General features: G+C 38.0%; 9 protein-coding genes across 12 annotated transcripts in view; 4 read left to right on the top strand and 5 right to left on the bottom strand.

Annotated features, from left to right (window-relative positions):
* The window catches only part of vipr1b (vasoactive intestinal peptide receptor 1b), a 117,535-nt gene extending 5,515 nt beyond the window's left edge, over nt 1-112,020 (top strand). The window contains 13 exon segments of the mRNA XM_036558727.1: nt 30,127-30,217; nt 32,623-32,736; nt 70,752-70,852; nt 75,973-76,070; nt 86,769-86,904; nt 95,673-95,826; nt 96,675-96,735; nt 97,439-97,511; nt 102,081-102,172; nt 104,188-104,317; nt 105,996-106,037; nt 110,700-110,736; nt 110,739-112,020. Of these exon segments, the coding sequence (XP_036414620.1) occupies nt 30,127-30,217; nt 32,623-32,736; nt 70,752-70,852; nt 75,973-76,070; nt 86,769-86,904; nt 95,673-95,826; nt 96,675-96,735; nt 97,439-97,511; nt 102,081-102,172; nt 104,188-104,317; nt 105,996-106,037; nt 110,700-110,736; nt 110,739-110,893 (1,284 nt within the window). The 3' untranslated portion in view covers nt 110,894-112,020.
* A 36,063-nt stretch (nt 112,021-148,083) lies between these two features.
* Nucleotides 148,084-162,319, bottom strand: sec22c (SEC22 homolog C, vesicle trafficking protein). The gene is made up of 7 exons (XM_036558323.1): nt 162,146-162,319; nt 161,122-161,333; nt 160,112-160,275; nt 159,043-159,222; nt 158,085-158,203; nt 157,934-157,999; nt 148,084-156,457 (listed from the first exon to the last, which is right to left on the bottom strand). Exons 2-7 carry the CDS (start codon nt 161,301-161,303, stop codon nt 156,257-156,259), a joined length of 912 nt encoding a protein of 303 aa, XP_036414216.1. The 5' UTR covers nt 161,304-161,333; nt 162,146-162,319; the 3' UTR covers nt 148,084-156,256.
* Nucleotides 162,320-162,553: 234 nt separating this feature from the next.
* On the top strand, nt 162,554-183,106 carry LOC118798964 (NK-tumor recognition protein-like). The gene is given in 14 exon segments (XM_036558606.1): nt 162,554-162,631; nt 167,495-167,581; nt 171,643-171,717; nt 174,080-174,187; nt 174,359-174,403; nt 175,854-175,941; nt 177,902-177,931; nt 178,041-178,186; nt 178,867-178,895; nt 178,897-179,084; nt 179,179-179,337; nt 179,486-179,573; nt 180,439-180,587; nt 180,864-183,106. Coding segments are annotated over 13 exon segments (3,351 nt in total). The 5' UTR covers nt 162,554-162,631; nt 167,495-167,523; the 3' UTR covers nt 183,052-183,106.
* A 33-nt stretch (nt 183,107-183,139) lies between these two features.
* On the top strand, nt 183,140-187,503 carry LOC118798965 (NK-tumor recognition protein-like). The gene is made up of 5 exons (XM_036558607.1): nt 183,140-183,651; nt 183,807-183,890; nt 186,231-186,287; nt 186,381-186,473; nt 186,633-187,503. Exons 1-5 carry the CDS (start codon nt 183,296-183,298, stop codon nt 186,694-186,696), a joined length of 654 nt encoding a protein of 217 aa, XP_036414500.1. The 5' UTR covers nt 183,140-183,295; the 3' UTR covers nt 186,697-187,503.
* Nucleotides 187,504-190,953: 3,450 nt separating this feature from the next.
* Nucleotides 190,954-238,572, top strand: zbtb47b (zinc finger and BTB domain containing 47b). 3 transcript variants are annotated; one of them, XM_036557997.1, is made up of 8 exons: nt 190,954-191,168; nt 200,567-200,669; nt 217,685-218,780; nt 219,400-219,653; nt 221,606-221,753; nt 224,240-224,355; nt 226,266-226,410; nt 228,850-238,572. In XM_036557997.1, exons 3-8 carry the CDS (start codon nt 217,766-217,768, stop codon nt 229,215-229,217), a joined length of 2,046 nt encoding a protein of 681 aa, XP_036413890.1. In that variant the 5' UTR covers nt 190,954-191,168; nt 200,567-200,669; nt 217,685-217,765; the 3' UTR covers nt 229,218-238,572. The 3 variants fall into 3 exon arrangements, with proteins under 3 accessions (XP_036413890.1, XP_036413889.1, XP_036413888.1); XM_036557996.1 differs by lacking the exon at nt 200,567-200,669 and having other exon boundaries at nt 190,955-191,168; nt 219,412-219,653; XM_036557995.1 differs by lacking the exon at nt 200,567-200,669 and having other exon boundaries at nt 190,955-191,168.
* Nucleotides 238,573-239,905: 1,333 nt separating this feature from the next.
* Nucleotides 239,906-247,097, bottom strand: klhl40b (kelch-like family member 40b). Its single transcript, XM_036557998.1, has 6 exons — nt 245,795-247,097; nt 245,043-245,203; nt 244,428-244,535; nt 244,144-244,329; nt 242,444-242,593; nt 239,906-240,524 (listed from the first exon to the last, which is right to left on the bottom strand). The coding sequence occupies exons 1-6, from the start codon at nt 246,932-246,934 to the stop codon at nt 240,413-240,415; spliced, it is 1,857 nt and encodes a 618-aa protein (XP_036413891.1). The 5' UTR covers nt 246,935-247,097; the 3' UTR covers nt 239,906-240,412.
* Nucleotides 247,098-249,235: 2,138 nt separating this feature from the next.
* hhatlb (hedgehog acyltransferase like, b) lies at nt 249,236-262,721 on the bottom strand. Its single transcript, XM_036558877.1, is given in 14 exon segments — nt 249,236-249,456; nt 250,820-250,961; nt 251,312-251,513; nt 251,696-251,731; nt 251,837-251,981; nt 253,051-253,084; nt 253,086-253,223; nt 255,929-256,138; nt 256,865-257,059; nt 258,069-258,182; nt 258,293-258,360; nt 260,123-260,229; nt 262,493-262,511; nt 262,601-262,721. Coding segments are annotated over 14 exon segments (1,632 nt in total). The 5' UTR covers nt 262,602-262,721.
* A 3,803-nt stretch (nt 262,722-266,524) lies between these two features.
* On the bottom strand, nt 266,525-280,660 carry gars1 (glycyl-tRNA synthetase 1). Its single transcript, XM_036558595.1, has 17 exons — nt 280,394-280,660; nt 279,602-279,703; nt 277,865-277,967; nt 277,068-277,209; nt 275,741-275,829; nt 274,214-274,290; nt 272,889-273,034; nt 272,627-272,776; nt 272,357-272,519; nt 271,233-271,397; nt 271,037-271,144; nt 270,741-270,886; nt 270,529-270,614; nt 269,769-269,878; nt 269,572-269,665; nt 268,981-269,171; nt 266,525-267,034 (listed from the first exon to the last, which is right to left on the bottom strand). Exons 1-17 carry the CDS (start codon nt 280,628-280,630, stop codon nt 266,909-266,911), a joined length of 2,235 nt encoding a protein of 744 aa, XP_036414488.1. The 5' UTR covers nt 280,631-280,660; the 3' UTR covers nt 266,525-266,908.
* Nucleotides 280,661-284,038: 3,378 nt separating this feature from the next.
* spag6 (sperm associated antigen 6) overlaps nt 284,039-288,358 on the bottom strand; it is an 8,493-nt gene continuing 4,173 nt past the window's right edge. Inside the window, exons 5-11 of one of the 2 annotated variants that reach the window (XM_036558529.1) lie at nt 288,092-288,297; nt 287,730-287,903; nt 287,273-287,425; nt 286,742-286,933; nt 285,360-285,476; nt 284,406-284,551; nt 284,075-284,259 (exon numbers count right to left, since the gene is read on the bottom strand). In XM_036558529.1, the coding sequence (XP_036414422.1) occupies nt 284,196-284,259; nt 284,406-284,551; nt 285,360-285,476; nt 286,742-286,933; nt 287,273-287,425; nt 287,730-287,903; nt 288,092-288,297 (1,052 nt within the window). In that variant the 3' untranslated portion in view covers nt 284,075-284,195. Of the gene's footprint in view, nt 284,260-284,405; nt 284,552-285,359; nt 285,477-286,741; nt 286,934-287,272; nt 287,426-287,729; nt 287,904-288,091; nt 288,298-288,358 lie in introns of both variants that reach the window. The other variant, XM_036558530.1, reaches the window with a different exon arrangement.

Here is a 288,358-nt window from a genome sequence, read left to right as displayed (position 1 = left end):
GTGTGTGTGTGTGTGTGTGTGTGTGTGTGTGAGGGTGGACAACACGGACAGGCTGCTGACTGGCTACAGCTGCTAAAGGAGAACTCTACGCTGGCCACTTGTGATATTTTAAACATCTAATATTTTTACATAAATTGTTATGCCTGTATTGATTTAAAAAAAAACAATAGTGTGGTGGATCCACCAGACCACTGAGTAACAAAAACATCAACACCACACAAGGGTTAAATTTGCTCTGATTCACGTTGTCAGCTAGTTTAGAAGGCTAGCCATTGGTAAACTCTTATCACCATTGATTAGACTAAAGCAAGCTTAATTTAGATGCAGCATGGCAGCAAAATGGATCATGTTTCGAGTATTTTGCAAATTTTTCTAATGGCAGTCTTGCTCTTAGTAGAAAAAAAACACATCCCTACGGTTGTCCCTACTTGATAACTGTGTGTGATCGTGGTGCTGCCAGGTAAAAGCCACATTTATAACAAAGGAGCGCTTTGAGAGCATCAGTGGTACAGAAATGCCGTAGTTACCACTTCAGATCTGCACTTCATTTAGCTCTGCACTCGAAAAATAAAAATAAATATGCATTGATACAGCTTCCTCATGACCCACTTGTCACCGTTTAGCGAGTTACCAGTGGAACATGACCCACAGTTTATAAAATAAACACTGCTTTAGGACATTACATGTGTGACATGGCTGATGAACGGGCTGTTTCTATGTAGTCAGTAATATCAGATTTGATTATGTGATGTTATCGACCATCAAACTGTTTAATAATCATTGCTTTGTCATCTGTCATTTCAAAAGAAATGCAGAGTTCTTGTAGAATCAGTCTCCAAAATAGCACAATGCTATAAATTTTGCACATTTCTTCTCTGAACAAAGTAAAATTTTAAAGAGCAGTGTAGAAGATCTGTTGTTGTGCCCAAAAGTCTTTTTGCAAGAAGGATTTAGAACATATGGTAAATGTTTTGTGTTTGAAACAGCATTGTGCAAAAGGAATAATCCTTGTTTTTGTTGATGGAAATGTGTAAAATATGAAAAAAATAATTATTGATAGGCTCATAACTGCACTTTTTCACTTCCGTATTAATCAAAGCTATAATAGACTGAAGAATGGATTATGGAAATAGTTGTTAATGGCAGCACTAGGCCTAACACATGCATGGACATGCATGCACAGCATTCACATACGGCATGCAAGTTCTTGGCTGGTTTACAATATTTACATCATAAGATGATTAGAGAGATTGACAAAAATAAATAAATGCCGATTGCATGCTAGGAACAAATATCAGCTGATTCCAATCCTGGCTGATTCTAACTGTGCACCTGTACAGTTGGTCATAGAACTTCTGTCCTATTCTGTTTATTCTGTTTAATCTCCTTTTACTATGTTTGTCTCAATGTGAGCTTCTGCCAAGGCAAATTCCTTACAACTTGGCCAATAAAAGCGGTTCTAGTTCTAATTCTGAGTAAAATGGGGCAGGCTGGGTGTCCTTGATGACACCTTGATTGGTTTTCAGCTAATGTCTGCTTCCTGACCCCTTGATTAGATTCCTAAGTGGGGAAGCGGGTTCCTCACCATGCTCAATGAGGCATGATGCCCCTGATGGCACATCTCAACTGGAGTGACAGATGGATCAGAAACATAATGATCCTCAATGGTAGGTCAGCGGTGCCTGAATGTCTTGTAAACAGCTACTTAGAATTTGTACCAAGCATTTGCACATTGCAGTATTTTGGTACAGTTCATTAGGTTATATCAGCATTAAGCAGATTTGCATGTTGTGCAGCATATAGCAAGTGTCCTCTTGAGTTGCTGAACATTAAATGGTTTGTGTTATATTAAAACTCATCTGAAATGGGCTGTCATAAGTAAATCATTAAAATCGATTAGAAGTTACCGTCTTGATGAATCAGCAGAAGATTAGCAGATGATTAGTTTTGGCAGTTTGCATGATGACTGCTCTTTCTTCCGATAAAAAAAAGAGCCTGACAGCCACACCTATTCACAGACATAAGCAGTTTAACACCCCAGTCACATTCACTGGCCACATTCTATATTTTTTTTCCCTGTATGTTAAATTCATCAAATATCTAGAAAATATGCATTCATATATGCAATATAGGATATGTTAGCTTGTTTTCATGTTTTCAAAACATGTAATTTGACCAGAGGTGCTGAAAATGCATGCATTTCTTGCCACATAGTGTTTTATATTTTTTACACTTTTTAAAAGGGGCACCGTGTGAAAAACATAACCATTGCTAAATCGCCACCTACAGTGACAGAGAGTTTTTCATTTTAACGACTAGGAAAACCCTCTCTGATGATGTATCTTGAAGGTAGGAAGAATATTTGAAAAAAACTACAAGCACTTTGGGGTAGGGCTAGATTCTATGACAATATTTATCGTGTCAATATGTCACAATATACTTTTCTGAGCATACTGTGAATATCATCAGTGCTTAAAGGTGCCATAGAATGCATTTATTCAGTATTTTAAATTGTTATGTGACTTTGGTCAGACTGAAAAATGCCCAGATCTGGTTTTACACGCCCATTTACAACCCTGTGATTTGGCCCTAGAATGAAACAAGCTGTTTTCCCTTTTTTGAGAGGCTCATGAATAACTTGATGAGTTCTGCTCTGATTTGCTGGTTTACAGCAAAGCACCGCAATGGCTCACACAGACGCAATATGTCGAATAGACTCAGACAGGAAAATGAAATTAACCTTAGTGTAAATCATCTAGGTCATCGTACTATTTAGTTAGCTATACTTGTTACTTGGAGCTTGCTAGTAGCTAACGTTACTTACTTGCTTTCGATCTCAGTAACAACGCAAAGTAAATTAAAGTTGTTAGCTCACTATAAATCTTTCAATTTAAGATGGTCTGGCTTCAGCAGTCAAAAAGTGGGTGAACTCACACATCATGGCTAGGTTCTTACAAGTTGTGGTTAGGGTTGGAAAGTTGGAACTGCCCCTCTCCTCAGTCTCTTCAGAGCAAACTATCAACTTTGAATCCTGTTGTAGGAGCTGAAGTTGGCTTCCTATTCACCTTCTTGTTTTGCAAATTTTCCGTTTGTGTCAAAGCTACATTCTTGCGCTGTACATTCTGGCGCTTGTAGAAGCTGTGTCATTTATGGTGGAACAGAACATTCGATTAAGAAGCTGGCGCATAGGAAGCCAACTTCAGCCTCATTTTGAAGATGAGCATCAACTATTCCCACTGACAGTACAGTTCCTTCGAAAAGGTATGAAAAGTGCAGACATTCCCCTTTACAGCCTAGAACAGTATATGTCTGCACATAGTCTGCCATTTTCATTGCTGTTGTCATTGTTTTGTTCTTCACAATGTCATTGTTTTGTTCTTTTACATACACGTGGGCTTGTGTATGTAAATTTTGGGGGGGCGGGGGGGATAAATATCAATGAGTCAGAACTGTTACGTAACAGTTTATTTCGGAATTGGCCCGTTTTACTGCCCTCTTTTGCAGATGCCGATTTCGAAGGAGGAGACAACAGTGTTTGAGGGTCACTGTATGTCAGTACCATGTACCAAACTCTTAATGTAAATACAGTTTTCTGTTCTATGGAAAAACATAAAGACACTGACCAACTGCATGTTTCAATAGAAAAAGAGCATAATTAGTCCTTTATTTGGATTTATTGCAGTTCAGTGTGTGAAATGTTTTGTGCAAATCTTCAGATGCATAGTTTTTGATAGTATTTTTAAAATGTGGCACTTTGGATTTTTTTTGTCTGTTCCAATTTATCAGACCTCAGAAAAACAAAGTATTGTAATATATTGTCTGTCGTGAAAAATTACTGAAGTATCATGATATATTTTTGCCATATTGCCTACCTCTACTTCAGGCAGACATGTATATTTAAATGTTTTTTTTGCATGCTGGGTCTTGTAGTGAGAGAACACAGTGATGGACAAAAACACAAAAAGTAAACAAAACAGTGAATTTTGTCAAACCGGTGATGGTGAGGGGTGCCATGCTGAGCTGCAGAACATTACATAATGTGACAATAACATATTAATGCTGGTGGTTTCAGGATAGAACACCCCTTTAAGTCTTTTTAAACGCTTTCTAATTGATCTTTTTTCCAATAATTTATATGGGGATCTTTGAAAGGATGTGAATGATCTGTTATCTTTCAGTGTCTATTACTAATATAATCAGTAGTGAGTGAAGTTAAACCGAGACTGTTCTCAAAGTCTAAACACTGAAGTCAAAATCTCAAACTGAAAGACACCTGTGTTTATTTTTTCCTGGTAGATCTTTCTTTGTTCTTCTGTTTACCACACATTTCACACTGTCTTTCCAATGGCTGCATTCAGGTGGCCTGTCCTTCACATATTACACCCCCATATTAAACAGTCTCAGAAAATTAAAAAACATTTTTCTACATGAAAGTAATTTTCTGCATTGACACACCGCTGTGAGTTTTGCCATTTCTGAAGATTCTGATTCATATTGTATCTGAATGTCGGCAGGGCCAGAAGCCTCGTTCTCTTTCTGTGATAGGTGAAGTCACTGACACTGAAATAAATTAACTGTAACACACTGTTTTGTTCTCAAAGGCGCTGTACAATTTACTGTTCCAGACACAGAAGTCTGATAAAGGTCTACTTTTCTGTCTTTGAATTGATTCTTGGGATAAAAAAATTATTGAGGGCAAAATCTGTATGTACAGACTGATAAAATATTTCTTAAAGGTTATTCAGCTTTACTGAGCACAATAAGAAGATTTGATTGATTGAAGAAGTGTTTTAAATGGACTCTTTTTACAGTACTTACCTGTAGTTTTTCAGTGCATGTTTCAAAGAGCATCATTCTGCAAAGCCCAACACCAGAGAGAGAGAGAGAGAGAGAGAGAGAGAAAGAGAGAGAAGTAATGTCTAAACTTGCCCATTAAAAGCTTATTAAAGACTTCGCAATGCTTTTGGGGAAATCAACTACTGAATGATTTTGTTTTCAAATATTCTACTGGCTTGAATAGATAAACACATCTATTATTCAGTTTATGAAGTGGTAAAAGCGTGTTGAGAATAAAATTGATTGAACAATAATGATGCCTACAAACCACAGTGACAGAACTCCAATAGAAAAAATTAATTTGAAAAAAGAAAGTTGAAAATGTTCACTGAATGAGGATTGAAGTAACAGTAACAGCAGTAACAGTATAGTTTTAGTTTGTTTACAATGTTTAATCTACAGCTTTCTGTTCTAGTCATTTCAAGAAGGCTTTAATTCAGCAAATAAAAATGAACTTTTTGGGCTCCACATTTGGTAAACAAGTGATGCATTTGAAGTTGACACTGACGGTGTAAATCTTAAAGGAGATTTATAATCCATAGTTTTTTTTCAACATTTCCGCACAAGTTAATGCTTAAGATGTAAACAAAGTCATTCAGAGCGATTTGATACTCCGATACTTACCGAGTCACAGTTGTTCACAGTGGTGGTGACAGGAACCAGATAAGGTGTTGAATGTCTTTATAAGCTCCCTTACAGAAAGTAGTTAATGAAATCGTTATGAATGTGCTGCCTGATCTCTGAGACTTTGTTTTATGATAGTTTTGGTCTAAAATGTGTAGTACCCAAAGGATTACCACTATTTTACCATCATCAACATTACATATGAAACTCAGAAGACACGTGTAGGTTCACTGGTCAGTTTGGATAGTAAATATCTTGTCTACATTTGTGTTGTAGGCTCTGTGTTCCTATCACCACCACTGTAAAGACATCTGAGTCGTAAGTTTCAATACAATGAACTATTTCACATCAAAACTTTATTTGCATCTCAATGATTTAATTGTGTAACACTTTTGACTAATCAGTGGAATTCGCCTAATAATAAGTTCTGGGTTTTTAGAAGACTTATATGAGACATTATATTTTCCACACCCATATAATAAAAGTGACCTTGCAGACTTTTTCAGATGAAAGACAAGTAACTACACATTTGGTGTGAAACCAAGCACTGTGCTGTTGAAGATTTAATTCATTAAGTGGTGCCCCATCTCATCACTGAACATCTATTAATCTTCATTCCACTAATATTAAAGATTCAGATCATTTAAAGTCTAGAGTTTAAATACCACTGATGGATATTTGGAGAATCCATTTCTCGGTTATCTAAATCAGTTGTGGATATTCAGTCTGTCATCAGCAGCTTATATAAATTAAATAAGATGTGAAAAAAATGTCCCATATTGAATTGTTTCACTAGCCATGTTTCCATCCAGCTGCCAAATTCTTGAATAATTGGCGAAAGAAGTAGTTAGGCTCACTTTCCATCAGCTCTGTGCAAATTGTCTTTGTCCTGTTCATAAAAACACTTCTGAAACAAATGGAGTGAGTTTACAGACAACTTTTTAATGTTAAGCAAATTCTCGTTGCTGTTTTGTTAATTTTATGTAAGAGTGCAAAGACAAAATGCGCTCATAAATACGATGGCTCAGGAAATCCATTAGGGAGCCTGTTAATTGGCTGCAGGCACATTTTATCTGTTTACTGTCTCATACCACTGTAATATTTTCCTTTGCTAAGATAAAGGTACGCTTTCATTTCTTTGTCAGTTGACTGCCACCTTCTGTCATGTTCTGTAGCTATAGCCGGGCCAAAACGCAAACATATCGGTCATTCGACTTTGTTTAATTATTTTATGCTTTATCAGCAAACATGTTTCCATCATAGTTTCTTTTTTATTGGCACCTCAAGCGAGTGTACGAAACTTCTATGCAAAGTTTGCAGATTTGCCGTTTCCATCAAGTCTTTTTTTATTCAGTAAAAATAAACACAAAAACTTAGAAACCAAGCAACAGATTGCTTAATTCCTAATAACCAAAAATAGTTTAACAGACATACTCACTCCATTTCCAGTGTCTCTTGATGATCAACTACCTCTTGATGTTAACTACCTTTAAGTGGTGGTTAAGTCACAAAAATAATATTCTGGATCAGTTTACAGATTTCATAACACATGTTGTAACTTTGTTACTCAGGCTATCTTTACATCTAGGTGTGTAAAGCTAAGAAATGGCTGGCAGTCATGCTTCATACCTGCAATCTTTGGGCCTTTTAGAGGCCAGTGGGTAAATAATTAAATTTAAATGATCATGGATAAGCCTGCTTATGCTTCCATTCACGGTCCCATAGTCCTGTAGCTAAAGGTCAGTTAATGCCGCACCATTTTAAAGAAGCAGTATTTGCATATTTACAACCTGTGTACACAAACAGTACAGTGAACAGTGCAGTACACTAAAATCAGTTGACTTTGTACCATGTTAGTGCTTGTTCTTGATCATATTAAGCATGATTTAGCTTTATTTATTATAAAATCTCAGACAAAATTCTTGTTTCTTAGGAATTTTGATCTAAGTGTAATTATTTTTGCCTGCCTCTAAAATGTCTTATGATTTTTGATTACATAACCAGTAACATCAAAAATAACATGTAACTTCAACTATGGAAGGAAAATGCATTATGATTTCCAATTCATGTTGAAATACAGACTATTCCTTGTTCATGTTAAACGTGCTTGCACATATAGACTCTTATCTGGCAAAATACTTACTTTCATGCATGATCCAAGCTTTTCAAAATGACAAGAAAATTCTTTATTTAAGCATAAATTCTTTATTTAAGCATAAATGTGAGTGTGTTATCATGGGGTATCCTGTTACCATGAATTAGCATAAACTGATTAACATAAGAAATAGACCATCCTTATGAATGTATATTGAAAAGCCATTTTTCTGTATTTGTCCATTATAAGATGTCAAATAGAATGAAAATGTATCTCATTCCACCAAGGTGCTCCTTCATAGCTCTGTGAACACAGAATAAATTTCTCAGGATTTCAGGCCATAGTTTCAGTCATAGTTCCAAATGTTCTCCTTCTTTCGTTGCGTCTCTTTAACATTACAACCACCACCTCCTCTCTAAAGGTTGGGCTTCTGCTCTGTCTGGTCTCCTCTGTTGACATATTTTGGTGTCTATTAAGGGCATTAGTGTGAAAGACATTTAAACAGCTGCGTGGTGCAATCGTGAACATCTGTGTTGAGAAGCCATCGTATACAAGGACTTTACAATAACATAGCTTGGCATGTTTTTGTTATGAAGTCACTGAGACTGCTCAGCTTTCAGGAGCTTCAGAACGTCCCCCCACCGAGCAAGCAGCAGCGCACTGTCAGACCACTCGGCGTGAAACTTCACAGACACCCGCGCAGGAAGTTGAAGTTTGTAGTGAGTTCAATCATTCATTCTAACAAACAGGACAGGTCCTTGAATAATTGTCATAAAAATAGTCTGTGTCCCAGACAGGAAACATCACTACTGAAACTAAAAAGCACCATGGAGAAATTTTAAATCCAGTTTGTCTTAAACTCAAAAAAAATGACATCTTTACAGTGCCTTGTTTTACAAGTATAACTATATAATAATTTAAGCTCCCTATGCCTGTGACCTTTAGTGTAAGGGTGGGCTGTATGACAATAGTATAACATCACAATATTTTGAAGATATTTCATTTCACAATATGCTTCATAGTCTTTAGTTTTTTTTTTGAGGTTTGTTAAGTTGTTTGTTAAAATAATTGTTCAAATGTTCAAAAGTCAGTAAAGTTGTTTTTTTTAATTTAATGATAACAAAAAGAAACAAGAAGAAAAATTGAACAACTTGCAAAAAATAATAATAAAAAAATGTAATGACATAATGTGCTGACTGTTTTTACCTTGCAGTTTATGTGGTTATACATAGGGCTGGGCGATAAAACGATATAACTTTTCCTCGATAGAGCGATAAGACAGGTTCGATAAATGGTTGATATAACACACTTATTCTCACACTTCCACGTTCTAGAGAAAGCCCTGTTGACGTTTTCTACTGCAAGTAAAGCGACACTACTCCGCTGTTGCCAGGAGAGGGCGCACTTCCGAATTTTTCGACTTGATTAGAGAGGGAGGGGGCCACGAGTAAAAAAAAGGGTCGCCAAATATACTTTAGCAATGGCTGAAACGCGGAGTTATACAGTCCCTGTTTGAGTGGAGCGACCAGCGATCTGTTCTCCTGTGACCGAGTGTGAGTGACAAGATCAGTGACGTAACTGTACTGTCCTACGGTGAACTCACCTCTTTCCGTGCATCCTAACAACTTTAGCGGTGTTAAATCACGCCTACAGCGCTGTGTTACAGCACCAAACCGTCATATTTTAGTATTAGTGCATTCTCGAGCAACGAAAGTGAAAGAAAGAAGTGGGTTCATGTTCGAAAGTAAACTGAGGAAGCTGTGAGGCATTGGAAAGCGGGAGAGCACTAACGTTATCTTTCCAGGCTAGCTGTTTTTAGCTGCTGGCTAACTTGAAGCAGCACTCCGGCACAACACGGTGAATTGATGATACGGTAGATCAAACAAGACACAAAATCACCGCTTTCAGTTAAACATAGCTAAAAGGAGGGCTCTGTGACTGGTGCGAGAGATTCACACTGCAGATAATGCTTTTACACAGCGAACGTCAGATATACTGCGGTTCACCCCTTAAACTACTATGATAGCATAGAGAAATCCAGTCGTCGCTAGCTGGTGTCTGAATACTGTGATCTGCTCTGACATGGATGTGGTAGGAGTGACAGCAGTGACCTACCAAACCGAGATGACGTTGTTGAGAAACTAAAGAGTTTAGCGCTGTTGTTGGCCACTTGTTTAGCATTTGTAACGGGGTAGCCGAGCGCTCGTCACCAGACAGCTAAAAATAATCTGTTTTCTTTCTTAAATCATGACTATTACAAAAATTGCAGCTGTGCTTTTCCAGCTGATAAAAACAGCTCAGAAACTTTCTCCCACTCTTCCATGACAGATTAGTGAAATGTTCCACTGTTTGCTGAGTGTTTGTCGTGATCGGACAATAAGTGATAGTTTAAAACCACGATTGACCACCCAGGAGCAAAATCAGCCTTCAAACGTGAAAAGAAATCATGATTTGACATTTATCGCGATATGTATCGATATCGAACGATATGAATTTTGTTTATCGTGATAACATTTTTGGCCATATCGCCCAGCTCTAGTTATACACTGTTTTTTTGTTTTTTGTTGTTTACAGACTCACAATAATTGACACAAGATGGAGTTGAGACTCGCTAAGCGTTGTTATTTCATTATTGTCTATAGACGTCTGCATGGTACTTCATAGGCTATTGAAGTTGTGTGTCATTCTGTAGTTGGAGTCATGCCCATATCAAAAACTCCAGGTTTAAGCTAGTTTTCTCTATCCTAAAATTGAACAGCATTTTCAAAAATTGCTACTGTCACACCCTGCAGTACGTGTCCTGCACATTTTCCCCCTAAATGTTACTGGATCCTCTGAATTGTGAGGTTGTTAAAATAACTTCTGTGCACTTAAATGACGTAGCGTGAAAGTAAGTCTAGTAAAATGTTACTATTACATAAGAGCACCAGCTACTCCTAATGTACTTTACTACTACCAAAGCAGCTTAACTACCGCATTTGACAACGTTTGCTGGTTTGTTTGGGGTATATTTGTGTACTTGCCTGTCTTATCATGTCAATATGCAAGAGTGTTTGCATGTAACAAAATCCCTATTTTGTCTCCTTAAAGGAGAATTATATGAGAAGTATTATGTTTTGCTCATGGGGTCTTCCTACAGTTTCAGAGTGTATTTCACTTTTACACCATGGTTGTAAAAACAGATTGCTCTGTGAGCCCCCCCCTCATGTACACGTGCATTTGTTGATGAGCTGAAGGATACAGAATCCGGCTCCCCTTAGCATGCACGTGTCACGCAGCCATATGGACGCTACAGTTTACACTTGCGATTTCAGTCTTTCTGTGTGTAAGCATCTGAAATCGCGAATGTGATATGTAGCATGCATGTGTAGGAGAGATGGATTCTGCCGGCAAGACAGAATTTGGCATAACACCTGAAAAGAACTTCGGAAGAGAAAGAACCATGTCAACGTACAAGGTAGAATAGTATTCCAGACTTTTATAAATAACATTGGCAGGGATTTTACCGTTAGCTGTGAGACGGTCTTGCATCCTTTTGCCCCTTTTAGCTCTTGTCAGTAAAAGCCACTCTGAGATTCACTCTTGTCTGGGCTCTTGCTCGGACACTCACTCTTTTTCTCTCCCTCGGATAACATCGTCTTCTTTGGTCTCTGCACCCTCTATCATGATATCCTTACTGGGAATACCGAAGAATACCTTCTTCTTATAGCTAGCTGAAGAGCCATAATTGTTGGTGTGTGATGTGGTGCCGTACAGCATTAAGCAGTTCTCGAGAGAGGCTTTGTGCCCGCTCCTCCAAAGTTTCATAGCACTGTAGCAGGCGTTCTGGGCCCAGAGTGGCAATAACAGAGATGCCATTCTCCCTATTATAAGTCAGTGTATGATCAAAATCATGTTGAAGCTATTATTTTAAGGTAAAACTGTTACATAATGGTGCTTTAATCTGTTGACGTAATGTGGTAAAATATCAATAGTCTATGAAGCACCATGCATCATAACTGAAAACTACTAGCCTGCATACTGTTTTTTAATCTCATGTTTAATTTGAAAAAACATCAAATTTTTATGCTGAGCACCCACAAAATAGTGCCATATGTCATCCACAACTGACCAGTCAAAATCAAAGATGCCTCATTCAGGGAAGAAAAGCTGATTTCCGAATACATGGAGTTGTACAAAACACAAAGATTACCACCATCTAAATTGTGTTTATTATTGTAAATGTCAAACTGCGTTTACCTACTTATCAGCAAGATGCGTTAAACCACCCCTAAGACGTGGATTCTGCTTCTATTGAGTCCATACAGTCCATAAATGGAAACTAAGTTGCAAAAACAGCTCGTTTGGAAATCTGTTTCTGTGATGTCACAAAAACAGCACATTTGCACCCATTTATTCAGTTTACAGCAGTTTAGCTCCACCCTTTCATACTGAAGTTATAAGACATGTTTCAGCCTGGACTGCCTTTTTGAATGAGGTAACCAATCAGAACAGAGCTTATTTACAAAGAGACAGCCTGTTTAATTCTAAGGGATAAATAGAGGTTGGCAAAAAAACATGTAAAATGAATTATGTTTTTGTAACATAAACCCACACAAAATGTGGAGTACCTCAAGAAAAAGCAATCAATACAAAAAAATAAAGGACATGGACTCTTTATGCATGAGAAGCTGTATGCCTGGTGTTTCAAAAGTTGCTGTGTGAAAGGCACCTAAATCTTTCTTTTTACGTGATCAGAAATACTAATGATGCCCATTATATGCTCAGAGAAGCATATTGTGATGTAATTTACATCGATAGAAGTAAGTCATCATATTTCCCACCCCTACTTTGACCCACGTGTCCAGAGCTGGTTAAATCAGGCCTGCTGCTCTGCTGTTTTGAAATTCCCTGTAAGTGTGTACCAGGTGCGTACTTCATTTCTGTACACCAAGATAAAGAAGAGACTGTTTATAGCCATTAATAAAATTTATCGCTGTTTGTCCTGCTTGATAGCGGCAGACAAATGTTAGTGAAAGCTGCATGCAGCAAGCCTGCTGATAATGCCAAGAATTTGCAAATGATACTCCAGTTTAAGAGATTAGGGACAGAGATAAATATAACTAATGTCTGTCATTTTTTTCCTGAAAGAATAACAGTAGCAGAGCTTTACCAATTTGCGCATACTTCGGTGTGAGTGATCTGACACAGAGATAAAGATAACTAACGACTAACATTTTTTCTTGAAGGAATAACAGTAGCAGAGCTTTTCTAATAAATTTCCCCATGTTGTGTCTGAAGTTCCAATATTTACAGAAAGTGCTTTGCTCTTCTGGCTTTTAGCATACTTGCACTTACTTGATGTAAGATTAGAATGTTGCCTTTTATTAAATTCATAAGAGAATAGATGATATTAGAGCACACAATGCAGCGCCCACAGTTCGCTCTACAGATAAATCAAATGTGTGATCGTTTCAGAGACTCAGTTGAGCAATGATGTGGAGCTTTGTGTTTTTTGAAGTGACGGGTTTGTGAGCAGATAGGAAATGAAAATGATTTTATCTGTAAAAAGTCCCACTGTTGCATATGCAACCTATTCGTCCTTTCATATTAACAACAGGCACATTTGATGGTGGTATACTTCTGTATTATGTTTGCGTTTAATGAAGATGAATGTTCCCATCTGACACACACCAACGTTTTGTGAGTAAAATTATAATTCCTCGTAAAGTAAAATTATAAACCCCCAGTACGAAACTACTGACAGTGTTCTTGGGCAAATAGTTTAAGAATTTTCCAAGAAAGTTTCTATTTTAAAACACCTTGTTATCTAATTTTCAGTAATATGCACAAAAAAGTACATTTTATTAATATTTCAGGAGTTATTACTGAGGATGTTACATATCAATTACTAGGACCACAAGGAAGGGGAAAGTGAAAGGAAAATAAGTGAACAAATAGAAGTGTTCAAAACTGAAGTTCAAAGAAGTGACTTAAAGATTCAGAGAAAATGAGACTCTTAACAACCGTGCAAGACCTGATAAACCACCAGACTGTCCCCATCAGATAAACAGTACAATGTGTTTGGGATTACTTGGATTGCGTGAAGCAGAAAATGCCACCAGCTTCTAAGACTGAACTTTGGAGGTGTGGAAAAAATTCCTGCAGATTTCTTAAAAAAAACTGAAAGCCAATTCAACCTACCATCAGCCTACCTTTATCAGCTCTCCCTGCCCTTTCCATGGGTGCCAGAATGTAACTAATTTAAGGTGGAATGGGAAAATTCAAACAAGAAGCTGGCGAATAAGAAGCCAACTTCAGCTTCATAGTTTTAATGGTGGTTATGTTTTTGTCTGTCGAGATTTAAGCTTTAAAACATCCTGCCTAGAGCTGTATGTACGGAGCTACCTGCCTGAGTAGATGCAGGATTTGCTTGTGTGCGTGGTGCTGTGGGATGCATTTTAGCTGTACTGCTTTAGCACAGCCAGCGTCACCTAAATGTTAACAGTGCTCTTCTGGCATACAATTAATGCGTCATCAAAAATTGGTTTGAGTATCGGCCAAATCATTGTTGCCCATGTTTATAGCTACCAGTGTGTCATACAGTGTCTGTAACTGCATAAGTAAGTCTGTTTGAGATTACTTAACAACTTCATGTGGGTTGAGACACGTTTGGTCATTTAGACATGCAGATGCTAGTTGCTAGCGGCTATAAGATTCCATTACATCTCAGCTACAGTAGCCTTAGGGGTCTGGTGTAAAACTGAATAAACAATTTTGGACATCAAACATGTCTTGTGACTGACTACATCAGAGATAAGGGCAGACTGTAACAATAGTTCCTTTTTTTTTCAAGCACTTATTGGAGAACAATTTCCATTGAGTTGCCCGACTGAGTCTTGCTGTTTGTTTCATGATGTGCAACCTTTTGATGTAAAAATATGTGTTAATCTGTTTTTATGGTTACAGGGTGATAAGACAGATCCCAAAATTTGCTTGCTTGATATTTAGCTTGAATTAAGCAACAGTGGCAGACTTTGGGGAGGGGGCTAAAACACACTTACCTTGTTCAACTTACTTTTAAATCAAAAAGTAAAGAAAAGATTTTAAATAAGGCAAATATATATATATATATATGTATATATATATATATATGTATATTTACTTATTTTATGAAAGGCTTTTGCATTGATGCCAGTTGAATCTCCATTGACATTCCAGCCTGCAACTAGAATTCAGTATGGTATTTGTCATGTTCTGTAGTATTCTGTGGTATAGCCTCATTAATTTGACACAGTTCACAATTTTATATCGTTTTTATGTTTCTATTTAACATTTTTTCTCACGACTATTCCTAGCGTGCGTTACACAAATACATCATACAGCCGTTGGGAATCCCTGTGGTGTCATCCAGTCTTGACTGCTAGCCTAGACACTGAGCAATAGGCTAATAAATATAATAAATATAACCAAGATAGCATTAGTTTAACTCTTACTTTGGTCTGTCAAAAAAATCATAAAGATTCTGTCATAAATCATAAAGATTATTCAGCAACTGGATGTCAAAGTTAACCTTTACCCTGTCATCCAGAGAAAAGAAGTCAAACTGAGGTAAAATATCTAGACAGCTACTTTTCTAAGCTTTTAGATTCTTGCTCTCCTCATCTAACGAGTAATTTCTGTTGTTTGAGTAATCCACTGCAATAAGACGTTTGGCTTTCTAGCAGTATTGTTAGCTGTCTGCCTTCCTTATGCATTCAACAGCTAATAAAAATAACCCCAAAACATTTCAACACATCCCACCCCCAAAAATCCACCTCAAAGCAGTTGTAGTTTTTTTTTTTAAAGTTCCCTGTATCTCAACATATGGCATTAGAAAGTGGCTTTCCTAGTGCTGTAGATGCCACTGTGGCACTCTAGGATGCAGGTAAGCGTCATTAAAACAGATATGAAATCTGATGGTTACATTTTTCTCATCGGCCAAGGTGTCCGTTTAAGCACAGATGCAATCAGATTCTTGTTATAGTGGCTACATCATACACTGAGCCACTGAAAGGGATCCACAGATTGCAGAGCAATTTAGTGAATGACTTCAGAGAGCAAAAATGGCAGCAGATGTAATGCACAGAGCATGGCTTTAGTTAGTACAGTATGTAGATGATCATTTTTGAGTGGGGCTGGGCAATATGAAAATATTTGTCATTATTGTGATAAATTATGTTTTAAGAGCATATTGTGAATGTTTTCTTCTCAAAAAACACTTCCCAGCACTTTGAAATGTGGTACTACTTTGTCAAAAAAAGGAAAAGTATTGTAATATTATAGTTTTGCTGTTTTGCCCACCTCTACTTTTAAGACATTCACAGTGTTTATTATCTTGGATAATAAAACCTCAGAAAACTATTTGAGCTTAGGGAGCCTTGGAAGATTTTTGTCTGATTTTGAGCTTTCCAAACTTTTTTCAAAGAATAAAACTGTCTCACTGTGTAATAAAAAGAAGAACCCTGAGGACGACTGAATGAAATTCAAAGAGGTATTTTAAGCTGTTCTGCACTTCAGCTTTTACAGCTTTCTTTCACTTCATTTCTTCCTCGATTGTCTTTGCTGATTGTTTTTGCTGTTGATAAAGTCAGCTAGAAAAGTATGAAGGCTAGATGCCAATAAGTAATACTGTCACTAAAAATAATAATTTTAGGAGAAATGTTACCTCTACAAATGTTTGAAAACATAGATGAGACTAAGTAGATACAGCATGCTCTAAATATATATGCACATTTTGGTGATTTTCCTGCTCGCACCTGATTCAACTCATCAGTTAATACGTTACAGTAGAGAAATCAGCAAACTATGTTGGACTCGAGCCCTTGGTTCCCCACCCCTGATGTAAAAAATTAAATTACGACAAAATGCGTTTTTCGGGTATGTTCAATACTTCTAGAACACTGAACAACTGCAGGGATGATGAAAAAAAACAAATGAGACCAGTGAATTTTGACGAGAGCTTGTAAACAGGAAGAGTTTTTCAGTTTTCCTCCTGTTCCTTCTTAAATAGTCTATTTTTTATTGCAAATGTTGAAAAAAACAGAAATGATAATACTCAGTGAACTACATTTCATGATACAAATGTGGTATGAAAATGAATTCAGGTGTTGCAGTTAGGACTGGGTAATGTCAGCTACTTCAGGTATCAATATGTGATACATGAAGAATACAATGCGTATCACAATACAAGAGTCATTTTACGGTACAATGAGAGAGCACATCAGCTGTACAACAGACAGTTTTGGTTTTTACTTTAAAATGAGTAATAATAAGTAATATCAATTGTATATAAATATGGTTTGGGAGAATGATAACATTTTCTCAATATTCAACTTCAAATTATTTACAAAATACAAGAATAAGGAATAAATAATTCCAGAGTTGGTTCTGAGGTAGTAGTGTGCAAAATGACCAAAAATCACCAAATATTGAAAAAAAAAAAAATCATGGTATAGGTCAAATTTCTAATGATTTGGGTATATATCACAATAAACTTTTTTTTTTCAAATAAAACTCTTTTAGAAGTTTATATAAGCTTAGTTTTATAGGTTATCAGTGGATTACTTTTCTGCGTTATCCCTTCATGAACCATTTTTAACAAAGTAAATCAAAAATTCCTCTATTTATACTTTTATTGTGTAAAATGTTGCACAAACTGTGCTAAATGTTGTTTCACCTCTGTATTTCAACAAGGCTGACATTGGCTTCTTATGCACCAGCTTTTTGTTTGAATTTTTCATTCCACCTTAAGTGGTGCTGCAGTTACTGTCAGGCACCTGTACAGTACACCTGTATGTAAGTGCTGTGCCATTTAAGGTGGAATGGGAACTTCGAATAGGAAACCAACTTCAGTCATTTGTCCCAGAGACTTGTGCCTCTGACCGTCAAACACTGCTGGAATTTGGAAAATATCAGTCATTCATGCTTCAGTACCAGCTGGTCCACAGCTTACTGCAGGCACAAGGGCCTGAGACTGTGAGTTATCACTGCATAGACCGACCGTAGAAAAGTGTATTCATAAATAGCAATACAGCCTTTACAAGCTTACCCACGATATATTGCTGAATCGATATTCTGATCACATCCTAGTCGTGATGTTATATTTTTGCCATCCCCACTCTTAATGCCAAACTGATCAGACCTTGCAGCTCTTGCAGGTGATAAATAGTGCAGCTCACCCATCTGGATGGCATATGCTGCGCTCGTGTAGCTCCCCTGTGGTGAAATAACAGGGCCTGGTGAAAAGAACACGCCAAGGGCTTATTTCAAGACTCCAGGTCCTCATGGCTCTCATGGGGGGGCGTCTCGTTTGATGTCTCTCGAGTCAATTGCAAGCGTGTCAAACTGACAGCGTGGAAGAGCAAGGCGCTTCGCGGCTAAATCAACCCTTGTGGACAGAGGAGTGGGCAGAGGGGACCGTCTGCCTGGCGGCTGGCTGTTTATCACTGTTTGCTGTTTGCTGTTTGCTGGAGGATGTGTGCTATCCACTCGTGCTGTGAGCGCTCGCTCTAATTGAGTGGAGGTGGGCAGGCCTGATATCCACTTTCAGAATGACCGTATCAGACATGCTCATCCCAGAGGTCGGCAGATGTTTCTGTGGACCAGATAAATCACCAATGAATCTGCTGTCAGTTACTGTTATCACTCCCGTCTGCATTAACGTATGAAGGTCGTGGGCTACTATCAGCTCCAGTAAACACAGTGTTAAATACAAAGGTTCTTTAATGATTTATGGTTTGGGTGTATGGTTCTAGAAACAATATTTTTAATTGGTATAGAACCTGTATGTTATGTGGAGGTTCTGTACACTTTAAAAAGGTAAAATATTCTTATATGAAACATATTTTATATGTTCATATATATTTTTTTAATGTTTTTGCATTGACACGATGAATTGCATCAATATATATACACAGTTGAATGCTTATGTTTGGGATCCTTTGGTCAAATTGCATATTTTTGTTAATTTTCTAAGTGAAAGTACAAAAGAAAATGAAAATAAGAAACACATCCTCAATAGAGAACACACTTTTGCACATTTTACTGTACAATTACTGTTTATTTGTTGAATTTAGCATGTTAAAAAAATAAAACATAAAATGTGGCCTGTGCAAAAGTAATTTATATTTTTTTCAGTGTGTTAAATTGTGCACTAAAATATAAATAGCATATTTATATTTGTTCAGAATTTAAATCTCTGGACAGCCCTGTGGACTCCAGTCTGGTGGACCTTGGATCTACATTTTGTGACATTCATTGAAGTGCTCAACGTAATTATATCGAGGCCACACGGCTACAAAGGAAGGGTTTCGTTTCAAAACGCATTATAGACCAGTGAACTTTTCACATACAAGGAATATCAATGCTATACTATGATTAGTACCACCTTTATTAGAGAAAGAAACATCCGTTTTATATTATACATCAACTGTTATTTATTTCCAAAACTTATGTCCAAAAATTAAATATAAATCCAACATACATATACAGCTTTTGGAGCTCCTCACATTTTGTATGTCATCATGGGTGTTTTGCTATGAATTACATGTCACTAGCTAAGTCTGCTGAAGCTCGCATTCCAAGTGGCCTCTCTGAACGTCTGCATTGTCTTCCTTACTGCCTAGATGAATGGCAGCATTAGACAGCCTGCGGACTTTCTCAGTAAAATATTTGATATAAAATCGAAGCACAAACCTGATCTTTACCTGAGAGTTTGAGACCCCACCCGATTAGACCCGACTGATACTGATAAATTAGAAACCTGATTCTGACCCCAGCCTTCTCATACGCAGTAACACAGAGGCATTATCACAGACACAGTTTTACTGTGCTTTGTTAAAAAGTGCTTGAGTTGAGTAACAGACAATGCCATGTTAAGATAAACTGGAATTTTACACATTTGTAATACACTAAGAGTGTTTATTATCAGTATATTTTTCTGCTTCAACTCTCATTATTATTGCAGCTTGCAGGGATGTTTAACACACTTAATGTGCAGAAGAAGCAAGAAAAAAGATCCGCTGTGACCTTTCATCAACCTAAGATGTCCCTCTCATTGTTCATGGTTTTGGTCAGGGGTCATGTTCACCCACACCTCAAACTCTGGAGCTATTCTGAACACGACTAAAGGAAGATAGCAAGAGAGCACACACGAGGAAGAGAGAGAGCATAGAAGAGAGAAAATGTATGAGGGTGTGCAAAATTCACTATTACTTATTAAAAAATAAACCCAAGCCCGACCTGAGCCCAGTGCATATAAAAATTGTCGCGTGTAATATAATTTAAGTCTGGAGAAGACCAGAGATCTAGATTGGGCAAATACTGTGATGAATCTTAATATATTTTGAATCATGCCAATTGTATCTTAATAGGAATAGTGCCGTGAACAATTTGGTTTATCCAGCCCTTCTTATTGCTCATCTTTTCCCTGTATGTTCAGCTGAGCTGTTAGCTAGGATTCAGAAATGTAAAAAATGAATGGGATTTAACTGAGCTGAACTGAAGTGCATACAACTTGCTCATAATAACATCATAGCTCATAGCTCATAATAATTTCACACTCATAACATGGCAATTAACATTCATTATGGAAAAGGCTGAAATTCGCAGTTCTCTGTGATTCAGGATGTCTGTCATAATGTCTCAGCAAAATGTGTGGCGTCCCTGTTATCAGAAACACATACAGTGCTGTGCAAAATTCTTACCTAAGCACAGTAAAAATATCAGGTATCAGTAGAATATTTCCAAATGAACATGAAAACAGTAAAAAATCTAAAAAAAATAGCAGTTGATACCTTGTGAGTTAGTTTGAACTACTAAGTTCAAGATTGGTACCAGATTGGTTCTCACACTTGATTTAATATAATGAAGCATTAATTAGATTATAACTATGACTACTGAGAAGAGTTTTGGAAAGGGTTAAACACATGTAAAATCACTTCTCATTGTACTAATGTTTTGTATTTATAGTAATGTTAGTTTTTGTATGAGCACATAAACACTTGCTGTCCAGATAAATATATTTTCAGTAGATTTTTACTCTGAGATACTGAGTAAAATGTATAACTGTTATTGGTACTGTACAACGATCATTGGTACAGTTTGAGGAAAATGTCTGGGGTTCATATGTAGGATATATAGAGATTTACTGTATTGTCACTTGACATATGTCTTTGCTCTATGGGCTACATGTTTTTTGGTATCTGCTGTACATTAGGTGCCTGTAAATGTAAATTGTCCATTTAAATACAGCCCATGGCTCCTAATGAAGTGTTTGCAATGGAGATCCACACCCAGTGTCATTCCTCGCTCCTTTCTACATGCACATTTATTAAGTTTTAATGTGAATCAGTGCTTAATTTGCAGGGCCTAAGTGTTTTGGGTAGAGGCTGTGGTTGTGGGTTGAGCAGAGTGGTTTGTACAATAATTAATTAATGCCTTTAAGACCAGAGGCAAGTCTAAAAAGAACTCTAGAATGAAAGATATGGTGTATTAAGTGTCCTCTTGAGCAGTGCAGCCTGTAAATGCAAGGCTGTATTGCTCAAAGAAGGAAAAAAAACAACCTTTTTTCACTGTTATAGTGGGCAGAAAAGCAGCGTCCACTGTGCTCTGTCATCCCAAAGTGGTTGTGTAAGCACTGTGTCTTTCTTCTACCTCGTCCATCGTAGAGGAACAAGGTTAAAATGGCCTTTTCAATAGTAAATCTCCTCATTTGGCATGCGCTAAGTTTCCAGTAACTAGTTTGCTCGGCCTTTAGGGCTGGAGGTCTGTCTCATAGTCTCCAGTGGCGCTAAGACCCGGATTACGTGCTGCTATCTTTGGAAATGAGCTGGACCGTACAAAAACACAGATCTGGCTTACTGTACACACTCTGCCTCCATTTACATAGCTGAACCCCTGCAAATTATCTGAGCATAAACACGAACGTGTGAAGCGGACTGCACTGACTTTGTCAGGTATGCGTCAGCGATCACCCCACTGTCTGAGCTGCTTTTACACGCAGCCAGGGTGGCTACACCTGACAAAGGCACCAATGCAGAAGGAGCACGGTGTGGAATGTGCTTCAGTCATTAGGTATAGTTATAAGTGGAAAGAATGTGACAGGTTTGTTAATCAGCAGCCAAATTATCACTGCCTTATTCACATTCAGGCAAATTACGATAAACAGGCCATCAGTAAAGATTCTCCACATATTTTCTTAATAGCCTGTCCAGGGCCGGTGCTCACAGCAGCATAGCATTGTGTTTAGGATGATGATTAGCGGCCTTGTCTGGTGTATGTTTAGCCACATGACAATAAAACAAGAAAGAATTCTGTGGAATAAAATAGGATTTGCATGTCAGGGTTCCTCATCTGTTTACCGTTACTGTCTCAGAGGATAATAAACCAGAGACGTCCTTGTATATTCAAATTGCAGTTTACATGTTCATATCTCATATAGATGCAACAATGTTTCAGTTCAGGCTCCTGTGGAGACCCTGTTGTTGAGTACTTATCTGTTATGATGTTATGTTATATGTTACGCTGTATTTAACATTTAGAAGCTTTGCTTTTAAGCCACAAAAAGTGCATCCTGAGCTACAACGCCTTTCAGAGTAAAGGCCTTTGAAAAGAACAGTTACAGTCAATATATATAAAATGTAAGAAGAAATAAGTAAAAAAATAATTCTAGCTGGTTTATTTGAATGTATCATAAATCCATGCCAGGCATCCACATCACCTCATCTCAGAATGCTACAAACTGCATGGCTTTCCATGCGACCATTGAAGCTAAAGAGCACAGAAGCCTGAGAAATATGTGTGAGCACTCAGGTAATGAGAAAAACGCTCAGTGCAGAATTTGTAATAAAAGATTGGTAAACCATGGAGGCTTGAACTTAAAGAATTGAACTCTGAAATACTTAAGCATAGCAATACCTATCCAAGCACTGTCATGCATCTGGCTCAGCTCAGTCATGTCACCGCTTCAGACAGGAATAGAAGCTCTTTTTTCTCCATTCTTTCTAATTAAACAGTTTTACAGCAGGTTTAAACTTAACAGCACACACAGCAGATCTTTTTTTTTTTGTCGAAATCACAATCACAAGTGTTTACTGCTGTATCAGAGAAGAGTCTCCTCCACACACTGTTAGTACAGGGCAGGAGCTGCACCAAAAAGATCATCACATTTTAATACGTTATTATTTTAAATTTAGTTTAGAATGCTCTAGAAAGTGGAATTGTGTGGAGTGTAAATCTGTGGTGTTTATGCTTCACTCACACGTAAATAGAAAAAAAAATTACGCTAACATTTTGATGGATCTCAGATTTGTGTCTAGCACAGCCAGTGTGAATAAAACCACTTCAAATATTATTTTTAGGGTGATTTTGCAGAATTATCAAGCATTTGTTGTTGTTAATTGTGAGTTGTTAACTTTATAGGAGAAGAAAAAAACTTTCTTAACTTTAAAATATGGTAATGTAGTCATTTTTGACCATTTCAATTGGTCTGTTTGTTATGTAAAGTTTACACAGTGCAAGGCAATGAGTAAAACAACAAAAACATTCACAAAATGATGGTACAAGATTTTGTTATGAAGTGTGAATGTATTTCTGATTTGACGCTTGTTTCAGGACATACATAAATGATATGAAACCCTTTTGCCCACTGAAGCAAGGTGGTTGTTCTAGAAAGAATGTAGTGCTGACTGCAGCCACTGCTTAAGGATATTATAGACTGACCCTCAGTACTGCACCCTCTTATGCAGTCTAACCATACATACTGCCCAAAAATGTCTTACTCAATCACCCAGAACATTTAATGGAGGTCACTACCAGATGCTACATCCTCACAGTATCTTGTGTGTAGGTCACTGTGGGAATGTTAACTCTTTTTTAGGTAAATTGGTACAGCTGCCAAAACTCCACTCATGTGAACAGTAAACCCAATTCCACCTTTTATTACACAGTCAAGCTCAGTGCTCACTTTTAAGAAGCATCTACAAATGTATCTCTTTAACTAAACATTTAATTAAAACTCTACGTCTCATGGTGTTTATCTTTTAATTTGATCTGTGCCATTTTCTTATGATTCTAAATTAATACTTAAAATTTCTTGTATAACTGTTTTTTTATCACCTGTCTGTAAAGCACTTTGAGCTGCCACCGGCATGAGAAGTGCTATATAAATAAAAATAATTATTATTAATTATTATTATTAATTTATACTTCACAATTTTAGAATCTTGCCCATTACAAAGTTGCGGTAGCTTACTATTGTTATTAGGCTGAGCTATATGACATTTTCTTTTAGTTTTTTAACGGCTTTGATTGATCCACAGCTTCAGTCAGTCACGCCAACATTTGTGTTTCAGGAAACGTTCTGTTTGCTGCAGTTTGGCTGTGTCTGTGCTGCAAACATGAAACCCTGCACCTCAAAAGCATTGCACAGTTAGTTGGCTCCATTTACGTGATTAGCAACGGCCTTAGTAAACTGAACGCTAATTTTAGAGTCATTGCAATCACATACTGCAGCTTCATCAAAGCTCATACTGTGCTGCACCTTCTCACTTTTGCACATCTGGCTCAGAGTTGTGGAAATTGAGCAGTATCTCTCTTTATTCATGGCCTTTTCTTGATTTCTTTTTTTCTTTTTTATTTATTGAACATTGACAATACAAATAAACATTGTTTCTTAAAATGTAACATATGTAGGGCTTCTAGCTAAACCTAATTTGCAAACCCTGTCCCTTGTTAGCCTTTTAGAAAGAAATAAAGCAAATAAAACAATACAATATACACATAGACAATACAATATACACATTGAACAAGTTAAAAACAAACTATCATTTGTGAATAAGTAGCCATAGGGATATGTGTTCATAATTGATCACTTATGATTAAGCCTGTGGATGTATGTACATATCAGAGATGTTCACAGATTTGCTTTTGTTTAAGCCAATGTTTCACTTCAATACAAAAAAATCGAGCTTCATTTTGTGTTTTGATTTCTAACTGCAGGACATTCCAAAGCTGTATGTCTTTACATGTGAACATGACTGACCACAAGTTCTTGTATGTACTGGCATCATACAGTTGCCACTTATTGCTCCTCTAGTTGCAGCTCCACTGTTACTTTGCTTTGTAATCAATTGACAAAGTATTTCTGGGACAAGGCTACTGATGCACTTAAAAGCAAGCTCTCATTGGAGCTTAGTCTGTGTTTATTGTTTGCACTTTGTTTCCACTTTCAGCCCCAGTCTGTGGACCGCAGGGCAAGGTCAGGATGATAGAATAAAGAGTGTGTGACATCTCCCGCTGGAGTGGAATATGAATGCTTGCATGCCTGATGCCCCATCCTGTGCTTTATTATACATGCAGTTTCATGCTGTGGCTGAATTCATGCTGAAATGTAGTGGTGTGTTGTATGTGTTTGTGGATTTGGGGCAGGTGGATAGCGAGGCTCTTTCGTAACATCTACTCAGCGGAAGCCTTCGTATTGTTTTCATGGTTTGGCTGTTCTTTTCCTGTTCTGTTTTGTTGTGTTAAAATACTATATATAACAGTTGAGCAGTTAATATAATGTGAATATGCATTATAATATGTTGATACATATATAATATGATATTGTCACTGTTGTCATGCTCAAGGTTTTAATATAAAAAAGTGGTATTGTGTCTTTGTCACTATCAGTTATATTTGTAATTAGGTGATTTATGGATTATTTAGACAATTAATAGATTAACCAGTTTTTTAAAAAGGGCCAAGCATAGATGCAGAGCCTTAAAAAAATCTGCAACACTTTCTTGGAAAAAGGATTAAAAATTAGGAAATTATTAGGAAGCCTTTAAAAAGACCACATAAAAAATATAACCAACTACTGCATGGACATAAATCCTATATTTGATAAAACTGTTGGATATCATGATAAAATATGATGTAAACAGAAATCTAGCTAACCTCGCCTTAAGCAGTGTTACAGTTGTAAAAAATAAAATAATGATACGTATCAGGACTGCAAGCACATTTTTATGCACTGTAAGGATGAAAAACAGTCAGAATGTCTTTTTCTATAAAGGCTGCAAAAATTAATAAAAATGTATGTTTTTAGTTTTCTATATAGGCCTTCAAAATGATAATATATATATATATTTTAATTACTTACGAAGTGGCTTAAAGTGATGCAGGTTTGTTGTGACAGTAGCCATTACTGCGGTTTACTACTACTGATTATAGATTGACTGAGATGTGTTGCTGGTGAGGATGAGGGGGGAGACGCATGTGGGTTCATCACATTAACTCAAGGCACAAGAGGATTTCTATCACCTTGTTGAAGAATTGAAACAGGATTTGCTGATTTAACAGACTTATTATAGCAGGAATACTGCATTTAATACTGTTACTATTACTATTTTGTAATATGGCCGAAGTGTATTTTTGCACTTCACACATCCCTTACCACCATGGTGCTGTATGACTTGCAGGCGGTGCGGAAGGCTACATTGTTTAATATAGGAGTGGTGCGGTTACCGCGTCTGGTGTGAAATGGTGTTCCAGCAAATCTAATTACCTCCTTCGCTGTTCATGTGAGGTAATTTAATTGGTTGTGTCATCACAGCCCTCAATAACCTTCTGTCCATCCAGAAACTGATCACAATAACGCAAAAAATATTTATCACACAGTCTTAATAAAACATAATGTGGCGAAAAATGTATATAAATGAGTTTGTTCCTCCTGTTTCATAGAGAGAGAGCAGTAGACCTTAAACTGCCGAATCCCTGCCAATTCATTGCGGAGGTGCATTTTAATCACTAATTTTTTAATCAATCATAACAGTTCTGGTTTTCCTGTGACAGTGACACTATGTTCCTTAAATGAATTGTGATTTCCATAGCTGTGTGCTGAATGACTGACCTGCTCCCCCTTCTATCTCTCTCTCGCTCTCTCTCTCTCTCTCACCCACACACTGACCTTCTCGAGTTCTTTCTTGGTCTCACACATCCTCATTGACCCACAGGCTCTCTGACAGCAGCTGTCAGTCTGTGTTTGTCATCAGTGGCTGACATTAGTGGACAGTCCCTGTTTTACTCTCCCTTGCTCATTTACAGGCATAGTATCATCGCTACATTTCAACAGGGATGCTGCATTTCACGCTGAGCTTTTAGGAATCTGTAGATATGGAATTCCTCAAAAAACCCTCATGCGAGCCCAATTTCACACTGATATTACAGAAGAAATTAAGTAATTTTTTGCAGGAGTGAAACTGTGTTTTACTACTTTAAGAGAATTAGATGAAAGATGAACACGCGTGGGAACTTCTGTGTACAAATGTTATTTTTTCCCTGTTTTTATGAACATCATGAACAATATTCAAGCCACTAAGCAAATAGCTTATTCGGTGCTTGGTAAAATCTCTACAGATTTGCATCATTGGTTACAATCGAATGTCATCACGTCCCAGTATTTCTGTTTGTAATGAATCTGTGGAGTTTTTTCTTTTATGATGCACACAGTATATTCAAAGCTGAACAACTGCTATTAGTTGTTTTTTCTCTTTTATTTGTTTTTTTTTTTTTACATCAACACATAATCAGTCAAACAGTTGCTGCAGAATTTCATCAGAGTGATGAAGGCTGTGGCTGTGTCATAATAATGTTGCTGTTGTAGGCCAAGAGTAGTGCATAGAGCCTAGGGCTGCAAAATACATCACTCATTAAGAATTTTCACAACATTGCCTTCAGAAGGCTGCGATATACAGATGTCCTTTACCCCCAAGAGCTTGTTTCATTAACATGTGTTTCATGTCTAGATCGTATCTGGGTTAGGGACGCAAATTTTGTTAAATACTTTTGACCAATAACAGACCATCATTAGTGAAGTGGCAAGCTTAAAATCAAGGACACAACCAATCAAAATATCGATTATAAAACAGATAGTCCCAGTTCTGAAATCTGATTGGCAGATCCATACTTGAAGTTGGTATAAAAGGCTTGAAATATGCAAATATGCACTGTTAAAAAGGACTGCAGTACTGATAGGTAGGCCAGACATCCACCTGTAATTGAAGTAAATGGCCCAAAACTGTATCCCCTATCTGAGAACCCAATTTTGTTTAAGCTGAGGTGCTGAAACTATAACATGCTCATGGTTTTCCCACCAAAAACATAAAAGTTGACAAAATTACATGAGTATACAATGATGGGCTAAGTTCTAAAGTTATATTTACCACTCATTACTAGCCCAAGTGCATCTTGAAAGCCATCACTGTTTCCCACACTCTTCTGTCTAATTTTAAACAGTCATATGTGATTTCTTTACATTGCTGTGCCTCACATTTTTCCTCTGAGAACATAGACGAAATTGTTGTCTGTCTTATCGCTTGTTGTCCTCTCGATCTCTCGAAAAGTGGTCCCGAACTCTGCTGTTTTTAGCTGATCACTTCTTTTTTTGTAGGCCCATCTAGTGGAACCAGTTGCCTATGGCACCCTCATGCATACAACTCAAAAACAATCATCATGAATAACAAACCTGCCTGTTCAAATAGGAACTGTAGTTTATTGAAAATGAAATAAAATTAAATTCATGATAGCATGGGTCAAACAATTGTTTATTTGTCATTTACTGGCTAATTGGTTAATTATTTACATACCTGATCTGGATATACTTTGGCCAGATTCATTGTACACTTTTAACTAAAATGCTTCCCCAGTGTGACCAGATGTATCCAAGTTTACCACATTAAAAAGCACATCAAAACATAGTTTCTGTTTTACTTCCAGTAAACTACTGTAGACATGGCTTCTCACCTGTTACTACCTGTGACCTATTAGACACTTTCATTGATCCAGAGGGTAAGAAGGCACTTGGTTTCAGCATAACTTAAGCATTATGAATCCTCCATCTTTAATATTATAGTTTATTCTCTCACCTGGTCAAGATATGTCTCTGACCACCCGTGAATGTGGATTGATTGGTCTGCTTGTAATCTGATCTGATCTATGAAGTCACACGTTGATGCAAGGTCTAAAAAACCTCTTAGAAGTTGAAGTGGTTGCTACACTAATCAAATGTAATTATTTATATAACTGCAATAATATTTCATCCCAATCAGATCATACTAATGTATCTTGTCAGCTCTCCAACTCGTTTCACAGAGCTACTTATGAGAATATAATAATTTATATAAAATTATATCATACTTATGTCATCACCTAAGGGTTAACAAAACCTAATATTTTACTGTGCCCTGAGAATTGTGTCCATAACTTATATATTCTGGATGAGCTTCTATGGTGACACACTTCATTTTAGTCAAAAATAATGCAATGCAATCTTCAGCCATATCACATTTGTTCAATAATGTATTTTTAATATGCTGCAAATCATGTTGCAGTCAAAGGAATGTAGCAATACCATTACAGTGTAGTATTTTGTCCATGTCGTGCGACCCTGTAATAGCCCGTACTCTTAAGACTGTTTCACACCAAACACAAGGGGCTAAAAAAACTAACCAACGGGTAGAATATCTTAAAGGACAAAATATACTCTTTGATTCTCTCTAAACAGGCAACCTGTTCTACTGAGGAGGCCACTCAAAAAGCACAAGGGTCATGGAGAGTTTCACCACTTCATTCAGGAGCTGAAACTACTATAGCCCTGTTTGGATTAGATTAGACTATCAGGGGGATGTCTGTAAAATATGCATCTCCTGAGTGATAAACATCCGGCTGCTTTATTCCTGTAGCTGCCATTTAATTAGCCTGTGGGATCTTACTCTTCTGATTTGTTTAACTTCTTTCTCCTCCTGGTAATGGTGTCTTAGTGTAGAGAGCATGGAGATTGCATTTTACTACTCAGATCAAGTACATGGCTGGGTTACTTTTACAAAGCTTCCATCATTTCTCAACTTGGGAAGTGTTTAATATGGATGTTTGCTAGGACACTTAATACAGGGAGTAACCTTTTTTTTCTGATGTGAGGCAACATCTGCCTGGGAAATCACAGAGTTGTGCATCCAGACAGGACTAAAACTATAAGAGGAGCACTGGGTTTAGTGAAAAACAGTAGGTAATTCGGCCTGTAATTTTCTCAAGGAATTAGGGAGAAAAATACTGACATGGCTGATCCGGACTGAAATAAAATCACTCGGTGTCCACAGTCACTTGGAACTACTTTTTTCAAAAAGTTCTAGTTGCTGGGAAAAAAACGATCTATGTTGGTTTGTACCAAGACAACACCAGAGACAACAGTGATTGGTCAAGTGAGATCAAGTTTAGAAAATTCAAGCACAAGGCAAATAAAATAATGCCTTATTTTTGCTTCACGAATTCAGTTATACTTGTGTTTGAATTGATTTATTGACCTCAGAATAAGCTGCACAAATAAGTCAGGCTCAGTGTGTAAAGACAAAGTTGTTTGAGAGTTTGTGTGCAGGTGCATTTCAAAGCTAAATGAAAGAAATCTGTGAATGCATTATACTAATGAGAGTAAATATCAATCAAAAGGCTTCAGTATGTAGTGTCATGTGGAATTGATGATAAAGACAAAAATTTTCCTGCTCTCTCCTCCACAGACTGGCTCGGTTCAGATGTGTGATGTGGTCAATGAAATCGAGCTGGAGAGGGAAAGATGTGAAAACAAAACAGCTGGAAATGTCACATCAGGTAACATTCCCCAAACTTTAAAACTTTACTTTGGGAAGGTCTAGGCTTTTTTCCATCAGGAAGAGTGAATATCGCTGAGATTTGATGTTAGATGTATTTACCGCACTATATTAGATGTATAGCTCTGTGGCTGTTTAGACGGCGGACTACCAATATCCATCTAGATGAGTGTGCGTCTTCAGTGTTATAATAGATTGCTTTCAAGGCCCTGACACAATACATGTAGGTTAATGAAAAAAAAACAACAACTTGTACGCTTTCCAAGCCTCCACAGAGCCAGCTGAGTCTTCAAGGGCTCTGAATGTTCATACAAATGGTCGTCTGGAAGCTCCTTTGAACTATGAAATAGGTTATCCTTTTCTGACTCATCCTTTGGGCCGACAAGGTACATGGACAAGCCAGTGTGAAAAACAATTCTTTGAAGTGAAAGAACATAGTGAAAGTCATGTTCATGTTGTGGAAAGATAACATGAGGAATAGGGGAATGCTTTGTCTGCAAGCATCCCACACGGTATGAAGCAAGCTCCAAATATTTCCTTCACCGTTCCAGTGAGATTTACAAACCTTGTCACAAAAAGACACTACAAAGCACACTTTCTTGCTAATGTTCGCTCAGCTGTGGTTGACAGTTAGCTTCAGGGCTTATTTTGAATTTCATCTGCCAAAGCCATTACATGTAAGCAATTTAAGCAATGTTCTTGCATAGGCAAATATATTGATGCTAACATGTCTTTGAGATGGCAACTTTGTAAGAGTAGGGCTGCATTTATTAAATATTATCGTTTTTGAATATTCTATTTAATAGTACCTTGAATATTTAAACGTTCTATGTAGGGCTGAATGATTAGTCATTTTTATACCTAAATCACAATTTAAAAGAGTGCAGTTTTCAAATTGCAAGACCTGAAGTTTTAATGATTTCTTACATTATTCAACACTGTCATCAAAATAACATTGTTTTAAGTTGAGAAATTTTACCTTATAATGCAGAGCTTGTGAATGGGTGTGCTGGTTTTTCTGGCAAAAAAAAGCCTGGAGTTTAGTTTATTGAAAATAATCGCTTTTCAGTTGCAATGTTAGTCAGACAGTTAAATATTTAAACTGAGCGTGAAACTTGTAACCCAATCCAGTAGCGTGTGAAGGCAAAGAAAGTAGTAAGCAACGTTGTCTGATAGACAAGCCTGTCGTTAACCCATGAAGGTAAAGTAAGTTAGCTAGGCAAGAAAGTCCACCCAAAACTCTAATTAAGCATATTGATGTGTTGTGTGTTTAACCCAATAATGCAGAACTTGTAATGCTGATCTTTCTGGTGAAAAAAGGCCAGGAGCTTAATTTATATAAGTAATCACATTTAAATCACACAGAAAAATTGCAATTAAATATTTTCCAAATCATTCACCTCCTAATTCTGTAAGAATAAGATAAGGTTAAGACATGGTTTACTGTTATCCTCATTGTTGCATTATTATGCATTGTTATTGATTCTTGTTATTAATACAAGTATTGTAATTACTTGCTGAAACAGGAAAGCAGTCTTTTTACCCTCATCTTACACATGAAAACAACTTTTTGGTGAACTCTTGTCAGAGAACTGGGAATGTTTTAAGACACTCAAAACTGCTTTATACTGCAGATTGTGCTAAACTTTAACTTTAGCCTTAATGTCTGATGCAGTCTGAATTGCAGCTCTGGACAGCTAGTTAGCTAGCACATTCTCAGTAATGCCGTAATTCAGCTGCAGCTGGAGTTAAGACCAATACTGTGACCTCAATTGTGAGTCTTACACGGTGTGCCAAGTCACAGTCTCCAAAGAATCCAGTGTGCAGCTCTGGCAACTGCACATTACTGGTGACAAGCTAGAATGTGAAAATGTGAATTCATAAAAGTGGTAAATGTGTCAAATATTTTAATAGCTTTTCTGTTTTCAAATATTATTGAATATTATCGTTTTTTTTGCAGCCATAAATCATTATCAACTTAAATTTACAATAATGTAACAATTTTATTCTGAGTCATTTTGGACCATTTCTTTTCATCAGTATAAAGGGGAGATTTTGTTTCCAAATTAATAAACAAAAAAGTTATGAGGGTTTAGAAGATTGTTTTTAGGAGCAGTGAGTCAATGGCCTTATCCCATATCAGCTAATATAAAGGACTTTGGACCTTAGTTACTGACCCCACAGTAACTAATTCATTTAGCTTTGCTTTATCATTCAAGGAAAAATTATTTGTTTTTGCACTTTTTACACTGATTAAAATGGTGTCTGCAGAAAATCTGTTGCTTTTCCTGATTAACTGATTAATTGGAATCATAATGGGATGACTAATTGATTATGGAAATAGTTGGTAGATGCAGCCCTACATATTATGCTGTCATTGTAATTGGGTGTCCACTTTGTCAACAGGCTGCAAAGGCATGTGGGACATCATTGCTTGCTGGCCTTCAGCAAAAGTCGGGGAAATGGTGGTGATTCCTTGTCCAAACTATTTCAGCTACTTCAGTGATCATCATAGTGAAGGTAAGCACAAAATAAATATGTGGAAAAAATGACTAGGTGTTTTTCAAAACACTGTTGAAAAATTCGTATCGATTCTTGATTTACCTCAGCCTGTGATTGGCTGTCACACTTGTCCAAGGCTAGGGGTGCGGGAAAAAATCGATTCTTAGATGCATCGCGATGCGGACGTGAATGATTTTGAATCGATTCACAAATGTCAAAAATCGATGTTCTAAATATTTAATTTCTAAATGTTGAAATGTTGACGGAACCCAAAAGGCGGAACTTGGAAGTGGGTAAGTGCAGCGCCCGGACAGTCTGTGGCGGCACTACTGGATGAGCGAGAAATCCGACCGGCTCCCTCTGCATTAAAGCCAGGTTAGGTCAGGAGTCACAACCCAAATGATAAGAAGAGCCATTTTGTCCTTTCAACAAAAACAAACCAACTTGGGAGCCACAAAAACTTATGTCTAGTATGTCTTAGTATGTCCTAGTGTAGGCTAAACAACATAAACAAAAACAGACTTACTTTGCTCTTCTTTAAGCTTTAGCTTTAGCTGCTTTCCTCCCCTTTCCCTCAGGAAACTTTTCCTCAGAAGTAGATCAGTTAAATGTTTCTCAACGTTCAACTGTTTTACGAGGCTGAAGTCGCTTCTTATTCTCCAGCTTCTCATTCGAATTTTCCCGTTCCACCTTAAATTCTGACTGAGGCGCCGAATGTAAATTTAAGGTGGAATGGGGGAAATTCGAAAGAGAAGCGACTTCACCTTTGCGACTTTTTAGTGTTTGACAGTCTCTCGTTGCAGATGTAACTTGCCAGGAAACCAACTGTGGTGCTTATAAATGCGAATAACGCATCGTTGCTAGGTGACCTGCAGTCTGCACGCTAATTCTCAGTCATTGCGAAACAGGGCTTTCGCGCAATGTTGCACACGTCCCGTCTCAAAGATATGTACACAGCGTAAATGAATCGTAATCGAATCGAACTGTGAGGTGCCTAAAGATTCCCACCCCTATCCAAGGCTCTTGCTTTAAATTATGTAACATGAATGTTTGAAAAGGGTGTTTTGTCGTTTGATTTCTGAGAGAGAAATTGGCCTGCTGGGAGAACAGTATAGTAGAACTCTCTGTAATGGTCCATTAGGATTTCAAGTCCAATTTGAATTGTTTCTGTAAGCTAGTTGTTGGCATGGTTTAATGAGGAACTGTGTGCTGTCTGATGTATATAACAGTGTATTGTAAATCTTTGATCTTTTATCAGTTTAGCACTGTGTATCGACTTTCTACAGTCTCGCGCGGCTAGGCTTGACCTCGTAATGAGAACGTCTAGAGACAATCTTGAGAAATTTGGGACAAATGTTGGTGGGGATGTAGGCCCATTAGGATAGGAACAAACTGAGTGTAAAATGCCTAAACGAATCCAACACCTTGTGAAGGAGCTCAGAGTAGGGGACGATGTCGTGTTCATCAACATTGTCTGATGGACAAATAAGCCTGTCGTTAGCCCATGGATGTAACATATGTTAGCATAAAAGTTGTGTGTGCAGGGAACACTTAGCTTTGCTAGCTAGTTTGTTTCGCTTGTGTTATTGATTGTGCTCTGGATGTTAAAAGAGCACGGAGTAGAAGAATTTGTGGATGGGTTATGGGGGGGCGTACCCGTTTTAGCGGCGGATTTAACAAGATGTCCTCAGATGTGATTCTTGTTGTGAGATCACATCTGGCCCTGTACATCTAACTTTTGCTAGCTTTATTTGTTTGGATAATAGAGCGAAATAGCAAAAAAGACAGTAGTCCTGCACTCACTATTTCAAATAAAGGTTCTGAATTAGTGATATATCATTTTCTTAGATACATCATTCTAAGAAAAAATGGTACCTTTTACTAAAAGGCAGCTTTTATAAGGTTTACATGACACTTACTTAAGCCTTTCATGATAACATAAACCTACACATACATGTATTACCTATTACAAGTAGAATCAGTTGTCATAAAGGCTGCTTTTATCATTTTTCTTGATTTTCTTTTTGTTGAAGGACAGATGCAAGTTGTACAGTGTACAATTAAAGCATCGTTTCTCCTTCCATTTTTCTTTTCTTCCAAGGGCAGCCCTCTCCACCACCCTCCCACCCCCCTTCCTTGGAAGTCCATAAAGAAAAGCTTACACACAAAAGAGGAAAAAGTGCGGGGGAAAAAAACAGCATAAGGGGTGCTAAAAACATTGACAGCCTTCATGATGTACAGTGTGTTTCAATATATGCTTAATTAAAAACAGTAAAATCTTAAATTTGAGTGTGTCAATCTAAACGTGAGCCTTATCACAGGCATCTTCCCATTTATCAAGGGGTTGCCATGTTTTCACGAAGATATTATCTCTTATTAGTAAACTCATAGCGAAGTCTCTCTATATGCAGCACATCCCCCAGATCCCTAAGCCACTCCTGGAATAGAGGGCTCGTCTCCGACTTCCACTGCTGTAAGATAAGGCGGTTAGCCAATAATGTACAGAGGGAAATGGCTTGGCCTTCATGTTTATTAATGGATGAATTTACTACTGCTGGTCCAAAAATAGCAAGTAATGGATCTGGTTAAGAGTTTCATTAAAGGCCTTTGATATATAGATGAATATATGCATCCAGGGCAGGACCAGAACTGATTGGTAAGCGTTCCGGTCTCTTGTTTGCACTTATCACATAAAGGAGAGATGTTGGGATATGACGTGAAGCTTGGACTTATTTTTTATTTACTTGGAATAATGGAGTCTGTGAACTTCTTTGTATTGTACTAAGGCATGTCTGGCATTTATAGAACTAAACTATATTCTGTCAAGAATAGCCTTACATACATCCTCAGAGATTTCAGTATCAAGGTCTTGTTTCGTCATTTTTCAGTTCGTCACTGGACACCACTACACGAACCTGTAAAGTATCATACAACAAAGAGTCTTATCCCTTAGAGCCTAGTACATGGTGAAGGATGCTGTCCAGTATATTATGTCTGGGCAAATGTTTATACTGTGGTATATAGGTATGATATAGGTATAAGTCCTATTATATAACAGTTAGTTCCAGCCACGCAAGCTGATTGGTTGAGAAGCGTTCTAACTGTGCTGTTATGTCGCCATAACATCACGCTTTTTTCACAAACACTGTATCACTCCGCTGATACGCCGTTGCTAAGCAACGACTTTGACAGCTGTGGGAGACGCTCAAGCCATTTGAAAGTTTTTACTTCTTACTTTGCGCACAAACAGAAAATGGACACTTTTTGGATTACATTTGACCTACAGCCAATTTGATCAGACTCTGAAGATGAGATTACACTAAATTCCGAAACTGTCGTTACTACTGAGCAAGCTTTTCAGTCGGCAGCTGTGACAGAAGAACACCTAAACAATCTGGAATTAGCCAGAAATGAACCGGATACCATTCGCCAAACAAAATGGGCTCTAAAATGCTTTACAGACTGGCTGGAACAAAACAACATTAATAATGACAAAACTGAGCTAAACTTGATATTGCAGCAGTTTTATGGCTCAGTCCCATTTGGTCTGGCTCTGAAGATGAGACTACACGTTTGCCGAATGGTGTTCGGTTAATTTCTTGCTAGTTCCAGGTTGTTTAGGTGTTTTTCCTGTCACAGCTGCCGACTGAAAAGTTTGCTCAGAGGTGATGACAGTTTCGGAATTTAGTGTAAGGAGCTGGAGAACGAACTGCTGGCTGTGCAGCGAGTTAGCGGAGTTCATTGTTCTGACGTAGCAACAAGCTGCTTGTTAAGGAACTATAATTTGGCGGAAGGAATCGCTAACATTAAAACACATTAAATGCCGCGTTCACGGCCCAGTTTATTTATTTCTTACTTTATTTATTTAACTGTTGTATAAAAGCAATAGAACATTCAAAGTTGTGTGTTATTGCGAATAACCACGTTATTTGATAAGATGTTATTTCACGATAACACACTCCCTCTCGTGTTCTATTGCTTAAATAAAATTCCTGACCTGAAGGTTTGCTTTTGTTATTTTAAAGGCATTTGACCTCAGAAAGTGATGACTGATGCTTGTTGGTTTTCATGGTTTTATGAATGACACCCTTCGGTAAGTTGTTTACAAAAATGGTGCTTGAAAACCATCCATTGAAAGGTTCTTAAGAGAACCAAAAGTGGTTCTTCTGTCCCATTGTAAAGAACCCTTTTTGGCACCTTTCATTTGAAAAGTGTGCTACACCAAAAAAAAATAAATAAATAAATAAAAAAATTAGTAAGTGTCATATGAGAACTTTGGCAAACATTTTGGTCTGTGTGACGTTCAGAAGAGCTTCGCTTTGAAGGGTTTGAACTGATGTTTTGTGTTTTTGCTCTCAGTCCTATTCACCTGCCAACAGGCTTTTTTGGACAGTCTGAAAGGACATTCAATTCTCCTGTGTTTTTTATCCTTTTAATAATAATGATTATAGGAGCAGGGAGATCTTGAAAGGAGGTATTCATTGCCGATTGAGAGATAGAAGCGAACAGACATGTTGATTTATGCCGTCAGGCATGTGTCCACAATGTTTAAGTCTTTATTTGGACATCTGTCACCCTCTGCATTATATTTCTGCTATGCAGTCATCCCGGAAGACGTTTGTCATCAGCTCGTGTATGAGATGTACAGAAGCCCAATAAGCCTAGGAAGCTCACGGTATAGCAACATGCAGCACACCCACTGCTTTGTGATTTCTTCCTCTTCATGCAAGTTGGTTTGGCAATGCACAAAGGATGATGTATGAAAGGAAAGTGGAAGCAATGGCTATTCACTGTAATGGGCCGAACCAGAGGGAGTTTTCATGCATTAGAAAACTCCCTGTGTGCACACGTGTGAAGAATTGAGAATGAATTGCGAATGAGGTTTTCAGGCTCTGAAAGGTTTGTTGGGAATCTTTCAGTTTGTTGGAGCTGAAAAAGCATAAGATGCAGGAGATGACATATCACCAAATGAGAACCTGCCGTGGAAACATTTTTAATGATTCAGAGAGAGTAAAAACATTCAGAATGCGAGTTCTGCTTTGGTAGTTTTGAAGGAAATGCCTTTGTATTTTCTATGGTCATGATCATTATGTTATTCAAGAAAGTAATCTAGCAAAAACAATAAAGATCATTCGAAACAATGTATGGAAATTTAATACTGTATCATTGTTACACCCCTTGTTCTCTCTTAGAGTCTCTCATTTACCATCTTTTTATAGAAACCACTACCACTGATCTAAAGTAGGCATCTGGATATATCCTGTCTATTTCCTGTCTATTTTTGTATTGTGTATAGAACAGCTGAACTACTAAATCTGTTAGAACTGTTGACGTGATCTTTTAAAGATCACTGTTTTTCACAAGGACATGCTACTTTATAATCTTAATAAAACTGGAATTTGGAATAAAACTGGAACCCGAACTACTTAGTAAATGAGAAGTCTGTAGAAACAAGACATTTTTTCATATAAAATATTGGAAATGGTATCAAATCTGAAAATAGGTGTACTGTTACACTCCTAGTAAAAGCAGGGCTTTTAATCACTACTGCGATATTGCTATTTGCATTACTAATATCCAGAAGGCTGCAGTATGCAAATGAGGCCTCTGACCAGTGTTTATGTACAGTGTGCTGTGAGTATCCTGACCAATCACAGCTCCATTGTGCGAGTGTTTTGATGAATAGAGGTACTCCTGTAATTCAACAAAAGTAAATCATTTTGGTCAAAATTATGTAGCCCAACTTTTAACTGTCATATTATTGATTCACCAATGGTTTTATAATATATCGCAAAAGAATATGAAGGACACAACTGAAGCACTATACACAGTAAATGCAATATTTAAAGGAAAGAGGTAAAACAACTTGGTTTTTAGTTTGTATAGCAGGTTTGATATACTTGCTATACTTTAAACAGGGTAGTCAAACCCAGGAAGGGCATTTACAAAACATGCTCAGACAAACTGAAATGGACACAGTTAATGAGTGCTGGGTGGGATTGGGGTACAAATAGAAACCAATCTATATTACAGGTTGTACATGAATGTGATCTGTAGTTTACCAAAACTTCAGATAAATTAGCCATTGCGCTAGCTAGCATACTTGCTGTCCAAACTGGTTGCTAGCCAGCCATTTCAAGTTGTTTTGTCTCTCTTCTTCAAACAGCCATTTACTGAATGTAGAGCTTCATTCTGTCCTTCAGACTGAAGGCTTTTCTTTATTTTCTTTACTTGTAATTTTTTACAGAGAGACTTAACACTTCAGGAACTTGTCATTTAATTGAAACATTCTTCAAACAATGTAAGTGGGTAAAACTGTGCTTTAAGTGATTTATTGTGGGTTATTGATTATTGATTGTTCTGTTTTATGTTTTTGTGGGAACAATTTGTTGTGTATTGCTGCCTATCTTGGCCAGGGCACTTCTGTACTAGAGATTTTTGATCTCAGCTGATTTTTTTTTCTGGTTAAATAAAAGGTAATAATGAAAGCCACAATTTTTGAAGCTAGTTTGAACCTAACGCTGCTGCAACCTGCAGGAGATACATTGCAGTAATGACTGCACATAACTGCAGCAAAGCTTTTAAGGTTGGTGAACTGAATTTAATCTGCTTTTGTTCATATTTCTTGCATGTTTTTTTGTTCATTATGTATTCACAATATGTAGCAGTATCATTTATACTGCTACATATTTGGTCCTAGTGTTTGGTCCATATTTTTCAGCCCTGGTAAAAAATTATGATACTGATTAAATTTGGAAAAATTTGGAAAAATTCAAGACTGACCATCTAATGTAGTGAATTATGCATGTGTGGAGCCTATTGGCACTTAGAGAGGAACCAGCGAAAGTGGCAGGCTGAGTACTATCTTCTCACAGAGTGTGTTTGAGTGGGAAGCTAAATTAGATGCATGACTGTACCATGACCAGCTGTATTCACGTACGTCCTGCTCCACTGCGAGTGAAATCTGAAGAGTGAAATTAGAACTAATGGTTAATGCTCGAGATGGCAGTGAGTGTGGAGGCGGTAACAGCCCATCACGTTTATTTATTTTATCTTTATACATTATGTTAATTCATGGAAACTGTTGAAGGTTGCCATCTGGTGGATCTGGTTGTTTCCAAAGCAGAGCATCATACGATTTTGTTTTTGGAATTAAGCCATTGAACCCTCTGTTTATTATTCAGTTATTAATCTTAAAACTTATTATTCAGTAACTACCTACTATGAAGGTCCTCTGTAAATTATGTACGAATACCACTGGTCAAATTAGTTGATTTTCTGAGTGAAAATAAGTTGTGTCTTCTACAGGGAACAAACTACAATATGGCATTTTTCACATTTTTGCAAATTTTAGTGCAACATTTAGGTTTTTTGCACAGTTTAACATATTGTTAAAAATAAAATATAAAATCTGCCATAACTTTTGCTCAGGCCACACTTTTTTCCCAATAGATTTTAAAGATTCAGCAAATAAACAGAAATTGTGCAGAAAAATTTGGAAGAGGATGTAATGGATATGTTAACTTATTGTCACTTGTGCGGCTCAGAAATGGACCCTGAAGGTGTAAGGCTGTCTTTACATGGTGAAACTTTATGCAATTGGTTGCATGTTACATATTTTCTGTACAACTTGACAGTTTTATGAAGCAAATCAAAACCAAAGCTACTCCCAACACATTCCTTTACTCAACCAGTTAGCTAAATTAGCAACCCAGAGATGAAAAAATACCAGCCTTGAGTCGGTTATTAGTGGGTCTTCTTTTCAGCCACCCAATAAACCATCTTCTGTTTTATTTTCTTGTCCATTGATCCAATGAAATCAACCATTTTAAAGTATGCCGTAGGTCGACGTCAGCACGTCTTGTTCGAAGTAGCATTTAAAAAACACGTGAACATGTGACCTTTTCTTTCTTAAACAATCTGGTCCAGTTCATAATTCACATGTGTTTGAATTCCCTCCTTAGTAGGAGGAGGCACATATATATTCGTTTTTATGTTCTATGGCAAGCTCACCTGTAGCTTGTGTTGTAGTCTCCTTGCTGGGCGTAAGGAACATTCTCAGTGCTTTAGAGCTGCTCCCTGCCAGCTCCAGCTTACAAACTGAACCTGCACTAATGCATCACTCTCTCTCTCTGCAGGAGGTTTGTACTTAATGGAAAAAGTCTCCTGACAGTCCCTTGTGCAAAATATTTAACCTCACTTATAAACTTATTCGTATGTTTAAGGAATAACAAATATCAGTTTCACACAATTTTTTTCTTTAACCCAAATGTAGCCAAGATGTGTTTGGTGTCTGAAATTTGCTTCTTGAGTTTTATTTTAATTCCTTTAATTCAGCTATTTGGTGCAGCAAAGAAGAGGATGAACTCCTTTTTCGGTTCCCCTTGGTTCCACTCTGTGTTTTTTCTTCATGCTTTTAGGGAGTTTTCCTCTTTTGAGTCTTGATTCCTCTCAGTGTTTTGACCTCAGGCCCTTAGGGAGTTTTGAATTATGGTTCCTCTCAGGGTTTCTTTTTTCCTGCTACTGTCACCCTCTTTGATGTTCAACAAGTGGCTGCCTCCGCACATCTGGAAAGCTGCCTTGGGACAGTGTCTGTGGTAAAAAGTGCTGTGTATAAACATAATATAATATTGAATTGATCCAAATCAAATACAGTGGGATCCAAAAGTCTGACACCACCAGAGAAAATGTTTCAGTTTTGCATTCTTATCTAATTTAATACGTTTTTCACTACAAATTAATAATACGTCTTACTAGCATACAGACAAGTATCTCCAAAATGACAGCTTTACAGGAGAAGGCACAAATACTGTTTTCTGAATGTAAGTTAGTGATAAGAGATTTCATTCCAGGCAATTTTGGGCCTTCTCTATTGGTCCGTTCATCATGAAATTTTCACACAATGTAAAGGGCAGCTGCTGTGCTGAAATTATATAGAAGAATAAAAAAAAATACTTTTTTTGGGGATAGTGACAATATGAAATGTCATTGTCTTTCAAATGACATTCAGAGCATTCTTATCAATGAAACTGAACACTTTAACTCTGGATGTCAGTGACTGGCAGTGAAAGAAAATGAGCTTCCTGCCAAAACAGATAAAAAATGTTTTTATTCCCAATACCAGGGTTGGCAGTGTAATGATATGCTGTCATTACTGTGAGAAATTTAATCATGACACCATGTCTGGGTATATTATGGCTGTATCATGAAAAAGGACAGATTTAGATTAATAGTTGAGAACCTATTAACTACAATAACCAATATATTTGTCTGTCTCATGTCTGTATGACTGCGTCACCATTTTCATGACCAGGAGAATATAAATATATTCTGTGTGCTGTACATTTTGATGTGAGAACAGCCATCGGAAAATAGAAATGAAAAGTTTCTGTATTCCTACAGTGTATTCACACTGTTTTTCTATGGTCAGGACCCCCACAGGACCACCACAGAGCAGGTGTTTACTTGGGTGGATCATTCTCAGCACCGCAGTAACACTGATGTGGTGGTGGCGTGTTAGTTTGTGTTGCGGTGGTACGAGTGGATCAGACACAGCAGTGCTGCTGGAGTTTTAAACACTGTGTCCACTCACTGTCCACTCTATTAGACACTACTATCTTATTGGTTCACCTTGTAGATGTAAAGTCAGAGATGATAGCTCATCTCCTGCTGCACAGTTTATGTTGGTCATCTTCTAGTCCTTCATCAGTGGTCACAGGATGCTGCCCAAAGGACACTGTTGGCTGGATATTTTTGGTTGGTGGGCTATTCTCAGTCCAGCAGTGACACTGAGGTGTTTAAAAACTCCAGCAGCACTGCTGTGTCTGATCCACTCAGACCAGCGCAACACACCACCATGGCAGTGTCACTGCAGTGCTGAAAATGATCTACCATGCAAGTAATATCTGCTCTGTGGTGGTCCTATGGGGGTCCTGATCATTGAAGAACAGGGTGAAAGGGGGCTAACAAAGTATGCAGGGAAACAGATGGACTACACTCTGTATTTGTAGAACTACAAAGTGCTCCTATGTGGTAAGTGGAGCTGATAAAATGGATAATAAGTGCTCAGTGAGGGTATATTGTATTGTGTACACATATTCAAGTATCATGATGCTGTATTTCCACGATATTGCCCAGCTTTACCATCCAAAATAAGTCTTCTCGTGGTGCTGTGGTGGGAGTGAGGGGTCTGCTGGGGCAGGTGTGATGACCCCCATGGGTTTACACTGCCTGGTGTGATTCGGAGACGTCTGTTTTGTATCTGCTGTCCTGGCCTGGCACTTTCTGTTGCGCCATGAACCTCTCATCACTCTTCCTTCCAAACAAGTGCACGACACATCCAGGCCCGCCGGGGTGTAAGGGTCTTATTCAGGAGTGACTCACAGACTGTGCTGCTCACTTCTGATTAGAATAAACTGTGCCTGGCCTGTGGCGGATAAAGTAATTTATCATTCCTTTCACTTCAATGGAATTTCGCTGGCATCTAAAGATACGTGGCAAACCATGAGTTCCAGCAGAACGAGGATGTGATTGCAATGCAGAGCTGCTGTTTATTTCACCATGTAGCAGCACTTAAGGAATGCTGCCTTTCAGTATGTGGTGTTTTTCCCAAATCAAAACAAAGCTATAAAATATTGGAGTGTTTAAGTGGAGAGCTGCTGATTTAAAATAGAGCGTGTTTGCTAGCGATGTATTACATCCTCAGTAAACGTTGTAGCGTAGGCAGTAATGTATTGTAAACTTTGCGAAGGCCGTACACAAAGGTGGAGAGCAAGGGGTTAGAGATGTTGAAACACAAGGATAGGCTACAATGCACTAACGTGTACATGAGGGAAGTTAGATGCACTGAGAAGGTTTACAATGTAGAGAAGTAGTACTTTATTTTTTATGTTATTACTTATTATAACTTATTTGTTACTACTTATTATTACTTTAGTTGTATAGTGTAGGCCTGTGCCTGGTGACTGTTAACCAAGTAACCATAGTAACAGCTGCCAGTGACAGCAAAAACTCGTTTACTGCCAGTTTAAATTCAGAGTGTTTATTTATTGATTTATTTCATGCAAACCATAAGACACTAGCAAGACACTCACATGTGAGCAGCAGAGTTTCTGCTAAGAATGTTCTGCAGACCCGATATTGTTATCACATAAACTTTACCTTGAATAAACTCTATGCTAAAGAAAACATACTTGTTGGCATGGCTGCTAACATTTTATATTCTTCTTCACAGCTGTTGTCAACTTACAGTCAAATGGATCTAAAGGTTCTTGGCAGCTTGCGCTATTTTACCGTAAAACTTCTCCAGCTCTCCTGAAGCCAGTTTTAAACCAGAGCGTCACGTCTCGAACTTGCATCCGTCAGTCCACATTTCTCTTTTGTCGCAATGGATAACTAGTGCATGTCTTATTGACTGCCAGATCAGCATAAACATGTATTAAAAAGGTTCATGTAAACAACATTTTAGCATAGCTATTAATAACTGTTTTACAGATTTTTTTTTATTACTTTGACTGGGACAATACAGATAAACATTGTTACATAAAATGTAGCACATGTATATAGGACCTCATCTGCAACCCCAACAAGCCAACTTATATACGAGCTAACTTGGCGTTACATTTGAACACCTAAAAATGACATTTTTTTCAGCACATTCCTACATTTCTGACAAGACATGCCTGTTTGATAGTAGAAAATTGTTGTGGAGGTGTAAATGATGAAGAACCGACTAGGTGCTTTGTTAAAGCTAGTGTCAGGTGCATGCTGGCAGTGAGCTGGTACTGAACTTGAAAAGCGTCAGACAATAACAGAATTGTGGAGCGGTTAAAGGGTAGCGGTTAAAGGGTAGTAGTTCATGGGCGGTCATTCATAATTACTGAGATGCTGAACAGCAGCTGGATGCATCACCACAGGATTTTCTTAGCTTACTTTTTGCTGGGACATTTCATTTTTACCAGTCAAATAGTGGTGTTTACTTGCTAACGGAGCACAGTTGACCTTGGAAACAACATGTTGGGTGATGTGATATCCTATCTAAATACTACATTTATTGTACCTAGCATAGATAAGCTGTTGAGCTGCACTGGTTGAATGCTCTCAGTACTACATTTAAGAACATCCTCAAACCAGACAAAATAGCTTCAGATCTCTGGAAAACCAAAGGAAGGTCATGTCTCAAGCTCTAGTTCATCAGGCGTAATGGCTTCAGAGAAAATCAGGCTAAGCTAAGCAGCATCAGATAGTAATGTCCGTGTGACATTGCAGTTTTGTTCTTTATTAATAGATTAATTACAGTTTTGTTGCCAAATTAAACATGACAATATACCACAACCACAACATTTACTGAACTGCTCTTTTATTGTGTTCTTTTATTTCACTCACATGCTAACACTGTTATTGCATCTGCATTAGAATTAGGAGCAACCTCAAAATTACTGGATGAAAAAGTGTCGCTATTGTTGTTATCTATGATTTATGTATTTGTTTATTTTAAACTATAATTTATTTAACCATGTTTTTAAAACAGTTATAATATCATTGAGTAGAATGTTGTTGTTGTTATTATTAGTATTATTAATAATATTGTTATGCGTGTAAAATAACCTTTGTGAAAATGGTAAAAAAAAAATGGTAAAGCAAAGGATCCCAGAAGTCTGTCACCTACCCTCCACACAACCTAGTTTAACCATTTACTGCGACTTATTTTTTACACAGTTATCTGAATAAAGTGGACCAGCACACGCCTAACATAGTGAGTCACACATTGAATTATATCCACATTTGATTTACATTCTGTATTAATGAGATAGCTTCTGTACTTTGTTTGGAGTTCTATAAATGTGGCAAATTGTACATATTTGTATGCCAAACAAAACTCTTAAAGAACTAAAATAAATAACAGTAACTTCTCATGAAATTTAAGTAATAAAACCTCCTCTGCTACTTACGAACACAAATGTGGTATGTATTGAAAGTTTAGAATCCACATGTTCAACAGAATTTCTCCACTTGTCTCAGTTTGCTGTGAGTGAGAAATAATTAATAAGAAATAATTAATAAGGTAAATTTACCAGTGTTTGCTAATTTACTGTAGACTGTCAGGACTTTCTTTGGTATGTGCTTATTCCAAAACCTGTGAGCTGACAAAGGAAAAAGCACTTGTTGCTGTGTATGCTGGGGCTGGACGTTTGGCACTGACCACAGCATGAATGGGGTCCCAGCTGTGCTGTTTGTGGCTCGAAATCACCAAGCATGCAATTGCCCTCTCTCACCGGGATGGAAAAGCCAGACAGTTCTTTTCTTTTCCGTCGCTATGCAACACCTCAGCGCTTGTGCTGCATGGTTGTGAAGTTTTTAGCAGTCTTTAGCATTACTTCAGTTTTAACTTCTTAGAAACTTGAAAAGTTGAAAATGATTTGAAAATGAGACGATGTACTGTATGCCATTAGGAGAAATTTAGTTTATTTACACTATAATTGAGGATAATTTATGGTAATATTACTAGTTCTGGTTCGAGTTGAGCATTGCTCTACCCCCAATGCTATCAGATAGGCAGCCAGCATTTGCTTGACGCACAGCTCTGCAGCCTAGTTGAGATTTTGAAAGTGTGCACGTCATCGTCATCACAGATACATTTATCTTTGTGAAACTAAAAATCAGCCTTTAATAGTTCTTGCTGTTTTTCTGATGACTTTTGGTTCGTAGACACCTCTACAAAATTGCTATGACAAAGTTCAATTAGGAAGCCAAGAAAGATGGGGCAGTGGTGGCATTTCACAAAGTGTTAGCGTGTGGCAGAGTGGTGTCACGTCTTATCTACAGCATATTCTAGTCAAAACACTGCACCACACTGTCTCTGGCAATGTTAGAACAAAAGCAATGAAAATCCTCTATTTGTTATTAGAAAGCTGTGGTTGTCTGGGTGTTTGCTGTGCTAATATGACTGGTTAGTGTTAACAGTGTATACTGCACTGTAAAAAATCAAGTCAGGTCAACTTGAAATTTTAGGTCAACCTTCTACTTCTTCTTTTTTTATTACTGCATCTCACTAAGGTCAGCAAAACCATGTAAGTCTAAAATTAAGCATTTAGCATTGCATATACAAACAAGCATTTTGACAAATAAGAACTCTTTTTGGACGATGTACTCTGGTCAGACATAACAAAAACAGAACTCTTTTCAATAATTTATGTCATGTTTGGAGAAAGAAGGGTTGCACATATGATTCTAAGAACACCATACCCACAGTGAAGTATGCAGGTGGGAGCATCATAATATGGGGCTGCTTCTTTGCAAATGGTACTGGGGCACTACTTCCATCAAAGGAAACGTGAATGGAACAATGTACTGGGAAATATTAGAGGAGAATTTAATCTTTATTTAATCAGCTAAGTAAAAGAAGAAGATGGTCATTTCATCAAGACAGCGACCCCAAACATACATCCAAATAACCCAAGATTGGATTCTAAAAAGGTGAAGATGCTTGCAAGGCCTAGCCAATCAGCTCATTAGAAACCAGTTGAAAATTTATGGAGGATTCGTAAACATGGGGAACTTAAGATGGTTTGCCAAGAGGAATGGGCCAAAATTTAACCACAGTGCTGCAAAAAGCTGATTACTTCTTTCCGTAGATGTTTTAAAGCTGTTATTGCTAACAGTGACTTTACAGTAGTAGTACTAGTTAATTTGTGGCGGCCAAACACTTTTTTTTCCTATCAGTTTTGTTTTTTTAAACATATCTTTTTTTATATGATTACTTGTCTGTTCAGATTTGTAAGTACAAATTCAAAAGACATTGGCCCTTACTCATCAACACCGCATACAATCAAACTTCATTGACAGTTTTGTTATTTATCAATTTCATCTGTGGCATATCTGTATGATCAAACTCACGTCAGGTATTAGTGCATGTAAATTTGAGGATAATAATTTAACAACTTGAAATGCTTGGTTTGAGGTTAACTAACCAAAATGATTATCAATATAATCAAGAATAAGAATTACACTAATAAATTATGGAAATCATGGAAATCCAGTAGAAAAGTGAAATTAATTATTTTGTTTTAATACTGACTGTCTAAAAAATAAACAATACAAACCACAGCTAGTGCTGAAACCTCTCATACAGTACAATAATATTGCATTTAAATGTTATTTACTGTTACAACCACATCATTATACTGTCTTTAAAAATCTAAGACGTTTTGTTTATTTCACATTTTATTCTTTTTGGTCATTGTAATTTTAACACTGTATAGTTTGTTCAGTGGTGTGGCAGTGCACTCACTGTTTGACTTCAAACTCCAGCTACAAGCACAGCCACTGGCTCACGGCTGAATGCCCTCATTTTGTTGGCTCCCTACCAACACATCTGCATGAATTAGGGCATGCTTAATGTACATGATATGTAAATGAGGTACTAGTGAGTTGGTGCTTGATTTTATGCACTGAAGCTGATTCACCATTTGCACTCAAATCTCTGCTTGTTTTCACGTCATACAAAAGTTTCATAAATCAGACGCTGAGTGGTTTATATGTCACTTTTTGTGAATAAGCGTGATTATTTATGTACATTTGAACTGGATATATGGAATGGATACTGGAAGTCTATTAAATAACAAACAAAAATGTCTGAATGCTTGTTTCCACTCACTGTAACTGGTGTTTTCACACTAGAGCTTTTTTCTGGACCCAGGACCATTTACTCTGCGTGTTTGGTACGTTTGGTCAAGTGTGAAAGTTGTTTTCGAGAATGGGTACGGTCCAGGATGTGGAGTTTGGCATTCAGAACAAGTGTGAAAACACCCTAAAGTTTAGTAGTTTTTAAAGACGAAATATTGGGTCAGTATTGGCGCCAGCCGATTCTCAATTTTTCAGTATGGATATCGGGAAAGGAAAAGTGATGTGGTGCAATCTCTAATCCTAGAGTTTTCAGCTCTCACAGTTCCTCTCTAGATGATTCTATTCAATACTAAACCATCCTCCATGACACTTGCTTTTGCTTTTAGCCATTTCCACAAAGGCATTTGAAGATCAGGTTGTGAGCTTGAGAATTCTGTGTAATTAGTACTTCTAGCCACAGGTTTCAGGAGAATTGGATAGAGAACGCCTCCTCAAACGCCTGCAGGGTCTTGGTGCCGTTTGATTGGGGAGATACCCTGCTGTGTTGGGAGTTAACTTCAAATAAACTGAGAGAAAAAAGAATGTAAAAAATGCCAGTAATGATGTGCTGGGGTTAAGCGCTGCGTTTATGTACACTCTCTAAGATACAGAGTTATAGATTTTGTCACAGTTTCCAAATGTTAGTAGAATAGGCTCTTTGTTGTAATGCTGGCAGAAGAGTGAAAGACAGGAGGTTCAAAGACTGATGCATTTTTTATTGAGGTTGAATTCCAATTACAGATGGAGTAGATCATGTAGAATTCTGTTTGAAAGGTGTTCTGCTGTCTGCCACTCTGTTCATCTATGCACTGGTGCACTAAGCACATTTGAAGCATTGGTGGTCTAGGCTGGAGGTTCGATTAGAAGAGGAGACACAGCCAATGTGCTGAATGATAGATGATAGATTGATGGAAGTGATAGATGTTCAGAACTGTGGCAATGTGTTTGTGAGCCCACCAGTGACATTTCTAGGTTAAAAGGACGTTGGCGGCTCTTGGGTGATTTGAAGCGTGGAGATGAAGAGGGCATGGGGATAACTCAGGCAAAAATTAGAGGTGTGAGCCTCCATCTGGGACAGTTCTGTCTTTAGCAGCTCGAAAGCAAGCGCTTGGTCAAAAAAAAGCCAAAATAATGTAGAGATCATGAAGTTATTATAAAGAGCCCAAATCATGAAAAACAGCATTTTCCTTAGTTTTTCAAAATAGTTTGATATGTGAACATTAAGGGGGGATAGTCATAAGTACCATAATGCCAGTAATGCCAGTTTACCACAGGATATCTGCAATGTTAATGACATGTCATTAGCATTGGCATTAGTTTGAGGATTTACCGCCAACAGACAACATTATCGCATAAAATCGAGTTAGGACAGTACATATTGGCATTTTAGCCATAAAGAAAACACAAGTAAATGTTTCTTTGAGTGCCTCCGTACTTCTGAAAGTCAAAGAATATGATAGCATATGGATTCAAAAAGGATTAATATAACCCAAACTTATTTCGACTGCTAGTTTTGTAGAAGGTAAAAGGCAAATTTTTTACAGATGTGGGAGTGTGCAGTCTGTAAAAATGACTGAAATGGTGCATTTGGATGGGTCTAAAACCACTGAGAAACGTTAGTAAAAGTAATCTTACCTCACGTCCACAAGTAAAAATGGTCACGTACAAATAGTGCTTTAGATGTATCGCAGTTTAAAAAACAGGAGGATACTTTGGCGCAGACCAGCTCGGAGAAAGATAAAACATAGGATCTCCCTAAAGCACGCTTGTTTGCATGGAAAGATGGATCACAAATTTCACGTATATTAAGTAAAATTGAAACTGTAGTGAACATACCCTACATAAGAACCATACTTTGTTTAGATAAGTTGTAATATTATGGACATGATTAAGGTTCATGGTTCCCTTCAGGCATCTATGACTGAATTCCAGAGCTCCTCCTGTATAACAACAGATTCAAAAAATGAATGAAATGTTTTTTATTAAATTAGCTAATGTAAAAAAAAGCATATAAGCTAAAAATAGAATAGAAAGTAAGTCTAAGCTAACAGTACTTGTTCATAAGAAAAACTAATTGTGAAGTGCCTAGAGTTTCTCAGCTCTGGTAAACGTTAAAATTTCAAAACATGCTAATCGCTTCCCAGGCCATATAATCTGTATATGGAAATGCAACTGAAGAAACAGCTTGTTTGGAATTCATTGTTTTTGTGATGTCATGTAAACTAACACATTTACATATATTTGTCTATTCATCCTACAAAAGTGTAGCCCCACATATTCATGCTGAAGTTATAGGGAGTGTTTCAGTGTGGACTGCTTTCTGAATGAGCCATAATACAGAGCAGCCAATCATTTACATATATCAGTCTTACAGTCTCACAGTAACCAAAACAGCCTGTTTAATTATAGTGGATAAAGAAAAGTTGGAAAACCGTCATGTAATAAAAAAGAGTTATGACTGTTTTTGGTACACAACACCACACAGATGTCTAATATACATGTCATATATATATATATATATATATATATGTCACTAGTTTATACTGCAGGAACAAATGTAGGATATAGGCCTGTGTCAGTGTATGTGAAAATATACACTACACTTGAGAGTGCTAGATGTGGAAATGCTAGCTTTGCAGGAAGAGTGATGGATTGGATGGTTTTGGCTGCACTTGAGGAACTCTGATCCGCCTGAAATCTCTGTTACTGGAAATCTGTGTTGGATCTGTGTTATTAAAGAATTGATGTAGCTGTTATCATTTCCCGGTGATACAGCAGTCTGTGGCTGGAAATCTATGATAACACAACTCACTGTGACTCAGCGGGTGGGAAGGACGGCTTAGTTAACTTTTCTCGTTGATTTAGAGCCAACCATGGGCATGTGTTTGGCCACATATACAATCATGCTACAGCACTGCATAAACAACAGTTCAAATAGACACAATGATTTGCTGCATGTATCTTAGAGGAAGCATGTGTTTGTCTTTATGCTTACAGATTTGAAGTTATTAGGGGTGTAAAAATGCATTATTGCATTGTGTTGAATCGATTTTGAAATGTAAGAACTGATTATAGTGATGCTCAGTGGAGTATCCACTCATTTTTGGCCCGAGTAAAATCCAGTTCCAGTCATTTGTTTCTTTTTTGCAGTTTGTCTAATTAGCTGTTATAGAGGCACCATAAACAGACCATTATTGCACAACTTGCAGCTGTGTGGAGTATTTTCAGAAGGCAACAAAGTGGTTTAAATGTCTGCAGTGTAAAAGTAGAAAATGAAAACTTATCTGCACTATAATATATGTAATTCATATAAACACTCACCAAGCACTTTATTGGGATTATTATTAGGGTTCAAGCATGCAATGGAATTGTCAAAGTTTTTCTTATTATTTTCTTCCCTGAAACGGAATGCACAGCCCAAACCGTAGGTCCTAGAGACATGAAACTTGGTCAATAGGTAGTAGTCCCTCCCGCTACTCAGGCGCAAGGAATCAGCCCAGTCGGCTGCAAGGGGGCGCTATAGCGCAGAAAAATCAGTTTTGCCTAATAACTCCTAAAGCAGATTTTTCCCAGACAAGCCATATTTTTTTCCTGGTTCTATGGGTCCAAACAAACAACTTTGCCATTGGGACCATTTAGCTCCGTCCACTTAGATTTTGAGCTAATTTGCATAATATGCGAAACTCACTTTTGCGAACTAGTCCTACAATTTTTGCCCAATCCTCATGTATTTGGTGCCAAAAAATTCAGAAGATCCTGAAGGTCAATAATTATCAAAAACATTTTAAGTTTTCCATACAACATGGCTGTCATATGCAAATGAACCCTTCTGGATAAATTCAAATTAATTCAGAATTAATTTAAAATTTTGTAACTCGACAATCCCTTAGCCAAAAAATTTCAAACTTGAGAGACATATTAGGCAGAAGATTCTGAGGTGGCCATTCGATTTTTATGCGCATATCTAATTAGGGGGCGGAGTTAATACTACTTGGCTCTTTCCCAGCATCCGTACATCCGATTAAGCTGAAACTTTGCATGCAGCATCTAATGGCCATACTATAAGTGGTCCTATAAGGACAATTTGGTACATCAAAATTTGTGGTCGCCATCAGCCAATCAGCATTTAGCAGGCTTTTTACAGGCTTAACATTGACCAATCATCATGAAACTTGAATGATGTCTACAAGTACCCACCTCCTAACAAATAATCAAGTTTCAAAAGATTTGACCACTGGGGGGCGCTATTCATAGAAATAAAGTTATTATTACATGTCATTACTATATTATTACAGGTTTGACTCAAAACCAATATGAATCCATTGTAGTACATTATGCCAAACAATTTTGCCAATGTATGTTTTTTAAAAAACTGCAGTTTTTTTTGTAATCGTCAACTGTTCAAAACCCATACTTTTCGAACTAGTCTCTGGATTTTGATCCAAACTTTTCGAAATTGGTCTAGCATCACTCTTTGGCATCTGTAGGTAAATAATTATCAAAAACATGTTGAGTTTTTTACTCACTGTGGTATGCAATAATCAATTAATTGCTGCGCCCATTGCATTGCTAGCTTGATTTGCTATAACTCAACAGCCATTGGTCAGATTATCTCCAAACGAGTGTTTATACAAATCGAGACTCTAATGGAGTATGCCATCATGTGGTCCAGATTGCCCTTTAGGGTGAGCTTTAGCACTCAAAAACACTTAAAAATCAATTAAAATGCTATTACAATGTTATTACAAGGTCGACACATAAACAAATGGTGCCATATGACACAACTTTCAGTACATGTTCTGTCACAAATTGTACTGTTTGTCTGGTATTTTGCCTTATTCATTCGAAGACTACATTATACGAAGGCTTCTTATACAAAGGTCAAAAGGTCAATCTGACCAAAACTTGGTAAACATCTTTGGATATGGCCCCTGAACAAGAATCATACCATATTGTGGCCTTTTCACTAATTCTCACTTTCACTGGGCTCATGCTCTACTTTAGTGCTATGTTTCAACTTTTCATCTTTTTCAACTTTACTCATATTTTTGCCTGTAACTTTTGATCAGAGTGAGACAGAGACAAAATTCTGTTTTTCTGCTGATTCCTTGGGACAAGTGCACCCCCAGTCACTTTTAGCTCCACCCCCTTAGTTTTTGAGCTAATTTGCATAATGTGAAAAACCTATTCTTGCGAACTAGTCTCTGGATTTTTGGCCAATTATCATCAAATTAGTATCGTAAGATTCAGAAGACACTGATCCTCAATAATTATCAAAAACATTGAATGCATTGAATAATTAGCTAATAATTCAAAATCAAATCAAAGGATTGATTAAATATGACAATGAATGTAATAGCGATCATACAGCAGGAAAGATGAAGATGTCAGGTGCAAATGTCAGTAACACACTAACATGGGCAAAAATTTATAAAATGCTAAAAACTGATTTTTATCTGAGACTTCTTGCATGTCTGAAGCAGAGTCAGACCCAGAGCTGTGTCTGCACAGTGTCTCACTGCTCTGAGATACAGACAGGTTCACACTTTAAGAATAAGTCAGGACACCCACAGTGGGACCACTATAAGGGACAGTGTAAAATCTGGCCACCTACTTGCTGTCTCTACATTTTTAGATGCCTTGTTGGCCGTTAGATTAAGTAGATCATTTTGACTGAGATCTTTTTTGTGTCCATAGTCTCTCAGTCTATGTTATTACAATACAAGATTAGCCGTTACAATGTGCAGTAATTGCTGATGAATTGCTGATCACTTGTAGCTCATTGAAACAAGAGAAGTTCCATGGAAAGTGTAGATTCTGAGCTTTCAATCTATACCACATTTGTGTTTGTAAGCAGAAGAGGAGATTTAAATTTGTTGTGCATACAGTCTTGTTTTATGCAAAGCAAAAACTTCTTTTACTGTTTTGCCATGTTTTGTTTTTTGGCATTGAAACAAATGGAAGAAATCTGAAAGTGCAAACTCAAGTGTAGACATAAGTGCAGAATATAAATGGAATGTAAGTATAATTCATTGCCTACCTATGAAATTAAATTACATAATTACATTTTAATAGTATAGTAAAATATGTCATAATTCTCAAACTCTCTCAAAGGGTTAACCCCTTAAAATCCCAGACTTATTACATCTTAAGGATAATTATTCAGCAAATATATAGACTAGAACACAAACTGGCTATTATTCTTAAGTTATTGAAGTATCTAATAATCGTTTAGACCTGCTGATGGTCCTGGCCATTTAAGGGGTTAAAAAAAAGATTGCTATCGATGCCCTGCAGTTTAATTTTTTTATTTTAAGATATCCTAATTTGACCTGTTTACAGGAAATACTTTCTAGCAGATCATGCACTACCTGCTACTCTGCTGTGTCTATTTCAGTTCACTCTGTGCTTCAAAGAACACTAATGAACAAGTCAGGAAGATTCAATCAAGATAATATTCTCACACACTTCCAGAATATGTTTCATCATCTACAATTTCTTTTATCATTACCTGAACATAAAAGTGCAGTCCATGTAATTGAACAGTGGCACACTTTTGGCTCTGTACTCCTGCATAGTTGCTTTGAAATAACGACTAGGAGGTTAAAGTGGAGCTTTAATTTGAACATATATGTTGGATGAAATCACAGTCCTTTTTCTACAAACCTCAGTTCCAAAAATGTTGGGGCAGTATTTGAAATGCTAATAAAAGCAGTTCTGTTTTCCCCTTCTTACATTGAAAACAGTAGAAAAGCCATGATATTATATTTTTTAACTTTTGAACCTGTATAGGTTTTTTTTAAGAAATGCTAATTCCAAATTTAATTTCAGAACACGTTCCAAAAAAGTTGGGACAGGAGCATGTTTACGACTATGTTACATCACCTTTCATTGTTGTATTTTGTGCTTCATAATGTGCCTCATGTTTTCAGCCGGAGACAGTTCTGGACTGCTGGCAGGCCATTCTAGCACCGTCAACCTCTATCATTCTGAAATAAGCATGGACATCCCTGAAAAAGACGATGTCTTGAAGACAGCATGTGTTGCTCTAAAATGTGTATGTCAAATGCTGTATCTTTCAGCATTTTAACAATGCAGAGGTTTTTTTCAGTGTTCATTGTTCTATATAGAACCATTTTCTTTACAAAAGAACCCTGGAAGAACCATTATTTTTAATGAAGTGTTGGTCATGTAATTGCTTGTGACAGCACCTCCAACTGGTTTATTTATAGCTTGCCAGGACTGTAGATCAGGTCACTATGGCCAGGAGTGTCAGGAGTCTCAGCTCACTGTAATCTATAGTAATAAATGTCATGTGGGAAAGTACACTACGTGGAGTTGGGCGATAATCAAATCTTTCAATTATATCCACATTTCGATTTTGATTTTTGATTTTTGTTTAATAATCTTTATTTAAAAAGAATGCAGCAAACAGTTTAATGGCAAATGGACAGGCTACAGTCACTAAGACATTCACAAGTACAACACTTATGTACTTTCTTATTTACTTATTGAAAACATACAGTCGTATGCAAAAGTTTGGGCGCTCCCGTCTAATAACGTTTTGTTGATTGGAAATAAGTGAACACATCCTCTACAGAGAAAACACTTCTGCACATTTTAATGCGCAACGATTATCTGCTGAATTTAACATATTGAGAAACATAAAACATAAAATGTGTCCTATGTACCTTTCATATTTTAAGTTTACATTTTCACAATACATTAAACTCTGCAAATAAATACAAATTGTGCACTAAAATTAGCAGACAAATCCTATATTGAAGTTTGTTCCCTGTGGAGGGTGTGTTAACTTACTTTCACTTAGAAAATCAACAAAACTGTCTATTTAGTTTGGTTATTTTTGCCTGGATGAATGCTGCAGCAGTAATTAATAATTATGTTTGTCCTTACAGTTATATTTATGGTTACTGAGATATTTTGCTTGAATAATAATTGAATTTTTTTTTTCTTCGCTTATCACCCAGCGCTCAATCTACAAACTGAAAAAATAGAAAATGTGGCTGTAACTATTTAGCATTTTATGCCAGCCTCCTCGGCCCTAAATTCGACCCTGGATCTCCATCCTTGTTCTTGTCCTGCCACCTAGTGCACTAAGTAATGTGTAAGTGTGATTAATGAGCCGCAGTGTGTCATTGATTTCTGTAATTCCACAGGGTGCACAGAACTGCACTGTTACATATGTATCAGTCAGGAAGAAAGTGAGCGTTTTCGAGGGAAGTGAAGATTGATAGTATTTAGTGGTTTTTTTTCTGTGGAACTGTGGATATTGGCTGTGCTATTCTTCCCTAAAGTTAGATTCATTTGCAGTTTCCAGCATAGTTTCCAGAACATTTAAGCATTGCGAAACAGAGTGAGGTTTGAAATTGATGGTGCTGAGTTTAGACAAGACATTTCTGCAGAATAGTTTCTGTGCTATAAAAAGCTTGTTTTGTCCGTGTTGTCAGTTTGTTTAGAATCATATTTTAGAAACATGGAAATGCTGAAATTGGTCTGTTGAACGTTTGGTTCTGGTTTAAAACACAACAAAGCTGACCATCACCATAAAATGCTTTTGAGCAGTTCAACTTACTTTCTATGTAATGCATAGTTTAACCCATAGAAGTTCTAAGAAGTAAAGAAATTACAGTTTGTGAGAAGCAGAAAATGCAAACAACTTCTGAGCTTTGGAGGTGTGGAAAAATATCCCTGCGGATTTCTTTGAAAAACTGAAAGCAAGACTCCTGAAAGAATGAAATCTGAAATAAAGGCAAAAGATTGGCATCATAAATACTGAAAAATCTGTTACTTCTAGATTAGTTGTTGAGGCTGTTGTGTAATTATAGGTAAATATCTGGTTTCTAATGCTGCAAATTGAATAACTTGTACTTAATGGCTGTTCTGACTAGAAATTTAATATAATTCAAGTTATGTAATTGCATTTTGAGAATACAGTAGAATGACAGTACTAACTCTTGACTCCTACCAGTTAACTTGAACAGCTTAAAGTATAGATGTATCTTTAAATTTCACTTTTTGGGTTCTAGTGGCTGAAATCCTATATCCTGCACTTTCAGATAAGTAATTACAGAACACAAGTGAATTGGCTCTTAATAGAATAAGATATAAGGCAAATCTGCATTACTTTGATAGTGGCTGTAAGAAACCTCCTTGCATACATATTCACAGGCCACAGTGTATCAGCACTGCAGCGATAGCCATGGCGTACAGAGAGCTTTTGATCTGTCTAAAAAAGTGTATTGACTTTAGTTATCGTTTGAGAAATGTGTTAGAAATTGAGTTTTGTAATGAAGCTGAATATAAATTGAGGTGGCTCCCTGACTTCTCCTTCATTCTGTTACCCGTTTGTGTTAATTTCCACTTTCAACTCATTATACATGCACTTGATTTGTTATAGTCAACTACGTGGGTCCTGCTTAAATGTTCAGGCTTGCTGGTGACTAGATTTCACAATTGTGAAGGTGTGTATGTGTGTGCGTGTGTGGGGGTGGGTGTGTTTGACATGGGAGTGTAAAATCTTGCTTGAATAAAGAAAATGCAGGTTTTTGAGGATTTCTGAAGACTGGTTGGCAACATGTTTTAGCTTCTTTGGGCAGCTCAGCAAAGCCACACTCTGCTTCATCTTCACCACTGATATGTAGGTACTGCATTAGTACATACTGTAGCATGCTCCAGCTTGTACATTGTATATATTGCATCTCATATCTCATCTCGCATATATTGTACCATATTCTGGTTAATTGTATATGTTGCAGCATTACATTGTATTTGTCAGTAGTTTATTGTATATTGCATTACCAACTGTGGTCTCTATGCTATGTTATTACTGCCATTTACCTCATTCCTAACTGCCAGTCACCTGTACTGTTTGGTGCCATTTTTTCATTTATTGTTGGGTCAGTAACAATATAATGCACCTCATTTGTTTAAATTTCATAAAAACATTGTGAAAAACTAATTTTTCAAGTTTTACTCTGAATGAACGCATTATTGCGAGTATATAGGAAGGTTAACCTTCAGTTTAAAATACATTGTTGACATTTTATACCATTTTCTGTGATGTGCAGATTTTGACATGTATAAGGTGCTGCATGGTTGAACCTTGTGTGGTGTTCGGGTCTGTGCGACCCATTTTCAATGTTTACCAAAAGAAAAAATTATGCAATTTATTATTATTTTAAACCCAGATTTCTTGGCCTTTGCTCATTTTCTGTGAAGAACATATAAAATAACACATTTTCAGTGACTTTACACTGTTGACCCCCACACATTTATATTACACGTGTGGTGTTGGGGTGAACCCACTGGAAATAAAAGTGTGAAGGTGCTGTGTCCCTTCACTCTGTTCTCCTCCTACGTGGCCTGCTATTAGTGCGCGCGTGTGTCTGTGTGTGTATGTGTTTGTATGTGTGTGTGTGTGTGTGTGTGTGTGTTTGTGTGTGTGTGTGTGTGTGTGGGTGGACAGCATGGACAGGCTGCTGACTGGCTACAGCTGCAGAATCGGCTAACAGTCAACATCAGTCGATGAATCTTAAAACGTTGTATTAAAAACAACAAACTTGATTAGTCACCACAAAGTGCAACATGTTAAGGAACAGAGTTTCTCAAAGGCAAACCCGAAAAAGAAAAGCACAAACTAACGCTAGCGAATGATAAGTCTTTCTCTGTGGTTGAGGACACTGGCTTTCTGCGACTGGTAGGGCATTAAAGCCTTGTTATACATTGCTGAGCAGGCGTTAGTTCTCATGTTTGTTTACTAGGTGCATGCAACAGCATTTCCAACTGTATTTATGAACCACTTGACACGTTTACAGTTTTAAAATGTACTTTAAATTGTAAAAAAAATATTCCCCATTCTCACAAAGTAGTCTGTGATCACACTATTGGGATTGATAAGTGAGTCTTACTCTGTACAGAAACCCTTATCAGGTTTAAGTGATAATGTCCCAGAGAGATGCTTCTGTTCTGTAAATGTAAAATCACTAAACTGCTGGTATTAGTGTTGAACCATGTTTTTTCTGTAAAATAATCTGCTATTGATCATTAATCAGCTTCAAAGCACTGATATTTAGTTCACCTGTGCATGACATCAATATTGACTGGATTCTGGTAATACATTCTCCATGTTCGCAATCTCAGAGTTATCACTGATCCCGCACTCTCTGTTGACATTCACATCAAATCTGTATTTAAGACAGCATTTTTCCATCTTTCTCAGCCTAGCAGATGTAGAAACACATTTGTGACATCACGGTTGGACTCCTGTAATGTTCTCCTATCTGGCCTCCCGGTCAGAGCCCTCAATAGGTTACAGTATGTACAGAATACCACTGTGTACAGAATAACACCTTCACCCATTCAGTGAAGGCTGACTATATCACCCCTGTCCTTCAGCATCTTTACTGGTTACCCGTTATAGTCTGTGTTCAGTAAAAGGTTCTTCTTAGCACATACACAGCTTGCAACTTACAAACAAGTAAGTGGAAAAATTTCTCCACTTACTTCAGTGGGCTATGAGTGTAATAATGAAACAAAATGCAAGAAGAAGAATTTAAAGATGTATACATCATGAGGGACTGAGCAGAGTTAAACCAGAGCTGATGACTTCAAGCATTGCCTAGAATGTATTACACAGTCTTGTAGAAGTAATGCAAGGAATAGAAAGGAACACATTGTGGACCAAATAACTGGAATCATATGCTCAACGAAATGTCTGGATTTGTGCTGAAGGCCTTGACTTTTCCTGTAATAATTTGAGCATATATTAACTGTTGCTGTGTGCAGAATTTTTTGTTTATGTTAAATGTGTTTTACTCTTGTAATCCACCACCATAACACCTAATACCTCCACAAGACGCATATCTATACTGACACACTGGATTAGCCTTTCGAGCATGATAAAAGGCTGATCACTGTTCAATGGTCAGGATTAACTGTTGTACTTATAGGGATCTCCATGGCTTATGATGGAGGCTGAGGTCCAGAACAAGGACGAATGAGAGCAGATATATTGTGCGTGGGTGTGTGCAGACACATAAATGCGAGGCTGTTAGGTAAATTTGCTTCTATTGACAGAGGCTGAAGGGTAAGACAAAGAGTAAATATGTTCAGAAGCAAATGGTACACAGGCTGGCAGGCAGTGTCTTTTGTAATGGCAACATGAAGCTTTGCCTAATTTTATCGTGCTGGAAAATGACTGTTGACAGTGTCGTGGTCTATGTTTCTGCTACTTTTAATCACTGTTTATTTAGACTTCAGAGACAGTGGTTTTTGTGAGGTGTTGGCTGGATTTGAGCCACATATATGGGTGCCAGTAAGAAGACTATTAATTAGTAAGTAATTCATTCCAGCCTAGGACAGTAGTACATAAAGTGCAGAGTAGTTACTGTAGAGCTTGATATCAGGGTCAGTGATTTATATGACTCAGAACTGGAAACAGCACCCTTAACAAAAAGGGTTCTAAATAGTACCAAAAAGCGTTCTTTGGCTTGTAACAATAGTGGAACCATTTTTGGTGTTATATAGAACCATTTTCAAAAAGGGTGAATATAAACTGCAAAAGGTAACCTACTGCATTTATTTCATTAAAATGTAAATGTGTAACAAGCTGGATACAGTAACAAAAAATGAACATTTGAAAATATATTACAATGTAAATTACCTCATTTTACAGTCATATGCCAAAGTTCACACATCCTCTATAGAGAACACACTTATGCACATTTAAATGCACAATTACTGTTTATTTGCTGAATGTAATATATTGAGGGGAAAAAAAACATAAAATGTAGCTTTATGTTTTCCAAATGTTAAAATCAGCAAATAAATAGAAACTGTACACTAAACAATTGCAGAAAAATGCCATATTTATGTTTGTTCCCTATACAGGATGTAACTTCATTTCACTTAGAAAGTCAAGAGGTATACAAACATACAGCAGTACATATGCATCCCATCAGAGTAAAGTAGACAGGGAGGAGGAGGGGCTTATGGCATGCATGCCCCCACTTTCAAATGACTGGGCTTTTTTTATGAATTCACTTTTCATTTCTGTGATATTTTGGGGTTTGTTACAGGGCTGGTGCAGCAGATACTGTTTTTGGTCTTGTCTCAGTCTTGGGGTACAGTGGAATTAAGCAGCCCTTTCTCTGCATGGTTAAATAAAATCTGTTCACTGTTGGTTGAGGATGTAATTGATCTTTGCATGATGGTTTAACTGGGTTAATTCATTTATTTTTTGTTGATGTTCATTGGTTCCAAAATTCCACCATCCTCTGAGGGCAGATGTTATGTTATTATCACTATGTTTTCATTAATAATAATAATATAACAACAATGGATGTGTGTTGTTTGGTTTATATTCAGTTGATTGGTTTTGACTCTGACTTGTACTTGGTCTTGAATACAACACTGTCACTACCAGTACAGATACAGCAGATACAGATGCTTCTTATGCGCATAAAATCGACTTTTTATATTTCAGTAAAAACTAATTCAAATTCAAGTGTGATCCAAATCCTAAACCTACCCCTAACCCTTATCTGAGCTAATCCTAGCCCTAACACTGGTCAGAATCAGAGTTTCACCAGATAACTGTTAATAATTTGAACATCCATAGTTTACCTATGGGGGGATTTCCAAATAAAGTAGGACCCTTTCTTTTTTAATTTTTCACCATTAAATACACATTTAGTTCCATTAAAGTGGTGTATTTAATTTACTGGTTAAAGGAAACACATGATTGTCAAAAGGGAACATCATCCACCGTGGCTCAGTGCTTGGTGTTGCCAATTTCATTCTGTTTTGTTGGTTCAGGTCCTGACCTGCTTTACTGTTGCTCACACCTCTCATTTTGAAGCTTTAGTCTTTTATTTTACACCAAAAGAATCCAAAAATCAGAGGAATAGAGCCTAAGGAACTGAAGTTCCTAGGCTGATAGATAATGTGTAAACTAGAGTTCCACTGCAGTTCTGTAGTTCTTGGAAGACCTGATATTTTTCTACTTAAGTTGTTTTAAGTTGCTCCTTGAGTCATTGTTTCGCTGAAGTAAGAACACTTTTACTGCAGTGTGGGTTAGGCTATGCTACCTACGTCTGGCAATGAAATATTCACACAAAGAAGACTCTCCTAGGCCTTGTAAGTTGTTTGGATGCGGTGTTAATCAAGATTGTTCAGAGGTCATTACATGAATTGAATGATAACGAGTTGTTGATTGCAGAAATTGCTGATTTGAACAGACCAGGGTTAATCCATGCGCTTAAAACTGTTGATTACCCAGCTGGGAAATCACAGTTTTGCCTGTGGTTTGAGAAGCTCTCATGATGCAGCTGGATGTCAGCAGGATTTCAGGCAGTTGACAGTTTTCAAATTGCTTTTGATAGCACCATCTAGTACTACACGGTTCCTGTCTGCAATATCCGTTAAGATTTTTAAACTTGAAAAACTCTTCTGACAAAAAAACATGAATCAATATTTTAGTGCTTTGATTTATACTTGTGCCTTAGTGTGGCACATTAAACGCTCTTGAGCTGCTCAACACCACAAAAGCTCCAATTCACTTGCTCCAATTCACTACTACACGCTGTAGGCTTCTTCTATTTAAGGTCACTGGCCTTGCTTATTGTTTATATGTTTTTAAAGCTATCCCTAAAATTAGCTTGTTTTTGTCACTATTGATCACAATGCTTTTTAGGAGTATATTTGCATGTGGTAAACAACCACATCAATATACATTTTCCAAATAAAAATTTGCATTGACACTTTTTCAGACAACAAATTCAGAATGTAAGTTCAGAAAGTTCAGTCGAAAAGCACATTCTTTGGCTTTGTTTACAGTGCAAACACTGATTTGTTTCTTATATCTAGTTTTTAGACTTTTAGTCTGTTCAAGTTGCAAGTGACCATATCTGATTTGTGTGGTCAGATTTTAGTCACATTTGCTTGCATATCTACATTGGTTACCATTGTAACAACCATTGTAACAATATACTGATTAGGTAAGGGCAAAACTTTGCAAAACTAACATCAATATCTAGCTAACAGGATGATCATGCTAAATTTCAGAACTACAATTACAGCAGGAACGGAATGCGACATTAGTGTAGGCTGATCTGGTCAACAGACTGCTAACAAGCTATAGGCTGGAGCAGTGATGCACCACCACACTTCGAATGACAGAAAAAACATGAGATCCAATTTGATCAGTCAAACTGAGCCATATAGCCATGATACAGGTTCTAAACCAGCTACAAATGTGGTTTGAATCCAACTGGAAAAAGTCAGATTTCATCCGGCTTTGGTTCTGTCACAGTTCAAATGAAAATGAGACCCTTAATCAACTCCCACTGTCTAGTCCAATGCATCTGCAATAGCCAGTCTTCAAGGGTTAGCCTTAGCTTAACATGGACACCAGAGCGCTTCTGTTTCATCTCATACCAAATGAGGAGCCGTCTGACTCGGTCAGCTGCTTCAAACGACACCCGCGAGGTTTTGGCAGCCTTGTGTGCACAGCAAGCCGTGGACCAGCTGGTACAGAAGCGTGAATGACTGTAATATTTTCCAAATTCAAGCAGTGTCTGACAGTCCGATGCACGAGAATGGGGGAAAGCACGTATGAGACAAATCATTTGAGAAGCTGGACATGGCTTTTTATAAGCGTTTCCTGTTCCACCTTAAATGGTGCAGCAGTGACAGCCAGGCACTTGTAAAGCTAACAGAATACAGTTGGTGCTCCATTTAAGGTGGAACGGAAAATCCCAGAATAATAAGCCACTTCTGACCTACAAAAAGAGGTTTACTTAAGCATCTAAACTGTGATATATTTTTGGCCATACTGCCCGCTACTGATTTGTGGTGTTGTTTTTTTTATATATTTACCTCAATGTAATTTCATATACATCCTTGAATACATTCATCCTTGAAGCCAGTTCCTTTTAAGTGCCTCTAGAGTTCAGAACAACTTTGTTATACCAGCATGAGCCAGTATATGCGACTTCTTGATTCTGTTGTTTGTACAAAATAATAATGTAAACAAAGATAGAGCTTCGGGCCATGCTTTCAGGTCACTGAGTATTGGTTATTTCATATTGAGCTCTGTCAGCTTTAAGTGGCAGGGGTAGCAGCATGTTATTTTTAAACCATAGACTGCACTGTGAAAAAAGCCGTCTTGTCAGCGATCAAGTTCAGTGAAAACAAACAGCACTATTCCTCTATACTCGCTGATGAGACCGCTGCCAGAATTTTAAAACAAATTGGATAATCTTGAAAAGACTTTGTCAGCTCTCTCACAAGAAATGACAAATTAGTTTATAAATGTTAATTAGGATCTAAATTATACTGAGGGAAATTTGTGCCTGTCAGCCTGTCACCTCTTATTCAGCTCCGGCTAGAAGCAATAAAGAACAGAGAACAGAGTGAAGTCTTAGCAGACGGTTATTGTTGTCTTGTTTATCAGGGTTGATAGTGGTACAACAACCGTGCTGCACTCATTTAGTCTTGTTTACTCTCCACGTGCTGTATCAGTGTCCTCCTAGGTGGGTGGAGAGCTGAATCCATAAACAACAGTGGCCAATTAATTTTCAACAAGGAGGTAGAATAACATTCCAAATCTGATAAATCCTCACTGTCCCTGTCTGAAGGACAACAAAAAGCTTTGTCAAATTTGAACTTTAATTCTTCTCCCAATTTACTCAGAGCCTGTTCATGCTTTGGTAGGTCCCTTGCCGACGCATTCGATACCCTCCTTACCATCCTGCTAGGATGATGAAGGCTACACTCTTAATAATAAAGTGTTCTTTGGAATGAAGCCACAGAAGAACCACTTTTGTTTCCATAAAGTATCCTTCAGTGGATGGTTCTTTAAACAGATCTGCACGGGAAGAAACCTTTTAAAGATTAAAGGTCAACATCCTACACTCTTCTTGTATTTTAGCTCATTTTCTCTGAGGTCCATATACAGTGTTAGTAAGCATTGAGTACACAATGATTTTATATGCATTAATTCATGTTTACCTGGATATTTTCCAAGTTCTCTTTATCTCTTACAACTACACAGGCTGTTTTTGTTACTGTGCCTTAAAGAGTGATGTATATAAATGACATCTGATTGGTTGACCTGCATAATTATAGACTCTCCTGATAAACACTAATTATAGACCATTGAATCCATTCTGTAGTCAACGTCATGCCCGTGTTAGGAACTCTGGGTCTAGGCTGGGTTTGCCTATAGAAGAAATGAACAATGTGGCACCCTGTGTTAAATAGAAGTGTTCCAAACATCACATTTTTGTTTTCTGTACATTTTCTCAGAGAGAAACTGGATCCTCTGAATTATGAGGTCATTTAGCAGTTAACATATAAATATTGCTGCAAACAAGTTAACACTCCTGCACACTGAAATGACATCACATGAAAGTAAGTCTGCTATTAAACTTCAACACGGTTATATAACAAGAGTAGTTACTAAAATTGCAGCCTAAAACTGCCAAAGCAACTTAACGACCATATTTAGCAAAGCTTGTTGATTTATATGGGGTATTTTGGTGAGATTTCCAGTCCTATAATGTCAGTTCAGCCACAGTGTTAGCTTGCATGTAGAAACGTTTGGATTTTGACTCATTAACAACCTCATAATTCAGAGGATCCAGCGACATTTGGAGATAAATGCACATATGGCAAAACGCATCATCTGTGGAACATTTTTGTTTACCACAGGGTGCAGCGATAAAAACGGCATTCATTTTTCCCAACATTGAAACATGCTCAATATGGTTAGGTATTCCAGGTCAAACTACAGAATAACACGACAGAGGTCTATAACTTAAAAATGAATGGGCAGGGCTTAACCACAAGAAGCTGAAAGGCAGATAAATGTAAATGCATTGGGTTTTATGACATCGCAAAGACAATGCCTCTAAAATTAGGTAAATGTTTTAGGAACAGAAAAGGGAACAGTCAGTTTTTCATGATAATTTTTCCTATATCCAAGTAGAGCTGGCCAGTATGACTGTATTTATCGTTATCTTGATAAATTACATCATAATATGCTTTTCTGATCATATCATGGACATTGTCAGTACTTAAAAATCACTTCCCAGCTGCATGTTTGATTACAAAGAGTCCTGTTTAATTGGATATAGTGCAGCACAGTGTGTGAAATGTTAATTGGATTCATCGTTTTTGATAGTATTTTTAAAACATGGCAGTACTTTGTCTGTTCTAACTTAACAGATGTCAGAAAAAATTAATACTGCGACACATTGTGTATCGTAAAAAACTTCCCGAAGTATTGTGATATTACATTCTTTCATATCGCCTAGCTTCATACCCAAGCCAGCAGCCATTCAGGAACCTTTTTTGAAGAGTATAGAGCCTATCAGACCTGCGTGGAGAGTCACTTTTCCTCACTTTCCCTCTAAAGGTCTTTATTTCAGTGAGGAACCGTGAGGCAAAACACAATTAGCTTTATTTGTTCCATGAGTGAGAAATTGACCTCTGTGTGTTATCAATACTGTTTTTGAAAGCAAGCCTAAATGCAGTTGAACAGCTTGATTGTGCTGGATATAAGGTATCATGCTGTAGATCTGATAAAGGCCATGTAGAAACTGTTTTGACCTGTATTTGAACAAAAACACTATAAAGACATTATACTTAATGTTTTACTTTATGAACTTAATTGTTTTTTGAAAATATATATGCTCATTCTGAAATTGATGCCTGCAACACATTCCAACAAAGTTGAGACAGGGACAGTTTAAGACCATCCATCCATCCATCCATCATCTAAACCGCTTATCCTTCTGGGTCACGGTGGGGTGCTGGAGCCTATCCCAGCTGTCATTGGGCGGAAGGCAGGATACACCCTGGACAGGTCGCCAGTCCATCGCAGGGCAGACAGACAGACAGACATACACATTCACACACTCACTCGCACCTAGGGGCAGTTTAGCACGTCCAATTGGCCTGACTGCATGTTTTTGGACTGTGGGAGGAAACCGGAGTACCCGGAGGAAACCCACGCAGACACGGGGAGAACATGCAAACTCCACTCAGAAACGACCCTGTTCACCCAGCCGGGAATCGAACCCAGGCCCTTCTTGCTGTGAGGCGACAGCGCTACCCACCAGACTGTTACTAGCGTGAAGTTCAAAAGCCAGCATCTGTCATGGTATGAGAGGATATTAGTGGGTCATGTGCACATATGTGAAAATACCATTAACGCTGAACACATTTTGGAGCAACATGTGCTTCCTTCAAGACACATCACAGCATCACAACACAAAGCCGCATTCTGCATGTGTTCCAACAGCAATGCTGTGTAATCAAAGAGTGCATATGCTATACTGACCTTTTTGGAATGTGTTGTAGGCATCATATTTGGAATGAGCATATATTTATGAAAAACAATGAAGTTCATATAGTAAAACATCAAAAATTCTGTTTTTTGTATTGTTTTAATTCGATACAGGTCAAAAAAAATGTACTGACTGCTTTCTGTTTTTATCAGCATTCCACATGCTGTGCCAACTGGAACTGGGGTTGTAATTTCTACTGACATTTTCCTGACTTACTTTAAACATTGCTAGACCAGTCTGGTAAACACCATGTGGTTCTGTCTGTAGGAACAGGATCTTACAAGACCCTTTTTTACAGAGCTTTTTGGCCTCCTCTTGAGCTAAATCGTTCGATCAATACACCAACAAAAGTGCCTAGATGTGGTATTACACTTTTTTTTTTCTGCATTGATCTCAGAAGAGGAGAAACCAGAACAGCTGAGTTCAGTGGTGGGACAGTGAAGGCTTTTTAATATGAATCATGCAGCAACATCCTAGATTTAACCTGAATTCAAGCTGCCCTTATAGCTGTTATGTGATTTCATATTATGGAGGAAGTACTGAGGAATTGTAAGGACAGAAGCAGCCTGGAGGATAAAAGAAAGCCAACCACGATTCTTGTACATTGGTGTCTTTTACATTGGAGTTCTTCTCAAGTGCAGAATGTTTTGCCACAGGCGGCCCTGGAAATGTCACAGTGCCTCCTTAACGTACTGTTGTCTAATGTCAAGCTTGGTAGAGCACACTGGCCAGAACAGCACTAAAGTGGATCTAGTGGTCTAGTTAAGACTTTCTTAAACAGGGCTGCACATTCTGTCATTTGTGATCGTTATTGCAGTACAGGCCTTTGCAAAACTGCTATCACTGAAAGCTGTACTGTTTTCTGAGCAGTCATTTTTGTGTGCTGTCCTGTTGAGGTGCTTGGATGAATCGAGGCTTTCAAATGATCCTGATCCTGAAGTAAATAAATAAATAAATAAATAAGACCAAAAGCAAGTCTTAATCATATAATGTCATCATATTTTTGAACAACAGTGTGTTTTTTAGGATACTGTAAGGCATATTACAGTCACAGTATATAAAAATACAATTGGTCTTTTTGTCTAGGGCTGTCATGATTAATCAGTTAAAATCATATTGCAATTAAAATTTACCTCCTTGAGGCCATAAATTGGCTATAATTAGTCAGCAATGCTGGATAATAATGCATATTTAAAATTCTCCTACTGATACTGGAGACAGACCATGATGGATGCCCATTTAAGTGCATTTTTGAAACATAATGCCTTTCTAGGGGAATTCCACCAGTTTTTCAAAAATTCAGTATAAATTGCTAATGGAGGAGTGATCTTAGCAGCTTGGATTTCATTACAGTGTAAGTGATAGGAACCAGAGGCTGTATTACAGAAACATTTTAACTTTGAAATCCTATCTGTTTAGTCACCATGATGACTTGAATTAGGATTAAACTTAGGACAATAACTGTTACAGAATAACAGCAGTTCCTAAACTCATTCTCTTATCTGAACTCCAGGTAAGAAAACAGATTTATAGAAGCATCCTAACTAGACGATTATTTTATAATTTATAACTTGCAGTTCATTGCTCTTTAGTCTTGTTTTGACATTTTTTTGACGCATATAACCAACAGAGCTATATGTTTATGTTTCAGCTGTGCATGTGTTGTCAGTTGCTTGATAACAGACATAACAGTTAATTAACAACCTATCCAATAATTTAGGATTTCCTAACTTGAGAAAAGATTTGAGAAGATATAATTCATAATTTAAAATAAGATTTACTTCTCTAATAAGTATTAGTGAAAAATCTTATCTTGAGCTTGTCTGATCTAAACTTAGGATGAAAGCTAAGAAGTTTCCGTAATACGGCCCCAGGAGTCATGACATCTGTATTGCTAAGCAACAACTGATTTAATGTTGATAATGCAAAAATTCTGGCAAATCAGTAAAAAATCAGTTTTCTTTGAGTACTGTCTTTCTTACAACACCTTCATTGTAAACAGTATTGAATATTTAGTAACAGTCTCTAAGGCATCAATCAGTCAGTGTTTTCATAACCATTTTCTGTAATAATTGTCTCTATATACTTTGGACTATGGGTAGCTCTCATAGCTATTGTGCATACATTTCTCTAGTATGTCTCTAGTAGTGCATTTGTCATCAAAACAGTCTCAGTTACTTTGTTCAACAAGCAAACTATGCTGAAATTTTGAAAAATTAGACTTTAATAAAATCTTTTTAAAAGCGTCCTAGCTTATTATTTTTAATCTTTTTATTGGTCTTTTTTACCAATTAACTAATTATTCAATTAATCAGCAATACAATTGGTGCATTACTCTATTACTAATATATTCCAATGTAACAGCCTTAGGTTTGCTTATTTTGTGCATCCTTAACCTTAACTGTTGTCCAGACTGTCGTATGACTCCAGGGACTGGCTTACACCACCTTACCTATGCAGACTGAATACAGAGTTATTAACCGACAAGGGCTAATTGGAGGCTGGGGGCTAAGGTAGGATCTTGCGCCCTGTCCATACATATCCGGATAATTTTTTTTTTTATAAGTACAGTTTTATTTTCCCCAAAAAATCTTCATCCACCTTCAAGCAGTGTTTTCAAAATAGTTTTTTCACACCAAAACACTGAAAACTTTTTCTAGCTAAATCTCCACCTCAGAGAGCATTTTATAACATTTTTCAAAAAACATTTCAAAAAATATTTTCAGTGACCCAAAATACCACTTTCATGAGGACAGGAGGCCAAAAAACTTATGTTTATGTTATGTTATCCGGATACTTGTGGACATTACTGTGCTCATCACTGCTCTCTTGCAGTCCTGGTCCCTCAGCTCAGAGCCTTTCAAAGAACTAACAGATACATCACAGTAACTTCCAGACAGAGCTGCAGACATGTGTTTGTGGGTTTGTATGTCTGTTTGTGAGTGTGTGTATGTGTGTGGGAACAGAGTCATTTATAACCTCCACTCTGTCACTCAGGGAACCTGTCCAAGACCTGCACAGCAGACGGCTGGACCGAAGTGCACCCCATAACAATTGCTGTGAATTGTGGATATAATCTCAACGGCACCGGTGATGATGTAAGTCTGAACATCTAAAGGACTTTTGTCTTTCTAGGTTTAAGAATACTTCATCTGTGTGAATACTGTACACTCATGTGTCAGACTTTTTTTTCCTTTACAAAATATTGAAGAGCTCCTTGAAATAAAATTAAGCTGTTGCACCTGAAGGTTGATATATTGTGCTGGGAGCCCACATGGCTTGAAAATAAGCTTTTTTTTTTCTTCACAGCACCTGACTGCATGTCACCTCAGCAGCTCAGGGTGTCATCTGGTGCTCTTGGGCTGCCTCTTGCTCTCCCAGCACTCACAGCAGTGTGACACATGTATAATACCTCCTTTATATTCAGCACTTGACATTAAAACATTCCCAGAATAAGGTTGATTGCCTAGGACTCAGTGATAAACTCTCTCAGTCTGCAGAGAGTCATTCTCCTGTGTAATGAAATAGTTACCAATGACCACTTCAGGCTGAATGCACTTATGTCTTGACAATATTGTTATTTCCTTGCAAAGTTTTTTTTTTTTTATAAATGCATTATACAGTGTATATCAGTAGGGACATTAACAGGCACATAGGCCTTGAGTAGTAAAGATGCAAAGCTGTTAAATTACAGCGGGGTCCAAAAGTTGGAGATAGGGTTGGGCAGTATAATGGTAATAAGAAATATTTTGGTATTAAACATGATGCCCAGGATTTAAAATGAAGATGCTATTTCAAAATTATGACACGGTAAATTTCACGTCTGAATGGCCAAATAAACACATTCCACCCATTTATAATTTAGGTGTCACTAATTGGTGGTGTGGGGGCTCACCGATAGGTGGCACTGATAGAAAGAGGGGAAAAATCAGAGCCAGGACAAACTTCAGAAAAACTAAGCATTGACAGCAGCTAGAGATGTTATAAAGGACAAGACAGGTCACTAGATGAAATATAAATGGGAAAACTTGTAATGCTAAACTCGGCATGTTTTTGCATAGAAAGTCCCACCCTTTAATAAGAGCCAGTCAGCCTGCTGGTTAAGCAACTAGCGGGAAAAGCCCCTCTGCAGTGCAGTAGCCAGAACAACCTGAAAAAAATTATTTGATTGCCAAACGTTACAAACTATTTATGAGGTTTTTCTATATTTAATCAGTGATTTCAAACATCATTTTGAAATGGTAATTTGAGTTTTATGGTTTGTCCACATTCAAATAGATAGGAGCTTGGTCTTGTATGACTTGAAATAACTGCCTGGCGGCATTGCCAAGATGGCCACCAAGTGAACAGACTTTCCTATAAGGACTTTGTCATGTTAGCTTAGCTAATGCTAGCCAACTAGGCTAACGCAGGCTTCCTCCGAGACCTGTGCCAGCCATCGCTTCTTTTCGATCTGCCGCTCACGCAACGTCATTGGACAGCTGAATGCGCTCGGAGGAAAGTGCCAACCGCCACATCTGTTACGTCAACTAACAGACGCCAGCGCTGACTAGCATCGCGTTAAGTGATGGGGGGAGAAGGAGGGGCCATCCTACCCACCCAGAGAGAGCGAGGCCAGTTGTGCTCTCTTGGACTCCCGGCTACGGAAGGCTGTAGCATCACCAGGGATCGAACTCGCGATCTCCTGATGATAGGGCCAACGCTTAGACGGTTGCGCCACTCAGGAGCCCTTTAATGTCACTTTTGACACATAATTTTTAGCCTCTTAAAATTGTTGCTGTAACTAAGATTCTGAGGTAAAGATTCGGTTTGATTCGATTTGATGTTTGCGTTACTTATTCTATGTCTTGACTACACAGAGCTCTAATTAAATTGGATTGGAAATTGGAAGTTCTAGCAAGCCATTTCATGAGAATTTTTCTGCGTCTTTGCAGATCTTAACAACCATAACTAGATGGAGGGACAGGTCTTGAACCTAAGACTGTTTCAACACAATAACAGTATTTAATATCTGAGACTTCCCCAGGAGTTTTTTTTTTTTTTTTAACTTTTTAAGTGATATAGAACCTTTGTGTTATGTGGATGCTATTTAAACTTTATAATGGTTCTTCGCACTCACAAGTCCAGTTTACAAAAATGGTTCTTTAAAGAGCCATCAGTGGAAAGGTAAGGACACTAAGTTGTCCTTTTTTGGCCTTGCTTCAAAGAACCCTTTTGGCACTTTTATTTTTACGTTTACCTGCGTTTAGCTGTAGTAAATCGAATATTCTTTTCAGAGGCCATACACCCCACCTTCTCACTCTCAGCTTTGAATTACTGGAAAGCAAGTGAATACTCGAGGTAGCCATGTCCACCGGGGCTTTGTGGGAGAGGGCTTCGACCAGAGGCTAAGCTACGCTAGCTCCTGACACCTCTCAAGGTTGCTGTTTAGGCGTTTTGACCTCAGTCCACGTCACAGACAGTGGGATTGGAAGAATCTGTCCAATGTTAGGCTGAAGACCATAGAAGTGGTGAATCATTCTTTGGTTCTGGACATGGGTGAAACAATGCTGAATTTATTCTTTAAAGCAGAAAAAACGGCCTTGAGTGAGAAATGTGTCTGTTTAGATGTAGATCTGCTCAAAGGCCTACGCAGGCATTGAGTGATGGATGAATACTATGGTGGCATGCAGGCTTTAGAAAAAAACGGAGATATTTTTGTATAACAGGTGAATGTGGTCTGACCCTGCCATTTCCAGTGGAAGTGACTGTATTGAGTTTATTAAAAATCACAGCAGAAAAATTCCAAGCTCATATGCAGCACTTTTCAAACATTCCTCTTTGTTAGTTTTATACAAGATGCATTTTCCTGTCTTCAGCAGAATGACGTCTTTCCCCTCAGTGGTGAATGTTCAGGGCCTTCAAGGCCTTCGCTGAAGGCCCACAATAATTGGAATGAAAGAGGGGATTAGTCACTTATTACGTGAACAGAACTGAAAGCATAGCTTTTTAATTAGTTGAACCTGCCTGTCTGTTGACTTACTTGTAAGCATTAAAAAATAGTGAGAGACTGCGTCTGTCCTGAGTCATGATATGAAACTCGTAATGACATTCATGCAGTTATTCCTTTTTTGGACCTATATTCTGCATTATGGGTGAGTTTACACCTATAAGCCGTATGCAGTGTAAATGTAGGCCATCCAGACACTTATTAATGGTAGTACTAGTCTGGCATATTATGTTGTGTAGTGGTCGGTCAGTGATGATGAATTTGATTGACACATCTTTCGTTTCTAATAAAGCTGATTTTGTTATTGTCACATCAGGTGGAGCCAGTCCTGACCTCTCTGGGGCCCTAAGCAAAATTCTGTAAAGGGGCCCTCCTTCCTGACCCGTGAGGCATATAAACCATCTGCAGCTGCCACACAGTCACATCTGACATCCCAGTGCTCCCACTACAGTCCTCCCTACTTTAAAACACTTTTGTTAATCTATTGGTGTAAGCAGAAGTAAACCTATACCCAACAGAATGAGGTAAATTATAGATAATACTATTATTAATTTAGTCAGCATCAGTCCAATTTCAAACTGGCTCCCCTAGATTTCCTTTTATACATTTTCAGATATAAAATACTTTAATACTTCATGGTTATGTACTGAGAGATATGGATGGGTCAGTATGTCCAGCTAATCAACATTTTAAATTCAGTATTTATTTAATAGTCAATGTCGATGTATTGCTTTCCATTTTGCATTAGTTTAGTGTTGTAACTAAACCCTGACTGAGAGACTAAATAATTATTGCCTTGTTTTAAAATGATGTGCGCCTATGAGGGGTGTGCCATCATGCCCATACGTTGTCTGGACTGGACTGGTCTCCGCAGAGGCTGCTGCTGGTGCAAAGCATGAGTTTCATTTCATGTACGCACATATAAACACGTTTACACATGATGCTGTTATCTTCTCTGCTGCAGTTTGTAAACACTGTTTCACTCTCACTTTTTTGTCATTTGCTTACATCAAACTTGGAGAGGAGAGAGCACAACTTTACCTGACTGCTGTTCCTGCAATTCACTTTCATGGTGTTTTTTTTTTTCTTTTTTTCATGACCAGATGGATAGTTCCAATTCATCCTCTCATCCTTGACACAAGGAGGAGGTGGGGCCCTTGTGCAATTTGTGGGGTGTTGGCCCCTATCATCAGGAGATCACGAGTTCGATCCCTGGTGATGTTACAGCCATCTGTGGCCGGGAGTCTCAAGAGAGCACAATTGGCCTCGCTCTCTGGGTGGGTAGGATAGCCCCCCCTTCTCCCCCCATCACTCAGCACAACGCTAGTCAGCGCAGCGTCTCTTAGCTGATGTAACAGATCTGGCGGTTGGCGCTTTCTTCCGAGCGCATTCGGCTGTCCAATGACATTGCGTGAGCAGCAGTTTGAAAAGATGTGGTGGCGCATCACAGGTCTCGGAGGAAGCCTGTGCTAGCCTTCACCCTCCTAGCGTTGATAGTATTGTGTGACTGGGGGAGTCCTAACTAGTGGGTGGAATTGGAGATGAGTAAATTGGGGAGAAAATTGGGTATCAAGGCAGATTTGAAATTATGTAACTAGATCATTACAGTATATTATGTATCATTTTATTCAGTACTTGTTCACAGAATTCTTTAAATATTGAATAAAATATGTAAAAATACCTTTTGGCTACAGTTTGTAATATTTAAGTCCACACTGTCATATACCAGTGTTTAAACACCCCCATTCAAATTACACGTCTTGTTGATTTTCTAAATGAAAATAAGTTGGCACATCCGCTACAGGGAACAAATATGACACCATGTTACATTTTGCAAATAAACATTAATGTAATGTAATTTTCACTTAGAAAATCAACAAATATGTGGGGTGCCTAGACTTCTGCAAATGACTATACAAAAGAACAAAATCTGCTAATATGGCAAAGGATTCCAAACATCCAGTCGTACTGTATTTCAGAAAAATATGTAAACTGACCTGTAAATATACATTTACACTGATGTCATACTGGTTAAACTGGTTTTCTTCTTTCTTTAAAAAGTATTAGTACAAGCTTCAGAGATCATTTTTATATGTTTGCGCTAAGCACTTGCAGCCTAACACATTAATTAGCATTTTTTATGTAGGAGAGAGACAGGTTTCAGGCTGGCTGGAAAAATTTAATCTGCATTCATTAAGCTAATGTGTATGTTTTTTAAATCTCTTGTAGGACAACTTCTTCCGGTCAGTTAAGATTGGCTACACTATCGGACACAGTGTTTCTCTCATCTCTCTCACCACTGCCATAGTGATTCTGTGCATCTTCAGGTAAGTGATAACATTGAAATGTTGAAATGACAGTCTGCATAAATATATATACTATTTGCTTTTATCTTTGATTTCATTTTCAAGTAATAGTAGCTGCATAATTAACAAATGACCAGTGCAATATAATCACAATTGGTGTATGTGCTTTTCTATGAAACCCTTTTACTACCAGTTACAAACAGGACAAAATGTTCTGAATACTTCTGATGCTGGTTTAAATTGTGATTCATTAGTTCAAAATAATGACTATTACGACTAAGCAAATCAACATAATTATTAAGCCTAAAAAGGAGCTATTACTGGTTGAGAAAGTACATGATTATTTCAGCATAAGTTGCTGTTTAATTGGGAAACATGTATAAATGAATTTCATCGCTGTCTAAAAAAATAAAAACAAGTATCTCCAAATTGGTAAGTTGGTAACAGGAGAAGGCAAAAACATTCTTTACTTTTAATGTAAGGTAATATAAGGAGATTTTATTCCAAGTAATTTTGGTGCATTTCTGTTGGTATCGCTTGTAAATATGTTGTATCATATTAAAACTTTTAAGTATTTTACTATTAACATTTTTACCTTTTAAATAAATTGGACATATGACTAGGACCCACTACTGAAGACAAAGCAAGTTGGTGCTCAGTGATGTTCATTTGACGTGATATCAAATAGGATTTAAACAAGAAACAGTGCCTTGGAAAAGTATTCAACCCCCTTCAAAATCATCCGATTCATCACAAACGACACGCAGATTGTTCCAGCCATCATTTGTACTGCAAAACTGTCAGCAGATCTTTAAAAAAAAATTTAAACTGAAAAATGCAGCTTAAAGCATAAATATTCTACCCCTTCATAGAAGTACTTGCTAGAACCACCTTTTGCTGCAAGAACAGCTGTAGGTCTGCTGGGTATTTCTACCAACTTTGCTCACTGAGAGAGATTTTCACCCATTCTTCCTGGCAGATTTGCTCCAGGTTGTTCAGGTTGCTTGGTTGACGATTGCGGACTGCAGTTTTCAAATAGCGCCACAGCTTCTTGATTGGATCGGGACTTGGACAGAATGGTGGCCATTGCAGAAGTTTCAGATTTAGTTTTTTATCAGACTGAAGCAGCTTGTCTTGCATTATCTCCCTGTATTTTGCACCACCCATCTGTCCTTCAATTTTAACAAGATGTCCAGTGCCCACTGAGGAAGAGTGCCCCCACAACAGGATGCTGCCACCTCCATACTTCACTGTTAGGGTGGTGTTTGTGAAGAATGGGCAGCGTTTTGCGCCACACATAGCATTTTGAATTTTGGCCAGAAAGCTCTATTTTTGTCTGATCCAACGACAAAACCTTATGCCACATTTTAGCTGGTCATTCTGACGTTTTCAGAGAAACCCCAGACATGATTTTTCTTCAGTAATGGATTCTTTTTATCCTCCCTGCCAGTAGTATGCAGGGCTCTTGACGTTGTAGACTGGTGCACCTTCACTCCAGTCTTAGCCAGTACAGTCTGTAGCTCCTTCAAAGTGATTGTTGGCCTCTCTGTGGCTTCCCTCACAAATCCCTGTCTTGCTCTGATGCCGTGTTTTGAGGCTTAGCCTTGTCTAGGCAGTACCTGGGTGGCCGGATGCAGCTTCCATTTCCTCACAATTCATCCAACAGTGCTCATCCAAGCACTTTATCGCTAATTTCCTTAGAATGCTCTTTGGTCTTTATTTTCACAGCTTTCCTTCACATTGACAGTTAGATCAATAGTACTTGAATTAAGGGAGTCCTTTAAAGGTGAAATATTTCAATAATTCATAAGCAGATGCCAGTTGTAAACCAATTGTCTCCTTGTTAGGGCAGTTATGTTTCATCTGTGTAAACGTGGAGCTTCCACAGCACAGAGGATGCTTATGCAGACAGCATTTTTCAGTTAGTAATTTTTGTTACAGAATATTTTCTTATATAACATCAATATTACTTTAAATGAATTCATTTCATGGTGAGTCTTTTAAAGTAAAATATAACAGCACAAAATACCAAAGTGTCAGATGAATCTGATGACTTAAGGGGGGTTGAATACTTTTGCAAAGCACTGTATAACATATGTCCTGTGTTTATTACCATCTAGGAATGGGTGTTGTTAGGATTTTATTGATACCGCTATGGATACCAATACTGCTTATTGATATTGACACTCTTTTTGATACCACTCTCCATGATCTGGTGCAAAAAGCAAACCATGACATGAAAAGATGTGAAAAAAGTAAAATCTGCAAAATGACAAATGTGAAAAGGCTGTGGTCATCTCCCTACAGTTGAAAATATTAACAACCATAAGCAATACAAAATTAGTTACCCTGATTGTCAGGACAGCTCACACTAAGTTCAAACAAAGGCTACCTAGCAGTTAGCGATTTATGCAATGCTAGCTACTAAATTTTAATTCAGTACAGAATTAACTTGATATTACTACTTCCCCCCGATAAGCTGTTTTAGGCTATCGAAATATACACTTGTAAATATACATTTTCTGATAAGACTATCTACCTATCCTACCTGTAGTTTTAACAGGAGGCCAAAGTTGGCTCCCTATCTGCCAGCTTCTCATTCCCATTCCACCTTAAACGGTGCAGCAGTTATTATAACGCCTAAAGTGCCAGCACGTAACTGCTGCACCATTTAAGGTGGAACAGCAAAACTGGAACAAGAAGCTGGCAAATAAGAAGCTGACTTCAGCTTCATAGTTTTAATGCTGGTAGCATTTTTGATTCGGTGATTTAAGCTATCAAAATATCCTACCTAGAGATTCATGTACTACCTATAAATATGCACTACAGTAAGACATTTCGACAAGGCAGCCCAATTTGTCACAACAGCAGGAGGCTGCACTGTAGACGCAGGTGCAGCAGCTGCTTTGCCAAAGCAAACACGCTGCACTGCTTCAGATTTGTAGAATGTTGTATTTGTAAGTGTTTCGTGAGATTGTTTACCCACAACTACTACCTTAAATATATTGCATTTAGCTGCATTATCATTAAATTTAGTAAAGTGAGCCCACAGCTTTGAACAGCTTATCCTTTCAGCCATGACCAGAGAGCACAAAATGACACTTGGCATTCAAAATAGTTAAGGTAGTCAGAGGCATGTGAACGCTGTTGTCACAAGTAGCAGAGCTCTTCTTCCTCTGATTCAGTCTAGCACCAGCCATCTGAAAATGCCTGCTATGTAGAATGAATTAACAATACATAAATAGCGATAGCAGCACTTTTGTCCAGGAGCTCATCAATATTTCAGTACTGATCAGTCAGGAACCAGTACCAATTAAGCATCGGTTCTCAATACCCATCCCTAATACCATCTCTACAACAGATTGTATTTCTAAAACATGCTAGCTGAACCTTAAAAAGGTTTAACAGACGGTCAAAAAATCTCTGGACATGTAAATGTTTTAGTGCTATAATCAGAATTAGCCCATTTCACTTATGTGCACTTTAACCACTATTAAAACTCAATTCTAATACTGTTTACCTCAATAACCTGTAAAATGCCCCTTAGCGCCCACTTGCCATCCTCTCCAATAAACTAATGAAGTACTAACATGATTTTTGTTTATTCAATCATCCCCTAGCAAATGAAATCTTGCTGACTGGCAGTTTTTAAATGAGAGCGGTTAGTCTAACGTCTGTGCTGGGGTCCCTGAGGGCCTACATAATTCTGTAATTTAATATAATTGCACCTAATCCAAGAACACATACTAGTGTGTTTCCAATGATAGTGTTTATTGCAATTCCAATTCAGAGGTCATCTTCTAGAAAAGTATTCAGCTTAATTTGTGTCTTGGAGATTGCCTGCTAATGCACTTCCTAAAGGGGCTAAAAAGGCAGCAGCTATTTAAAGCCAGTACTGTTGTGCTGTTGTAGAGTGGACACATGATGGTGGCCAATAAAAATCGTAAAGGTATTAAAGCAATCAAATAAACTTGACAGATGCATGGCCTAGTGAAGCATTAAAGCTGCTGTCGCATTCTTCACGTGAGCATGACTGCCTTTAATTCCGTTTCACACTGGACACGTTTTTTGGAATTGTGTTGTTTGAACACCAAAGTTTGCAAATGATCAGCACCAATCAGTGACCCATTCCAGCACTCCTCCTGCCTCCCCAGCTCTAATGTAGTTAGTAAGTTGTGCAACAACATGATTATAGACTTGCACATGAAAGAAAAAGCTAATTTTCATCACTGTATCATTTTCATTACATTCAAATGCTTTATTAAGTGCTAGGAGTTTGATTTATCTTTGTAGTCTTTTTTTATCTTTTGTTTTACAGACAAAATTGTCATCCTTTTTTCTCTAGGATTGAAAACCAAATTTTTCAGACAAAATGTTTCAGTGACCGAAATATGGGTGCATCCATACTAAAGAACTATTCAATGAATGGTTCTTTGAAAAAAATGAAGTTGATGCCACTCAAAGTAACACAAAGTGGCTCTTTTGTCGCATCGTTCCAAAGAACCTTATTTGGCATCTTTATTTTTCAGAGTGTAATGCCAGCATGCTCATTTGACTGATTGACTGATTTGACTGATTATGAAAGCATCAGTACTTTCCAGTCATGTTTGTCTGAAGTCATAACAGCGATTCCTCAGCAGCTGATGGCTAATACAGTGTTTATCAGTGGTTGTCATGCAGCAGAGCGAGCTGGATGCCAGGCCTGCAGTGGAGCTGGTGCTAGTGGGAACAGTGCCCACTGCTCTGTTGGAGTGAAGCTCTGTGGCTGTGTAATCAATCCTAATCCTGTCTATTATCACCGCCGCTGCTGGAGCAGCAGGCTTAAGCAGCCTTAACTGATCATGATCGGCTCAGTGGGGATTTGCTACGGGTTACGAGGGGAAGAGAAGGATAGGTTGGGTATTTGTTAACCAAATTGCTGTTTATCGTATCTGTTGCATGCTGTCATTCATCCCAGATGCTCATTTTGATGATTGGGTTTACGCGGAGTAATTTACCACAACAGTGGGGCTCGTCCAGAGCTGTTAGAACTTGTCTGGAGAAGTGTTCTCCCATCAGCTAAGTACAAAGATGTGGAACCATCGTGTCACACAAATTGGTGTATAGTCTCTGCTTCACTGATCTAATTTGTGTGATTTGAAACATTTTTGTACTGCAGTGCTTTTAGGGACACACTTTTTTTGATGAAGCTAAAAAGGCTTTCAGTGAAAACGCAAAGGCAGTGATCTGAGCAAATCATATACTTCAGGCAGTAGTGGTTTTTCCAAATATACAGGTAGCCAAATTTGTCTTATTGGTTTTTTTAATTGAATATTAATCATATTAATTTACTTTTTTTTCCAAAAAGACATGTAGTTTGGAATAAAAACTTTGAAATAAAGCATGTACTATTTTGTAATTGTTAAAAGGGCCGTCAGCTTATTTTGTTAATCTGTTTATACTTTTAGCTATAGACTTGTACACAAATATACAAATGTAGCTAAAAGCATAATGTATTATTGACTACCAAGTAAAGAACAATAATGTTCATTTCAGTGAAGAGATTTTTGGCCTTTTGTGTTACTCGGTTGGATCTGAGTTGGGCAGGATTAGACTGGAAGATGTTGATGCCATCAGAATACGGGCAGGTCTTTCATCAGTGGCTCTTTACCACAGACACACCCAACACAAACCAACATCTTTTTAGTTGTGTCTGACTGGCTACCAAATTAGCTACATTGTAAAAACAACCCTTACCTGCAGCAAAATGACTGTAATGCGCAGCTATAATAAACAAACAAATAAATAAATGTGTCTGCAGTGCCTGCTTTGTGAAAAATCAACACAATTAAGTGCATTTTTCAGCTATTATAGCCACCTAGTCAAAGTACCACTTTAGCAGATGCTAACAGTGTTTGGATAATTGGCCAAATTGACCACCAGTGCAGTCTGAAATGCTAGCACAGTCCTGTTCAGGCAGAGAAGTTTTTCTCGTTTTCACTTAACATGAAATATTGTTTAGGATTTCAAATCTGACTGTGGTTAAAGATCATCATCAAATAATGTTAAATATTAGTAGTAAACCAAATATCTAAGGAGACATAGAAATGTTCAAAACAATAAAATGACAAATGTATACAGTGTAAAGTTGCCCAAATCTGAATTGTCAACTTTTAGGCCAACAGGAAAAACACAAAGATAAACGACTAAACCAGCCAATCAGTTACAGATTCTCTCTTACGCTAGCTACAACAAAATAAACAAATGTTACTTAATGAATGACAGTTAAACCTTCTTTCTTCTTTTTTAATTTTTTTTTAGAATATTTTATTTTAGAATGTTGTTCATAAAAAAATGCTTAAAATGTCCATCCCTGTCTGCCAGTTATTCACTGTATTAATGGGTTTTAGTGTAAGTTCATAAAAGGCACTTTTCATTGTCCACTGCTGCGTGCGGCCTCCTGCTGGCCTGCCCGTGTAAAACTGTGGACCATCTGCCAAGGTTACTGTGTTAGGACACAGTGTGTGGGCAATGAGCTGGCAGCTTACTTCACACCTGTGCTCCAGTCCTAGTGTTAAGTAGAAAGGTCACCGTTTTTTTTTAGTAAAGAACTCTGTGATTCAACTTCAAGACTGAGAGAAACAAGACTTCTGTTTGATATACTGTGCACTGCAGCCATAGATACATAACCTTAAACAGTAATTAAGGTTATGTGAAGAGCCTGCCTCTGTAGTAGGATTGCACAAAATGGACAGAATACCAGTATTGTGGTTATTGCTACATTTTACGATTGCAAGACTCCTTATATTAACAACACTTTTGGTAAATCAGTTATATGATATGATTAAAGACTGGCTTGTGTTGTTCTGACTAGAAATGATTTACTTTTGTTGGATAACATGAACATATGAAGTTAATATAACATAAAATACAGATTTTTGTTCTGTTAACTTACTGTTATAAGTTTAATTAACTCTAAATTTTAAGGCAACCAGGTTACTTACCTAATAAAGTTAAAAAAAAGATATATATATATATATATATATATATATATATATATATACACATTTTTATAGTGTTGCAGCCTTCTGAAGTATCAGTACATGAAAAAAATAATAGTAATGATTAAAGGGTCCACACACACACACACACATATCTTCTAAGCTGCTTATCCTTCTGGGTTGCGGGGGGGAGCTGGAGCCTATCCCAGCAGTCATTGGGTGGAAGGCAGGATACACCCTGGACAGGTCACCAGTCCATCGCAGGGCAGACAGACAGACATATACATTCACACTTAAAGGGTCCATATCTAAAAATATATTGTTTTTATGAATTAGTCTATAAAGTCCATATATGTAATCTAAGCTGCAAAAACAGCTTACTGTTTTGCGATGCCATTAAAACCAGCAAACACCTGTATAGTCTACAGCAGTTTAGCCTTGCCCATTCACACTAAAGTTATAAGGAGCATTTCAGCCTGAACTGCATTTTGAGTGAGGAACAATACAGGGCATCCAATCAGAACAGAGCTTATTTACATATATCAGTTTAAAACCCAGTAACAAAAACAGCCTGTTTAAAAGTGGTTCTGTTGAAATGAATTGACTCTTTTCGTTGCATAAACCCGTGTAAATAGGTTACGATCATACAGAAGTGAACCACAGGAAAATAATTATATGCAAGAAAAATATAGGACACTGCCCTTCAGCATGCATATGTAAAGTCAAATTCACAGAACCATCCACAACCATTAACCACAGTATATTATGTAGCCCAAGTCTTCACTGTAGTTAATATGGATGGTTGTGTGAATTTGACTTCACATAAACATGCTGAGGCTGCAAGTTGCAAGTTGGTATAACTGTTAGAGGACAATGACACATAATACATCTGGAAAAATAAGATTATACTTTTTTAATGCAGCCTTTGCATCTAACATGAGCAAAATGAAGATGATCGCAGTCAGTTAGGAAGTGGTTTGCCCTCAACAAGGATCTGCTCTGAAATCAGTAATCTGTAAAAATATCCTGAAAAAGAATTTCACTCTAATACATGCTGTACCTTTAAGTGTCATCAAATTTAGCTTCGATTACTTATGAGATTCTGGCACAAAAATGTATTAGGCTGGATTTTTATAGTTCTTTTCACATTTGGATGGTGAATGTGTTTGGCAGGTAGAAGCAGAAGGGAGCAGAGAGATGAAACCAGCTGTAATATCCTGCCTAAGAAATATCTGTATCAGAGCCAAGCTAATCTTTTTAGCACATTATAAAATCTAATCAAAAGGCCAATGCTTCATTGGCACTGTAGATGTTCTTATAGTAAGCCCATTGGATTAATTCTGTTTTTGTAACATGAACAGTTGAAGTTTTGTTTGACTTGTATTACCAGAGGATCTATAGAACAGGACAGCCCACAATATGTAAAATACACTGGCAGGTTTGGAATCACTTTTTATATTAGTAACTGTTGTTCAGTAACAACTTACACAGTGTAGACTGAAATGTCTACATAAATCAATAGCAAGCTGAAGTTCAGAGGCACATCGACATTTATTTTTGGTTCCACACCCTCAAGCTAAACTTAACATAAAGTAAAGTAAGTAGAAGAAGAGCTGTGTGGTAAAGCTAGCATTACAGTGTGTACAGAGAGAACTAACAGCTTCTTAATTAAATATGATCCCCAAATTCCCAACAAGCTGTTTAATGGTGAATTAGTACTCTCTAATTCTCTTTCAGTTCTTTTTTCAAAATGGCGATTCTTGCCTTTCACACATCGCCATCAAATTACTTGTCTATCATCAACGGTATTCGATTACATCGGCGTATCGCCCAGGCCTGGTAAAGTCAGTACAATTTAAAAACATAATTGCAGTGAAATATGGTACAATTATGTTCCCTAACTAAGGGAACACTTAGAAATAAAGGTACTGTGCAAGTACATTTTTTGTTTATCAAAGTACAAAGGTACAACAGTGGTTTTAAGGTCGAACAGCGGAAAAGTACATATTTGTATCTTTTCATAACCTAATGTTTTAAAACAGAACAATAAAATAAAAAGCCTGGAGACGAGACGGGGTGTGTGGAGTCAATACAACTTAGAAAATATAATTTCAAAGGATTATGGTACGGTTATGTTCCCTGACTAAAGGTGCTGAGATGTACCCTTAAGGGGACCACCCCAGTGACAAGAGGGTACTGCCCCTCAAAATTACACTGCTTTTTTCAACATTATACTGATGAAGATATGATGACAATAGTACATAATTCACTCACATCCTCAGAAGACACTTCCTTCACCAAGTTTTGACCAAGTACTCTGTGAGTGCTCTTTCAGCACATTCGCAAACATCAGATTCATCTGCTCTTGGGAGTCCAAAGCACAACCAAAGTTACACAGTGTTCTTCCACACGTTGCTTGTAATTACACATTTCAATGACAGAGGTCTCCAAATTCCCAAATGTTACATAGTGCAGTTTTAATTTTAATCCAGCATATGTATTTTGTGTTTGTGTAAAGCCCACTCCCAACAACATATACTTTCTTGTAAGTGGTCTATGTATGGTGGCTTTGGAACAAAACCCTTCATATATCCACATACTCAGCCTACAGCAGTTCAGCTCCGCCCACTCATGTTGAATTTCTGAAGAGCATTTCAGCCTGGACTGATGAGACACAACACAGGACAGCCAAGACACAACACAGGACAACCAATCAGAAAGGTCTTTTACACGCATCAATCTTAAAGGCATAGTAACAAAAACAACCTGTTGGAAAAAGTTGATTTGAAAAGATGATTTTTGACTGTTTTTGTTGCATAAACTCATACAAATGTTATAAATTGACCTACCATACTAGAAAAATGTAGGTTATGGGTTTTAATACTATGCCTTAGTTGACAGTATTTGTTAGCATAGCATAGTGTGTTAGCACAGCAGAGCTTTGGCAGAGTGTCAGGTTTTAAGTGGACGGCTGTCATGTCCTCCAGAACATTCCGGCCTTCATTCAGCCGTAGACAAAGCCCAGTGTTCACGGCTTGTACAAAACAAAGCAGACTCAAACAGTGGGTGTTCCAGGATATCAGCGCTTTCTATACTGAAGAAACATTTTCAGTACAGAACGAGATATCATTTCTAATGGACTGATCAGTTTTCTGACCTGTTTTCTAAGTTTTTATAACGGTTAAAAAGCGGTAAATCTAAAAAAATAAGTCTTCTTTGGGGACCATTTTGCCTTGCAACACCCTGCATGTACCCCATCACTATGACTAGGTTTTGGGCCAAAACATTTCTCAAAACCATCATAAAACAATGTCTTAAACATCAAGGCAGCATAATCATAACCATTTCATGTAATACCTTCCTGTGATGCAGCTTTTAGAGGCATTAAACTCGTTTGACATCTGGTTCCTACCACCTCCACTGTGAACTATTCCAGCTCTAGAACAGAACATTTCACATCAAACCATTATAAATGACTTGATGCTTACATCTCAACTAATTAATTATCAAGTATCAAGCTGGACAATTCCAGATGTAATGACATCGCTACTTATATCCGATGGAAGTGCAGTGTATTAGCTATCTATCCCCAAAAGCTTTCATGAGAAAGCTCAATTAGGCTTTAATCAGTCGTTATTGTACAGTCATTAATTTTAGTAGCAGGGTGTGATTAGCGGTCTGGGGTTTTCTTAATCAGGTTGTGTGTGTATGTGTGTGTGTGATGGTTTGTGTTCTGCAGGAAACTCCACTGCACACGGAATTACATCCACATGCACCTGTTTGTGGCCTTCATCCTGAAAGCCATCGCAGTCTTCATCAAAGACGTTGTGCTGTATGATGTGATTCAGGAATCAGACAACTGCTCCACTGGATCTGTAAGTTCATTAGTGTATATGGATATAATTTAAGTTATTTCTGCCTTTCAGTCCACTCTTCTTCATTAATAATGTGATTTTTCAATATAGTTTTTGCTTTTTTGGTATGTAAAGAACATAACAAATGTAACATTTGTAGATTTTTGTTGTTATTTGTGTCACAAACTACATTTTAGATTTTTTTTTACTTGAAATGCAACAGAGAACCATTTTTATTATTAAAACACTGCGCTTCCGACTGAATGTGCCGCAATTTACATTTTTTTTCTTTTGCTGTGTAAACAGAAATTTAACTAACCTTTGTTGTACATGGTTCTTCAAAGAAGCTTGAGTATTTGCTACAGTCCACACCAGAGTTTGAGTTTTTCTGACATTGTATCTTTTTAATTTGGTTCAGTTGGATTCGCATTGTCATGGTTGTATAGCATTGTGAATTCTGTTCTGAATGTATGCATCCTAGTGATGTGCAGGGGTACTCAAGTAACTGTTCCAGGTGCCAGCATTCAAATGCTGACATCACTATTCCAGTAATCATTTAATTTTACCAATTCAGGAAGAAAATATACAGGCCAACAACTTGCAATACAAGCACTGTTGAATTTTAAAAGGACTATAAATTGTGAAAGTTTTGCTATGATTAAGAAAGCATGTTACACTTCGCTTCAAACAAATGAGTGTCCTATCAAGTGTTGGGTTAACAATGTGATTGAAAAGGAAAAGATGGCGTGGCTGTAATCATGCTAATTACTCTAGCTGGCATTAGTTAGAACCAAAAACACTAAAATTCTCTTCAACTACTGAAGAGAAAAACCTTTCTGTAGACGAGTCATCACCATCTACTGCTGCACCGGTTAGCTCTCGTGTTAGTGTTAGCTCTTTAGCTAATTCAAGGCCACCTCTGTTACTCAATCACAGTGACAAAAAGTTACATTTATGCCATTTAGTAGACGCTCTTAGCCAGAGCTAAGAAGGGCTCGAGGTACAGATCCAGTTTTGACCACTGTCATCGGGTAGGGAGTAGCTGGTCCATTTTTAGCATTGTAGGCAAGCATCAGGGTTTTACATCTGATGCGGGTAGCTATAGGAAGCCAGTGAAGGGAACACAGCAATGGAAGGACGTGGGTCACATCTCCCTTGACAATTTTTGAATAACATACCCCTCTGTGAGTTGTCAACTTCTTTTGTGTACTGATTTTTCTTAATTTGCTAGAACCAGTGCCCCAGTTTACCTATTCGTGTATAAGTAATAAAGACGTGAGATTACCCTTTTTCCAAGAAGTAATAAATATATTATAGTTTAAAAGAAGTAATTAGCGATTTGTACTGGATTAGTGTTTTTGCCCTACCTGCAGTTAACCAAACATCTCGATTAACATTTATAGATACTCAAAACTCAAAATTAGTCATAGTATCTAACATTTAATGTTCCTTCAGAAACGTTTTTCCCTATTAACTTATTAAAATCTGTCCCCAGGGCATGGTCATCATGCATGTCCATGTTGGTCAGTAAAATGGATCAGCATATAGAATTGGAGCTTTCTGTGTACCACCATGTTTTCTGTCAATGCATAAAAGAAGCTCCATGCTGCCTTTATTGTTGGTTCACTTGATATTTTGAACATATTTGCCTTATTTAATTTAAGCCACCTTAAAAATAAGAGATACGGAAAGATCCTTTCACCCTCACTGCTTTTAATGTCTTCTGTGAAAGTTTTAGACAAAAAATAGCAAGTGCTGCACTGTTCTCAACACCTTCTGAGTGTCAAAACATTTATTCCATTTATTTTACATGACAGCTGCTCCCACAGTTGTTGTTTCTGGCCTTCGAGAATTTCCCCTGGCCTCTTTTCCCCTTCCTTTTGTCTTCCCTCTTCAAGTCCATTAATACCAAATTGCTTAATGTCACTTGAGCTTGGGGTCATGTTTGAGCCAGCGACACCAAAAAGCTTTGTGCCGAGCTACAAAAACAAATCTGAGCAATATTTAGACTTGCGTTTAACATCACATTTGCATCTGTAAACAGCATCAGTGAGATTCCTGCTGGCAGAGTGGAAGTGACACAGGAGAGCTGTGAGAAGACCCAGCTGCTTCAGCAAAATCACAGATGAACTTAAGAGAGGAGGCCAAACGTCTGAAATGGAAACATATGCCTCCTTATCGCTGTGTGGGACGAAGCTGCTAGCTTGTGCGTACTGTGGTGCTGGAATACTCGTCCAGCTCATGTTAAATCTCTCAAGTTGTCATTAGAGATAATGGCATAGGTGAGCCAAAGAACTGTGTTTAATAGTACAGTCTGTAAAACAATTCCAATCACTGCACATGAATTGTTATTAACCCTTAGGAGTCCCAGTTATCTGATGATGATAAAAGCATGTTGTACAGTGGAATGCAATTTGAGCACCCTGGTCAAGTTACATATTTTGTTGATTTTTTTTTAAGAGAAAATAAGTTAACACAATGTGACCTTTGCAAAAGTTATGGCACATTTTATATTTTATGTATTTGTTTTCAGTATGTTAAACTCAGCACGTAAACAGAAATTGAAAATAGAAATAGTGCAATAAAATTGTCAGTAAAATGCCATAATTAAGTGTGTTCCCTGTAGAGGATGTGTTGCATTATTTTCACTTAGAAACTCAACAAAACATGTAATTTGACTCGGCGTGTTCAAACTTTTTCCTATGTCTGTAAATAACATACATATTGCTACACCCACAAATCTGTTCTTTCATGGCAGGGCTGTTTAACCAAATACAACTACGTTGGTATTTCTATTCTCTACATAACGATGAATTTTCAGTTTTAAATGCTACCCTACCAAGCTGGATTACAGTACTGTGTAAAAGTCAGAGAGCACAATTCATTTTATAAAGTTCCAGTCAAAACAGCCATGAAGCACAATGAATTCATTTTGCAGCATCAGGAGAAAAAAAGGCAGAAAGCATTTACCAAGAAATTACACAGAAGCCTCAACAAATAAACATAATTTTTCTCCAGTATTAAATGTGCCTCCTCTTTGCTGTTATTACAGCTTCCATTCTTTTCAGTTTTTCAAAGAGTTCCATCTTTTATTTTTGCTTCTTCCCATCCAGTTAATCCAAACACATTCAATGATGTTGAGGTCTGGACTCTGTGTCTACTCCTTTGGGAACGGCTGTAACTTGAAGTATTGGAGGCTTATGTATAGTTTTCTGTTATATATATGTGCCTTTTTGTTGACACTGAGAAACATTTTTTTTTGGTTTTGACTGGAAATTAAAGATCTGAAAGGTTGGTCTCTGAATTTTGCCAAGCACTGTATGTTGTAGATTATCAAAATTAGGCTGGCTGGCTGGAATTAACAGCAAATTTTTCACCATGCCAATGTTACCTTGATTACACAACAAAAAAGTCATCCACTCTATCCTAACAGTCCTTTGATGCACCTTTCAACTTTTGGGGGTCTGTAAAGCTTGGCCACCCTAGCAACCTTTGCTGTAAAAGAACGCAATTTTGGATGGAGCACTGATAGGCCAGTTGTATATTTATTTACTTCAATATTTGCATAATTTAGTATAAATTATTTTTCACTCATTGTTGATTTTAACAAACAGGAATTCTGTTGAGTGTGGATTCTACTTCATTATAATTATGATTTAACAGAAAAAGTGACTAAAGAGCTGCAGGCGAAAATATGTCCTTTACATTTTTGCTAGTTTTTTGTCCTTTCATGTTATCAAAACAAACAAAAATGTCTGACATACTAGGAGATAGTAATTTGTATGTAAATGGAATTCCTAATGTATCTAATTATGTGATAAATTGTGTAATTATTAATTGCATTTAAATAGCAGTAAAAATTACAATAATAATTTAATTCTAATTGTTAATAATACAGTCTTTCACTGAATACACATGAATTGTTATTAACAGAATTTAAACTCTGAGAAACGCCAGTGACAGGTTATGTGTAGAGCTGTCCTGCGATGTTTATCAGTCCCTTATGCGGTCCACCTGGAGCTCACGTCATTATAAAGAGCATTATAAAACAATCCATTACCCAGGGGGTTGAACCATGAGTTCATATTAAGCACATGATAAAGGGCCATCGAGAGGCCCGTCTGATTCATTGAGAGGGGACGTGTTTCTGCTGTGTCTGTGGCCTTGCCTCCAGCCAAAGCTTTTAATCCATTTCAGCAAGCGAACCTGCAGCAAGAGGCTATGTTTCGGCTAGGCTCTCAGAGCAATTTCAGATGATTTGTGCGCATTAGAACAACAGACAGGGCCCATTCAGCTGGTGCTGCCCTATTTCACTTTCCCAATGCAGAAAGCATCAATCAGTTTCCATGCTGTTCTATTCTTCTGTGAAAGTTTTTGCGCTGCTGTGTGAGACATTCGTAATTAGAATGTAGCAGAGAAACTGGGAGCTGTACGTGAGTTTTCCTCTGATTTGGCAGAGCTGCATCCAGCTCTGGAGGAAGAGATTTGATTGACTTGGGCTGAGTACGAAATAATTACGCTTCAGTAGCTGTGCTCAGCTGTCTTACAGCATCCATGTTGTTTTGAACTGCCTGATCTCATCTATATGGTTTCTGTTCATATTTTATGGCAAGAGATTGAGCATCATAATTAAATCATTCCACAGAAAGATGGATATTCGGTGTTTTTATCATGACGCCATGTCTTTGCCCCGTTCATACTTTTCCTTTTTCTGTCTCTGTTTACTCCTCTGTATTTCCGTTTTGTCATGCAGTTGGTTGCTTACTGCACTTTTCTTTGTCCATGTATCATCACCGGTCCTCTCTGTCCTACTACCTGCTAATACATCTCTAAAAAAATTTGGGGGAGATATTCATTTTTCCAAATCGCTGCTGTGGCTTTTTTTAAAATACCCTAAAATATGACATTGTGGTTCATATTCAACAGATGAAACACTTCAGTTTGAACGACTACTAAAATGTGATCTTCATTTAAGTAATACAAATAAATAGTTTTAAAGGGTCACTGGCCAAAATGAAAAATGTAACCATTGATACATCTGTTGTAAACATGCCCGCTCGCCTCTTACGGCATTTTTCACACCTGAAAGTCGGGACCAGGGTCCAAACCAAGGTGTTTTTGTTACACTGTACACATTCACATTGTATACAAGGGTTAGTTTTGGTTTCACATTGCAATTTAGCGAGCACACTAAAACTTTGCATGACGTACCTACGTCCTGCCGTCATCACCTACATGGGCTGCGTCTCTTTAAATTTGACATTGGTTTGTGGAGGAGTGTGCGTCTGGCGTCAGCATGATGTCAGTTCGGCGGGTAGCCTTTTCCGTTTGATTTGAGAAAAATTATGACCTTTTCGTCAGACCAAATCACAATTAAATATTTAGTTCCTCCTCTCAATGTGCTACCGTGGCTCATGGTTCAGTTTGATCTGGTTTGATTTTGGTTGGACCAAGTTTTGGTCCTTTGGTCCAGACCAGGGTCCAAGGCACCTTTCACACCTGCTATTTTGAATTGGACCAAACTGAAAAATCTGAAGGTCTGGATCAAACAACGTAGGTGTGACAGCTCCCTTAGAGTGAGGTTTTCCAGATTTGAAAACCCGTTCTGATGATGTATCTTGAAGATGGGAGAAATGTTTAAAAACTACAAGCGCACTTGGGTGGATACATGACAGCTGTATTGAATATGAATTTTTTTTTAATTGTTTTTTTCCTACTAGCTGGCCAAAACAGAGGAGGAGAGGTAATGTTACTACTACAAAGCCAACTATCACATCTATATTTATTAGCCTCTATGTAACTGCATTTCTTTATCACTATGGGGGGATTCCCGGTGGTTACTGGTATTTGTGTAATGCATGGTGTGTATTGTAGTGAGAGAACACTAACGGACAAAAATGCAAAAAGAACACAGACCTGTAAATTCTGTCAAACCGATGAGGCTCTGGGATGCAATACTAAGCTACAGAATAGTACATAACACAGCAAATAATATTAAATGATAGTTTTACACTGGAATGCTTCTTTAATGAACAGCACACACAACATTTCAAATTACCATCTTAATGGGTAAAGCGCTGGCCACAGTCCCAATGATGAATGCTGTGGCATGAGCTAAAAGCAGGATGCTGAAGCAGAAACATCCAGAAAATGTACATGAACAAAGACAGTTTTGTATTATCTAACTTGATATCTGGAATTGTGTACATTTTTCTATATAGAGTACTATTTTATGCAAGCGAATGAATCCATAGGAACAGACTGAGACTGAACAAATGTTTCAGACTATTTCTACCGTTAAATCTGCTTTTCTCCCTTAATCACTTATGATTGATGCTGGATTTATTTTGCTAAGTAAATGTGATTCAACTAGCTGAAAATTCATAATTTTTATTTTATTTGCTACAAACTAAACAAGAAAACACATGAGTTGGATCATAGTCACATCAGTCACGTTTAATCGTTACTCTGATTAAACAAATCAATAATAATCACTTACAAATTGGAGTTCTGCTCTGAACTTGTTCATGTAAGTGGAAAAAACAGAGGGCATCCAACAATAAAGGAAGCCTTGTGCATCTTTTATATAGTGATGAAACGCTGTAGCAAACAGAAAGCTCAGGTTGTATATGCTGACATATCACTCTGGCCAGCATGAACATGCAATGTTTTTTAAACTTGAAAAAAGGTTCTTCACTCACACATCTCATTTACAAAAATGGATCTCTAAAGAACCTTGCACTGAAAGGATCTTTAGAGAACCAAAAATGATTCTTCTGTGGCATCATGTAAAGCATCTTTTATGGCTCCTTTATTTTTAAGAGTGTTATGTATGTTCGGCTTGTTCAGAAACTGCCAGTGCAGATTATTAATAAATACTGAGTTTAAGATTTCTGTCCTTGGTAATAATTTAGTGCTACAGTTTTTTGAAGTTAACAAAAAAGAAAATCACAAACAACAGTGCCCAAGTGCGAAAAAAATGTAAAAAAAAATAATGGCTGAGGATGTTGGATTTTATGGCACATATTGTATCCTACATACTGTAATCTTTTTAGAAAGTTTCTTTTATATAAATTGTTTTTATTTATTGTCTTTTATTGTATTTATTGTTTTTGTCTTCAGTTTTGACCCAGTGTGTCCTGAATTTTAGTTTTAGCCAAGAATTCTCATTTTGGTGCATCACTAACATTAATGTAACAAGATATTATTCTGGGTAATTTTGGACAGTTTATACTGGACCATCTGTCATGAAATGCTCAGAAAAAGTTTCAAAAGGTGTTAATAATAAACAAAAAGTCTTGTAAAATGTTGACATGACAGCAACGATATATTACTTATAGTTCCACTGAGTGACTGCTGTCCCATTAAGACAGCTGGGACACTAACGTCGTTATATTTGAATACTCTTTCAGGAAGCATCACAAACACTGCACTGACATACCCGAGTGGCTAAATTAACTTTGGGGAATTTGTGCTGTGGAAATGTAGCTTGAAATGTTGAGTCATCCAGGCGGAATGAGGCTGAGCTTGTCATCTTTCATGGCTGTCTTTACATTTACTTAGCAAAGAAGCTCAGTCACCTTAGCTTTCCTCTTCTTACATCTCCATGACTAATTTAGAGCTGATACAAAGAACATGATGGAAAAGGTTATTATTGGAACGAACAGATTCATTCACAAAGTTCTGTGTTGGATTAAAATCAGTCACTTTGAACCTAAAGTTTAATTAATTGATAACCTTTGTGCTAAAACCCTCTGTTCTGAAATGAGTAGAATGTGGAACTTTAATTTGCAGGGCATTTTGACATTTATGCCTTAATGTTGCCAAACAGATCAAATGGAACTAATTATTTTGTTTTGTTTTTCCAGTCATGGCATTTCCATATGCAAATTACAAACTCTAATTCTCATATTGTCTTGTGTATTATAAATGTAGCTAAAAGTATGAAATGTACTGATTATCATATGTATCATTTTTGATTTATCTATGTTAATATTTTGTCTGCTCAGTTTCTAATCAGAGATGCCTCTTTCCACAGATATCGCTTTTTACACAGTTTTACAGTTGAGCTGTGTTAACTCATATTGTTGCATGTATTATCAACATATTTGTGCATAGGCCTAAACGATATGGACATAAAATGCAAAGTTGTATATTTTGATGATATGTGAAGCTCTGATTCTAGGTGTATAGACCTTTTTGCTGTGTAGTTTACACACAACTCTAAGATTGAGAATAGTCCTCACACTTAAAGTATCATCACAGTATTTAAAGACAGAGTAGTTTTTCAGCTGCGTGTAATTTGCAGTTGGCTGTATAGCAGAGTGGTTAAGTCACTCGCTCTGTCTGCGGGAGACTGGGGTTTCCGCCCAGCTTAGAAGAGCATGCCATTGCTCAAATATGAGACAAGGCTTCTAAAATATAATCTAATTACATCTCTTCCTCACTGCACATGTATAATGTATTGTGATCCGTTTTGTCATTGCGGCCCTTAATAACGCATTTCTAAATTTGATAACACTAAAAATATGATTAACTATGCAGCCCTATTTGCGCAGTAATTAGTGGGACCACATAAAAAGTTGTACGTGAGGGTTTGATTGGCTCGGAATTTAGCTTGGAAAGTTTAGACTTCATTTCCTTGCCATCTCTTGATTATGGGAAGTGTGATTTTATGAGTATTCACTGTGTCTTTTCTGCTCTTTGGTGAAGAAAATTACCAACAATCTGCTGTGAAGAGGAGTCTGTGATTTGCTCCCATCACAGGTTCTGTTTCTTTTGTTTTTCAGGTCGGCTGTAAAGCTGTCATCGTCTTCTTCCAGTACTGCATCATGGCCAGTTTTTTCTGGCTGCTAGTAGAAGGCCTCTATCTTCATGCTCTATTAGCTGTCTCCTTCTTCTCAGAGAGGAAGTACTTCTGGTGGTACATCCTGATTGGCTGGGGTGGGTAATCAAAACTGTCTGTGAATTTGATTTGTAAGGTGCAGTAGGGTTGGTGCATATTTAATAGCAAATGAAGTAGAGCTATCACTATGGATTGTATCAGCAAACGAGTAATCTACCAATTATTTTGTGATCGAGTAAATCGTTTTACAAAAGACCATATTATAAAAATATACTTAACTGAACAAATGCAAACCATGCAGAGCCAAATTCGAAATTCCAAAATGCTTTACTCAAGAAAGATTAACCAGAAAGGCCTTTCAAGAAGAGAAATGCAATTAAACAAGTGTGACTATCAAGCTGTTTCTTACTACAAAGGCAGTAAGAGAAATTAAAATATACAATATCATAAAACAAACTACCAACTTATCACTGCCGATTCATCAACTTTAATCTACTGATTGTGACAAACGTAAAATAAACCTAAAAAAGTATGTTTGAGGATCTCACTACGTTCCAAAATACAGACAAGCACACTTTATTTATCGTCTAACTCATATTCAGCCATGGGGCTCCTTCCAGTGTTTATCAGCAATGCCAGATTGGCAGCTTATTAGCCTTATTTTCCTGTAGACGTACTTGCTTGGTATTGAACACTGAGTTGAACACTGAAAAATGCTATGGCTCTGCCAAATCAACAGTGTGGCCTGCTGTTGCATCATTACAGTAAACTGTTCCAGTAGTTACCGATGTCTAATGACTATACAGCAATATCTTAATGAAACAGCTTGAAACCTCCCTTTATTTCATAACCTTCCTGTTAGCTTTTCAGTTTGGTAGCTGTGATTATTACTCAGTCACCTACTGAAATAATGATTGAAACGCTCTCTTATTCTTTATGTCTGTAGGAGGGCCAATGATATTTATCACAGCCTGGAGCTTTGCCAAAGCCTATTTCAATGATGTTGGGTAAGCTAACACTTATACCACGCTCTTCCATTTCCGAAAGAAATTCACTAGGTGTTCCAGGGAAATTCCACTGCTTTTTTTTAATTCATTCATTTTAAATGTAGTCATTCACAGTGGTGTGATGTGAAAAAGGTATGCAAAAATGTAGAGAAGCCAACGATTCTGTGTACCATCCAAAATGACCAATGAATGAATATAAAAATATAAATACATATGTTATATATGTTATGTTGATAATGGTAAAATAGTGGTAAATTAGATGCAGACAGGTGTTTGGGTACTGTTTTGCCTTACATACCCTACATGTACCTCTCCACTATGAATGGATTTAAAAGCTTTTATCTTGAAACTATTTCATCATGCATTGAATTTGTAACCATTTAACGTAATAATTTTCATAAACAGAGCTTTTATAAGCATTAAACACTTCTGGTTCCCATTACCACTGCGAACAATTCTGACTCTAGAATGTCACATTTCACATCAAACCACTCAGTGACTTTGTTCATGATTTAATTATGTAGAAATCTGTGAAATTCTCCTATAGATTTAAAAAAGGTTTCATTCTAACTCAGTAGGATTCACCTAAGTTCAATATTGGCCTTTATAAATATATGCTATTAAATATCAGAGCTGATAGTGGAAACGGTCTAAGGTCATGCTAAATCATCCATAAATACACTATTTCATTTTTCCCCGTCAGGTGCTGGGATATCATAGAGAACTCTGACCCATTCTGGTGGATTATCAAAACACCTATATTAGCTTCTATACTGGTAAGCTCACACTCTTTCATGGTGGGAACAGAAAGCAATTTTCTGTGCTCAGTATAAGGTTATAATTTGACATGGTAATATTAGCAAGGTGCAGTTTATATTAAATTATCTGTCATTCACTGGTGACTATAGAGACTGGTCCAGTCTCTGTCTGTTGTCAACTTGTCCTCGGGTGCGCGATGCATAATTGAGTTCCATATTTCCCTCAGGACATAAATATGAACACATTCAACAGAGTACCTGAATGACAATAACTGTTTATTGATTTCTCTGCGGCTGTAATAGCGGCCGTGATGGACAAGGGTCAGCGTGTCTGGTGTGTTGGAAAAGAACAAGGAGACTGCAATTATAGATAAAGCCTTCAAATAATGTTCTTATAAACTCTTATCTGAAAGGTTTATCTGTTCACAAACACATGCAGTTACTACTGCATACTTTTTTTCTGACATTGTTTTTTTGCACAATAAGTCTGAAGTCATAGTTAGCACTAAGCCTGTAAATCTTTTTTTTAGATTCAGTGAACCAAGAAACAAAAAAATTAACCACAATTTGATTCATTTTTTATTTTTACTATTTTCAATACAGTATTGAATTGAAAAAAATAAAAAAAATTTAAACTCTCACTGATGCATGTTTCAGCCTCCTCTGAGCATCTCTTCATCTTTATCTATCATCTTTTGTATAAACCACTGATTATCAAAACTAGGCAACTCTATATATTTGTGTTGTTTATTGCTCAGTTGAACACAGTTATAATATGATACATTTTTGCACAAGGACATTTTCTGAGCCAAACCAATCTGTGTATGTAATTAGAGCTCTGTCCTTTTACCATTAAATTGTCCTTTTAACATTTAACATCTTCCCACTGGTATCTTAGGGTAGGCAAAATGGCAAAAATATAACATCACAATACTTGACAGTGTCAAATTTAATGTGTTAATATTGTGTTAACACAAAGTTATTAAAATTGTATTGAATTATTTAATTATTAATTATTAAAATTATTCTGTCCACTCAAACAATATACACTACTTTTTAAATTGAAAACATCTCCCTTTAGGGTCAAACTTAAAAACTTTTAACAGTTTTAAAGCATGCTGTTTTTTTTTGACGTTTGTGAACAAGATGAAACAGAGAAAATATCCTAACAAAGCAGTACAGCTAGAAGAACAAGAATAAATAATGAGAACAAATGGTAAAAGTAAATGAATAAAATTAAATGAAGTCATAATGTGCCAGCATCAAATCAGCTACTTGTTACTGTACAGTTTATGCAGTCATTTTTCAGTGATGTTGTTGTTGTATACAGGCTCTCTATAACAGGTCTATATCTTAGTCTAAAGTTTTTTTTGTGATCCATGCAGTTCAGTGATCTAAAAGTACTGATGATCCCCATCATATACTCAGAAAAGCATATTGTGATGTAATTTATCATAACAATAACATTGGCATATTGCCTCCCCTAATTATTACATTGCAAAATAGTCAATATTTCATGCAAGCCATGGTGCAAAGGAATGAGGTGGATATGTATAAAAATAGCCCAGGAACTTTATTTGGTCCAAAATATTCAGTCGTATGCAAAAGTTTGAGTGCCCTAGTCAAATTACACGTTTTGTTGATTTTCTAAGTAAAAATAAGTTAACACATCCTCTACAGGGAGCAAATTTAATGATGCCATTTTTATGCAAATTTCAGGGCACAATTTCTATTTCTATTTTAGTTTAACATATTGGAAAAAATAAAACATAACATATAAAATATCCCATAACTCTTGCATAGGCTAAATTTTATGTTATATATTTTTCCCCAATATGTTAAATTCAGCTAATAAAAAGTCATTGTGTTCTGTGGATGATGTATACAAATTTTCACTTAGATAATGAATAACATGTATTTTGACCAGGGGCACATAAACATTTGCGTACGAGTGTACTTAACTGAATATTATTAGAATAAATTATCATGGCATACATTTTTATACCCCAGGTTTGCAGCATATTCAGAGAGCAAATTTTTGCCTGTTTGCGGAATGGATTGGCACAGTTGTGTGCTGGACTGAGACAGGTTTGTTTGCGACAGATGTGGCTGGCTCTCCTGAGACCAGGTCATACATGAAATATCAATAAGGACAAAAGTGTGAAGAACACCTTCACACTGAGCCTCCAGCAGGGTGGCAGAAAGAGACAGAGAGAGAGCGTGTGCGAGAGAGAGCAAGTGAAAGTGGGAGAGTAGAGCAAAGAGGAGAGTTTGAGAGACAGATGCAAAAACAAACCTGCTTCTGCCTCGCTGCATTACAAGACACTGATCTAACTCATCCTGAAAGCACATTGGAAAATTATAACCACTGAAAAACAAACATCATAAAAAAGGGCCAGGATTGACACAAGCACAACACAAACATCATCCTGCTCTCTACAACAATGCTAAACTGGCTGACAGGCGAGGGCTATTGACCAAAAATATTGACCATAGCTCTGTTCACATAGTATGGCCCCTGGAATTGGCCGCCATAGCAGGCTGAACAAGAGAACAATCTGTGTTTTCAGATTAATGGAGACAGAGCTGCACATCCTGACAGCCACAGAAACACAATACTATGAGGATTCATTTAGATTAGACAGTTCTGAAACACAGAGCACTGTGGGTTTGTAGACTCTTGCCAAGAAGTGAGGCGCTGCTTAATAGGGTGGTAAAAAGCATCTATAAAGCAATAACTGCTTTTATAATACTGTGAAAACATACAATTGTACAAAATGTTCAATAAATAACTGAACTTATTGTTACTAATAATCACAATAAACAATTCTTCTGCCAAGTAATGCAGTTCATTTAGAGTAATGCCAGGTAACCTCTGAGTGCTGTAAAAAGACAAAAACTTCAAGGTGCCACACTGGGCACTGCTTATCCCAGATCTACCAAATTAATGGACATGTGAAGCTTGTAAGACATTGAAGTAACATATTCTTTATGTACTCTTTCCTTTGTATATCTGTATTCTTTTAATTATATGTTTGACAGTGAATCCTTCAGTAAATATTTGAGCCTAGTTAATCAGCTTAGTCCTAGTAGTAATAAAACGGTATAAACATAATTCAGTTCAGAATTGTTTCGAGGTGATCAGGTGTGCGTATGTTGAATATTTTACAGTGGATTCAAACACAGCCCAGCCAATCAGATTTCAGGACCAGAACTATCCATTTTACAATGATGCACAGCACTGTGCAAAAGTCAGGGACTTTCACTTCATTCAGATCTTCATTTATTTAATTTCCAGTCAAAACTGTCATTAAGTACAAGTTATTCAGAAATTATATATTTAACAGAAAATTACACAGAAGCCTCAAAACTATACATTTTCATTCTTTTCAGGAGACTTCTGTTTTTTCATCTGCAGGGATATTTTTCCACACCTCCAAAGTTCAGTCTTAGAATTTTCTGCTTCTCACAATCCAAGTAATCCCAAACACATGCAGTGATGTTGAGGTCAGGACTGTGGGGTGGTCAGTCCATTGTTCTGAAAACACCAGCAGCTACTTTGTTTGATTTGCAGATGTTCTTTTTTGTCTCTTGTTTCAGAAACTCCTGTTTTTCATCTCCTTAGAGGAATACCTCCTTAGAAATATCTCCTGAAAAATGAATACCTTGTACTTAACGGCTGTTTTGAGTGAATATTAACTAAATGAAGGGGGGGTCTCAGACTTTTGCACTGTACTCTATGTACTAATTTTTAAGCCAAAGTAAAACGCTAAAGCTACTTTCAATAGTTCCTCCAATTACATGTGTGTAATCAGTGTATTTGTAAGAATAATTATAAAACCATACCAAAATCAAATAAAATCTTGGTGAAATCTGAAATTTCATGATGTACTGAATCAATTCCAAAAGCATCATAATCAAATTTGATCATTTACACTCTTACTCCCAACTATAAAAGACTTAACAAGTCAACTGTATGGTACAAAAAAAGCAAGTAATGTTAGAAAAAATGTATATAGAAGTAATTGTGTGTATATGAATAAGATTTTTACAATTACCAATTACCACTTTGGTACCAGTCACACACTCATGCCTTAAATCATACACGCAGTCAAAAGCTTTAACTATCCTCATCATCCAGAGCAGGGTAGGAGAATGGTGGGGGTGTGTGGACGGCCGCATTTGGAAAATCAGCCTTATGTTTATGCACATTTTATGATGTCTACGCTGTGCACTCTCCAGCAAGCGTGTAATCTGCGGGATATGCAAGGATGGAATAGATGCTGCCCACACACACCCTTACTCACCGAGAACAGTAAGGAAAAAGCTGTTACATGTACATTGCTGAAAGAGAGGCCATTAGCCCTGTATTCTCTATATGTGCCCCCGTTGCTATTGTTTTAGGGTCTCAGTGCTGCCTGTACCTCCACTAATAGACTGCAGCCTTAGCTTTTGCTGAGCTAACATGAGTAAACACTTTATGCTCCGAGTGGTCCATTAGTCTAGCAGTCTCCCTGTAATTTATAGAACATGACATTAAGCTAGAGAACGCACAAATGACACTGTTGTTTTGTCCTTTGCTGACAGATGAACTTCATCCTGTTTATTTGTATCATTCGCATACTGCGGCAGAAGATCAACTGCCCTGACATCGGGAGGAATGAATCCAACCAATATTCGTGAGTGCCTTGTCTGCTATCTCTGACATTTTTCAGTAGTTAACCTTTGAATGTTAATATTTACATCATTTATTTCAGTAACTCGCCATACAATTACTAGGGATGCCCCTGACAGGAATTCTGGGCCACTTTTTCATGTTCTTATCTGCTATTGCTGATATGTAAACATGGTAGAAGGGTCTACATTCACCAGGATTAGCATTAAAGAGAAATATACATTATATTAAATATAGTTCAATATGATTTATCTCTGTTGGGTTACAAATGCATTTTAGTGCAGTATTACAGCATCTCCTAAATATTCTTTTCTTCCAGTTTACAATAACATCAAATATTACTTTGAAATATTGGTCAAATCTAAAACATGTGTCTGATGCCAATAAATATTTTTAAGGAAATTATATGCTGATACCGATATGCATCACGTATCACTAATAATTACAGAATTTTATTGTACAGTGTGTGCATATATATATATATATATATATATATATATATATATATGTATATAAATTCAGATTACACAGCTAAAATCAAGCTTCTGGTTGCGGTTACTTTCATACTTTCAGAGTACACCGACAGGACAAACACAAACAAACATCAACATTCTAATGTTTGCAGTTGTCCTTAGAATGTTCAAAAAAAGAATTTACAAGTAAAATGAACTAAGTGAATGGGTCTGAAGTCTTGCAGCAATCAGACGGGGCATGGCACACCAACCAAACATTTGTGTTTGTCCTGTCGTGTACTCTGGCCTTTAATCAAGCAAATTCACGAACCTCTGAAGAGTGAGCCAATAAAAAACAAGGTGAGCTGTGGTCTCTTCTGTCTGAAAAAAACGAAATGGAGGAACTGCTCCTCAGTTAACATAATGTCATTTGTCACTTATAACTGCAAACAAATAATCGAATTAACTAGTTAGCGTTGGCTGTTCAAAGAGCTATTAATTCCCCTCAAAACGACACCATATCAGTATCACCCATACTCGCCAGATTTGTGCTGCACCGCAAACAAAAAGAGGCCACTGTCCAGTGTGACTGCAGCTTTAGCCTTGGATAATACATTTAGTCTCAGGTTAATTACCACAAGCCCCATGCTACATGTGTTTTTCAGAGAGCGCTAGTGGGGTGTTTTCATGGGGGCTTCAGCACTGGCTAGCACCCCCATAGCGATGTGCCTTGATTTGTCCATCTGATTAGCTCTCCGGTCGCATTGGCACTAGGATGAGACACAAATAACATTCAACCCATCCAGAACTAAAGTTGAGCAGTTTGAGGATTGGTTGGCAGAAGAAGTGCAAGCCTATGAGCATTTATCCATTCCTTCTTTAGTGATAGTGAGTATTCATTCTTGGAGAGAGAGAAGGAATGTGAGAAATTTCCTCTTCACTTTCTGTACATTCTAGTTTGGACACTGCACAGGATCACATTATGTGGAAGTATGTTTAGGGTTAATGCATCTTCTGTGCATCTTCTGTGCACTTCAAGGTCCACTCATAGGGAAGAGGACAAGAAATTTTTGAAACCTAACATGTAAAGGCCCTGACCTCCAAAGGCACAACGAACTTGCGTAGTCCTTGATCAGGACTACACAGTGAAGGGATACATAGGAAGCATTTTAGCTTACGTAATTTTAGTGCAAGGCGCGAAAAGAAAAAGGCATTTCTGGTCCTTTTCCAGCACCCAGCGGCAAGGGAAGGCTCGTTGCACTACATTCTCATCTCTGTAAATGTCAGTGGCTCATGCCACAGCTATCCACATGATTTAATGTCCTTTGTCCTTAAGTAGCTTTCTGTGATGCAGCACTCATGAGCCTGGCTACTTAAAGCCCCTGCAATTTCATCCCATCACTGCTGATGTTGTTATTACAATATTACATATTCTGTCTCCACACCTGATAATAACACACACTGCTTTGGAAGGCAGCCCTGGCCCGCTAATGCCTGCAGGTTACAGATGAAAGAAATTTCTCGCCTAAAGCCCTTTGTTTGTTTTTTTTTCATTTTCGCTCCACAGGAGGCTGGCTAAATCGACGCTGCTGTTGATTCCGCTCTTCGGGATAAACTTCATCATATTCGCCTTCATTCCAGAGCACATAAAAACCGAGCTGAGGCTGGTGTTCGATCTCATCCTGGGGTCATTCCAGGTATGAGCTGTTTTTCCAGGCTTTTCAAGCACAAAGCTGGATTCCAACACATATGAGATGAAATGAGAAACCCTCAGGATGATCCCACAGTTACGAAAAAAGAACTGTAGTAATACACTACGAAACTATATGATTTCTAGTTTTTAGTATTCTGTATAAAGCTTCAATAATAATCTATAATTAGAGATGGCACTAATCCAACACTGGCTATCAGCAGAAAATGCTGAATGGGATATCGTTGGGGAAAAGAGAAAGAATCCAATCCAATCCTGCAACATCACATATAACAAATACACTATCAGAAGACACATGTAGGTTCACAGGTGGTTTTGGGGTGTAAATAAAATAGGTACATTTGTGTAGTAGACATTGCAACCTCTGATTCCTATTACTACCACTATAAAGTAATCTAAGGTGGCAGGTTTCTCTACAAAGAATCATTTCACACCAAACCACTTTGAATAAATTTGTTGAGATTTCAGTGGCTGAATTTTGTAGGTTTTTGCGTTTTTCTTGGCAAAATCTGCTGAATTTCCCTTTAAGTGAAGTATATAAATTAAAAATAGCTCATTTTAAAGCTGGGTAGTTTTTAAAGAAAAAATATAGCGCAAAACATTTAAGGTTTCCATAACAGTATCGGTATTGGAAAAGAAAAAGTGGTATCATACCATCACCGCTATAATACTTCCACCTCTATTATTCATGTTGTACTGTCTTATAGTAATCTATAATACTTGTTTAGTAAACTGTAGCAATTGTCCCAGTTCGCTTTAAGATTCTCATATGAATAAGGGCACGTTTGTCTATGGTACCTATCAGGCCTGCACGACAGAAAAAAAAAAAAAAATCACATTAGTGATATCATTATTGTCATATTGTCAATAAGATATGCCTTACACATTTAAACCACAATGGTGTACTTTTGATGTGTGTTGATTAAAGACAGGCATTAGTTCTTTAAAATTATTTGTTAAAGCACAGAAATGCATGAATTCATAGAATACTCATTTAAAATGTGAGATTTAGTCAGGATACTCACACGTATCACATATGGTATCGTTCAAAGTATTACAATAATTTCTGCAAGTCTTTTCAAGTTGTTAAATGAATATATTTATCTACATATTTAACTTTATTTTAGTTACGTGCCTTGAGATTTGTAAATATGGCGTATATACACCTGCACCATATCACGATGCCCTAGTCCAGATCATCTCTTGATAGAAATGTTTGAAGCCTCACTTCACAAGTGTGAACTGTAAATATCTCAGTTTGGCACACCTTGGCTGCACTCCAGATGCATTTGTTTCCTGATTTCACTCCTCTGTTTCTGTTTTCGACTAAGCTAACTGAGCACAGGGTATAATTAGGTCTGGTTCAGGCAGAGCCTCCAGACTGGCGGGCAGCGCTGCAAGTGTTGCATTCTGGGAGGCCATGTGTCCCCTCAGTCAAATCAGCTTATTGTCTGTTTCAGGAGTCGTAGAGGAATAGCCTCCCATATTCTAATTACATTGGGTCACAGTCATGTCCCATGAATAAATGAACTGGCAGGCGTCCCCAGCCATCTAGCACGGTGTAATTAATGTGCGCAGTCCTCGAGAGGCGGCGCTGAACGAATGAGCTTGTAACGACCCTCCTTGATACAAGTATAAATAAGATGTCTTTACTCTGCTTACAGGGCTTCGTGGTGGCCGTCCTTTACTGCTTCTTGAACGGAGAGGTAAGTGACTGGTCTGCATTTTTTATTAAAATGTAAAAATAACAACAAAAAAGACAAAACAAAAAACTTGTAGACTTTGATAAACTGCTACTTTAACAAGCTCAGAGGCAAGCAGCTTTGGGCCCAATCGGGGATAAAGTCTACCCGCTCTTGCTAATCTTGTCCTGAAGGTCTGTAGGGAAGCGTGTCAGCATACTCTGAGCTCTACTTCCCTCATCGTTCTTCACTCCAGCTCCTGCTATCATTTAGTAGCTCTATAAATTCACTAGCCAGGAAAGCCATGCTGGAAATAGCTGTGCTGTCAGTGATGCCCTTACCCTTCGCTAAGGCAGAAAAGTGCCTACTTCTGCCTTAATCTGCTCTTCTCCTTTAATAAGGTCGTTGCATTTATTTTGATATATTCAGAGCATAATCTAACAAAGCTGAAAAAAATATTTTGAAAAAAAATATTCTGAAAAAAAAGGTTTTTTATAGTGTGTGTATCACAAACCACTTTGAGCATCAAAACAAATGTACAGGAATATATTTCACACTGACAGCTCCAAGGAACCTGAATACATTTTTCTTTGTTTTCTTTCTAATTAGGTTAATCTTTGCTATTTTGGGATCCAATTTTTAAGCTGTGTGCTATAGTATCTATATTTATATATCTTGTTTTTTCATTCAGATTGTGCTTGATGTTTAATACAACACTCAATTTTGGTATCATACCAACAATTTTTTATACGCTACACTATGTTCCCTGGGACTTTCAAAACAAACAAAAAGCGCCTTTAGTGAATCTCGCTCTGAAACAGACAGTTTATGAACTCACAATGCATCCAACAACAAAGGCAGCATGGATTATTTTTTATATAGTGATAGACAAACCAGAAACACACAAAGCTCCAATTTCACATGCTTATCCATTTTAGTATGAACAACGTGGACATGCACACTAACTACTGTGGGGGTAGACTAATCAGTTAGAGGGAACAAAAACTCTGTAGGTGAGACGTAAGGTAAGACAGGGTAAAACATGGAGTGATTCTTAGTGTGGGAATATTTCAGGCAGATCTGGTACAGTTCAAACTATATGTGAAGATTTATGGTTTGTCTAAAGGAAGATGGGGAATGCAGAGCAGAACCGAACACACATATCCATCTTCCTACAAATGAAAACTTAATGAATTCAGTACTGTTCTGTGTTGTTTTAACCAAATGTGCTTTCCGATTTAATGCATAATATATGCATTAAACTAGTGATAGTGGATCGACAAATTTATTTTTGACTGAATATTAGCATGATGAAATTGAAATGCATTTATTAATATTACTTCTATAGTGTCTTTTCAGTTTCTCATTCTGTGAACTAAAAAAAAAAAAGGTTTTGTCACAGAATTCAAAACCTGTATTACTTATATGAGGGGAAATGAACTGATATCATTGTTTACTTTTTTCCCACACTGTGTTAAAAGTAACCTGCCATGTAGGGGCTGTACTTCAGCCTGGTCAGCTCTCATTCACTGTGAGCTAGTTACATGCTGTCACAGGTACCACGAGGGTGATTAAAATAATGTGTTACTGTAAATTAAATACATGGTACAGTAACAGTTTTCAGGGTTAATCTTGAGAAAAATCTCTCAGATAGCAGAAATGGCTGTGGAACTGTGGGCTGTAGAAGGTGACTGGAAACATGTTCTACTTGAATCTGTTTAACAACATTAAAATTACATTTTACCCTACATTAGGTTGTGCCTCGCACATTCCTATGCTGATTTTGCTATGACACGATCTAGCACATCTTAGTGTCTCATAAGCATATGCAGAGTATTCAATAAAACATAAATAACTGAATATATGAAAAATTCATCCTTCTTTCTTTTTGCAGATGAATTTCTCTTTGACTTCAGTATTTCTCTTTGCAGAACATCATGCTTGTCACCCTTTGTGTTTTTTTAACAAGTCATCCCAACAGTGGACTGACCTGTCACATTTCCTTGTGTATGAAGACCTTAATGAGCCTTCAGCTTCCACAACTAAGACTAAATTCACTCTGACACAGAGGTCACAGCAAGAATGTTACATTACCAAGAATTTATTTGCCATTTTATACTGCTTTCAGAGTGTATTATTCATCATTCCATCAATGCGCCTGTTCTTGCACAGTGAACTGAGATTGATCTATGTTTACACATTGCCAAATTAGTGCTCAAATTAGGCTGCTTTTTCCATGTGCATATTATTCTGTTCACAAAAGCTACTGGTCTGAAAACAAAATCACATAAATGTGGTCCATCCAGATGTAAAAAGATCAGCTTGTATGTCTTGTGACTTTTGGGGAAAGGACTTAAGCTAGATTAACCTGGATATGTGAAAACTAATTTGAATTGACTGCCCATTAGGGGTGGGAATCTCTAGGCACCTCACGATTCGATTACGATTCAGAGGGCTGCGATGCGATTGTAAAACAATTATCAATGCATCTCGATGCATCTTTTTTTTTTCCATCATTTCTATTTTCTCACTGTGTGAGGACATGGTAGTTTTAAAGTAAACTATTTGTAATGATCCATAAAGAATTTACTTCCAATATCTTTTATTAATAGAACAAACGGAAGTGATGTGGCAAGTGAACTGGAAGGCTCTCATTCACTGCTTTTGGAGCACATGAGACGCTGCTGCCACTCATTTGCGATAAAATGCGCAGTAACGGTGAAATAAGATCCAGTGGTAATGGATGTCCACGCAGCACGTTACAGCCGTCCTACCCGTTTTCTTTAGTGATTTTATAACTTCGGTTTTGGTCTCGTTGTAGAGATGGCGGGGATCGCTGTGTCAGTAAAATATCTTCTAGACAGGACGTGTGCAACATAGCACGAAAGCCCTGTTTCGCAACGACTGAGAATTGGCGTGCAGACTGCAGGTCACATAGCAGCGATGCGTTATTCGCATTTATAAGCAGCGCAGTTGGTTTCTTGGAATGTTAAATCTGCAACGAGAGACTGTCAAAACACTAAAAAGTTGCAGAGATGAAGTCTCTCTCTTTCGAATTTTCCCAGTCTACCTTAAATGGTGCCGCATTTACATTCGGCGCCTCAGTCAGAATTTAAGGTTGAACGGGAAAATATGAACAAGAAGCTGGAGAATAAGAAGGGACGAAAAGCGGCTACAGTTAAAGCTTAAAGCAGAGTGAAGTAAATCTGCGCTCTCGTTTATATCGTTTAGCCTATACTAGCACATACTGGACATAAATATTGTGGCTCCCAAGTTGGTTTGATTTTTGTTGAAAGGACAAAATGGCTGTTCTTAACATTTGGGTTGTGACTCCTGACCTGACCTGGCTTTTAATGCAGAGGGTGCCGGTCGGATTTCTCACTCATCCAGTAGGGTTTTTGTTGTGTGCCGCCACAGACTGTCCCGGCGCTGCACTTACCCACGTCCAAGTTCTGCTTTTTGCGTTCCGTCAACCTTACGTTATAAATTGAATATTTAGAAAATCGATTTTTGACATTTGTGAATCGATTCAGAATCGTTCACGTCCACATCGCGATGCATCTAACAATCGATTTTGTCCCGCACCCCTACTGCCCATCTAGGCAAAGCCTGAGCTAAGCTTTCTGTCAAAATGGCCATTAAGTACTAGTTATTCATTCATAAAAAAAAGGAAAAAAAACATTAACAGAAAAGTAAACAGAAGCCTCCAACATGAAGTATATCAAATTTATCAGTATTTAATGCCTACATTCTTTACTTTTGTGCATCTGCTGCCACTTTAACTCTTCGATCCTTCCAATCTTTAAGCCAGCCACTTACAGCTGAGTGCTCCCAACAACAGCTGTTCCCAAAGGAGTCACTGACACTATGTTGCCCCCCTTTAAAGAGACACTAACATTTAAACACACAACTGCCCAAGTCACCTTTACGGCCTTCCATATTTCTCTCATGTGCATCTAAAATGTCTAAAGAAGATATTTCTGAGACTAAATACGAAACAATCCACCTGCATAAGGACGGGGAAAGTCAAAGGACAAGAAGTGAAAAAATGTTTCCAAAACTAGAGTTTAAAAAAAATGACTAAAATATATAGAGAAAATTGGATAACCATGTAAGACCTAGTAGACCACCAACAACTGTGCAAGATCTGGTAGACCACCAAAACTGTCCCCATCATATAAACAGCACTTAAAGCATTGAAAGAGAAAGAGAAAATCAAGCTCCTCTCTTGCTTCAGATCTGAAAAAAATTACAGGTGTTTCTGTTGATCCTTCCACCATGAGATGACAACTCAGCGCTGAACAGATGTGTAGCTGTCAAGAAGAAAGGAAATAGAGAGAAAACAAGGACATTTGCAGTAACATTGAACAGAACATCACTGAATGTGTTTGGGATTACTTAAATTGTGAGAAACAGAAAATGCAACCAACTTCTACGACTGAACTTTGGAGCTGTGGAGAAATATCCCTGCAGATTTCTTTGAAAAACTGAAAGTCTCCTGAAAAGAATGAAAGTGGTAGGCAAAGTGTGGACCCTCTAAATGAAAAATATCAGATTACATTTTGTTGTTCTAATTAAATGTTATTGTTATTATATTTATTTTTTTAGGTACACACAAACATTTACACTCTTTGTGGATTTATATTCATACTTCCATTTCATTGCTGTCTCTATGTTGGTTTTCAGGTCCAGGGTGAGATAAAGAGGAAATGGAGGCGGTGGCACTGGAGAGGTTCCTGGGCTCAGATACAAAGTACCAGCACCCATCCATGGGTAGCAACGGCAACAACTTTAGCACGCAGATCTCCATGCTGACCCGGTGCAGCCCCAAAACTCCCCGTGCCTCCACCTGCCATGACGAGTCTTCCATCACTGTGTAACTCAGCAGGGCTTCAGTTACCAGCCGCCATTTTGCATGTGGCCATTTGGGAGAAATAAATCGTGCTTTTGGGCACCAAATGGTTCATGAGGTCCAGTCATATGACACAGGGACAATCATCTAGTGTAGATTCACTCATGACGTGTCATACACTTTTGTGTGTGCATCAGAATAATGGATGGAGAAGTTCAGATAGCCTGAGGGTTCCACAAGCACTCCATACCACATTCTCTTTTAAGATTTAAGCTACAGCGAGCTTAGAGGTGAACATATAGAAGAGGTTTACACAAATTCTCATCTGAACTGTCCTCTCACAGGACTTCATCGCTACATGAGGTTACAATGATGAATCAGAAATGCTGTAACTGTAACGTCACAAGACATTGTTGACCTTCTTTGCCATATCTGCCTAACTTCACAGTATACTAATCACAGATATTAGAACCTGACATGGGTTAAGTACTGCTTAATCAGGAGTAACTGGGACAGCCTAAAAGGTGCTAACGGCAAGAGTAGACCTTTCTGAGTAAAAAATAACTACAACGGAATTTAAGTAATATAAAACTGACAGTGTTAATTTTATATTACCACATTCTGTTTCTTATGGACTCTTCTTTATTTTTCTTAGTTCTGAGTGTGTTAAAAGGGATGTACTTTTTACAAAACAATTAGCTTGGAAGTTCAGTAATGGTAGCAACTTCACTACACAAATGTCCAGTGTGCCCCTTTCAGAAATAGTACTCATCAGCCAAGATGTTCAGTGTCACATGTTTGCTTCTTATGTTTTGCACTGGAAACTACAAGCATAAATGTACTTACAAGTCTAACAAGTAATGGAAGCTATCTATAAAATGTACCTTCAAGCCTCAATGTTGTCCCTACTTTTGTCCATTTTCATAGATAAAAGCATGTACTCTATAGCGTCAGAAACTACAGAAACAGGTCTATTTGAGACTATTTACCAATTCAACACAATTTGAGGCAAGTGTGTGATGATTCAGGGAGCATTCTGACAGCAAGTCTAAGACTAAATGCAAGGGGCACTGTGGCCCATGGCTTAAAAAGAAGCAGGATGACAATGTGAACGACCTACATTTCTAAACTGACATAATAAACAGAAAACTCATATTTCTCACATTCAGACTGTGTTAATATTTATATCATGTCAATTTAAGTGCATTGTTTAAAAGTGTGAACACAGTGCAGGCTAGAAGAGCTCTTTTCAGTTGCAGTTCCATAGACATCACTAAAAAGCAGTGCGCGTAAGAGCGTTTCAAAAGGTGTCATCTGAATGGCTACTCTGGCATGTGGTGTGCACAGTGCTAACTCGTGGCTATATGCATCCATTACTTGTTAGTTAAATTAGCCTTGTAGCTCCAGTGCGTAACTGAGGACCAAACTTTGGACATCAAACACCTAGGCTTATCAGCTGTATTTGGGGTAAGGGGAAAACTGTAAATTTCACTTTTGGCCACACCATGACTTTAGATCAGAGCTTGGAATATGTGTACTTTTGTCAGATAATTGCTGCTTAAGTAAAGTAACTTCTATACTGCACATGTCTGACTGTGACTGAATGTGAATGTGCTGTGCTTGCGGGACCCACTCAACTTCATATCTAGCTAACTAGCTAACTGCACATTAGCTAGTACAGCAGTGGGTTTGAGTCCTGCTCTTGCAGTCTCCCAGAACTACACATTTGTTTACCCATTGTGTTTTCCTCCATTTTGACCTCATCAGGAGTTTCACAGTAACTCGACTGTTGAGTAAAGGACTTTTCACAGGCATTTTTTCAGGCCAAAAAGAGAACATGAGAAGAAAACGGAAGATGAATAAATGGAATCCTGAAGTAATAGCAACAATGACTTTGTCAGTTTAGGAAGTGTAACAAAAGGTTACTCTCTGGCTACATCCCATTCTACTAAGAAGACAGCACAGTATATAGAGCGGTTCAGAAGGTGTTTTTCCACGTCAAATTCGAAGCACTGCTTGCTCATTTGCTTGGACTGCAACCATGACAACAGAGCTCCGATTGGTCAGCCTGATTTTTAACGCATCCGAACAACACAAAGTCAAGCTGGTTTCCAATGAAAGATTTTGCCAGCATTACAGTCCATTAGTTTTGGACTTGATGTGAAAGTCAGCATTAATATACATGCGTTTTGAAACTTGACTTACATCTATAAAAAATCACAGTCACACTACTATGTGCAAGACAGGCACTATAAGAGCAGGTTTAGGAACCACCATTGTACAGTACAGTATCTTATAAAAAAAAAAAAAGACAACTTAATCTAGACAAATCAGAGGAAATGAGACTGACTGACAAAGTGGAGGAAAGGCAGAAGGCATTCTCTGCTTGGACTTGTTTTCTTTTTGTATAACTCTTATGTGAGGTTAATGAGAAAAAACACCAAAAAAGAACCAAACATGGATTGTTAAATATCCAACATAAATGTATATACATGGAGATACACTGTAGAGAGAAAATGTGACATTTCTCCCAGACACATTGTTTTTCTAAGTATTTTGTGGACCATTTTCTAAACCACAGGGTGTGCATATAGTGTGTGTGTGAGAGAGAGAGTGTGGGAGTGTGTGTGAGAATAAGTGATAGGTTTGGAAGCTGAATGCCCTTCTCTGCACTACCATCATCATTCCTTTTCATCCAATCGGTGTCCATGTTTGTCCCGTAATCACGTTAGCATCAGTATGTCATTTTGTATCGCTGCAGCAAGACAGGACATTTTTACTGCTGAATGTAGGATCCCATTCAGCACTGCGAGGCAAACAGCTACAGAGAAGTTTAGATCCAGAGGGTCACTGTCATTTAAAGCCCGATCCACTCATATCCTTTTATTTCCGAAAACATGTTTTCCCCCAATGGCTGAATATGACTATTAAAGCTGGTCGTTTAGTTTGGAACATAAATGTCAAAGAAGCAGCTCTTTTCTAATGATAATTTCTGCTAGCATACCTAAGGGTTTCTGGTAGTATGTAGGCGCTATGCTAACAGTGATTCACACAAGCATTTTTTTTGGTCGTTCTAGATTAAACCTGAACATTTAAAGCTTGTAAAAGACGTTTCATTTCAAGCTTGTGACAGATGTCAGCATATTTTACCTTGTAACCGTTTTACAGGGACTCTCAGAAAAGAACACTGGCTTAGAGCTGCTGCTGCTGTTTTCCACTTCTAACACCTGACTGAAATTAGGCTACCGCTTGTATCCAGTCAGTGACGTATCTAAAACTTCAATGAGGTCTTGAGTGACATATTTCCTCACAAACATGGTAAATCAAAATGTGATTAGTTGATCCCACTGTCACTTCGTAGACTGGTGTGTAAGGCCTTCAGCTGAGCTTTATGTGGCTGCATCGACCTAAAACCACTGGGGGGAAAAAAGTCATGATTCGATAATTTTCCATAGGGCATTTTATAATTCATACCCTTTTGTTTCCAAAAGGGAAAATCTCCGCAAAAATGATTTGAAAACGCTACATTTGTTAAAACCTTGTCATATCAAAAACTGAGGCTACAGATGGCATAAAAACACACTAGCAGGGACTTTCCCCTCTGCTTCTTTTGTTTTGCCATATTGTACGTATCGAGCAGGATGTTGTGTTTTTAAGTGGTATCAAACCTGTAGTGGTGAAGTTCTTAGATGCTGAGCCCTATCTTAACATTCGACATGAACAGGTAATATAAATCTCCTGTCAAATGTCCCTCATATAGACCATGAAATAGCTCCACATGTAATATTTATTTGAACAAGTCTATAATTGTTTGAACAGTCCCGCACTGACCAGTGAAGAAAACAAACAACATTTTAATAACTAATTTTAATTTTCAATATTACTAAAATTATTTGTAAAGTTGTAGATTTTGACGCTTCATTGTAGAAAGTCCCTCCCCAGAACCTAAGATTAGGAGTCTATAATAGACATACAAATAAATTGTAATGATCTGAACTAATTTTATTTCCTCTATACTGGTACAGTGGAGAAAATGTATATATAGATATCTCACAGCCTTGCTTGTCTGTCCTCATCTGCAATTAGTGTACAGGTCTTTGGCCCGAACAGCTGTGGACAATCAATAAGACTGACCTACATGCTGTACAAACCGCCCATGCTAAAGCGCAATGTGTGTAACATTTGAGCATCTCTGTGTTAAAGTATTTACATTGTTCCATCTCTGAACTCATCAGGAACACAATAATGAAGTGTGTTTATATTGTGCTATTACACAAAAAGAGCTCTTTTCTATCTGCTGTGTTTGTGGATAACCTATTTGGTGAACTGACTGACGTTTAACAGAAGGAAAAGCAATGAAATGATAAAGAATACGTGGCCTGCTCATCGATGTGTCCTTTTTCATGGTTTTAAGGGCCTGAACTAGCAGCTAGTTCAAGTCCAAGAAAGTCCTGGAAAGCAGCTTATTTGAAATAGTCTTTCAAACTGGGTCACCTCAGTATAAAAATCATTTTTTGACTTGGAATGTTCTCCTTCATGTCATTTTGTGCAGGTACAATGTAAAATAAACTTTGTATAGTTCTGTTTCACAGTGTATGTAAATCAGCTGTATAGTTGTGTCTGAATGTTAGTGTCGCAACAGGGATATTTTGCAGATTCTATTTAATGCCTAAAAAAAGCTTGAAGTCTCACATCACTGTCCCACAGTGTTTTGTCATTTTAAACAACACAAAGGTGAAGAGCCAAATGACCTCTCATTTATTACCATGAAGAATGTATGTTCTTACGTAGAGTAACACAGAAAGTAATATAGATTTTGTTTGTGCTGAATGTTTTTTTTTTGTTGTTTTGTTTAAAGGGAATTCCATCGATTTTTCAAAATCTGCATGATTTAGTTATTGAGAAGTAAAGAGTCATTCAGGGTGGTTTGATGTGAAATGGTTCAGTAAAGAAACGTAAGACTCATCGTTGTTTACAGTGGTGTTGATAGGGTTTAAGCAATTTCTACAACACAAATATAGCCATTTTATTAACTCCAAAAACAGTGAACCACCAGTGAACCTTCTAATCTTCCAAGATTATAGATAATGTTAATAATGGTAAATATAGAGGTAAATCTAATCCTTATTTTGCCTTGCATTTACCTATCCATGCTGGATGAATTTTAAAAATACATTTTATGCCAAAAGCTTTTCTTAAACTATCATAAAACTCAAATATCTCGGATATCAGGCAGCATATGCATAACCATTTTATATTGAAGTTTCTGTGAGGTATGACTTGGTTACATCTTTTACATTTAATTATGCAGACATTTTGAAAAATTGGTGGAATTCTCCTTTAAAATATTGGTTGTGTATTTTGTGAATTTTGTAAATATGTCTTCAAATGACAAGATGCCAATTGTTTCAGCTGTGCTGTACAGGTTCTTTTGTCAAGTTCGTTAGTTAATCATATTAAATGTCCTTTTTAATTATAGACCATTTACGCTCTTCAGCAGTGGAAGAACTGGATGCTGTGAGAATGAATCTCTGTATCTCTGTATTGTGAAAGTGAAGACAACTGTTCAGTGCATAATGCATGCTGCACACGCAATATACAGGACTACATCACAATTACTATACAAGAATAGAGCAAAATTTTCCAGTCATATACACGCTCACTGATTATTTTTGTATTCAAGCTCAAACATACTTACTTGTATTGACGTATTGTATATGTATTTTTGTAAGATCCAAAGTGAAATGCATATTCTAGTGATGTTTTACCACCAAACCATTGCTAATAAACAACTGCACATATTGTACAGTATTACTGACTGGGCTTATTATGTTCTCCAACTGAAACATTTTGTTTTAGAATTAAGTAATATTTGAAAATGGAATGACAAAGACAATTTTTATTTGTTTTGCTATATTATTCAAATGTAATTACACAAGTACAGTACCTTGCAAAAGTCAGAGGGCACCCTTTCATTTATTTTATTTCCAGTCAAAATGGGCATTAAATACAAGTGATTCATTTTTGCAGCATCAGAGAGAAACATATTTAACAGAAAATTACACAGAAGACTCAACCACTTTATATCATTTTTTTGTGTATCCAACTTTACCTTTATTACAAATTCTATTATTTTTAGGAGACTTGCTTTCAGTTCTTCAAAGAAATCTGCAGGGGATTTATTCCCCACACCTCTCAAGTTGAGTCTTAGAAGCTAGTTGCCTTTTTTTTGCATTTCTGCGTATCCCCTGAAAAATGAATAACAATGTCTTCATGTACTTAATGTCTGTTTTGACTAGAAAATAAATAAATGTGTGGTCTCTGACCTTTGAACAGTACTGCTCATATTTAATTACATAGTGAGTTACACAATTACTTACATTTACATTTGATTAACATTCTGTATGACAGTTTTACAGAATACAGAGTCAAACTTCTTTTCATTTGTTTCAATGTTGAAATCATGGCAAAAAGCTAAGGGGTGTTTTTCTCTCTCTACTAAGCAAGACTACACATTAAATCACAAAACATCTCTTCTTCTACTTATAAAAGAAAAAAAGTGGTATGGATAAAGTTTAGAATCTGCACTTTCCACTCAACTTCCTCTCGTTTCAACGAGCTACAAGTGAGAAATAGTGAATATCAAATTACGCCATACTTTTATCATCACCCGCAAAAGCTGTGACTTGTAAGGGTTAAACTGTACAGGAGAAATAGTTCTTTGTGGTTTTCATCATCCACAATAAATAAGCTGAAACTCTGAACACTTCAGAAGATCCACTTTTAGAAATCATCTCATCCTAGAAACGGCTGGGACGGATTGTTCCGCTGTTGCTCTCAGGAAGATGCCAGTTAAAACTCCTACTGAAATTTTTACAGCTTTCTAATTATGTGCCCTCATGAATGAAACAAGCACTTACATGCTTCACCAGACCATTAACACCATGTTAGTGTCACTACTGCACTTCATCTCTGGAGTAAATTGCTGATATTGCTCCTGAACTGATGGACTAGTTTTGCTGGATGCATTAGATACAACAATAACGTGGAGAAAGTATTTAAATATTCTGGGGAATTCTAGAAAGATTTCTTGGATAATAGATCTACAATAAGTGACTTTTTACTTGTTGAGATGTAACAGTATTTCTTGTTGCACATTTTTCAGCTTATGACACTGCAAAAGTGCTTTTTATTGTATTTTGTTTTCATGACATTTATGTGGCTGTATCAAAAAAACATCAATTCCATCAGTTATAATTCATTAACAGGATCATTTCTTACATTACATTTACAGCATTTGGCAGACGCTCTTATCCAGAGTGACATATAACTTTATCGTTTTACACAGGTTGGCGAAGGTAGTGTTAGGAGTCTTGCCGAGGGATTTTTATTGGTATAGTCTAGGGTGCTTGCCCAGGCGAGGGACTGAACCCCAGTCTACAGCATAGAAAGCAGAGGTGTTGCCCACTACACTATACCCACCACTATCAAATGTCTCTTTATCCCTTTTATGATTTCACAAAAAAAACCCAACTAATTTAAAACATTTGTTGTAATTGCTTAGTTTTCACATGTGGACTGTATGGACTGGGCAGAAGAAGGTACGTTTTGAAACTTTAACAATGCTTACATACTAGGTCAAACTATTCATTTTAAAAAGTGAGGAAAGATCTTTTTTCTGTGATATGAGACCTTTAAAGGGCTAACATCCTACATCTTGTACCAAAAACAGTCACAAATTAATAGATACACAAGCATTTCCAACCTCTCTTTATCCCTTTAAATTAAACAGACCGTTATTGTGCATTTAATACTGATATGTAACTGAGCTCTGTTAGGATTGGCTGCCTTGTTTTGTTCCTCATTCAAAATGTAGTCCAGGCTGAAGGGTCCAAGGTCCAGAGGTTTGTGACATCACAAATACAATGAATTCAAAATGAACTGTTTCTGCAGCTTTGTTTCTGGGAAGTGAACAGTATTTACATACTACACCTAAAGTTGGGAAAATTCAGTTTTCCATGATATGGACCCTTTAATGAATAACTATGTTGATGTATGTATGTTCACTCGGACTGCATTCACTCAAAGAAAGGGACTCACAAATCAAATATATGTTTTTGTTTGTAGTGATTGCACTGCCCTTCATTTCACTTTTTTGAAATCATATTCCTCATGGTTTCAAGACAAAACTCTTCCTTACAGAAAAACCTCATTATTTTCTGTTCTTTTGCTCTGCATGTTCTTTTAGTCTGGTGAAACTGGGTTTCTTCAGGCCCCTCACTGTTCCAGTTTAAGCGTAATTGCCTGCTTGATGAATTCTCCTGATGCCTCTGTAGACCGAGAGCTGCGAGTGTGACAGGCTCTGTCCTTCTATACTACTTGAATCTGGCCTAAGGGTAAAACTGGGCTTCACGCAAGCTCAAAATGAAATGTCAAACATTCAAAATGGTAGGCACCTGATGCATTAGTCCTACATTTTCTGCTTGGTTTCATCTTTTGTTACAGCATCTTATTCAAACAGCGCTGTGCAGGTGTGTTTTCCCCAAATAAAACTGCTTCACTCCAGTACATTCTTTTGTAACAAGGGCACTGCAAGTGCAAATGTTCTGATTGTGTTTTTGGGGCAATTTTTTAATCATCATTCCACCGCTTTTCCTTCATTATATCAACTTTCATTTTGAAGATGCTACACTGCCCTCCAGAATTGGCAAAGATGAGAAAAATGCTGCTGATGCTGTCTGTTTACTAAGCACAGTAAGCCATCAGCCTACAAATGAAAAAAATACGAGATAAATCAAACTTTTCAGTGAGGTAAAATTAATCAGAGAACCCCCCCCTCCCCCCCCCCCCACACACACACACACACACTTCTTCTGAAATTATCTGTACTGAATCGCATTTGAGACCCGCTTTGAAGGCAGCGATGCATGACGTCATTGCCAAGATACAACAGCTTACAGCTAGCTGTTAGCATTAGCCCTCAGCATCTTTTCCCTTCTAAAAAAAGTCTTTTAAGAAGGCCAACATGCCGAACTTTATATAACTAAAATAAAAGGTATTGTATTTGTACACAAACCAGTCCCTCTCCACGGGGACTGCTGCCATACTGGGGAACCTCAGCAGGCAACATTTTATGCAAACATTATTTCGTACATGACTGGGTGCCTTCCTCTCTCAGAAAACTGTATGAGCAGGCAGTGATTGACACATCTCAGCCAATATGTAAGACAAAACACACCCTTGGTACAAAAGAACCTAATCTCCACAGTGAAGTATGGCGGTGGGTCAGTGATGTGGGGCTGTTTTAATACCACTAGCCCTAGGAATATTGCAAATGCTGAGGTCCTGGAACACTGAGTAATGATGGATCCGGCAGGTCAATGGGCTGGGTGGAGATTCTGGAAAAAAAGGTGCATCAGACACACAGCTCAGCGTGAGCTTTCCCCATAACACTATATCAAACGACTAGAGAGATTTAAAGAGTCTTTTAGACATCGAACATTCTCTTACATGTGGGTTTCTGAAACGTGAACAGTTTCTAAAGCAAGAATTTTAATGAATCAGTTACAAATGATTTTGTTCAGCATTACTGAGCTCTTTTGGGGGATGATCAATCACAGAAGCAGTGGCGCATTTGTGAGTGATAAACAGAGTCGGTGTTATTTTTATTACTGCACAGCAAAACAGGAGTTGAAGGTGGAAGTGCATGCGGGCCACAGCATGAGGTGATAATGTTGTGCTTTTTAGTAAGGCTTTCCATATTTTATGTTATATATACAGTCGAATGCATAACACCCACTTTCAAATTATGTTTTGTTGTTCTAAGCTAAAACAAGTTAATACATAGACACTTCTGCATATCATTAAGTCAATTTTCTGCTAACATATTGGAAAAAATAAAATATAAAATGTGCCACAACATTTGCACAGGTCACATTTTATGTATATTATTTTTTTAAACATGTTAAAATCAGCCAATAAACAATAACTTTGCATTAAAATCTGCAGAAGTGTGTTCTCTGTAGAGGATGTGTTAACTTACTTCCACTTAGAAAATCAACAAAATATGTAATTTGCCCAGGGGCGTATAAACTGAATTAAGAATTAAATTTCTTCAAAAAAAAAAAGAAAAAAGAAAAGAAAGAAATCCGTACAGATTTCCACACAAATATATTTAATACGTTAACAAGGAGCTTGATTTACTAACACAGATGCTAGATTCAATCTGGGAGGTGCCAGATCAGGATCCGGCTTGTTGCCGTCCAAATTAAGCTCTGAATGCATAGCAATTAGCATAGCAGGATCACTTTTTAAGGCATGGTGATGGCTGATCTTCTAGAACGCAACAATCCAAAGTTTACGTCCAAATTTCCACAAAACAGTTAATTATCCTCAAAACTGAGCTTTTCCAGTTGCCACCCAGTCCTGACCTAAACCTAACTGAAAACCTGTAGGGTGAGCTGAAGACAAGATTCGGTAAGAACTAAAGACTCTGAAGGATCTCAAAAGATTTTGTATGGAAGAAAGGTCTCATATCATTTTGTGTTCTCCCACCTCATCCAGCATTAAGATAAGACTAGCGGCCAGTTTCCCTGACCCAGCTTAAACTTAAGCCTAGGCCTAGAATATTTAATGGTGACTTAATGTATGTCTAGGAAATCCACCCTCAGTGCTGTTATATCAATAAATTAAACACAGTTTGCCTACTAAATGCAGAGGTGCCAAAAGCTGTGATGCGTTCTTGAGAAATACTTCTTTGATTTTTGAATTTTAACATTTTTTCCTAATTTTAACTGACTGAAATGTAAGATTTTTCTCATATCTTCAGTGAAAGAACAAACTGGGTTATAAAAAAAAAAAGATTTTTCTTATTGCAATTTTTTTCAAATCTTTACCAAGGGTGCCAACAATTCTGGAGGGCACAATAACAAATTTCTGTAACAGTTAAAGCCTGGGGGATGGTGTATTGTGCTCCATTCCTCAAATAATGACCACTGCTCATGGGTTTTGCCTCCACAGGCTGTAAACAGGTTATTGCCCTCAACCTCCCACCACTGTTACCAGTTGTCCTTGGATTCAATGCTACAGCCATTTCACCTTTCAGTTCACCATTAAAACAGCAAAATGAAAAACTGTAAAGTGCACAGGAGAGAAAAAACATGCAGTCCAGGGTCTGACCACATCTATCATACAAAGATTGGTCAGAATCTTCTCAAAAACAAGACATTTTCACAAGGACACAGCATGGAAAATTCCATTTCGTCTTCATTAAAGCTCATCATTTGCTGCTCCTCGGTGGAGCTCCAGTGTTGAAACAGGTATCCTGTCTTAAAGCATGCTGCAGTATTAATGTGTGCTGACACATATATGTGGCAAAATGCCCATGTAACATCTACCATTGTTCAAAGTTTTAAAGCTTTGCGCTGGACCACACATCTCAGAAAGCTCAGCATGTGGCCTCTTTAGTTGCACACCCATAGCATTCCTGTTCAAGACTGACATGCTATATAAATCTCGCACATCATAATTTTTAGATTTGCTTATGATCATTTAGAAAAAAAACTCATCGACCTCAGCTCTACACATAAATGTGCTCTTTTGTAGCAGCTTTGGTGAGGCTGGACAAGCTTTACAGAGCACTGGCAAAAATCACATTTACCTAATAAATTTAGGTTGAAGTTTACATTTGCTACTGAACACTAAGCTTCAAGTTTAAAGGGCCCACATCCTATATTTTTCTTCTATTTTATTTTTCCCTGACATCCATTTATAATGTTTGAGGATTTATGTACCAAAAACAGTTGTAATTAATTCTTACATCACTATTCTCTAACCAGTATTTATACCTTATAACTAAACATGCTGTTTTTGTTATTGTCAAACAAACAAACAAACAAAACAAGACAATCAAGACTGTAGCTAATGAAAACCAGTAAACATTAGCATAGTGACAGATTTGACATAATAACTACACAACAATACAAAAACTCCTAAAAGTTGAACTTTTTATACACATACAAAATCAATTTCATTTCAGATTAATAAAGCATCCTAAATGCTGGTAAATTTTCGAAGTGCGCTACACTCATTGGGTTGAATGGGACTTTTGCTTTTGTTCTGTAAAGGTTGACCAACCTACCAAAAGTAGCTATGAACAAATGCATTTTGGGGTGGAGCATAGATAGGGCAGTTGTTTGATAAATCATCGTAATCAAGATTCACATCATTTTATATCACTGTGGTATGATTCCACAATATTAAAAGACATTGAATGCACAAACATGCAAGTATTTATGGCACTTCCCATGTGTTCAATTTACATCCCAAAGCAAAAGTGACCGTTGTGTTTTCCTGAAAAAAAGTGAAGGGACTGTACTTCACTTAAAATAAAATCATTTAAATTAGTATTTAAATGTCAGTGATTTTGGGCTGTACCACCTAACTGGTTACCAAAACCCGTATCCCACTTGTGAAAAAATGGAACATTCCATTTATTATGATATTTACAGGAATTTGCATCATCTTGTTTTCTGCAGAATGACCATCGGATAAGTATTCTCATTCCATTTAGTTTATTAGTAGTTAGCATGCGACATGCGTGCTCTGTCAAGCTAACCACTCTGGAATGCTGCTTATTTTAGGACAAATTTGCAACTCTGTTACTCATTTTTATAACCTTTAATTGTTTTAAAAAGAAAATTAAATGAAAATGGCTTGTAACAAATATTTAAATGAAACATTGTGATCAAAACAATGTTTTGATTAAAACAATGTTTTTTATTGCATTAATATGAGCTTAATGTGGAATGTGTTCTGTTTAACCCTGTTACTCACTTCAACCCTGTTACTCTGTTAATTGGTCATTTTTGGTGAAAATAGTCTTAAAACATTAATTCAGTAGGTTATATTACCCGAAGTGTCAGTTTGGTAGTAAGAGTCATTAGTCAAAGTTACTTTATTATTTTTTGTTTAGAAAGAAAAATTCTAAAGGCTTTGAACTTTGAATTATTATTATTTTATCTGAAAAGTTCTAAAAGCATTTAATAAATATGCATATTTCTTGCTAGAAAATAATGAATGACACAGGCTTTTAAATGCTATTTACACATCTCCATAAAAACTGGTAACAGGTTGCAAAAAATGCTGTACATTTTGGAAAAACAGCTCATACAGAATCTGATTTGACAACCTGAGGTGGGAAAATAACATTTTCTGAAGGTTAAACCGTTACTTTGATTAATACTTTGTCAAAAAATGCCAAAGTACATTTTTACGTATGACAATAGAGAAGTTAATTTTGGCCAAAGAACAATCACATACTTTATCAAATACAATTATAATCAATCATAATATATTCTTACATTGTCAAATTGATGCAGCTGAATCACAGCCTTCTGACAGATGCATGATGACATATACATGCATTTTTACATGCCTTTTATTCCTGCTCCAATAGGCAAGCATCAGTATGCAGGCCTAACCTTGCTTAATGAGAACACAGTAGAAAATGGAACTGAAAATGACGAACTGTCAATGTGCCTTGCTGAGGGTTCAGCTGCAGATTCCTTCATGGCAGGTGCGGCTAAGAAGCCCAAACTGGTTCATTTGCTGAAGTGGGTCCAATCAGAGGAGGTGAAAGCCCTTCCAGCTGTTCTGTGTGTCGCTCAGAACATTTTGAACTCCACACCTCCAATTCAGAGATATCATACAGCAAGCCTCAGGCTCTGATTAGCACAACAAGTGGATAGATGTTGAGTGCAGCACTGGTCCAATCCCTGTGAAGCGTGGCTGCTTTAGTGGCTCTGATGATATAGATAATGAACTCAGACACATTTCGGCACATGACTGGAATGCAATGCATGCTGCAACAGTCTACGCACAAAGAGTGCTGTGCTAACATCTTAGGCTACTTAGGCCAGCAAAGACAAATTGTTTAAAGCTATCTAGGCCGTTTGTTTATAAACACTCAAATGTCTACAGTTTGCTACAGAATCGTGTGTAGAATCAACCAATTTTACCCTTTTCTCTTGAGACAGCTAACATTACAATAGCAAACTCTTTACAAAGTAATAATTCTGAAAATAGTGATCAACACATCAACATACTATTCCACTTCACATTCTGGTGAACACTACAGATCACTACACCAGTTAATGTACACACACTATTATCTTGTTAGAAAGCAATGGACAGAGGAATGTTAGTTAGTGTTGGTGGTGGCCACTGACCCTCTCGACTCTCTGGAGAAACACTACAAAAAAACACCAGGGCCCAGTTTCCCACAAGCATGTTAGTGTAAAGATTGTCTTAATGAGTAGAGAGAATATGCAGTGAGAAGCATCTTGGTGCTATGATGCTTTTAGGAAATCTAGCCCTGTACAGTTAAAAACAAAGATCCTGATGCTGCCCATCATAAAGCAAAAAAAAACTGGTAACTGCATGCTGCTAGTCATTTTTTCCCTTGTCTTCTGCACTTTTAAAATGTCTCGCCAAAGTCTACAGCTATGAATAAAAGATCAATTTCAGTCTCACAAGCAGTTCATGGTCTGTTTATGCAACTGGTGAATAGTGACACAGGATGGATGACAAGAACGTGTCAGAATTTATTAACTGATGTATGCATTTTTAACTGCTATTTAGTAAACTAAGTTCACCCCTATGTAGTGCAATACTAATGAAGGAGTAGGGATCAGTCAGTCAGTCAGTCAGTCAGTAACAGACTCTCGCAGGCTGGCCCGCTGGGCAGTTCAGCAAAAACACACTGAATACACAGATGCTACTGGATGAACTATTTACACAGTAGTGAAATAGATTTTTTTTTATTTGTATATTTGAAAATACCCTGTATTCCTGTATTTTATTTTGGTCAGAAAAGAGCAAATATTTTGCTTCATATTATTATAATGAAGTATAGTCATTTATGATATTAAATAATCAATTCTAACAAAATCTACACAGATAAATCTCTACCTTCGGATCACAGTGCACTGTTGCATTTTTATACTATCATTAACATTTATTTGTGTTTATTCTGATGTTAGTGTGCTTTTCCAAGCAAATAAACACATCACTGCTGTCAGAAGAAAACCTCATAACTCCATTTTTGTCGCTTTGCGGTTTTTGACATGGTTTGAAAATGCCTGATGGCTTTTACATTGTGTGTAAATTTCATTAAGCATGGACCAAAAGAAACAGCCCAAAATGCCATGGAAAAAGTAAAGTAGGTTTTTTCCTTTTCCTGTAAAGTTCTCATTTTGGAGATACAAGGTATTTTTTTCCGACAACAGCGACATACTGGTCAGATAAACACTTTTAAACATCGGTGTCCTAAGTCAGGGATGCTAAGACTTTGCGTGGTAGCCTCCTGTATGTTGTAAGATCATAAAGGATGTGAAACGTGAAGCAGATCACTCCATGCCTATTTTTCAGTAGCCAACTGCAAGTTGTGTCTGATGTCACGATAAGCTCTTTTCTCCGAACAGTGGCATTTGAGCCTTCATTCCTAGCTCCCACGGCCTTTAGAGCCAAGGTTACAACTCCACACAGATATGAAAAATTAATACAATTAGAGTGAGCTCATCACCCCCTTCGGCCCAATCCATTATTTACGGCTGCCGTTTCTTCCCCCCCGTCCAGCACAAGCGTGATTCATGTGGTATTTGAAGTCAGGCTCTTTGCATGAGGACTAGGCTGGGTTAATGCTGGGGTGAGTCATCACAGGATGAAGCAACAGCTCCATACATGCTGAGACTGAGTACTCCCCGCACTTAGCGCCGCTGTGCATCTGTTATTGTCTGTGCACTCATTTGTTAATGTACACTATTGTTCAAATGTTTGGAATCACTCTTAAGAAGCCTGAATCATTGTTTTCACTAATAAGACAATAAGCTACAAGTTGTTTCACGTCAGGCCTAACAACCCTTGTTGTCGAGCTCCACCGACGTTTTCAAAATTTCTGTGTTGATCAACTGTGGAGATGTATATATTATCATTGAGAGGGGTTTAATGTGAAATTGTTCATTGCAGAGAAACTTTTCAACTCAGATTTCTTGGTGGTGATAGGGACTAGAGGTGACGATGTCTTTAACACATATAGCCATTTTATTTACTACAACATGCAACATACATGAAACACCCTGCATGTACCTCTCTACCATGAATGTATTTAAAAATATATACATTTTAGGGCTAAAGCCTTCTCAAAACTAGCGTAAAGCAATGTCTCAGGCATCATGCAGCATATTCGTTACTATTTTGTGTAACAACTTTCTGTGATTAAGCTTTTAGAGGCATTAAACTCTTCAAACATTTGGTTCTTATCACAACTCTGAATATTCTGACTTGGCAAGTTTCTCTAGAAGTGAAAATCAGTGAAATTCTCCTTTAACTATGGTAAATTCACTAACATAATAATAATAAAAGCACAAATTGCCTTACTGCTTTTATGAAACTGCAACAAAATACAATATAATTAAAGTTAATTAAACAATTTCATTCAGTTTCATTCTACTCTATTTTCTCCCCAATTTAGTCACGTCCAGTTTCACTAATTGCTAATATAACAGGGTTGCCAAAGATTTACTTCTTTCTCAAACTCTCTTGCTGTGCAAAGAAATCTCAAGGCAACCAGCCAAAATGCTCAAAACAAATTTCTCAGCTCTGCTAATGACACGCTCAAGTTCCTGTTTGGTTTAACTTTGTCAACTGCCACAGTATTACAGTGGTTACTTAATATAAGTAAGTAATCCATTATAAATTATTAATGACTTTTCTCAGACTGTAAAAATTCACTTTTGAATTTATTTCTTCGTTATGCTCTTAAAACCCACAAAACCCTGCACCAACTGAAAAGTATGAGGAAAAATTCAGTTTAGTACAGCCAATCACAGTAAACATTTAAAGGCCTGTCACAATCCCTGTCTTTACTCTAAACCATGGGTCAGCAACATGCAGCTCTTTTACTGCCCTGTTGCGGCTCCTCTGCAGTAAAATAAAGCTCTACTGATTTCCGCACTGACTGCTGGTCACCATAGCAACACAGACAAGAATTAGCTAGTAGCTAATGAAAAGGCAAAGAGAAAGATTTAAAATAAACACTGATAATGTGAAGACGAAAGGACTTGCATCTATAAGCACTCAGCTGGCTTCCTGAAAAACTGAAGACAGCTTTTCCTTCACCAGCTTCTTGTTCGAATTTTCAAAAAATTCGGACAAGAACCTGGCGAAAAGAGAAGCTGACTTACAAAACATTGAGAGACATTTTGTTAAGAAACAAACTGTTCTACTTTTCCAGAGATGTGAGAAAAGCAGATACTGCTGAGCTAAAGCAGAGCAAAGTAAGTCTGCGTTTTCATTTACATTTTTAGTCTATACTAGAACATTAGCTGGCACATATTAAGACATATATTCAGCCAAGATGGTAAAACGTTACTGCAATAAAATGGACACTAAATGTTGTGGCTCCCAAGGTGGTTTGGTTTTTGTTGAAAGGACAAAATGGCTCTTCTTAACATTAGGGTTGCTGACCCCTGCTCTAAACAAAGTTTAAAATCTCACTCCAGTCATGTCACCAAAGTTGGCAACCCTGCAGTAGGATATGGTTTAGATTATTCCATAAACTGCACAAAGGGTTGTAATAATTTGGCTCAATAACACAGAATTCAATGAATGTGTCTGGGCTCTCTCGAGTGCCTTTCATTGTGGCTTAGCCAATCAGATTTTAGAACCAGAGCTGTCTATAAAATCATTCTATAAAACCAATTTTGTTGCAGACACTGGTAAAACGATTCTCACATGTTGATGATACTCTACAACTTCATATATTGAGAAACATGTAAAATACCATGTGATTTCTAGTTTAACATTCCAATCTACCAATATCACATTATTGATATTACTGAATAAAACAACAGCATTCATTACTATGACAATTATATACAAACCTTTGAACAAGTGTATGTGACCGTTTTGAGCCCCTTATGGGTGGGACTATATATCCCTTGCTATATTGCACTTGTCTTTTATTCTCTGGATTTTATGCCAGAAATCACTATATGATGAATATGCCTTGTAGGCTTTTGCCATAGTTTTATGGTGACCAAGAACAGCTCTTTACTTCATGTCAATGATATACAAGCCTACACAAGTTCACGGCCAAATAATAGGACTTGTCATTACAGGGATTATGGCAGTTGTGAGGAGCTACGTATGGCCCCCTTGAACATCTTTCTGCTAGTGGTTGAAAATAGTATTTTGTGTCACTTTTTACCTTGTCAAGTTTCCTGTGAATCACAAGTTTGATTGGATGCTAACCTTCCAGGAAAGGCAATGTCCAGAAGCTCTTAAAATAACTTTACAATGACTGTATCAAATTCAGACATCTGTACATTTAAATTCAATCTGCCCAAGCTAAAATTAGAACTCTATCATGGCTTAGTCCTTCGGTGTGACCAATTCTGAAAAATTGGTGTGCCTTTGATTCTGACTTACTCCTTCAAACTAGAGAAAATACAAATAAGTAAGTCTCCCCGGTACAGTATGGTGGTATGATAGCACACTCACATTTCACACAATCTGCATATTCTCCACATTTTAAAGCAGGCCAGAGCCATGATAAAAGGAGAAGCCTGCACAGCACAAATCCATTTAGGAACAAACTTGCATCAAAGGAAAGCTGACCTGCAACTCCAACATGCTGCAAAACTCTGGAAACAACAAAGAGCCGAGCAAGTCTGTTATCATCTTCAGTGAACTCCAAAGTTTTAAATATTCTCTTTAATTATATTTGTGTGAAAGGAAAAGAGGCCATGTGGGGATGTTGAATGGATGCAGTATGTTACAGAGGACGCTGACAGAATGTAGGGCTAAATATTCACTTTTGTAAGAAAAGTCTCTTAAATATCTGTCAAGGATCGCACTTTTACTTTCTACTGCACAGCAGTTTGATGGAAAGCTCCAATTTTTACTTCAGTACAAGCAGTATTTCAGAAAAATGATCAGCTCTTGTCAGTGATTCACTCGTCTGACATCAGAGGAGATTTTATATGAAAGTCAAGTCCACATCAGTTGTTTAACATGCTGGTGCTAAACTATACTTGGAATGGTAAAGAGGTTTCTCTGCAGTGCTATATACATCAAACACTAACCATGGAAAAGGCAGAGCTGCCAGATTTACAAGCCAGTCTCTTCTACGATATGACCCAATCAGATGTAATCTTGCAAAAAAAAAAACATAAAATAGCAAAAGTGTCAAAAGTGACGGAAAAACATGTCGTGCCATTCCGTTCTGCATTATGTCAAAATTTAAAAGTTTAGTTCACATGATTTTTGAGCAATCATTCAATAAATGTCAAACAATCTAGCTAGCAAATGCTAAATGTTAAACAGTGCTGCTAACAAGAATAGATTAGCATTATCTTAGCAGCATGATAACAGCTCTGCTCACCACAGGCACAAGTTTAGATGACAATGATTCAAATCTTAGGGAGTGAAGTCGAACAACTAGTGCTGAAGAGATAAACAGGGAAAATAAAACCTGTTTCATGGTGTTTGGATCCGTAGCCTGATCGGCAAACGCAACATTTGCTTAGCATGCAGGCTTCAATCCCAAAGAGCAACACACACCAAAGAACAGGTTTGATTCTGATTATCTATTGCTCTGCTGAAACTAATGTAGATGATGAAAACCAATGACTTAGGAAAAGTTGAGTGAACAGTGTTGGAGTGACAGAAAGCTGAAATCAAACATGTTCTGCGGTGTTTGGGACTGTGTAGTGTTTTGGCTAAGCTAACGAGAGCTTAGTTAGCAGGCCAAACAAGTCACACAGCACAATACAGGCTTGTTTCCAGCTAACTGATGCTAAAAGAATACCAGTTTAGAAGATATCTGAGAGTGCAAAGTCGAGTGACTGGTGTCACAGTGAAAGTCAAAATTTAACAAGTTCTGTAGTGAGTGTAGATCTTAGCCATCGCTGAGCCGCTGTCATGCTTAGTTTTCCTGGCTCTAATTTCTCCCTTCTATCAGCGCCACCAATAAGCCCATCTAAAATATAAATGAGAGTATTTGTTTATTACTTCACACAAATAATAGAAATTCGACACATCAAAATTCGAAAATACTTACAATTTTTTTAAAAAAAAACTTTTCTTCATTTTTAAATACTGCAATATATCTTATTACCGTTGTACCGCCAAAACAAAGTAATTACCACAAGACCGCTGGCAGAAAATGATGAGCTAATGAAGGTAAACTGAACAGGAGTTTAAACTGGAGCGTGTCAGTAGCTAAGCTCAGGAATGTGCTATGCTTGTGGGATGGAGAGGTATCAGGGTGATCTCAGTGCGAGAGGCAACAATGTAATCAAATCAGATGTAATCTTGCAGAAAAGAACATGGAATAGTCACAACAAAAGTTTGCCAGGGACCAACATCAAACATTTATTTTCAGACATAAAACTAGGTTAAAAAAAAAAAGTACAAATACAATTCCCAATCATGACAGCATCAGCTGTTACCTATTCACCTGTTTACCTGTGGAAAGTTCCATACAGATGAGCATTCCACAAACTTCCCAGTCTTTCGTTGCACCTGTCCCAACTTTTTGGGAATGCAGCAGACATTAAATTTGGAATTAGTGTATATGTACAAAAATTAATAAGGTTGTTAAAGTAAAATATTAATTATCTCTCCCCAGCTATAGTTTTAAATACACATCTGCAGATCTCCATGACATTTTCAAGATATTCTTTCAGTACATAGAATTCACTAAAATCATCAGAACACTGCTACTGCATATAGAACATCACATTACTTTATTTTATGATTAATAGATTTTAATCTTTCAGTAGATTTTTCATGACTGTATACTGTAGTATCTTCACAGATCTTAACCCGGACTGCTGCAGAACAGTTTTAATTTGAAGCCAAATCCTAATAGGGCAATCATTAAAGGAGCCAGTTCAATAAGATCAAGGGAAGAGAAGTTGTTGAATAACCAAAGTGTCCTCACGGCTCCTCTGGACTGAGGACCGCTTATTCTTCCAGCTTCTCTTCTCCAGCCCAAAGGAGAGAAAGACGCTTTCTATGGAGCAGAGCTACGCTACGCAACGTGGAAAAGTTTTTAATGGGTTTATGAGTTTGATTTTTCTTTTTTTTTGGGGGGGATTTCACACATGGATGAAGGAGATCAAACACAGGCAGAGCTTATCAGCAGTGGACTTCCTGAGGGGAAGCAGCAAAGCGATTCATCCATAGGTTTCCTCACACTGTACTCTGGATTATCAGGGCAATATGACTGACTCAGACTAGAAGACACACTGTCTTAACCCAGCAGGTCGTCAGGACCACCTAAAGTTAAAGTGGTAAGCCAACAACAGACGACTGACAACACTAACACTAGCAAACATGGATGCGCTTCTTTAGAGACAGCATTTTTTTTTGTTTCATCCAAGCTGCTGCGAACGGTGAAGATAAACAGCATGTTTGAAATTAAGCTCCTGGCCTGGCACAGCACTGGCATGGGCTATGAACCAGAGCTTACAGATTAAACAGATAACCAGCATGCGACAGCACCAGAGTGTGGTTCGCCTCCATTAAATCGTCACATTAAACTCGCAGGACTGCAACGCTCCTCCACTGAGCATTTCTGGCACGTAGGTGACTGATGACAGTTTGATGACAGGAGCTCCACAGTCATCAGCATGAGGGCAAATCTCTTCAAATGACACTTAACTCCAGCGAGCTGCCCTTGTGTTGTAATTCGCCTTCTGGATGTCAGGAGTTCAATATTGGAAAATATATGCTTTCCCAACAGGCATTTGACCACTTCACTCAATTCACTTCAGTTGTATTTGTATAGCATTTTCTACAACAGAGATTGTCCCAAAACAGTTACAGCTACACTCTTGTGGACTATAAGTGGTGGAACACTATAGGTAGGCTATCCTCACTAACATGACAAATACTGAGCCCAACTTGATAAAACAACTAAAAATAAATCTGACTGATTTAATTGATTCTATGTTGATTTTTAGTAACATTTAAATAAGTAAACTAGAGTGTTTGTGAAAAATGAGCAATGAAACACTGGCATTTTGTCTAAACCGCTGTCTAACCGCTAGTGGACCGCCCGGAAAACCTCTGATTTCAGTCGCAAGTGGGCACCTCATTGGGCTAACACTGACTTGATATACTCTCCCTTGCTGTGTAGTAGAGATGAAACGATATTAAAATTTCATATCACGATTATCATGACCAAAATTATCACGATTATCGGTATTATCGCGATATTGTTCAAATGTGTTGAAAAGTAAAATAAATAAAAAAATAAATACTGATACACAAACTGAAACTCGTTTCACCAACTTTTATATTAACACAAATAGAACTGGCAGCAATATGCACTTTTTGTTTGCATAAACATTAAAAAATAAGGTCAATACAATTTTAGTATTACTTTTGTATTACTTACAATACTTGTAATACTCTGTAAACAAAAGAATAGCAAATTTATTATTATTACTGTTATTATTATTATTACTAATCTTATTCTTCTCATTATTATTACTGTTGTAATTATTATTATTATTATTAATAATAATAATAATAATAATAATAATAATTACAATAACTAGGGATTTCCCTGCGTAGAGAATTAAATCTCGACCAACTCTGAGGTGGGTCTTAATGGAAAATGACTACTTCTAAGAAGTGCTGCACTCAGGGGATTTCTGTCCTAACTGCATTTGCAGCATTGTTGTGCCGTTGTGGCGCTGTACCCCTAATCAATACAGTGCAACAGGAAAAAGAGCCAAAATCACAGAGGAACTGCGTGACGTGCTGTGAGCTGCAGACAGTGTAGAACTCACACAGCGTGTCTTCACCTGTGGAGCTGCTTCTCTAAAAGCATTTTAAAACTAAAACATAACTTAAAATTAACATGCGTCTGAGCTGTGGCAGAAACACTCCTACAGTTTAATCTCTGAAACTCTGCTTTTCCTAAAAGCGGCACACAGCGTTTACTCGCGAGGTCCCGTCCCAAAGCACACTATCTTCCCTACATAGTGCACTTCGTGGATCATGAAATAGCAAATCCTTCACCCAAAGAGTGCGTGAAACGTTCGAGTCAGTCATCTATAATCAACATTAACAACAGGTTACAAATTCCCTATTTAAAACTCAACTGCTTGTTAATGATGATCGTGTTTGTTTGAAAAGTAGCGCACTACGTAGGGGACATTGAGTGATTTGAGACGGTGTTATTCGCCTCTCAGACAGTAAACACTGCACGCGAAACGAGAATGGGGAGCTGTGCAAATTGAACTTTTGCAGCGTCTCCTTCCGGAGCTTGTGTGACTGTTAACTCAGAGCTCATTTTGGAGACTCTGCTCCACAGAAATGTGTGTTACAAGCTTTAGTTTCAAATCACAGCTGATTCACCGATTGTTTTTTGTTTGTTTTTTTTCTTCTTTTTTTGACGCTAAAAGCTTCATTTCACATTATTAACGAACCATAAGCAAAAGTTAAACCACACAAACCATTACATTTCTTCTATTTCGAAGTCCCCACAGACTTCTCCGTTAAAGTTAACCTTGCATTCTTGCAGGTAGCGGGTGGTGGTCGCGAAGATGACTCGTAAGGTTTGATGTGTTGCCCCCTTTCGCCGCTATTTTCTTTCGGCCTGTTCTGCAGACAGGGTGGTCATCTTCAATTAACTTACCTTCTGCATTCTTATAAAACCCAAAATATGACCAAACGTCAGACTTGGTCTTCTTAGAAGGCTGAAATATCTCCGAATCTCCGAGTTTTTCACACCGCGGTAATCGACCGCGGTTTTAACGATACTGTAAAGTTCAAACGGTACTACTAACCGTCATTAATTTTACCGCGGTTTACCGTGAAACCGGTAACCGTTTCATCTCTACTGTGTAGCTATATCAAATATATTGTATATTTGTGAAGTTTTACTTTAACATCATCTATTTTTAGAGGACTTTTTATGATTTTGCTCTGTTGTTCTAACTAAGAACACAGAATAGGATTCTAATAAATACTGCCATCTGATGCAAGACATTAAAAAAACTCTCAGTAAAACTGAAGACATTTAGAGCACATTTAACCATAAACTGAATAATGAATATTACCACTAAGATAAACCAAGGCTCAAAAGGAGAAACTCCCTATGAGCATGAGGAGGAACAACTGAGAGAAACCAAGACTCAAAAGGAGAAACTCCCTAAGTGCCCTAGCAGGAACCACTGAGAGGAACCAAGACTCAAAAGGAGAAACTCCCTAAGAGCATGAGGAGGAACAACTGAGAGAAACCAAGACACAAAAGGAGAAACTCCCTAAAAGCATGAGGAGCAACCACTGAGAGGAATCATAGCTCAAAAGGAGAAACTCCCTGAGAGCACTAGCAGGAACCACTGAGGGGAGTTAAGACTCAAAAGGAGAAACCCTCTAAGAGCATGAGGAGGAACCACTGGGAGGAACCAAGACTCAAAACGATAAACTCCCAAAAAGCGTAAGGAAACCGCACTAAGAGAAACCAAGACTCAAATCGAAGAAAGAGCATGAAGAAGAAACATTGAAAAGAGCTCTGAGGGAAAATTGATTAGGAGCATGAGAAGGAACCACTGAGAGAAAACAAGTGGATTACAAGACTACAGATAACAGAAAGACTGGGATTAGACAGGAATGATTCATGAGAAAAAGCAGTGAGTGATGTAAAAAGTCTGTCAGAAAAAATGACATGGAAGATCTACTGATTATATGGGCTGTTAGATATGAGAACATGGTGGGCTAGGAATGCAGTATGAGAGCAAGGCAGGATTACAAGTTCCAGAAAGAGGTTAGGAGTTCATGCAGGGGTCGCAGTTATGAAGCTCATTAAAAATCACGACAGAAGTTGGAAGACGGGCGTTGATAGTCGACGATTCCTTTGCAGCAAAGAAGCATCAAGAGTTTGATGTCAACAGTGCTTTACAGCCAGCATCTCTTGTGAGCATTCACAGAAAGGGAAGTGCTCACCGAAAGCCTCCCCTGAGACATATGCATAGAGACAAGAAGACCTATAAAATCAGGTTCAGTCTGAATTATTTAGAGTGGAATTATTCATAACCACATGATGCCATTTCAAAAATAGACCTACTCTAGCCTGGTACATACAAAGGGTTGGGTGGGGGGAGGTGGAGGTGAAGGGCACTGGATGGAACAGCAAGGGATTGATTTAATATGAGAAGGAATAATCTTTCCTGGAAGGAAGCAAGCAAGGCAGATTGCTGACCAGAATCAGAGTCCCAGTAATCTGCTCACCGACATGGCACTTGTAGCAGCCCTATCCACATTGTGAAGAAGGTGACATGAATATTTTAAAGCATGCATCTAACTAATGTTTGCATATGATATAAGATATATTAATGAAAGAATAGAGGTACACTGCATGATACAAATGATTAGATGATTAAACAAAATTGAATGATATAAGTCATATAAGACAGGAAGATCTATTATCTATTCCAGCAGGCTCAGATGACATCAAAACACATCACTGGATTCTAATTAATGACTTAGGTATGTATAAAATGATACAGGCCTGATTGCTTGACCCCTACAGTCAGGGGGTCCAGTGATTGATTGCTTAAACAGAAAGTTCACCAGTTTCACGTTTTAATGTTGCTAGCTAGCTAAGCTAATGTCATAGCCTCCACCACTAGCTATTGTAACATGGCCACAGCACAGCAGGCCTGAGAGACAACTTCATATGGCCTGTTACATACTCAAACAAAAACCTGACATAGCATGAACGCTTCACAATGAAGTGTATCCCTTTTCACCCCATTGTCTTGAATATGCATGCACTATTTTGGTCTTCCTTATATATGATCTTTGTTCCGCCAGCACTTGCAATAACTTCAATAACGATAATGCTATCACAGTAAGAATAGTAGTGGTTTGTGGTGACAGAAGAATTGCTAATAAACATTAATTAAGCTTTTACTTAAATTAGTGTATATTGTGGCATTGGTGTAAAGAGACACAGGAGAGGCTATAATTCTGCTGTGAGTAGTGCTTTATTGAACACCAGGCATAAAAGGCACATAACTTAAAGCCTAACTGGGGGGTGCAGATTACAAGTAGTTATAGGCTTCCACCTCAATAAGTCCCTTTTCCAGAGGGTTTGCACCTCCCATGAGCCTCCTTGCATGACTCTTCACATGGTCAAGCTTCTCCCAGCCATGCATGACCAGTAGCAGGATGCTACAATATGTTGCAAAGCTGGAAAAAATCATACTTGGGGAAAAAAAACCATCAGAATTGTTTTTTTGTCCTTGCATTTTTCCAACTGGGCCCCTTGCAGAAGACCAAAAATTACTCGAAGGTGCTTGCACTTTCAGCCTGTCCCCTTTACCCTTGTTCCTTGCTGGTCTAAGCTGGTTTATGCTAGTGCTGGTTTAACTGGTTGCTCCACGTATCAGCATCCAAAAGTAAACATATGTTGCTCTAAGCTGGTTTGTCTAGCAGGGGTTCCATAGCTAAAAACTGTAGCAGGCTGAATTTTGTCTGTATTTTGTCCATTTTATATAAGCAGTGTCAAACCATATAAAGTGTATTTGAGATTACTTAACTTGACACAGTTTGAGTTTGAGTCTAGCGTTTCTTGATTTAGGCATGCAGTTTACTTGATGCTAACTGGCAGAGCATAAATTTCCATTAGCTGTTTGTTACATTAGCCTCATAGCTCCAATACAAAACTAAAGAAGCAAACTTTAGACACTCTTTTTTGATTTTTGCCTTAACAATCCTTTTAAAATTTCACAAATGGAGAAGGATGATGCTTGAAATGACTCATACACTTAGACAATATGACCAATTTTAGCATTTAAAACAATACTGTCATCCCAAGTGGCTGCTGTGAACAACACAGACCATCTAAGTACATCTGCAAGTACTCATGAATTCCATCTGATGCACCTTTGACTTAGGCTGTTTGCAAATGTCTTCTATGAATCATGATCTAAATGATGTATGTAGCCCTGGGCTAGTTCCTTTATATGGAGGTTTAAGTTATATATGGCATGAGCTGGGTAAAGGTCAGTAACCCTAGAAAGGTCACCGGCTTTGAGCCAGAACAGCAGGCCTCTCCAGTGTTTTCTTGCATAGAGAACAAAAGCTCAGCTTAGGATAACAGTGTTAAAACAGTATAAATGCAAATAATAGATACATTCAATATACTCATGTTACATTTCTGGCTATTATAATAACAAATGCAGCAGCTTTTCATTTGTATTGCATTAATTGAGAATGTCTGTGTTTCACTTTTGAGAAAAAAGGACTATAATTGCCTTCATTTTACATGAAAATACAATCATATTACAACTGTAGTGGTCGGCGTTTCCATTCAAATACTGGACACACATGGTCCGTCCGAGAGCCGCATGTCAAGTGCCTCCAATTCAAACACATTACATGGATGGATCCTGTGACAAAATACCCATGACAGAGACCTGCGTTCACTCCTGCTGCCATGAAAAATTCATTTTCTTTTGTTGTTTCTGTGCATATGAAGGCCTGTGCAAGCGCATGTGTTAGAACAATGGGTGTCTGTGCTGAGGCAAGCATAAAAGTATAAAATAACATTTTTTGAGTAGCTATTTAATTTAGCAATAAGCAGCTATTTCATTAGCAGTTATTTAATAAAGCAATACACCACAGATCTTATATCTTCTTAAATCTAATTAATGTACAGTGCTAAGCAAAAGTCAGACCCTTCATTTATTAAATTTCCAGCCAAAACACCCATTAAATACAAGTTATTCATTTTTCCGGAGATATTTCTGAGGAGATTAGATATAAGATAATCCACTTTCATGAAGAAGGGGAAAGTCAGAGGAAAATAAGTGGGAAAAAAAAACAGAAGTTCAAAAAATGATAAAAAGATACAGAGAAAATGGGACTCCTAACCACTGTGAAAGGCCTGGTAGACCACCAAAACTGCCCAGGTAAATCAGATAAACAGAAAGCGTTTTGAGGGAGAGGACAAAATAAAGCTCCACTCTTGCTTCGGATCTGGTGTTTCTGTCCATCCTTCCACTGAGAAGACTACTCAGCACTATGGGTCTGAAAGGATGTGTAGCTGTCAAGAAGCTTACTGAGAAATGGAAACAAAATCAAATAAAATGTTGGTGTTCCCAGAACATAGAGTAAGTCCAGACCTCAACATCATTGAATGTGTTTGGGTTACTTGGATGATGAGAAGCAGAAAATGTAACCAACTTCTAAGACTGAACTTTGAAGGTGTGGAGAAATATTCCTGCAGATTTCTTTAAAAAACTGAAAGCAAGCCTCCTGAAAAGAATGGAAACTGTGATAAAGCAAAGAGTGAACACATTAAATACTGAACAAATGTGATACTACATTTAGTTGTTGAGGGTTCTATGTTTTCTGTTTTCTGATGCTGAAAAAATAACTTGGCCATTTTACCTGAAAAGTAAATAAATATAAGGTGGGCTCTGACTTTTGCACAGTACTGTATATGTGTATATCAAGTATTTTAATTGATCAAGTGGTTTAGCTAATCAGATTTCAGAACTAGAACCATCCAATTAATAATGTTAAAACTGTTTGTATATTTGTTTCCTGCCTTCCGCCCAATGACAGCTGGGATAGGCTCCAGCACCCCACCGTGACCCAGAAGGATAAGCAGTTTAGATGATGTATGTATGTATGTATGTTTGTATATATACAACATGAATTGCAAGCAGATCCAGTTAAGTCATGAACAGATGCTAAAAGGTATTAACTGAATGAAACATGCACAATCATGAACTAAACAGATAATAGCCTTAAGTGCATAAGAAGCCAAAGCCTTCTGATTGCTCACAGTCATCTCTGCCAGGTTTAACTTCACACTCCATTACTCCTGTAACTAAACTAAACATCGCTAACATAACTAAACTAAAATGTAGCTGTTTCTTACAACAGTGTGTTTGGGGTACTCCAATGATGCACCTTGACAAATGTTACATACCAAGCATGTGTGCCACAAGAGAAGGAAACATTTTAGATTACTGTTACACCACTATTAAAAATCGCGCTGTTACATGCACACTTGATCACTCTGACCAAAGTCTCGTTCACCTCAATCCCACATACAGGCAGAAACTCAAACCCAATAGGCCTGTTGTCACTACAGTGAAGAGGTGGACCAGTATAGACACTGAAAAGCTATAAGGCTGCTTTGAATCCACAAACTGGACTGTTTCTGAAGAGGCGACAGGGAGCCCAGACCAATATACAGACAGCGTGACGTCATATATCAGTTTCTGTGAGGACAGCTGCATTTCAACTATGGCATGGGTGAAATACAGCAACAATAAGCAATGGTTTTCTGCTGAACTCACAGCTTTAGAGGAAAGAGGCAGCATTCAGGAGTGGGGACAGAATTCTCTATAAGGAGGCCAAATACAAGCTGGAGAAAGGGGTTAAAGCAGCAAAGAAGAAATATTCAGAAAAGTTGAAAAGCCACATTGCTGCTAATGACCCAACATCAGTCTGGAAGGGCCTTCAAGAGATTACCAGCTAAATAGCCAAAATGGCCAATAAGTATAGCTACAAGGTCGGTGGATTTAATAAACTGGTAACTCCATTTAGAGACTGTAAGGATATTAGATGCATGAGTGATTCTTAGCTCTAGCTAAGTTTTTAAGCGTTAAGAAAAATAAGAAAAAAATAAATCAAAAGCAGCCCATGTGACCATTGTGCTAATAAATTACAGTCTGAGCAACTAGTGTCAAATCTAAATTGACATTTGATAGATTAGTCCTCGACTCATGCTCTGCTACACTGGATTTTAGTCCAGTAGGCCTGGTGCTTAGTGAACTGACTTGGTGAAAAACCAATATGTGAAGGCAAACCCCCCTCAGCTACAAAAAGGAATTAGTGAAAAGTATGATAATTAAACCCAGAGGCGTATAAACATTATTTGAAACACAATAGGCTTTATAATACTCTCTTTTCTCTTTCTATGCCAAATCCAGCAGAATTAAAACTTAAAGTATAAAATGAATGGAACTGGAACTGCCTGCTTACAGTTTCCACACTAATTTTAGTGTGATAAACCTGAAGCAGAGGCAGAAGGGAAATTGTGCTTTTAGAAGAAACAGCTTTTGTTAACAAAAGCCAGTCGGTGACTTAGAGCTGCACAAGTAATTATTAGTTGATCGCCAAAGGCTGCAATTAATGCATTTCATTTAGTCGTAGGCCTGCTGCATTACAATCAGGCCTTTATAGTCACAAACAGCACTATTCAAAACACACACAGCATACCAAACATTAGAGATGCCTAGCTTACAGATAGATACAGTCGTATGCAAAGGTTTGGGCATCCCCGGTCAAATTATATGTTTTGTTAATTTTCTAAGTGAAAATAACTTACATATGGCATGTTGAGCCAATTTTAAGGCACAATCTGTACATAAACTCAACCTTTATGTATAACGTAGCCGAGCGTTATACAAAAAAGAGGGATTGAAAAGAGTAAATATACATTTGTGACAGTACAAGTATAGTGAAGTAAATAAAATATGACCAAGTTTATTATTTAAACAGTACATAAAATAAAAATTAGGAAACATAAAAATAAGGCAAATCAGGACAACCAACTAAAACTATTAAACAAATCTGCAAAAAAGTAATAAAATGTACATAAACAAAACTATAGAGTAGGGTAAGAACAAAAGACAAAGTAGAAAATAATAGTAAAACAATAATAGTAATGATAAAATAATTAAAATAAATGACAATAAAAAAGAAAGCAACCAAAATAAATAACATAGATATAATCTAAGCCACTTATCCTTCTGGGTCACAGAGGGTGCTGGAGCCTATCCCTGCGTTCATTGGGCAGGAAGCACCCTGGACAGTCCATCACAGGGCAGATACACAGTCATATACATTCACAAACACATTTACACCTTACGCTACCCACTGTGCCACCCAAACACATATGACCGACACATCATCCACTGATGCACACCTTACACATCTTGCTGGACAAACTTTATGCAAATGAGCTGAGCACCAACCAATCAGATTGTTGACGTGAGGCGCAGAAAAAGCCCTTAGTCAGGCTACACACGTACATCTAGCAGGAAATTATTTCAGTGCAGGTATTTTAGCACAGTAACCCAGTATCACCTAAACATCCTGCTTATTCAGAGTACAATGAATATGTCATCAAAAATCAGCCAAAAATAACGTCAATACTTTTATTTTAACCAATGCCTGCCGATACCAAAATAATTATGATACCATCCCCAATATATACCGTACTTCATACAACCAGTTGTGAATTATAATACACAGTGATTCAAAAAGATTAATCTGAATTCAAAGCGCCGCATTTCTACAACTGTGAGGCGCCTAGGAACCAATCACATACCAATTGAAAAAGGGGGTCATAGAGTTTCTGACTGTCACCGGAAGATGGCTCCCTTTGGTCTGCGAGGAGATGGTGACCCCTGAGCAGAAAGTACTTTGCATTCTCCATGTCAATAAGAGTGAATCCATCATGCCTGTGCAACATAATTTTTGTCTGCAGTGAACCTCCAACAGCACAGAGCGTTCGACGTTGGTTCCACAACACTGGATGATCTCTGAAATCGCATTGAAAGAACCGTGAGTACAGTGACACCAACACGCTCAATCGAGTATGGGGTGAATTTGACTATGGTGTCGATGTTGTCTGTACAGCTGGAGGAGGTTCATATTGAGCACTTGTAAAATAACATAATAAACTTTATGCTCACTTAAACTATTTACAATTTACTGCATTGTTCTGTAATGATTTACAAGTGAAATTAATTATTTTGAAATCAGATGAATCTTTTTGAATCACCCTGTACATTCACTCATTGGCTGTATTATCTGAAACACTTACATTATAGGTGCACTTTGTAGACAGTTACTGGCTGTAACTGTAATCAGCTGAATAGCCTTGCGAACAAATTGAAAGCACTTTTTTTGGGTTAAGTCGATGGTTTTTTTCTGGCAGGGGGCCAAAAACTTGTATCTCCAAAATGCTAACTTTTGTAATTTGGGGCCATTTCTTTTGGTCCATTCATCATGAAATTTACACACAATGTAAAGGACAACAGGCATTTTTACATTATGTCAAAAACTGACAAAAACTTGTTCCGACAGAAGCGATTTGCAGCCCTTCTCTTTCGCTACACTTTTCCCTTTCCATCACTTGCTAAAACTTTATCTTAACTTCATCTGTCCAGAAAACCTCTTTTACAGCTGATCAGGCTCATCGTTTCTCCTCGTTGCCAGTTCAAGTCTGGTCTTTCTGTTCTTGGTGCTGATGAAGCGTTTACATCCTGCTCTTCGGTGAACGGTCAATGGTGATTTCAGTCGTACAGTCTGCAGATTGTCTGCAATTTCTGGGCCTGTTATTTTGTGGTTCCTTCTTCCTCATAGCTGTAATGATTTTTCCGCCATCAATTGCTGTGGGCCATCTTGAATGATCTGATCGTCCCAAATCGCTTACCTGCTAGTAGTTTCTATCTCATACTGTTCATTTTGCGATGCCCAATTGCTCTGCAATGGTTCTAACTGCTGTTTACCAGGAATCTTCAAAAAAGCCTGCTTTCTCATCATAGTCAGTTTCTACTTTTAACCTCAAAACCAGCCTAAAAAGACAAACCCCAATGGCTACAACTGTCCTGCACTCTTAATAAACGTGCCAAAAAATGTTCTTTGGAGTGATGCCACAGAGGAAAAAATGAAAAAAATGTATTTGTTGTATGCAAGCCTACTCGCCTGCTACAGTAGTTCAGAGAGTCTGTTTTTCTGGTTTAAAGACTAGCAAAAAAAACCCTTTTGATGATGTATGAAGGTGGGAGGAACTTTTAAAAACTACAGTCACTTGGGGGAGATACATGAGGGTGGGTTGTCTGAAATGCAGAAGAAAGTCAGAGAGCCAACGTTACCGCTAACAACCTGAACATAAGGTCTGTATTTATGAAGCAGGAAAAAGCCATCCACCACTCCTACATCTTCACCATCAACGGTAAAATTAGCAGTCTTTCCTGTTGTCATAACCTTTGTTCTCTTCTTACTGGCCTTTGGCAGACGCTCTTATCCGGAGCAACTTACAATTTGAACACGTTTTACAGAGGTAGGCAAAGGTAGTGTTAGGAGTGTTGCCCAAGTTGGTAAAACATAGGGCGCTTGCCCAAGCAGGGAATCGAACCCCAGCATGGCATGGAGGGCAAAGATGTTACCAGTATGTGAAATACTCGCCATTTTAAGGGTGAAGCAGCTAAACAATGAGCTTTCTCTGAGCTTGTATTTGAGGGTCTATTTTTCTCCTAATGGACAGCATAACATCATAATAATTTTATTCTCAGGGCCCCCCAGAATTTTGATTGAGACATTCAGAAGGTCCAAGAGGTTAATTAGAGGGTCGTGGACCACTCAGGATCCCCTACATTTTGCACTTTGGGTGTTACCCACTACACTATTCCAACCACAATATATGGACTGCTATATTGAGCTGAAGTCCCATCTCTTCACTCACTTCTTTAACCTTCTTTATTAGGACCTTCTGTTCTTCTTGAATTTCCACTATGGGTGTTGCGTCATCTGCAAATCAAAGTTTACTGATGTTTCTTCCACCAATCCTGAATCATTGAACATCTTCCTCCAGTCCCATGTCACTCAATATATGTTCAGCATACAGGATGAACAAGTACAGTGACAGTAGGCAGCTTTGTCTTACTCCTTTACCAATGCGGATCCAGTCTGTTTGTCTATTTTCTGTTATGACTGTGGCTTGTTGATGAGCGTTTCTCATTATCTAAACATAAAAACTACCTCATGTTCATCTTTTGACTTAAAAGTAAACACAGCAGAAAGAATTCTTTGGAACAAAACCATAGAACAACAACTTTATATGTAAGGAATCATTATTGTTAAGACATGAAATGAATATACAACAACGTTATATCACTGTCATAATACTGATACTTCTAACTGTCTTATGGAAACTGGTTTGTGATGATTGCTTAATTTTGCTTAAACACAAGTCTCTGAAAGCAGAGCTGCGAGTTTCTGCGCTAGTCTAAAGCCTATGTTGACACTTAACAGCAGTCGTGTCGGTCAGCATGACCCCTGCAGACACTGGACAATCCTCTTACTCTGTGAGTAAAGGTGTAAGGCTGCAGAGTCAATCCAGCAAAGAGCAAGATCAGGACCTGTGAGATCCTCTCCTCACATTTAACTCCCTGAGATGAAGCAGACCAGCACCTGGTATGTAAACTTTTGTCCACTTTTAACTTCTTGAGCTGTTGGACTTGAGCAAAAGTCAATTGGACTAGCAGGAACACATCACCCCTCATGGTGCACCCTGTGGGCACAGCAAGAAAAGCTCCTGTCTGTTCAAAACCTCGGGCATTACTCAGCAAGAGACCCCCACTGACCTCCATTTGGATTACTCCAGGGGCCTACTTGTGGACATGGTTTTAATCACACAGCTTCATCTGCTCAGGGCAGCTACGCCGACAGGCATCACTCAGGTTTTAGAGAGCATGTAAACTTTGAGGTAAAAGGGATTTTTTGAATTCATGTTACATGTCCACTTATTTCATTTCGCTTATTTCAGAAATTTAGCAACTACCCACTTCCTTCTATTATATGTGTTTTTTGTTTCTTTTCTAAGTTGAAATTATTGTTTGTGGTAATCAGAAATACAACACAGATATTCTTGCTTAATGCTTTATACTGTAGATTGACTTTTGCACATTGAAAAGTTTCTAAAAATGACAATTTAATCAAAATATAGGATTTCTCATGATGTGATCATTGTAAGAATAATGATGTGGCCACAATGAAAAATTTGACCATCACTATACCTGCAGTAGCCTCTAAAGCAAGGGTACTGGAATGTTTTGGCTTGGTGGGCCAAAGTGCAATGTCTCACACTGTCTCTAGAACAGCGTATTTCACATCAAACCACACTGAATTACTTTGTTTACATCTAAATCATTTAATTATGCAGGAATTGAAAAAAATGGTGGAATTCCTCTTTGAATGTACTACTTTTTTTCTGGCTCCTAAGCGATTTTGGAGGGCAGCTTACAATAGCACAGGTTCTCTCTCAGTCAGAAATGTACAGTAAATGAAGCTAAATGCAGAAGCACGTCTCTGGGTCTGAATCTCCGGTGATTACTGACCTATTCAAATCAGGGTCAGCAATATCCTATACCAAGGAGACCAAGTGACTCATTAAAATGCTTCATTAAACAAAAGCGAGGGGTCAACTGCTTCAACCTGAAGTACCTACATTCCTAGTTCTGTGTGAAAAGTTTTATGTTAAGTTTTTAAATCGACTTTGGAAAAACTTGGCTCTGAAAAATGCAAAAGGAATAAATTAGCACCATGATACGAGTAATTGCGACAAACTGGAGGGCACCCGAAGCCTCGCTGTGGCATCAATTACTCAAACCAACTTCATATTAGGACCTTCTCAACTCTGCATTCAATTCTACAATAAAATATGGGCTCAGAGAGACTCCTAGTGGTCAGAAGGATGAACTACAACTGCTTGAGAACCACACTGCATAATAGCACTGTCAGGAAAGAACACAGTGAAATCATTGGGAATGGAATAAAAAACAGAAAAGTCAACCACAGCTCTGAAAACTAAAAAAAATCAATTTTAAAAATATTCTGTGTAATTAAATGTTTAAGATGTAAAAAAGTCATTCAGAGTGGTTTGATGTGAAACTCAATGTTCTAGAGAAACTCTAGAACATGAACGAGACATTGATGGTAGTTTTGAGAAGGGTTTGGCCTAAATGTTTTTTTTTAAACCCATTAATGGTGGAGAGGTACATGAAGGGCGCAAAACAGTCCCCAAAGAAAACTTTTCAGATTTACCACTATTTTACCATAGTCAACATTACATATAAAACTCAGACACAGTAAATTCACTGGTGGTTTTGAATAGCAAATAAAATGGCTTGATGTGTGTTGTAGTGACCCCTGGTTCCTTTCAAGCGAAAATAAATCTGTGTTGGTAAGTTTCTCTAGAATCCACCATTTCACATCAAACCACTCTGAATGACTTGCATTTACATATACATTTTAATGATTGAATTATACAAAAATTTGAAAAATGAGTGGAATTCCCCTTCAGGTGATTTTTGCTTAGAATGACATATAGCAGCAATTTAAATGCTGTTTCTTTTTCCAGAAAAAAGCTGTCATAAAAAATCAGGATCAATCAGTGACATTTACAACTAATGTTTAGTGAATTATGATCAGAAATCTTAATTAAAAACAGGATGAAACAATAAAGGGCGGAACGATCATGTATTTTGATGGCAGACTCGATGACCCATTGGCCCATTTTTTTCTCAGATTTCCAGTACTTTCTATTAGTAAAAGTCACTGTTTGCTCTTAATGGGCCAAAATTGGCGTTTTAATTTCTCAAATGAAAAAACAGTCACCTATTTAAAAAACATGAATCAAATGAAGTCCTCCATTGAAAGTGAGAGGCAATTGACTATTTGGCACAATGAGTCTTGAATAACTATGCATATGTATTTATGCATATGCAGCACCATTCAAGTACAGCGTGAGTGCACTTACCTGACTGTTTTTCCTCATGTTTGGAGAAAAATCTTGTATCTGTAACCCCAGCTGACCATTGAAAGAGGTCAACTAGCAAGGTCCATTAGCAGTAGAACTAGTAGAATTAGTCATAAAAAAGTAAATTAAGGATGTTTATATTACTCGTATCTTGAAATGAAGTCAATTTATTTTATTTAAATGCACAGTCGCATGAAAAAGTTTGGACACGCCAAGTCAAATGAAGTGTTCTGTTGATTTTTCTGTGCAAATTTTAGTGCCGCTTCTCTTCATTTGCTGAGTTTAACATACTGGACTATATATATATATATATATATATATGTTCATTAAAATGTGCAGAGAAATGTGTTTTCTGTAGAGGATCACTTAGAAAATCAACAAAACATGGAACTTGACCGGTGCACACAAACTTTTGCATGTGACTGTATATCTCTGTGATAATATATGCCTTTATATGTGTATTAGGCAACTTATTTTTAATGAATTGAACAGACAGTCAGCAAGCTTGTCTGAAAGTAAAACAGACAGTCAGCAAGTTTGTCTAAAGTAAAACAGTGACCAGCTTTTCCTTTTGATCATTTAATTCACAAATCATGATAAAATAACAGTTGATACCACATAAACATATCCTCATGTATGAAGCCACTGTAAAGACCCTATTTGTATTTCATAGCAAAATTCGACATTTCATTACAGTTATGGCAGCGGTCACAAACATCATTCATTTGGTCAGCATAGTTTATGAACTCATCTAATGACCACATTTCTATTAGAAAACACCCTCACATACAAATCATACTGACACCCACACATACAAACCGGAAAATCGGACAACACTTCAGCAAGTTTGCTGGTTAAACATTTGCTTGCTTTAGAGCAGAATTAAAAAATATTAAAAGATTATCCATTCAAGCATTTATGACGTTGAATGAACAGCAGAGCAGTGTGCGCTTGATCATAAATGTGAACTGACAGCAAAACCTCGTCAGTGTTCTCTGGATGAATTTTGGCTGTACAGCAGGTTTTACCAGGCAGTTCAGTGGATCAGACTATTCAGAGTCGAACTGTGGAGCACTTATGAAATAGAGGCTGCGTGTGTTACTGCAGGAACAAATGAGCCTGTTTTGGCTCAGTGTCTGTTTCAGAGTCAACATGGAGAGGACGCCAAGATTTAAAGGCCTAATTTGTGCTCCGCAATAAAACATTCAAACTGTATATTAATGAGCCTCTGTGGTTTACCCTGCATAATACTGTGATTCCTTGAACAGCCCAGTTAGAACCAATGAAAAAACCTCTGTCTCAGAGAGAAATTCACCTCTATAAAGCTAAACTCACGCTATAATCTTCTAGTATAAGCTTGGCTGAAGCACACTGGACGGATTTTTTGAAAGATCACGTTAAAATTATTATTTGGTTTCTGCAGATTCTTGTTAATGGCCTCAGAATATACCAGATTACACCAACAAGTAAATACTCACTGTCACAACAAAACTTGGATCTCCATTTTTGTTTTTTTTCCATTTTACATAATCTGAAAACGCCAGCTGCCCTTTGCGTGTAAAGATTGCATGTCGACTGGACCAATATAAATGGTCCAAATTCCAAATTGCCATGGACTAAATATCTTTATAAGTTAAGAATGTTTTTCCTTCGGCTGTAAAGTTACCATTTTGGAAACACAAGATTTTGCTCTGACAGTGATAATGTGTGGTACCCAAGTACAGTAATGTACAAAAGTCAGAGACCACCCTTCAGTAATTTAATTTCCAGTCAAAACAGCCACTAAGTACAAGTTATACATTTTTCAGAGATATTTCTGAGGAGATTAGATATAAGATAATCCACTTGTATAGTTTCATAATGCAGTTTTGCGAGCAAAAAAAACAGAAGCTTTAAAAACTGGTGTTTAAAAAAAATGAAATGATGCAAAGAAAATGGGATTTGTCCCCATCAGATAAACAGCACTTAAAGCTTTCATATTTGAGAGAGAGGAGAAAAACAAGCTCCTCTTTTGCTTCAGATCTGAAAACAGGTGTAAATTCTTTCACTGTGAGAGGACTACTTAGAAATAGTTTGAGAAAAATCAAATTTTCATGATTTTCCCCAAATACAGTCGATCAGCAAAGATCATGTTTGGCGTTCAAATGTTGCTTCTTTAGTTTAGAACTGAGCTGTAAGGCTAACAAACACTGGACGTCAATAGTCACCCAAACCGTTTTCAAATATGTTTAAATGGTTTAGTAAAATGACATGGACAGGCCTTATTTACACATTTAAAGAACTATATTATCACCTGCATAACGTCTTGATTTCAGGTACAATTCTGCCTTCAAACTTTGGGAGGCTGGAGCGCAGGGGTGTGTTGTAAAATGTCACTACACAGGTATGCAGCATTAGCACAGTATAACCTAAAGCTTGCTCACTGTATGAGATGTTGCAATTTGAATTACAGTAATTCTACACAAGTGAGGAGCAGAGACACAGCATCACCTGTCACTTGCCCCAAACACACCACAAGGCTCCTGTTGTCTGAAGTCTCACAGGTGGGTCCACGGAGTCACTGGTGGGTCCAGCATCCAACAGATGTGTTTCTCCTTGTGTACATTCAAGGTTGAGGCTCATGGGTGCAGAAAATGTGGTCCACAAACTCATAAATCAGACACTGTACTGATTTTCTGAGTACACTTCCTTACTTTTTCTACCTACGTTACCCTACAGAGCATCTTTGTTGTTTGCCCCATCTTTCGTCATCTCATCATGCTCAGGAAAGCAATGGCTTCCTCTTCTTTTAGCTACACCATAATTTATTTTCTAAAATTTTTTTTTTTTTACATTTTTTAAGTTTAGAGTTTATACTTTGTTCTAAACCACATCAGCTTGTCTGGGTGACCTTAATTAAGACCATGGATGCGGCTCAAGTGGGTTCAGGATGTATATGTGGAACTGCTTGGGGTGACTGTTGACTTTCAATGGCTGTGTTTACATGCGAAGATTGTTGCCAATCTGACTGAATTCGTTCCGATTGTAGATTAAGACTGAGGTGCTTATATGCTCACTCTACTTAAATAAACAATTAAACAATAAAAATCTCAGTTTACATGCACATTACAAGTCATTAGATCCAGACTTTCACGCATTTGTACAGTACTACTTAGTGTAGACGTTACCATGACAACGAGCATCACTTGAGTCCAGACAGAGTGAGATGAGTAGTGGTGTGTTACCTGAGTTTTCATTTGGCTAATTAATTTGCTCCATATTGATTCATCTTATAGCTCCAGTGCTAAAGAAGCAAAATTTACACGTCAAAAACATCTTTGCTGATCAACTGCATTTGGGGCAGGTGGAAAATATAGAAAGTTCATTTTTTTGCTATTTCTTTAATGCTGTGGGTCTGAAAGGACATGTAGCTCTCAAGAAGCCCTTACTGAGAAAAGAATATATAAAAAAAGAGGAACATTTACACCTCAACACTGAAACTAGACATCTAAGCTTTTATGGATTGATGTGTCTAAATGTTATTAGGATTATTTTGATAGCATGAAGCAGCCAACTTCTAAGGCCTTGTTCAGACTGCCAGCCCAAATCTGATTTTTTGGCATATGAGATTTCAATCAGATTTTTACAGATTTATCTCAGTCTGGACACTCTGGACGCTCAAATCGGATTTCAAAGAGTCTTTTGCGTCACTTGCAATTTGACAAACAACGTGATGTCAAATCTAGAGTGAAGGAAGCGCTGGGATTCAAGAAGAGCGCCAAAGATTCATGCCTATACCAGAGAATTTTGAAGAGTTTGGTGGGCGAGATGATGCACCTCCATCTCTTCTTCATCCACGTTTGAAATCCGCGTCACCAGCATAGCTAACGTGGTTACTGAAACCTACGTCATTACCACAGCAGCCCATGCAGATCGGTTGGTGATGTCTGAACAAACAAATCTGATCTGATCAATTGCAAATAATAGCATGGACAGCCGCTTCAAAAGATCTCATTTGAGAAACAAATCCGAATTGCCTGCAGTCTGAACACAGCCTAGGACTAAACTTAGGAGGTGTAGAAAAATACCCCTGTAGTTTTCTTTGAAAAGCTGAAAGCAAGAAAAAGAATAGAAGCTGCAAAAAAGGAAAAGAGTGGACACACTAAATACTGAAACATTTGATATTAAGTTTAGTTGTTGATGCTTCTGTGTATTTTTCTGTTCAACCAGCTTTTGAATGAAACGCTGGTCTCTGACTTTTGCACAGTACTGTAATTCTTAGCTTTTTTTGACAGACAAACCTTCATTCATCAAAATTAAGTTAAAAAGTGATCACCTACTACAACAAGAGTGGTTTCAGATATGTTCAACATAAAACTTGTTTAAAACGTTTTGATTGGACATTTTCCTCCAGTACATTAGTGCAACTCAACCTTAATTAGTTCCACACTCTACACTATATCTAAACATTAAAAATGATTATAAAAATATGTTTTATTATCCCAACATACACAGTAATTAAGAATTACAAACTTGAATAGTGAGCAAATATGCATTCGCAAAGTTCAAAAAATCAGCTTCTCTTTGTTGAAGTCAAATTGAAATCATTTTGCCGCTAATTAGAGCACAAGAGTCACGATTCATGGCAGGAGTAGTTTCACCAGTATTTCAATTTTAAAAGGAATCTCATTAAAAAGCTTTTCAAAAGTCTTTCAATGGAAACTGAGCCCTTAGGGATTTGGGTTTTACTATACTTGGATCGCCATATTGACAAGCTTTAGAATGATCTTCAACTCATTTTTGAATATGCGAATCATACTGTATAATAAGGCATTGCCAATCACTTTACTACATATAGCACCACATGCTATATTAAATATTGAAGCACGTAGCATTACATGCTAACTGTTACTACAACATGTACAGTATGATTAAACAAAACATCTCACATGACCCATTTGTGAATGTAAAAAGAGAAAAGCAAGATAAAATGAATTACACATGTATGAACTGTAGTCTTACGGGCCTTAAAAAATAAATTATGATAAAATTTCGGAAGTGCTTAAAATAACCTTCATTACTACAAATCGTCCATTCAGTGTAAAGACTTATTCATTCTTCATTACAACAATATCTGGTAACATTTTATAATAACAGGCCTCTATATTAGAAACGTAATCATTATCTAATAGTTTGTTATTGATAGTTAATTATTATATAATTGTTACTTGTCCATTAATAAGGATTTGGATTTTTAACTGTTTACTTAGTGACATATAAATAATTAAATCATTGTAAATGCTTTTCACAAACGTATTAGATGTATTTATGTTATATAAGTGAAATAATTAATATGATACATTTTTAAGTCGCAACGTTATAATAGGGTCCCAATTCAAAGTTTGGGCAGCCCTGGTTTTGTTTTCTAAGTGAAAGTAAGTTACATTATCACTGTTTATTTGCTGAATTTATCATACTGGAAAAAAGTAAAGCATAAAATGTGGCCTGTGCAAAACTTTGTACACATTTTAGATTTTATGCTTTAGTTTTTATGTTACACTCAGCAAATTCCTACAAATTGTAAACTAAAATCTGCAGAAAAATGTCATATTTAAGTGTGCCCTCTGTAGAGGGTGTGTTAACATATTTTCATTTACAAAATTAACTAAATGTGTAATTTGTTGTTCAAACTTTTGCATACAATTATATTAACCATTTAATAATGATTAACTACGCGTAAAGGAAAAATTAGCAAAGTAGCAAGTAAATAACTACTTAATCATTTAAAACAGGACATAGACAATTCATTCATAATTGTTAAGAAATGTTTTTATGCAACTAAAACTAAATGGTTAATATTTCAAGTTATATAATTTTTGAGTTGGTTCATTTTTTTCTATTAATTCTTGAATATTATGTCACTAAGTAAAAAATTAATATTCAAGAAGTATGTCTTATTAATGCAACAATATCCATTTTTGTCAAACGGCTAATATTTCAAGTTATATCTTTTTGTGTTATGAGTGTCAAATAACAAAAATCATTATTGACAAACTATAATAAATGAAAATGATTAGATTCCAACAGTCCAAAATAATTCTTGACTGTTATGTCACTAAGTAAACTGTTAATTTAAATAGGATCATTTATTAATGCAACAATTGCCATTTTTACACTTACATCAATTGAACATGGCAGCTGTCCTCTGTACTCTGTAAATTTCATGATAAATGCACCAAGAGAAGTGACCTAAAACCACTTGGAATAAAATCTCTTTACATTATACAGACACATGTTTTTCTATGGACAGTGACGATATGTAGCTAATCAGTCATTTACCAACTATTAGATGATTAATAAGCTGCTGTTTATTTGGTGCCTGTTATAATAAAGTGTTACCCAATATCCTCAAAGGTTATTAAACTTCAGTGGATGGTAGAAAATTAAGACTGGAATAAACAATCCACTCGATTTTGCTGCTAAGCAAACCAGACACTGTTGCTCATTTAAAACAGCTCTAATACTGTCAGCTACTAATTTAGCTTCTAAGCAAATTCTCACACAAACTTACAAAAATGCAACTTTTTTGTAAACAATAAATTAGTGCAAAAAAAGCTATTTTAGACTATCTGTAAACTAGGTCCTATATTGCATGTCGCTGGGAATATGTATGTCATATGATATTCAGAGAGGTATACTTTAATAATTTACAAGCCATCAGCTGCTTCTTGAACAAAATCGGACTTTAGAATTATGCAAAAAATTAGTCAGTTTTATACCTACTTAAATGTTCACCAGTGAGATTTATGCAAACTTAATGCAAGAGTCAGTAGCTTTCTCAGTTTCTCAGTTCTTTATTCAGTTAAAGGGGAATTCCACCAATTTTTAAAAACTTCTAGGCAAAGTCATTCACAGTGGTTTGATGCGAAAAGCTCTGTTCTAGAGAAACTCACTGAGTCAGTGGTGGTGATAGGAACCAGATGTCTGAAGCGTTTATGCCTGTAAAATCTAGCTCACAGACGTTTAAAATATGAAAGGGTCATGAATACCCTGCCGGGTGCTCGATGAGACATTGTTTTACCATAGTTTTGAGATTTAATTTTGGTATTTTAGGTATTTCAAAAGCTAATAATGATTGACAGATATATGCAAAGCAAAATCATCCCCAAAAGAAAGCTTATTTTTTCAGATTTACCACTATTAGCATTACATATAAAAACACGTGTTGGGTTTGGATTGCAAACAAAATGAATATTTATATTGTAGACACTGTGGTTCCCATCATCACCACTGTAAAGAAATGTGAGTCGGTAAGTTTCTCTACAATGAACCATCTCACATCAAACCACTCTGAATGACACTGTTTACATCCCGACCACTGAGCCATGTAGAAATTCTAAAAAATGAGTGGAATTCCCCTTTAAAGGGACATTCGCATGCTTATATTTTGCAATTACATTACCTTTCATAAGTTTAGACTCACCATTCAAAAGTTTGGGATCACATTCATAGTGTTTTTCATCATATTCATAGTCCAATTTAGTTACAGTTTACATGTGATTTTAACATGATCCTAGTACTCAGCACCTCACAGGTTTCAAATCATTTGTAGGGAGCTGTTAAAAATTACAATTTTTTGTGTCCAGAATGGAGAAAAAATTAGCATCCAGACTGCTTCGTATTTGAGTGGTGATTAAATCTGGAGGCAGATAATTTATCAAGAAAATAGATAATTACAGAATATCAGTTATCATTTAAAAGCTTATTATTGTTTCCTAAAGAATACCTTCTGGTATCTAGTTTACAGTAATGTGCACTATAAAAGTTATCACTGAATGAAATCACAAAACTGGTAACGAGAAGTGGTTCCAAACTTTTGAACAGTGGAGCTGTGACTTAGATCAACTAAGTCGATCCCCTTGCAGTGTGCTTATTAGGTTACATCCCTTATTAATTTCTTTTCCCTATTACATTCAAAATATGCACTAAAAATGCTAATGATTCATGAAAAAGGCATTTTAAATCAAAAGCTTTCATTAGGCTACCCATGTGTGCATGGTAGTCATTAACTGTGAAATGATGAAATATTCAAATAATGTATGACACTAAAGCAGCGCTGTCATGATTACTCATTTTTACTCAATTAAAAAAAATCGTGGATTAAAATATGATCAATGACCAGGGGTTAATTGGCATATTTTAAATTCTCCTTTTGGTCTCCATTATAGAAAGAAACAGATGGAAATCTGGACTATCTATGTTCATGTTTTGCCATGTAGTGCTATTTTTAAGGCTTTTTAGTTTCTTTTTACAAATAAATGAATGTGGAATCTTTGCATGATTTGTTATTGTTCATTTAAGCTCATTTATCCAGTTTGGCCTGTTTTAAACTCTGATTACTTGATTAACTGTCAGATTAATCAGTGGATGACCAATAAAATCCATAGACAGCCCTACACTTCAGTGAAAATGAAAAAACATCAGATGCTGTAACCAGCATTTTTTAAAACATTCAGACACCATTCCATTGTCCTGTTGTCAGTCTTTGAAGGTAGTTTCCTGTTTAAAATTGACATGAATACACTATTCTGCTGTATTCTTTTCTGGTGACTCACTGTTCCTGTCCCCTCTGTACTCTGTTCATTATATCTCCCTCCATTGAGACTAGCTCTTGGTAAACCAAGATAAGACACAGTCACGTGTCCTACCTTGTGAGCGTTCAAAAGCAGCTCCAGAAGAAGCTCTATGTGTGTAAACTCACACTCCGCAGTCGGAGCTCCTGTCCAGAAGCTTGCGGTTGAGGCAGAGCAGCGTGGAGAGGCAGGCCACAGACATGTGGAAGGCCAGCTGCCAGACATTCCTCAGGCCAAACAGAAAGGTGTTGCATAGAATGATAATGGTCAGGAGCGTGAAGGACTTGAGCTTCTTCAGTGAGGAGTGGAATAAGTAAAGGTGACACTGTGACAAAGAAAGAACAAGAATCAGGGTTGGCACCTGTTAAGAGATGCAAACATCCTCTGCAGGGCAAAATCTCAAAAGTTGAAAAACACTACAGCGCAGCAACGCCTGCCAAGGAGGTGTCAGAAGAATATACATCTTAAAGTATATAATTCTTTACATAGTTTAATTATAAAATTCCACCGAATTACTTCAAACTGTAGCCCCAGAGAGTGTGTGTGAGTATATTTACACATATGTATACATATAATGTATATACATACATATATATGTGTGTGTGTGTGTGTATATATATATATATATATATATATATATATATATATATATATATATACACACACACATACTCATATGAATACATATAATGCACACATATATACAAACACACACATACATACAACATTTTTTTTTTTGTCACTGCATCCTTGTCCCATAGGGTCACTCAAAGCAAAAGGATTTTAGTCTAAAGTCCAAGTCCAAAGGGGGTTTTGAACTCTGACTTTAGACAGGTTTGGTAAAATGATCCACACATATTGTTGACTACAGATGTTAATTACAAATTGTTAATTACAAATGCTGACCTTTTAAAATTATAAGCTTTAAATCGGCTACGTCATGTATGTATATTTCCAGGCATCAAAGGTAAGATATAAATGGTCCATAAACCCTTCTAATGTTCACTAGGCCCATGAAAAGCACAGTCATTACGCTTTGGCTTAAGATGCTTGACGCTGCTTGTGCAGATGTTTTTCCTCAACTTTCGTTGTGTAACTTAGATCTCAGATCTGTGATTCTAACTGTTATGTGGGCTTTAGTGGGGTTCACTGGAGTTGAGCTTGTTGTGAGCAGGTGCATACTTTACAGCAGTGTTGCCTGGATTTTTGTAAAGCCTGCATTCTCTTTGATGTGAACAGTTTTGTTATTGTAATGTTGGATTAGGCAGGGGAACATCTCCACTGCTGTGAGCAATTGGCTTTATCCTTATGTCAAGATACTGTGGGACATAATGGAAACGTGCAAAGTGTAACCCAATATATTTCCCACCGCCACCCCTGTACGATGGATGGCCTGGCCAAAGCTGGGCTGCTCTGCCCTGTTCAGCAAGGGAATGGAACTACCACCAACCAGGTATTATTTGGGTAGGGGATCATTCTCAACACTGCAGTAATACTGACACGGCAGTGGCATGCAAATGTGTGTGGCAATGTGTCATTGCTGTGAGTGATACACCATTCAAATAATATTTGGTGAGCTGTTCTCTTGTGGTAGTCCCTTTCCACTGATGGACCCTGGAGGGTTGAAGACAAATTGTACAGCGACAGCAGGCTACAGACAGTCACTGTAGACCTTAAAAGTGCATCAATGAATGTAGCCACAAGGTAGATTATAAACAGGACACTCAGTGTATACAACAGATGATTGGTGATATGTAATATGTATGATTTAAGGACATGTGGCAAATATGAAATAACTTACCTGGCAAACACAACATACAAACGCCAAAAGAAATGCCACAACATTCCATATTCCTTCATAATCATCCTGTGAAAAATAAAATAACATCAATCATATCAAAAGTTTAACAGACTTAGAGTTCACATTAATTTCACATGAAGTTGGACGTTACCTGGAAGGTGTATTCAATTAGATGGACACCTCGAATGAGATTGAGGGCAGCGCACATAATGTTGAGCACCAGCGAGAGGATGCCAGGTGCTGAGACTGGCTCCAGTCTCTGATTCTGACCTTCAAAACGAACAGTTTGGTCACAGTTAAAACCTGAATTCGGCCATGGTTTCAAACAAAAATCTTATTTACACAATTTTCCACTTACCCCAATTGCATTTGATCAGCCAAGACATGTTTAGTGTCCAGAGTTTTCTTCTAGTCTTTCACTGGACATTTGAGGTAATTGAACAAGTAATGTAAGATTACCGCCCCCAATTAGTTAGAGCTTTAATTGGGCCTGAAATTTTGGTCTGATCCCGAATAAATTCAAAAACTTTCTGTCCCAGCCCGACCCTAACCCAAAACTTGACAGGACCTGCACCACGTTATAAGGTTTTGAGTCTGTTTGTCAACACCTGACCAGACCCGAACTACAATTATCAAGTTTTGAGTCCGAAACTGACTGAGCTTGACAAAATCTGTGAGAAACTGACCGGAACCAGCCAATCATTACGTAAAGTGATGAATAAAATCTATTTCAAATAATATTATAAAATGATATTGCCGGTAATCGCCAGTTGAACTGCATAGCAACAACAATAATGTAATTAAAAATACATATAAAATAATGGTATAATAAAATAATCAGCTGTCCAAAATGAATTTTAAGTTCTGGTTCAAAAAATGTATTTGTTAACCAAGTGATGCTTTCATACAACATTTCAGCTGTTTATTGTCTGGATAAGCTGCCCTCTCCTCGATTCCTCAAGGTTTCTTCAAGAGCTTCAAGAGGATGGCTACTACTGCTTTATACTATGCAAAGTACTCAAGAAGAAACTTCAGACACCAAATCTTGGTCTTGATTGATCACCTGCGCTTGAGATAAGGGAAAATTGTACAAATAAAAAAATCCAAACCTGATGGAGCTGGCTGCTCAATGTGGCCATTTGCTGCTCCATTACTGAGCTGCACATCTTCCATGGTGAGGATCTGGGGAGGGCTGGCCCTCAGCTCCTCCTGCACCTCAGCCAAGGTCACACCAAGAGAAGGGCCCCCACTCTGGTTGTAGTGCTGCTGCAGTTTTTGAATGACACTGTCTGATGTAGAGAAAAGGACATTACAACCTTTACACAAATCTGGATTGAACAATCACAGTTCCAGATGAGTCAAGGTATTCATGTAAACCAACAAATGAAATTATTTCAAAGCAATGGTGTTTTAAATTTGGTGTCCAAATTTTTCTTCTAGCTTATTTGTGCTAGATCTATGAGGCTAATGTAGCAAACGAACACTAGAAGTCAATAGTCACCCAAATCTGTACCTCCTGAAAAATTCTTTGAGCCCGCTCAAACCACATCCTGGTTTTCATCAAGGTTGATCTTGCAATCTAGAAAAACTATTAATCTTGAAACTTTGAAATATATATGTGCAAGGAATTCTGTAAAGGGGCTGGAATTCAGCACAACAGCTGTTGTCTAAAGTGACTGACCACAGTGTTCAGCTACACATTGACGTTTTGTTCATTTTTGTAGTTCACAGTAAGTCATACTGTGTCTAAACCACATTGGCAAGTCTGCACTGAATGAAGCTTAATGAAGCTCTGGATGTGGACTGAGCAGGTTGACAAAAGTTTTTGTGGATGTATTTATCACAAGGTTTTTGGTGACTATTGACTTATAGTCTTTGTTAGCAATGTTAGCCTTGTAGCTCCAATGCAAAACTAAAGAAGTAAGATTTGGACACTAAACATGTCTTGGCTGATCAAATACATCTGAAGTAAATGGAAAATTGAGTAAATTTTTAGCCAAGTCTTATTATTGATTCAATATTGCGTTTTTACTACATTGCAAGGTATATTGTCATCGTAATATATAACAGCATAAACAATACTAGTATTTTGTCCTTATCGAGCAGTCCTAGTATCTGCCATCCTTTTATCGTGTACAGTTCATCTAATACCATAAGCACATCCCTTCGTACACTCACCGAACTCTAGGAATGGGTATGGCCGGGTTGCCAGGGCGACCGCTGAGTTGTCGAAGCTTGCAGTGAACTCCCAGCGGAGGTCTTCCAGGAAGCAGAAGGCCACAGCAGCAGGGAGGCTACACGCACACACCATCAAGTAGGCCACACCCTCCGACGAGAGGAAGCTACAACATACAGAGAGAGCGTTTAGTAAACAAATGACCTCACAGGACGAGTGGGCCGTTTTCTGGCTCAGTTTTGACCCCTCCACTGGAGGTAAACAAAGCTAGACTTGACAGGACATTTGGAACCTGTTTTTCCTTATTACTGCAACCACAAAACATGGATTAATTACATTAATTTTCAACATTTTTAACAAATTTTTAAGTATGCAATATGTGGATTTGAACATCTTTAAAGACTTTAAGTAAAAAGTGGAAGAATATATTCTTGTGCTGATATGCATTTGAACCAGCTAGAGCGGGGCAATATGACAATAGTTGTGATTATTGTTCATCATTATTGTGATCAATTATATCACAATATGCTTTTCTGAGCACTAATTGGATTTGGTGCAGCATAATGTGTGAAATGTGGAATACAAACAACTTTGTTTTTGATGGTATTTTTAAAATGTAGGCTTACATTGTCTGTTCCGACTTGATCAGATGTCAGAAAAAATATCGTGACATATTGTGCATCATAAAAAAAAATCCTGAAATACTGTGATATGATATTTTGCCATATTGTCAACCTCTAAACAGCTATTACCCTGATCATCCCAACAGGTTCTGCTGCTCATCTTAATCAACATTTACAATGCATTAGAAGCCCAAACTGGATCCTAATTCCATTCTGATGCCCCCCAAATTTGAGAGTGAGACTTTATACTGTGTATAGAGCAAGTAACAGTCTGTTCTCTCACTACAATACCCAGCATGCACTATGCACATACATCACACAACCATTTAGAATCGCTGTGGTGTCAGTCAATCCTGACTGCTAATTGGCTATTTACAATGAAGACTCACTAGATATGGAGCTCATGGCCCTTGATGGTCCCTCTCTCAGGGAGCAAGTTCAGGGACTTAGAAATGACTTTCAGCTGCTGCTTCCTCTCCTGGAGCTCCCTGTTGTGCTGGAAGTCAGTGGACGCAGAGAGAGGGAGTCCATCCCTGACCCGAACCACAAAGGCAAACAGGATCAGTGCCATGCTGCACACAGGCCTTTAGGAAGATTCATCCTGAAAAAGAAGAGCAAGAAGAGGCTCCCTGTGAGCAGAGAACAGTGCTGTGTATTAACATATTGATATTTAAATAGGATATTGATTTTTTGTCCAAGCATTAGCATTCAAATTTATGACTTCCATTTCCATTTCAAGTTTAAAAGTTATGTATTTCAAATGGTAACTGTATGTAATTGTATGTATTTCAATTCTCTAAGTAGGTGTGCTAAACACTACAATTCCCATGATGCATTGCAAAAGCAAGCCAGCTGGCAACAGAACAGCGAACAGAATTAGTTTACATTTTAAAGAGACCAGAGATGAGAAAAAAAACACTCAAACGCCTTTTGAGAAGTGATAATTAACTTACTTCTCGGTATATTCAAGATTATTTCCTTTAAATGACTATCAGCAGGTTCCACAAACCAGTGTATAATACAGGAGACATACAGGAGACATCTGACACATACGCTGTATTATGTTGCTACCTGAATCAACTTCAAGACACTATCACTTAAGCTTCCTTATAAGCACTGCAAGCGAGTTTGTAAAGCTACATATTAAAGCGAGTCCACTTCGCTTATATGTGCAGAGACTCTTTAGGTTAACTAGAATTTCAAGTTAGTGATAACCAGTATTGACAGCTAGTTCATAGATGATCTTTCCGTATTCCTAATAACTTACTACTGTGCCCTGCCATGCTGTTATTGTTGCACTGATTTCTTATTTGTATAATTATGCAGAGAAAATAATAAATCATGCCTCTTTTACTCAGTGTTGAGGAGTAATTAGCACCAGCTAGCAGGTGCACGGATATAACCAGCCCTTACCTCATTCTTTCTGGATTTAACTCTTTTTATATAATACTAATAAAAGTTAGACACTGTATTCTGTTGTATCGGCTAGTTCCAGTATCTTAACAACCGAAACATATCATTTAATCCCGGTATTCATGGTTATAATTGTGCAACGCCATCACATAAACACGAACAACGGAGTGAAATTCCGCCATGGGGGAGAGAATGTGTTACCAATTTCAAAATAAAGGCCCCCTAAAGTCCCGAGAAACTATAATTGTAATAATAAAAATGTGTTTTTATAAAAATGTATTTATGAATAAAAGTTTCATTTCAATTTTTTAGGTTATTATAGTTAGGGTTGTTAAGTGAGAGGCTTGGCATGTGTGCAGTTTCTACTAATTTTCAATTGTTTCATTGACATATGGAAAGAGGAAACAACCGTTGCTGCTGTGGTGGCCTTCACTCGTTCAGTTCAACACGAAAGTCCTGCTGGTCATGTCGAGGTTAGCCACCCAGGTAATAAACTGATGTTTTGCTGTCTTATTTGTGAATATTGTTGTTGTCCCTATTCGCTATTTATCATCACTCCATTTGTATGAAGAGTGGCATAAACACAGAAATACAGGAAACGTTCATATTGACTGCACTGTTTTTCTTTGGTAGGCTAGCTAACTAGCTAACTAGCTAGCGCTAGCTAATGGAAACGTTTGGGTTATAGCTGGAATACATTTGCGTATATAGTAGCAGTTTGGCAGATTGACGTGTTATACAAAAGGTAAGGCTTTTAGATGGATGAATATGTTCTAAAAACGCCTAAAAGCTGATTGATTTGCTATAGCTAGTAAGTTACCTACTGTTAACGTTGTCCAGCTAGCTAACGTAACTTAACGTTAAAGCCACCTTGCTAGCTAACCTACCGAGTTTTGGTACTAAGATGGAAAATGAAAGTAACGTTACTACTCTTCAGATATAGGTTGCAACAAACTACAACGTTATTGCTGGCTCTGTTGAAGCAATTCAGTATCACTGTATTTATTTTATTTATTTTATTTATTTTTTGTGATATATTACGGTAGCAAAGAAATTGATATTTCTAATTGCATTAATAAAGTTGCTTAGTTTATTAATGCATGCATGATTCCAGAGTACTGGTACTCAGTACTAAAAGCTCAAAACTGTCAAGCGTTTTGTGATCAGACTGTTTTGCTCTGTCTTCTTACACAGATTACACAGACAGTAGTCTCACCAGGCAGAAACGAGGTTTCTAGAATGAGAAACCAGTATCAAGATGTGACACCTATACCGATATACCAGTTTCGATTATATATCACCGAGTTTGTTATAGCGACTGAAATTCAGAATGGGACAACTACTATCTACAGCTTGTTTTTAACCTTTTTTAGTTTAGACGGAAAGAAATGTAGCTACTTATCAACCTAAATGTAAGATATGTTGATAGTACTATTGCTAAATAAAAGACTTTTACTGGTGGACATGGGTTTGGCTCCTGTGTTTGTATGGCGAGAGAGCAGGGCATACAGCAGTTTAGATACGAACATAATGTTTCTTTTAATTAACTACATTAAATACAATTCCATAGTGAAAAAATGAGCATAGTAAATGTCCAGCAGGTCGCACACCAACACATTGGTAGCTAACTGATTTGTTACCTTTATTAGTTGTGTTATGATACTTTCAGCCCACAATTTGATTTTGGGATCTCAATTCGGCATTCTTACAATATCATCAACAAAATTCAGATTTAAAGAAATGATGACTATAATCATGTTTTTGCAGAGCATACTGACAACACCAGAGCTGGGAGGCTGGTGGAGCGCTTGAGTGTGATGCTGACAGTTTGCAAATTTTAGTGTTGAAATAATGCAGTTAAAATAAATTGCATAAACAACAGATGCCCATTCTAAGTGGTGCATTGTCACAGTTTTATCGTATAGCAATATCACAATGTCACAGTGCATTGTTTCACTCAGATCTTTGTCATATTTATCTTTTTCTTCTATGAGAGAGATATAAAAACATACCTATGCAGTTATTAAGGGGTAGACAATATGGTAATATAGCATCACAATACTTAGACATTATCATAACATTTAATGAAATGTGCAGTTAGTCAGTACTGACAATATGTCTGATGTGCTGTATATTGTTTATTAAAATAACTTTTTTTTGTATTCATGATTTTGACTTTGCGATTAAGACAGCTGTCCATCACAATGTGTTGGAGTTGATTTTAGTTGTGAAATATGCATCTGGCCTTTGTCTCTTTTAGTTAGATATAGTTAGCTGTTTTTACTGGCTTTTACAGATTAGCTTGTTTTGCCTGATTGCAAAGGTGGAGATATAACGAGTTGTTATTTCATTCTTTTACATTTTAGCAAAAGTCTCAGCAGATACTGGGCTCTGAACAGAAAGGATCAGTGGGAACCTTAATGTCTTAGGGTAATGTTGCACATTGAAGGTCCCATATCCTGGATTTTTCTCTTCTTTTATTTTTTTCCCCTTTCCACATTATTTTAATATTTGTTTTTGTACCAACCGCCGTAATTTATTTTTACGTGACAATTTTATCCCTTAAAATTAAACATGCTATGTCCGTTACTGTGCCTTTTAAGACGGTTATATGTAAATAATCTCTGTTCTGATTGACTACCCTGTATTGTGCCTCATTCAAGAAGCAGTTCAGGCTGAAACACTATAAGAGTGTGAGTCGGTGGACCTAAACTGCTCTGGGGTGCACAGGCAGATGTATGGAAATGTGTTGGTTTTCATGGTATCGCATAAACGGTAAATTCAAAACAGGCTGTTTTGCAGCTTAGTTTCCATATACGGACTGTATGGACTGGAGAGTCAGTGGTATGTTTTGATACTACAGCAATGTTAACATATTACATCAAGCCTTCATTTTAAAAAAGTGAGAATTTTTTTAGGCCTCATAAAGGCTATTTCTGTTTCTCAAGTGCAGAAACAGGCCTAGATTCTCGATCAGCCTCTTACATCTTTCTTTTCCATGACGTTTCCTTTGACATTTGGCATTTACCCAGGCGGTCTGACTGCTCTGTTCTCACTCACTGAACCAGCTGGTGTGCATTCCTCTCTACACCAGCTCTCACAGGGGCCTGAAAGCCAGCATTAAAATCAGATTCGCTGACATCAGGGAAGCACCTGTCATGTTATCTTTAATGGCAACTTTAGACTGTACTAAGCCCCATGCGGTGGATTGTTTGCGCTGTTGAGTTTGAGTTTGCCTTGAAGGAGTAGTACAGCCAATTGATTGGTACAGCAAGTCGATCAGCCAAGACATGTTTGGTGTCTGATGTCTTTTTCTTTAGTTTTGCAGGAGAGGTACAAGGCTAATGTCGCTAACAAGTAGTTGAAGCTTATATCTCACCAGTTGGCATCAAACTAACTGCCTAAATCATCGCAATCTTGCCTCAAAAGCATATGTGGTTTTTACTGTTGTATAACATACTGTTATCTATAAACATTGGCAACAGTATGTCCATGTTAAAATAGTAGTGTCCATTTTTTTGAAATTGTTTTATAACTCAATGCAATTTGAGACAAACCTGCAATGATTTAGGCATACAGTTTGCACAGTGCTAATTGGTAGGGATGCACAGTGATATCAGAATTATATTGTTATTGGCAGATAATTGCTTTAAAAAACTATCAACATCAGACAGATGTTTAGATTTAACTTATATTTCAGACTGATATTTCATGATGTGTTATTTGTACTCTGGAAGTGCAGAATGTTTAGGCTATATGTTCTGTAGTTTATTCATTTTACAGCATTTGTAACCCTTTTTGTGCATCGTAAACTGAGAGCTGTTATTCTTCAAACCATGAGAAGAGGACATAGTTGGCAATGAAAATATATGAAAAATAAGAAATAACCATACCCCATGAAAATAACCATTGTAGTTCTCTCTAAGGCTGGTCCAGATAGATGTAGTCTTAGTTTCTACATTTTGTGTATCAGCATTGACAGATATTTATTTATGAGAGATATTAGATATTTGCATCGGCCACCGTTCCCACATCTGTTCATCCTGCCTAATTGGTGGGGTATATGCATGGGTGGGCAATACAGCAAAAATACAGTCACAATACTTGAAGACACTTATACAATACAAGATATGCATCACAATATTCTGTGTTTCTGAGGTTTAATACAATTAAACAGACAAAAAGAGCCAGTAGTGATGCATTCTAAAAATATTACCAAAAACTGTGAGTATAATGATTTTATTTTCAAGGTTTCACATACTACGCTGCACCAAATCCAACTAAACAGGACTAATTGTGTTCTCTTTGTAATGAAACATACAATTGTTTGGTGTTCTTTAAAGGGGAATTCCACCAAATTCAGTCAGATATAAACAGTCATTCCGAGTGGTTTAATTTGAAATGGCTCATTGTAGAGAAACTCACCAACTCTGATTTCTTTACAGTGGTGGTGATGGGAACCCGGGGTCACGATGTCTACAACACAAATATAGCCGTTTTATTGTCCACCTGTGAACCTACATGTATCTTCTAAGAGTTTTAAATAGAATGCTGATGATGAGCACCCTGCATGTACCTCTCCACCATGAACATGTTTTACACCTAAATCTTATCTCAAAACTATCATAAAAAAATGTCTCAGACATTCGCTTTCTGTGGGGGGGGGTTTCAGATGTCTGGTTCCTGTCACCACCACTGTGAACAGTTCTGACTCTGCAAGTTTCTCTAGAATGGAGAAGTTTTAAGTACTGACAAGATCCATGATATGCATATTGGGGCACAATGTGGCATAATATATCACAACATGATAAAATGTAAGCCTGCATTACTTAGCAACACCAGTCTTGTAGCTCCAGTGCAAAACTAATGAAGCTAAGAAAGCTTAGTTTTTTGCCAAACAGTCGTTTGAAGTTTAAATAGGCCTTTGTGCTTTGGCTTCTACGCTATACTTGCCGTAGTTTTTATTTGAACCAGGTCCACATATGAAACATGGCTAACTCGCAGTGCCTTTTCTTTGTAGCCTGCTTTTTAGAAACACCCTACAGGCAACATTCATCCACTTGCACTGTACCTCGCCCCATCAGAGGCACAGGGGGAGCAGCAGGGGGCTGTCTGACAAGGCAATATTCAGGCAAGGAAGTGGGAGCTGCGTTCAGAGCGGATTTGTATTTCATTGGTGGAGAGGGACACTTCCCCGATCTCAATCTTCTCTCTCTTTGCATCACTTCACCACTCCCCCCTGGCACGCTCCAGAGCCAGAGGCATGTTGTTTTTACCAGAAGACTTGAAGCTTTAAACTCCAACCAGAGGGCAAACTTTAACATTTATTTTTTGGTTTTGTTTTCACAGTAGCCTGTAGGCAGCCTCCACCGTTCAGAATGGGGGTGAAAGATCACCCTCAGTGCTACTTTGATGTGGAAATCAACAGGGAGCCAGGTAAGCTATTATTACTCTGTGGCTCATTGATTTTGTATGTATGCATAAAGAACCAGGCTGTGCAAAGGAGTTTCAAATCTGCTGTATGACCTAATCAGCTTAAAGGGTTATTCTGTTCTATTTTTTTTATTTATGCATAATTAAATGGCTAAGATGTTAACAAAGCCATTTGTTTGATGTGAAATGCACCATTTTAGAAAACGTTACCAAGTCAGAATTGTTTACAGTGGTGGTGATAGGAACCAGACATCAGAGGAGTTTAATGCCTCTTAAAGATCCCTCACAGAAATCTGTTACATGAAGTGCTTACAATACACTGCTTGATACCTGAGTAAATGATAGTGTTGAGTAAAAACTTTGTCCTGAAATGTTTTTTAACCCATTCATGGTGGGAAGGTACATACCAGGCATTGAGAAAAACATTTTTTCAGATTTATGACTGTTTTACCATTATTATTACACATACAAACTCACAAATGTGGGATCACTGATTGCTCTGGATAGAAAATAAAATGTCAATGTTTGTTCTGCGGTTCGTGTCACCACCACTGTAAAGGAATCTAAGTGAATAAGTTTTTCTACAATGCATCATTTTACATTGAACCACTCTGACTAACTTTGTTCATATTTAAACGATTAAATTATGCAGATATTTTGAAAAATCAGTGGAATTCCCCTTTAAATATACTAAACATGTATTTATGGCATTGTTGTTAGAATATTGTTAGATTAATTAACTTATTTCTTTTTTCACTTGTAAGTAATTTTACCTGGTGAATCTTATTCCTTTGGTGAATAATTTTGCTCATTTCTAGATACTTTTGCAGTTTCAAGAAATTAGGACTGAAACAAGCATAATTAGCTGCCAGCTGAACAAAATGGAATAAGGTCCACTAGATAAAATGATTTCAAATGAGTAAAAAGGTCTAGAAATAAGTATATTCATCTTACAGTATTCTTACAAAAATGTCATGAATAAAAATGGTCTACAAATATGTTTCAGAATTGTATTATATTAATATTATTAGATACATAGAGTAGATTTAAGATGATTTCACTTGCCACAGTAACATTTTTTTGCAATGTAGCATATTCAAAGGAGTTCATCTGTCAAGGCCCAGTTTCCCACAAGCTGTCAAGTGCTGAGATCATCTTAACTGTAAAGACAGTGTTCAGTGTGATGCTCGCTCTACCATTTAAGAATCATGTTTGTGCTAAAACGCTTTCAGGAAGCCCAGCCCAGATCAGTTATTTTTGCATATACGAGTCACTGCAGCTATTGGTCTGCAGTGTTTGTGGAAAACCGCTGTTTGTAGAAGTAGCCTCTTTACCTTAGGACAATTGTAGTCGTTGTCAAATATTGCAGACATTTGGTGGGAAAAGGGATTAGGTGTTAGGTGATACACCTAGAATGGCAAGCACTTAGGCCTGTCTCTGTGCCCAGACATTATACTTGAGTGGACTGTGCTAACGTAATGAAGCAGTAATGTTGAATGTTCATCACCTTCAAGTTTTAAAGTTAGAAGCTATAAAAATACCTTTGATCCGGTGTGTGCTGAAATGCAAGAACAGCATTGTGTGCTGAAAGCTGTTTTAACCGCAGACGTGCTGAATTACGTCTAGGCTCCACCACAGCCCACTTTTAATTATGTGCTTTATACAGCTCTCCTACTGTTCTAAAGTCTAGACCACATTTCAGCACCTTATTGTTCTCATGTACAGAGCGCTTTGGTCTAATAGCTTGAGTGTGTCACACACATTGTTGTGTTCTTAGAAATAATTAAAAATGAACTGGATTAAATGAATAAGATTAAAAATGAATGAAAAATAAAAATGGTGATGTGAGAGAAGAAATGAGTGAATATTTAGCCCTCCAGTCAAACTCTGAAGGGATTGGAGGCTCTATGATATAACATGTTTGATTGGCTGTTGTTTGAATAATTTGTTGAGTGAATCTCTAACCTTCTCACACTACAGCACTCTTGAACGTTTTGAGCGTAAATATCAGAGAGCTAGAATAACGGAGAAAAAGGTGAAGAGGCGTGCATACACATCGCCTTAACAGCAGAGCGCAGAGACAGAGGTGCTGCCTGTAAAACACAGGCAAATAAGAGCCATTATCATGTTTATAATGTGTGGATCTAGACATCAGAGCCCTCTCTTTGCAATTTCAAGTCAGTTGCCAGTTTGTCATGAAACATTTGTCCACCTCCTAGTGTGAAATCAGCGTTTCTCAACCCAGTTTCAATCCCCAGTTTGCGCGTTCGCTATGCATAAAAGCACAAACAGGTCCAGTCCAGTAAGCTTGGCTTTATTTGTGGTGCGTGATCTCACAGGAGATCTAGGATTTTTGAGTTTTTATTCGTAGCCTAAACTCATTATGTGTGTTACACTCTCTCTTTGCCTCGTCCACTAGTATGAGCGCCCTCATGACAAAAAGACAAGAAATTCTGACACTGACGAAGTTTGTGACGCTCTACGTTTGAAATCTGTTAAGATTTTAAAAGTCGTGTAGTGTACACCCAGCCAAAAGAGTTATTAACAAACATCAAACATCACTCACATTTGCCTTCTGGACATTGTTAACAAGCATCAAACAACAAATGAACAAACATTACTCACTGCCGCCCCCTAAAGATGTTATTAACATCAAATAAACAAACATTACTCACTGCCGCCCACTGAAGACGTTATTAACATCAAATAAACAAACATTACTCACTGCTGCCCTCTGAAGACATTATTAACATCAAAAAAACTTCAAATTTCAGAAAGATCATCACACACTGCACACACTGTTAGTCTGCATAAAAACTGATAAGTCAAAAGCGTATTTAGGATTGATCAGTGCACTCTCAGTACGTGCAGTTACTGCTATTTATTAGTGGGTGTCATGTTCTAGATAGTCAGTGGTGGTTTGTAGATACTAACCTTCAACTAACAGCTGAACATTTCTTTGTCAGCTTAACCTTTAGCTGACCCTAACCTTAGCCTCAATTGTAACTCTAAGCCTAATCCTAATTGTAACCATAACCCTGACCTCATTTATTTAACAAGTATTTAAATTATATCTGAGCATTTACAGACCCTTTATAGAGGACTGTCCTAAAAAAACCGTATTGTGATGCAGTAGGTAAATGAAATGCATTAACTGCAGCCTTTTGCAATAATTGCACTAGATTAGTCCAGCTGGGTTGATGGATCACATTGAAAACTGGGGTGGTTTATGTTTCCTTTCAAGAGATCATTATTTTCAAGATTTGTATTCAGTTTCTCATAGCACATTTTACATAATTGTGTCATTAGTCATTAATTACTAATAATGGCATTAATGATATGAGTACATATGTTGCCTTTGGGCCTTTATTTTCAGATTTTGGTAGTTCATCTTGACTTCTTTGTCAGTTTCATAATACCTGAGGTAATCATTGAACACAAAAAGGCAAACTTTCAGGGAATGAAAAGCTTTATTCTTTTTAACCAATGAACAAACAGTGCATTGAACCTCACTGTATATGTAGAGGCTTGCAGGCCTGTGATAGGTGGTGTTGAGCCCTAGTGATTTAACATGGAATGACCTTTGTAATTTGAATACCCCCACATATTCCAAAGTAGCAATAGGGTGTTGCCTGTTGCCACACTGAAACAGACTTAACAGCTGTTACCTACATGCTGAAATGACCTATGGCTCCACTTAGCCATAGTGTATTTCTATCAAATACTATTATAGAAGTTATATGGATGTATATAGACTTATATTGTCTTTTATTTTTGCTTTCTTGTAATTTTTCTTGTATTTTTATTTATACTTTTATTTTGTGCATTTTAAATTTAATTATTAATATATCCCCTTTTCTGCTATTGCTTTTATTTTCTGCAATTTTATTATTTGTTTTTTTTGTTTTTGAATATTTTTCTCTTTTTCCTTTAGTGATTTACTTTGTATTGTAAAGCACTTTGAGCTTCATTTTTAATGTATGAAAGGCACTATATAAATAAGGATTATTATTATTATTATTATTAAGGATGTAATTATACCTTCTTTCTTTCCTTGGTTCTAGTTGGACGCATTGTCTTTCAGCTGTTCTCTGACGTTTGTCCAAAGACAAGCAAAAATTTCCTCTGCTTATGTACTGGTAAGTATGTACATATTATAAGCAGCAACAAGCCTTTTTTTCTGAAGTGCGCTTAGTTTTTACGTGAGCATTGCTATCTACACGCAAGATAGATCCATTTAAGGGTCTCTATCATAGAAAACCCTGTTTCCCTCTCTTTTTTGACATACTTTTAAACATTTAGTTTCAAAACATACATACAGTCCACATCATTTTGGGTTGATTGCTTTTGTGATGTCACAAAAAAGCAACATATTTATAGCTGCATATTTAACCTACAGCAAGCCACACATTCATGTTGAAGTAATGAAGTGTTTCAGACCAGACTGCTTTTTGAATGAGGCACAGTCAGAGCCACATTGTCCCTGTCAAAGCAAAATCTTTTATCTCAATTTTTGATGTTTGTCAATTTTTCATGTAATTTGAAAATGCCAGCTGTCATGACACTGTCAAAATTTCATGACTGACCAATAGAAAGTGTCCTAAATCTTGATTAGCTTACATAGTAACGTCAGAATGTTTTTTTTTCTCCTGTACAGTTACTTTTTGGAGATACAAAGTTTTATTCAACAGCAATCATGTATCAGTCTTAAAAGTACACTAACAAAAGCTGCTTTTTTAACTCTACGTAATAAAGAGAAATTGGAAAATGGTCACGTTGAAATGAATTCCAACTGTTTTTGGTAAACAGAACCATATAAGCACCTTAAACCGGGGGGGGGGATAAAATATAGTACAGATAGAGGATATGGGCCCTTTTAAAAGAAGATAGAGAGACTGACAGACAGAAAATGCTTCAGGCTTTAAATTTATAATGAAGTCACTATAAAAGTCTTTCCCTCACCATAAAATGTTAATTTCCATGAAATATAATATCTATACTGGCACAATCAGATTTGGTGAATCAGGCTTGTACAGCAACATGGATTGCAGAAATGTTCACACTGTAAAAGACTCCAGCAGAACTCATCCTGAGTAAAGCAACACAATATGTGTTGCGCCTTAAGCAGTGTCTTGCTGACAGCACTGAGAGACGAATCGCATTTTGGGCAGATATCTGTGCCTGCACTCTATGAAGAGGGTGTGTACTGGACTTCAAAACACAGTTCCTGAATTGATCATTTGATCAATACACAGATCATTTTCCAGTTGAAGGAAGGGACTGTGACTTTAGTTAGGAAGGTGAAACTAGCCTACTGACTTTTGGCTTCAAAACAGTGTCTGTCTTTACTACTAAGCTTCAAGGATGTAACAGTAAAACCCTCAGCCCACAATTCAAGTCGAGTCACAATTCTGGGTTCTGGATTCAGTATTTTCACTGTTCAATATTGTGAACAAATTCTGAATGAAAAAAATTATGTCTGTAATCAGGTTTCACAACTTACTAGCGACTCTGGAGCGGGTGGCGCAGTGCTGGAGAGAGTTATTCATTGGTGCTGATAGTTTGCAAACTTTGGTGTTCAAACAATGCAGTAGCATTATTTATTGTCGTAATTAATAAAATGCCCTCCACAATACACATTGTCAGAGTTTTGCATTGCTATTTCATTGTCGCAATGCATTGTTACACTCATTATTAGATGTCCTGTTCTTCATCTTGTGTTCAGGATGTTTTAAAATGAAATATGAATTCACAACATTTATCAGACAATTATGAGTCATGATTACTTGATTAAAAATGGTTAAAATTGACCTTCTCTGAATTTGAATTATTATAAAGTTGTTGGTTTCACAGGTCAGTATTGTTTTGTCCCGTTTGCTAATGTACTGCTGCACCGTTTAAGGTGGAGCAGGGAACGTTGAACAAGAAGCTGGTGCAAAAGCAGCTAAATTCAGCCTTGTTGATTTAACACTGGTAGTATTTGTGATAAGGAGTTGTAGGCTATCAAAATATCCTACCTAGAGGTTTTATTAATGGGTATACCTATGAATATGTGCAACGGTAGGACATTTTGGTAAGGTAGCGCAACTCGTCAGAGCACCACCACAGCCCGCCTTACTTTTGTGTAGCTTAGGGACATCAAATTAAAGCACGGTGACTTTGGCTTGCATGTAGCAATATCGTTATTAAGACTCTTTAACAACCTCGTGATTCAGTGATAGTCAGGAGAAAAATATCCACAGGACAAAACAGATCAGGTTCTGAACATTTTTATTTAACACAGGGCACAATAGAGGCGATTTTTCCAAAACAACCTTCATTCTGTCCGTAGAGAAATCAGGCTTAGACCTGGAGCTCCTAATATGAGCGGAACGTCGATTACAGAATGACGCACGACTACAGTGGTCTATTTGGATACAAAGGACATTCTTATACCAAGTTCATTATCACTTAAAGATTGAGAGGAAACTACTGAAATCTAATTATTTCACTTGTTTGCAGGTGAAAAGGACACTGGAAAAACTACAGGGAAAAAATTGTGTTACAAAGGCTCTACATTCCATCGAGTAGTTAAGAACTTCATGATCCAAGGGGGAGATTTCACCGAAGGTATGTTAAACGTTTACAAGTTAATGTTTTATTAATATGATATAAAATGCCATTTCAAAAATGATACCTCAGGATGCCTTTGGTTTCCAGAAGTGCATACAAATGCTTTTCTAGTAAACATATACAAGGGTTCTGTGTCTGCAAATGAAGCCTATGTTTTGATTTGCTCAGGCAACGGAAGAGGAGGAGAGTCCATATACGGAGGCTACTTTGAAGGTAAACAGTTATAAAGCCTTATTAAACCCCTCCCCTTCTACTTCTTATAAACATTTTTTTTTGTTTTATGTACTGCATGAACAAGAGTTTGCATGAGCAGCTCATGCATGGAGAATAGACATTATTTCTACTTCTGTAGTTTTGGTTGTCCTTTTACTGACTTCTGTTTCTGTAATTTTTTACAATGGGTTTCTCTCTGACTCAGCATGGAGGTTAGGGATATTTCTTTATTGAAAAATCCAGACTCTTCCTGCCTAAATTTTTCAACATATTCTTTTATTTATAGAGATTGTGGTCTTTTGCAAAATGAAAAGGTAAGAGATGTGCACAGTGCAGTAACACAATCTAAACACTGTCTCCCCTCCTTCCCTCCGTAATATGACCCAGGGTTTAAGTGTCTGCAGTGCACACATGAATGTCCTGACTCTTGAGCTCTTGAGTTTCATTGGATTTTATTTGCCTTATCTTTTCTCTTCAGGCTTAGTCAGCTGTGCCTTTTTATTTGTAGCAAGCTCGTAGAAATTACAAATTACAGACAAATCCGGACGGGGTGCCAGAGGCAGTATATTTTGCTGCTTATAAGATTAAACACTAAAAACATACTCCAGCATGTTTCAGCCTAATCTCTGTCTGTTGCATCTGTAGCATACAGTTGAAAATAATTACCCCTGACAATAACTACAACCCACTGATGCAAAACCTTGTTGACTCAGAAAACTTATAAAAGAAGCCAATGAGCAGCTGCTGAATTCCATTAGTAATTTCTCAAGTTCGACCGCAAAAGACCAGCCGTTTCTTTATGTCCACTGGCTCGAAAACAAAGTGGACTGCTTCAGATGCAGTGGACAAGACAGCAGGAGGTGATCGAGGGTCTACTGATTTTCATTTACATTTAAAACGTGGCTAAGACACCCATAACTCAGGCGCTCAGCTAAGTGAGCTAGCATTAGCATGGTTTGCACGGCTTGTTTGTTGCGTTATCTTGCCTATTTGTGGTAAACAGTATGACGGTTATGACAAAACGGCTGAACCAGTATACTGCCCATTACTGGTCAACAGGGTTTCTGTTTTTTCCTGATACATGGAAACGCGTCAAACTTATTGTCCATGATAATCAACAGTATGATGGAGATGTTGGAGATCGAGTTTAGGTTGAAAAACATTGCGCACACATTGTTTTTCACATGAACTAGTTTACAGCACTTCAGAATGCAAAATTATCCAAAATTAGAGACCCTCATCATCATGTAGAGTTTTTTTTCCCCTGTAGCCTTCCAGCTTACTCGTACAATAAAAGTACCTTAGTCAGCTTTTGTCATGGAGACTGCAGTAACACTGATGTCAGAGGGAAGACTGCTCTTTGTTTGAATCCCTTTCCTCAGAAACTCAGCCAATAAAGCAGTTGGCCAGCACTCAGTCTCTTCTCTTTGTCCGTATCTCTCTCCAACAGATGAGAACTTTATTCTCAAACATGACAGAGCATTCCTCTTGTCCATGGCCAACCGCGGCAAAGACACCAACGGTTCCCAGTTTTTCATGTGAGTATAACTTAAGTATAGAGGGGGAGAGAGAAAGAGTGAGGTTGAAACATCATTCATGTAAATGTGCATCACCAGATTGTTTGCTTACCATTTAATGTGACGGACTGGTCAGTATTAAATGGCACATTTTGTATGTAGCGTGAATTTATTTGTTTATTTAATACACAGTATGATGGCCTCTATGGAAAACGCTGCTTTCACTCGTTGAAAAAGCTCTTAGTGCAGCATCAGTATCACACAACGCACGTATGAAACATCTGGGCTCCTGAACTAGGAGTCATAGTTTTCTTTCCCATTTTCATTAAAGGGAAAAGTCATCATAATTCATTCATTAAGATGTAAACAAAGTCATTCAGAGTGATTTGATGTGAAATGTGCTGTTCAGGCGAAACGTATGTTGTCAGAATCGTTCACAGTGGTGGTGACAGGAACCAAACGTCTGAAGTGTGTAATGCTTCTGAAAACTACATCACAGAAAGATATTCGATGAAAAGCTGCCTGATGCCTGAGACATTGTTTTAGAACAGTTTTGAGGCATAAAATTTTGCCATAAAATTTCATTTTTAAAATATGTTCATGAGAGAGAGATACTCCGTAAAAGTAGTTTGTCAGTTCAACCTAAAAATACTTAATGTAGTAACAAAAATATTTTTCAACTAAAAATTTAATTAACCATTTAAGTTTAATAAAACTAGTTCATTTACTTGTTACATGAAATATATATTTTTTAGTTTGAACTGATGAACCATTTTTTATAGTATACATATGCTGTACTGTACTGTTCATTTTCAGTACCAAATAAAATGACTATATTTGCACTGTGAACATTGCGACCCCGGTTCCTATCACCAACACTGTAAAGAAAATCTTCAGTAAGTTTTTCTACAGTGCACCAATTCATATCAAACCACTCTGAATGCCGTTGTTTACATCTCAACCATTGAATTATGCAGAAATTTTGAAAAATCAATGAAATTTCACTTGATCCTTGGGCTTAATTTTAAAGGTGACTTACTGGAAACCTAGTGCAATGGAGAAGTTACTCAATCTTGCATCCCATTAGAAAGGCATAAGTCTTACTGTATGTTTTCACGCTGTAACATTGCCAAATATCCTTCTGTCCTTTTTTTTTCTCTCTAATTTCTTTTGGCGACACTGCATACGGTATATATGTGTGATGCAGGTGCCCTCAACATCATTTCTTCTTTCCCTTGTCAGTGTGTTTAGAAATATATTACAAAAAAAAAATCTTGGACTCCTTTTTTTGCCTACAAATGTATTACAATTTTTCTCTTGCCGTTTTTGTGTAAAATTTGCAGAAACTCTAGCATCCTGCTCTACCAAGGTAAAGTGTCTCTCCAAGGCTGTGCTTCTCTCTCCTGACTGTATTTCTGATTGTTCTTGCTAGTATTTGCCACGTCTTATTTTTGGATTAATGTATGTTTAGTTTGGTAAACCTTTCCCTCCTAATGTTGAGAAATTGAGACTTGATCTCTTAACTGCTGACAGTTTTATGAGACTTCCAATAGCAGTGATGTTTAGGATCACTGCTGGATTGTTTATTTCCTCTACTATTAAGTGGCATTCATTTTTATTATTGTGAAAAAGCGTAGAGTTACGTTCCTAGTACCCTGTAGTGTCTGCAAGGAGGTATGGATAATATTTATTTGCATACTGGTTCAAATATACCAGTTACACCACCCATCATGAATTAGGAATAATTGTCAAGCTTTTTATACTGTGTAAACTGTGCTGGTTGTGATTGTTTCACTCTCTGAAGAAAGATATTATGGTGCCTGTTGTGTGTAGAGCCAGTTTTCCACTTGATGATTGACTGCACATGAGCTGTGAGACTTGTGTTTTCCTTAGCTTTAAATTGGTCTCCACTTTCTCTCTCTTTTTTACATGTATCGACTGATCTCGTGTGGCTTTCTTAATGTCATTTCTCCAAAAACAGAACTACCAAACCAGCACCACATCTTGATGGGTAATTTTACCTTCATTGACAGAAAGCACAGTTGTTTATTTGATTACGACTGAAGAATACTATCACTTGATGTTTCATGTTGAGCACATCTCGTCTTATTTAAATGTAGAGTTCACGTGGTCTTCGGGCTGGTCATCTCTGGTTTTGAAGTAATAAAAAGAATCGAGGGCCTGAAGACTGACTCTGCCAGCAGACCCTACGCTGATGTCAGAGTGATCGACTGTGGACAGCTGATTACAAAATCTGCTAATGATGGTAAGATTGTCCCTTATACTTTTTGTTAACCTTGGATACAAGTACTGTAACCGAGGTGTTACCTTCAATGGTATATCTTAAATATCTTTACTTAGGGAACATACAGTACTGTGCAAAAGTCAGAGAACACCCTTCATTTATTTAGTTTCCAAAAACTACATATAATATCCATGTTTTGGTGTATCTGCTCTTTGCTGTTATTACAGCTTACATTCTTTTTGGGAGGTTTGCTTTCGGTTTGTCAAAGAAATTTGCAGGGATTTTTTTTCCCCACACCTCGGAAGTTCAGTCTTAGAAGTTGGTTGCATTTTCAGCTTGTCACAATCCAGTTAATCCCAAACACATTCAGTGGTTTTGAGGTCTGGACTTCGTGAATTTACAAAAATCCACCTTTACAGTACCTTTTTTTTCTGACACTATACATGGAACTGTGTCGTCAAACAAATAGACGTCCCTTACTAAAGAGAACCTAATTACCTTAGTAATGCAGGGTTGACATCACACAATGAAAACAGCTTTCAGAAGAAAAGATACAATTGATAATACACCCTTTTGGAATATGCCTGTTTATGTTGTGTGCAGTGCCTACAGAAAAAGGATCAAAACAAAATGTATCTAATCACTGCTAGACTTGCTGTTGGGTGTTTTGTTGTTGTTAATATTGGTGATGTCTTCTGAAGTACTGGAACGCAAGAAGAGGGAAGGTTTTCCATTCTGAGGATGACTCGCCGAGTTCTTCAGAGTCACACTACTCCTCATTTGAGTCTGGAGAAGAATCTGATGAAAAGTATACGCGCCGAAAGAAGAAAACCAGCTCCAAGAGCAAACACTCAAAGAGGAGAAGGAAAGATGTAGAGAAGAATGAGAAACGGCATGAAAAAAGGACAGTTCAAAAATGGTTGGTGTTTGTTTCCAATTTTTTATCTTCACTGGTTCTAGAGCTCATTCAGGGTACTAAATTTGTTCTATATGCTTTGCTGGCCCTTCCACAGCCCTGCTGAGCGAGAGATGGCAGAGGAAGAGGATGGAGAGAAGGAGCAGAATGTGAAGAGAGAGAAACCTGTGGTTCGACCAGAGGAGATCCCGCCTGTGCCAGAGAACCGCTTCCTGCTCCGTCGAGACATGCCAGTCCAGGAAGAGACAGCTGACCTGTGAGCCTCTTTTAGTATAGCACTCAGCAGGGCAATAAGGAGGCAACATTTAAAATAGAAAATGTGCAATGTTTCTTTTTTCATGGTAAATTGGTTACATTTCTCGCTTTCTCACTCTTGTTATCTTGCCTTGACTTTTTTATTTTAGGACTGAACAGGAGAAAGCAACAGCCCCCAGTGACCCCAAGCCAGCTGTCACAAAATCAGGGCGGAAGCTCAAAGGCCGTGGGACCATGGTATGACCTGTCCCAAACAGTTACGAGAGACAGAAAGAAAGAATCAAGGGGGTTCACACTGTGTTTTTCTGGACGTCAAAAAATGCATTTTGGAACACTGCTTGTGGCTGTGTGTCTCACTGTTGCTAAGCGGCAACAGTATCATATCGTAACTGTCAGTCTGCTTTGCTACCTAGCTGTCGTTTCAATATGTGCAGGTGGAAAGCTCTGGCACTTTCCCTTTTAGAAGGTGATCTACTATTAACTGGCGAGTGTTTAGACAAAAACAGTTTTGATTAGTGTTGCTAATTTTGCTAATTAATCAAACCGTTCAGGGACTTCGGTCCTTACTGAAGGCCGACTTTCCTTTTGATCTGACAGGTCAGCACAGAAGGACATAGGCTGCTTGACTGCTTCAGGTTGAATTTTTTTCAGCTCCTGCCATCGAGTGCTCCACACAAAAGATAGATGCATGGGGCTCATCACGTTTTATGCAAAACATGTGTCTCCCATTGAAAATAATAGAAAAAAGACACCTCACAGTGTTCATCCCCCTAATGTTGTTGTTTTAATGAGTTTCACCAAAGACGGAGTCTAGACACAGTGTAAAATCTGCTGTTTTCTTTCTCTTACTCTGTTTTTCCTCTCTGAGTATCCTTTTTTGAGCCTCTAGTATATTTACCTTTACTGCTTCTGTTTGATTTTGAACTGTTAGATTCATTTTCAGCTTCCACAAACACAAACCTTTGGTGTTAACTCCCTGGACCCAAGGTGATGAGAGCGATTTAAGATGTATGGAGAAAGTGTGAGAGAATAAAGGGAGTCACTGTCTGTATAGCAGGTGATACTTCAGTCAGTGAGCCTGGATGATTTTTTTTTACTGCAGAGATACCATACCCCTCCTCGGTCAAAGTCCCGGTCTGAGTCTGAGGAAGAAAGAGGGAGCAGTGAGACTCCTCCACACTGGAAAGAGGAGATGCAGAGAACAAAGACTTACCAGCCTCCCAGTGTAGAGAAATGGAGCAAAGGAGAAAAGTAAAGCTTTTAATTCTTCTGTATACAGATTAAACTAGCGCTTGGTTAAATAATACATTTTTGTCTGTTAACTAAAGCCATTAGTTGTCTTTTAACTAATAACTATGGGGCATGTATATTGCTATAGCTAAGTCAAGTCAAATGGGAATCAGTTTCAAGTTACTTATAAAAGTATGACTTAAAATGATGACAATTTACAAAGTTCAAGTCTTAGCTTGTATGTATTAATGTTGGATTAAAGAATAATGATGAAGACTCATGACTGTTGTTTAACAGATGGGATGATAGAAGTGACACCCCATGGTCGCGGTCAAGGTCCCGAGAGCGTTCTTCAGGTCAGAGCTCAGACCATTCTATCCAACACCACCGACACAGGAAGGAAAAGAAAAAAGCCAAACGAAAGAAGAAGGCAAAGAAACGGAAACATTCAAAGAAACATAAAAAGAACAAATTTAAAGAGGCTTCACTTTCAGAGGGAGAGAGGTCTATGTCGTCTAGTAGGAGGTCAAGACTCTCCAGCCATTCTGAGAGGAGATCTTATTCACGCTCTCGCTCTCCATCCACTTCACGCCACTCACGTAGAACTTATAGATCAGGGTCAAACAGGAGGCACTCCTCATCACGTTCATCTAGAGATACCCGGTCTTATTCTGGTTCGAGAGGCAGGTCCTATTCCAGAAGTTGCTCAAGGTCTGAGAGTAGGTTTAGATCCTCCTCAAGGTCCAGGTCTAGGAGTCGATCTGGACGGTCTATTACAAGATCCAGGTCACATTCTCGCTCTAGGTCTGGGTATAGGACAAGATCCAGGAGCAGATCTAGGTCCAGGTACAGGACTCCATCCCCACATTACAGGAGAAAATCAAGATCCCCTAAACGAGCAAAGCTGAATGAAGGCAGTACACAGAAAATTAACAAAACTTTACCCACCACTGCTCAAACTGTAGAATCCAAAGCACCTCCAGCATCTTCTTCTGAGGGGGCCCCTGTGCTGCCTTTGAGTGACAGCCCGCCACCATCTCGATGGAAACCAGGACAGAAGCCCTGGAAACCCTCTTATGTCCGGATCCAAGAGATCAAGGCAAAGACAGACTCCACTTCTCATCATCTTGAAAGCAGAACACCAGGTGTGGATCTTGAGAGGGAACCTCTGTCCACCTTTCAGAGTCAGATGGAGGATCCCAATAGTGCGAGGCAACATGGTGCTAACAGCAAGCAACCTGATGATCTCCTACAAAGAGGATCATCCAGAAGTCAATCATCTAGTCGATCGAGAAGCAGGAGTCACTCAAGATATCAGTCCATGTCACCTGGCCAGTACAACCACAGGTCTTCCTCTTCTTCCTCCTCTTCCAGCAGGTCAGACTCTCATAATTCATATAGGAAAAGGTCTTCGGAGAAGAGGGGGAAACGTCATCATAGATCTCTTAGAAAGAGCCGAAAGAGAGCCAAGAATGTAGTACATAGCCATGCCAAAAAAGATGCATCTCCCCCTCACTCATATGACGAAACTGACGCTATGCACAGTCCCATCAACCAGCACAATAGTTCTGAGGTACAGGAAAATGCACTAGATCCAGTGTCAGATTTTGCCTGTAAGACAGATCGAGCAAAGAATCTCAATGTAAACAAAACCTCACATATTGTTCTTAAAAAGAGTAAAACTGGATCCGGATGGGAAAGTGATGGGGATAATTTGAGCAAACTGAGCTCTGTTGATGTGCATAATGCGACTCAAATTTGTTCTAAAAAGGAAGTTGGACTTTCTGAAACGCAAAAGAAGGAGATTTTGGCACGCTGTTGGGAGTCTGAAAGTGAGTCTGAAATGCCAGAATCAAAGACTATGGTCAGTGAAACTAAACATGTGTCAGACAAGGAAGAGGGGGAAGCAAGTTCAGAATCTGAAACTGAAGCACCTGCAGGGCCGTGCAACAAACCAAACCAAGTCTCCAGGGTATCAGAAGAATTAAAAAGCAGCGAGGAACATTCTGATGAGTATACAAAGGCAGAAAAGCACAAGAGCAAGAAGGCCAAGCGGAAGCACAAGCACAAGAGGAGAAACTCTGACAGGTCTGGCTCTCATCGATTGAAGACCAAAACCAAAAAGTCCAAGAAGAAGCACCAAAAGCCAAAGGAGACATTTCACTGGCAGCCTCCTCTAGAGTTTGGTGATGAAGGGGAGGAGGATGATTCACTTGCTCAGGTGAAGCATATAGACCTTAGACAGGAAGGTACTGTCAAGGAAGAACCCACAAGATCAGTAAAGGTTACGCAGATGAAATCTCAAGATTTTAAAAACAAGGATCATGAGAATGTGAGCGAGGATTCATCTAAAGAACAGTGCTTAGCTGTGGAAGCCTCTTATTCTATGAACATGCCTAAAAGCCAGCAACTGAGGCTAAATATTCAGGTAGCGAAAAAAAACAGCACAAGATCCGCAGATCAATTCAAGTCACTCAAATGCTAAAGCACAACATGCCCAAGACCGACAGAAAGATCATGATGATACAGAGGCGCGTACCCCAGAGACCAACACAGAACCACCAGGACTTGACTTGAAAACTGTTGCTAAGGATGGCAATCCACCTCAGATAGATCAAAAAGCCTTAGTTACAACACCATCTGTTGTAACTCATTCCAATCAACCAGGAGAAACGCAATCTGGAAATGTTGCTGTACCAGTTGATACCAAATGGAAGCCTTTAAAGGGCATGACTCCAGTACAGACAGTCAGTGCAGGTCCTCTAGTTATGAAAGTTAACAAGGCACAGCAAGCTGAGGGCAAGACTCAAGGTCTCAAGATTGAGATCAAGAGCAAAAGCCGGGTCCGGCCGGGGTCCCTTTTTGACGAAGTGCGGAAAACTGCTCGATTAAACCAGCGGCCCAGAAATCAAGACAGTTCCAGTGAAGAAGACCCTCCTTCTGCAACGGGAGAGCAACCTGCATCACACAAACACTCTCGGAGCAAGTCTCGTTCTGTGTCCAGTCCCAGGTCTCGACGTAGAGGCAGGTCTCATTCATACACCTTCTCCAGGAGTAGGTCCAGAAGCTCCAGCTATTCTTCCAGGTATATATGGTTGCAAGATTTGAGTGTTATTTTCATTTAACATACATAAGTATTTGTGCTAAGGATTTACAAAATGCTACATGAGTTTAAGAATGTGTTCCATCAGTTGCAGTGTATGGTGAGCTGTTCTTGAGATTGTATCTCTGTCCTCACAGGAGCTACAGTAGAAGTAGAAGCAGAAGAAGATACAGTAGAGAGCGTTCTCGTTCTCGGAGTAGTAGCTACCATAGCTATCGCAGGTAAGTGCGAATGATGTCGCCACTGTGGTATGCTTGTTAATGGATTAACGTGATAAATAATTAATGGCACAGGCTTTTTTTTTAATCCTAGTTTGGCCCTTCAAAACATTGTAGTGCAGGCCAGGGACTGGGCTTCCAGGGTTATAGCCCTGAACCTTATAATGTTAATATATTTTTTGAATGATTTTGTTCATAAGATCCAACAAACATTGCTGAATTGCTGCACATTTTGTTCATGGGCAAATTGTTATATTGAATAAAACAAGTAGCAGCTGCTTATGGGACAGTATCCCAAAACAATCCTACAGTGAACTGGGCTGAGCCTCAGATCTTTACATGCCCAGCCAATGCCCCTGGTGCAGGCTGAAACCCAGCTGCATGCACTTTGTATGTTGATATGATAAAATCTGTAAATGTTGCCCCCTAATGTATGATGCTGGGCAGTGCTGAGTAGCAATAGCAAACTGGAAAGCTACAGTTGGAGAGCCTCCATTGTGACAAAACAAATGAACAAGAGCAAGAGGACTACAGTCGTTGAGGAGGTGGAACCATTGACCGTATATATGATATAAATGAAATAAACACACATTGGCCACTATTGCTTTCATTGGACATTGGTGATGTTAATGGTTCATGTGAAGTCTGTGTTCATCACAGTGCAAATGTTATTTAATTATTGAATGTAATAAATACATTCTGATGAAGCTTATTTTGCCCACTTATACAGCTGTAACAAAATGAACTGCTTTTTAAATATTCAGAGGTTCATTACTTTTTTTCTGACCAAAGTCATTAATCATGGTTAATTACACAAAACAATGTGAATAAATCTTTGAATCATTTGACAGTTGTACATGTTAACACATCTGTACCTGTTGGCACTGCGGCTTAAGAATGATAAAATAATTTGAATGTGGACAAAATTAAAGGTTTGTGTGCCAAATTGTGTGGTCAAGTTCCATGTTTTGTGGATTTGCTACGTGAAAATAAGTTAAGATATCCTCTACAGAGCACACACTAATGCACATTTTAATGGACAAAGACTGTTTATTTGATGAATTTAACATATTAGGGAAACAGGATAGTACATAAAATGTGACCTGTGTAAAAATTATGGCACTTTTCCTGTTTGTGTTCTTTTTCCAATATGTTAAACATTGTGAATAAATAGACCTTGTGCACTAAAATTCGCAGAAAAAAAGCCATATTTACCTTACATAGAGGATGTGTTCACTTGTTTTCACTTACAGAATCAACAACCAGGGGTGTGTCATTTGATCAACGGTGTGTCAGTTGACGAGGGCTGCATACAGCTGTATTTAGTTTACTATTGTAATTTATTTGTGCTCTTTATGATGTTTGGTCATTCTTGGCCAAAATAGTGCTCCAGTCCAGTTGGTGGCAGCAATACCATGAAATGTCAAATAGGAAGTAGAAGAAGGCTGGCAATGGATGAAAGCCAGAGAGGCAAGATTAGGTGCACGTGCTATTTGAGTCTTGTACTGTTAGATACAGTTCAAAATGGACATCCAATTAAAATGTTAAACATTTAAATTAAGATTTTGCCTATGGGCCTGTTGCTTTTCTGAGACAATTTCTTTTCAACAGAACCATAAAACATCTGCAGGTTCTTCACAGTGCAGCTGTCAAGATCAACTACTACAAAATGGCCATTTTTTTTTCTACACTTTCAACTTGTAGACGCTAAAAGCTGTGTAGCTGCGTTTGTGCTTGTATAGACACTGGCACTGTTGTTTGTGTGAGCTAATGTGTGAGAGGGATCCATTAGCTGTAAGTGCAGTCACACTGCGTTTACACTGCTACACGTCACTTGTTTTCTAGTATTGTTTGGCTTCCTTAATAAATAAAATTAAAACAGCTTTTTGACTTGAATACGTAGATTTATGAATATGGAATTTAGCTAGCAGTAAAATAAGATTGATTGATTATATAGTATTTATCTGCCTTGTTTGAGGAGATCTTTATAAAACCAAACAACACATGTTCAAAACAAAGGAACCAGCGTTTAGTGCCTTGAGCTGCAGACCTGATTGAGTAGACGCATTGCGTTTGGCGATGCATAAAATTTGCATAAAGTTAAACTCAGTTCAACTTTTCGATTACATCACATACCCACAAACTTGACGCGCTGGACCCATCATGCACTGCGCAGCCACATCTGATGAAACCAGCGGTTCCCCTTTAAAATAGGTTACGTTGCAGTGCGTTGACACGCCGCAGCAGTGTAAATGCAGCGTCAGGATCATCTTAGATCTTTTTAATGGCCCTTTGCATTTCTACATTGATTCATTTCATTCCTTCTTTTCTTTTCTCCTCTAGTCATACATACAGTAGAAGTCGTTCCAGAAGTTGGTCCAGGGGTCGCCGAAGGTCAAGGTTAGTAAAGCAGCGCATACTCTTGTTTGCAGTTTCATGTAAATAATTTGTACTTATGCTAATTTGTGCTGTTTTTGTTTTGTAAAAATTCAGATCCTACACTTATGACAGCTATTCCAGCCGCAGTCGCAGTCATAGTAGAAGGCGGCGACACAGACGAAGTGGAAGTTCGGACCACAGGTCCAGGTGAGTTGTCTGAACGCAATTTATGCTTCTTTTTTTGCTTTTGATGATTAACATGTTTTACTGAATATTTAAAAATTTGCTATTTGTTTGATATTTGAAATTCCTCTTAGATGAGGATGAAATTATATATATGTGTGTGTTTTTGTATTTGTCATGTAGGTCTTCTCACTCCTATAGTCGCAGTTCTTCAAGGCGTGGAAGTCGAAGCAGTCGATACAGCTGAGAAGAGTTTTGGGAAATATATTTTCAGATGAATCTTGTTTCTGTTCAGCAGTTGAAGCTATACCAGAGCCTCCTTTATCTCTTTTTTTGCAATTTTGAAACCAGGTATTTTTATTCTTTTTGACTTGTAAATATTTACAGTGTGAGTATGTCATTATATACTGTTGAATTCTAACAACTGTTATGTTTTTTAACAAAATATTTTTTATTTTTCAAACAACATAGGACATATATGAATGTATAAAAAGTATTTTATGCAGCCCTTCTGCTTTGAATTCACACTTGTGACTTACATTATACTAAACATCAAATTCAGGATGGATGGATCCTTTACACTAGAAGATTCTTCTATCAGAAAACCACTGAAATATTACTATTCAAAGAGAATTTTGTTTTAGAGCAATAGGATGAGATGTGCTTGGAATATTTGGGCTCCATTGTCTATTCTCTTTTCCTGAGTGTGAAATCTGCCATCTTTTCCATCCTGTTGTAAGGGAGAACAGGATAGCTTCTGTCAATAAGTAAGATAAGCCACTTTCATTTCTTTAAAGAAGTGTAGATAGAATTTTAAATTGACCGTCAAGATTAGTTTACAACATTTAGGTGAATTATGTTTTTTTTTCTTGTTATAACATCTTCAAAACTGTAATTTCTTTTTTATATGAAAATACTTTTTGGCATGATAAATAATAAAGACAAAAATTCTAAAACGGGTTCAGCTTATTCTGCTCTTCCCTGATACGAATGGTTCTTGTACTGCTTATTGATACAGAATTACAAGCTTAAGGTAATAAAAGTTGCCAGATCACTTTGTTGGTGAATGTACATTGTCTGAAGCACATGTTCCTGGTGCCATCTATGTCTCTCCTGGTGAAATCATTTGATGTAAATGAGCTCGGGCCCAGAGAAGGCAGCGGCGTTTCTGAATCCTGTGTATATATATATATGGTTTCTTGTTTGCATGACAGTTTTAATTTTGCATTTATGGATGCAGCGACAAGCTATGATCCCACACAGTGGTTTTCAGAAGTGTTTCTGAGCCCATGCAGTGATTTCCACTACACAATCATGTCTGTCTCCTGGTGAAATCATTTGATGTAATTGAACCAGTCCTGGAAGAAAATGTAACTTTTAAATGGAAAGTCCAGTGATTTATTCAAAATTGTAGAGATGTAAACAGTAATTCAGAGCAGTTTGATGTGAAAGGTTAATTGTAGAGAAATTTACTTACTCAGATTTCTTTGCAGTGTAGGAACCAGGGGTCATAATGTCAACAATACAGACAAAACCAATTTACTTACTATTCTGAAACCAGCAGTGAACCTACATGATTTTTTCTGTGTTTTTATATGTAATGTTAATAATGGTAAAAAAATAAAGCTTTTAATGTTATAGCTTTTTAAGGCTTTAAGCTTGTTGGATGTCTGGTTCCTATCAACACTGCTTGAACAAATCTGGCCTTGTTTGCTTCTTAATCATGTAATTATACAGAAACTCCCATTTAATGTAGATCGAACAGTTTAGAGACAGCAGTGGTTCAGTTTGCTTTGGCCTTCACATCAGGAACTGGGACACAGTAAAGCTGGAGGGCTCCTCGTTTCATACCTGAGTGGACACAAGGCATGGTGTATTTGACCTTATCCTGGTCTTCTGTGAATTCCTTGGACCACCTTTTGGCCCCGAGCTGCTCTGGGGGCTGCAACATGCAAAATTATAAAGAAAATGGACACCAAAGACCAGTTTTTTACCTTTTCAGTCAGAGAAAAGAAGCCACACTGAGGCATTTCAATAGCTAGGAAACTACCTTGCTAATTTTAGCTTTTAGCTTGTTGTCCTCCTCATCTGATGAGTAATTTTTATCATTTGAATGAACCATTCTCTCCATTAAAGGTGCAATATATAAGATTTAGTGGCATCTAGTAGTGAGGTTGCCGATTGCAACTAACTATATATCCCCTCCCTCAATCCACCCTTTCCAAGCCTGTGTAGTAGAAACTACGGTGGCTGTCAGGTTTTCTGCCATCGCCTGTCCTGATTTCGTCTTGCTTCATGTTTTTGCTTCTTTGTCATTAAGCATTTATTCCCTCGCTTTTTCTTGTGCTAAATAATGTGTTGAGAAACATTATTCTTGAATTGTTGCACTATTTGCCCACTCACCTGTCTTTCACCGAGTGGTGAACCCCTCCCCATCTTCACTTCTGAAAGACTCAGCCTCTCTGGGAAGCTCTTTTTATACACAATCATGTAACTGACCTGTTGCCAATTAACCACCAAGTGTTTTTTTAGCATTACACAACTTTACCAGTCTTTTGTTGCCTTGTCCCAACTTTTGTGAAACGAGTTGCTGGCACCAAGTTCACCTTTTTTGGAAACAAGGTTGTATATCTTCCAATCGGTGCTATAGCGCCACCAAATTCAAGCTACTACTTCTACGAAAAAATGCAAAAGGCACTCTCGAGCCAGTGTTTGGTTTGTCTATTCAGGGCAAACACTGTGGAAACTTGATGGCCTCTGTTGGAAGAGGACCTCCTCGATGTAGATATGAAGGACTCATTCTAAGCTAATGAAATCACAGTTACAGGTGATTATACACTAATGAAAACATGGTTTTGTATAGTATATTCGGTTTCTGCTGATAGATCCCCCTAAATCTTACACACTGCACCTTTAAAGACAGTTACTGCAGTTATACATCAGCTTCTTAGCAGTAAAGTTAGCTATCTGGTTTCAAGCTAGAAAAAAAATAATAATTAAAAACATTAAAACAGCCCACCTCCAAAAATCCATCTCAAAGCAGTTGTAGTAGGATATCAAAATTTTTTTCCCACCTTCAAAATACATCATCAGAAAGAGGTTTTCTTCGCACCATCTTCATTATTAACACAAAATTCACCTCTCTTCCTTTTTTCTCTAAAAAAAAGAAACTACTGAGGAGCCCAGGGTAACCTACGAAGCCCTGCTGGTGACATACTGTATAAATAATAATAATGCGTGGCCACGACTTACTAAAACATGGGAACAAGATAATTAAGTCATGGTCATAACTTAGTAAGGCATGGGAACAATATAATTAAGCTGTGACCATGACTTAGTAGGTGTGGGAACAAGATCATGCCTTATTAAGCTGTAGTCAAGGCTTAATTATCTCATTCCCACACCTTACTAAGTCATGGTCACGCATTACGATCTCATCCCCACGTCTTACTAAGTCATGGCCACAACTTAATTATCTCATTCCCCTGCCTTCCTAAGTCATGGTCATGCATTAGGATCTTATGCAGCCCTGCTGGTGATATACAGTATAATAAAAATAACGCGTGGCCATGGCATTTTAATACATGGGGATGAGATCATAACGCGTGGCCTCGACTTAGTAAGGCGTGGGAACAAGATCATGCCTTGCTGGTGACATATAGTATAAATAATAATAATGCATGGCCAAGACTTAGTAAAACATGGGAACAAGATAATTAAGTCTTGGCCACAACTTAGTAAGGCATGGGAACGAGATAATGAAGTAGTCGAGGCTTAATTATCTCATTACCACACCTTACTAAGTCACGGCCACACATCAGGATCTCGTCCCCACTCCTTACTAAGTCGTGGTCACACCTTAGGATCTTATGAAGCTCTGCTGGTGACATTCCGTATAAATAAAAATAATGCGTGGCCATGACTTAGTAAGGCGTGGGAACAAGATAATTAAGCCTTGGCCACAGCTTGATACGGTACGATCTCATTCCCATGCCTTACTAAGTCATGGCCACAACTTAATTATCTCGTCCCCACTCCTTACTAAGTCGTGGTCACGCGTTAGGATCTTATGGAGCCCTGCTGGTGACATTCTGTATAAATAAAAATAATGCGTGGTCACGACTTAGTAAGGCTTGGGAACAAGACAATTAAGTCATGGCCACAACTTAATTATCTCGTTCCCACACCTTACTAAGTCGTGGTAACGCATTAGGATCTTATGGAGCCCTGCTGGTGACATTCTGTATAAATAAAAATAATGCGTGGTCACGACTTAGTAAGGCGTGGGAACAAGACAATTAAGTCATGGCCACAACTTAATTATCTCGTTCCCACACCTTAATAGGACGTGGCCACGCATTAGGACCTCGTTCCCACGCGTTAATACGGCGTAATTATTTTATTTGTACAGGACGTCATCAGCAGGGCTCCGTAGTAATGCAGTGCGATGTCCCTTTAAAACCTCTGACAAAAAAGCCCATATGATCCCCGAGCTCCAATCACCAATTCCTTCTGCAAAAGCAGCCTCTGCATTTCTCTGCCCGTCTGAATGCTAGCACGGCGAAAAAAGAAAAAGAGACTGAGGGGAAGAAGAGGAGGGGAGGAAAAAAACGCTGAAGAAATGTGAAAATCAGCGGACGGGTTCATGGCGAGCGGAGGTCCAGAGCTAAAGGAGTTATTGAGGGACTCCTTAACAGCCTCGCAGCCCGGATCAAAATGGTACAGTAACACTGAGCGCGGCTCTCTCTCTTTTCTCTTTATTTAAGCGTCCCTTTCTTGATCTCTCCCAAATTTCAGCGACTTAACTAGGCCCCTTAAACTTGCTGTAGTTTCGTCCCGGACTCTTTTTTTTGCCTCGGCTGTTTTGTGGCTAGTTGTGTTGCGGTCAGTTGTGCAAAAATCGCTCTACAAAACCAAGTTTTTGTGCAACTTGCACGAAGCCCCGGCCAGAGTCCCCCTCTAAAATTGGACGGCTTACAAGAATGCAATGGCTACAATAGCTGCATTGTTGTACATAAAGAGTTAAATTCTCTCCTATCGGGGAGCTTCAGCAAGGATCAGGTCGTGACTGGTGCCTTTTTGTGGACGTTGGTGTGCCACTGTGGACATTTGAGAGGAGAGCAAGTTTTAATATCATACCAGGCAGAATATGTGAGGAATGGTGAAGCTGAGCGAGTGCGTGCCACCTCAGGCTTTTGTGGTTGGACTTGATGACCTTTAAGTCCACCTGGCTGTGCTCTTCACCGTTTCCATCTCGGTCGTGGGAGAAAGTTTCTTCACTGATGGGCTAGAAGGAAAAGTTAGGTTTGTTTGAGTGATGTGATTAAACACTGATCTCATATGAACTGTCTGGAAGCTCATTCCTGCCACTTTAAGTAAAATAAATGCACCTAATTATTATTTTTTCATTGTGAAGTGAATTGCTATGCCATTATTTTGAGAAGCTAAGTCATTACTTTAAGATGTTAAGTCCTTTAAGATGTTAATGATAGTATCTCAAAATAATGACTTAACATCTCAAAATGATGAGATAGTATCTCAAAATAACAACTTAGCATCTCAAAATAATGAGACTCGTGAAATAATGACTTAGTATCTCAAAATACCGAATTGTATCTCAAAGTAATGACTTAGTACCTCAAAGTAACGACTAAGCATTTAAAAATAACAACCTAGCATCTCAAAATAATGACTTAGTAATTCAAAATAATGACTAAGTATCTCAAAATAATGGGATAGTTTCTCAAAATAACAACTTAGTATCTCAAAGTGATGACCTAACATCTCACAATAACGACTTAGCATCTCAAAATAATGACTACATGTCTCAAGATAACGACTTGTATCTCAAAGTAACGACTTAGCATCTCAAAATAATGACTTAGCATTTCAAAATAACAACCTAGCATCTTAGAATAATCACTTAATCAATTAATTATGAATAAAAATAATAACTAGGTGCTGGGTTTTTATTTTAAGTGGTGGGAATGGGCTTTCATAGAATTGCGCTTAAAAAATGAAAATATTACGGTGAATTTAAGCTAAATGAAATGAAAACAGAAGAGATTATTTCTGTGATATGTTTTGCTGGAGGTTTGATGGTCCATGTCATAACTAGATCCTTTCAATATTATGTAATGTATGATTACTGTATTATTGTGGGCCAACATTGATCCCATGGACTGATTTCTGATCCTTGATGACAGCCATTTTTCAGCTCTTCAAATGGTGATGGGTTGTGTTAAATCAGTGGAAGATTTAGAGATGACAGTCACTGGGAGAAAAGCAGTCTAAAAACTCTACAATTTCTTCTGATTTTTGATGATGTCACTGTGCACCAGCAGGCAAGGAAAAATGCTAATAACCAGTAATATCATGTTTCATCACTGCCCCCACTTATCATGGAGAGAAAACGTTCAGCTAGCTCAGAGACCCTCGATACCGTGCCGCACTTGGAAGGAAAATGCAAAATGTCCAATTCACATTGACTTTAAATGTAGTTTGAATTAGAGCTGCGCTATATATTTTGTTAATAGTTGTCACTTATGCAATATATTTATCATAAAAATTATGCAACAAATGACAAAATACCAGTATTTGATGTTCCTGTTGACTACTCGCAGGTGTCACAGCATTCTACCAAGCATAACTAAGAAATAGAACATGAATATTATCACGACTAACATTATACATATATACACTGTTGCAATATCAGGTTCAGCTCAGCTTTTTCAGTACCTGCCAGATTAACCTAAATGTCCTTTTACATCTAGTCAGTCTGTAAATCTTGTCTGTTGGTTTCTGGCTAATTTCAGTTTGTTCAATTGTTTACACCTGACAGCTGAAAACCTTGTTTAGGATCAAGAACAGGTTCAGAATTTGATGTAGTCCTGCTGTCATACTCTTTTACAGAGTCTGATCAAATGGGCTGCAAGTCAGATATTATCCTCTAGAGTTTATCTAATGTGTGCATTGTCTGTTTTTGTATGCGCTCACAAGTGTATTTAGGGTTTGCCAGGTGCTAGAGGGCACTCCTGAGTCAGTCCAAGATGATATCATGCAATATCATAGTTTGTAAATGCTTAACTATTTTTAAACAAAAAATAATAATAATCAGCTCACCAGCCAGCACTCAGTAGCAATAATGCTAGCATCATACTAGAGCTGCTCAATTATGACAAAAATCTGAATCACGATTATTTAACACGATTACTCATTGACTTTGGAAACATTATTAATTTAGTGAGCTTTTAAAAAAACTTGTTTTTTTTTTTAAACAGTGGATTACACTTTATATAGAGTTCATCTGAAAGAAATGAATAAATCAATAAAATAAATGATATATGTAAATTTAAATGTATAATATAAAATAATAAATAAAAATGAATAAGATCATAATTAGTAAGATCAACTGTGTTGTGGTGCACTTCCACAACCTACTGAAAATAACTAAACATATGTATCGTTGGAAGCCAAAATCATAATGAAAATAAAATCTGATTAATCACCCAGTCCTTCGATCTTTACTGTAGAAAACAGAAAGAAACGGGTTTTCATTGATTTTTTAATGTAATACATTCTTTTACTTTCAGAAATTAAAAAGTTCCCACATAAATGGCTAGAAGCATTTTTAATTAATTGTTTTTAGCCATTTAGACCCATTAACCCTTATTAATTGAGAACTCGCTCATTTGCGCCCTCTAGTGTTTTGCAATCATGTTTTTGGCGTAATGGGAGAAATAGGAAGTGGCCAGGCTCACTTTAAATGGGCTCTGATGATACATTATTGTGGGGAAAGAGTGGTGTTATCAAAAAAAAGCACAGGTAGAAAGCTCAACCAATCAGATTGTGTCATTGGAGCTAACTTAAGTGAAAATATGAAAATATTGTCCTTCACCTGATCACATTGAATTGTTTTAATATATAACAATACATATCACAGTTCTGTCAGTATGATCGCAATATGATATTTAGGCAACACTGTGCAGACCTAGCCTGAATGCAGTTGTATGTGGATACGTAATGTACGGTTTAAAATATTTCACTCTAACCAAACGTAGTCCGCATCAGTTTGTCCCTCTTATAAGGACAAGAGAGAGCGAGAGCATCAGAGGGCTTTAGAGGGAGTTTTAGGCTCCAGGGTCGTTTTGGGATCCCTCATTAAAAAACCATGTGGAGCTCAGTGCAGTGGTGGAGTAATCCTGCGGCCAGCACACATCTGGAGGCTTGGGTTAATATCTGGGTCAGGTCACCAGTGGAGTGAGTATGGTCCTCTCTCCTTGGCTTCTGGTTGGTGGCCTGTGTTTTTTTTTTTTCCCCTGGTAAAGTGGTGCTTTTAAAAATTTAGGCGCATAAGCTGTGATAAGCTCAGACTAATGTTCGAGGTCCAGCCATAAATTAACACGAAACGCGATCCTCTTTTGCTGGAGATTTGCTCAGAAAAGGACAGTTTCAGCTCGCTGACGTCTTTTGTAGAAAGGCATTCCGAAACACAAGGATGTTTAAGGAATTGTCTTTTTCAAATGTGGTCTTTTGTAAAGATGTAAATACTTACAGTGGGAGCTCCGTGGTTTGTCCTGAAAAGCAGTGTATTTCTCAGTCTCAAGTTGTTTTTGGTGTAATATCACTCAGAAGAGATATCCTCTTTTCATGAGGAAGTGAAACTCTGCCAGATTCCGGGTTTAATCACAGATGCTGGGTAGATATAGATGAATGCAGAATCTCAAATTTGAGCCTTACTATTTGCCAGTAAAGGGTATTGTGAGCACAAAAACCTTCATTAGAATTGAAGCGTAAATAAAAGCACAAGGCAATGAAAACAGTGCTTATTCTTCATAGTGTGTCTTTGCAATAGGACAAAACTGAGCTGAAAATTATTACAGTATGGGGCTATAAAATCCAGAAAATTGTCCAAGGGAATACATTCTATTATGTTTTAGCTGTACTTTGCACTTTGGCACTGTTGTTTGTGAATTTTTTGTATCATTGCAACTGAGGCTTCACTGACTGCTTCTGTTGTTTTGCTGTTTTCTGCTCATCAAGTGAGATGTCACGTTTTTCCTGTTGATCAGCTGCTGCTCAGACAGTTTGAACGCATCTGTGGTGACCAGCACAGGAGAGCGAAGAAAACAAACTGTGTTTTAAATCCCGTGTTTCCAATTTTATTACCATTAAAATCATTTGTAAAATGTTAAATCATTGTTCAATTTAAATTTAAGACACTTCATTGTAGGCCTGTTTATTTATTTCAATAAAATATTTCAACCTTTTTTCTTATTTGTCGGAAAACTAAAAGTGCCATTTCTGACCATTTTCAGAAATTTTCAGTGGAAAAAGACTGGAAGCTGGGCTCGTGTTTCACTTTATAAACACTATATCTTATATAATTCAGCTTTATTACCAAAACTGCAAAGCTGTCTCTTCTTAGCTTAGCACTCCTCTTTTGGAATGCTGGAGCTTGGATGGCTGGATGCTCAGGTTTTTTTGTGGAGCTGTGCATTATGGATTGGCTGTGTGGCAAATATACAACATCATGAGACTTTTTTCCCTTTGTTACCCATTATTTGTAATTTTTTTTGTCTGAGGTCTATAAGAACATCAGCTTCGATTAAATAGACCAGGGCAATTATGAAGTTTATAAAAAATGATTTTTTTCATTCAGTGTTTACATAAATAAAGCAAGAACTGATGGAAAATTCAAACAACTGTTACATGATATACCTGTGAAAAGCTAAATGTGACATAATTTATTAAATTCATCACATTTATCATTAAGTTGCCCATTCAGGATGTTCCTGCCCTACTCTGACTTTAAAGCTTCGCTCTCCTTTATCGCTCATCTTTGAGGGTCTCTTTAATCCATGTGACAAGTGCGGCTAGCATGTTCCAGCAGACGTGCCTGACCACTGTAGGAAGTCACTTTCACTGCATAGGTGCTGCTAATTGATGTACCGAGCATGAAATGTGTTGACAGGGCCTCTACAAGGTCAGCTCTTCATGCTTTATACAAACGCCTCTGTATCTTACTGCATGGATTTTTTTTTTTGCATGTTTTTTTTCTTAAATGCGTTCTTGAGAAAGGTCCTAAGAAAAAGTCCTTAAGTTCTTAAACTGCAGAACTGTTCACACCTTTGTGCTCTTGAGTGATTTGATTAACAATACTGGGTTCCTGATTCAACATTCTCACAACATTTTGAACAAAAAATATTAAAAAGATAGACTTTATTTGTGTCGTAGGAGTGAGATTACTAACTTCCAGGAAACTGGGAGATCTGTTAGGACTCCTGGACAGTGGGTGATGATAGGAACCAGACATCTGAAGAATTTAAAGCCTCTCAAAGCTCCCGCATAGGAAGTTATTACATGTAATGGCTACAAATGTGCTGCATGCTGCCTGAGACATTACTATGATAGTTTTTGAGCTTAAGCATTTCTTAAAATCAGTCATAGCGGAGGGGTACATGTAGGCTGTTCTAAGGCAATATCGTCCCCAAATAAAACATATTTTTTCAGAATTACCACTATTTTACCATAATTAGCCTAAAACCTCAGAAGATGTGGTTGTGAATAGTTAACGTAATGGCTTTATCTGTGTTGTCGCCATTGTGACCCCCCCGGTTCCTATCGCCACCACTGTAAAGAAATCTGACTCAGTAAGTTTCTCTGCAATCAACCATCTCACATCAAACCACTCTGAATGACTTTGTTTACATCTCAACAATTGATATATGCAGAAGTTTAGAAAAATTGGTGTAATATTCCTTTACGAATTTGATTAAATTAGATACTAGTTTGTGTAAATTTATTTTAAACATAGCTCTTTGTACGGTGATGTAGATTTCGCTTTAATTGCTTTGTTTTAGGCTCTTCTGTCAAATCTAAATCTATCATTCTGCTTAAATGTGTTGATCTGACTCTTTCTCCAAGCCTCAGCCTCCTTCACCTCCTCGCATTGCTGTTGGTTTAGGTCAGAGTCTGTACATGGGGATGGAGTTGGCTCCTGCGTGGGGTGTTGGCATGTGCACTGGCTGGGTGGCCGCTTGTGTTTTATGTGGCAGTGAGATGCCAGCAGCTCCACAGGCTCTTCTTCTGGCCAGAAGTCCTGACTCAGCTCCTGCTCCGGTCGAGTCCTGCTGGCAGGCGGCGGCGGAGCGGAGCGGACGCTCTAACCTCACACAGCCCTGATTATCCAGTCCCTGCAAAGAGTCATTTAAAGTTCACTTACAGATGCACTCAGAGCCTCTTCATACCCAGTGGAAAAGGAAACCCAGGCTAAATTGGAAGTAGATGGCAACACTTGCAGTAATTGAATGCTCGCCGTTTTAAAGCCCTGGGATCTCGATAAAATGTTAGAAAGCAGTGAACTGCATCAGGGCACGACTCATATCGGTTGGCTGATAAAATCAACCGATATTAAGGTTTCAGGTTAATATGATGTAAATTGCTCTGAGGTTTCAAGGTGTTATTTTAGAAGAATTTGTACATAAAATAAGGGATAATTAATAGAAATGAACAAAAACCCTTAGAATGCTGGGAGGCTCCATCACCACGCTACATTTTTTTCATATTTTTTTACGACCTTGTGACTTTTTATTTGTTTATTTGAGAAATTTGATGAGGACTGTCATATTTGACAGTTCATAAAAAAAAAACTGACAATCTTATCAGACAGTAAAGCACTGTTTAACTAAACCTTCTGAAATCTGTTTAAAGAGCCCATATAATGGAAACACATATTCCTCTTTTTTTGGCCATAAAAGATTTTGTCATAGGATGAAAACACTGTTAAGGTTTTACGATGTATCCTTCAATCCCCAGTCCATACAGACTGTACATGAAATAATGGTGCACAAACAGACTGCTTTGAATTAGTTGCTTTTGTGATGTCACAAAACCAAAACAGTTACATAGACCAATCAGGCACAACATTATGACCACCTCCTTGTTTCTACGCTCATTCTATCATTTTATCAGCTCTACTTACTATATAGGAGCACTTTGTAGTTCTACAATTACAGACTGTAGTCCATCTGTTTCTCTGCATACTTTGTTAGCCCCCTTTTACCCAGTTCTTCAGTGGTCAGGACCACCATGGACCCTCACAGAGCAGGTACTATTTAGGTGGTGGATCATTCTCAGCACTGCAGTAACACTGACGTGGTGGTGATGTGTTAGTGTGTGTTGCGCCAGTCTGAGTGGATCAGACACAGCAGTGCTGCTGGAGTTTTTAAACACTGTGTTCACTCACTGTCCACTCTATTAGACACTCCTACCTTGTCAGTCCAACTTGTAGATGTAAAGTCAGAGTGCACAGTTTGTGTTGGTCATCCTCTAGTCCTTCATCAGTGGTCACAGGATGCTGCCCACAGGACGCTGTTGGCTGGATATTTTTGGTTGGTGGACTATTCTCAGTCCAGCAGTGACACTGAGCTGTTTAAAAACTCCAGCAGCACTGCTGTGTCTGATCCACTCAGACCAGCGCAAGTGCTTATAACAAATTACTGATTTGTTTATAGAGTAACAACAAAACATGACTAATGTATTAAGTGTATTAATATTCAAGTGTATAAAAATCAATGAATGTTCGGTTGTGTTAGATCATGTTCTATTCAAAAATCACTTTATTAAACGAATGAAGCAGATCAAACAGCATAAATAGCCACAATTTTGTTCGGCCTTAAAGAGTTGAACTAACTAACTTGATTACCACATTTCACTGAAAGTTTACGGTAGTGCTGCCACCATCAGGTAAGAATAAAAACTGCAACGTACTGGTTGGCGGGCCAGTTATCACACGCTCTAAAACAGAAGCCATGGGCCAATTCATACCTGTACGCAGGCCACATTTGGCCCTAGGGCCGGACTTTGGATACCCCTGTTCTATAGGATAAAGAGAGATTGGAAAACGGTCGTGTAAAAACAGATTATGACTATTTTTGGTACAAGTGGACTTTGAAGAAAAATAAAATTCAGAAAAAAAGAAAATAGGCCTTTTATTATTTGGCAGTATAATTTTATACCAGTATCTGACCAATTTTCATATTGTTTGAGATCTAATCTATAACAAGGTTTACCTTGACTTTTTAAGTACCCTTCCTCACTCTCTTAGATAGGCCTACATATCTCACATATTAGTTTCTTAGCAGTTATTGAATCATTCTGAATAATAAGCTGTAAAGTTATTAACTAAGCAGTAAGCTCATGAAACCTCTGACGGTGCCATTTATTAAAAATTGAACCTGCATTTGCATGTTTATTCATTTAGTTATTAATTTTCTTCTGTTGTTGTTGTTTTAGTTATGAGTATTTTGTGGAGCACTTCATAAACATTATGCTCTATGGTAGGAGAAGATGCATAATAGATTAAATCCTTAAAACGTTAAGGATATGCAGCAGTTTTATGCCCCAGTTTCTGTAAAATATTCCGACACCATTACTGTAGTCTCTGGTTTCTTTAACCCCTTAAACCCTAATGGCCTTCAATTCATCACTGTTACAAATAATACATTACATATTAGTTCCGTACTGATTACTGAGTAACTCAAGAATGGTTAGTGCATAATATCTTATAGATAATGTCTTACAGATAACAGCTGGATAATAAGCCTGCGGTTTAAAGGGCCCATATCCTAAATTTCTCATGTATTTTATTTTTCGCATGAGGTTTACTTATAACATTTATTGGTTTTCTGTACAAAAATGGTCATAGTTTATTTAACATGACTATTTTCCAACCTCTCTTAATGCCTTAGCATCCCTTAGGCTGTTTTAGTTACTGTGCCTTTAAGACTGATATATGTAAATGAGTTCTGTTTTGATTGGCTGTCTTATGCTTTGCCTCATGCAAAAACTTGGAACTCTGATATGAATATGCAGGACTATATAAATATATGACGTCACAGAAACAATTAATTCAAAACGTGAGGAATTCATTTTTCCATGATTTGGGTCCCTTAAACTTGATAATGGAACCTCAGTGTTACTTCATTGTTTCCACAAAGGTCATGACTGATTTAAGTTAATACTTTACAGTGTAGACAGATAAGGCTCAGTGTAGATAACCTCACCCATTTCCAAATTCCCTGATTTATTTATTTCCTGTGAATTTTATTTCACAGTTCTTGCCCTTGAGGAGTTCCCTGAGCAGTCTTTACTGGGCTGAGAGAAACTCTACCATTAACTCATGCTGTGTTCCCCTGCTTTGCTAAATCTGTTGGAAAGGTGAGTCATCCTGAGTTTCATTTGTCCTTGACAAAGAATGCTGTAGATCTGATAGAGTAACAGCTAAAATTGTTAAAGGGGAATTCCACAAATTTTCCAAAATTATGGCATAATTAAAAGATGAAAATAAAGTAATTCAGAGTGGTCTATGGGAAATGCACCGCTTTAGATAAATTCACAGAGGCAGAATTCTTCACAACAATGTTGATAGGAACCAGACATCTGAAATGTTTAACGCCTCTAAAAGCTTTTTCATAGAAAGCTGTTGCACACCACTGTTACAAATACACTGTCTGATGGCTGAGGCCTTGTTTCATGATAGCTTTGAAAATAAAACATATTTCTTTTAAGAAATTCTTGGCAGAGAGGGACATTTTCAACATTACATATATATAAAAATTGGTTGTTTTGGATAATAAATAGAGTGCCTGTGTAGACATTGTGACCCCTGGTTCCTGTCACCACCACTTTAATAAGATCAGTACTGAAAAGTTTCTCTGCAGTGAAGCATTTCATATCAAACCACTCTGAATGACTTTGTTTACATCTTAGCTATTGATTTATGCTGAAATTTTGAAAAATCACTGGATTTGCCTTTTAAATTAGAAAGCTCACTGTAAAGGGAACTCCATCTGTAATCATGTTTCTTAGATCTTACTCAGCAATTGGTTTGGTTTTTCTCAAGGGACTGTTTATTGACCCTAAGATTACAGTGGACTGGGCCTCTAAATCCCACTATGATCCTTCTGACACAAGTTAACTCTTTATGTTGTTCATAAAAAGTTCAGTTTCTAGAATGTCTTTGAATGTAGTTCAGAGTTGTAGTTGATCAGCCAAGCCAAGTTTGGTGACTCAAGTTTGCTTCTTTAGTCTTCCACTGGAGCTACAAAGCTAAATGGATAGCAAGGATGCTTATTGTATACTAGAGATGGCAGTGATATGATTCTAGGTATCACTGTCAGGCCAGTATTAGTGGTGCATTTTTCACTTCTCTCACAAGTTTACTCAGTTTCACACTGCTGTGCTGCACATTTCCCCATTTCTGACATTATCTAACCACAAAGCTTCTGATTTGAAGTGAGCCAAACAGCCATGGATCTAATTGGCATGTGTAATAACAGGAGTTTTGTATTCAGGAGGTTTGCTTAGTGAAAGCATCGCTTTGCTTTGTGGCGACGCTGTGACAGTGTGTAATTATTATCCGTGTTGGCGAGGAGGCTGAGCGCTGGAGAGGAATCCAAAACTTGTTTGCTGTGTGACCTCAGCACTAGAAAAGAGAGACTGCCAGAGGCTGCGGGCCATGCTTTTGTCATTAACATTGATTTTTAGTAGCATTTTTTTTGGCTAGGGCTCTAAATATGCTTCAGTTTGATTGCACCAACTGAGACTGAACTGATATATAATCTGTGTATTTGAATAATACACTGACAGGCCAAAAGTCATGGGACAGGAACTAGCATCGCGTAGGATCGGTTCCACAAGTGGACAGAAGATGTCTGGAGGGATGTTGAGCCACGCCGTCTGGATAGCCACCCACAGCTCTGTGGTATTTGTAGGTGCAGTATCTCGGGTGCAAATAGACCTCTCCACCACATCCCATAACTGCTTGATTGGGCTCATGTTTGGTAACCATGCAGGCGTGCCGGCCACACCATTTGTCAGAACTCTCCAGAATGCTCCTCGAACCAATTCTGGACAACTTGGGCCTGATGGCACGGTGCATTAACTTGCTAGAATATCCAGTTATTCATGTGGGGGTACATAAGGTCCATGAAGGGCTGCAAATGGTCACCAAGCAGTGAAACATAGTGGTCACCAGTCAATGACGTTTATACGGACCAGTGGACCCACCCATGCCATGAGAACACACCCCACACCAGTTAGGAACCACCACCAGCCTGCACAGTGCCTTGTTGACAACTGGGATCCATGGCTTCATGGAGTCTGCGCCACACACGAACCCTTCCATCAACCCGAAACAATTGGTACTGTGACTCATCAGAACACGCCATATGTTGCTAGTCTTCTAAGGGTCCAGTTAGAAACTCACAAGCTCAGGTGAGGCGCTGTGTCCGGTGTTGTGGTGTTAACAGAGGCACTCTGGTGGGTCTTTTGCTCCCATATCACATGGAAGGTAAAAAAACGCTGTACTGACCTGCAGGATATGCATGTGGGGCCTCTTGCATTGAATGTGTTTCTGCCAGAGTTGTTTATCTGATCACATGGACAATTCTAGCTAGACACCGCCGGTCACACTCATTAAGCACCTGAGGCGGCCATTGCGCTGTCCACTGTGGGTGGTAGTGCCTTCTGTGACGTATTCCCGGTACACACGTGACACTGTGGATCAAGGAATGTTAAATGCCCACCCAACTTCGGAAATGGAATGTCCCATCGGTCTGGCACTCACTATCATGCCTCATTCAAACTTTGATGATTTACATTACCTTGCCATGAGCACGCTGGCCAGATTTCAGCCTCACTCACAAGATAACACCTCACAGCTTATATAGGTGTGGGCGTTCTCAGGCCATTCCCTGAGGTAGCACCACTTCATTATCAGTTTACTTACTACTGTCCCATGAATTTTGGCACGTCAGTGTATATCCAGGACCTTGCAGCAGAGAGCATTGCTTGACTACAGTACCTTTGCTTGACCTGTGCCTGTTGTAAGTGGATGGATGTAGTATTTAGACTAAGTATCTCAGCTACTCAGATCTCCGTACCGGAACTATCAGTTTTAAACTGTGAGATTTCAGGATGCATAGTCTTGATTACATTTCCTAAAGAAGTGTAATCAAGTTAAATGGTTGTGAGGTCAGAGATTTACAACCCCAGTCGTGACTATTCGTGTTTTTCCGCTGCTGCGTCTCCTTGTCGTGTCCACAGTGTTTATGGCCGACTGCTAGAACTCACACAGCACGACAGGCTGCTTTTCAGGATTTATAGACACTCAGAATTACATCCCTCTCTCTCTCTCTCTCTCTCTCTCTCTATTTCTCTCTGTCTCTCACTCTCTCTCATTCTCACTTTCTCTGTTTCTCTCTCTCCCAGTCTGAAACTGTCATTCTGCTTCTCTCTCTCTCCTGCCTCTGTCTATCTCTCTTTCTCTCCCTCACTACCTGTCTCATACTGTTACTGTCTATCTCTCTCAAACTCTCTCATACTCTCTTTTCCACCTTTCTTCTCTCTCACTGTCTCTCATACTCTCCCCCACTTCTTCTCTCTCTCCCTGTAACTCATACTGTCACTCGCTCTCTCACTTTCTCCCCTTCCCTGTTAGTCTCAGTCTCATACTGTCACTCTCTCTCTCTCTCCTCTCCCTGTTTGTCTGATACTGTCATTCTGTCTGTCTCTCTCTCTCTCTCTCATCTCACTCTCCCTCCCTATCTCTCCGTACCTTTCTTCTCTCCTCCACTCTCTGTTACTCTCTATTTCTCTCTCTCACTCTCTCTCTTTCCCCTTTCTTCTCTCTCACTGTCTCTGATACTCTCTCTCCCTTCTTCTTCTCTCTCTCCCGCTTTCTGTCTCTCTCCCCTGCACTGTCTGTCTCATACTGTCACTCTCTCTCTCTCTGTCTCTCTCTCTCTCTGTCTCTGTCTTCCTTACACTTGTATTCACATAAACAAAATTGCTTGTTGATTCACTGCAGTAAACACACACTCAGAGAGGCTGTAAGTCATTTCTGTGTAATTTGTGCTCCACCTGGAGGGTCCTCTTTGTTTGTGTGTGCAGTGTCTAGCTCAAGGTCAGGATGGAAGTGTGCTCTGATTGGATTGGGGAGGGTGGGGGTTTCTCTCTCTCTCTCTGTCTGCTCCGTTCTGTGCGATGCTCCTTCACCTTGGCGGGAGCTCAGAGCTCAGAGGGCAGCGGGTGCGCAGAGTGCAGAGCCCTGCAGCTGGCCTGCTGAGGAGAGTGGAGAGCACAGTGTGAGACTGAGGCTGTCTGACTCTCTCAGCCCCACTGAGACTGACACACACACACATACAGTATCTCTCCTCTGACCCTCAGGGAAATCATCAGTGCAGCCACAGTGGCTCAGAGGAGTCTACTGACTGTCTGCCTCAATCACTGTTGACTTACTGTGAAGTTTACTGCTAAAACCTAAGATGTAATGTATATATATATATATATATATATGCATATGTGTGTGTGTGTTTGTGTGTATATATATATATATATACACACACACGCACACATACACATAGTGGGTTTGTGACAAAAGGTCAGATTTTTTAGTTTTTTTGGTCTTATCCTTTCCTTTCCAAACCACTCTTTCTGATCTACTCATCAGAGGCTTTTGCACAAACTTGTGGAGTGCATTCCCAGCTCGAGTGCACGCTGTCATTAAAGCAAAGAGGGTATAAAAAAAGTTAAAATTCATGTTAAAATTTCAGACTATACTTTTCCCGCAAATTATTATGCCAACAATATAATCTAAAAATGAAAAACCTTGTATCAAATTAGAAAGGAAAGCAAATAGAGGCATTTTCACTGGCGTTCTAGTGGTCTGATATTTTTGGACCCCACTGTGTGTGTGTGTGTGTGTGTGTGTGCACTCAAAATGAGCCGATAACATGTTAAATGCAGCAAATGAACAGCAACTGTGCATTAAAATGTGTCTAAGTTTATTCTCTGTAGAGGAACATGTAATTTGACCAGGGGCGCCCAAACTTTTGCATATGACTGTGTGTGATTCCTCCTCAAGTCTACAGTCCATCTTCAGTTATGTGATCATTCAGCCTGAGGAAAGCCTGCGTGTTGTTCTGGTAAGAGAGTCTTCTGGCGCTGGGACACTGGGTCGTTGTTTGTTGTCTTTGTATGCCTGATCAGGTACCACTGCCCGACAGCTACGCGAAGCTCTTTCACAGTGTCCAGGTCCTGCTGGGCAGCTTCATCAGTCGTGGCTGTGTCCTGCCAGGCTGGCTGTCAGCAGAGAAAGAGGAAGAGCGCAGAGGGCAGGAGGACAGCGATTAGTCCCACATCTTCTTAACGTTAGACTGATTAGATTCCCATGAACCTGAGAGTTTTTCATTACTGCAGACTGATAGCTCAACCTCAGCTTCTCCTCTTACCTTCTGGGCAGACAGACAGCGGGTTTAGCCAAAGGTAAAGGAGTCCTGCCACTTTTCTGGGATGTGCACACTGTGAAAGTTGCTGCGTAGCTCTCTTTGTTGTTGTGTATAATGGAAATGTGGTGGTATTTCAACTTGTCATTTCTTTTGGTTTTTGTTTTATATGGATCAGTCAGTGAGTCACTGTGAATGAGTGAATCAGCTGTTATGGGGGGATTATGCCAGCATAATTCTTAAGAGTCTTATTATTTAGTTAATACAGACAAGGTCTGTGAATGATAATGGGAAATTGCATCAACTGCATAATTAAATTGTTGAGGTATAAACAAAGTTATTTAGAGTGGTTTGAGGTGAATTGGTTCATTATAGAGAAACTTACCTACGCAGATTTCTTTACAGTGGTGGTGATAGGAACCGGGCATCATAATGTCTACAACACAAATATACCCATTTTATTTACTATCAAAAACCACCAGTGAAGTTACATTTGCCTTTTGCATTTTATATGTAATGTTGATGATGGTAAAATAATGATAAATCTGAAAAGTTCTCTTTAGGGACTATTTTGCCTTACAATGAACTACATGTAAACTCTCTGCCATGAATGGCTTTTAAAAAGTGCTCCTTAGGCCAAAGCCTTCCCAAAACTATCAAAACAATATCTCAAAATAACATTCATAACCATTTTGTGTAATAGTTTTCTGTGAAGGAGCTTTGAGAGGCCTTACACTTACCAGTCATTTGATTTCTATCACCGTTACCATTCTGACTCAGTACCTTTCTCTAGAATTGAGCATTTCACATCAAACCACTCTGAATGACCTTGTTTACATCTTAATGATCTAATTATGCAGACTTTTTTAATAAGAGACAGACAGAAAGAGAGGCTGTTGGTTAATCCTATAGTTATGTTTAACCCTTAGATCGGGGGTCGGCAACCAAAAATGTTAAGAAGAGCCATTTTGTCAAGTTTTAACAAAAAACTACCTTGGGAGCCACAACATTTCATGTCCATTTTAGTGAAGTAATCTCGCCATCTCGGCTGTAAATATGTCTCAGTATGTGCTAATATACTAGTATAGGTTAAAAAATATCGTATAAACAAAATTGCAGACTTACTTTGAGCTTTAGCTCAACTGTGGCTGCTTTTCTCGCATCTCCGGCAGGAAACTTTTCCCCAAAAGTAGAACAGTTTTCAAGTAAAATGTCTCTTAATGTTTGACTTTTTACCAAGCTAAAGTCAGCTTCTCGTTCGCCAGCTTCTTGTTCAAATTTCCCGCTCCGCCTTAAGTGGTGCCTGAGGCGTCGGAATGTAGCTAACTGTGTCGCTAACTGTTGCACCATTTAAGGTGGAACATGAAAATTCAAACAAAAAGAGTGACTTCAGCTTCAGGACTTTTTAGTGTTTGACAGTTTCTTGTTGCAGATTAAACATATCAGGAAACCAGCTGGAGTGATTATAAATGCAAATAAGTCCATTTGTATCCAATAGATGTTCATCTTAAATGTTTCTGTTTGCCGTTTCGTTAGCTAGTAGCTAGGTTAGACTGTTGTCCGTGTTGCTGTGTGACCAGCAGTCTGCGTGGCTACCTTCAGGGTTAAAGGGTGAATTAGCAGTTATAGGCTACATTAACTCCAGTGTTTAAGACCACTTATTGTTAAAAATGTGTTAGAACAATCAACAGAGCTTTATTTTACTGCAAAGGAGGATCATTTTATATATTTCATTTATTTTTACCTAAAAATCTAATTCTGCTGTGGAGCAAAAATACTAATCAGAATAAATATGATGAATGAAAACAGGCTGCCTCATATGTGACATTGCGTTACAACTAACCCCGTCATGTGGTGGCTGTACTGTAAACTGGCTGGTTCTCACTATGAGTTGTTCACATGTACATGTACAGTATCACAGCCACCAAAAGGGAAAGTAAAATAATACAGGTGTGAAAAAAGGTACCAGAACAGTCATCAGGGCAAATCTTGTGAAATATGCCCGATTGCTATCATAAATATCCATGTTTCACTTTGCCCTGCATTAGTTTGTGCCCTGCTTGCCTCTAATGAAATTTAATATTAGAGCAAAGTTACATTAATAACTCTAGACTAGCCATTGGTTATTATCTACATACACGTTGCACTTTCAGCATTCTGAGTTCAACCACTGCTTATTTTTCAGTCATAAATAAAGTCTAGAGTGGTATTTTTGCGTTCGGCACGGTTCCGACATCACCGCCATGCCAAGTACACCAAATAACACCATAAGCCTTCCTCTAAGCCTAGTCCTCCTCTGAACTGTGCTGCAGCGGGTGGAGAGACAGTGAGTCAGGCTCTCTCTCTCTCTCTCCCTCTCTTGTGTCTGTTCAGATCAGCGCTGGTCGCTGAGGCCGCTCAGCCCTGTGTCCTCACTGAGGGAGATGTGAGCTGACACCGTGCCCGCTCCGGTTCTTGAGGGCGTCACTCAAGTCACCCAACCCCGAGTCCCTGTCAGGAGCTCACTGGAAAGGAAGTGTGCTGCTGAGTTAGCACTTTCTCTTGGCCGCAATGACTTCCGCTCTGTTTTTTCCTCTGGGGCCTTGAGGGCATCGTCATAACTAGCAAGGCAAAAACTAGCTTAATTGGCTTGCATGCAGAGTAAGAGGTCAGTCAGTTCTTTTAGATTTTGAAAAGAAATATACAACGTCATATATTTGAATTAGTGTGAAAAGTGGAGTGTGTATGGCTGATGAGTATCGCTTACAGAATCACTGGCTTGTCTTTGTGTTGTGGAGGAAAATCTTGCTAATTATGTTACGTCACTGGCTGATTCATTTTGTGGCTGCTCAAGGTTGGTCAGAGGTTTTCACATTAGCCACATGCTAACAGGGCTCTTTGTGAGTGGATGAATTTGACCACACACCGGCTGGGCTCTGGGTGACCGAAAAACTAAATGTAATTCCCTCGGCCTGACAGTCAGAGCTCCCACTGTATTACCAGCTAACCCCACACCTGCCATTTAGGTTTAACACAACAAAAGTGTGGCTGCATAATATGGACACAGCGTTAATATTGCGAGTATGTTGCGCATAATCATATTGCGGTCGCAGTTAGGCATGTGACAATATAAAAAAATTATAACCATAGTTATCTAACATTTTATAATGATATTTCATTTAAAACAGCACTTCAGACTTTTCTGAGAGCTGTGAAAATGCTCTGGCTTAAGTAAAACGGGGGATATACTAGTCATTTCTTAAGCTTATATATATATTTTTTTATCATATATCGTGACATATTACTGTATAATGTACCTTATAAGTAGCCTTGGTTTATCCACTGCTGTGCTAAGGCTAATTTCTTCTAGCGCCCTAATATAAGGTGACCAGGTTTCAGAAAAATGAATAGTGGGGTCATTTTGGCAGTCAATATATCATTAAAATAAACCCAATGTTTTCATCTATGAAACAAAAAACAGGGACAGTTCCAGTTTCATGTATTTTGACCATGATAACTGTTGTACTGTAATAAATTATGGTGGAGGTCAAATGATAAAATTGGGTACTAATTAACTTTGTTTCTTATTCATTGCTCCTGTTCCCCATAACCATAGTAACTCACTCCTGTCTGTGTGTACACGGTGAGAGAGAGAAAGACACTGCTGCCAGAGGAGCTGTTGACTGATATTGATGTTAACGTTACTCTGAGCAGCATGTATGGGAATAAATTACAATAGTCGTGTAAAAGATTAATATACTGAAAAAGTGACGCAGGTTAAAAAAATGATGCTCTATTTGTAGATCGCATGGTAGCCTACATTCGAGTAGATTTTATGCCAGATCACCTGGTAATACCGTTCAGGTCTTGTAATGCCACCCCTGCTTTGAATCCCTGCGTTACCTTGTGTCTTGAAAAGACATTTGTGGTGATATTGTGGACTCATTTGACATTTGCTAGCTTCTGGTGGAGTTTTACACAGCAGAAGTGGTTAGTAGAGAGCAGCCAGCTCCCTCTGTTGGCCAAAACAAACACAACATGAGACTTCTGTCCGTCTGCTCTGCTGCCAGGCCTTTCTTAGGACTTTCTGGTGTGTTTTTTATTCACAGTTTAAAAACAGGGACATTTCTGGAGACAGGTCCAGCCGGGGACAGGCCTCCATAATGCCCTGATAGGTTTTCCCATGTTAAATTAGTATCAAGCTAACAGTTAGACACAAGGCTTTTACAGTTTTTCCGTAAATATTTCTACTTAAGGCATTACTGGATATTACGGAAATAGACTCTTAGCACTCTGTTGAGCTTGTTGTTAAAGCTCCAGAGAATCTAAATCTGTGTTTTCTTTCTAAGTAGGTTAATCTTTGCTCTTGTGGGCACAAAGTATACATGTGCAAAGAATGTCCTGTGAATAACTTTCCAATGTCCAATAAATGGCCAATGTATTTCACCAAAATTCTCCTCTTTCCATGTAAACTGGACAATACTTATGTGAACTGTGTCCTCTCCTATCACAAGGCTGGTGTGGATTGTTCTGCCCACACGGTCTCACTGTGTTCGAGCCAAGAAAACTTGCTGAAAAAGCTAACAACCAAGCGAAAGCTAATCTAGCAAGCATTAATGAACTATCAGGCTAGCTCATCTGGCTGTATGTCAGTCATCTGTTTGTTTATCAGTCCATCCATGCGTTCATTTATTTTTCATTTGTCCATCTCTCTGTACGTTTGTCTATTCGTTCATCTGTCCGTTCGTCTGTCTGTCTGTTCGTTTAACCGGCCTTGCCAGCATCCCCTCATTGACTATCCTAACGGTAAAGTAAATAAGAACCTTCTTTAAAGTATCAATATCTAAAAGCAGTTGGATTACATGAATATTTTAATTAATCAAAACACACAAACTCGTCTGGAACTCTGACTGGTAAAAGCACACAGTAGGAACGCTGATTGGTTAGAGGGCTGTTTCGCATATTGCAGCTTCCTGCAGTATCAGTATTTCAAAGCGTAACGTCATGCTAATGATTGACGAATGATACATTGTGCGGAGGCTTTGCCCAAAACTTACTTAAATTCCTCAGTGCTGCCTTAACCCAAGTAAAACCCCATATGTGCTCCTTGGCTGAGGTCAGAAACGTCGTTTCAGATTCCAAGAGAGACGGTTCAGTGGTTTTGTGCCGTTGTCTAGACCACATAACTCTGCTGGAATGGACACAAGGGGCTTGGGCTTTATAATGGATCCCTCTGGAAGCACGTCCACAGCAGCGGTGCCTTTAATTGAGGAAATGCAGCCTTTATGGAGCAGTAAATTCAGACAGCTTACGGGCCGGTTTTGCAGTCCGTGAGAGTGGACACTTTCACACAAGTGAAAGTCATTCGACGATCACAGATCTCGTTCCCTTCTTCTGTTTAACTGGCCGGCCATTTGGCATGGAGCTTCACAGCTTCAGCCAACTGCATACCAGCCTGCCTGGCCAGCAGCCCTGATGCATCGTTCTTAGAGGGAAGACTGCTAGTACAGCCTCGCTATACAATATGTTTGAGCTCATCGCCTTTGAGCAACTGCTTGGAAATGGTCTGGTATAGTAATGTGTCTCTGTGCTGCTAAAGACAGACGGTTTTTTAACAAATGCTGTAACTTTTACTGTGATCCTAATGTACTGGCTTGGACCTGGCTGAAATAATAATTTTATCACCAACTTAAGACTGATTTTAAAGGGGAATTTCGTCCATAGTTCTGCATAATAAATTCTTTAAGATGTAGACAAAGTGAATTAGAGTGGTCTGTTGTGAAATGGTGCTTTGTAATGTCTCAGATTTCTTTACAGTGGTGGATATAACCAGGGGTGATGTCTACAAATATAGTCATTTTATTCACTATCCAAAATGACCAGTGAACCTACACTTGTCTTCTGAGTTGTTATATGTAATGTTGATGATGGTAAAATAGTAGTAAAATTAAGAAAATTTAAGAAAAAAAATCTTTGGGGACAGTTTTGCCTTACAATGGCCTGCATGTACTTCTCCACCAAAAAGTACGTTTTAGGCCAAAAACCTTCTTTCAGAACTATCGTAAAACTATCATAAAATGTCTCAGGCATCAGGCAGTGTATTCATAACCATGTAAGCTATCTGTGAGGGAGTTTTTCATAGGCATTAAATATTTCGGACGACTGGTTCCTATCACCACCATTGCAAACAACTCTGAATCTGTAAGTTTCTCTAGAATGGAGTATTTGTCATCAAACCACTCTGAATGAATTTGTTTATAATTTAAAGATGTAGTTTTGCAGAAAATTTGAAAAACTGAAGTAGAATTCCTCGTTCAGGGGCTAAAAATTCTGAGAACTGATAATATGTAACTATGTATTTTTATATGGTCAGAAATAAATAATATATATATATTATATATTATATAGTATAATGGTGCTTTTTTAACTGATATGATTGTCCATTTTCAACTGTCAAATTTTCTTAATATAATAATAATAATAATAAGAAGAAGAAGAAGAACTTTATGGGACCCCTATCATGTAAAACCAAACCATCACTTTTTTGAAATAGAAGAGTTTGATGTAGTATGTAAACAGTGTTAATGTTTTAAAATGTACCAGTCACTCTCTAGACCATACAGTCGATACACGGAGGCCTACAAAACAGCCTACAGAACATTTTCTTTTTTTTGCTTCTGTGATGTCATGAAAACCAACATGTTTACACATATCCTCCTGTTGAGCCTAAAGCAGTTTAACCCACATGGTCACATAAAAGTTATAAGGAGTACTTCAGTCTAGGCTGCTTTTTGTCTTTTTGAATGTGGCACAATAGAGGGCAGCCTATCAGAACCAAAGTCATTTACATTACATACAAGGCGCAATAACAACAACACCAGAAGGTGGAAAATGGTGAATTTCCTGTTGTGAATTCCCCTGTTGTGGGCCTAATAAAGGATTATCTTAATATCCTAATTTATGTTTGGTGTTTGGTGCATAAAAACTACACAAATGTAAGTGAACCACAGGGAAAACATACATAAAATATACAAAACTGTAGGATATTGGCCCTTTAATGTCAACTGATTTTTTCAGCCAAACGATATATCGATCGAGCCTTAGTGCTTACTACAAGCTAAAAATGCAAGTTTTGACCTCTTAACTCTTTTGTAAGCTCTCTTAAAGCTGAATATTTTGTAGCAGCTGTCCAGGTTTATGTCTTGTTAGCCTGAATGAAGCAGGCTGTGTTGATCTGTGAAGGAGTCAGGCGGGGGATTCAGCCTGTAATGAAACCTCTCAGCCAGGCATGTGTGTTACTGCTGTGCACTTGTTTACAGTCTTGCTGTCATAAATAATGCAGGCCCAGAGTCTTGATTGGACTTGTGGCTGGAGGTGAAATTTTATTGATGTCTGTGAATGTGAAGTCACTTTGACAAGTGAACACCATTGAAATATTCCTTCATAGCTTCCGCCTGAACTCGGAAATGGACCTGCCAGAAATGACAAAGATGTATATATGATAGCGCAGCGTCACGCCTCCCTCTGGCTCTGTAATGCTGAGCGCTCAGCACCCTGATCCACTACCAGACTCCAATTCACAGAATTCCCTGGGAGAGTATGGGATACTCACTCCACCGTCATCTTCCAATCACCAACCATTCTTAAGATCATCATCACACGAATAATAACCGGACACACCTGAACTTCATCACCACTTTGCTGTAAAAGTGTTTGTACTCACTTCCTCTTTGGCAAGTATTACCCCAGACTCTCCTGAGCATACTGAGCATTTTTTTGTTAGTTTGCTCTGTTACTGTACTCTCTGGTTTTTGACCTTCGCCTGGCCCTCTACTTCTCTATAGATGTATCGGTTGTTCGTTTGCCATTCTGGTTTTGACCTCTGCCTGTTTTCATTACTACATGTTTGGATTGCTCTTATTATATTAAAGCCTCAAAGCTTTGTTTTTACCGCAAGCGTCTAATCTGTTCTGACCTGTTACATGCAGCAAAAGACCCATTCAATAGACTGCTGAATTGTGAGAAAATGACTAATTAATAAACACCGGCTTTTAGTAGTGTTCATATTTTGCATGAAATTAAAATGGATCCATCTAATGGCTAGATGAATTTTAAAAATGCAGGCTTTCTTTTTAAAGATCTTGTTATTGAAGTTTTCAATTTAAATGACTCAAAAAAGCCAAATCTTACGGTCAAATTCACCAAGATGCTAGGAAAGTCAGTAGCTGATTATGTAAAGCAGTCAGTTTGGTATTGTTTGACCAGAGTTAACAGCAGTCATGATAAGTAATATGTGAAACTTTTGTTATTCAGTTGTCTAATTAACGTTTAACGTGTCAAATTGAAAAAGTAACAGCTCCCTCTAAATGCACGATCCACCATTGTTTTATCATGCATACTCATCTTGAGGAGATCAGTTGACGTGGTGTTGGTGTGTTAGTGTGTGTTGTGCTGGTACGAGTGGATCAGACTCAGCAGTCTGCTGGAGTTTTTAAACACTCACTGTCCACTCTATTAGACACTCTTTCCTTGTCAGTCCACCTTGTAGATGTAAAGTCAGAGACGATAGCTCATCTGCTGCTGCACAGTTTGTGTTGGTCATCCTCTAGTCCTTCATCAGTGGTCACAGGACGCTGCCCACAGGACGCTGTTGGCTGGATACTTTTGGTTGGTGGACTATTCTCAGTCCAGCAGTGACACTGAGGTGTTTAAAAACTCTGGCAGCACTGCTGTGTCTGATCCACTCAGACCAGCACAACACACACTAACACACCACCACCACGTCAGTGTTACTGCAGTGCTGAGAATGATCCACCACCCAAATAGTACCTGCTCTGTGAGGGTCCATGGGGGTTTTGACCACTAAAGAACAGGGTAAAAGGGGGCTAACAAAGTATGCAGAGAAACAGATGGAATACAGTCTGTAATTGTAGACCTACAAAGTGCACCTATATAGTAAGTGGAGCTGATAAAATGGGCCTGATATATATTATTTATTATTATTGTATATATGATAGCATATATAATATATATACACTTTTTTGTAGATTGTATTGGGGTCATATCAATGTCATATTTAATCTAAAAATAATAATAATCCTTTTAAACCTTATTACAATATATATTACAACTTTGTTGGTTCGGTGTTTTTGGGCTTATCACTGAAATCCACATGGGACAGAGACATACCAGAGTCTCCTCCTCAGTGAAAACTAAGGACGCCCTAACGGCAATGACTGACATTATGAAGAGGACTTTGCCTTAATTCCAGTCACTGACTGTGACTCGCTATAAAAGTCTGCTTAATGAATGTGTATAATTGTTTGGAGCGTCTGCTATTTACTCTCTCTGCTCTTCCTAATTGTTTATTGGCCTGCGTTTTGTCTTCTGCATAACGATGACTCCTCAGAGACAGGACGGAGAGGTGGAGGAGGAAGCTAATGGCTGCAGCGTGGCTCTGAATATCAATGCATCCCACAAACACTCTCTCACACTAACTCTCTCGCCCTCCCTCCCTCCCTCTCTCGCTCCGCTCTCTCTGTCTTCTTTTAGAGTTCTGAAAAAGATGCCTTCCAGATCGAAACCTTGTCCTTCCTGTGCTAGGATAAACGCTAAAGGGGCGGCACGCGGCCTGCATGCTTCTCAGCTGCCTCTGTGACCGCTGGACTTTTATCTGTAATAAGACAGTAAGACAGTAATAAGACAGTAGCGTGGTCAGGTTCATAACGTGCTAAGGGTGGGCGATATTGGGAAAATGTAACATCATGATACTTGAAGACATTTTCACAAGACGTGATATTTACACAAAGTGTACAATATTTCTTTTTGTGAAGGTTGTAACAAAAATAATGGATAAAGGAGTTTTTTAATTTGCAAAAAGAAACTATCGAAGAAGGAACAATTGGTAAAATAAATAAATAAAATAAGATAATAGCATAAGTGGCTCACATCCAGTCAGTGTTGTGTTGCTATGCAGTTATTATACACTTGTTGTTATTGTTGTTGTTGTTTACAGGCTCTCTATAATTGTTCTTATGATACACTGTTTAGAATCACTGTTTTCATTCATAGAAATCCAGTTTTGTTGCTGTTACATGTTAACATGATTCTAATATGATAATAATATTTTATAGGTTTCAAACAATTTGTAGTAAATGAATACGTTTTCATTGATAATGATTCCATAATTAATTGAGAAAGCTGTATAGCATCAAGAATGAACGGAATAAAAAAAATAATATCCAGAATGCTTCATGTATGAAAAGCAACGATCAAATCTCGCTGATCAGATTGATATTTATTGTAATTTCATAACAAGAAATGAGTATAAATTGATCATTATAGTTTATTATATAATAACATTTGCTATTTTTCCATTTTGTGCCTTTAGCTGCTTATTGAGCCCAGGATACTTTTAAATCTCAGATTATTTTGGTGTGTAGTTTATAACCATTTTAATCTACACTGTAGAAGTTATTATTGAAGAACAGTTATTATTATGACAGGTGATTCCAAACATTTGAACAGTAGTATACATGCAGGTGTTTAGTGTTCGAGAAGTACTGATGATACTGAGAAATGTTGTCATGCTCTTATAACAGGAGCGTGAGTGGATGTGTGCAGGATTGTGTGAGGCAGTTCACTGATCATACACAATAAGCTGGAATCTTCAATGTTCTTGCTGCTCACTTTTCTAGAACAAGTTTTTCGTTGCATTGTAATTTGTGGATTAAAAACATTATAACACCCTGCCATTATAACACTTTCTTTCCCCCGGCACTTCCCTTTATTACTCTATCTTGCTAGATAGCTTCCTGACACACTGTGCTAATGTTGACTTGCCAGTAGCATTTCTTTTGCCCTGCATTGTTATTGTCATTGTTATTTCTGTTTCTTACACTAGACACTTTCCCTGTGTAATACAACTATATGGGACATGCAGAGTCTAATTGCCACATTTTTTCTTTACTTAAGTACATGCATGCAGATCAAGCTGTGTATTTTAATTGAAGGTGCAGTATTGTGTTGAATGTGGCCTGATGTGACCAAGCACAGGAGAAATTCCTAGAACTGGGGAGTTTAATGATACATATATTTTCAGGTTCAATTTCAGATTCTGAGGTCAATATTCTGTTCGATTTTTGATATTTTACGTTTTACGACTGTTTAAATTCTGGCAATTAAGTACAAGTTATTTATTTTTCAGCATTAGGGAAAAAACAGAAACATATATTTAACAGAAAATTAAAATTAGTATAGTAGTGTCCGCCTCTTACCTTTATTACAGCTTTCATTCTTTTCAGGAGACTTGCTTTCAGTTTTTCAAGAAAAATTAGCAGGGATATTTCCCCCACAATTATCCAGTTTATAATCCCAAACACATTCAGTGATGTTGAGGTCTGGACTCTGGGGTAGTCCGTACATTGTTCTGAGAACAACAGCTTCTTTGTTTGATTTGCAAACGTTCTCATTTTGTCCATTTCCTTTGCTCAGTAAGGGCTTTTTGTCAGCTTCACATCCTTTCAGACTCATTGTGTCTTACAGTGGAAGGATGGACAGAATCACCTGTGGAAATTTTTAGATATGAAGCAAGATTTAGATTTACTCCTCTCTCTCAAAGATGAAAGCTTTAATGACTTCTTATCTGATGGCAACAGTATTGGTGGTCTACCAGGTCTTGGCACGGTTCTTAGGAATCCCATTTTTTTCTGAATCTGTATCTGTTTTTTTTAACTAGTGGTTTGGAAACTTTCTTAGGCAAGTGGTTTATCTCATATCTAATCTTCTCAGATATCACTCCTGATAAAGTAATAACTTGTACTGGAAATAAATATAAAAATAGCTGTTTTGACAGGAAATTAAATAAACACAGGGTGGTTTCTGATTCCAGATGTTTTTACAGATATTAAGATTAATGGATCTTTACCTTTCTTTACTCTCCTCATCACCTCTGCAAATCTGCATCAGCTCATAGTGGAGAAGACTGCTGACTACCCGTTGGCTGAGTTCTCTCTGGTGGAAGATGTGGCGCTGCACTTCACCCGTTTGATGGACAGGCTGAACGAGCAGCGTCTCTTCCAGCCGGACCTGTGCGACGTTGACCTCGTTCTGGTGCGCCAGCATAGCACCTTCCCCGCCCACAAGGGGGTGCTGGCTGCCCACAGTCCCTTCTTCCAGGCGCTCTTCACGCGGGGCAGAGAGCTACGGCGCGTGGACCTGACGCTGGAGGCGTTGACCAGCCAAGGCCTGCAGCAGATCCTCAACTTCATCTACACCTCCAAGCTGCTGGTGACGGGCCGGACAGTGCGGGACGTCCTGCGCGCCGCATCTGTTCTCCAAATGAGTGAACTGGTCACATCCTGCCGCGAGCTCATCAGCAGCCAGTCACTGGGCTCCGCAGAGACGATGGGCAGCCAAGAGGAACATCGCAGTCAGCTGTACCGTGAGGTCAAGCAGGAGGTGGAGGTGGGAAGTATTTTCACCCGAGAAGGGAGTGGCCCTTTTTCGGTGCGGCTGGTGGACACCGGTACCAACCCGCAGGCCAAACACTTCTACATAAAAGACAATACTGGAGGGGGAGGCGCCCCAGGAGCTGGAGGGAGGGGCTTATGCAAAGTGGAAGGAGGGGACAGCCAAGAAGAGGTGGACCCCCAAGAGAGCTCTGCCTCCTTTAACAGGGAGCAAATTATCGTGGAGGTCAACCTCAACAATCAAACCCTGAATGTCTCCAAGGGGTCGGAGGGCAAGGCTGTCACCGCGGACATATCCTCACTGGTGGCCCGTCGCTGTGACATCCGGGCCGACGCAGGGGGCGACGATGACCCTGGACCTGAAGTGAAGGAATATGAGCGGAGAGGTGAGGAAGAGATGGAAAACAGCAGCGAGGAGGAGAGGGATGATGAGGAAGATGATGATGAAGAGGAAGAAGGGGAAGAGGAGGAGGAGAGCGATCTCAGTATTCCAGAGGTGGGACAAGCCATCTTTGAGAGACCTCGCTGTGGAACGAGAGCAAGCGCGGCTGTTTCGCTACGCCAGGGCTTGGTTAGCGCCTCGCTGGCCCCAGGTAGAACTGCAGCTAATGATTATTTCTATAACTGCAAGGAATGTTTTAATAGAAAATAAGCCAATATTAAAGGCGACGTAATAAACAACACTGAATTTTCCTTACCGTTTTACATGTACATTACTTGTCAGTGTATGTTTGCGGTGTTACATTGAACAAACGTCCCACTGGACTTAATAACCAAGCTGACTCATCCAGTCTTCATACTTACACCATCAAACAGCCATGTAATATCACATAGCACAAACAGTAATATTTCTATGTTTGTTGATGTTAACAGGCCTTCTGTGGGCTCTGAACCATATACTATGCAGGCTTGCTAGAGTAAGCCGGGTATATAGCTAGAGTACTAGTGTAAATTGGGTATATAGCTAAGCTAATAGGCTCCAGTTATATTCAGAGACAGGCTTTGAGTTTGAAAAGTCAACCTCCAAAGTAATACGTTACTTGAATGTTGGTTAGAAATTTTTGCGATTAATCCAGAGAGCAGCTGTGAGATGCACACATTAACCACTGTTTGCTTGGTGCTAACATAACATTGAGATCACCAATAAACATTGCAGTGTATAATCATTGATGTTATTGATAACTAATTGACTGTGTCGACTAATCATTAAAGCCCTACCCTCAGGCCATGAAGGCCGGCGGGCGAAGAAGGAGCAGGAGGGAGCGGGCCAGAAGGTGAAGCTGGAGGAGAAGCAGCACTTTCCCTGTAAGAAATGTCCACGTGTCTTCAACAACCGCTGGTACCTGGAGAAGCACATGAACGTCACCCACAATCGCATGCAAATCTGCAACAAGTGCGGCAAACGCTTCCTGCTGGAGAGCGAGCTGCTGCTTCACCACCAGACCAACTGTGAGAAGAGCATACAGGTAAATGAAACACATATCATGCACATTATCAGGGGGCCTGTCACAAAAAGCAAGGTTTTCTTGTTTAGTGAGCTAACTTTAATCTTAGCTCAATCTGACCCTGGATTTGCTGTCTCACAATGCTGGATCCTTTTTTACTGGGCTTATGCTGCAAGTTTGTGCATTTAGCTTCTGACCGATCAGGTTCAGCCTTCTGAGGGAGAAAGACTCTTCTCTACTTCTGTTTGTCTTTGCTTTTCAGTGGAGGAAACAAGTAACAATATATAGATATAAAGAATGTAAAGTAGTTGCTAGCATAACAGTGTAGCACTGATATATGTGCTTTACTTTTCACATATTTATGCATAATTTCTTGTAATGGTTGTTAATCATAATCTCGAGTATTCCAGAGAAACGTACTCAGAATACAGTAGTGGTGAAAGGAACCAGACATCTGAGGAGTTTAATGCCTCTGAAAACTACCTACATGGTTATGAGTACTCTTCATCTACCTGATGCCTAAGACATTTTATATGATATTTTTGAGAAGCTTTTGGCCAAAAAAATTTTTTTAATCCATTCACAGCAGAGAGGTGCAGGCAGGGCATTTTAAGACTAAAAAAATCCTCAAAGAAACTAAAAAATACTTTATTTTAAAGGAGTTTAAGAAGATTTGGGCCTAAAACCTTTTTTTAATCTATAAATGGTGGAGAGAAAGATGCAGGATGTTGAAAGGCAAAATAGCTCCCAAAGAAACATATAAAGCATATTAAACATATACATATAAAATACACATATACCTATAAAAACTCAGAAGACACACATAGTCACTATTGCTTTGGATAGTAAATAAAGCTATACAGCTATGTTTGTGTTGACATTTTGACTTTTAACCTCTTAAACTTCAGGCTTATTCTTCATTTGTTACTTGTAAGACATATTTTTCAGTGAAAAGATTTTAAGGGCTTTGCACCTTTGTCATTGTTTTGACAGTGGGGGTGAGAGGAACCAGGCATCACAATGTCTACAACTCAAATATAGCCATCTTATTTACTATCCAAAACTACCAGTGAACCTACACATGTCTTCTGACCTTTTGTATGTAATGCTGATGATGGTAAAATAGTAGTAAATCTGAAAAATAGTTTTCTTAGGGGACTATTTTGCCTTACAACACCCTGTATATACCTCTCCATTTCAAATAATAACATTCTATGAAGGAGCTTTTAAAGGCATTAAACTCTTCAGACGGTTCCTGTCACCACCACAATTCTTAATCAGTAAGTCTGAACCTAACAGGGCATTTAACATCAAACCATCTGAATGACTTTATTTACATTTCACCCATTTCATTATACAGAAATTTTGAAAGATGGGTGGAATTCCTCTTTAAGACTTACTGTTCAGTAACTACTCCAAATTATTCATTATCTGTTATTAAACTAATATGTAAATTCTGTACTTTTGGGAGTGAGGAAGCCCACAACAAAGCTTATATACGTTCTCTGGTTTAATATTTGTTTTCTGCTCAGTACACACCACCATCTCTTGCTCTGTATGGAGGAATGACATGCAGGCCTGTATGTGTGAGTGTGTGCGTGTGTGTGAGTGTGTTCTGTATGCATGTGCGGTGCTGGGCTGCAGGGAACAGCTGGATCCTGCCATTAAACAGGACTGCCGAGTCATTTCCCCCACTGAAATGCTTAGGCTGCAAACAGCGGCCCCTACATTAGCACATCCCAGAGCGTCTTTGGTGCTATTTAGGAAATTGCATCCTTTGAATGTTCATCTTTTTTTATTTGCTTTACACAGTGGCAAATTCATTTACAATGTATTTATTATCAGTTGGTTACTTTCCACTGCAGTCAAGATGCCCTTTGTAATGCATTTTCAAACCTCATTATTTCCACAGTTTGACAGTTCATGCTGGAAACTTTTCTGAACTAAGAACTCTAATTTTCTCACCCTTTCAGTGTGTAACATGCGGCAAGGCATTTAAGAAGCTGTGGTCCTTGCACGAACATAACAAGATCGTTCACGGCTATGCTGAGAAGAAGTTCTCCTGTGAGATCTGTGAGAAGAAATTCTACACTATGGCGCATGTCAGGAAACACATGGTTGGTGAGTACTGAGCTTGTACTGGGATACATTGGGCTCCCTGAAAGCCTATTCGAGGAATATTCCAGTGTTTTTTAACCTAATCTCTATCATCTGCATCAGTATTATACCATCATTTATGGTATATAGGATATAATTTCAACACTTTTCTCTGAAAAACCTGGAAACCCAGACTTGCTTATAATATAAGCCAATAGGCCGTTGCTGGATTCCATGAATAAATGTTTTGAAATACGTGTTTATTTATTGCAAGTGTGAAACTACAGCTGTTACAGTGTAATAGTGCATTTGTCAGGGACAAGACCAGACATAAAAAACATTCTTATTACAGCTTTTCTTACAAGGTTTTCAACCTTCTAACAGGAGCATCACAGTAAAAAAGCACTTCAGCCCTACTTTCACTTTTCCAAAGGTTTTCTGATGCAAAGCAATCAGACGGAGCCTGTTTAAACTCTGCCCACACCACCACGCTGGTAACAAATTACCTCAAATTATTTCCTCTGGATGACTGATTCCATCTCTGAAAGTACAAATTGTACAGATTTACAGCTTCATTTACAAATATACAGTGCTGAGCAGAAATCAGAGACCACAATTCTAGTCAAGACAGCCAGTAAGTATAAGTGGTTCGTTTTTTCAAAAAAATTATTAAAAAACTCCTAGTGTAACGTTGGAAGAGACGAAGAGGCAGGATGCAAGTGCAAGAACACTACCGAGCAAAATACTGAAACATAAAGAAAACCAAAGACAGGGGGACATGAAGAAAACTAGTAAACAAATGAGAGATAACCAAAACAAGGCCTGAAAGAACAAACACCAAGTAAACACAAAGCACGCGACCAAGGGTATAAATACGCCTGGAATAAACCAGAAACACCTGGGACAAATGAAAGGGTGAGGCTACAGGCTACAGACAGGTGGGACAAATGACAAGGAGGCAGAATCAGGGAGGAGACAAAGACCAGAACGACAACAAAAGCACGTGGCCTACGTAAACAAAAGCACATGGAGCAATACACACGAGGGAAGATAAACAAAAGCAGACACAGACAGAAATAAGGAAAGACAAAGCAGGCCAAGACACGCTGTTACACCTTGCACCCATGCAAGACCTGGTAGACCACCAAAACTATCACTGTCAGTATAAACAGAGCTTAAAGCTTTCATCACTGGGAAAATTAAGCTCCACTCTTGCTTTAGATCTGAAAAAATCCACCGGTGTTTCTGTCCATCCTTCCACTGTGATAAGACTCTATGTCTGACTCTGCGTGTACCGCTATGCCTGAAAGGATGTGTAGCTGACAAGAGCCCCATACTGAGAAAATAGATAAAAAGCAGAACATTAGCACTAGAACACTGAAAACTGGGAATCTGAGATGTGGAGTAAAGTTTTATGGACTGAAGTCTAAATTTGTAATTGGGATTACTTGGATGGTGAGAAGTGGAAAATACAACCAATTTTAAAGGCTGAACTTTGGAAGTGTGGAAAAATATCCCTCCAGATTTATTTGAAAAACTGAAAGCAAGACTCCTGCAAAGAACAGAAGCTATTTTTTTTCTTGATGCTGAAAAATGAATAACTTGTACTTAATGGCTGTTTAAATGGAAAGTTAAAGGGTGGTCTCTGACTTTTGCACAGTACTGTACCTGTTTGGAATAATCATTTACTGGTGGAATTCAGCAACTTCCCAATGTCGAGTGAAAGGGGTTTCTGCTGTTTTATATTACAAGGAAATCAGACTTAATTTGATTTAATAATAATAATTTCAATTATTTAATTAATTTTATTAATATCCATGGTGATCAACGAAACAATATGAATGCAACAGATAGAGATTAGGTTGAAAAACGTTGCACTATTCATTTCAAAGCAAAGGAAAACTCCTGGCATCCTGTTACCTGTAAACAAGTAGGTGGCAGTAAAGAACGTCATCATTCACACACACAATAGCAAGTTTTAGGGAACCCAACCTAGCCCAGCGTAACACAGTACACCTCAGACCTGGGCCTTTTACAGTAAGTTCCTTTCATCTGCTGAAGCCTGATCTTCCCTGAGCAGAGTCCTGTCTGAGAGCGAAGTGTCCAGCCGAGAGAAGAGAACTGCGGTGACCTTGTCTCAGCAGTGTGCAGCAGACACAGCAGAAAAACAGAGCCTGTGTTGTTTAATCTCCCCTGACAGACGGGAGGAAATCTTTTATCTAGAAGTACTTCCTTCCTTCATAGCCTCAGCTATTGTCCAGTGAGGGACACAAGGCGCTTTGTTCTCCTTACAGCGATCAATCTATCATAATGCAGTGTTTAAGAAAGAAATAATGCACGAACAAATAAAATATGACTTATTTATGACTTAATTTGACTGGTTGTGTCTGTATAACCTTTTCTAGGTATTTTTAAAAGCGTCTTTGAGGCATTTTTCCATGGTCAATACACTGTATCATGAATATACGATAGACGTGCTTGAGTGACCAGAGCTGTGTCCTTGCCCTCAGCCCACACTAAGGACATGCCGTTTACCTGTGAGACGTGTGGGAAGTCCTTTAAGCGCAGTATGTCTCTGAAGGTGCACTCCCTGCAGCACTCCGGAGAAAAACCGTTCAGGTGTGAGGTGAGTTTCATACGCACATATTGCTCAGCACTGTTTTCCATGTAATTACTGCATAATAACATGTAGGATGTGATACAAGTCATGGAGGTTAAATGTCTTTGTGTGGTGCATTATGTGCTGTTATTGATTTGATGATATTTATTTTTATTGTCACGTCACATTTTGCACCAAATAAACAGTAAGTGAAATTCTTATTTGGGAGCTCCCAGCAACACCCCAATAAATAACTAAAAATATAGCAAAAAGTAAGATAACAGTTATACCATATCAAATAATACTAAGGTTTTGACATGTTGAGAGTTTCGCAGTATAACAAATTATGTATAGTACTGTGCAAAAGTCAGAGACCTCACTTCATTTATGTAAGGGAAAGCTAAAAGAAAATTAGTCTGCCAATATAGTAAGATAGTTTCACTTAAAAAAATACTTAAAACAAGTAAAAAATGTCCATAAATTAGGCAATAATCCAGAAATCTCAAAATGAGAAATAAAGCTCCTAAAAGCAGGAGTTTTCAAAAAACTGACCTGGTACATCACCAAAACTGTCTCTATCAAATAAACAGCACTTAAAGCTTTCGTCTTTGAGAGAGAGGGGAGAAAATCGAGCTTTAGTCTGGTTGCACCAGCTGTACGTGAGTTTAAACATCGGCTAGTTATAACGTAAATGTTGCTAAGTTCAGATTTATGCGTTACTAAATCAAAACTGGCGTCTCACTTCATTTGAAAAGTCCATTATACTCCCTTATAGATTATCTACAGATGTTCAAATGATCAGTTTCTAAAGAGTGGTGGTGTTAGGGGTTAGGGATCAGAGTTAGGGCTAGGACCAGGGTGAGGGTTGGGTTTAGGTTTTGGTTTGAGGTTAAGCTTATAGGGCAGGTTTAGAGTTAAAGAAAATTATGGTCAACTCAGTACATATTTAGTTGAATGTAACCTGAAAGTAAATTAAGTATCTACAAAGCATCTAAAGTGGTCTATCCAAATAAAGTGTTTTTTTGATGTTGCGCTTCGTATCTACTGATTATTTACACCTCCCCCTCTGTAGATGTAATTGTTGGAACAGGAACCGCACAGGAAGCACAAAGCATGGCTTTTTTGGTTAACTAAGCTAAAATCACTAAAAGCTATGTGCTGTGGTTTTAGTCACAGCTCCAACAGCTGGTTTGGACTCGATCATGACACTAACACCCACAGTTCCAGTTCAATGAGACTCAGCAGCTGCCCAAACATATGCGTCAGTTGTGTCGGTTAACCTGAATACTGGTATGTAAGTGTAAGGACAAAACCAGTGTCCCAGCAGAGATCTGAAAAAAACCCACAGGTGATTGGACATAATGTGCAGTCAGCTTTTATGGACTGATGAGTCTAAATTTGTAATTGGGATTACTTAGATGGTGAGAAGCACAAAATGCAACCAACTTCTAAGACTGAACTTTGGAGGTCTGGAAAAATATCCCTACAGATTTCTTAGAAAACCTGAAAATAAGTCTGCTGAAAAGAATGGAGTCTGTAATAAAGGTAGAGAGTGGACACACTAAATACTAAAAAAATTATATTTAGTTGCTCAGGCTGATTTTCTGTTTTGAAGTTCTGTTAAAGTTTCTGTAAAGTCTTCTGCTTTTTGGCGCTGAAAAAAAAACGCATAATGGTTGTTTTGACTGGAAATGAAACAAACGAAGGGTGGTCTCTGACTTTTGCACAGCACTGTAAGTAAAATTATAATCTTGATGGAACTTGTTCACCCCAGCTACTAGCATTAAAGACTGGCCTATGGTTTGCAGGATGTTTGAGCAACATGAACATCATTCTTTGGTCATTTGAACTCTGCTGTCGGCTTTGGAATGTTGGAACGTGTTGTGTTTGGAGTTTACAGTACGTCTAATTTATGAGTTTGCTTTTGCTCTTTGCAGAATTGCAGTGAACGCTTCCAGTATAAGTATCAGCTTCGCTCTCACATGAGCATCCACATCGGCCACAAGCAGTTCATGTGCCAGTGGTGCGGCAAGGACTTCAACATGAAGCAGTACTTTGATGAGCACATGAAGACACACACTGGTAGGAGCCTCACTGAGGTGTCTGCTGTTGCTAACAGGGGTCTGCTTACATATGTGTTCTGCCTGACGGATGATGCTTTATGTATAACCTTGCAGTTCAGCCAGTTGTTGTTATGCTGAGGAATTTTGCATGACCTTCTTCAAGGTTAAAGGAAAGCAGGAAAATGGGCTAATAAAGCACTTCTGGCTCTAAGACAGTGAGGAGATCGCAGATATCTTAATCCTTCAGACTGCCGGCTTATTGTTCATTTCTACTGTAAAGATAATATGCTGTAAGTATATAAGCTAGGGATGAGTTGGCCCATATTTATCAAGTGCGTTAAAGTAACAAAAATGATCTGAGATCAATGCACATCAATCCATGTAGTCATATTCAGTGCTGAAAAGGCATAAACTGAGCCCAAATCAGTTTTTACTCTGAGAGTTTTAATAAATGTTGGCCACTGATCATGAACATGTAATAAATTATATTCTGAAAGAACACTCTGCAGGAAATCGATTTTTGTTCACAAGCCATGAAACGCACCGGTGGTCCATATCCGTCAGTTTCGTCTTTTGGCCACAATTGTAACGAGAATTTCCTGTAGATTTTTGCCACTGCTGGATTGTCTGGGGAGTTTATATATGATATTTAATATGCAAATTAGCTTCCCTCCAATGCTACACACTATCACACTGAAGAACCATGAACTCTGTATTCCACTAGGGGCGGTGTAGAGCCTGTGTTTTACATTTTGGACAAAGTTTCTTAGACTACGTTCACATTCCAGATCTCATTGCTCAGTTCTTTCAGTTTGGTCATGTTCATGTGGGTAAAGTGACTCAAATCTGTCATTAATGTGAAAGAACGACCCGAATGTGCACATCATAATCAGTAACGTCATGCAAATAAACCACATGTGTAAACAACAATAAACTAACCAGAAGAATAATGGATTTGTGTTCTGGCTCTGGGTTTAATATAGTGATGTAATAGTAACGTGAAGGCGGTGTGAAGTAGCCTGTGGCCTTTTTTCCCAATAATGCTTTACAAATTTGAATAGCAAATTTGACTGACATGCCCATATTTTGCTGGTTTCAAGTGTATTTACTAAAATAAGCAACATTATCTGCCCATATAGTGAGATAATTTTGCTTAATAAAATTCTACAAAACAAGTAAAAAATGTCTGAAAATAAGGTAAAGCTCAACATATGAAATCTAACATTTCTTATGTTGAGATAACAACAATCTCAACATAAGAAATATTAGATATATTGACTAGATTAAAGATAGTTCCACTTGCCAAGATACCATTTTTTGCAGACAAATGTTTCTTGTTTTTTCAAGATAAACACATAATCTTTATTATGAATCATTATAGCCATCAGCTATTGTTTAACGGCCACCACGGGTCCATCTCAATACGTTTATCTGCAGGGAAGACCAGGCAGAGATGAGTGTTCTTTCTAGATAAATGAATTCACTGTCTGTGAAAGTGCTTGCATTGTCCTCCTCCACTAGTATTGACTCCTTTCTCTCACCCATGGAGCGCTTTTGTGAAATTAATCATCGATGACAAAACAAAAGCTGCATGCAGCAACGCCTGTCGCCCTTTACACCATGAACATCACAAAATCCATGCTGGGTTTCTCCTTTTAGTTCTTGTCAGTGGGGAACCTTTAGGGCCTTCTAGGCCTCTAGAGAAGGCCTGTTGATTTCTGGGAACTAACAAAAGATATGTCTGTACTTTTTAGTTCATTTTTACTTTAAAGACTTAAAAAAGACCATTCTTGTTGTATTTAAACTCTGCAAATATCATAGTAATACTCATAATTGTCTGCTATTTTGTTGTTATTTCATATGTTATTTATATATCATTTCGTATTTCAGCTCCCAATAGTAGAGATACAGTACTGTGCCAAAGCCAAAGACTACCCCTCATTTAATTTTCAGTCAAAAGTGCCATTATGTACAAGTTATTTATTTTATTTAGTCAAGAAAAAAGCAGAAAACACATATTTAACAGAAAATTACACAGAAGCCTCAATGTGTCCATTCTCCAAAGAAATCTGCAGTGGCCACAGTCCATTGCTCTAGGAACACCAGCAGCTTTGTTTGATTTGCAAGTTTTCCTCTTTTTTGTCCATTTCCTTTTCTAAGCAAGGGCTTCTTAACAGCTACACATCCTTTCAGACTTAGTTTTGAGTTGTCTTCTCACAGTAGAAGGATGGCTGTAGATTTTTTTAAGATTTAAGCAAGAGTGGAGCTTGATTTTCTCCTCTCTGTCAAGGACGAAAGCTTTAAGTGCTGTTTATCTTATGGGGACCATTTTGGTGGTCTACCATGGTGGTCTTGCATGGTTGTTAGGAGTCCCATTTTCTGTGTAGCTTTTATCTCCTAAAACACGACTTCTTTTTTACCGTACTGTAATGTAAAACATCTTCCCTGTCTGTTGTAGGAGAGAAGCCGTATATCTGTGAGATCTGTGGGAAGAGCTTCACCAGCAGGCCCAACATGAAGCGCCACCGGCGCACCCACACCGGCGAAAAGCCGTACCCCTGTGACGTGTGCGGCCAGCGCTTCCGCTTCTCCAACATGCTCAAGGCCCACAAGGAGAAGTGCTTCCGGGTCAGCAACCCTTTAGAGACCGACGGCAACCCTCTGGGCCTGGATCCCGCTTCTCCTGGCCCGCTGGCCGGCCGGTCCGTGACCCCTCCTGCCGAAGCGTCCAGCCCCCTCTCCCTGCCCCTTCTCCACTCCATTGGGGGGCTCCCCCCTCCCCCTCCTCTCTTCTCTACCGGAAGGGTTAGCTCAAACAACAACTAACAGCGCTCAGTAGAATTGTAGCCGTTCCTTTAGCTCCTTTTCATTACTTTGAATCCAAAGCGGTAGGTCGTTTGACTTTGTACGAGCTGTGCAAATCACATGAAAGATGAAACTCCTCGAGAGGCGTTTCTGACCTGCTGAATGAAGTCTAAGACATGTAGCGGGCGTTTGTAACAGTGTGTGACACTGTATGATCCTTTGATGCTGTGCAAGCGATGACTTAGCATTCTCATAGAGATATTTTATATATTGTCAAGATCTACTCATTATTCAAAGAAATATGTTCTCATTTTTGTTATATATTCTTGTTTTTTGAGCTAAAGGACTAGCATCTTGCTGGTTAGGTTCTCATGCTCAACCCAAGGCTGTTTTTACGTGGTGAAACTTTATGCAACTAGTTGCAGGTTGCCAGTTGCGTGAAACATAATTTCGGAGCTTCTTAACAGTTACAAGAAGTTATTAAAAAACAACTGGATGCAACTCATTCGATTATTACACAAGTTAGCAAGAAAAGTAGCCAGCATTTTTCAGATATCATATCTGTCTGGCTGCATAAAATCATCTGTGATGTGTTTTTCAGCCTTTGTGCCATTTTATGTCAAAAGAGGAGAAAATTAATAGCTGGCAACATAGATCATGAAACAGAGGGCTAACAAAGCATCAAATTAACCTGAGGCCTATCACAGTCATAATATTTTAATGATTAACTGTTATACAGATAATTGCGATTAACAATTTTGTTGTCTTTTTTAGTTAATTACATGCCATTATAATAGTGTAACAACAGCAGTTTAGTGAACACTGAACTTTAAAACATACATAAATTAAATGTACATGTCTTTTTACCAAAGTTTACCAGGTTCAAGTAATTAAAATAAATAATGTACTATTCTCCTGTTTCTTTACAGGCCAGGTAGATTCCAGGCAAGTAACACTAATACATAGCTCATTGAAATTATGTGGATCAAAGTACATTGCATATAGGGATGCACCGATATAGGAATGATGGGCTGATTTCAATACCCGATATTTTTTATATCTGCTGATACCGATGCCGAAACTTTTGTAAAATATAAAACTGGATTAGCATTGGGGAGAAATATAACATTCATTTCTGTAGGGTTACAAATGCAGTAAAATTAATAAAACACAGATATTTTAGCATAGCAGCCCAGCATACAGTAAATATTATCATTTATTGGAAATATCGATCAAATCTAAACAGCTCTCTGAGGCTAATCAATTTTAAGCAAATATCTGCCAATACTGATATGATTCCGCTATCACTGTGCATCGCTAGTTGTGTAGCTAAAAACTGTGCTAGCAGCCAAGTGAATTTCATCTTTACTTTTGTCCATTTTTACAGATAACAGTGTGACATACAGTGTCAGAAACCACATAAGCAAGTCTGTCAGATATTATCCGCTATCTTTTTGTGTTTTTGTAAGCATATGGTTTGTACAATTCTCATTGATCGAATATAAGCAATAGCTGTTAGCAACATTAGCCTCGTAGCTTCAGGGCATAACAAAATAAGCGAAAACATATGACTGAAATCTAAACAATGTTGGAAAGTAATTGCAGACAGCTTGAATAGTTATGGTTAAGCGATGATGTAATTGTGGCAGGCCTAAATTAACTTTTGTTTGCTAACTAGCTAACTAGTTAAGCTAACTGGTTACCAGAAAATAAGCAGCGTTATTCAAAGAGAAATTAATTTTTTCCATGCTCTAATTTATTTTCTGGTCCATGATGTGTTGAAATCATTTGAAATGTTGTCATGTAATGTTATGAGTGTTTTGGCAGTTTCAAGAGACTTGGTTCACAAAGTTGCAGCTGTTGTGAGTTTTAGACAATTTTTTACGTGAGTTAATGGAGGCTTTCCATTATACAACACACGTGAAATTTAGTTTCTTTTTTTTTTTTGACTTAAGTTGCCTGAAAGTTTCACCAGGTAAAGCCAGCCTAAGTACATTACAAAGAGGTTACCAGAGGTTCATGGTTGTGGACTGCGGTACGGTAGCATATTTATCTTGGTTGGACAAATAATGTTCTCTGCATTAAGAATGTCTTTACAGACAGAGTGGCCTGTGCTTTCTGCCAGATGCGGGAAGCAGGCAAACCTCAGAGGATCCACAAATGTGTTCTCTACTCCAGCCAGCAGAGGGCGCCATGTGATCAAAGTGTGCCGCAAAAACTTGAGTTGTGAGTTGAAAACATTGCAGATATGTGTAGTAGCGATTACCAAATCTGTGTCCCTGGACTCTTTATGTATCACGTCGCAGTAACCAAACCCTGTGTGCTCATACGCCGCCATTAGATACGCATTTATAATCACTCCCGCACCTTATTTTTGACCACAGATATATTTATGTTGTATTCTTTAATATCTTCTTGGTAGGGTTTGATATGATGGTTTGTGTCAGGCCTGGCTTTGGCATTTGTTTGCCCTGTTTAAAGTTTTAAAGGTGTATTGTGTGTTTCATGACCTGTGCTGTGCATGGGTAAGAGCGTGTATGGAAAGTTATAAAGCACTTACGGGGACTCTAAGGTGTAGAAATCTAGCAAACATACTAATGTGTCATTCATATTTTCTTTTTTAAGTAGAAGAGCACTTTATAAATATTGGTCTGTGTATCGGCCATCAATGTGACTGAAAATCAGATCCCTCGGAATTTGCTTCATTTACTGTTTTTTAGCTCTGAGAAGGATATACAATTTTTAGCAGAGCAATATAGCAATATATTCCACTATGGACATATTATAATTTGTACTTAGGCAATGTTAAACTGTGCATTAGGTTTTGTCCTGTAATGTACCTTTAATTTATGGTACAACATGTTCTGAAGTCGCTTCTTGTGCTGTTTCTGTAGTCATTCCTTTAGCCTTATTTAGACGTCCAATGTCAAAAATTATTTATTCGGGATTACTGATTTGGGTCTTTCACTGATTCATGGAAAAGATATTAATCAGATGACTGATAACTGCAAACGCTTTAATAACTAATACAAATAGTTTGACTTGATTCAGAACTAATTAATGCTTACACACAATATGCATCTTTCTTTTACAGTCTTCAAGTTTATACAGTCTTCATGGCCTGCTGTGCACTTTTGACTTATGTACTTAAGATTTATGTACGCTTTAAAGGTTCACTAAGTTTCCATTTATCTTAATGGCATATCAAAATAGCTACTCATTAGCACCTGCTTTAACCTACATTAGTAATAAAACAAAGAGTTCTAGTCAGTTTTTCTCACACAAAGTGAGAATGTTTTTGCACATGCTACATGGGTGGACAAAATAATGGAAATACCACATGGAATACTCGGACTCTTCGACCATTTTATCAGAAACACAATATAGGTAGCCCATCTGTTTTTTGCACATTTATTGACCTTAGATCGAGCTCAGTGATCGGTCAAGCATAATGCATGTCCAACATAACAGACTAGCTAGATAGGTTTACATTTCCATGCAAGTCAATGTAAAACCTTTTTTTATTTGGTAATTTGGTGTTTATTATTATTTATTTGATATTTGATTGGCTAAATTGATTATTTTGTTGTATTTGCTTGCATTTAAAGTGATCAGGTCTATATAGTCTTCTTGTGGGCCACAGAAACTTTGTGGTCAGTTGTGTGAGTAGCAAGTTGCAAAAGGTTGGGAAGCCCTGGAATAGAGGATAGTGTCTTTAACTGTACAATCACTAACTGTACCCAGTGAGGACACACAATGTGTAAAACCCCAACATCATAAAGACTGACCCACCACCCAAATAATATCTGGGTCTGGTTGCATGAAGGGAAATTCAATTGTTAATTGTTTCTCTTAAAGAAACCCTTGAGTATCACCTAACAGATTTTTGTGCAACACACTTAACCTTGGGAAATCTTAAGGGTAATCTTAAGGAAAAATTCAACTGGCCCTATGGTGGTACCTTTCCATTAATGGACAGAGTAAGTGGGACTGATAAATTGTGAATTGTGGGCTACAGTCTGTAATTGTAAACCTATAAAGTGCACCTGTGTGGTAGGTGTTTTTGATAAAATGACCAATGAGCATGAGTACTTGTGGTCTTTCTGTTATTTTGTACACCTCCTACGTTTGGCAGTTAAATACTAATAATGCTCTCTACCTCTATCTTATCTTAATGGGACATCTTTATGGGTCAGTAAAGCCAAATCATCAGCATATGAACAAACTGTCTTCATATCAGTGATGTACAGAACTGTGCAAAAGTCAGAGACCACCCTTCATTAATTTGATTTCCAGTTATTAATTCTTCAGGAGGTTTTTCTGAGAGAGAAGTATAATCCATTTGCAAAAGGAAGGGCAGAAATATGTGGAAATGAATGACTTTCCAAAACAAGATTTCCAAAAAATTATTTAAATATGTATTGAAACAGTGCATGAGCACCAAAACTATCACCGTCAGATAAACCGTACTTAAAGCCAGAGATGAGAAGCAGAAAATTCAACCAACTTCTCAGACTGAGCTTTGGAGGTGTGCAAAAATACAATTTATATATGTATATTTATTCCATGTTTTCCACTTTTTTCCCTGACCCCAAAAAATGAATAACTTGTACTTAATGACTGATTTGTCTGGAAATTAAATAAACGGGTGGTTTCTTCTGACTTTTTCATAGTACTGCATAACAACTAAACCAGTGGGCCCAAAAAACTCCGTTTGGCTGCCAACCATCAAAATATGAACCCACATACTCACTAAAACCTCTAGTTTGTCATTTTTACAGTACCAGGGCAGGATCTAGTTCTCCAGAACTTACTTAACTCATCAAACTCTTCATCTACCTCCTCATAGATATCAGTTATGTGGAAAGAGCCTTCTTGAAGCTTCATAAGAGTAAAAAGAGAGGACAAGTGTAGTGAATATTACAGCTATCAATTAGTGGACCTTTAAAGAATCTCTGTGGAGAAGCCATGAAAGGTCTGATAAGAGAAAAGAGATTTCAGAAAGTTTATAGAAATTATAGATTTCCTTACTGAGCTTTAGAGAGGATATATAACACATAAAGAGAAAACTTTAACCTTAAACACAGTATATATAGTCCTAATAACAGGTATTACAAACTATATAGCCCACATTAAGATATACAGTACAGTATCTATAGTCTGTAAATATGTCGTGTACTCCATGTCATTTACCGAATAGGCCGTTTTTTGTTGTTTTTTCTTTCTTGTTTACATTGTACTGAGAGTCAGATGAATGTGGTGACGCGCGGTGGAGGGGTCAGTCAGCACTATTGAAAGACTTTGGAAGTTGTAGATAAGCTTTTGTTTATGTGATAAGCTCTAAAATGTTTCTTTTCTTTAAAAGAAAAAGAGAAAAAAATACGTTAAGCACCTTAAATTTTATAGTCGCTCACTTTGCCCACTTATATGCACAAATGGTGACATTTGTGAGATGATACAGTTGTTTGCGAAACTTTGGGCGCCCCGGTTACATCATGTTTTGTTCATTTTCTCATTTGACTGGGGGTGTTCAAAGTTCTGCAAACGACTGTATGAATTATTAGTTGATAGAAAATGGATTTTACAGATTTTTTAATCTTTCAAAGCCACAATTGTGGATTTTAGAGCAACAAAGTAGCAGCATCAACAATCAGTGACATACGGTTTATATAGTGAGGGTAAAGCTTTATAAACATATGGACAAAATGCTAGTATTGTGAATATGTTGCTGCATATTGTGATATGCCTTGAAAATTATTTAAAATTCATTGGTAAATCAATAATGTGGTTGGTCTGGATGCTCATAGCACACAGGTAACAAACAATATATCATGCAGCCCTAACGAGTATATTCTGTATCTTCAACAATCAATGGAAAAAGAACTGAAGCGAATACAAACTTTTGGATCCACATTGTGGCTTTATACGGGGTTGTGTGGGGTCAGTATGCTGTACTGGCTGTAATTTCAAGTTCTACTAGCAGCAGCTCAGTCATTTTGACTTTGATTGATTTGGAATTGCTTGCCAAGAGTGACAATATGTATGTGAATGTAATCACGGTGTATGTTTTGGCATTAATTAGATTCATTTAGCTTGAACTATATATCAGTGGTTTCATAACATTATCTGTGAAAGGCTTCTGTAGGTCCAAGCTTTTGTCCCTGCCAGTGGCTCAACCAATCAGCAGCCAAATTTTAATCAGCTGAAGTACGTGAAGTTAGTGATTGGTTGGGACAAAAGTTTTGGAGGACACAGGCGCTGTGAGGACCACTCTGTTAGTGGTGCTGTAAGTAGGGCTGGGTGATATGGCAGAGTTGTAATATTGTAATACTTCACAATATACAGTATATATCATGATACTATATATTATCACACTATAATTAAAAAAAGAGTGATATATAATTCCAAGAACACCCTTTGGTTTATTTAAATTTCAGTCCAAACAGTCAAAAAAGTGCAAAAAAAAGCCTCAACATCTAAATTTAACCTCAGTTTGTTCAATATTTAGTGTGTCCACACTTTGCCTTTATTACATCTTCCATTCTTCCATTTTTGGGAGGCTCATTTTGTTTTCCAAAGAAGTCTGTAGGGATGTTTTTCCACTCCTCCAAAGTTCAGTCTTAGAAGTTGGTTGCATTTTGTGCTTTACATGATCCAAATAATCTCAAATTGGATTACAAAAACTCTTACTCCATATCCCAGACTAAATTTGCCATTGTTTTTTAGCATCATATGATAATACCATATTGTCATATCGCCCACCCCATTACTGTTCAGATGGCTCTTGATGATTGCCTCCTTTTTAAACCCAATTTTAATGCAAATAGCCCTAGAGTAATAAAAATAGACTACTTGGTTGCCGATTACTGTTATCCAGCAATGAAGACGCCACAAACGCCAGCATCCAGTCTTACACATTGTGCTGTTTCGTTACTATAACCTTGGCAAATCTTGAATACAGGAGAGGTTGCGGAGGTTCTGTTGTGTAGACTGAAGTGGTGCTGTAACTAACATGCCTTAAGTGTTAACAGGAATGGAGCCGCCATGATAGTGAATGTGCTAAAGCGTTAATGCGAATCACAGTGGCTTGATAATCGGAAAGTGATGCTACTGATGTGTGCACTTTGGTTAAGGACTGGGAGGAGGACAAAAAGTGAAAAAGGTTTGATTTTACATGTTTTTTTTAGTATGGGTAAATGTAATTGGGGAGAATATTTCTTGCAATAATGTCTTGTGCCAGATAAATTTGTAAGCCTTTTAAATGCTAGACCGAAACTGAACGTCTGAACTTCTGCCACATCTTTTTGTCCTTTTGTTTTTGTACATTTTTCATTGTATCACTTTTCGTATTGCACCTTATTCTCCAGCATCTGTAGGTTAAACAGTATTGGTATTATATTGTGATATGTATTTTTGAAAGAATGGAATTGTGAAGAAACAAACTGAAATGGAAAGAAATGTAGCATGTGGGTTCAATACTGTTCTTCGAAAAGTAACACTGGTTTTTTTCCACTGCACAGAAAACTGGAACTGTGCTCTCCGTTGGTCACAGGTCCAAAACTGAAGGTTGTAATTTTACATTTTTTTGGTACCTGATAAATATTGGCACCAACAGGACCTTGAAGGTTTGTCCTCTGTCTTGGGTAACAGCTGAAGCTAACACATATTTAGTGAATTCTTTACTCTTCCGGGTGAGGAAAAAGTCACTAAGCACTACTACATCACCAATAAGTGCACCAGAATGTAAATTAAATTGGTATGCTTGATGTGTGGATTGACATTTTTTTAGAATTACTACTTTCTAAGTTTGCTAAGCTAAATCAGGAAGCTAGCGCTATTACCATTTATTCTAGCCTCCGCAGGATGTATGTTTTTTTGCTCACATCTTCACATCTTTTCAAAAATTGAAGCTTTATGCATGATTCTGTGTAAGCTAGTTATGCTAGCTAGCAAGCAAAGGAGCTATTAGCCAAATTAGATGCTTTACAGTGTCATAAAATGACCAGAAAGACAGCTAAATTGTAAAATGTGGTTATTGTGATGGTTTCAGCTGTCTCAAACAGATGGAAAGAACTAGAACTGTAAGTTTGGTTCCCATTTGGGTCAGTTGTTTTTGCATGTGCAGTGGAAGAACAGCCATAGTTGCTAACAGCATATGAAAATGTGAATATCTTGCAATATATTGTCGATATATTCCAAATTCTGCACTAAATATATCATAATATATTTTAAACATATTACATTTTTGTTTGAGTAAACCGTGTAGAGGGTATTGATTGTGTTACGATTGCACAGGCCCAAAACTAAACCTTTTTTGTTAAAAATGCACCTTCATGTAATGGTCTTAAATTTAAAAGGTGACTTAGCAAAGCTTTTCATTTTTGTACGCACTTTATGTGATGCTGTGGTTCAGTTTTGAAACAAGGTCTAGCATATTAATTAAGAATTAAATTATTAAGAAAATGAAGAATTTAGATCAGTCCATTTAAATATTTGTATTTTTTTTTTCCTTTTTTCTTGAAAAATCAAGTGGCCAAATCATAGTGTATTACTGATTATTTTACCTTTTATTTTTCACTTTAATTATCTAATGCTAAATGCTAAATGGCTGGGAAATACACTGTTTTGATTGTGTATTTGTAAGCGAATGTGTTCATGGGATTGTGAAGTGGTCTGTGTTCTCCCTCTGTTTTACTACTCGTTTGCTGCTAGTCGTGTAGAATTAGCATTTTGTGGCCTTTTTGAGTTCTTTTTGTTTTTTCACAAGCTATAACCTCACAGAAAAAACATTTACATAACCCTAGATATGGCGACAGAGCTACTTTAAAAAGAGTTATATGTCTAACAAAAGAAAAATAGTTTATCGTTTTTTTTGTTCTTCTAGTGAATTAAAGAGTGAAAGAGAAGTGCTAAAGGATTTGCACATAAAAGATAAAAGGTAATCCATCTTATCTTCAGTGTCCTAGTGAAGGAGAACTGACCATGCAGTTACCGTGGAACGTGTTACAACCAAATCAAAGATGGAATCACTTTTTTTTTTTAAAACATTTAATATCTAATAACTTGTTCTTCCTTCGTATGTATTAAAGCATTCTGGAGTGTGACTGTTCCTGCATTATTTCCTAAACTTTTACTATGTAAACCCAACGTCTTAGTCAACCCTTGTGTACGAAGAACACATGTATGCAGTAGTCACGTCGGTTTTGTTAACACAGTACTAAAACAATACAAAGACGCTAGTGTCTAGAGGTGCTAATAACATTAGACTGTATCTTATGTCATTTATCGTATAAGTTAGTGTTTACTGTCTGTAACAGAACAAAATAAAAAAGTTCATTTCAATAGTAAACTAAATTAAACATTATCCCAAACCTCACTGTGCTTGTTTTTTTATTACATTTGTGCTTGTATATCTATGTATGGAGGAAACTGTTCACCTTCACTGCACATTACACCAATGACTGCTCACTAATAAAATGGTAATAACACATTCACAGAAATATAGAGAAACATAAAGGCCCATATCCTACATTTTATTTATTGACTTTTCATCCCCAAGGTCCACTTGTGACATTTATTTAGATTTATGTAGATTTATTTACCAAAATTCATTTTACATGACCATTTACACGTCCAACCTCTATCACTTAAAATTAAACAGGCTGTTGCTCTGTATTGTGCCTCATTCAAAAAGGAATCCAAGCTGAAACAGTCTTTATAACTTCAGCATGAATGGGCGGGGCTAAACTGCTGTAGCTGAATGGGTGAATATATGTAAATGCATTGCTTTTCAAGACATCACAAAAACAACTTTTCTGTATATGCACTGGATAGTGAATGGTACGTTTTGAAACTTTGACAATATTTATATAATACATCAAATATGTCTTTTCCATGATATTGGCCCTTTAAGCTGGAATTTCACAAAACAATTTAGGCTACGTACATGTGAAACGCAGTTAAAATCACATTTTGAAATTGAGTTTTTTCATGCAATGGCATGTCTGCATTTCATATTACATGGAATGAGTGTGAAATTAATTGCACTGTTCATGCTCCACCCACACACTTGTTCTTTTATAGCAACTGCTGCTATGGCCCCTGCAATGTCTGTTTAGAGTCGCTAATGCTCAGTTTAAAATGCTAAACTACAGAGCTGGACTACCCTGTTGTAGAATGGCAGAATGGAAAGAACATGAATTTGCCGCCATGCTAATGTTAGCTTGATTACAAAACTATATTTGATCTATCCACACATACAAAATAAGTTTTACATTGAGTTCTTAAATATGCAGACTCTAAGGCCCAATCCCATTTCTTATTTTTACTCCCACCTCTTGTTTTCGAGTGTCACCTTGCCCCTTGGAACCAAGTTACAAGGGGTAGTGGTTGAAATCTTTCCCTATGAAATGGGACCCTCAAATAAAGAAGAACATTGCTTCATTAACAGGCTACTAGTGGTGTTCTGTAGGCGACCCTGCCAGTCTGCAGTGACAGCAGAGGAGGGTAAAGTTCAGCAACCTCACTGCTGGGCTTCAGTTAAATTTAGGGCATCATATGCCTTCAAAGTGGGGGGATGCGATAATTACGATTATCGCCCACCCCTAATTCTTCAGTGATATGAAGCTGAATTCGCCAGCATCTTTTTTTGTTTTTTTGTTCCACCTTAAATGGAGCAGCAGTTACGTTCTGGTGCTTCAGGTGTCAGAACTGCTGGACTATTTAAGGTGGAATGGGTGGAATACTGAGACATTAGCACACTATTAGCGATTTCTTATGCTTGTTATGAAGAAGAGGATTTTCTTTTTTCCTCGTAACACTCTGTTTGGGGTGTGCCTCCGAAAAACCTCCGTTTGGAGGGACATGTAGCTCTAACACTTCACCCTACTCATCTATCTCAACAAAGATCAGGACACCCTACCCGTAGGTGTGAACGCCCAAAACAGAGAACTAAGGTCTAAGTGGTAGGGGCGATGGGTGAAAAGGGATTTGGGCCTAAATCTAAAAACTTGTTTCTCATTGAACAGGATTTTTGCCAGACTTCTTTAAAGCTTGTCAAATCTATCAACAGTTGCTACAAAAGAGTGCATTTGTGAAGCATGGACCATTCACTGAATTAGAAACAGCAAACATCGATGAAAAAATGTAAAAAGTTGGTTTGGTTTCTTAGTGCTGGTTTCAGCAGAGTGCTTTGCTGGTCTCAGCACTGTTTTTTCTCACATTTTAGTAAGTCTCAGAGTGTTGAGACGGACGCCCAGAACTGTTGCGCCGGATGCGTAGCGAATTTCTCTCAGAATGCCGTTCCACTTCCTCTCCGCTTCATCATACCTGTGGAGAAACATAGGGTTTTTTTTTTTTCAGTTTACAGCACACTTTAAAAAAAAAGATGGTTCTTCAAGGGCTCTTTAGTATAGAAAGTTGTTTCATAGAGAACCATGTACACTCAAAGAACCCTTTGAATGATTAAATGGTTCTTTCCATCATGAAAAGGTCTTTCAGACTGATGGAGAATGTGTTTTATATGATTCTTTATAGAACCCTTTTTTGAAAAGGGTTCTGTATAAGCACCAAAAAAGGTTTTTCTGTTGTTACAAGCTTGACATATTACAATTACAATATGAAGAACAGTTTCACCATGCAAATTGTTTTTTGAGTGTTCTATATAGAATGTAAATAGTTCTTTTGAGTGTTCTATATAGAACCTTAATCTTTACTAAAGAACCATTAAAAAACATCTTTTTTAAGATTGTAGGGTCCAAAGATATGAAAATTCTGATAACTGATAATATCGGCCAATGTAATTTTTATGGCCAAAAACACTCCCGTACTTTTATTTAAAGGGGCACTCCGGCCAAAATGAAAGAATATAACCATCGCTATAGCTGTTGTAGACATACCTTCTATAGCCACAACAGGCTTGTGAGTGAGACTGTTCAGTTTTAAAGACCAGGAAACCCCCTTCTGATGATGGGAGAACTAGCTGGCTAATGCAAGGCGGATATCTAATGGTGCTGCTAGGAAGCTGAATCACACATCTGTATTTACTTGCCTCTACATCAGTGGTGCATCATTGCAATTCTTGAGCAACATGGGGGAAATTCACAATAACTGCATGATGCATGCTGGGTATTGTAGTGAGAGAATGCTGAATGACAAAACCACACAATATTACATAACACAACTAATAACTTATTAAATGCTAGTTTTAGGCCAGAATGCTCATTTAAACTGCTTTGCATCAGTCAGTAAACTGTACTTTACCAACTAACATGATTGTCAGTTGTCAGTGTTGTGGCAGAAAGTTTTAAATAACATAAGCAATCTAGGTTTTTGTGTTATAGTATGTTATCCTAATGCTAAATGATAGGCTTGGGTGCATTTTATTTGTTTTTGTCATTTTAGCCATGATGGTGTTTTGTGTTTGAGAGTAGTATAAGTTAAACTACTAATGCAATGAAATCTATAGAAATGAACTATGTTCATAGTAAAATAATACAAGCATATCTTCAAAACAATGTCAGCTGAATTTTCCCAGATCCATATAAATACTTCAAAGCTGCACTATGTAAGTTTTTGGGGTTAAAATTGAAAAAAGTAGCATTGCTGAGCTAAGAAACAGGCTAAAATCTGGTGTGTGTGTGTGTGTGTGTGTGCGCGCTGCTGTGAGTCAGACTGTAAAACCCAAAATAATCAGAGGCGTCTGATTTCTTGAGAGTTTTTTGGACAACGTCACACATCTTTATGTATTAATGTCACACACACCTCAAAAAGAAGATCCAGCTCAATGTTTAGGTCTCAGATGCAAAATCAACATTATACTGATGAAGATATCATGACAATAGTAGATAATTCACTTACATCCTCGAAAGATGCGTCCTTTACCAAGTTTTGACTGAATTCTCTTTGAGTACGTTTTCTGTGTACTTGCAATTATCAGATTCATCTGCTTGGGGAAGGGCTCCAAAGCACCCATGTTATAAAATGTTTTTTCTGCACATTGCATGCAATTACACATTTCCACCAGAGAGGTCTCCAAATCCTCAAGTACAGCTTCAGTATCGGCCTATTACACTGGCCAAATGATATAGTGGTCCAACCCTAATTTATCTCCTCCTCCACAGCGGATCATGAAAATACATACAACCATTAACATCCGCTCTTGTCAATGGAGTAATTAAGCCATTCCACTAGCATTTTACCCTTTATCTTGTGGACATTTCTTCTGGTGACGTGACCTGGTGTCTTACCTCCATACATCAGTCATCTCTCTGGGTGTGAGCTCCTCTTCGTCTTCACTAGGAATCATTGCAAAGCCTCCCACAGCATAGATGCCATTTCCCACTGTGATCAAACTGAGGGAGCTTCTCTCCTGAGGGAATTCCACAAAATCAGACCACCTAGAACAAAAGCACACAGTCAGACAAGCTAGGCCACATTTGGCAGATCAATGAAACACAGTATTTGTTATGATTAGCTGATTAGAATTTACCTTCTGAATGAACTGCCAGTGACTGGTTGGCAGTTTGCAAGATGATAATACATATTTTAAATTCTCCTCCTGTTCTCCCTTAAATATTTCCAATTTTTTTAGCTTATTAAGCAGGAACTAAAGGGAATTAAGCTTTTTCCAGAGCATTTTTATTTGTGTATTATACATCATAATGTTTTGTGCAACATTTTAGGTGTCTATTAGAAAGCATGCCAAAAACTGATAACCTACTTATCAAGCCAATAACTTCTAATTAGCTGGTATAATTGTGTATTATTCATCATAATCTTGTGCACAACAATTACCAGAATATTAGGTCTATATGGCATAAACTTATTAATGAACGCTGTTATAAAAATGCCTAAATAGTTACACTCCGTCCAATTAGAATAGTTTTTTCTTCACAAGTTTGGTGTTTCCTTTTGATTCTTACCAATACCTCAATAGTAAATTACCTATTACTTCTAAATAAAAACTGACCTCCATTCACAAGTGAAGCCTTAGGTTTCTAGTTAACATTTACACCCAGGAAGCTGTTCATTCACTCTAGATATTGCTTGATAAAGTAATCATAACAATCATAGTAATAAGCAGCCAGTTAATTATTAGCTACTAGCTTGTTAAGGCTTACTAAAAGGGCATTTTCATTACAGAGTTGATTAATTAGCACATTCTATATAGATCTAGTCCTCAGGTAAGAGTTGTGCACAAAATGATTAAGTATAATAAGGAAAATGCCTTATTCACCCTAGTTATATCCAACATTTACTTGTATTTTATTATTTCCCTTGAGGTCCATTTATCACATTTGTGTGATTTTAAGTACCAAAATCGTAATTCATTTTTATGTGACCTCTCTTTATCTGTGAGAATTAAACAGGCTATTTTTATTACTGTGTATTACTGTATAAGACTGATATATGTAAATGACCCCAGTTCAGGTTAGCTGTCCTATATTGAGCCTCATTCAAAAGATGTCCAGGCTGAAATGCTCCTTATAACTTCAGTATGAGTGAGTGGGGCTAAACTGCTGTAGGCTGAATAGTTGTGTAAAGGTAAATACACTGGTTTTTGCAACATTGCAAAATGTTCAAAACAGGCTGTTTTTACGGCTTAGTTTCGATTAATGGGCTGTATGGAGTGAACAGTACATTTTGAAACCTTGTTTATGTTCTACATCAAACTTTTCAAAAAAAAATTTTTTTCCATGTTACAGGCCCTTTAATTAAGTAATAAGCAGCCAGTTACTGGGTGGTTATAATAAGAGCATCATAATTCCTGCTGTACTGAAGTGTTACCTGAAGTTTTTTAAATATTTTTACTGTTTGGCCTTGAATAATCTTGATTAATCACCAAAATAATCAGTAGGTTACTCAATTACTAATATATTCAGTAGTAACAGCCCTATTATTTATAAAATAATATGTTTTGTGCAGACTGCAGGCATGTTGTACTGACTTGTTTGTTGCAATGTCATAGACTTCCATGCTTCCGGTAAGGCCGCTCTCTGTTACACCAGCAGCCACGTAGATCTTGTCCTTGTGAACAGTTATGCCAAATAGTGAGCGTGCCATCTTCATCGGAGCCAGATCCTTCCATTCACCTTTCTTCATGTCATAGGCGCACATTCTCTTCAAACACTGTCTACAAGCAAGACAGCAAGACTTGTGTCAGAATTAACCAAGTTGTAGCATCATGAAATGGGGAACAGTAATGGACACTGTTTCAATGCTAGAACTTACTTGCTGTCCCCTTTTCCTCCTATTACATACACAACTCCATTGTGAGACACTGTTCCGTGGCCGTATACTGGGTAGGGGAGCGGAACCGACTCTGCCCATTTAAAAAATCTACATTGAAATAAAAGAATGTGGTTTATTGCTTGGAGATGCATGTTTCGTACATACTGCAGAAAAAGACCACTTTTCATTTATTTCATTTTCAGCTGAAATGGCCCTCAGTTTTTTCATTTTTCAGATTTCTGAGAAGATATAAGATAATCCACTTGCATAAGGAAGAGGACAAGTAAAAAAAACAGAAGTTTTAAAACTGGAGTTAAAAAGCTACAGAGAAAATGGAACTCATAACAACCATGCAAAACCTCATAGACCACCAAAACCGCCCCCATCAGACAAACAGTACTTATAGCTTTCATCTTTGAAAGATAGGAGAAATGATGAGAAGCAGAAAATGCAACCAACTTCTAAGACTGAACTTTGAAGGTATGAAAGAATAACCCTGCAGGTCTCTTTGAAAAACTGAGGGTGGTCTCTGACTTTTGCACAGTACTGTATGTTGTTCCACTTCATGGCTCTGTTTCAGAATCTTCATTCAGGATTAGAAATTGTGGTACTCACTGTCTGTCATAAACCAGGACCGAATCCAAAGTGCGCTCTCCTTCCTTCATCTCTTTCCCACCAATTACAAAGATGGAGTTCTCTGCTTCACCCATGCCAAACAGAAAGCGTGGGGAGGGCATAGGGGGCATGCCCAGCCAATCTGAAGTCGCAGGGTCAAACTGTTAGGGGTCAGAAGGTGATGGGTAAGTCTACATCATCAGATATATGTATAATATGTGAATATTCACAATTCTGATTCGATACCAAGGCAAAGCATGTTTTAAAATGAATGAAACAACCAATAGACAGACTCTAATTAGGTAAACATAAAAGAGAATTATGCAGATTTTTCAAAGATTCTGCAAAATCAAATGATTCATATATAAACAAAGTAATTTAGCGTGGTTTGGTGTGAAATGCTCTGTTCAAGAGAAACGTACCAAATCTCAATTGTTCACAGTGGTTGTGACAGGAACCAGACGTGTTCATCGATTTTTTCACTATTTCACAATTATCAACATTATATATTAGAACACTATATTTGTGTTGTAGACATTGTGACCCCAGTTCCTATCACCACCACTGTAAAGAAATCTAAGTATATTTCTCTACAATTCACATCAAAACACTTTGAATCTCTTTGTTTACATCTCAGTGATCAAATTACGCATACGCTTTGTCAAATCAGTCAGATTCCCCTTCAAATGTTTCTTTCAGTACTTCGAATTGATCTGACTGAGGATTAACCTAAAAGGTATTGAGTTCTGTACCTGCAGAAAGTATGAGCTCAGTTGTTCCTCCTTGCTGTGTTCGTTAAAGAAAAGTCCTCCAGCCACAAAGATTTGGTTCTCCTTGGTAACCAGGCTGCAGTGATTTTTTGGAACCTGGGTCGACAGCGACGCCACATAACAGTCGTTTCCTGCAGGGTCATAAACCACGGACCCAGTGTCACTTACCATGAATATTAAGTCTCTGAGGAACATACCAAACCTCAAGTTATCATTCAGGATTCCAGGAAGCTGTTCTTCCTGCTCTTCTTCCTCGTCTTCTTCTCCATCTTTCTTCCCCTCATCATCTTCCTTCTTCTCACTTTTCTTGCTCTTGGTCTTCTTGACTTCCGGAAGCTTCCCGGCATGGGCGTCTTTGACTAGCTGCAGCTTCTTGACGATCTCTGGGTTAGACCGTAGCCACTCGTTTTTCTCTACCTTCTGAGAGAAGTAGTCCTGAGGGAGTAGCCGGAAGCGCACGCAGTCCAGCAGACCCGGAAGCTCGTCCGGCCTTTTGTCCCGGTCGTGGGCCACCCACTTGACCAGGGCCTCGAACACGGCCTGCTCTGTCTCCACGTTGAGCAAGTCTGAAGCCATGATGGCTGCCAGCTCATTGGGATTGAGCTGAAGAAACTCTTCATCTTTGCAGATCAGCTGGAAGCGTTCACAAGCGAAGTTCCTGGCAGATACGGCCAGCCTTGGGCAATCAAGCATCAGGCCCAGTCGGAAGATGGCCAGACAGTTGCTCAAGCTCAGGCGCTTCTGCAAGAAGGAGACACAGACAGTGAAAATGGATGGAATCTGGAGCATGTTTGCAAGGGCAAAGATGTCTTGCACGTTCTGCTCAGTCACATTGATGCTGGAAGTGTAGAGGTACTTGAGGATCATGCCCATCACCCCAGGTTCAACGTCTTCCAGTACGATTTCTCTCTGCTTGCTCTCCTCCACTCCGGACTGGAAGAAAGCCCGGAAGTAGGAGCTGCAGGCAGCCAGCACCAGTCTGTGGCAGGGGAACTCCTTGTCTTTAATCTTCAGTACGCAATCCACCATGGTGTCGTTCTCCAGCAGGTCGTAGAGGCCGTCCTGCAGCAGCGTCTGCTGGTACATCCGAGGCTCCTCCATGGGATCTATAGGCACCGCCATATTTGCTCCTTGAAGTCTTGGACTGTCTTACTGAAGGTTCTGGACAGTCCTTTGGGCTTCCCCTTACTCTTACTATGCCTCTGCCAGTGTCCAAGGCTGGGCGCATTCAGCCCTACTCAATGGATTAGCTGACTTCCTCAGCTGTCCCAACACTTCAGCTGAACTCCAACTGGTTAGGCTATTTATAGGTTAGGCCCTTGCTGGTACATATGAAATCCTACCCCAGGCCAATGCAACAGCTGACACACTGCCCCCTCCATGAGGCTGCAGCTTCTTCCCCTGAGTCATAAGGACGTAGGACCTTTAGGTGACATGAGTGGTCTTAAGGGAGCCGCCCACTGCTGAAGCTGAGAGTCACTTTAGGAAACCCACCTTTAATGTAAAACTATGTAACTACTGGTTGCCAATTCATGATTCCAGTATGGACGTAGAAATCTAGGAAACTATAAATAAAAATAAATAAATAAATAAGACATTTTAGATGTGATTCTAAGACAGACAAATCTGAATAACATCAAAAATGATGTCCTAATGAAACCTCATATTTCATATATTATTTATCATTTAATAATGTCTTGTTTCTGAAATACTTTGTTTTATATTTGATAGTCAGTAAACATACAACTACCATTTGGTGTGTGTCTATTCTGTAATATTGAAATCTATACTGTGAAAGTTACTATTATCCAACATTATTGTTATTAAATAACTAAAAATTATTAGATGACAATTGGTTCCAAACTTTTTTCACTCAAATTATAAGAAAATAGATTTTAAACAGATCATCTAGTTTATCAACTATATTTTTAAATTACAGACTTTAGTTGGTTTACATGAAAATAAAACCTAAAATAATAGAATACAACATAAGAAATGAAAGTCTTGCTCCCAGGTCAAAATAATAAAAGAATATGAAACGTTTTCCCCAGAGCAGCTGTTGAGCATGAACTGAGAGGCTGTGTGCTTATGTAAGTCTACAGAAATACTCCACAGCAGAGAGCAGAACAAGAAGAATCATCAACATGAATCACTCAGATTTATCTAGTCTTTAAGTTTAATTTAGCTGCAGTGTGACAGAAGCAGAGAATGTTAGACACCATCAGCTCCAAGAACAAGAAATGACAACAGACAGATGGCTGCTTTTCTCTTAAAGAGGAATCTCTCTTTCAACCTAATTAAATCGTTGAGATATGATTCAGAGTGGTTTGATGTGAAATGGTTCCCTGTAGAGAAACTTATTGACTTGGATTTCTTTACAGTAGTGGTGATGGGAACCAGGGGTCACAATGTCTACAATGCAAAAATAGTCATTTTATTTACTGTCCAAAATGACCAGTAAACCTATATGTATCTTCTCAGTTTTTAGATGTTGACAGTGGTAAAATAGTGGTAAATCTGAAAAAGGGAAATATTTTGCCTCACAATAGCCAGAATCTCTGCCATGAATGAAAAATATGTTTTAGGCCAAAACTTTATTGTGAAATCAGTGGCAGTGTATTCATACCCATTTCACTTTAGAACTTTCTGTAAAGGAGCTTTTAGAGACATTAAACCCTTTTAGACGTTTGGTTCCTTTCACCACCACTGTGAATCATTCTGACTTGCTAAGTTTCTCCAAAACAAACCATTTTGTAGTAAATCACACTGAATGACTGATGATTGTTTACTTCTTAACCATTTTATTATGCAGAAATTTTAAGAAATTGGTTGAATTTCCCTTTTCATCAAAGCATGCTTCAGTGATGGTGGTTCAGTCAACCTCTGCTCATGCTAACATATACAGAGTTGGAGTGTCTTTTTCTTCATGTTTTTACAGTTCACATTTTTAAACAGAAAATACTATAAAGAGACTTTGAATGAAGAAATATCTATTTTAAACAGATGATAATAAAAATTGTGCTAAACAGTATTTATGACAGGTAGCCTTCTCAGGCATTATCACAAATTATGACATTACAAATTCTGCAAACTCAGTCTTTTATTTCACCCTTAGTGTTAAAGCACAATAAGAGGATATTTACAGAGAACGAAAATTCAAATGATTTGTATTATTGCAGTGAATTCAATACGTGAAAGCTTTACAGTGATAATGGTCGTTAAGGTTTGTCTAAATTGTGTGCAAATTGTACTGTTGTACTTTTTTCTGTATATTATATATTAGGCTTAGATTATCACTGATCATGTAAAATCTCAAAAAGATGGAAATACGTGTGGTACTTGTAAAAACACTGACGTTTCCTTTTAAAAACATTTTCTGGTAAACTTTGACTAAAATGTTTGATCTCCTGCAAAAATATCCCCCTACTCTGCCTTTTCCTTATTGGGGTCCACAGGCTGAGGGGCTGAGGCATCCATTTGGGCAGCCAGGGTGGAGGCAGTGGTGGTGCTAGGTGGTGGGACGGGGGCAGGAGGGGGGATTGGATCCGGGTCATCAATAAGAGCCTGCCTTCTTTCTCTCTCTTTAATGATCTGCACCAAGCAGTAGGTCACAAACATCACAGTAATAGTGGACAGAGGGAAACCTGTATGAATATAGAAGGGTAGTGTTGTGTATTAGAGGCAAATCAGATTATGTGGTGATATACTCCTGGTCAAAAAAAATGGGCCAAGCCCAAAAGGCAAAACATTAAGCTTTTAATGGTCTTAACAACAAATCATGAGACAAATTAATAAAGTAACTTTATATGCGAGGGCATTTCCCTTTGATTTCCTTAAATGTTGAAGGTTTGTGAGTAAATTTGCTGACCAAAATTCAGTGTTTTTCCACTTAGCATTGGCTTCAGACAGTTGAAAAACATTGCCCAGCTAGTTTGTGTTTAATATGAGACCATATATTCTCTATAGGGTACTGTACTCTAACCAGGCCAAACCCATTAATAAAAAATATTATATTGGCCCATGTTTTTTGCCCAGGACTGTAGTGCAATATGTGATATCCAGGGCTGTTTCTTGCTATAAGTTGTATAAGGAGTCACTTAGGGGACAATGTAATTGCAATGTAATTTTTTTTCTTTTGTTTACAAACATCAATGCCAAAAAAGTTGGAACAGTTATGTTAAATGCAAATATAGCAAAGTAGTGATTTGTAAATCCAAAGATGAAAAGGAACATCCAGATTGTTACCAGTGTAAAGTTCAAAAGTCAGGATCTGTCAAGGTATTGGGGTGTTTTACTGCCCTTGCCCTGGGTAACTTGCACATCTGTGAAGGCACCATTAGCGCTGAATGATATACACATTTTGGAGCAACATATGCTCATTTCTAGCTGATGTGTTTTTTCATGCTTTTCATCATGACATCACCAGAAACATTCTGAATGTGTTACAACAGCATGGCTGCATAAAGGCTGCATGAGTGCAGATGCTAGATGGGCCTGCCCGCAGTCCAGAACCTGTCTCCTATTGAAAACATGTGGCACATTACGAAGTGCATAATATGACAAAAAGGCCCTGAACAGTTGCACAGTTGAAAACTTGTATAATGCAAGGATGGCAAAAAAGTAATATTTCAAAACTGGATTAGTTTTTATCTTCAGTACCCAAATGATTACTGTTGTTTATTGTTTATTAATTATTGTAGTTAAAAGGAAAGGTGATGTAACATTGTGGTACACATGTTCATGTCCCAAGTTTCTGGGAAATGTGGCATCACATTTGGAACGAGCATACATCTACCAAAAAAAATAGTCCATAAATTACAACATCAAATATTTTAGACTGTTTTGGTCAGTTTAAGTCAGAATTTCCTAATCACTGCATTCCCTCCTTTAATGATGGGCAAGTTGTTTAGGGCCCCCAAATGTTCAGGAATAGCCCTATTCACTTAATTTCAAGATATCTCTAGTAAAGTAGTGCACTGATTTTGTAAAACTGACTCCACTCTTTACCTTTCAGCAGCAGTCTTTTGGCGACAAGTTTAGCAAAGTCAAGACTGTTGAGGGCCAGGATGTTGTAGAGGACAATACACCAGAAGTTGAAGGTGTTGAACACAGCTCTAATCCTACGGGACATAGATTCAGACATCGCCATCTAGAGGTGGAAAGAACACAGATCTTGTGAGATGCATCTAATGCATTCAGAGGTTACAATAGCGATGAGAGGGCGTAAATCAGCTTGTCTTTTCATGCACTACATATATATATATATATATATATATATATATATATATATATATATTATGGGACATATTACTATTATATAGAAAAATGTAAAGATACTGGTAATTTTTCATTGGATTTTATATAACACATCTTTTCACTGTCCCAAATTTAAAGGAAACTCCTGCATTACATACTAGGTGGGTCATGTCACTGCGTTCAAGGTCACCATCCTACCTGACTGTTTAGGCTTTTCTTATTGCAGCTCTTCTGCTCTCTTACCTCAATTGAAACAAAAGGCTCCATCTTGAAAAACTTGGCTGTCCACAGCTCAAAGTTCAGCCCAAAACAGTTCAGGAAGGCCCATATAAGAACCACCCAGCCAGGTCCCAGCCACAGGGCAGTGATTCCGAAAGTGCAAAGAGAGGCAATCAGCTCGTCCAATACATGCTCATGTTTCCCACCAAGGTAGTTATACACGTACCTGCAAAGTTACCACACACCTGACTGACAGTTTTGCACATTGGACACACTGGTCACAACAGTTATTCAAACATCACATACAGCACATAAAGACATCCTTCAGAAATATCAATATTCATCATGCATGTTGCAGGCCTGCACAATTCAGTGTTTCAGATAGAAAAAACACTTGATGGAACTTACTTGCAGAGCCAGTCATTGATTCCTCTGTCAAAATGTCTTTAGGAAGAGCACAAAGACACGGTTCATTGCATCATTTGAATGTACAACGCGTTAAACAAATGCATTAAATGAATCAAGAAAGATAACGAAGTGTGTACTCACGTCTCAGAGAAGACATAAAGCATTGTGATGCATTTTGGAGGTTTAGGGGGATCCAGGTGGTCCAGACGAGAAATTGTGTTTATCACCCCAAACAGCACGGCTGCTTTTACCCAGTCGTACACCAGATTCAAATAGGCCAAACCAGCTGGTGGGAGAGATAAGAGGAAGCAATGCCATTTAGATAGATGCTTACATTAACCCCTTAAACTCGAAGCGTCTGTACACAGGCCAACACTTCAATCCCTCACTTTTATAACTCTTATAACTACAGAACTTACAAATAGCTGTAATTTAATAGTCTTAAATGTTAAGATGAATAACTGAAAAATAAGCCTGCCATTTAAAGGGGTTAAAGATGATTGTTAAAACATTGCACATACCATTATGGAACACATGCACATATTGTATTGGTTTGTGACCATTATGTGTTATAAATATATAATCATGTGGTGCAAAAACCTTGTATCTCCATTATTTAGGTTTTTACTTTTTAGCGTAATTTGACAGCTCCAGTTAGCCTTTACATTGTGTTATTTCATGATGAAACAGACCAAAAGAAAAGGTACAAAATTACTCAGATAAAAATCTTGTTACATTAATTTCCATTACAAGTTAAGAATGTCTTTTTTCTTCTCCTGTAAAGTTAGCATTAAATATAAGTGACTATATGTATAAAAAACCCATTAAATAAATAAATAGATAAACAAGTAAATAAATAAATGAATGTGTGTTCCATATGTATTATATTTGTACATATACAAATGTAATAATAGCTTTTGTAAAAAGCACTTTTTAGAACTTTTACTATGCATTTTATGCAGTTACTTTAGAAGACTGCACTGTGGTTAATACATAATCTACAAAAATCTCTAGATAATTTTGCCTAGACGGAAAAACTGACACACTGAATTGATTTAAATGTGTACATGATTACCACATTAAATAAATATATAACTATTACAATTTTGCTTACTTATGTTAGGCAGTCATTGCATTGATATAATGCATTTTACTCATGGAAATTATATACACATTTTAGTCAAGTCAATTCAACGCAACACTTTTTTCAATGTAGTCAAAACCCACCCAAAGAAAAGCTTGTTGAGCACTGAAAAAGCACTTTTTAGACCTCTGGTTTTCAGACAATGTCAGAACATTTTTGTCCTGTACATGTAGAAAAATAAGCACAAACAAAACCACACAAATCCACTCACCAATAGCCCAGTCTGAGAGGTGTTTCAGCAGCTTTCAGGTCACTGGGAATGGTCAGAATGTACATGAAGTGAAAGATCACAGCCACAATAATGATCACCCCCAGGTGCAACAAGGCCTGGATGAAAATGTTCCACATCTCTCTCTCTTTCCTGTTCAGGTCAGGATTATTGGCCTGCAGGGGAGCAGACAACAGCCATGATTCAATTATAAAACAATGTAATTTACTTGTTTACTCGCTATTGCTGTGTCTCAGCCAGGTTAGTGCTCTAATGTAGGCCAATGGCTGAGGTATATTATCAAGTAATCATAGCTACCCTGTGAGTCATGAGTGTAAAATTGATTAAGTAGTGACATAAGGGGGCCAATAAAGATGTATTATACTGCTCGACCCAGTACAATTGACCCCTCCATTGCTGTAAATTTCATTACTTTTTGGGTCACCATTAAGGGTAAGTGTTATGGCAAAAATATACAATATCACAATACTTGAAGACATTTCCATGATAAATTACATGTATCACAATATTTAGGTTTGTGAATTAGTTGGACAAAATGCAACAGTAAAAGATTAGTGCCTCGTTTTAAAGGTGCCATAGAATAGAAAACTGTATTTACATTGGCATATTTGAATAAGAAGAGTTTGGTACATGGAACTAACATACAGGGCCGACTCCATAATCCTAAGCTGTCACATATCAGTCTTGACTCATTAATATTTACGCCAGCCCATGTTCTAGCCCAGTGGGAAACAACAACAACGGAACACCAACAACGAAAATGGCAGACTATTTGCAGAAATTTTACACTGCACCAGGCTGTGAACGGATGTCGACACTTTTCATACCCTAAAAACTGAACTCTCAGTGGGAATGGTTGATCTTTGTCTTTAAATGAGGCTGAAGTTGGCCTTCTATTCACCAGCTTCTTAATTGGATGTTCTGTTCCACCTTAAATGATACACCCAGGCGCCAGAATGTACAGCTCCAGAATGTACAGCGCAACGAGGTAAACTGCGGTACCATTTAAGGTGGAATGGAAAATTCGCAAAACAAGCTGGCAAATAGTCGGCAACTTCAGCTCCCACATCTTTAACAGCATCCCAGACAACTTTAAATTAAAGTTGTTAGTTTGCATTTCACTCTGGACAGTTTCTCAAACCTTGGACAACATCGAGCAGGTTTCACCGGTGTTTGACAATGAAGAGACTGGACAGAGGGGCAGTTTCAGCTTTATTAGCACCACGTTCCCAACAGCAACAGCTGACTGTTGAAGCCAGATCATCTTAAATTTAAAGTTTCATAGTGAGGTAACAACTTTAATTTACTATGTTGCTGAAAGCAAATAGCTAGTAAAGGTAACATTAGCTACTAGCAAGCTCCAAGTAACTAGCTAGCATAGGTAACTAAATAGTATGACGACCGAGCCTATTTACACAGGGGGTTCATTTTATTTTCCTGCCTGAGTCTATTTTGACTCATTATTCATGAGCCCACCAAAAAAAGGAAAAACAGCTTGTTTCATTCTAGGGCCAAATCACAGGGTTGTAAATGGGCGTGTAAAACCGGATCTGGACATTTTTCACCCCAACCAAAGTCACATAACTTCTATGTAGACAGAGAATAACTTAAAATACTGAATAAATGCATTCTATGGCACCTTTTGTTGGCTTTGAAAACCACAATTATATATATATATATATATATATATATATATATATATATATATATATATATATATATATATATATATATATATATATATTATAATAGCATTTAATATTGTTTCAAAAATAAACAACTACAGAATACCGGAAAAATAAATACATTTCTTACCAGAAAGAAATGGTAAAAATAAAGTAATAATAATTATGGGAGGTCATTCACTTAACTATGTGTTACTATGCACATTATGCAGTTACTTTAAACTGGTTGTTGTTTCCAGGCTCTTTATAATGGAGTGCTATATGCAGTTGTTCAGTGTTCTAGAAGATTGCACTGTGATTAATACATAATCTACAGCGCCCTCTGGTGGAAAAAAAATACTTACTATATAGGAGCACTTTGTAGTTCTACATTTACAGACTGTAGTCCATCTATTGTTTTGTTAGCCCCCTTTAACCCTGTTCTTCAATAGTCAGGACCCCCACAGGACCACCACAGAGCAGGTATTATTTGGGTAGTGGGTCATTCTTAGCACTGCAGTGACACTGACATGGTGGTGATGCGTTAGTGTGCGTTGTACTGGTTCGAGTGGATCAGACACAGCAGTGCTGCTGGAGTTTTTAAACACTGTGTCCACTCACTGTCCACTCTATTAGACACTTCAGACAAGTCAGAGACAGCAGCTTATCTGTTGCTGCACAGTTTGTGTTGGTCATCCTCTAGTCCTTCATCAGTCGTCACAATATGTTGCCCACTGGATGTTGTTGGCTGGATATTTTTGGTTGGTGGACTATTCTCAGTCCAGGAGAACAAGTCCAGTGACACCGGCGTTTAACACGCCACCACCACATCAGTGCTGAAAATGATCCACCACCCAAACTAATACCTGCTCTGTGGTGGTCCTGTAGGGGTCCTGACCACTGAAGAACAGGGTAAAAGGGGGCAAACAAAGTACGCAGAGAAACAGATGAACCACAGTCTGTAACTGTAGAACAACTAAGTGCACCTATATAAATGGAGCTGATAAAATGGACAATTAGTGTAGAAATTAGTTCTTAATTAGGTCTTAATGTTATTGCTGAACAATGTATGTTATTCATATGGAAATCATGAACACATCTGAATCAAGTCAGTTCAATGAAATACTTTTTTCAGTGCAGTCACCAAGTGTGTTGACTTACTACTATGAGCACTGAATTGCTGATCACTTGCGTACCTGTTTGTAGAATTTATCAAAAGTCATGACGGGTCCGAAGTAGAAGAAAGGGAGGTAGAAGTTGTACTTGAGAAGCTCCAGGATGCTGTAGTTGCCCTCTTTCTTCTCACAGTTCTCCAGAGCGAAGCTCATGCAGCGCATGATGGTGAAGCCGCAGCCCCCGTAGAACAGCACAGGACGGAGGTCGAAGGAGCCGGTCACAAACCCTGCCTGCAGGACAATGAAATCATCTGACAGGTTCCATACTTTAAATTCACTCAGGATGTTTTTCCACTGCACAAAGCACTGGAACCTTTGGAACCAGAAAAACTTAAACTATACTTTTTACTGAACACTGATCCAGCAATGCAGGTTCAGATTTTGATGGAACGTGCTTAAGATTAGCACCAACATGACCTAATGGTACTCGATGGTGTTCTCCTCTGTCTTCGGAAACACGACAATTTATCTAATTCTTCAATGTTCCAGGTCTAGATAAAGTTACCAAGTACTACTACATGACCAATAAGTGCACCAGAATGTAAACTAGAATTAAAATTAGAGTTCTATAAGCTAGTTAGGAAGCTAATGTTAATGCTGTTAGCATTTATGCTAGCCATCCTCCTCAGAATGGTTGTTCTGTACTTATTTTCCCAGGGACATTTCCTGTTTGGCAGTCAGTATATCATTAAAATATCCAGTGTTTTCATCTATGAAATGAAAAAGGGGGGACAGTTCCAGTTTCATGTATTTTGAATATGATAACTGTTGCATTGTAATAAACTATGGTGAAGGCTGATTAATAAAATTGGGTTACTAACCAGCTTATGCGAGTGCAGTGGAGCAGCAGACATTTCTAAGCTAACTATGAATAAAAATGCATATGTAATATGTATAGCTCAATAAAGAAAATGGTCAGCATGCATGAGAAGGTGTTTTACTATTCCCTGTTTATACCTGCCAGGAAACGAATGGCTCCATTTTAAATGTGGCTAGTGTGGTGAGTCCAGCAGTGAAGCAGAGCCAACGGAGTTTAACCAGAGAGATGCTGTAGAGCAGCACGCAGTGGGAGAGGATGAGGGTGACGTATGTCCAGCCCATACTGGTCAGCACGGCCAGTAGACCATATACCATGTAGACCAGTGAGCGGTACTGTCAGAGGAGAGAAGGGACATGTGAGGATGTGCTTTGGGTCATGTAGGTCTAAAATTCCTGTAATTTCTTTTGCCCCTTCAAATACTCGATAGATGTAAGAGTGCTAGAAGTGAAGAGTGTAGTGGACAAACATCTAGTAGGTCTATGACCATCATTCACAAGGCAATCTGACCAAAAGATTTCATGATGAGTGGACCAACAGAAGTGGTCCAAAATTACTTGGAAATTCCCCATTTACTTCTATTAAAAGTATTTCCTTGTCCTGTAAAGTTACCTTTTTGGAGATATGAGGTTTTGTTCTGACAGCAGCGATATGCATTTTTTGTCCAAAAACTCTGCACATATTTTATTAAATACTTTTACTGAGAATGTATCATATCATTCCAAAATATATGCAGCTGAAATACTTTTAAGTCTTCTGTAATCAGAACTATAGACCAGTAAAGCCTTGCAAACAAAGAGGAAATCTGTCCAAATTGAACTCCTTTTCTCAGTAGCAATGAAATGCAATTTCCACCTGTATTGGAGGTCCCTCAGTTGAATATATGCTGATGGAAATGTGTATGACTTACAAAACTGCTAACTGTTTTTTGTCTTTGTAGGCGAGAAAGCAAGTCAACAGTCAAATATTGTGACATCAAGAAAGGTGCAGTTATGATGTCTGTTTTATCTTGACACTGCCGTCTTTGTGGAGTGAACTATTTTAATAGCAGGAGGTTCCCACCTTCCTCCTTTGCTCCTCATTGCTCGCTAGCAGCCCAACATAATCACAACATTTCACTCACAGAGATACAACCGTGTCCTAGTTAATCTGATAACAGAGTAATGGGGAAAAATATTGTATTCGATTCTACTAATTAAAATGATCAGCATTGATTTCAATTCCACCAGTAGAAAGAACAGGCTTTCTTGAATAAGTTACTAAACTGAGGGTCTGTCTCAGCTCATCTAGGTTACTAAGCATAAAGTGTAACCTGCAAACAGTGTATTAACTGTCGAGACACACCTGTGGAGCCAGCATGGAGCAAATTTTGGCAAATATGACATGACCGGACAGAGCAAAGACGATGTGCTCGCGGAAAGTGGAGAACCACATCATCCACTCCAAATCAGCCGTGTCCTACAGGGGCGTACAGAGGAGACTGACTTTAGCCATGTGAGCCATGATGTTATTTACAGTAAAGCAGTAGAATACATTTTGCACAAGAGTGCTTTGTGATTAGATCTCACCATTTTCCTGCTGAAGTAGTACCATCCTGGCTGGATATTGGACTTGAAGGACTTGCGGTTTGCATTTGCTTAACAGGGAAAAGCAAAGTACACCTGTCATAGACTTGTTAATACAGCAAAGTGTTGTAGAATCTTTTCGATGAATTTGGATAATTATGAACTTTACTGTAAGGTAGTGCACAAGTACTATAGATTACTATGAAACAGTACTACAGGAATAGTATTCCTTTAAGTATTAACTATAGAAATCCTATAGTGATCTGGAGTGAAATCTTATAGTGAACTGGAGTGAAATCTTATAGTGAACTGGAGTGAAATCTTATAGTGAACTGGAGTGAGATCTTATAGTGAACTGGAGTGAACTGTTATACTGTGGTATTATGACAGTTCTTTTTCAGAAGTTTTTTTTTCAGCGAATGTAAAACATTGTCATTAGCATTTAGCCATTTAACCAGTAACGCAAACGCAGGATCATAAGTTCTACAGTGTTCTCCTTTGTAATAAAAGACTCATCTTGATATTATTCAGCCTTCCATACGTTTTGGCTTGTTGCCTTTCATTGCCAGTCCTAGCTTTCTTTTGTACTGGGGGTATATAGAGACCTAACAAACGAACAGCCTCACCATTCCTATTTTTCTTCCTGTCTCTAGTGTATTAATACTGACATATGATCCGTGCTGCGTAGTCGGCATAGCTCTCAGCAGCTGGTCCCAGCCCACTGCTCTCTGCCCTTTCCCTCAGACAATACACTAACTCTGTGTGCTCTCCTGGATAGGGGCAACAGTGGAGAGAAATAAATAGCTGTGCATGCAGAGGGGCACGCTGCAGCTGAACTGTGAAGGGGGCAAGATTAGCAAAGTAACACTAAGGCCTGGTTTCGTGAAGATGGATTGGGCCTATTCTGGGACTAAATTGTAATATCAATGGTGGTTTGCTGGAAAAAAACAGCTTGGCAAGGTCAAGCTGGTTAAGCTGGTAGACCAGCTGGTTGACCTGTGTGAGGTATGTTTTGGTTTGAGTTTGATGGTTTAGCTGGTCTTGCAGCATGACCTGTTAAGCATATTCAAACCAGTCATGCTGGTTGACCATCTAAAACATGCCTTATGCTAGTATACCACCTTAACCAGCTAGCTGTTCAGCACTATTGCTTTCATATAGTTGAGCTGGTTAACCAGCTTGACCACCAAAGACCAGCTACCAGCAAAATCTGGTTTTATCTAGATTTGTCAGCATGGTAGTCTAAGATTGTGCCTAATCTGGGTCTGAGAAACTGGCCCTAATAAAAATACATGAACATATATTTTAACATATTTACCAATATGTCAATGTATTGGCATATGTTTAATGCTAGAAATGACATAAGGCCCTGTCTTAGGCAGGGCTTAAACTCTAGTTTTCCACATGACAAATAATAATCACTACACTATCTAATAATATATCCATATATTTCGGATATGAGATAATATATGTACATGTATTCTTCTTTGTTTGGAATTTTGATGCTACATGTATTGAAATATACAGGCATATATTTTAGATGTGAAGAAATGTATGTGCTTGTATATTTCTACATTTGGCATTTTGGTACTAAGACATTTTTATTTATACGTACGGTTTTGTTCTATATGGGAGGTTAATACTATCCATGCTAATTATACTAGTTCTTACATCTTGGCAAAATCTGACCTGAAAACAGATGTAGGCACTACAGTAGGCACTTCAGCTCAGATAGCTGCTCTCAAAAAAGAACCAGTGGCAGGTGCAGTGACATGCTGAGCTGAGAGCACTGTTTAATGTCACCTCAGGATGTGTGTGTCCATTCACACTTACAGCTGGACACCTCCAAAATCCAGCTGGCAGCCCAGAGCATGGCCATGGACAGCACGACATAGTAACAGTAGAGCTCATACTTGGGTAGAGCTGCTTTGACCCCCATCCTGCAAGAGCAAAGCACAGCACAACAAAAGAAATCTTAAAAATGTAAAACTGTATTTTAGTTAAAAGCATAACTTAAGATACTAGGGGTGTAACAATTCACAATTTTTACAATAAAGTATTGTGATTTTTGCCCTACAACACAATATGTTTGCATATTAAGTCTTGGGAAGCCAAACTGTGATGCTGCTGGTGGGCTGAGGGCCCAAAAACACAAAACCATAGGCAATAATGTATGTAGGTTTTAAAAAATGAATTCAATAAAACTGACACTATTCTGTTACTGAAATACGTCATAAAAGATAATGAGAATTGAATATGTTATATAAAATTTGAAATACTATAGCATTCCATGCTGGTTCGTGCTGCCATAGAGGCTCTGGAGGCGTGGCTATGCAGAGGGCCATGTGAAGAGTCTCATGGGTGGCACACGCTCCTCATAAAAAAGGACATTTATGTTGTTAATGTCTTTGTATGTTAGTTTAAAGATGTGTTTTGTGCTGTTTGTGTTTCATTGTGTCTAGAGGTCACCATGAGGTGGAAGCCTGTGGCTAATGGTGACCTCCCCCATTGTGTTGGTGTGATGTTATGTGCCTTTTTGCTAGTGTGCCAGTAAAAAAAGCATTATTTGCAGCAGAATCAGGGTCTCTCCTGCATCTTACTTTACGCTGACACCCCAGTATGTTTACTCTCACACTGAAAGTGAGGTGGGGTTTTGGTAACTCTCAGGCGAATTTTAACCAACAGTATTCTAGAGTTTATAAGTGCCTCAGAAAAAAATCCAGTTATTTGAGAATGGGTGTGTCCATAGCATAGACCCTGCCCCCCTCTCCACCAACTTTACTGTGATAGGATGCATCCATTTGCCTTGTTTTGATTACTGACACGGGGTTCTACAAAAGACAGTAAATATGAGGTGTTCAGAAGAGAGCGAGGGGTGTATCAGTGACACAATTTTATATTTCGGTCCACTGTTTCAAAGCTGTTTCTCCGAAACTTGTTGGAATTGTCACACCCTTAAAAGATACAGGGGTTTCCATAGAAATATGAGCAATTAATTGAAAGCAAATCAAATTTACCACCCTAGAAAACTAGGATGGTATACTTAAATACTAGAATACTGGAATACCAGATAGTATTATAAAATGCAACCAAATAAAACCCAGCATTTATTAGATATTGATAAATCAGTTATTTCATTTTAGCATTTTGCAAGAAGAATGCAATAGTGCATGTGTCTTGTAATCAATGGAATGAAAACAGGTTATCACCCCTGGTTAAATTACTTTTTATTTTATTTTATTTATTTATTTTAAATGGAAACAATTAAACACATCCTCCACAGAGAACACAGTTCTGCACATTTTAATGCACATTTACTATTTATTTCTTGAATTTAAAGTTATGGCACAATTAATATGTTATATATTTTTTCCAATATGTTAAATTCCGCAAATACATAGAAATTGTGCAGTAAAATTTGCAGAAAAGTGCCATACTTAAGTGTATTCTCTGTAGAGGATGTGTTAACTTATTTTCACTTGCTTAACAGAGTTAACTTGTAATTTTCAGTTAAAAAAGACCTGTTAATGTTGTTACCATGTTAAATTGTTAACAGGATATTTTTTAAACTTAAAACAGTAACACACTTTTACTCCTATAATGCACTTAACTTACTACAACACACTTAAAATGAGTATTTTTAATGTAAGAAGATAAAAAGATGAGTTTATGTTGTAATGTCAGGAAAACTGTTAGCAGAACATTAAAGAAGGGGGCGTGTCAAGGTTAGATTTCCACATGAGGATGTTTTAAACGGTATAGCGTTCTAATGGTGAGTCTTCCAGGTCAGTATCTGATTGGAAAGTGCCCAACTTCCCCCAACATTTTCAAGTCGAGTGAGGGCAAAAGTTTCCAGCAGAATGTGAGCTGGAGCATTTACACTGCGCAGCAGGCCTCGCTATTTTTAACCAGGCTATTTCTCTCCTCTCAATTGTGTTCCGAGCATCACACAAGAGCATTCTGGTGTGAGTTTTTTCATTATTTTTGTTATTTGATTCACTACTTTACAGCAACAAAGACACATAACTGTTCAGAGAATGAATTCTGAGGTTTGTGGGTTTTGTAAGGGTACATGCACTAAAGTAGGTGAGTATCAGTAAATGCTGTTAGATGGACAGTCTTCTGTGATTTTTCGATGAAATTAGGTCACCATGCACCGCAAGCAGCTGTCAAATGGTTCCTAGTGACACCTGCTGTACTAACCTTGAGCGCAGCAAAGCCACTGCAAAGCAGAAAAGGAGTTTAAATCAGTCAGATCCCCTTAGAATAATAGTAGATAGTAGAATAATAATGGATTGAAAGAATAATCACTTTTAAAAGTGCAGCTGAAAACTCTCTAGATCCAGAACTGGTGCTGAAAGCAATGGAACGTCCAGGCTGCCAGCTGGGCAGTTGCGGACAGTTAAAGGTGAAGGGGGCGGGGCTTCAGAAGTGGGCAGAGCTGATGAGATAGGCCTGCAGCACCACCCTACACAAAGACAAGAGCGTGACAAATGATCAAGCTTACAATACTGTTGAGCGTTGACCTGTAGGGTTGAAAGTAATTCATTCCTGCTGAAAAAGGACTTAGAATCAGCCGTTCATGACCTGTTAAACCATTAGAATCTTTTACATTGTGATATCAACCCATTAAAAAAAGCCAAAACACATTACAAAACCATCAGGAACCAACAGAAACACTTCTATGGGTTTTATCAGCAGGGATACATTCTTTTCAAAAACAGTGCATATATACATAACTTTGGTGCAAATATATTATCATTTATGCCTACATTACGCATACACCAGGACCAGATGGTGTATCGCCCTCCTGTCTGAGGGTCTGTGCCGACCAGCTTGCGCCAGTGTTTACAGCGCTCTTTAACAAATCACTGGAGCTGTGTGCCGTACCTTCCCGCTTCAAGCGCTCCACCATAATTCCAGTTCCCAAGAAAGCAACCATCACACGATTGAATGACTATAGACCCGTTGCATTGACCTCTGTAGTCATGAAATCCTTTGAGAGACTGGTGCTCTCCTATCTGAAGAACATCACAGATCCTCTGCTAGACCCCCTGCAGTTTGCATACTGAGCAAATAGGTCGGTGGACGACGCAGTGAACATGGGACTCCAGCTTATTCTCCATCAGCTTGAACACCCAGGAACGTATGCAAGAATTCTGTTCTTGGACTTCAGCTCAGCGTTTAATACGATCATCCCAGGACAGCTACACAACAAACTACTCCAACTCAGCGTGCCAACCCCCACCTGCCAGTGGATCACCAACTTCCTCACTGGCAGAGAGCAGCAGGTGAGGTTGGGAAAGTTAACCTCAAACACCCAGATCATCAGTACAGGCGCTCCACAGGGTTGTGTACTCTCACCATTGCTCTTCTCACTGTACACGAATGACTGTACCTCCACGGACCCCTCAGTCAAAATCCTGAAGTACGCAGATGACACCACAGTCATTGGTCTCATCTGAGACAGTGACGAGTCTGCTTACAGATGGGTGGTTGATCAGGTGGTCCTTTGGAGCTGCCACGATAACCTGGTGCTGAACACAGCGAAAACAGTGGAGATGATAGTGGACTTCAGGAGTAGCCCTCCAGCCCTGTCAGCACTCACCATCCTGGACAGAACTGTGATGGCAGTGGAGTCCTGCAAGTTCCTGGGCACAACAATCACCAGGGACCTGAAGTGGGACAGCAACATCGGCTCCATCATCAAGAGAGCCCAGCAGAGGATGTACTTCCTGCGTCAGCTGAGGAAGTTAAACCTGCTCCAGGAGCTGATGGTGCGGTTCTACACAGCCATCAGAGAGTCTGTCATCACCATGTCCATCACAGTGTGGGGCAGCTCAGCCACCAAGCATGACCTCCACAGACTGCAGCGCATCATCAGGTCTGCAGAGAGAACTATTGGAGTTAAGCTGCCCACACTGCTGGAACTGCATGCCTCCAGAACCAGGAAGCGTGTAGAGAAGATCTCCACAGACCCCTCTCACCCCGGACACCACCTGTTCCAGCTCCTTCCCTCAGGCCGGTGCTTCAGCCAGATGAGGATCAGGACATCCAGGCTACAAAAGAGCTTCTTCCCACAAGCCATCACTCTCTTGAACAGTTAAAATATTACACAAAAACAATATTCCAGCTTCAAACTGCACTCCTGTAACCAAAACCAAATTCCTTGTATGCGTAAGCATACCTGGCCAATAAAGCTTCATTCTGACTCTGATTCTACATCTTGATTTAACTTACATGAACTTAATATTAAATTACTCATACTGCTATAAAACTACACGCCTTATTTCCAGAAAGCTAAAACAGTGTGTGAAATACAGATAAAAACAGAAAGCATGGATTTGTACATCCACTTCACATGTATTTAAACAAAAACAATCTAAAACAAAAAATTTAATGTTTAACCCAACCAACTTTGTTGTTTTTCTCAATTATACACACATTTGTAAATTGATGCTTGCTGCATATTGCAAAAAAGTGTAGACAGGGGCAATTAAACACTAGGAACATTATGAAATGTTACCAGCATAAAGTTCAAGTCCATGTTCTGTCATGACATGGGTAACACATCTGTGAAGGCACTAAAAGCTGGAACACTCATTTTGGAGCAACACATGCTGCCTTCTAGATGACGTCTTTTTCAGGAATGTCCCTGCTTATTTCTGCATGACAATGCCAGGCTACATTCTGCATGTGTGACATGCTGCATAACTGGAGAGTCGAGGTGCTAGACTGACCTGTTTGCAGTCCACAGCCGCCTCCTATTGAAAACATGCAGCATATTGTGAAGCATAAAATGTGTCAACAAAGGCTATATGTATGGCTATAAAGCTGAAGATTTGTACAATGGAAAATAGCAATAAAACTTTCTAAACTGGATTAATTGGTGTTTTCAGCACCCAAATGATTATTAGGTGCTGTTAAAAGGAAAGGGGAGGTAAAATAGTTCTACACATACTTCTGTCAACTTTATTGAAACATGTTGGAGGCATCAAATTTGGGGTGAGCATGTATTTTCAAAAAAGAATAAAATTCATTAGGTGAAACATTAAATATGTTTTTGTACTGTTTTTAATACAGGTCAGACAGAATTTGCTAACCACTGCTTTCTTTTTTTATTATTTCACATACTGTTGTAACTTCTTTCGGAATTGAGGATCGTAATATATAAGGTATGATAAAGTGATGAAGCATGGACCTATACTAGAAGTTTAAGGAGTTTAAGGTGTTAAATTAGCTTTAAGTACAAATAAAACAACTTACCTGGATGTCATTTCTGATCGGTCCGAATAGGGCAGGCACTGTTTGGAGAATGACGGCTTTGTTCATTGTTTAGATACTCAGTAAGCTTGAGGAACAAAAAGAAACAAGCATGGCCTGTCTTCTCTGAAAGTGTGGTATCAGTATCTGCCTGACTACAACTGTCCCCAGTGGGAAAAACCCTTACAGTACTTAAATAATATTGAGAAATATTAAAGGACAAACATACAGAAATATTAAGATAAAAGATGATAGAATGTCATTATTCAGGTTTTTATAACTTTAACAAAGCCACACAGACAACTAATCCACTGTAACTCTACATCACTCTGTATTACAATAGCTTTACCTTGTTTAAAAACTAAACAGTTGTAAACAGAACTAAACAGTTCATTTTAGAACTCCAAAGCCACACAGGCCTCATGTTATTTTTGCAGTAGTCAAATACTGATTTAAATTCTAACACTTTTCAATTATGGATTCACATATGTTGATATGAGATGTGGAGTAACGTTTGTAATTGGGATTACTTTGACGGTGAGAAAACGCTTGGAGGCAGAAAACGCAACCAACTTCAAAGACTGAACTTTGGATGTGTGGAAAAATATTCCTTTGAAAAAGAAAAAGATTTCTTTGAAAAACAAACCAAGTCTCCTGAAAAAATAGAAGCTGGAATAAAGTAAAAAGTGGACACACCAAATATTGAAAGATTTAGTGTCATATTTAGTTGTTGAGACTCCTGTAATTTTCTGTTTTCAGTCTTTACCTGACATTGAAAAATGAATAACTTAATGTTCGACTGAAAATTAAATCAAGGGTGGACTCTTTTCCACAGTATCGTCTGGACAATGTTCAGTGCTCAGTATGTGTGCCGTAACAACATTCAAGCATGTATGCATACACACAAAAACAATTACACCGTCAGTGCCAATGTGTTCAACAGGCCATTCAGATATCAGACACAACTCACACTGTTGTAGGTCCAGAAAGTGCTGGCTTGATTTATTGAACCAAAGATGCATTCCATAATTACCCAACTTCTTGAATGGTGAAAACCTCTTCTCCATACACAACTCATATTACAGTTATCCCTTTTAAAATACGTCCCATTATGCCTGTAAGAAGCTTCCTTGAACACTGGCAGAAGCAAGTATCTATACACCTCCTTTGCAGTATAAGGATCACAGATAGATTTTATTTATTTGATAAGATGGTTGTAACTGTGCAGATCACATAGAGTGTCTGGTGCACATTGATCGTTTGTATGCAATAAAATTGTTCCTATGGGCGCAAAGTGTAAAAATGTCCATGGCTGCCCCACGTGCAGGAGGCAAGAGGGAGGAAGCCAGGGCTAATTTACTCTTCCACCGTGTCCTTCTTGCTGGTCTCCTGCCCTTCGAAGATGGGGTATTTGCTCTCAACCTCAGCCCATGTGGTCACACCGTTGGCAAGGTCTCGGACGATTTCAGGCAATTCAAGGACCTAACACACAAAAAAAAAAAATTTAAAAAATTAGCATTCCTTTCAGTTGGCAAACACAGAAGCAGGATCAGAAAAAAAAATGGACACAAATTAGGTGACAATGCAAAACTATCAGCATCACTGGGACGACCACTTAACAATGAAAGATCTGATAGTTACTGTCACCTCATTTAACCCTTTAAAGCCTAGACTTATTATTCAGTTCTAAGAGCATATTAATCAGCAACTAATAGTAATGAAAGTGATCTAAATAATTTGAGGCATATGATAAATTATGCTGTTATGCTCCTCAGTTCAATATAAGTAAAAAAGCTTTGAAATTTGAACAGTTGCGATTTCTGTACACCAGGTGGCGCTGTGCACCTTTTATTTGGCCAAACAGGGAGAGACAATTCACCATGTGTCATCATTTGTCTTGCTAGTTACTTTCAGTATTTCAAGTATGGAGGGTAAAGAAGACCTTGCCTTTGAGGAAAACAACTTGAGAGAAGAGGAGATAGTGACAAAAAAGTCCAGATGAACACTACAGCAATTTTATTATTTTTTAATCCCCATTTTTGTTGCATGCTGAGTGCTGAATGTCCAATTGGCAGAAAGCCCAGTAATAGTGCAATGCCCTTAACATAGATATTTGCTTTGATCTTTTTATTTATAATTATACTGACTGAACTGACTGAATGTAACATAAATAAAAGCTATTAATAATGATCAACATTGTATGATAAGAAAAGAAAAACCTCTCCAAAATGGTAACTTTACAGGAGAAGGCAAAAACCCTCTTACCTTTAAACGTAAGTTAATGTACAGAGATTTTATTCCAAGTGATTTTAGAGCATTTCTACTGGTCCATTCATCATAATTTCACACAACATAAAGGACAGCTGGTGTGTTAAAATTACGCAGAAAAATAGAAATCGGAAAAAAAAACAAAACAAATGGAGATACATGGTTTTCTTTGGACAGCGACAATATGAAAAAGTATATTATAATACAATTTCTGGCCATTTCACATGTCCTTCACTAGTAAGTATTGTGACTTATTATTATGACAGAATGAGGAATTTACATTTGGGTTTACATTTGGGTTCAGTTTGGTCCCTACTGACAGGAATACTTGATGGCTCCTTCACCTTCAAACCAGCTCAGTTTATTTTTTTGCTGGTCTACCTGCCGCTAAAAGGCTATTCTGATAATCAGGATACTGTTTTGCTTAAGAACACTACTAAAAATGATGAAGCTAAATCAAATACAATATTAGCATGGGATGCAACTGCATCAGCTCTTAAGTAGTTACTTCATTAAAACAAGTGCCCTTTACTCACCATACTTGTTCTTTCGGAATTACCAAATGGTGTGACTATAGTCAGGGAAGCAGGAAGTAGGGGTAGGAGTTCGAACTGATATATTTTATATATTTTCAAAACTGGTTGGAGCTGTAACCTTGTTAATGTATTTCAATGGGAGCAAGCCAAATCGCTTTCCTCGCTAATTGCGGGTCACTTTAGGGGCGTGTTACTAAAACACAATCGAGGTGCAAAAAGCCAGTTCTGAGCCCCAAAGTAACCAACTATTGTCTTTAAACTTAAACAAATAATTAACATATTTATAACATTTTTATCAACCACTGTATCTCCTGCTCGATGTGCGTTCCAGTGTTACATCTCAACATGTGACTGTGGATACGACACAATTGGTTACTGCACCACATAACCAAACTGATCACCAGCTCCCTGTGTCCGTAACAACAGCTGTATGTTTTTCACCCTGTACATCTCTGTACATATTCATTTGTCTTTAAAAGAGATAAGTCTGTAATTTTAATAACTAGTAAAATCAAAAATCAATAATAATTGATAATAGAATTGAACAGGTGCACAGGTTTTAAAAACTCCTTCCAGATATTCTGAACACTTGTGTGTGCAGCTGACATAGAACGGTTTTATTACCTCAGCCCTGATCTGCCTCATGGAGTCCCGGTCTCTGAGAGTAGCTGTGTGGGGTGTCTTGTTGACCGTGTCGAAATCAATAGTGATGCCGAATGCTACGCCGATCTCATCTGTCCTCGCGTAGCGCCTACCAATGGACCCTGAGGAATCATCCACCTTGTGGGACACGCCATTTTTGGTCAAGGCTTCAGCTATGGAGCAGAAGGTAAGTGTTTAAACCGTGTTTTTACCGTAACAATGCACTGAAGCATTGTGGTGCATTGATCTGACTAAACTATATTGATCTTCAAATGTTAGAATCAATGATATATTAACAGTAACAAGATAATACTGAATAAAGCATGTGTCCATTTCTTGTCCAAAATAGAAGTTCTTGGGGCATTTGCATTACTGAATATTATAACTGATTATAATAAATTCAAAATACACAGAACACACTATTAACACAGTAATAATTTATAAACTTTGAGATCCTTGAGGAATTGCAGACACAACTAAGGTCAGAGATTCCCATTCCTAATAATGATTTACAATAATACCTAAATATAGTTATCGCATTTAAAGTGCAGAGGATGTGTACCAAGTACTCACATAGTTCACGCACAAACGGCATGAATTCCTGATTTTGGCTGAGTGGTAGGACGGAACATTTGTAGGGTGCTACAGTGGCCGGGAAACTGAAAAACTAAGTGAAAAAAGGAATGTTAGCTTCACTCACAGCAATTATTTCCACAGCAGCACCTACAGACACTCACACTACAGAATCCATTTTAGTTAATCATATTTACCGTTCTTTGCTCATCACCCTCTCTGATGCGGAATGTGTGCTCAAAAATAGAGTACATGATTCTGCCAATTCCAAAGGAAGGCTCAATTACGTTGGGGACGACCTCTTCAACTGAGGAGAGAAACACATACTCATTTAACACTGACAAAAAAAACAAAAAAAACACAAACAAGGATTGGCTAATTTAAATTAAACACTATATTAGGAATATGTTTCTACATACTGCAAGTGTGATATGCCTTACATATTAAATATTCCTTCACGCAAGGTCAACCATTGCCCTGAATTGTTATGAGAACTAGTATTTACATTTGCTTCTTGATATTGCTTTTTGAGAACAATTTTGGAAAAGCTTCTATTTCAATAGGAATTTACACTAATGACACCAAATGTCATGCAACAAATTATTACTGCTACAAACTTTTATTTTAATGCCATTAATGCATGCAGTTTTAAAACATACTAGTTATTCCATAGTCCATGTATTAAAAAAAATGCTGCTGAAACACCCTGTTTTGAATACACTGTTTTTGTGATTCAAAAATGCCTATTCAGCCTGAAGCAGTTTAGCTCCACCCATTCACACTGAAGTTATGAGTGATTCAGCCTGGACTGCATTTTGAATGAGGCACAATACAGGGCAACAAATCAGAAAAGGACATTAGTGCTGAAATTTGGAAACTTTGTGAACTCCATGTTTGCAAGACAAAATCATGTTACTGAATTACTGAAAGTAATAAAATTCAGTTTCATTCTCTTACCATGCAAGGTTTTCTGGAATCTCTTGATGCTCACCATATCCTTAGTGAGTTTGAAGGTTTTGCCATCGGTCTCGACGGTGAACTCACTGCAGAAAGATTAAGAGGACACTGTGATATGAAGGGCATCCTGTTTCTCACAAAGGATTGCAATAGGTCAATTTGCTTTGACAATAACTGAGACCAAGTGCAGCCACTACACAGCAGATACTCACCCATTCTCACTGAGTAGCTTCTCCTGATCTGTGATATAGCACTCGTCACATGCAGCAAGGAACTCCATTACCAACTTTGCTTCTTTCTTGTATGCCTTGCCAATGGCTCCTTTGTTTGGCTCAAACTGGACAACATTAACAACTTTGTGTGAAGCCGTTAAGGACATTTATATGAACTGTGGATACAGATCCTGCAATTTTGCAGGTAGGTAATGCTATAAGTGAAGGTAATTCTACACTCTATATGCTCAAAAGCAGTCTGAAAGTCACAAGACAAAAGTCCAAGTCAAGGATATGGGTTCCTTCAGAGGTTTCTCTGCAACCAGAGGGACTCTGGTAGCACGTGCATGGCACAAAAGATCATAGCATGAACGGTCAGCGCACCCCACAATCTCGATCCAGCCCTGTAAGGAGGCATCAAACACAAAACCCAAAATAAGTCACAGGGCTCATAGCAAATGGCTCCACCATTTTAAGGTTGTAAGGACATACATAAGAGGTTTTGGTCTCAGCATCCCAGCAGTCGCAAGCGTAATGGGCCATCTCATTATCCATGTGCTGGCGAAAGCGCAGTTTGTCCTTGGCCACACCAACTTTGATCAGGTAGAGGTAGATCCTACCGATGAAGTAGCCCAGAACAGAGTTGTTGATGACTCCCTAAAAACAAGAGATAAATATATAAACGAATCACACTGTGCAAAAGCAATCCTCTCATACAAGAGTTGTTGCCTATTAAGAAGGTCTTCAGCAGCAAGTCTGCCTATACTAGTTAGAGAAGTTAGGAACCAACAAAAAAGGATAAATAGGCCTACAACAAAGACACAAAAAAATAAGAATTCACAAATAATTTTAACGGTAATGAAGATTTGAAATAGGGAGTAAAAACAGGGTTTGTTCGCTTCACTCTCCTGTGCTGGTCGGCGCAGACACCTTCAAACTGTTAGTGGAGCTGTGAAACTATTTTGCAATTTCAGTGTAAAACAGTTGGTTTTAAATTACAGAATTTCTTGGTTCTTAAAGAAAAAAAACTGAATAGCTGGGACTGATATTATTGAAATATGGTGCTGTAGTCCAGACAGAAAACGTGAAACGTGGTATTTCGTCTTTGCCGTTTCATCAATGAAGAAAAAAAGTAAGATCTCCCCCTTCTGGATGTTTGTAGACATAAGCAATCAACTTTCAATAGCATCCTTCAAGCTAAGTTTGAAGTTTTTCCTCAGAGAAAAGACACATTTGTACCTTTTCATAACCTTGTGGGTTGTGGATTTTGTGGCACATACTGTAGCCTGCATACAGTAATAATTTTTAAAGTTAATTTTATGTAAACTGTAGATTTGTTGAGAGTAGGGGTATAAATCTATGACCCCAAATTACAGCTCTTTAAGAAACAATTCAATGCATCATGAAATCTCAATTTTACCAAGACGTTTTTTGTCTTTTAAATATTCTTTACATTCAAATGTGACTGAATAAACTGTTTACACAGTAGTAGAACACAGATTATATAAACACATCACGCCTGAGTATTTCGTTTTGATAGAGTTCAATCCCCTTCAGACTGATCAATCATGATTAAATTTTACACCCACTAGCTGAGTGGGATATTGATTTCTCACCTGTTCCACTGCATCCCCCAGTCTCATAACCTGGGCTGACTGCCCACTTGTCTGCGCTTTGGAGGAATACAGCAAGATCTCCAGATCGGCAACATTGGAGAATTTGGAATGAACCTTTTCATTCGGGTCAACAAAGTGCTCAATCTCAGCCATTGTAAACTCTCTAAGAGAGAGAAAGTAGGTGAATACAAATGTGAATTCAATATTTATATATTTTTTTTAAATCCAACTCATTATCACAAATTCAGTATTAAATGCCAGAGCACTCACCTGACACGAATAAGGCCCGAGCGTGGCGAGATTTCATTCCTGAAGGAGTTTCCAATTTGAGCAGCTGCAAATGGCAGCTTGCCCTGGTTAAACTCCAACAGACGTTTGAAGTTTAGGAAGATTCCCTGAGCAGTTTCAGGCCTCAGATAGCTGCAGAAATTGAACAAGAATAATAAAGGAACAAGAACTTTTGTTCTATAAGATTTTGTGCTTCAGGTCTTCTAGGAGCAGAGTAATTCTATTCACAGCTGTCTTTACTCACCCTGGCATGTTCCCCCCAGGTCCAATGGACGTCTGGAACATCAGGTTGAATGAGATGGGTGGTGTGAGGTCATTTCCTGTGCTGGGTGACTTCACGTTGTATTGCACAAACAAGTCAGCCAACTCCTGCTGAGTATAGTTGTCCATCTGTGGAGACCAGCAGCACAAAGCAATTCATCTCTTAGTTCAGCCCCACCAAACATGCCATTTAACTACTGAACACGATCAAATTTAAAGGTCTAGATCATGGAAAACTGAATTCAAATAAAAAGATGTACATGTAAACACTGTTAAAGTTTAAAAATGTACTTGTTACGTTCCCTAGTACATACAGTGCCCTCTACAAATATCGGCATCCCTGGTAAACCATTCTTTATTGCTTATCCTTTTGATATTTCATCCAAAATATTAACAAAACCTTAATCTGAAGTACAATAACTGAAAAAACCCTAAATCTTCAAATAAATGTATTTCAGCTCGGACTGCTTTTGGAACAAGGCATAGTACAGGCCAGCCAATCAGAACAGAGCTCATTTATGGAAATTAATTACATAGTAATTAAATACATCAATTAATGTGACTTAAAAAGTTACATTAACAAAAACAGCCTGTTTGGACTGTTTCTGGTACATAAAACCACACAAACATTATACAGTGAACCCAAAGGTAAAAGTAAACAAGCATATAGACCCTTTACAGCTTAAAAAGAGATAAAGCTTAATCACATCGGGTTCGGATGTTTTCCCCAAATATATGTTTTTAATAGATTTTACCCTGCATTTCTAGCATGCTCGAGTCACCTGCTCATGTTGATGACCGAATTTAGCATGAGGCAAAAATGGATGCACAGGATAGAAAACAGTGAAATGATCCAAGAGATTAAGTTTCAGTTCAGCAAAAAGGACATTTATATTTGTATATAAATACATTCAATATTATGAAAATGAAGGCTAATCTTGCTATATCAGTACTGCACAGTGAAAGGTCATTACACAAAGCAGACAAAAAATGCTTGGGATGTTCAAAAACGTTGCTTGTTTAATACATTTGAAGCAGAATTAAACATTTTTTTTCTTTGTTTATTAATGTCATTCTAATGAAGACTACTATCATCTCTACTCTGTAATTTTCACCAGCACTATCATTAGAAATACCATGTTTTATTCACCACTTTGGGTGATGGGTGGGTCAGATCGAGCTCAGACAGAGAGCGTCTGGGCTGTTTTGGGTATCAAAGTTTTAGGTCTTCCGCTTTTCCACTTACACGTTCCTTGCGCTCCTTTAACACTGAATGGAACGCGGTGCTAAGCATGAAGTGAAAGATACCTGAGTGATGACCCCTTCCATTTCATTCTTCTTTTCTGCAGTACACTTCTTGTCACTCATCAGCTTCTGGAGATGAGCTATGGTGGCACAGAATAATGCAAGTTGTAATAACAGTCAAATCAGGAATGCACAGAAATGAAAGTGGCCATTATCCAAACATCAGTGCAGTGCTTACTGTAACTTATAAACAGCTATGTGCGCATCTACGTCAGATATTATTGCACCGAGGACTCACAACTATTGACTAAACATGCCAAACTAGTTCTTGTTACTTAATATAGAGCACATTATAAAGATCCCAGTGGAACTACGCCAGCAGGTCTTACATTAGAAGACTAATTCCAAGAAGTTTGGTGAGCTCAGAACAGAACAATACACTAAAACACAGTTTGATTCAGTGTCTGTCCACTTTGGGTCCAGCAAAAACAGACAGTATATCAAGGTGCGTTCTGCTGTTGTTGATGCGAGCAAAAACAGCAAAACAACTCCATATTATTGCCCAGAAATGTATACCATCACAATGTGACCTGATGCGAACTATGTGATAAATAAATAGCATGAACATAATTTTCCACTGATGTAATCTTTTGTTTACACATTGATAGAACAGGCTGATTTCCACAGGCCACATGACAATGGCTCTAAGACTATTCAATGTAAGTGGTTTTCAAAATGCTTCAGCACATGCTGTCCAGTATTAGTGGGCGGTATGGCTAAAACTATCACTGTATAAATACAACTTCTAACTGTTTTGGTACATAAGAAAAAAAAAGCTCATTTTCAAATAAAATCATTTTATATGCTTAATGAAACCTAATTTTGTAGATTAACAGTAGCTTTTTATTCTTTGATGTGTCTTTTTTAATAAGAACCATGAAATATTTTTTTCCGTGCAAAATATTAAAAATATGATTTAGTACCAGCAAGCCCCAAAAAACTGTCCATTCCTTCATGTCTGCTGCTTCGAAAATAGAGTGGACTACTTTAGATGTAATAGACTAAACAGCAGGAGGTGATCGAGGGGCTGCTGTGTTTTTAATATTCATCTGAAATATGACTGATCATCCCTGGCCCAGCTATTTGCCTAATGCTACCATTACACACCAACATTAGCGTAGTACATGCTGCTTGTACACTGTTATCTGGGTCTGCGTATATTCATGGCATGGCGATATAACAGTTATGACCAAACTCATATCTGAGTAAGAATTTCAAGTGGAATACTGTATGAACCAGTACACTGCCACTACTGTCCACCTCATCTAAGTTGTCACAAATTCTAACCTGGTCTTGACCCTCCACTGGCTCGAATCCAGTGGCTCCTTTGAGAGATTAGTGTTGGTTTTTCCTAGATAAGCCCTTGTGATTCTTACAGATTACTACAGTTCCTCTTGCCTCAGGAATAAACTTGGGGGGCCTATAAAGCTCACAGAGATAATAACACTTGCTTTGGTCAGGCTGTTTCATTGGATTTAACTGATTTCCTCCACTGTGATCCTTATGATATAGACAAATACAAAGGCACACCTTTTAAAAGATGGTCAGCTCGGAAACACTCTCCGTTCTTGACATCTTTCACCATGTAGTCCGCGAACTTGTCCACGTGCCCTGACGTCCTTGAAAAGAAATAGAAGGGCATTTCATTTCATTTCCACTGAGAACACAGCATGTCAGGAAAAGACTTTTTACATTGCTGTTGACCAGTGCAAGTGTTACTCAGAGAAACAACAGGCTCCTACTGAGCAGCAGTGTATGAGTGTCACTGGACAGCACAGTGGATTCAATCATTAACATAAGAATCTATGCACAATTATTATTTTTCCCTTAGGGAACAATATACTGGTAATATATGCTGGCATCTTGTCTAGATTACAAACGTAACACACTGCAAAACATTGCTGCTCTCACGCAAAAATTTCTCCATTTTTGCCAGTTTGAAAATGCCAGTTGCAATTTACACGGTGTTAAAATTTCATAATGGAGGGACCAATAGAAACAGTGCATAATTACATGGGGTTTAAAAAAAACCCCTTTTACATTAACATTCAAGACAAATTAATCAAGTTTCTTGCCTCTCCTGTAAGGTTATTATTTTGGAGATGAGAGGTTTTGCTCCGATACAGACAATGCGCATTACTGACAAGCATTAAAAACAACCACTCTTTACAACTAGGGCCCAATGATCTCAGCATCTGATCTCATCTCATTTTTTTAGGTTTTTGCAAGGAAATCTGGAAAACAAAAAAGAAATAAGAAGCTTACCCAGACAACCTATATTAGAGATGATTAATGTGAATTGAGTGTTGGATTGAGGCAGATGAATGTAAATAAAAGCAGTAAATGCACATTATGGGACAAAAAAAAAAAATTCTAACTTCGTGCTCTAACACGTTTAGAGTGTGGCGCAAGAAATGTTTCTTAGCTATGTAGCTAATTCTAACATTTTATCATGGACGCTAGCAGAATGAGTTTTTTGGAGTATATCTTTACTCAGGAAGAAATGTAGCTTTGCTTGACTACACGTGATTCTGTGCAACTGCAGATATTTATGTGTATGTAGTACATATTCGAATTAGGGCTCTCATCAAGACGAAAGAACTGAATAGTCTAGTGTTTGTTCAGCTGGCTGGAAAGAAGTGCTGCAACAACTAATCACGTTATTGATAACGTTGATTAAAAAGTTGCCAACAACAAATCTTGTTATCGATCAGCTGTCATGATGATGTTTGCGCTCCCAACTGACATCACAGATGGAGGAGATTACAGTACAGCATTCTATACGGTTAAAAAGTCAAAAACATGGGAACACTTCACTTCAAGGCCATCTAGAAAGACCATTTCTTATAACACTCACTTGAGGACAGGCTCAGGAGTCAGCATGGTGCAGTCGATCTCCAGAATCTGCTCCTCTTGAATGAAGTGCTGCCTCCAGACCTGCAGAATGTTGTTCTTCAGTGCACAGCCAACAGGTCCAAAATCATACAGGCCACTGACACCTGAAACAAGTCAATCAACCAACCATAAAAAAGTGGTATGGATATAGTAACATTACTACAATTATTTGTTGATTCTCATTAGTCTCAATGTCCTCAATATACAACAACACAACACGTGAAATGCAATCTACATTCTTTTTAACCTAAAGATCACAACATATAAGGTCCCATTCTCTCTGGAATTTCTCCTTCCATTCAAATACTCAATGAGGTAAGCAGAGTAAGGAAAAGATTTGCCCGTTTTTGGTGAAACTCCACAAATGAGGTGAATATTTTCTCTTTAATGTTTTAAGAAATCACTTTTACTCAATTTATTCCATAACCCCAAAATTAAAGCCTAGTAAAACTGATTTTTCCCATCAGTGCAAAAGAACAGGTGCAAGAGCATCAACTCTCGACTCTCCTGATTTTGGTTTAGCCCTTAGTTCAGTAAAAGCACTGAAATTAGAAATGAAATGTACTCCCTAAACAGATGGCACACTGTCTGCCAACCAGAATGAAATTTGGCAGCAAAGTCTGCTAATTACAGGAATGATCATCAATGGTTTCAGACAGAACTTACTGCCAGCAATTTAATAATCAGGCCACTCTGCAATCGTTTTTTTTTTTTTGCACTAAAATAATAGCAAGAAAATTGTTGTGAATTAAAACACACCCCCATAAATGGCAAACGCCTGGTCGTAGAAGAACCGTCTCTTTAGTGTGTCCTCCATCTTAGTTCTGTCCACTATGTCATCTTTGGGCTGCAGGGCAAGTTCCTGTAAGAGAATAAAAACATGTTTGGTAAACAATCCTCCTGTCCTGTTATTGTGCATTTAAGAAGTGGGAAGAAGTGCTAAAAATCACATTCAAGTAAAAATGTTGCTACTTTAACCAAGGGGTGGCTTAAGTACAAATAAAAGTAGATCACAAAAAAACAACAGTAAAACAGAATCAGGTCCAAAATATCCATATACAACTGCCAAGAAACTCCTTAATACATCCAGCATCTCATGCCTTTTAGGCTCTATTCTTCTACTTTCCTTTTGGTCCAAAATAATGGTAATAGGGGCATTCCAGCCTAAAATTAGCACACAATGTGTGTCATAACCTCATCAGTTTAACAGAATTCCAGATTTTGTATCCTTCTGCATTTTTATCCATCAGTGTTCTCCAACTACAATACCCAGCATGCACTACACAAATACATCATACAACCATAGGAAAACCAACAGGAATCCCCTAGCACGATACAGAAATACTACCACAGCCACCGATGTGGAGGCTAAAAGAAACCCATAAGATATGTGGCTCTTTAGCAGTAACATAATCTACCACCAAACACCAAAAAACAAAATTCACACAGTTGGCCCTAATGTATCTGCCACTGTATGTGCTTGTAGTTTTTCAAAAGTTCCGGCCATCTTCAAGATTCATCATCAGAAGGGGATTTTCATAGTTTCTATACAGGAAAGTCTCTTGAAGTTTGTTGCACCACTGTAGGAGGCAAGCAAGCATATTTGCAACTGATGTAGTGATGGTTACATTTTTCATTTTGGCCAGACTGTCTTTCTAAACAAAAAGGTATGAGCAACAGTAAAGCTGTCCAAGCTGCTGAACCAACACAGCAGAATGAATTTACAACCCAAGAAGGGGGAATTGGGAACTAAATGGGAAGAACTAAAACTGAACCGAAGAAAAATGTTGATTCATTTCCTCAAATACACACTCGAGAAAACGTAAAAGGACTATTTGAAAATACTGAGAAGTACACACCCATCAAATCTGGGTATCTGAATAAATGTACACAGCTGCAACCCACCTACAGCCTAAAAGGGAATTCCACCACACGTTTACATGTTTCAGTCGTTGAGATGTACACAAAGTCATCCAGAGTGCTTTTGCTGTGAAATGCTGTTGCACAGAAACCTGATGAGTCAGAAATGTTCACAACATTTCTGATAGGAACCAGATATCTGATGAGTTTACTGCCCGTACAAGCTCCCTCACTGAAAATTATTACAAGCAATGGTAATATATGTGTTACTGATGTCTGAGGCACTCGTACATGTAGTGTGTTGAGAAGCAAAATAGACCCCAATAAAACTGTTTTTTTCCCCCAGATTTAACTTTATCATCATCATTGTTATATTTACATATTCATAACACTCATGAAGATTCACTGACGGATTAGGATAGTAAACAAAATCATTATATTTGCACTTTAAACATAGCAACTCCTGGTTTCTATCACCACCACTGTAAAGAAATCAAAGTCAGTACGCTTCTCTCCAACAAAGCCACTTTGAATGACCAACATTTCGACGACTGAACTAGGCATGGATCTTAAAAACTGGTGGAATTCCCCTTTGACGGATGCTGTATTTGGATGAATAAGCACATCAGTCCTCACCTTGGCCTCAAGCATCCTCTTCCGAGCCTTGAGCTCCGCCACAGCTTTGGTCACATCCACCTCAGGGGCATTTTCAGCTTTCATTTTACGGACCAGCTCGCCCTGGGCAGAGGAAGCAAGACGAAAATTAAACTAAGGCACACACGAAAACCTGGGCCAAGCACTGCCCCACATCTATTCACAGTCCATCTATTTTCTCCCCAAAAATCACTGCCTTCTGAGTGAACTCAGGCTCAGAGAGAAAAAGAGCCCAACCCTGTTCTCACCCTCCCTCCCTCCGTCCGTCTTTCCACAGCAGCCAGATGAGTCTGAGCTCAAAACGTGGCACTGCAAAACACGAGGCTGAAGCTGGCTTCCTCTTCGCCGGCTTTTTGTTCCAATTTGCCCGTTCCGCCTTAAATACTGCAGCAGGTACAGTCTGGAGCCTCAGGCCAGAGTGTAATTGCTGCACCATTTAAGGTGGAACGACAAAATTCGAACAAAAAGCTGGCAAACAAGATGCTGACTTCAGCTTCGTCTGCAAGACTGAGGCTAAACTGAACTACAACAGCTGAACTGCAAAACTGAAATGAATGCGATCTTTAGCTGCTGATACTTCCGTTTGAATGAAATAATGCTGACCGGCTTAACGTTAGCTAACGTGGCCAGCAAGCTACGGCAAGAGCACTTCATTCATACCGGCCAACCCGCCCTAAAGACTAACTAAAGCAAATACGAAGTAAATTTTTTAGCTAGTTAATGAAATTTAGTTTATAACGTGTCGTAGCTGTATTTAGCTTTAGCTAACGTTACCTGCTCTTTCACCGCTTGCCTCAGGGGAGCCAGGATCTCCTCGACGTTTCCGTCCATGTTTTGACCTTCAGAAAGCTCCAACCAGCGGCTTTTCTTGTGTTTCTTGCCTAGACAGGGGGACAGGGAGAGCAGAGAGCTGAGTGGAGGTGTGCAGGGGGGCTGCGGGGTGGCTCTGCGGGCTGAAGGCTGTGTGTAGATCCGCAGGACTGATGTCGCTCTCCGCAGCAGCAGCAGCATGAGAGCACCGCGCAGTCAGTGCATGATGAAATCGGGGGAAATAAGTAAACATACGCCGAGGACCGCCGCACTTTCGACACTCTGCAAACGTGGAGGCTGCGCTCCAATTCGCTTGCTTGTGTTGCTAGTTCTGGCTCTATTTAGAAGACTTAGTAACTATAGTTCTGAGCACTTTTGTTCGAAATAAAATTATTAGCTAGCTTGTATTCTATTCAGAACACTTAGCAACTACAGTTCTGACCAAATGGGTTCTAAAAAGAATGATTGGCTGGCTTGTGTTCTACTTAGAACATTTAGCAACTATAGTTCTGGCCACTTTTGTTCTAAATAGAATGATCAGCTAGTTTGTGTAGTATCTAGAATGCTTAGCATCTATAGTTCTGGCAATTTGTGTTCGAAATAGCATGATCAGCTAGCTTTAGTTCTATTTAGAACACTTAGCGACTATAGTTCTGGGCAATTGTGTTCTAAATAGAATGATTAGCTAGCTCGTGTACTATTTACATAGAATTCTGACCACTTGTGTTCTAGTTAGAACGATGAGCTAGTGTGTATATTTCATAATATGAGTGTCTGGAACATTTAGCAACTAGATAGAAATCTGGCTACTTCTAATTAGAACAATTGGCAATTAGTGTTCTAGATGCTTGTGTTCTAACTAGAACACTTAGTGACTACATGGAATTCTGGCCACTTGTGATCTAATTACAAGCCAATGATTCTGACCCCTAATTATAGTGCAACAAACCTGTTGGCGCCCAACCCTTCTACACACATCATTTACGTCTCTTTGTTAACTAGTACACAAGTTCTAAAGAAGGCTGGACATAATGGTGTCCAGAATTATACTAACTAAGCGCTGCAGGTGGAATTAAACGTATTACTTTATATAAGGTCGCTCTAATGACGGCCAGAATTCTAGACACTAGTAAGGCGCTCTAGTTAGGACACACTTGCCCATATTGGAACGTAGCCGGAGAGCCTTTTCCAATCTCGTCTTTTGGGTCTGCAGATTCGCCACAAGCGTGGTTTTGTTTCAGAACAGAACAGACCGTAGAGAAATCCAGTTATTTATAAATGTATGATGTATATAAAATGGAAAAAATAAAAAAAATAATGCAAGCATACAAAAGTACAAACAACAGGTCGCATCTAGGAACAGGGAGTTTGGTCTGATTTGCTAATAACCATTCAGACAGCAGGGGGCGTAATGAGTCAGTCAGATCATGCAAGTGCATCAAGTTTAGGACCTGATGTTTTTTCTGAATTCTATAAGACGCGAAAGAAGTATTATTACTGGTAATATAATTGTTACAACATTATTATTATCATCTATTATAAAGCTTTATTGTCAACAAATGAACATGTTTTATTAATAATAATAATGATAATAATTACAATAATTTTTACAAATAAACCTGTAATTAAATCATTGAGATTGAGAACAGGGTCATTCAGAGTGGTTTGATGTGAAGCGGTTCATTGTAGAGAAACTTACAGACTCAGATTTCTTTAAAGTGGTGGTGATGGGAACCAGGGGTCACAATGTCTACAACACAAATATAGCCACTTTGTTATATTATTTGCTATCCAAAATGACTAGCGAAACTATACATGTCTTCTGAGGTTTATATGGAATGTGAATAATATTAAAATAGTGTTACAATAAGTTTTCCTTCCGTACTATTTTGCCTTACAACACCCTTCATGTTTTAGGCTAAAACCTTGTATTGTAAAACACTCAGCCATTAGGCCTCAGGTGTACTGGAAACCATTTCATTTGATAGTTTTCTGTGAGGCAGCTTTTAGACATTTCAGACGTCTGGTTCCTATCACTACCACTATACTATCTCTAGAATGGCAAGTAGGTTCCCCCTATAGTTTCCAAATCTTAGAACTGCTTTATCAGTAAGCTTCATCAGATATAAATGTCTGCAAATATTCATGTCATTCTGTAATATTCTGTATTTAAAATTCTGTATATAAGGCATCTTTAGCTCATCAATGGCTCTTTATTATTCTCAATTCTATGTATTGTATTTTTATTTTAATTTTCACTTCACAATACCTTGTTAATCTATGTGCTTGCCTGGTCTGTTTAGTATGTCACAAGTCATACATGTGACAAATTCCTTGTATGTGTAACATCCTTGGCAAAATAAAATGGTTCTGATTCTGATTCTGATGAAAAATTCTCAGTCACAATAACTTTAGTGCTGGTTTATTTTTTGATCAACTATATATCCAGTCTAACTGAAACATAATGCAAGGATTACAGTGTGAATGTTGGCATTGCTCCTATCAAGCAATGTAAATATTTACTTCTGTTTGCACTGAAACACAGTTTTACCAGAAAAAATATACTACATAGGGGAGCACGGGGAACAACCTAACACGCGGCACAGTTTAACACAGACTTTTTATGTTGTTATAGAAGGTCAAGTAGTATGAGCTTCTGGCCACATCACCACATTTCCTAGACACAGTGTCCCATGAAAATTCAGATTGATTCATCAGAAACTGAAAGAGATCTGTACCAAAGAGTGTTTTCAGGGCATGCAAGTCATTTTTTACAACACTTTTTTTTCAGTTACTGAGCTGTTTGTGTAACTCACAAAAATCACAACCTTATATTACTTTAATCACCATCTTGTTGCTACAACGTGGCCCCGTTTTGAAGCATGAGACAAGCTTACAGCCTCTGTACTGCGGAGTTGGTTCTAACACAGCATTACAACTAAGCCACCCTAAATAAACAAAGACAAATAAAGTAAATATTGTCTGTTTGTTACACAGACTTTAGAATAAAAACAAAAAACATCTGAAAACAGGGATATACTACTTTATTAGTATCTCTGAGATGTTAGTATTTTGGTTTTACATAAGTATATTAATGAAATTCACATTAAGAGCTGGTAAAGAAACAATGTTCCATGTTTTACTGATGTGTGATATTTTTATTTGCTGTCCTTCACTGGACAAAAAATACATTTGTCATTGTTTGACACACAATCATGTTTTCATGTATAATTTGATGTGTGTGTGTCTATTAATTAAGCTGTCTATCTGTCTTATAGATAGATTTTATACAATGCAGTACGATTGGAAAAAATATTTGTCTCTTACAACATAGAATTATATTGAATTAACTTTGTTTGCAGTAATTCATCAGACTTTTCTAGCAAGTGTTAAACTGACCCTCTGTCTGTTACAATTAACCTCAACCACGGGGTAAATTATAACATTGCACTTCCTGTCATTTTCGGTGGAATTGTACACAAACAGTAGGTGCTAGAAACAAAGTTCAAGTGCTCCTTTGTAGCAGAGATGTATATGTTGCTTGTATAAAAATATGATTATTTCAACTTGCATATTTAAAAAATGATGTTGCAAATAAATGTGTTAGGTTGTGCCCTGCTCTCCCCTATTACATATATAACAAAGCTTCAGTAAAACAGAGTAGAACTCAAATAAATAAAGTGCATAATATCACAGTAGATGATAAATTTTAATAAAACACAGAAGTTCATGAACTGGATTGTGGAAATAGGGTTCCTAGAACATCTCAAGCTGGCTGATAGCTCTCCACCCTCTCCAGCAGAGCCTCTGAGTATCCAGGAGAGTAATACCTGTTGAAGAAAGACAAATTTACAAGAATATATCATAATAATCAGAAAGAATCAATGATCAACCAGTTCCTTCATATTTCATGATTAAGCTTTGCCAATCATCTGAGCCTCTGTAATGTTTATCACGAGTGTTAACGTGTAAGAACCTGACTATCTCTTCAGGGTAGCAGTTGTTGATGGCGTTGATGTATTCCTGCAGAGCGGAGCCGGGTTCTGCTTTAATCTCCTGCACCTTCTTCAGCCCCCCGCTGGTCACAAACAGACGCCGTGCTTTACTGTCGTGAGGAAGAACCTTCAGCACACAGACAACAGGAGAGCAATAGGTGAGCACAACAGAAGGTCCTTGAGTTGCAATATTACACTGCTTTTCAAAAGTTTTTCGACACCTTGGCTTCTTCTGAAATTTGAGTATCTGATTTCCACTGTTACAGTCAGGGCGCCCAATTACATGTTTAGTGAAAATAAGTTAACACATCCTCTACAGAGAACACACTTCTGCACATTTTAATGCACAATTACTGTTTAATTTCTGAATTAAACATATTGGAGGAAAAAATAAACCTTAAAATGTAAAAGTTACGACACATTTTATATTCTATGTTAATTTTTTTTTCCAATATGTAAACACAGCAAATAAGTAGTAGTTGTGCACTAAAATTTGCAGAATAATAAATATAAAAATTATAATAGGTGGCACTTTATTTTGAGTGTTCCTTTTAGATGAAACAAACGCTCGACAGAGTGTCTCAGTAACACGTCAAAAACATATGAGTGTTAAGGTTAGGGTTAGGTTTTTATGTAAGGCCTCAACACTCAGCTTCATGTTCATCTTTTCTACTATCGTCAAAGGTGTATATTGAGCCTTTTTTGGTCCAAAGGTGGTTTCAACAGCCGAAAAGAGATCACCAGAACACAGGGATAAAATGCATGGCCTTTGGCTTTAATTCCAAGGCAGCACTTTGTTCCTTCAGCTTTTTTGACTTTTGTAAAGATTAATTGATAATTGATTCTGCAAACCAACAAAGAACACATGCAAGCTAAGTGTACCCAAACTTTTGACAGGCAGCATATGTGTTTGATAGGGAGTCCCAGTCATGCACCTTGCTGAACTGGCAGATGACGTGTTTGAGGATGTTGCTGGGAGCTTCATACAGAAGAGGCTCCAGCGCAGGCAGGTAAGTGCACTTCTGAAGGACACTCTTCAGGGCCTTCTTTGCCTGTTGAAAGCATAAGCAGAGCAGAGATTATGGCTATTTTCATATTACAGTTGATAGAGAGTGACTTGCCAGCTTGTCAGTAATATACTGTTGGGTTCAGAGACAGATTTAAAATAAAGCAAAGCGCCACAGGAGGCTGTGTGTTTCTTTATTTTACCACCGTTAATGTTGTTAGGCATTACACAGTTAGTAATAAAATACACCAATAAATAGCAGAATTATCATTAACAATTCATTCACCATGCAATATAGTTTGTTAACAGTAGGCTATGACCACTAAGCAACACAACAGTAAAAATACTATACCATCAACAGCACATTGGCTTTTAATAACTTGCCACATTAGTACAGAATTCAAATAATGTGTGTGTATACAGTACTGTGCAAAAGACCACCCTTCATTTATTTCATTTCCAGTCAAAATGGCCATTTTTCAGCAACAGGAAAAAACAGAAAACCAAAAATATCTAACAGAAAGCCTCAAGAACAACATTTAATATTAAGTTTTCAATAATTAGTGTGTCTACACTTTGCCTTTATTATAGCTTCTATTCCTTTGAGGAGTCTTGCTTTGAGGGATGTTTTTCCATACCTGCAAAGTTCAGTCTTAGAAGTTGGTTGCATTTTCTGCTTTTCACAATCCCAGTAATCCCAAACACATTCAGTGATGTTGGGGTCTGGACTCTGAGGTGGTCAGTCCATTGTTTTGAAAACACCAGCAGCTTCTTTGTTTGATTCTTCTGTTGTGTTTCCTTTTCACCTTAACAGCTTCTTGACAGCTACACATCCTTTGAGACTCATAGTGTTGAGTTGTCTTCTCACAGTGAAGGATGGCTGTGGATTTTTTCAGATCTAAAGTAAGAGCAGAGCTTGATTTTCTCCTCTCTCTCAAAGATGAAAGCTTTAAGTGCTGTTTAAATGATGGGAACAGTTTGGTGGTCTACCAGGTCTTGCATGGCTCTTTGGAGTCTTATTTTCTCTGTAGCTTTTAATTATGCAAGTGGATCATCTTATATCTAATCTTCTCAAAAATATCTCCTTAAAAATTAATAACTTATTCTTCATGATTGGAAATTAAATTAATGAAGGGTGGACTCTTGTACAGACTTTTGTACAGTATTGTATGTGGGTGTATTAAGTATTTTACAACAACTTTGACTATAGCTCAGATTTTAGAACCAGAACTATATGTTTTATAATGTCACATGAACGACTTCATTGTAGATCAATTTTTTGTCTTTATTCTCGCTGGTGAACGTGTGCACCTTGACTTGCAGGTCCTCAGAGCTCTGTGTGTCCAGGTACAGATTGAGGAGTTTGGGGAGCACGTTTGCTGCTGCCACAGCCCGCGCGTGTTCAGGGGTGTGACGTCCTATCTGCCCGAATGCCCATGCTGTGGCTGCCTTGATGTGATCCTCTGGTTCCTCTACCAGGCAAATAGCCAGCTGTGGCACCCCCTACAGGAGAGATGTTCACATAAGCAGTAAGAAGAGCAAAGAGAAGATGTAGAGCTGACAAGCATTAGCTAAACTATAATAACAAAACTAAAATAACTGGCATAATATCATATAATGTCATATAATTTAAAGACATTTAATATAACGTTATATCCCATTGACAACATAATAGTAGACTTAGTACTAAATTATTAAATTATTAGTATTAGTGTTGTTTTGTATTAAGTTGCAATCTTCCCTGATGGTATATACATATACACACACACACAAACACACACACACACACATATATATATATAGTAGCCTTATAACAGCTTAAACTCAGATATAGTAGCTGACCTTGGACACAATGACAGCCATGGCGAGGTTCTCAGAGTGCGCAGCCACATAACCCAGCATCATGATCCCAGGCAGACGCACGTTCCCCTTGGAGTCCCCAAGATAGTCGATCACAGCTGCTACACCCCCAGCGTTCACAATCATTTGTGAGAGCTGAAGAGAAGCACACATACAAATGCACACACACACTCTTGTTTTCATGCAATGTCAGGACATGTGGTCATACATTTGTTCTATTTATAGAACATAAACTGTAATGATCTATTTACAGTGATTCATTGATAAGTTATCTCCCTTTCAAATAGATGGAATTCTGAGTGGTATAGTGTCTACATGTATACTAATAATATGTCCTATATGTATTATATATGTATTTAAGCATCTTGTTTTATAGGCATATGTTTTGATAATGTGCTCCATATATAGGAGTGATGTAGCCTGTGTGAGTAGCGGATACCTCAGGTGTGTGTTTTGTGATCTCCCTCATCAGTGTGGTGACGTTCTTCCTCACATACTCGTCTGGGTCTTTCAGACATGCCAGCACAGCGGGAAAAATCTCAGCCTCCACCACCATCTCTGCCAGGTCCACTGAGTGCTTGGAAATTTGGCCTAGGGCTGAGAACACTTGCCTCTGTCAAGGAGTGAAACACGTCATCACATGAAATCAGATATGATAAACACAATCGGTCAGTGTTTCACATCAAACCACTCTGAATGACTTTGTTTACATCTTAACCATTTAGTTATGCAGACACTTTGAAAAATGAGTGGAATTCCCCTTTAGGTTTAGCTTTGTGTGTTACATGCTGTTTCTCTGACCTTCAGTTTGGCGTCTGGGTTAAGGGTCATCTGTGCCAGGTGGGCAATGGCTCCTGTGTCCACCACTGTTTGAGCCAGCTCTGGGGAATGTTTGGCAATGTCACTCAAGGTAGAGGCAGCAATCCTTTTCACAGCAATCTCAGGCTCCTGGATGCACAGCACGAGCAGAGGAAACGCCCCAGAATCCACAACCGCCTGAGCCAATTCTGCAATACAGAGAGAAAAACATACAAAGAAAATCTTATACTGATAAATTTATGTTGATAG

Source organism: Colossoma macropomum, unplaced genomic scaffold (genome assembly GCF_904425465.1).
Source record: "Colossoma macropomum unplaced genomic scaffold, Colossoma_macropomum, whole genome shotgun sequence".
NCBI lineage: Eukaryota > Metazoa > Chordata > Actinopteri > Characiformes > Serrasalmidae > Colossoma > Colossoma macropomum.
Note: the sequence above shows the minus strand (reverse complement) of the source record. Positions and strands in the feature narration are given on the sequence as shown.

Bases quoted from the DNA above. Each gene is read 5' to 3' on its own strand.
- gars1 (XM_036558595.1), bottom strand. From the start codon at position 280,630: ATGCTGCTGCTGCTGCGGAGAGCGACATCAGTCCTGCGGATCTACACA. The intron at 269,172-269,571 runs GTGAGTACTTGG...TCTGCTCCATAG, and splicing joins GCCGTTTGTGCGTGAACTAT to CTGAAGCCTTGACCAAAAAT. The intron at 267,035-268,980 runs GTAATAAAACCG...TTTGTGTGTTAG, and splicing joins TGAGGCAGATCAGGGCTGAG to GTCCTTGAATTGCCTGAAAT.
- klhl40b (XM_036557998.1), bottom strand. From the start codon at position 246,934: ATGGCGGTGCCTATAGATCCCATGGAGGAGCCTCGGATGTACCAGCAG. The intron at 244,330-244,427 runs GTAAGTTCTAGC...TCTTGCTTGTAG, and splicing joins GGAGGAAAAGGGGACAGCAA to ACAGTGTTTGAAGAGAATGT. The intron at 242,594-244,143 runs GTCAGTACAACA...CTTTTGTTCTAG, and splicing joins TATGACATTGCAACAAACAA to GTGGTCTGATTTTGTGGAAT.
- sec22c (XM_036558323.1), bottom strand. From the start codon at position 161,303: ATGGCACTGATCCTGTTTGCCTTTGTGGTTCGGGTCAGGGATGGACTC. The intron at 160,276-161,121 runs GTGAGTCTTCAT...TGTATGTTGTAG, and splicing joins GGCCATGAGCTCCATATCTA to CTTCCTCTCGTCGGAGGGTG. The intron at 156,458-157,933 runs GTAAGTTATTTC...TCTTTGTCACAG, and splicing joins TTGTATGTTGTGTTTGCCAG to TGTCACCTTTACTTATTCCA.
- LOC118798965 (XM_036558607.1), top strand. From the start codon at position 183,296: ATGACTCCAGTACAGACAGTCAGTGCAGGTCCTCTAGTTATGAAAGTT. The intron at 183,891-186,230 runs GTAAGTGCGAAT...TTTCTCCTCTAG, and splicing joins AGCTACCATAGCTATCGCAG to TCATACATACAGTAGAAGTC. The intron at 186,288-186,380 runs GTTAGTAAAGCA...GTAAAAATTCAG, and splicing joins AGGGGTCGCCGAAGGTCAAG to ATCCTACACTTATGACAGCT.
- zbtb47b (XM_036557995.1), top strand. The intron at 221,754-224,239 runs GTGAGTACTGAG...CCTTGCCCTCAG, and splicing joins TGTCAGGAAACACATGGTTG to CCCACACTAAGGACATGCCG. The intron at 226,411-228,849 runs GTAGGAGCCTCA...TGTCTGTTGTAG, and splicing joins GCACATGAAGACACACACTG to GAGAGAAGCCGTATATCTGT.